This window comes from Thalassophryne amazonica, chromosome 11 (genome assembly GCF_902500255.1).
Source record: "Thalassophryne amazonica chromosome 11, fThaAma1.1, whole genome shotgun sequence".
NCBI classification, from domain to species: Eukaryota; Metazoa; Chordata; class Actinopteri; order Batrachoidiformes; family Batrachoididae; genus Thalassophryne; species Thalassophryne amazonica.
This window is the reverse complement of record NC_047113.1, coordinates 54,811,906-55,100,263: the sequence shown is the minus strand read 5'-3', so window position 1 is coordinate 55,100,263 and position 288,358 is coordinate 54,811,906. Positions and strand designations below refer to the sequence as shown.

At 39.8% G+C, this 288,358-nt stretch overlaps 13 protein-coding genes and 1 long non-coding RNA gene across 24 annotated transcripts in view; 8 read left to right on the top strand and 6 right to left on the bottom strand.

The window, feature by feature from the left end:
• The window catches only part of nkap (NFKB activating protein), a 5,059-nt gene extending 2,302 nt beyond the window's left edge, over positions 1-2,757 (bottom strand). Inside the window, exons 1-3 of the mRNA XM_034181775.1 lie at positions 2,232-2,757; positions 235-315; positions 32-93 (exon numbers count right to left, since the gene is read on the bottom strand). Of these exons, the coding sequence (XP_034037666.1) occupies positions 32-93; positions 235-315; positions 2,232-2,644 (556 nt within the window). The 5' untranslated portion in view covers positions 2,645-2,757. The remainder of the gene's footprint in view (positions 1-31; positions 94-234; positions 316-2,231) is intronic.
• Positions 2,758-3,706: 949 nt separating this feature from the next.
• LOC117520429 lies at positions 3,707-12,410 on the top strand. Its single transcript, XR_004563644.1, has 3 exons — positions 3,707-3,718; positions 9,006-9,010; positions 12,327-12,410. It is a non-coding gene; the product is annotated as an uncharacterized LOC117520429 (long non-coding RNA).
• Positions 5,747-11,005, top strand: zbtb33 (zinc finger and BTB domain containing 33). 2 transcript variants are annotated; one of them, XM_034181773.1, is made up of 2 exons: positions 5,747-5,881; positions 7,146-11,005. In XM_034181773.1, the coding sequence occupies exon 2, from the start codon at positions 7,148-7,150 to the stop codon at positions 8,936-8,938; it is 1,791 nt and encodes a 596-aa protein (XP_034037664.1). In that variant the 5' UTR covers positions 5,747-5,881; positions 7,146-7,147; the 3' UTR covers positions 8,939-11,005. The 2 variants fall into 2 exon arrangements, with proteins under 2 accessions (XP_034037664.1, XP_034037665.1); XM_034181774.1 differs by lacking the exon at positions 5,747-5,881 and adding an exon at positions 7,033-7,057.
• Positions 12,411-14,821: 2,411 nt separating the features above from the next.
• On the bottom strand, positions 14,822-40,633 carry tmem255a (transmembrane protein 255A). 2 transcript variants are annotated; one of them, XM_034181776.1, is made up of 11 exons: positions 40,362-40,631; positions 40,204-40,308; positions 30,019-30,161; positions 27,075-27,137; positions 23,471-23,560; positions 21,858-21,923; positions 21,594-21,682; positions 21,337-21,408; positions 20,825-20,987; positions 15,940-16,089; positions 14,822-15,067 (listed from the first exon to the last, which is right to left on the bottom strand). In XM_034181776.1, the coding sequence occupies exons 2-11, from the start codon at positions 40,277-40,279 to the stop codon at positions 14,930-14,932; spliced, it is 1,050 nt and encodes a 349-aa protein (XP_034037667.1). In that variant the 5' UTR covers positions 40,280-40,308; positions 40,362-40,631; the 3' UTR covers positions 14,822-14,929. The 2 variants fall into 2 exon arrangements, with proteins under 2 accessions (XP_034037667.1, XP_034037668.1); XM_034181777.1 differs by lacking the exon at positions 21,337-21,408 and having other exon boundaries at positions 40,362-40,633.
• A 10,156-nt stretch (positions 40,634-50,789) lies between these two features.
• Positions 50,790-62,448, top strand: atp1b4 (ATPase Na+/K+ transporting subunit beta 4). Its single transcript, XM_034181778.1, is given in 14 exon segments — positions 50,790-51,078; positions 51,278-51,346; positions 51,796-52,016; positions 58,872-58,933; positions 58,936-58,999; positions 59,134-59,192; positions 59,195-59,236; positions 59,629-59,762; positions 59,764-59,828; positions 60,160-60,217; positions 61,285-61,321; positions 61,324-61,376; positions 61,468-61,583; positions 61,585-62,448. Coding segments are annotated over 13 exon segments (1,020 nt in total). The 5' UTR covers positions 50,790-51,078; positions 51,278-51,280; the 3' UTR covers positions 61,628-62,448.
• Positions 62,449-70,288: 7,840 nt separating this feature from the next.
• On the bottom strand, positions 70,289-82,299 carry lamp2 (lysosomal-associated membrane protein 2). Of its 3 annotated transcripts, none has more exons than XM_034181770.1 (9): positions 82,110-82,299; positions 79,959-80,074; positions 75,893-76,103; positions 75,659-75,820; positions 74,540-74,787; positions 74,265-74,384; positions 73,960-74,014; positions 73,593-73,763; positions 70,289-70,534 (listed from the first exon to the last, which is right to left on the bottom strand). In XM_034181770.1, the coding sequence occupies exons 1-9, from the start codon at positions 82,153-82,155 to the stop codon at positions 70,392-70,394; spliced, it is 1,272 nt and encodes a 423-aa protein (XP_034037661.1). In that variant the 5' UTR covers positions 82,156-82,299; the 3' UTR covers positions 70,289-70,391. The 3 variants fall into 3 exon arrangements, with proteins under 3 accessions (XP_034037661.1, XP_034037662.1, XP_034037663.1); XM_034181771.1 differs by having other exon boundaries at positions 73,593-73,758; positions 73,958-74,014; positions 82,110-82,294; XM_034181772.1 differs by lacking the exon at positions 70,289-70,534 and adding an exon at positions 71,018-73,362 and having other exon boundaries at positions 82,110-82,295.
• Positions 82,300-83,539: 1,240 nt separating this feature from the next.
• On the bottom strand, positions 83,540-109,129 carry cul4b (cullin 4B). Its single transcript, XM_034181769.1, has 20 exons — positions 108,270-109,129; positions 103,818-103,933; positions 103,612-103,715; positions 96,108-96,177; positions 95,719-95,792; positions 95,476-95,638; positions 95,124-95,213; positions 94,272-94,354; positions 93,338-93,405; positions 93,087-93,205; positions 88,752-88,944; positions 88,528-88,632; positions 88,339-88,449; positions 88,133-88,218; positions 87,898-88,005; positions 87,679-87,792; positions 85,376-85,481; positions 85,080-85,252; positions 84,841-84,993; positions 83,540-83,924 (listed from the first exon to the last, which is right to left on the bottom strand). The coding sequence occupies exons 1-20, from the start codon at positions 108,721-108,723 to the stop codon at positions 83,829-83,831; spliced, it is 2,586 nt and encodes an 861-aa protein (XP_034037660.1). The 5' UTR covers positions 108,724-109,129; the 3' UTR covers positions 83,540-83,828.
• A 1,479-nt stretch (positions 109,130-110,608) lies between these two features.
• On the top strand, positions 110,609-115,111 carry mcts1 (MCTS1 re-initiation and release factor). Its single transcript, XM_034181965.1, has 6 exons — positions 110,609-110,782; positions 111,198-111,350; positions 111,452-111,549; positions 111,636-111,769; positions 114,689-114,756; positions 114,864-115,111. The coding sequence occupies exons 1-6, from the start codon at positions 110,772-110,774 to the stop codon at positions 114,943-114,945; spliced, it is 546 nt and encodes a 181-aa protein (XP_034037856.1). The 5' UTR covers positions 110,609-110,771; the 3' UTR covers positions 114,946-115,111.
• Positions 115,112-117,124: 2,013 nt separating this feature from the next.
• On the bottom strand, positions 117,125-123,208 carry c1galt1c1 (C1GALT1-specific chaperone 1). The gene is made up of 2 exons (XM_034181768.1): positions 123,080-123,208; positions 117,125-120,221 (listed from the first exon to the last, which is right to left on the bottom strand). Exon 2 carries the CDS (start codon positions 120,205-120,207, stop codon positions 119,251-119,253), a length of 957 nt encoding a protein of 318 aa, XP_034037659.1. The 5' UTR covers positions 120,208-120,221; positions 123,080-123,208; the 3' UTR covers positions 117,125-119,250.
• Positions 123,209-135,573: 12,365 nt separating this feature from the next.
• urp1 (urotensin-related peptide 1) lies at positions 135,574-141,491 on the top strand. The gene is made up of 5 exons (XM_034181764.1): positions 135,574-135,760; positions 135,873-135,998; positions 136,786-136,826; positions 136,905-137,010; positions 140,491-141,491. The coding sequence occupies exons 1-5, from the start codon at positions 135,658-135,660 to the stop codon at positions 140,520-140,522; spliced, it is 408 nt and encodes a 135-aa protein (XP_034037655.1). The 5' UTR covers positions 135,574-135,657; the 3' UTR covers positions 140,523-141,491.
• A 2,367-nt stretch (positions 141,492-143,858) lies between these two features.
• clic2 (chloride intracellular channel 2) lies at positions 143,859-152,070 on the bottom strand. 2 transcript variants are annotated; one of them, XM_034181763.1, is made up of 7 exons: positions 151,964-152,069; positions 151,791-151,845; positions 147,396-147,505; positions 146,779-146,904; positions 145,808-145,908; positions 145,379-145,560; positions 143,859-144,038 (listed from the first exon to the last, which is right to left on the bottom strand). In XM_034181763.1, the coding sequence occupies exons 2-7, from the start codon at positions 151,842-151,844 to the stop codon at positions 143,877-143,879; spliced, it is 735 nt and encodes a 244-aa protein (XP_034037654.1). In that variant the 5' UTR covers position 151,845; positions 151,964-152,069; the 3' UTR covers positions 143,859-143,876. The 2 variants fall into 2 exon arrangements, with proteins under 2 accessions (XP_034037654.1, XP_034037653.1); XM_034181762.1 differs by having other exon boundaries at positions 151,791-152,070.
• Positions 149,292-187,515, top strand: si:ch73-335m24.2 (protein eva-1 homolog C). 2 transcript variants are annotated; one of them, XM_034181759.1, is made up of 10 exons: positions 149,292-149,304; positions 166,626-166,774; positions 178,675-178,880; positions 178,987-179,110; positions 180,008-180,160; positions 182,254-182,397; positions 182,485-182,556; positions 183,504-183,584; positions 186,884-187,289; positions 187,383-187,515. In XM_034181759.1, the coding sequence occupies exons 2-9, from the start codon at positions 166,678-166,680 to the stop codon at positions 187,267-187,269; spliced, it is 1,263 nt and encodes a 420-aa protein (XP_034037650.1). In that variant the 5' UTR covers positions 149,292-149,304; positions 166,626-166,677; the 3' UTR covers positions 187,270-187,289; positions 187,383-187,515. The 2 variants fall into 2 exon arrangements, with proteins under 2 accessions (XP_034037650.1, XP_034037651.1); XM_034181760.1 differs by lacking the exon at positions 183,504-183,584.
• A 3,713-nt stretch (positions 187,516-191,228) lies between these two features.
• Positions 191,229-230,168, top strand: ocrl (OCRL inositol polyphosphate-5-phosphatase). 5 transcript variants are annotated; one of them, XM_034181755.1, is made up of 24 exons: positions 191,229-191,612; positions 195,194-195,273; positions 204,626-204,717; positions 205,108-205,146; positions 205,466-205,579; positions 209,042-209,221; positions 209,357-209,615; positions 210,879-211,049; positions 213,576-213,677; positions 213,802-213,916; positions 215,285-215,401; positions 215,556-215,737; positions 218,463-218,574; positions 219,428-219,537; positions 219,754-219,889; positions 220,033-220,143; positions 220,319-220,484; positions 222,260-222,495; positions 223,865-223,888; positions 225,981-226,100; positions 226,457-226,541; positions 226,824-226,951; positions 227,133-227,244; positions 228,400-230,168. In XM_034181755.1, exons 1-24 carry the CDS (start codon positions 191,571-191,573, stop codon positions 228,522-228,524), a joined length of 2,958 nt encoding a protein of 985 aa, XP_034037646.1. In that variant the 5' UTR covers positions 191,229-191,570; the 3' UTR covers positions 228,525-230,168. The 5 variants fall into 5 exon arrangements, with proteins under 5 accessions (XP_034037646.1, XP_034037645.1, XP_034037647.1 ...); XM_034181754.1 differs by having other exon boundaries at positions 210,876-211,049; XM_034181756.1 differs by lacking the exon at positions 223,865-223,888 and having other exon boundaries at positions 210,876-211,049.
• Positions 230,169-230,247: 79 nt separating this feature from the next.
• Positions 230,248-253,348, top strand: vimr2 (vimentin-related 2). Its single transcript, XM_034181761.1, has 10 exons — positions 230,248-230,548; positions 231,236-231,380; positions 232,894-233,052; positions 233,195-233,314; positions 240,199-240,294; positions 243,300-243,431; positions 244,474-244,605; positions 248,112-248,222; positions 248,330-248,454; positions 252,775-253,348. The coding sequence occupies exons 1-10, from the start codon at positions 230,442-230,444 to the stop codon at positions 252,815-252,817; spliced, it is 1,170 nt and encodes a 389-aa protein (XP_034037652.1). The 5' UTR covers positions 230,248-230,441; the 3' UTR covers positions 252,818-253,348.
• The last annotated feature ends 35,010 nt before the right edge of the window (positions 253,349-288,358 follow it).

Here is a 288,358-nt window from a genome sequence, read left to right as displayed (position 1 = left end):
ACGTCACATTTATGCATGTGTGTTGTTGTACCCTCTGAGCTGGACTCTGAACTGCTGTTCTTCTCATTTTCAACTGGTGTGAATTCATCAGAGCTGTAGTTCAGACACAACAATGAAAAATCACTTTAAAAAAAAGTCTGGTCTCTCTGTCTCTCTCCCTCTCTCTCTAAAAAAAAAAAAAAAAAAAATCATCTCACAATGACGATGTTGCTATAGTGCTGAGTCTTAACATACTCAGGTTCTTTCACTCTTGGTGAATATCCCCAAACTTCAGGACAACCCAAGTCCCCGATCCTCTCTCTCTCTTGCAGACGCCTGTAACATACAGACCAACCAGACAGCTGTTATTTATGATCTTAAAATACTGCAGTACAGATTTACAGGTCAGAGTTTATCATTTATGTAATGTTGGGGAAATCACAACAGCGGTGGTTCTCAAAAATGTATGTATGGTAACCCTTGACAAAAAGAAAGCTGTGTCCCTTTGTGACCCTTTAGGTTGCATGAACTGTGATTTATTCAATTAACAAGTAACCATGTACATCCACTGAGTGTCTGGTTTTGTGATCCAGATTAGGATGCAGGCCATCTATGACTTCCTGGATTTGACTATCTGTAGACTCGGTGACAGTAATGAACGTGATGAGAGGTTCACTTATCTCAGCACTGACAACCCCATCCCCAGGGTCCTCTGCTTTTTAGATCAGGAAATGCTCGGTAAGAGCTAACGGAGTCATGAGTGTGTAGCGTAGAGCCACCTAAGTGGCTTTTCTTTTCTTTTCTTTTTTTTTAGATACTTGGATGTGCCTTAGTATACACTAGAAGTGTTCCACCTTAGATTTGGAATGTATAATAGAAGATATACCTTACTGAATTTTCATGATGTCAGTGGACAAATTCTTGTTGACGCTGATACCTCTGCGGAAGAACGAAGGTCCAATTCTTTAATATCCCAGTGCTTAGGGTTGAGCCGGATACTCGTCTGAAACGAGTATCCGGTACAGATAAAACATTTTTGACGAGCACGATCCGAATAAAACTCATCAATATCTGCTCGTGCTGAAGGAAAATTCTCATTGCTAACTGACTGTCTTCACACTCTGTGATTGGCCAGTCACACACAGCGCCCGTCCCTCCCTACACAGACACGTCTCTGCAGCTTCTCTCACAAACAGACAGGATCTCTCTCTCTGTGCACACAGAAAAGCAAAAACAAATAAAAAAGATAAAACAAAAAAAACAAAACAAAAATAGAAACATTTAAAAATGGCTACAAAGCCATCTATATACACAAATTAATAAAATGCAAAATTATTATGACCTCTCTCTCTCTCTCTCTCACACACACACACACACACACACAACTGTTGCGGCCTATCATGACAATATGTACCAATGTTTACGGTACATATTGTCGCTGGTGCAGTGGACTGTATGTAGTAACACACCTGGCACATATTGTCCCTGACGACAGTATGTGCGGTAAAACCTGAACATATATTGTCACTGGCGACAATATGTGCCGCAATGTGGCCATGAACGTCAGCATATATCGTTTTGGCGACAATATATGCACTGCAACAATATGTGCTGTAACACGGCTCTGTGTCAAACAAACGGTTACTTTAGGAGACTCCGATGAGGCATACTTGTGTACATTGTGAGGGAACGCCAGCTTTGACATCTCTGGGCATGACACAGCACACAGGTACCTTAAGTAAAGCGGTGCCAAACTTCACCTGGTTGTGACAGGTACATGCTACTTTGGGTAGGTTCAGATGGACTGACTGTCTGGATGGTCATCATCTCGGCTCTAAGGTGGTTCTACATGTATGTTTCCTCTATGAAGCTGTTAACACATTTTCACTCTTACAATAATAAAAGGCAGTTTGCGCCACTAAAGTGCCAATGAGGTGTCACAGCCTGCCACCGCAGTGTCGCATGCCACCAGTGCCACAAGGATGATCCCAGCCTTACTGTCTGGATTTGCACGATGTCACCTCTGGAAGTGGATGCAAGTGGGTCAATTCCAATATTGTGTAGAACATGGGTCACGGATGCACTAAAAGCCAGGACCTTCTTCCTACGAAGCAGGTGTACTACCTTTTTCACCACCAACATAAATCTGCATTATCCACACAGCTACTTTACAGTTGCAGGTGTTTTTTTTTTTTTGTTTTTTTTTACTTTTTAATGATCAGGTGAGCCTCTGGTGATGTTTTTGTGCTTACCGAGCCATGAAGGCCTCTTGTCTCTGTCGCTGAGCATCGTACCGTTCCTGCTCGTAGTCGTAGTCGTATTCGTATTCGTCCCTGAAGCCGCCGTGTTTGCCGCCGGAGTCCCGCTGCTCGGACCAGTGGTTGTTGTGGCGTTCTCTGGATCGGGACCGACTGCGTCGGGGACTTCCGATCCGAATCCGTTTTAGGTTTCTGGCCTCTCGGAATCGACGCTCTCGTTCCTCTCGTTCCCTCTCCTTGTTGCGCGGCTTCGGGAGTTTGGGCCCAAAACTATCTGGGGACAGACTCCTCCTCCGGCCGCGGCTGTTGCTTCGGCTCCGGCTGCGGGAGCGAGTCCGCGGTCTCCTGGCCCGAGGAGTCCGGGCGCTGTCGACGCTGTCAGCGCTCGACCTATCCGACAGCGGCATTATAGCCTGTTCAAACCGCAAAACAAGAGATTAAGAAGAAATGTTCGCTGAGAATGACATAAAAAGAAGCTGTTTCTTCGTATCAGTGACGGACTCAAAACAACAACAGGAAGTGAAAAGTAATCGCAGACACAGTTCTTCTTCTCCTTATTTTGGGTGTGTTGAGAGGCCAAAAGGTACATGTCGCCCTGGTGGATAAAAGTGGTACAGCCTGTCGGTCGCACATCCAAAATTTCATTAACGCGATGTCTAAACTCTCTTTTACAGAAAATTACGACATTAATAAATTGAAATATTTTTGACATTTGTTTTATGCTATGAATGTATTTATTCTTTGACTTTACCAAGGATAAATACAATAAGCTTCGTCTTAGATTTTAGAATTACACGTAGACACTCGTAACAGTAACTGCATAAACTTGTAAAATTGCCTGCACATTCGAAGTAGAAAGCTGGGTCTCAGGGAGAGATTTTAATTAACCCAACCCAGGCAGATCCCCCAAAAAGCCCACACTTTTTTCTCATGGGATTTTGTGTGATTAGCCTGTTAGCAGCATCATTTCATGATCACGCAGATGTTTGACATAAAATGGCTCAATATATTTTATCGCATTTCATGGGATTTGGAGGGTTGTAACGTACTGTAGTTGATACAGTACATCTGGAAAGTATCCTCATCACTTCACTTTTTCCACATTTTGATGTTACAGCCTTATTCCAAAATAGATGAAATTCATTTTTTCCCCATCAAAATTCTACACACAATACCTCATAATGACAATGTAAAAAAAAAAAAAAAAAAAAATCAGAAATCACATGTACATAAGTATTCACAGTCTTTGCCATGAAGCTCAGAATTTAGCTCAGGTGCATTCTATTTCCAATTATCATTCTCTGAGATGTTTCTACAGCTTAATTGGAGTGCACCTGGGATAAATTCAGTTGATTGGACATGATTTGGAAAACACACACCTGTCTTCTTATAAGGTCCCACAGTTGTCAGTGCATGTCAGAGACTGATCAAGAAGTCAAAGGGATTGTCTGTAGACACCGGCACAGTGGCCTCCATCATTTGTAAATGGAAGAAGTTCGGATCCACCAGGACTCTTCCTAGAGCTGGGTGTCCGTCTAAATTGAGTAATTGGGGGAGAAGGGCCTTAGTCAGGGAGGTGACAAGAACTAGAGGTGGGCGATACCGGGAATTTTGGTATTGATCCGATACCAAGTAAATACAGGCCCAGTATCGCCGATATCAATACCGATACTTTTTCATATTTAAGCTTCATAGATCCAAAGGATCCAAAAGACCTAGGACAGAATTTCTCCAAACATTGTATGTGACAACAAAATACTTTATTATCACAATCAACATTTTTGTTTAAAAAAAAATATCACACAACACAACTTAAAACAAAATCTCCTGAGGTAGAGGGCTGACAAACCACAATACAAGGGTGCGCTGCTCCGTGTTGTATGACACAACACAGTGTTGCTTTTACAGACAGACAGTAGACTTTGATGAATCTGCGTGCGCAACAGTCAGTGCGTGCGGGAGAGAAAAAAAGCTTGAGTATCAATCTTTTTACACGAGGATTGTTCAATATCAATACCAGCGTTGGTATCGATATTAGGATCGATCCGCCCACCTCTAAAAAGAACCTGAAGGTCACTCTGTCAGAGCTCCAGCATTCCTCTGTGGAGAGAGGAGAACTTTCCAGAAGAACAACCATCTCTGTAGCAAACCAACAATCAGATCTATATGGTAGAGTGGCCAGACAATCAATCAATCAATCAATTTGTATTTATATAGCGCCAAATCACAACAAACAGTTGCCCCAAGGCGCTTTATATTGTAAGGCAGGGCCATACAATAATTACGTAAAAACCCCTTTTACTAAGGAGAAGCCACTCCTTAGTAAAAGGCACAAGGCAGCCCACCTGGAGTTTGCCAAAAGTCACCTGAAGGACTGTCAGACCATGAGAAACAAAGTTCTCTGGTCTGATGAGACAAAGAACTCTTTGGCGTGAATGTCAGGCACCATTTGGAGGAAACCAGGCACCATCCCTACAGTGAAGCATGGTGGTGGCAGCATCATGCTGTGGGGATGTTTTTCAGCTGTGGGAACTGGAAGGTTAGGCAGGATTGAGGGAAAGATGAGTGCAGCAATTACAGGGACATGCTGGATGAAAACCTGCTCCAGAGCTCTCTTGACTTCAGACTGCGGCAATGGTTCATCTTTCAGCAGGACAATGACCCTAAACACACAGCCAAAATATCAAAGGAGTCACTTCAGAACAACTCTGTGAATGTCCTTGAGTCGCCCAGCCAGAGTCCAGACCTGAATCTGATTGAACATCTCTGGGAGAGATCTGAAAACGACTGTGCACCGACACTTCCCATCCAACCTGATGGAGCTTGAGAGGTGCTGCAAAGAGGAATGGACAAAACTGCCCAAAGGTTTGTGTGCCAAGCTTGTGGCATCGTATTTAATAAGTCTTCTGTAATTGCTGCCAAAGGTGCATCAACAAAGTATTGAACAAAGGGTGTGAATACTTATGTACATGTGCATAAATTTCAAAAAGTTTTTTCATGTTGTCATTATGGGGTGTTGTGAGTAGAAATTTGAGGGGGAAAATGAATTTACTCCATTTTTGAATAAGGCCGCAACATAACAGAATGTTGGAAAAAGTGAAGCTCTGTGAATACTTTCCAGACGCTCTATCTATCTGTCTGTCTGTCTATCTGTGTGTGTATGCGATAAAATCCTTGGATTTTCCTGCCCCCAGACTACAGCAAACTACGTATATTTAGCACTTTCACCCCCCCCCGCGCGCGTGCGCGCGCGCGCGCGCGCACACACACACACACACACACACACACACACACACACACACACACACACACACACACACACACACGTATACCCAAGTTCATAATGTTTCCCTTTTTTTTGGAAATAAAAAAGAGCTTGTATCAACAAAGTCTGTTTCAGTTCCGTGTGTGTGTGCTAAAGAAATGTTTTTTGTCATCAAAATATACACATTTTCGTTAGGCTGTAATCTTGTGTGTCCTCTAGGGGGCAGCAACCTGTGACTGTGACACCGCCCCGTCCGGTGGACATCCGGGTTTACCCGCAGTTAGCCGCAGTCGCAGCTTGTGTCTTCGTTTTTGCCTCGTAAATTTCCGCAGACTGTGTTAGCAGCCCCCCATTGGCCAAGAAAGCGCACAGGTTGCAGGTAAATAAAGATAATTATATATGTAACTGTTTTACGTTTTCTGCTTTGTGAGTACAGTGTGACATTTCTTTTTTAAGGTAACATGCTAACGCTAACGAACAGGCCGCTCGCTGTGTGCCTTTCAAACACGGCTAACATCACCTTTGTTAAAAAGCTAACACCATAATAAAGGTACTGGTTTCAGTATGTCAGTAATACCAATGATTGACAAAGGGACAGTGACTGACCCTTAATGCTGCTTTTAGCGTTATGTACATGGACTTTTATTGCCAAAATAACATTAAATTCATCGTCATTTCTATTTAGCTAATCTGACTTTATGTTCACAAATGGCTCATAATATAACGCAGCAACACATAAGCCCCCCCCCCCCCCCCCCCCCCCACCCCACACACACACACACACACACACACACACACCCACCGATTTGGGTTATATCAGTCAGTCTTAAGATCGTGCTTTGAAATAATTGTGGTTTTAAGAATAATATATTTTAACACTCATTATGTTAACTAAAAGGAACCAACTCTGTAGCCATTTAACCATTATAATAATAATAATAATTGTATGTGTGTGTGTGTGTATATATATATATCAGTGAAAGCCACCTCTCAGATCTTGCAGGATTTGAAACCTGAATAGGGTGAATTGATTGCTGGCTATGGAGAGTGTTGCTTTCCGTAGCCGGAGTCTTGCCCGAAAAAAAGTCACTGATCCGAGCCGATTTCTCAAACTAACTGGTTGCTCTTGTATTTCCCTCACAGCAATAACAACTGTCAGCACACATTCATAAAAACATATTACTTGTGACTTTCAAGTCACATATAACATGTTGTTATGATTGTGTAGTGAGCACTAAAAATCCCAACAATAATAATAATAGGCCATGGATGTCATTACAGTAATGGTAACTGCTCAAAAATATACCAGAGGGAGTTTTCATTTCCAGTGTTGCCTACATGCTTGCTCAGATGGGTTTGTAAGTTTAGAACTTACCCTGATAAAGTGCCTTGAAGTAACAAATGTTATTTAACATATGTTAAATGTTGTGATTTGGCACTGTATAAATAAACTGAATTGAATGGAGCCCTGTGATACCTTTCATTCTGCTTTGACTTAGTTTAGCCCAGTAAAGTGCGGCTTATGGCCTCCTGGTGGATTGTGAAGGTCCTGCAGGTGGGCTGTGAGAAGTTATTAAAAATAAATTTGTGTGTGTTTCATCTGGCTTTTTTGATGAATACATTTTTTCTCTCTCTCTTTACAGGTATGCCGAATCTAAAGCTGATATCTGCGACCGACACACAGTATTCAGCAGCTGTGCTGAAGTCTATGAACGAGCAGCGAAATCATGGAGTGTTTTGTGACATCACCATAATTATTCAAGACAAGAAATTTAGAGCACACAAAACCGTCTTGTCTGCATCAAGTACATATTTTCATCAGCTCTTCACTGTCGCTGGTCAAGTCATCGAGTTAAACTTCATAAGAGCCGAAATCTTTGAGGAGGTTCTGAATTATATTTATAGTTCCAGGATTGTTCGTGTTCGGTCTGACATGCTTGAGGAGCTCATAAATGCTGGAGAGATACTCGGGGTGAAATTCATTGCTAATTTAGCATCACCATTGTCACAAGTTAAGGGCTTACCTGGTTTGTCTAAGGAGCCAGAAAGTAAAAGTGACATCACTGCAAAGACCATGCCAATCATCACAGAGACCTTCTCCATTTCTGCAGAGGAGTTCAACCAGACCAGCAATGCTACAGTTAATGATGAGGACTCAGACAATGACGTGCTGTTTGTCTCTCAAACAGATGCTCCAAGCAGAGCAGCCAGTCAGAAAGTCAGCCCTGATGAGGTAATTGATTTGGACGCTGGTGATTCAGAAATTACAATAGAAGACAAAGTAAAATCAACAGATGGTTCAAAAACTTCCAGCATCTGTGGTCCATGGCCGAGTTTATCAGAGACCAGCTTGAATAACTCTTCCTCTCCTGCCAGAGCGTTGCCGGGCAGCGTTCCCACAACACCTGCTGGGTCAACCAACTTAACCCCTGAACCCTTGAGTGCTACGCAGTCCTCTGAAAACGGTGAGATAATGGGAGTGCAGAAGAAGCAGGTGTCTGCTTCAGCACAGACTGGGGATTTTAAAATAAGGCTGATGGATGTATCTGGAGGTGAATCAATTGAAACAACTGCTCCTGGAACAACTATAGCAGCGAAAAAGACAGTAACACTCGATAAAGCCTCAGAAATCTATACGTTTTCTTCAGGCTGTAAAGTGTATGCCAATATAGGGGAAGATACTTATGACATTGTTCCATTAAAGGAGGATCCAGGAGAGGGAGGATCTAAAGCCAGTAAAGGGAAGAAATCCAAATTTGTTGATAGAATGTCTTTGTCACCAAACGATGCTGTAAAAAAGAAAAAAAACAAAGAACTGGAGGATCATTATGAGTTGGTTATGGACGGGAAGACGTTCTACGTGTGCACAGTTTGCAAGCGCCCCTACGTGTGTCTGACAAGCCTCCGCCGTCACTTCAATACCCACTCGTGGGAGAAGAAGTACCCCTGTCATTACTGTGACAAGGTCTTTGCCCTGGCAGAGTACAGAACTAAACACGAAATCTACCACACAGGAGAGAGGCGGTACCAGTGCCTGCTGTGCAACGAAATGTTCTTCAACTACCAGGTGCTGTCCACTCACTGCAAGCAAGTCCACAACCAGGATCCCAGTGGGAGGAAGGAGAAAGACGACACAGCGAACAACTTGTACCGCTTGCTTCCATGTAGAACTGTGCAGATGAAGCCCTACTCTTGGATTACAGATGGGACGGGTGTCCCCGTTATCTCCGAGGATGGCAGCGTGCAGCACTTAACCAGCGTAGGCGGCAATGTTCACGCTTCCACACAGAGCAGACTGTTGAATTGGAATGACATCTTCATTGAGCACGACGCCGCCATTCGGCCGCCAGCGACCCTCAACCAATCAGATATGAGCTTGAGCACTCCATCGCAGGATTCTATGGAGTTTGACTTTAGTACACCGGAAACTTACTGAGGAACGAGGCACCTCCTGCTCCTCTGCCGGTGCCTTTAGGACCCTGCTCTCTCTCTTCATCCTTAAGTTCATGTTAAATCTATTGTTCTGAAATGCTCAGTAGTGTCATAAATAGTCTTTGGCCTTTTCTGTGTTAGGAAAGTGGTCACAGAAAAACATTGCATTGTAATAATATATATTGAATTGTCAAATATAACTGAGAAACAACCCCAGAAAAATAAAAGAGGCACAAACAGACAAAAGTACTGTGGCAGAAGGTGACTTATATTCAGTGTTGTTGGTCTAAGCTCTTATGATTCACCTTCAGTTTTTGTCATTTCAGTTCTTTGACAGATGCTGAATGTTATAATTAGACATTAGACTGTTGTATCGAGCTTCAGTTGTAATATTTTTTTCCAGGTTATTTAGGCTGCAAACACTTAATGACTTAACACATGTCTGAATGAATATAGGACTGCTTTAAGACTGCAGTGTGATGGTTTTTCGTTTCTGTTGACAGAGAAACTAGTTTCTTTGTTCAGGCTACGTTAAAGCGTTTGTCGACTGGATGCACTATAGTAGCAGTGCCTCATATTGAAGTAAATCCAGGTTGCTGGTAATTGAACTCCAAAGTAAAAAACAAATGGCACATTTGTGTTTGCAAATATTATGAAAACTGCTGAGCAGGAACGCTGTGCTTCTGGATTGTGATCATTTGATTCCAGTTTTGAAATGGTTTCAAACCCAATTCCCTTCTTAGTGTGTATAAGAAAAAGTTGTGAGAAGTCTACTTTTTCATTCTTGTTACTTGTTAATTCTGATGATATTTCTGGGGAAAATATTAGTTATTTAATGTTGTGTGGTTGGAGAAAGTTGTTGCATATGTCTTTCAACCTGTTATTGATCTGTATTTGTATTTTTTTCCTCAAGCGCTTTCTTAAATGTATTTCCTGTGCCATCACCTGCCTGAAATATGCTTTAGTCTAGATATTTTGTTTTAAATGTGACTCATAGATGTGACTTGAACATACAGTAGCACTTAATGTTGGATTATACAGCATTATTATTAAATTTAAAGCTACAGTGTGCAGGATTTAGTGTCATCTAGTGATGAGGTTGAAAATTGCATTATGGTGTCACCTGTCAGTTTTGTTTCCCTTCACAATTTTGGTTCTTTGGTGAAAGGACTTCATGCTCCCTTCTCTTTTGATAAGCACTATGTACAATCCTCCACTTTGAAAAAAATGAGGGCTCTCAAACTTGTTAGCCTGCATAGCGACCAGTATAGGGGACCATCTGCTCATTCCTATTCTCTCTTCCCCCCTCCCCCCACTTCCAGTCTTCTGGCTGCACACAAATGGCTATGTGTGCTGTTTTCCATTTATGCTAAGCTTGTTTGCATAAATGTTTCACTTCGGGTCGCCATAGCAGATCCAAGGTGGATCTGCATGTTAATTTTGGCACAAGTTTTTCACCGGATGCCCTTCCTGACGCATCCTACATACTGTAACTTTAAAGTCATGTTTTTAGTGGTCAGTCTGTAATGGGTTCGTGCAAACAAGCCAGTCTGTTCTACTTTAGGAACAGGTTTTGTTTTTAATTAACAGTGGTTTGTGGGATGTGCAGGATATTTTTGATATACTTTTTTTGTGGGGGGGGGGTATCTCAGCCCATCCTGCTATGCCTGTCTTTAAAGTACTTGATTTCACTTTCCAGTCACATGGGATATTGCCTAATAAATTATTTTAACTAAATTGTCCAACAAGCACCATGTAAATGTGTATTATTTTATTCACTGTGTTTGTGTCCTGTCTTTTGGGAATCAAAACTAGATGAAATCATTTTGTCCCACAAAATGTACAGTGTACAACCTAATTTAAACAAAAAGTCTGTACAAGTGATGCTACATTCTGTTCATACAATTGCAAAAGTTGATGGAAATGTTAAAAATGATGGTGGAATTCATAAATGCAGTATTACGCACTAGGAGAAATTTTATACATGTGTATATACTGTATAATTCCTTTGAGATAATTTGTAACAGTTGAGGGAAAATCTGTGAAAAGAATAAACTGTTCTGCAGCATGTTTTGCTATATTACTTTATTGTGATCCAAAATAATTTAGACTTACACAGACTTACTTCCAGCAACACAGATACTGAGACAATCAGCCCCAGACAAAATGATGAAATGATTAAAAAAACAAAACCTAATTTGTTTCCTTGTTCCTGTCAGTGAAACCTGCACTGACTTTGCTTGTGACCTTTATTGATAACAAATGTGACACATTTCCTTTCATAGCTGTAATGTTATTAATAGTTTAACAGAGTATATTTGTTTACATCCTTCACAGCATTTACAGGGTTAAGTTCAGCTGTGACATCGATACCTTCACTACTAGCTGCAGTAACTTATTTCTTCATAAATGACTGCAGTTCACATTCTAGTTCTTGAACATGAATTTAGATGTTAAACATACAGTGAGCTACGTTCACACCAGAGAGCAACTGTATATCAACCTACACTCTATTATAAATAATTGCATTTGATAATGTACACAGCTGAAGAGCAACTTGCAGGTTTTTTCCCCCTGAAAATATGTGCCGTTTTACCCTCCACATTGTTTTCACAAGTAGTAATCAAGCCCGGTGTACTTCAAACAATCCCAAAAAGCTTCACTATCAGTTTAACCCAATCAACTCTTCAATCTGAACATTAGCACAAGTAATTTACCTAAATTAATCTGAGCATAAAACTACACTATTGGATCCTTGCTGGTTTTTAGTAGTACTGGGCTGATGCTTACTCTTTGACTTTAAACAATTATGCAATACATTCTTTCGAAATGGGTTTGACCACCTCAGGTCAAAGGTCATTTGACCAACAAAAGTGATGTGATTTCATATTGTGTTTAATAGTAACCCAGGAGTCTTCAGTAGCAGTCCTTCAAAATAGCTATTACAAATTAGTTTGACCCTTTGAGGTCACTTGCGGTCAAAAGCAATTTGACCAATAGAAAAGGTAGAATATGACTTCATATTCTTCATGTAACAGTAGCCAGGGGTGGATCTAACCAATTCCTCAGAATAGCCATTATAAATATCCTTTATATATACTCATAGGGGCAAAAAAAAAATCTGACCTTGGTCAGTGACGTATTTTTAACAGATTTCACTCAAAAACAACAACTTTGTGCCCCTGTGACCCTCAAACATTCTATCAAGTTTGGTCCAAATCAAAACCAAAAATATTGGAGTTATTAACAAATATCTTTTAGATGATCAAAGCAATCGGGTTCTAATTTCAGCAGTCAGGCTCAAGGACCAAAGACAGGACCTGCGATTGATCTGGGTCTACACAAAAAATGTTATGCCTTCTTTTCCCAAGGCCTACGCCCAACCATTTCAGTGACAACTGTTCTTGATTTTTAAGGTATCCTGCTTACAATAAAGCAACAACAAAATAACATTCTTAACAGAGGTGACATATAAAATACACATACACACACTTTTTAAACTTCCTGCGCTCATGAATGAAAATGCGAAACAAAAACATAAAAGCAAAGCTGAGAGCTGAAGACAAAATGGCCCATCACTGAGCAGTGTGCTGCAAAGTACAGTGCTTTATGATGTCACACAGGAGTGAGTGTGTTCTGTAGGAGGCCCTAGCGATCTTAGCTGTTTTTCTGTGTCTGCTCACACCTGTCTTTCGCTGTTGGACTCTGCAGCTGAAATGCTCAGACACTGAATGCAGCTTTGGGCTCACTATCAACCCCTGTTTTGCTTGTATAAGACATTTTAATTTCACACTTTCATGTCCCAAAAGCATGAATTCTAGAAAACATCACTTAAACCTGCAAGTTGCTTTTTAACGGTTTTACAAATGAGGCCATAGCCTGAAAACTTTACACGTCTGAGTTATCCAATGGTCTGTAAATCCAGCTTTCATCTAACTTGATCTTCGACAAAGGTCACGCAGTTCCAACAGAGACAGGAAGTGTTTCTGCACCGAATTGCAGTGAACATAAACCATAACCTGAATGACGATTGTTGCAGTTGTACGTTGGTGATGGCACGCTCACAATGTGCGACAAAAATGAAGTGATTGTTGTTTATTTGTAATGTACATGATTGCAGTGTCCTCTCAGGATTACAGCAGGTTGGGTATTTTTTGCACCAAGATTCTGCAGCAGCCTTTTGATTATCGCCCCAATAGTTTGCAATTTATCAACATTTTTCTCGAACATTTCAGAGCCTCGATTACTGCAAGTCTGTTGCAACTTCTTTGCAAATGTCCCGATTTCCTACAACAAGCAACATATGTGTAACATCGATCAGGGCGTGGGCATGATATTTATTTAGAGAGAATTTCCTGGCCATCAATGCAATTCATTGCCTGGAGGAAATCTATTGTTGACCTCAGTGACCTTGTCTTTTACTGTTGAACCCGTTAGGGGGACGTCTGAGGTCAACCTTCATCTGCGCAATAACAAATCAGCCAAAGGAGATGTGTGTGGGGGGGGGGGGCAGCAAACAGGCAGACATGACCTTAACCCCAGTGATTGAAGTTCAGCAAATTTGACCTTACTGTACATGTGCAGTTTTGGTGTAACAGTTTATCTTCACCCGCGGGGGTAAAGTAGTAGAATGATCCTGCTCCCGAGCCAGATGGCAAAATACACAGATTGTGATATTTTACAATTTCTGCTCTGATCTTGACAAAATACAGCGCAGATTCATCGTGACGATGTCACATGATTGATATGAAACTGAACTTTTTCTGAGGAATTTTCGCTACTTTAAATCACTTGTCTGTGATGACCTGCCCCATAAAAGTGTGAAAGATTGAAACAAATAAACCAAGAATAACAAGTGTTTATGACAGGAATCAGATGAATTTCATATCATCATGAGATACTGAATAGTTGGGCACCGTTTGTACAGCTGCTTGTGCCCTGCAATCACAGTGGGTTGGGCTGCTGTGTGTAATGAAGGTTTAGAAAAAGACAGCAGCAGTATATGATGGAGCAGTCTACAAAATGAAGATTGACAGTCGAGTTTTAGATTTAAGACTTCTCTGATCTCAAAAATCTGTGAAGGTTAATAAAAAAAATCATGATTTATCATAGTTTTAAATGTATTTTCTGTATTATTTTGAGTGTATTTTTTGCTTGGTACTTTACTGTGTTTATTATTATTAAAGTGGCATGAGGCCAGAGTAAAAACCAGTATTTTAAAGATGCCCCCCCCCCCAAAAAAAACATTTTCCTGTATATAAATAAGATTTAGATCTATACTTTGGTCCACCCATCAACCACAAAACGAACACTACATATATTTTTAATCTGAAAATAATAATGACAAAGTTCAAACTGTGATTCCAAAATGCCATTTGACATCTAGTATCAGGTATCCAGGAGAGAAGATAAACTCTTACACCTGAACCCAATCTAAATCAAATTTTGACCTTTGAACACAATGACCTTGACCTCAGTGATTGAACTCTGGTAAATGTGACCTCACCTGGGCAATTCAGCAGCCCACGTACATATGTGCACCAAGTTTGAGGGAAACTGGCATGAAAAATGTAACTGAACTTCACCAAGACTAATCCTTTAAGGGCACTTCCAGAGAGCTGGAGGAAAAGAAACAGTGTGACATGATGATTGACCCTAAATAACAGCAGGCTTTTTGTTGCACGATAGTGAGGCGACGGCACGCGGCAGCACCACCTGTCTGTCTTTATTAAGGTTGATCGTTATGTAAACAGTCGTGGCTTTGAAGGGTTCTGGATGTGTGCATATGCACGTGCACATACAGGCCAGAATGAGACTGGTGCCTGGAGACTGGAAAACTTCTCATTCGTTGTGAGCGTGCTCTTTGGTCTTCCCTCTGACCATCTTTTTCCCCCTTTCTGGACAACTGTGAGGAGAAGGTGCCTTTAAAACACACGTTTTGGCACCAAAAAATGCCCGATACCATTTCAGGCGTTGTGTTGAACGCATCGCCGCCTCAGGGGCTGTACGGCGGCGGCTTCTCATCAGGGTGGGTGTGAGGTGGTGAATAGCGTGGAGGGATCAGGGTGGGCCACAGGTGGCTCGCTCCAGACTGAGAGTCATCACCAGAGGAGTCAGGAAACATATAGGAGCACTTAAAAAAAAAAAAAAAAAAAAAAAATCACACTGGGTTATAGTTGTATTCATTGTAATTACACACATATATTACATGTGTGTGTATACATACACATATATTTATATATAAGACAACACAAGGTTGTCTTAGTGAGGGGGAACTGGCTGATATCTGAAGGATGAAGTCAGAATTAGATTTATTTGACATATTTTACATAAAGACAAAAGCTCACATGCTGAAAGAAAATAAAGATTTTCTGATATTCACAGCACAGTAAATACAACGCCGTGCCAAAATTCAAGTTTTATATTACACAACCATCATGATGATATAAGCATACTTATAAATTTGTTGTTATTTTTTTTTTTCATGTAACATTTTTTGGGTGAAATTTGTTCATTGTCGCAGGCGGATTTTTAGTCAGGATTTTGGTGTCAAATGATTCTCATCATACAAAATAATTTTTGCATTACATCACTATAAACTGAAAAACAGGTTTTTAACTATGATTTTTTTTAAAATATTATGTTAAATTGAGCTATTATACATGTAAAAATAAGTAGACAAAATTGCTGCCATGCTACTGAGATACGGCGATTAGTGATTTGCCCTGGGGCCATAGGTGAAAACACGGATTTCTGGTTATGTCGTGGGGTGGTGATGGTTGAGAGGTTAAAGTGGTGGGCTTGAGACCATAGGAGCCTATGTTCAAACCCCATTACTGTGTAAAATCACTAAGACTCCTTGAGCAAGGTACTTCATCTACAAGTGGCTCATGGTCTGCAGGTGGAAGCAGCCTGATGTTGGTGTGTGTGTGTGTAACCTTCTCTATAAATGCAGCCCATTTTCAGCAATAACATTTTTAATGGGATTAAATAGAATCTTTGTACCTGCAGGTCGTAGGCTGTGTAAGGTGGCAGACAGGGGGCGGTGTTGTAATACGAGTTGACGGACGTGGTGGGCAGAGGAGGCTCCGAGACCACTGGGGCCGTGCTGATCGGCTCAGGTTCAGAGGAACTCTCTGAGGCAGGAGAGGGAATCTAGAGAATGTGATAACAACACTGTTAGTGATGTTTGATATGTACAGTGAGGAAAATAAGTATTTGAACACCCTGCGATTTTGAAAGTTCTCCCACTTAGAAATCATGGAGGGGTCTGAAATTTTCATCTTAGGTGCATGTCCACTGTGAGAGACATCCATCCATCTTCTACCGCTTAGTCCAATTAAGGGTCACGGGGGGCTGGAGCCTATCCCAGCAGTCATAGAGCGCGAGGCGGGGTACACCCAGGACAGGACGCCAGTCTGTCGCAGGGCCACAAAATAGACAAACACAGACACACCCACACACACACCTACGGACAGTTTTAAAGATTCCAACCCACCTAACCCGCATGTCTTTGGATGTGGGAGGAAACCGGAGCACCCGGAGGAAACCCACACAAACACGGGGAGAACATGCAAACTCCACACAGAAAGGCCACGGGAATTGAACCCACAACCTTCTCGCTGTGAGGCAACAGTGCTAACCACTAAGCCACCGTGCTGCCTGTGAGAGACATAATCTAAAAAAAAAATAAAAATCCGGAAATCACAATGTATGATTTTTTTAATAATTTATTTGTATGTTACTGCTGCAAATACAGTAAGTATTTGAACACCTACCAACCAGCAAGAATTCTGGCTCACACAGACCTGTTAATTTTTCTTTAAGAAGCCCTCTTATTCTGCACTCTTTACCTGTATTAATTGCACCTGTTTGAACTTGTTACCTGTATAAAAGACACCTGTTCACACACTCAATCAATCACACTCCAACCTGTCCACCATAGCCAAGACCAAAGAGCTGTCTAAGGACACCAGGGACAAAACTGTAGACCTGCACAAGGCTGGGATGGACTACAGGACAACAGGTAAGCAGCTTGCTAGAAGACAACTGTTACTCAACAAAAATATAAACGCAACACTTTTGGTTTTGCTCCCATTTTGTATGAGATGAACTCAAAGATCTAAAACTTTTTCCACATACACAATATCACCATTTCCCTCAAATATTGTTCACAAACCAGTCTAAATCTGTGATAGTGAGCACTTCTCCTTTGCTGAGATAATCCATCCCACCTCGCAGGTGTGCCATACCAAGATGCTGATTAGACACCATGTTTAGTGCACAGGTGTGCCTTAGACTGTCCACAATAAAAGGCCACTCTGAAAGGTGCAGTTCTATCACACAGCACAATGCCACAGATGTCGCAAGATTTGAGGGAGCGTGCAATTGGCATGCTGACAGCAGGAATGTCAACCAGAGCTGTTGCTCGTGTATTGAATGTTAATTTCTCTACCATAAGCCGTCTCCAAAGGCGTTTCAGAGAATTTGGCAGTACATCCAACCAGCCTCACAACCGCAGACCACGTGTAACCACACCAGCCCAGGACCTCCACATCCAGCATGTTCACCTCCAAGGTCGTCTGAGACCAGCCACTCGGAGAGCTGCTGAAACAATCGGTTTGCATAACCAAAGAATTTCTGCACAAACTGTCAGAAACCGTCTCAGGGAAGCTCATCTGCATGCTCGTCATCCTCATCGGGGTCTCGACCTGACTCCAGTTCGTCGTCGTAACTGACTTGAGTGGGCAAATGCTCACATTCGCTGGCGTTTGGCACGTTGGAGAGGTGTTCTCTTCACAGATGATGCCAAGGAGATGTGTTGCACTGCATGAGGCAAATGGTGGTCACACCAGATACTGACTGGTATCGCCCCCCAATAAAACAAAACTGCACCTTTCAGAGTGGCCTTTTATTGTGGGCAGTCTAAGGCACACCTGTGCACTAATCATGGTGTCTAATCAGCATCTTGATATGGCACACCTGTGAGGTGGGATGAATTATCTCAGCAAAGGAGAAGTGCTCACTATCACAGATTTAGACTGGTTTGTGAACAATATTTGAGGGAAATGGTGATATTGTGTATGTGGAAAAAGTTTTAGATCTTTGAGTTCATCTCATACAAAATGGGAGCAAAACCAAAAGTGTTGCGTTTATATTTTTGTTGAGTGTAGAAAGTGGAAGAAACACAAGATGACTGTCAATCTCCCTCGGCCTGGGATTCCATGCAAGATCTCACTTTGTGGGGTAAGGATGATTCTGAGAAAGCTCAGAACTACACAGGAGGACCTGGTCAATGACCTGAAGAGAGCTAGGACCACAGTCACAAAGATTACATTAAGTAACACATGATGCTGTCATGGTTTAAAATCCTGCAGGGCAGCAAGGTCCCCCTGCTTCTGCAAAGGGGACAGGACAACTCCACCGTATTGAAGGGAGGATGGATGGGGTCATGTATTGCAAGATTTTGGCAAACAACCTCCTTCCCTCTTTAAGAGCATTGAAGATGGGTCATGGCTGGGTCTTTCAGCATGACAATGACCCCAAACACACAGCCAGGACAACTAAGGAGGAGCTCCGTAAGAAGCATTTCAAGGTCCTGGAGTGGCCTGGCCAGTCTCCACACCTGAACTCAATAGAAAATCTTTGGAGGGAGCTGAAACTCCAAACCTCAAAGATTTGGAGAAGATCTATATGGAGGAGTGGACTAAAATCCCTGCTACAGTGTGTGCAAACCTGGTGAAAAACTACAAGAAAGTTTGACCTCTGTAATTGCAAACAAAAGCTACTGTACCAAATATTAACAATGATTTTCACAGGTGTTCAAATACTTATTTGCAGAAGCATTGTGATTTCTGTTTTTTTTTTTGGATCATGTCTCTCACAGTGGACATGCATCTAAGATGAAAATTTCAGACCCCTCCATGATTTCTAAGTGGGAGAACTTGCAAAATCGCAGGGTGTTCAAATACTTATTTTCCTCACTGTATATATGATACGCATCAAACAAGGTATACACACAGGCTTTTCATCCTTGTTTCCACTAATAAGAACTAGACCCCAGAAGAGGAGAAGACCCGTCCGTGTCACCAGGGGTCACCTGCCCTGCACATGTACATGCAGCTCTGGCTGCAGCAGGTACATGTGGGCCATGTGCAGTAGGGCATCCTACACAACACACTCACTCTTGTGTGACATCATAAAGCACTGTAAAGTACTTTGCAGCACACTGCTCAGTGATGGGCCAGGTAGTCAGTTTCCTAGTTCTGGAATGGCTGAACATACCTGACCCATGTCTTCCCTTACCAAAAAGTAGTACATGCAAGTATGTTTCAAGTATACTTCCAGTTTACTTTTTATATACTTATCAGTACTATTTTTTGGTAAGGGTTATACTGCAGAGACGACAGTGTCTTGGATAACTGATGAGTAACCAAATGTTTTAGAACCACAGTGCTGAACAGCTTCCAGCATAGAAAGCCAGTCGACACTGTGTCCTGGCAGCTGTCCACATAGAGATAGTTTTGTTAGGCACATCGCAACCAATCTCTGCAGCAATATGCGTCTGTATCCCTGTGGAAAAATAAGACTGGAGAAAACTTAAAAATGGAAAAGGTAAATTCACAGTTTTTAGGGCCCTATTCATGTTAGAACATCATTCTAGTCAGTGCTCTACACTCTAAAACACTTCAAAAAGAAAAAATTTCTAGGGATCTTCTTAAGTAATATCAACTGAGTAAATGCCACAAGTCTTTTAGAGTAAATCTAACTAATTTTAGTAAACCATTAAGTTATGTACTTTAGTTGACTTGATTTTTTCCCCTCTAAGTTAATTAAGTTGAACCAGTTAAATTGACAGATTTTAGTGTTATTAAGTTTATTTTTAGTGTTATTTCCTTTCAGTTATTCTAACTTCTGTGTTGTTCTTCCATTCTACTCAGAAACATCTATGCAAATTTTTACCCTTTTTTTAAGGATTAGTAATTCAGCTCACTTACATCAGACTAAATTACAGGTTGCAATTCCAGTTTTATGATCAAACCATTTATTTTAAAATAACGTACACAACCTACATCCAACTGTTTTTTAAACCAAGTCCAATTATGTATCAATATCCTGTAATAACTTAACTCACTAAAATGTGTTTATGTAAAAATAATTAAATAAATTGATGCTAAAATGGCTCTTCAATTTAAGTTGGATTTCTTTCAAACAGCACAATCATCAAAGGTGAGTACACTAAATAAAAACTAAACAATAATAATAATAATAAAAATATCATTATTTAACTAATTAATTTATGCCCAGCGATGAACTGGCATCCTGTCTAGGGTGTACCCTCTCACCCTATGCTGGGATAGCCTCTAGAAAACCTTTAGATCAACTTTATTTGTTCATATTCATGTCATAAACATTGATCATGAACGTGATTCATTCATCAACTCACTACCAATAAGAAATGTGCATTTAACAAAGGTCAGTCCTAACTCTCTTTAATGCTTGCAGTCGCTGACCTGAACACTACCTCTTCCACCCCACTGCCACCAGTCAATCCCTGTGTGATGCCTGGAGGTAGGCTCCACCCCTGCCTTCTTCCAGCGGCAGGATCCGTATACCTACATACCCCTACACTGTCGTGATGGGGGCCTCCAACAAAGAATGTTCTAATATTCTGTACATTATCACCACAGATTAAAATCTTTCTTGTCTTCTGAGTCTTTATGGTAGAATAACATTGAGCAGAATGGAAATGAAGCCAGGAGATATGTCGTCCAAACTCAGAGTCAAGTGTGACTTGTTGGAAGTACTTTTTTGTGTTTATTTGAAGCCTTTGTAGGGATAAGTAGGACCCAGTTGTTTCTTTTCTTCATTTCTATGTTTCTTGACATACCATGTCTTTGAAACCTCCCAGCACTGCAGCAGTAATGATGCCCAGGAAGAGTGCCACGATATTGAGGATGGTCACGGACCATAACAGGTGGTAGAGGTGCACGACGTCCCGGCAGCTGCTCACATCTGTGTACTCGTGGTAGCCTCCGATCACGTCTACCCGGCTAGACCAGTGGGTGAGACAGAGGGGACACAGCCTACAGTCAAGTCAGAATAGTTGCCATCAAGCTGTCGGTTTTCAATGTTGAGGAATGTACAACAATGGCTCTGCGTGTTTGTGATGAGGACACAGTGATGGACACGGTGCATGAGGTTCAGCTGGTTTCAGCCCAAATCTGAGCAGAGAAACCTGCTGCCAGAGAGCAACACTGACAACGAGGGACATTTGGTGGGACACAAACAGCACATGCAGTGGAAGTGACACCCAACAACACATTTATATTTACATAATTACTTTTGAAACTATGAGTTGACCAATAATGGCCATTAAGGGGCGAGAAGAAAGGGACCTACTTCCAAATCATGGATGATTTCTTAAATTTTTTCAAAACATCTTTATTCTGAAGTCCCATAAGAGGATGCTGTCTGAAACATAGGTTAAAAAAGAGCGCATTCCAATACAATCAATATTCCCACAAAGAAGAAAAACAAAAGAAGAAAGTTGAACCACAATAATAGCACATCAGTACAGATCCAAATTCCAAACAATCAAAGCAACACAGCAAAGCACGTAGCCAGAGTCTGAGGTTTGAAAAGTGCCGCAGACTCACTTCCCACAGTTGTAGAGGTCGCAGCAGTAACATGTGTTGCTTTTCACACGCAGGTTACAGGACACACGTGATGATGTCTGACAGGGGACCTGAAGGTCAAAAAGTATTAGACATCATATTTGAATTTACCATGTACACACGTGACGTGTGCGTGATGAGGAGCCTCGGTAACAGAGCTCAGGTGTAAAACACGAAGCCAAGTGAGGAAGAATTAAAAATCACATCATATTTCTTTAAACAGACACAGAAGAATGTGTTACTTACGTCACGGTCAGATGCTGTGTCACTGGAGTGATACTGACAACGACCAGCGTATAAGGGCCCGAGGTTCTGTAATACAATACACAACAACAACAACACTAATAATAATAATATTCATTGTAGCCTACTTTTCAAGTATACATTGTAAAGTGTTTCACAGCAACATAACTACATAGCTTTAAAAAAGGTACAATTAAATCAACATATAAGAAATAAAGAGGATATAAAGGACCGATATACAGTAAGGAATAATTAAAATGACAAATAAATAAAGAGGATATAAAGGACCGATATACAGTAAGGAATAATTCAAATAACAAACAAATAAATAAAGAGGATATAAAGGACCGATATACAGTAAGGAATAATTCAAATAACAAACAAATAAAAAAGAGGATATAAAGGACCGATATACAGTAAGGAATAATTAAAATAACAAAAAATAAAAAAAGAGGCTATAAAGGACCGATAAAAGGAACAGTCAAAATAAACAAATAAAAATACTAGAAAAGATAGGTTAAAATAACACTACAAAACAACAAATAAAAACAACATAAAAAGAAATAAAGAGGATACAAAAATACTATAGTTCAGCTTATTCTTGTGAAAGTTGGTGGATTTGGTTTCTGTAAGAACTCTTGAACATTTAGAAACGTATAGCACCATGAGGTGACTTATGCTGTAGTTTGGCACTGGAATAAATCATTTAATGTAATAGTCACAAATTATGTTTTGATGCACACACCGTATCGTGAATAAAAATAAGAGGGAATGTGTGTTGCCATTGATTTGTGCATGCAGATTAGGAACCAGGGTTTTTATATTATATTATATATATATATATATTTCAAGTACATAACGTACTGAAACAAACAGCTGTCACTAATATCTAATTGGAGAGAATTTCTGATTTATTTATGATTCCACATACAATAATTTCTTACAGTTTGAGCAAGCAAGTAAATAAAATCAACATAATTAGCTACACTAAACTATGAAACAGCACGACACACTAATCAGCCTAAATAAATGGGAAAAAAACATCATGAAATAGAAGGCTGAAGAATGCAGTAGAAAAATTCTAAATGACAATATTGGTAAAAAAATAATAATGTATAATCCACCACCTGCTGATCCTCCTCTGTTCAACTGGTTATGGAATGATGTTGCTATTGCCTCCTGCTTTTTCATTAGAAAGCGAGGCTTTCGTAATGCATTAAAACACTGTTTAAAAGCAAATTTTCCATTGGTTGACACGGCCGGGCTAATGGTGCTGCTCTTCCTTTTCAACCAGTAATAGTTTAATTTAACATAATACTTTTAAGGGTGCATTAGTGGCTATTTATTGTTTAGGCACTTTACATTACTGAGAATTGTATCCCTCAAACACAAAACATATTTGCTCTGGCGGTTTGGGTGTGGCACCTTGCTGCAGCCCGCTGTATGTGAGTGATGCCCTGGCAGATAATCTGAACACTCTTTACCATGAAGCCTATGCACACATTATATATTAAGCTTTAATGCAATAGAGTTCATTGATACGGTTGTTATAAATCTGAGCGTATTCATATACATAATTGATCAGCTGAATAAGTAGATGCTTTAGTCATACTTACAATGTGCCTTGCTGCAAAAACACCGTCTACAATAGCACAGCAGAAAGCAGCCACCACTCCAAAACTGATGAAGACGATGGATGCTACTAACTGTAACACAAAACACGCACAGGGTTGCTTTCACCAGTGACTTATTGCAATGACATTAAATGAATCTGTAATGGGTTACTAATTTGCTTGGCTGAGTATGAGACTGTCTGACTGAAACAAATCAGCGACAGTGCCGCAGCTGTCGCCATGCAAATTTGTGTGTGTGTGTGTGTGTGTGTGGCACTCTGCCCAGCTTTTTAAAACCGATGCAACCCTTTCCCCTCGATGGCCCCACTCGCCTCTTCCTTTCACTCTTCAATGAAAGACGGTGTGTATTCAGTTACACGCGGCCCCGCCCTGTCTGCAGCCACCCTGGCTCACAGGAGGGAAGTGGTGCAACTGATGCAACAGATTTGATCACCAGAGGTAAGAAGACACCAGGTATTTGGTGGTCTGTGGCACAACCACTTTCTGCTTCCAGGTGGTAGCAATGCACCTGTACCACGCCTGATCATACCTTACTTTAATGTGCACAGATGAGTGCACATGATCCTGACAACCACCTCAGTGGGTAACTAACAATGACACTATGCACTGTGCACAACTTTGCACCAGGTGGAAGATCAAGCCCATAGTGGCAAATGTTTGGATGAACAGATGCATGGACGGCGCTCCCGACTGATCCCACTACTGATTCTGTGTGAGTAACAGACCTGCAGTGCATTATGGGATATATTTTAAAATAACACAAAACATCATCCTGTTTTCTTCTTTTAATGTTTTTGTACATGCAAACCGTCCACTGACTCCATGAAGTTTTCTCTGTTACAAGTTTGTCAAAATTAGATGTGCATATGTTAACTCATGTCATTGTATCATAATAACACAGGACAGATCAAGTCAGCTCTGTGAACGTGTGCTGGGGGAACATGTCGCCGGAGCAACCACATGACAATAACACACTTACCAGATCATCAAAATGAATTAAAAAGAGATTATCTCCCCCCCCCCCCGCCAGTTCATATAAAGACGGGGGAGAAAACAATTGGGGAAAAAAGTGTGCATCTGCTCGACCAGTGAATCAAAAATGTGGGTCATGACAGGTCATTAAAATAAATGAATAAATAAGTAAATTACTTCAAAGTTCAATCTAATTGATAAAGTCAAACATATGTGGGTTTGTTTGTGTCCACTTATGACTGACAAACAGCTGCAAATGATCATGCAATATTAATATGATCGTAAAACGCAATTACTCATACTTTATGTGCATTTTTCTTAATATAGTTTCTCAGGTCCTGCGACTTGTACTCTGGTGCGACTTATATACCAAAAATAAATAAATAAATAAATCACACATATAAATAGAACCCAATTTTCATATAGATTATCATTAAAGAATAAATCCATCACACATTTAATTTATTTATGATGTTTATCAAATTTTCACAGTTTTGAATGCTTTTATCATGTATTAATGTGTGTAAAACATTGCACAGTGCATCCGGAAACTATTCACAACGCTTCACTTTTTCCAAATATTATGTTACAGCCTTATTCCAAAATAGATGAAATTAATTAATCCCTTCAAAATTCTACTCACAACACCCCATAATGACAACATGAAAAAGTTTTTGAAATGTATGCACATTTATTAAAAATAACAAACTAAGAAATCACATGTACATAAGTATTCGCACCCTTTGCTCAGTACTTTGCTGATGCATCTTTGGCAGCAATTACAGTCTCAAGTCTTCTTGAAAATGATGCCACAAGCTGGGTGCACCTATCTTTGGGTAGTTTTGCCCATTCCTCTTTGCAGCACCTCTCAAGCGCCATCAGGTTGGATGGGGAGCGTCGGTGCACAGGCATTTTCAGATCTTTCCAGAGATGTTCAATCAGATTCATGTCTAGGCTCTGGCTGAGCTACTCAAGGACATTCACAGAGTTGTCCTGAAGCCAATCCTTTGATATCTTGGCTGTGTGATTAGGGTCATTGTCCTGCTGAATGATGAACCATCGCTCCAGTCTGAGGTCAAGAGCGCTCTTTCATCCAGGATGTCTCTGTACTTTGCTGCATTCATCTTTCCCTCAATCCTGACAAGTCTCCCAGTTTCTGCTGCTGAAAAACATCCCCAAAGCATGATGCTGCCACCACCATGCTTCACTGCAGGGATGGTGCCTGGTTTCCTCCAAACATGATGCCTGGCATTCACACCAAAGAGTTCAATCTTTGTCTCATCAGATCACAGAATTTGTTTCTCATGGTCTGAGAGTCCTTCAGGTGCCTTTTGGCAAACTCCAGGTGGGCTGCCATGTGCCTTTTACTAAGGAGTGCCTTCCATCTGGCCACTCTACCATACAGGCCTGATTGGTGGATTGCTGCAGAGATGGTTGTCCTTCTGGAAGGTTCTCCTCTCTACACAAAGGAATGCTGGAGCTCTGACAGAGTGACCATCAGTTTCTTGGTCACCTCCCTGACTAAGGCTCTTCTCCCCCAATCGCTGAGTTTAGACAGGCGGCCAGCTCTAGGAAGAGCCCTGGTGGATCCGAACTTAGAGGCCACTGTGCTCATTGAAACCTTCAAAGCAGCAGAAATGTTTGTGTACCCTTCCCCAGATTTGTGTCCCGAGACAATCCTGTCTCAGAGGTCTACAGACAATTTCTTTGACTTCATGCTTGGTTTGTGCTCTGACATACACTGTCAACTGTGGGACCTTATATGTAGACAGGTGTATACCTTTCGAACTCATGTTCAATCAACTGAATTTACCCCAGGTGGACTCCAATTAAATTGTAAAAATGTGTCAAGGATGATCAGTGGAAACAAGAGGCACCTGAGCTCATGGCAAAGGCTGTGAATGCTTATGTACATGTGATTTCTAACTTTTTAAATACATTTGCAAAAATCTAAAAAAAAAAGAAGTTTTTTTTCACACTGTCATTATGGGGTACTGTGTGCAGAATTTTGAGGAAAAAATGAATTTCATCCATTTTGGAATAAGGCTGTAACATAAAATGTGGAAAAAGTGAAGCGCTGTGAATACTTTCTGGACGCACCGTACATAGTTTATAGGCTGTATCAGTCTTGAGAAAGCCTGTGCCAGAATCCTTCTACTGTAACGATTAAGATTATTAATAGGAACACATTTTCTTGGTTAAAGATGCCACAGCTCAGACATGTGAAACACATGTTGAATCAGAATCCAGCATCCAAATATTGCTGGGTTGGAGGAAAACGTGCCACAGTGTACATTAAGTCTCCACTTCAGACTTGCTGCAGTTTCCCTTCTTACATTCTAGTACGGACATTTGCTGGCCTCCACTTACACTCTGCTATTTCTGGCTGCAAGCATCTTGAAGCCCAGCCTATGTGCTTCTACTGAGAGAAAATCTGAACCCCTACTGCAGTGAGAGTTTTGGACTTTTGCCCCCTTTTGAAGCAGTAAGCGGCTGTGAGGTGGCTGGTCCTGATGTGCAGCTTCATGTTGGTGTTTTGTGAGAATGTGAACTCAAAGAGACGCGAAGCTCTGTAAGTGATCTCAAAGCCCAAAGGTAATAGAAATCCTCTTACCATCTGCCTCTTGTTTTCTATCAGATGAGCGCCGATGATTCCCAGAAATGAGCCAAAGCCCAGCTGAAATAAGAGCAAACTGTCTTTAGGGTTTCTCATTCCAAGCAAAAGTCGTGATCAGACCATGGAGTTAATTGCAAGGCATTTCTAACGTTCTCCCGAGACAACATGCTCACCGCACTCTCCTCACACTAATAGCAAAAATGTACTGTGGATTCATTTACTGTAATTTCTGAGATAAATGCGTGTTCTCCAGCTCTTTGTCATTTTATAAGCCATATCCATCTTTTATATCACTCACCTCATCTTCAGCCGCTTACTACAATTAAGGGTTGAGGGGTGGTGGTGGGGGGTCACAGGACGGACAAACAAACACGGGTGAGAACATGCAAACTCCACACAGAAAGGCCACAGGTGGGAATCGATCGCACGACCTTCTTGCTGGCAACAGTGCTAACCAGTAAGCCACTGTACTACCCGTCCATCTGTTATGAATAAACCCAAAATTGTTTTTATATCGCGATGATTTCAAATCCAGCCTTGTGTCACCCACCAAATGTTACGTATTTTCGGCTCAACATCAAGCAGAAATGAAATAGAGTGTTTTTTGTCACATTCAGTACTTTCACTGGTTTTCAGGTCAGGACTATTTTGATTAGTTAATGGATCATTTGTTAAAGTTTGTATCTGGAAATAAAATACTCTTTAAACCCTGAAGTGATGCATCTCAATTCTCAACACAAATGTTTTTTGTTTTCTTTTTATTTTCTGGGCCTGCTGCTTTAAATGGAAAGATGCTGCTGCTTGCCACGCCGCCCCCCCCCCCCCCCCTCCAAAGAATGAGTGAGCACTATCAGCATCATGACTGGACACTTGGAAATCCTTTGATTCTCATTGCAGAAACAAAGCAATCAGCAAACAGGATCTAAGTTCATTAATCAGAGTGGATCCTGCCTTTGATCTTTTATCCAGATCACTCACCTTTGATCCTGAAGCTTGATTTTGATCACTCTTTATTCATCCTGATCACCAAACCTTTCTGATCCTGTTTTTTTTTTTATTCTTATTCCTTTAATTCTGAGTACTGTTGATCTTTGATCCTGATCACTCATATTTGATCCTGTAGTCAGACCTTGATCTCTCATTCTTGATTTTAATCACTGACCTTTGACCCAGTTCTGCCTTTTATCATTCATTCATATTTGGAACCCCTTTATTTTAGGTCAGGGTCACGGGTGGCCGTCTCCTATCCCGATGATCACTGAGCAAGACATGGGGTAAACCCTGGACAAACTGCCAGTCTGTCATAGGCTGATACACATTGATAAAAAACCCCTTAGTCACAATCTCACGAAGGTTAATTTAAAGTGTCCAATTCATCTAACCTGCTTGTCTTTGGAGGATGGAGGAAGCTGAAGTATTTGTCTTTTATCTTAGATTATAATTCTTTTAATTCTGATTACAGGATCAAAGTTATCAGCAACCAAGATGGATATTCAGCAGCTGGGGTGGGTCTTACCCTTGATCTTTGATTGGGATCACCCATCTTTGATCCAGAGGTTAAACACATACACATACACACACACACACAACACACACACACACACACACACACACACACACACACACACACCACACACACACACACACACACACACACACACACACACACACACACACACCAATGTGAGAGCGCTGCCATGCAAGGCACTCACTACATACTGGGAGCAACTCAGAGATGAAGGACCTTGCCCAAGGTCCCTTAGTGATTATCTGGTGTTGTTGGGGTTTGAACCAAGGTTTCAAGCCCACTGCTTAACCACTTGACTATCACCTCCCACTGTGTTCAGCAGTGGGAGGTTCTTCATGTTCTTCATGGATCCCACCTTTGACATTTGGTCCTGATTTCTTTTATCCTGATTGCTTATCTTTAATCCCAAAGTATTGATCTTCATCACTGAGGTTTGATCCTGATTCCCAACCTTTGATCTTGATCCTGTAGTTTATCTTTGATCATAATTCTTTTAATCCTTTACAGAATCAAAGCTATCAGCAATCAAGATCAAAATTCAACACTCGGGGTGGATCCTGACTTTCCTGATCGCCCCATCTTGAGCCTAAAGTTTGAGTCTTGGTTGTAATCACTGTGCTTTGATCCTGTTTGCTAGCCTTTAATCATTGATCACAATTAGTTTAAACCTGTTTGCAGGATCAAAACAATTAGTATCAGTGTTCATCAATCTGGGTGGATCCAGCCTTTGGCATTTGATCCTAATTTCTGTGGTAGTGATTACTCAGCTTTGATGCTAAAGTTTGAACCTTATCACTCAACTTTGATCCTGATTGCGGATCTTCAAGCCTGATCCTGTATTTGATCTTTGTTATAATTCCTATAATTGTGATTACATTATCAAACAGTTAGCAATCTGGATCTCATTTGAGTCTTTTAGTTCAAAGAATGCCAGAGAAGAGGTCAAAGGATTAACCCATTTACAATAAAACAAAGACATCAATAAATGTAAACAGAACAGTGCTGGACTTTGGCAGAGCTGTGGCCTCTGTGAGTGCCCTTCTAGTTTAAACATGATGCTGATTGATATGAATTCAGGTCAAATTCTCTTCTTCAGTAACTTTTGCAATTCTGTTTGACTTCTTAATGGTCACGGGAGACTTTACAGCAGATAATGTTGGGTTTATTTTTTCCTCCAGACACTAAAAGCTGAAAGCTGTGACAAATCCAGACAATTTACCTCATTCACCCTCTAATGACAGTGATGCTGAATAATGGATGTGGGAAGGACTTCTGTAATGTTTAGCAGAGCTCTGGGCTGCAGAACCTCTTATTATAGACTCTGACATTGAACACTGTTGCAGTGCACACTGCTGCCGTGCATGCTGCTGCTGTGCACGCTGCTGCCTTGCACAGGTATGAACAGATACTCACAATGACTCCTGGGTAGTAGCCACCCACGGTGATGTTCTGGGTCCTGGTCGTCGCAGCCAGGCCGAAGATGAGGATGAGCACGGACACGATGAGCAGCATCACAGTCACAATGATAGATTTCCTTTTTCTCCTCTTAAATGAACCTTGGAGACAACCCACAGAGAGGTAACATTAGGCTAATGCTCGAGCACCACCGAGGGTCCACTAGTCCTACCGATTTATATTATTTGATAGTGTATATTACAACCCCAATTTGATTTTAAAGTTCACAAATAAATACGAGGTCTGTGATGAAAAAAGCGGTCCTTTTTATTTTTTTCAAAATAAATGGATTTGATTCATATTCTGTATAGGCTCTCAGTTGTCCAGGTGGTTCCATAGTAGAGAAGCTGAATCTTCGACTGGACTGGGTTGCTTGACGTGAGGACGTTCGCTTCAAATCACAGAAGCTTCCTCAGCTAAAATTCTTGCTCTGGTAGTCTGACTTCTGTCTTGACTCTTGTAGAGAAGAATAAACCAGAAGCCACAAAAGCTGGAGTTTTTAACCTAACCAGACCCCTCCTACCGAGAGGCCGATTGCTATAGGCTAGTGACTAAACAATAGCTCTAATTAGCACCTATTGTGCACTCTCCTAATGATGGGATGGAACCTCCCCTGATGGCTCCCTTGACGACTCTCCTGATGACGTGAATGACTCATTACCATGAACAAAAGACTGAAACTGCTTAGACCTCAGTACCCCATGGGGGGCGGGTCTCAGACACGCTTTGTCCCCTGTTTACAATGGGGTACTGAGGTCTAAGCAGTTTCAGTCTTTTGTTCATGGTAATGAGTCATTCACGTCATCAGGAGAGTCGTCAAGGGAGCCATCAGGGGAGGCTTCCATCCCATCATTAGGAGAATGCACAATAGGTGCTAATTAGAGCTATTGTTTAGTCACTAGCCTATAGCAATCGGCCTCTCGGTAGGAGGGGTCTGGTTAGGTTAAAAACTCCAGCTTTTGTTGGCTTCTGGTTTATTCTTCTCTACAAGAGTCAAGACAGAAGTCAGACTACCAGAACAAGAATTTTAGCTGAGGAAGCTTCTGTGATTTGAAGCGAAACGTCCTCACGTCAAGCAACCCAGTCCAGTCGAAGATTCAAGCTTCTCTACTATGGAACCACCTGGACAACTGAGAGCCTACACAGAAACACTGTGACCACTGTGGGCATGATGCCCTGGCACTGGTACGTAAGCTGGAAAGGACTGCTAAAAAGACAGGTAACTTTAGAAACCACTTACGATTTAACCTAAGATGCAAACAAAAACAATGTTATTCCCAAATGCATGAAGCAAAAGGCACTAGAAGCAGGTCACACAGCAGAAAAGATCCAGCACAGTTACCTTAGGAGGATTTTTGGGTCTTAGAATTAGAAGGCTTCATTTAAAATATTAGACCTCCAAAATAATCTTGATAGTCTTTACAAAAGGTAGAAACCTTAGTGGTGGAAGAGGCCCATAATAAGATTACAAAGTTCATAGTTAAAATTCAAATGGCTGAGCATTTAAAAAGTAAGGAGCGGCAAATCAGGAAGTTTCACAACCTTTTAGTGCAGAAAAAGGGCGTACTTTCAGGGGGAGTAGTTTTAAAGATACACCCAGACAAATTAGTGACAACAGGGAAAATTGGGTAAAGAATCTGTCCGACAGGGTTCTTACACAGACAGAAAAGGATGTGCTCGCTAAAGGACTAAATTCTCAGTGACCCCTAAACATATACCGACAGTAGATTACATCACTGCAGTAGAGTCAGCCATTAAACATAACAGTTTGTCAGAGTCAGAAGCTGGGGACCCTCCGTCTAAGAGTCACAGCAGTGCTTAACAGTGCTAGCCTCCTCCGTCCAACATCACAGGAGAAGAACAGAAAGCTTTGGCAGCACTGCAGAAGGACCAAAGCATCCTTATCCTGCCAGCGGATAAAGGCAGATGCACAGTGGTCCTGAACACATCAGACTACGAGGCCAAGATCAACAACTTGCTCAGTGACTCCAGTACATACAAACGTCTGAAGAGAGACCCCACGAGTGGCTATAAGAAGAAAATCATTAGCTACTTCCAAAACCTGGAGAAAGAGGGACTCATCGACAGGCAGACATACTACAGACTGTACCCGGGGGACACCACCTCCATGCATCTATGGACTGCCCAAAATCCACAAACAGGACGTGCCACTCAGGTCTATTGTATGTAGCACAGATTCCATCACATACAATTGGCCAAGCACCTCAAGTGAATTTTGGCTCCTCTAGTGGGTAACTCAGACCACCATGTGGAGAACACACAAGATTTTGTGAACAAGATCAAGGACCTGCAGCTGGAGGCAGATGAAACTACTATGGTGTCATTGATGTGACTTCGTTGTTCACCTGCATCCCCACCGCTGAGGCCATCTCAGCTGTGAGGCAGAGACTGCTGGAGGATGTGTCTCTACCTGAAAGGACCAAATTCACACCAGACCACATCTGCCAACTCTTGGAGATCTGTATTACACCACGTATTTCCTGTTTAGGGGGAGTTACTACAGGCAGATCCATGGTTGTGTGATGGGGTCCCCGGTATCCCCCATTGTGGCCAATCTGTACATGGAGCGAGTGGAGAAGACAGCCTTGACGTTGTTCACGGGCATCTCTCCCAGTCACTGGTTTCAGATATGTCGATGACACTGGGTTAAAATCAAGTACAAGGAGATCGAGGACTTACAAGAACACATCAATTCGGTGGATTCCAATATCAAGTTCACACGTGAGGATGCCAGAAACAACCATTTAGCCTTCTTGGACTGTGATGTTACGACTGGAGAGAAAAGGCAGCTCCAGACAGAGGTTTACAGAAAACCCACTCACACTGACCAATATCTGCTCTTGGCTCAAACCACCCCCTTGACACAAGCTTGGGGTGATCAGGGACTCTTCAACACAGAGCCCTACAGGTGCCCACAACTGCAGAGGGAAGGGCAAAGAACAACAACTTGTACGGAAAGCCCTCACAGTATGTGGGTATCCACGATGGTCCTGGACAAAGTGCAGACGTCCCAGAAAACAAAGAGACCAGATAGACAGGAGACGGAGACAATAAGAAGAGGAGTGTCTCTCCCTTATTTAGCAGGAGTAGGGGAAAAACTACAGAGGATCTTCAGACAGCACAAAATCCCAGTTTACTTTAAACCGGTTAACACCTTGAGACAGAAATTAGTTCACCCTAAGGACAGGATCCTAGTTACAAACAGAGCAATGTAGTGTATTATATCAGATGTCAGGAAAACTGTAATGACACTACATAGGTGAGACTAAGCAACCTTTAAACAAGAGGCTATCCAGCACCGCAGAGAGGTCGCCAGTGGACCTCAGTCTGCAGTTCATCTCCACCTGAAAGACACTAACCACATGTTTGAGGACAAGGAAGTTAAATCTTAGCCAGAGAGAAGAAATGGTTTGAGAGAGGTGTCAAGGAAGCATTCTTTGTAAAACAGTTGAAACCCAGCCTTAACCGTGGGGCGGGTCTCAGACACGCTTTGTCCCCTGTTTACAATGGGGTACTCAGGTCTAAGCAGTTTCAGTCTTTTGTTCATGGTAATGAGTCATTCACGTCATCAGGAGAGTCGTCAAGGGAGCCATCAGGGGAGGCTTCCATCCCATCATTAGGAGAGTGCACAATAGGTGCTAATAAGAGCTATTGTTTAGTCACTAGCCTATAGCAATCGGCCTCTCGGTAGGAGGGGTCTGGTTAGGTTAAAAACTCCAGCTTTTGTTGGCTTCTGGTTTATTCTTCTCTACAAGAATCAAGACAGAAGTCAGACTACCAGAGCAAGAATTTTAGCTGAGGAAGCTTCTGTGATTTGAAGCGAAACGTCCTCACGTCAAGCAACCCAGTCCAGTCGAAGATTCAAGCTTCTCTACTATTTGATTCATATGTTTTTACATCAGACAAGCTTGAACCCTCGTGCGCATGCGTGAGTTTTTCACGCGTGTCGGTGACGTCATTCGCCTGTGGGCAGGGCCTTGAGTGAGGAGTGCTCCACCCGCCCGTCGGAATCTCTTTGTCTGAATAAACCGCTGCGGACGGCGCGCGTTGCTTTATCAACATTTTTCTGGACCTGTGAGGGATATCCGAGTGGACACTATTCGAGAAATTAAGCTGGTTTTCGGTGAAAGTTTAACGGCTGATGAGAGAATATGGGGTGTTTTCTGTCACTGTAAGGACTTCCCACGGAGCGGGACGTCGCGCAGCGCTTCCAGGCACCGTCGTCGGCCTGTTTCGACCTGAAAACATTCTAATTTAAGGCTTAATTCACCCAGGACGTCGTGAGAGAACAGAGAAGATTCAGAACAGGCCGGCATGAGGACTTTATGTGGACATTCCACTGTTTAAGGACATTTTGTAATGAAAGACGTGCGCGCAAATCTGTGTGCGCCGCGACAGAAAAACACCTCCGTGTTGAAAACCATTGTAAAATTCAGGCGGCTTTTGATGGCTTTCAACAAGTGGTAACTGAGAAATTGTTTAACAGCTTGGGCATGTTCCAACTTAAGGTTTCCAACGGAGGTGTTTTTCCTGTCGCGACCCCCCGCTGTCGGGTCCGGCCCGACATGCGACTCTTGCCCGCATGTTCTTTCATTACAAATGTCATTAACAATGGAATGTCCGAATAAACTCCTCATGCCGACTTCTTCTGAAAGTTCTCTGTTCTCTGATGACTTACTGGGTCAACAGAGCCTGAAATGTGGAAGTTTTCAACTTCAAACGGTGAGACGCTGCCGCCTCGAAGCGCAGATCGCCGTCAGGCGCCGTGGGCCGTCCTTAAAGCGACACTACTAGACCAAAATCTCTCATCAGCTGTTAAAATTTTTACAGAAAACCAGCTGAATTTATCAAATGGTGTCCACTCAGTTGTGCCTTACAGTTTTGAAAAATTTTATCAACAAAGCAGCAGTCTCTGAGCCATTCCTAAACAAGAAAAAACGACGAGAGGGTGGGTGACTCCTCACTCAAAGCCTGCCCACAGGCGAATGACGTAACCGACAGGCGTGAAAAAACTCTTGCATGCCCACGAGGGTTCAAGCATGTCTGATGTAATCACACGTGATTCAAATCCATATGGTTTTTGAAAAAAATAATAAGGTCTGTTACTTTTATCACAGACCTTGTATAATACTGTTAAACAGCTAACAAACCAGATCCAGTTTTGTTCAATTTACAAAAATAAAACAATATGATGCTGTTGTACTGTTGTCTATAAATCTGCTGAATGAAAATCACAAATAATGGTAATTCAACATCATTAAATGTTTTTTTAATTGTCAGACTTTTCTAACATTACTTAACCTACTTTAGTGCAACATAGCCTACCATAAATGTAAAAACAACTTCAGCATGCTCTCCTTAATACTAGGACCAGTGGGAAATTCCCCATGCGCCATACCGTGCAAGATCAGTTTTGAGCTTCTTGTTGAGTTCAGTATCGCTGGGATTCATGTTAATCATCCTAAAACACATTTTTCATGATTGTACAATTAACACTTCAGCTTTATTGTGTAATGTTAGTTAAACCTTGAATGAATAAATGGATGAATGAATGTTCTTCTGACCGACATAGGTCACATGTTCTACTCACAGGATACCAAATAGATCTGGGATTAATGCTCTGAGTACATGCCCACAATCCAAATACATACAAGTGAGTATTAAGAATAACATAACACTTTTTTAAAATAAATATTTCAATTGGTGTTGGTGATATTACGCTTCAGACTAATGTTTTAATGAACAGTCTGAACAGTCATGCATTTCCTGCCCGGGCTGTCTGAGTGTGGGGTGATCAGAATACCAGATCAAGGTGTGGTGTTTAAACTCACATTAACTTCTACCAATTTGGTTTACAAATAAACTGAAGCTCACCATGTGTTCGACACAATCAGAACCAGAAAACTGCATGAAAAGCACATTACCTACGTAATCACTTATACGCCACAAACTAGCTGCTATTCTGGTGGGCATGTCCACCTGGTCCACCCCTATTCCTACGCCTATGTTATCAGCATAACTTACCATTTAAGCTCAACACAGTGCAGAAACGGACACGTTTGTAGTATAAAACAATAAATGTTGTTGAATGTTTTGGTAAAATTGCAGAAAGGATTTCTACATGAAATAATAATGTTAAAAAATGACTGGAACGTTCCTTTATTAAACCAGAAAATGCAGCTGCAACTTGAATCAAACTCGTGCAGACAGTACAGCAGATTTTGTGTTGACTAGAGGCCGTCAGACGCTTTCCCATCGAGTGTGAGTATAGCGGCTGCACTTTGCGTTGTGTTGTTATGATTCCGCCTATTCGCTCCCCTCGGGACGCGAACTCACGAGCTCCGGCATGGGAGTCGGACTCTCTAACCAGAAGGCTAAAACCCAGGGCTCTGGCCTTGTGACCAGAGAATCCTTTTGAGCTGTTGGGAGTGAGGTTTACTAACTACATCTGCACAGCGACACCTGCTGGCCTCCGTTACATGACTACATGTGTGTCTACGAGCAAGGCATCAAATTCCACACCTCTTTGAAAGTGCTGCAAAGGTCAGAGCTGATTTGTAAATTCCAAAGGGCATGATATGTGTGGCCGATTTCACTTCTGTGAAAACATGAACACACATCACGTCATAAAGAGGCTCGACTTACGTCAAAAAAACCATTGAGGATAAATTATGGCAGATCTGCTGTCTGCTGTGGCCACCCTGAGTGAAAAACAAGGGACTTACTAACAATGGATCGATGTGCTTTCATGAGCTTACAATGAGCTCTTCATGTACAGATGAGTATGGATATCAGTTCAGGTTCAGGAGTGGAGTAACCATCAGCCACCTCCTGTACATGGATGACATCAAGCGGTATGTCAAGCGGTGAGTGAGACTCACTGATTCACCTCACCAGGATCTACAGCGAAGGTTGTCGTGATGTAATTCAGAGTGGATGAATGGTGACAAAGAAAGGGAAGGTGATCCAGACTGAGGGGGTGGAGTTGCCAGAAGACAGGACAGCGGACATACAGGACAGCTAGAAATACCTGGAAATCCCACAAGTCAATGGGAACCATGATGAAGATGCAAGATGGTCAGGCACAGCCAAATATCTCCAGAAGGTAAGACTGGTGCTGAGAAGCCAGCTCAATGTTAGGAATATGATCCGAGCCATCAATACATACGCCCTACCACTTCTCAGATACCCAGCTGAGATAGTAAGTTGACCACAGGAGGAGACTGATGCCACTGATGTCAAGACATGGAAACTCCTCACAATGCACTTAGATTTCCACCCAAAGTCCAATACCCTGAGGCTCTATGAGCAACAGAAGGGAGGGTGAGGATTAGTGAGTGTCAAAGCCACATCCATGATGAGACAAGAGCATTCATGAATACATCAGAAAGATGGGTCCTACAAGAATGACTCAAACAGCTGAAGACAGACAGTGATAAGGAACAGGAGGAGGAGATGTCATGGAAGACCAAGCACCTCCATGAGACGCAGCATCGACAGATAGAGGAAATGGCTGACATCAATTAGAGCTAACAGTGGCTAGAAAAGGCCGGCCTAAAGGATAGCACAGAGGCTCTGATGATGGGAGCATAAGAACAAGCCCTAAACACCAGATCCTTAGAGGCAGGTCTACCACAGCCTACTGGACCCAAGTTGCAGGCTGTGGAAATGTGCCTCAGACACAGTCAAGCACATAGTAGCAGGGTGTGACATGCAAGCTGGGACAGTGTACACTGAGAGGCACAAGTGTTGGGAATCATGTACAGGAACATCTGTGCTGCATACGGATTAGAAATCCCCAATTCCAGATGAACGACAGCGCAAAGGTCATGTGGGACTTCAAATTCCAGACAGACAAGCAGTTGCTGGCCAACCAATCAGACATAGTGATGGTTGACAAGAGAAAGAAAACTGCAGTTGTGATCAATGTGGCAATCCTAGTTGACAGCAACATCAGAAAGAAGGAGCACGAGAACACAGAGACTACCAAGGGCTGAAGGAGAAACAGGAGCAGATGTGGAAGGTAAAGTCCAAAGTGCACACCTGGCAATTTTAAAGATACACTGGAAAAAAAGAAGCATTGGATCAATTTAAAAAGAGCTTCAGTGGCAAACAATTAAATAAATAAGGTTGCTTCAAAGTAACTTAACTAATATTTAGGCCAACTTGTTACTGAAAGTTGGACAAACATAATTTGCGTGTTACAGACTGTAGTAATTTAATTACATTTTCTCTTCTTAAGTGTATACAAAACTTGGTTTGAGTTCATTTTGAGAGATCTGAGTCAAGCCCTCGCAGGCTTTATAATTTATTAGCAACATTTTAATATGACGAAGATCCTGTTGACATTTTCACGGGTTTGCATGCCAGAAGGTCACAGCCTATAACAGGGAAAAACCAAGGTGTGGAGACCATGGCAGCCCTTGAAGGTGATCTGTTGCTAGGTTTAAGGTGAGCTTGTACCGTGTGCAAAAAGAACTTGCAGCACACCCATATTACAGCTGCAGCACAATGTTGACACTTCCATAAACCCACCTAGTGATGTCACGGTCTGTGATATAGGCTCCACAGAAATACTAGGCAACACCAATGCTCTTGCAAATTTTTTGAACATGTTGAAAACTCAACCATGATGAAAACAAGACCACAGTGCAATAACAGAATATCCTGGTTCAACACAACACTGACTCTGACCCTCTAAGGTCTGATAGGATTCTGATAGGACATGCCCCTGGTCTCCCATACTATGACCTCAGATATACCCAATCAGGTCACAGCTCCCAACCCCCCCCCCCCCCCCCCCCAAACCACCACCACCATCACTTAAAGAAAGATCATCCCCTGCACAATTGAAAATGAGGCTTAAAGTTGCAAAAAAAAAAAAAAAGTTGTACACATGCAGCGATGGCCTTGGACAAACCTGAGACTCTGGAAGTGAAAGAAACTGACAAAGGTGAACCTCGCCTGCTCCTGAATTCCATCATGCATGTGATGATAAGATCATTTCCTGCAATTATCCCAAACATGGTATTCAGCAGGTGACAGACAGGTCTACACACACACACACACACACACACACACACACATCTTCAACCGCTTATCCAAGGTTGGGTTGCGGGGGGCTGGACCCTATCCCAGCAGTCATGGGACGCTAGCCAGGGTACACCCTGAACAGGACGCCAGTCCGTCAGAGGGCCACATATCAACAAACAAACAGTCGTACCTGTGTACACACCAATGGACAATTTAAGGTGAGCAGGAAGACAGCCACAAACCCAGGGACAACACACAAACTCCACACAGAAAGGCCACAGGTGGGAATCAATCCCATGACCTTCTCATTGTGAGGCAACAGTGCCAACCACTAAGCCATCGTACTGCCCCGCAGACATGTCTATCATATACAAAATCAAAGCAAAGTTGCTTTTTGGTGCATCGGATTTAACAAGTATTCTCATTGTGTGAGCGCTTTCAATTTGGTGAATTACAGGACGATGTCATTTATCGTTTTGAGTTATTGTGTTAGACTGGAGGGGATGGATTCATTCATTAACTCACTGCATTTTCAGCGTAGGGCACACGCCTCAGCTTTTCCAAAGACGAGTGAAAATGTGAACTAGCCCTTTAACTGTTAAAAGCTGCTGTCAGATTTTTAAAAGTGTAAAGTCGTGTAACTCCTAAACTGTATAACTGTTTTCAGTTGTGTTGAGTGATTTTTTTAAACAAAAATGTTGATTGTGATAATATTTTGTTGTCACGTACAATGGTGAAATTCTGTCCTAGGTCTTTTGGATCCTTTGGATCTATGAAGCTTAAATATGAAAACGTATCGGTATCAATATCGGGGATGCTGGACCTGTATTTACTTGGTATCGGATCACCCACCTCTAGTTTCTTCACCTGCAGTGACGCGCTGCAGTCTACGCCCCGCCCCCTCCTCCCCCCGCAAAAAAAAAAAAAAAAAAAAAAGAGCAGCGCTGCTGTTTTTAAATCACACCGAGTCTGTTAATAAAATAAAATAAAATGCGAAACGAGCCACGTGAAGGAGCTTTGCGTGTCGACACAAACCGCACCGGTGACCTTGCACACGCACACGCGCTCGCACACACGCGTACCACATACCTATGCTTGTTTCAGAGAGACTCAGCCCGCTGGATTGTAGGCTCTGAGGAGGAGGCGGAGGCATGATGATCCTCATTCAAACAGAAGACAAAAAAACAAAAAACAAAAACAAAAATCACGATTCCGATAAATATTTAAGAGTCGAGCGGCTGCAGCCGCGAGCTGACGCAGGTGGTGCGTTTGCGTGCTTGGACATTCTCTGACAGCAGAGCTCCGACCGCGCCGTGTCCCACAGCCTGTATGTTGTTTACATCCGCGCGGCTAATGATATCTTGGCTCGTCTGCGTCCTCACGGTGTGCTGATGTCGAAGATGGTTTATGTGCGCATGTCGTGTATTCGAAATAAATTAATAAATAAATGTACCTTCTGTGTCGTTATCAAGCTACGGTGCCGACCTGTCCGGTGGTACGTCAACGCCTCACCGCTAGCACGTCACTTTTTCGTTACAATAAAGATGTAAATTGCAGAGGTGTGTATTAAAAATGCCAGCCTTTAGTTGATAGCAAACGGAAACAGAAACTCGGACACAAAAAATATATTATAAAAACTCAACACATAAAATTTGCTAGAACGCAACGGACACAAGAAAGTTTGCTAATCTTACAATAATATCCAATATTACCACCGACAAGTATACGTTTAAAAAGGGCAAATTAAAACTTCACATTGCATGAATTCAAATAAATCCGTTTTTGTGTTGTTTTATGATTATTATTCTGAAAAGTCACTTGCCAGAGTAACGTCCTGTATGGGATTAGATTTGTGTCAAATCATTCTATTTGAAACTAGTTTTTACTTGCTCAGTCAGTCCACAAGAGGCATATCCTGAATAAATGAATGAATTTATTTGGCACACAAAGTCAACAATAACAAAAACGGATACACAAGACAATTCCAGTGACATGTGTGACCAAAAGGGGGTGAGCAGAAGCAAAGCTTATAAACGCCCACCCCTTACACATACACATACATACATACATACATACACATACATACTCATTATCACTTTACCGGGCGTTGCTGGGCCGGTATCGTAGATTTACGTCGACGTTACGCTGTTTACTACAGCTTTAAGGACGGCCCACAATGGCGCGCGGCTCGCCGCGCTCCGAGCCGCCATCGGGAGGCGCCATTGTGGGCCGTCCTTAAAGCTGTAGTAACACTCCTTATTCTCTGTGAAGCCCGTAAAATTTTCACCGAAAGCCAGATAAATTTTTCGAATGGTTTCCAGCTGCCTGTCTCTAACAGTTTCTGAAAAAATTCTGATGGAAAAAAAGCCCAAATCATTCCGCCATTTCCTCGCAATGAAACAATGACGAGAGGGGTGGACCAGTGCTCACTCAAAGCCTGCCCACAGGTGAATGACGCAACCGACAGGCGTGGAAAAACTCACGCATGCGCACGAAGGTTCAAGCTTGGCTGACGTAAAAACATATGAATCAAATCCATATATTTTTTGCATAAAATAAAAAGGTTGGATACTTTTCTCACAGACCTCGTACATATGCAATGCGTGTGATTTTATACTACATATTTACAAGATAGAAAAACAAAGTGCACACAACTAAACAATGATCAACAAACACCCTAACCCTCAATACCCTTCCTCCTCCTTAAAAAAAACATGTACCTATACCACTGCTTAAACTGGTTCATGCTTGGACATTGCTTGAGGTCCACCCTCAGTCTGTTCCACATTCTCACTCCACAAACAGAAATGCAAAAACCTTTTAATGTTGTACGTGCCCACTGATGTTTTAAGTTAAACTCCCCCCTCAGATTATAATCCCCTACTCTATTAAAGAACATGTTTTTAATATTTCCAGGAAGTAAATTGTTTATTGCTTTATACACGATTTGTACTGATTGAAAATGAACCAGATCAGTAAATTTTAAAATTTTTGATTTTAAGAATGGTGAATTTGTGTGGTTTCTATAACCAGTATTATGAATTATTCTTATAGCTCTTTTCTGCAGGATGAATAATGGTTGTGTTGTACATTTATAATTATTGCCCCAGACCTCTGCACAATAGTGTAAATATGATAAGATCAGTGAGCAATAGAGAATGCGGAGTGAGTTGTGGACAGGAATGTATTTAACTTTATTCAGAACTGAAATGCTTCTTGACAGTTTGCACTGTATATGTATAAAAATAAAGCAATCAATAAGTGTTTGTAAAACCATTTAGCAATTTAACCTGCAAAAAACCCTCACTAACTCTTGCACGCATCTTTTTATTGCACATTTTACTGCACTTGCACATTTTATTTGCACATTTTACTGTGAATTATTCCGTGTTTAGTGTATATTTATACATGCTCATTCAGAGAGTGCACCTCAAACCAACGTCAAATTGTGTTCTTGTGGATACTTGCTGAATTGTGATTCTGATTCTGATTCTTCCAGTGATGGTCTTTTTTATTTGGGCTTGAGACAGCCATTTAAGCAATGATTGAAAAGTATTTAAATATGTTTGCAAAGAAATAAGTGCATGCAACATAAATAAATAAATAAATAAATAAATAAAAATTTAAAAAATATTTAAACAATTTAATTTTTTGTCATTGTTAACAATATATATTCAGTGATTTCAGCATTTGGTTAATGCTGTAGCCACATGTCAATGTTAATTTTATTATGACCTTAATTGTCAGTCTAATTTGCATTTGAACTAGATACAAAGTTGGAGAAGGTCAACTCATCTGCATCCAAGCCAGCTGTTTAAAGTGAGCTAGATAGTTATAAAGGTGACAGTTGCTAATTCTACTTACTTTTGATTTATCCCAATTTTTTTGATGGAGAAAATGGGTTTAAAAATTAAAGCTGGAGACATATGGCCTTTCACTGAGTATGACGCCATGGTAACTATGATATGTTATTAGCTCTGCAAAACACCATGAGCTGCCAAGGTTGAACTGGGGATCTCCAACTTCTGAGTAATAATCAAAGGAAACATTAAGTTGTTGTTGTATGTAGCCATTGGGACTGGGGTTGTAAATTTTGTACCATAGCCACTGTTTTATCAAAAAGGGATCCAATTATACTTGTCTAGACATCACCCAGAGGAGGTGTGGGGGAAACCAGGGCATAGTGGATCAGAAATGTTGTTTTGTGGCAGCATAAACACATTATGCATAGGTTTAGGTCATTTTATTGTGGATTTAATACAGCAAGTTATTGTTTACAAGGCTATTACAACCCCAATTCCAATAAAATTGGGATGTTGTGTGAAATGTAAATAAAAACAGAATACAATGATTTGCAAATCCTCTTCAACCTATATTCAGTTGAATACACCACAAAGACAAGATATTTAATGTTCAAACTAATAAACTTTTTTGTTTTGTGCAAATATTTACTCATTTACTGGGAAAGTTGATGAATGCTCAAAGAACACCTGTTTGGAACATTCCACAGGTAAACAGGATAATTGGAAACAGGTGAGTGTCATTATTGGGTATAAAAGGAGCATCCCCAAAAGGCTCAGCCATTCACAAGCAAAGATGGGGCGAGGCTCACCAATTTGTGAACAACTGCGTAAAAAAAATAGTCCAACAGTTCAAGAACAATGTTTGTCAAGAATTCAATTGCAAGGAATTTAGTGATTCCATCATCTACAGTCCATAATATAATCAGAAGATTCAGAGAATCTGAAGAACTTTCTATGCGTAAGCGGCAAGGCCGAAAACCAACACTGAATGCCCGTGACCTTCGATCCCTTAGGCGGCACTGTGTTAAAAACTGACATCATTGTGTAAAGGATCTTACTGCGTGGGCTCAGGAACACTTCAGAAAACCATTGTCAGGTAACACAGTTTGTCGCTACATCTACAACCCCTGGCACAAATTATGGAATCACCGGCCTCAGAGGATGTTCATTCAGTTGTTTAATTTTGTAGAAAAAAAGCAGATCACAGACATGACACAAAACTAAAGTCATTTCAAATGGCAACTTTCTGGCTTTAAGAAACACTATAAGAAATCAAGAAAAAAAGATTGTGGCAGTCAGTAACGGTTACTTTTTTAGACCAAGCAGAGGAAAAAAATATGGAATCACTCAATTCTGAGGAAAAAATTATGGAATCACCCTGTACATTTTCATCCCCCAAATTAACACCTGCATCAAATCAGATCTGCTCATTGACATTGACCCTATGCCATGACATTGACCCTATGTGTCTTTTTGCAAGGAATGTTTTTGCAGTTTTTGATCTATGGCAAGATGCATTATCATCTTGAAAAATGATTTCATCATCCCCAAACATCCTTTCAATTGTCCAAAATATCAACATAAACTTGTGCATTTATTGATGATGTAATAACAGCCATCTCCCCAGTGCCTTTACCTGACATGTAGCCCCATATCATCAATGACTGTGGAAATTTACATGTTCTCTTCAGGCAGTCATCTTTATAAATCTCATTGGAAAGGCACCAAACAAATGTTCCAGCATCATCACCTTGCCCAATGCAGATTCGAGATTCATCACTGAATATGACTTTCATCCAGTCATCCACAGTCCACAATTGCTTTTCCTTAGCCCATTGTAACCTTGTTTTTTCTGTTTAGGTGTTAATGATGCCTTTCGTTTAGCTTTTCTGTATGTAAATCCCATTTCCTTTAGGCGGTTTCTTACAGTTCGGTCACAGACGTTGACTCCAGTTTCCTCCCATTCGTTCCTCATTTGTTTTGTTGTACATTTTTCGATTTTTGAGACATATTGCTTTAAGTTTTCTGTCTTGACGCTTTGATGTCTTCCTTGGTCTACCAGTATGTTTGCCTTTAACAACCTTCCCATGTTGTTTGTATTTGGTCCAGAGTTTAGACACAGCTGACTGTGAACAACCAACATCTTTTGCAACATTGCGTGATGATTTACTCTCTTTTAAGAGTTTGATAATCCTCTCCTTTGTTTCAATTGACATCTCTCGTGTTGGAGCCATGATTCATGTCAGTCCACTTGGTGCAACAGCTCTCCAAGGTATGATCACTCCTTTTTAGATGCAGACTAACGAGCAGATCTGATATGATGCAGGTGTTAGTTTTGGGGATGAAAATTTACAGGGTAAATTTTTCCTCTGCTTGGTCTAAGAGCAGCTGTAAAAGCATGTTTATGATAGATTTAACATCTCGTTATAATCGTTCAAATGAGCTGCGCTTGATGTGGTGCGCTGACGCAATCACTCGCAGTGTTTTTGAATTGTTTGCGTAATGTTCACGTGAAGTTCATGTAATTAATGTGTGATGGAGATTTTGAACATTTGAAAATTTTCTTTGCACACTTGCATGAAGCTGTGCAGTTTACAGTGGTTTACAACGAGTTTAAGATGAGTTTACTCTCGTGCACAGCAGAGTGCATGCAAGTGTGCTGATCAAAGTCGTGCAAGTGTCAGGGCACCTTAACAGTGGGGGGGTAATTAGTTTCAGCCTCTTTGGTGTTAATGAAAACAGTGAGATGACACCCAAAACAGGAGTGGATTTACAGGCAGAGGCCACTGACATGTTTTCCCTCCTCATCTTTTTCAACTGATTTTTTGCATTTGGCTAGGGTCAGTGTCACTACTGGTAGAATGGTGTGGTACCTGGTCCCTACAGAGGTTGGAATTATGGAATCACCCTGTAAATTTTCATCCCCAAATTAACACCTGCATCATATCAGATCTGCTCGTTAGTCTGCATCTAAAAAGGAGTGATCACACCTTGGAGAGCTGTTGCACCAAGTGGACTGACATGAATCATGGCTCCAACACGAGAAATGTCAATTGAAACAAAGGAGAGGATTATCAAACTCTTAAAAGAGAGTAAATCATCACGCAATGTTGCAAAAGATGTTGGTTGTTCACAGTCAGCTGTGTCTAAACTCTGGACCAAATACAAACAACATGGGAAGGTTGTTAAAGGCAAACATACTGGTAGACCAAGGAAGACATCAAAGCGTCAAGACAGAAAATTTAAAGCAATATGTCCCAAAAATCGAAAAATGTACAACAAAACAAATGAGGAACAAATGGGAGGAGACTGGAGTCAATGTCTGTGACCGAACTGTAAGAAACCGCCTAAAGGAAATGGGATTTACATACAGAAAAGCTAAACGAAAGGCTCATTAACACCTAAACAGAAAAAAACAAGGTTACAATGGGCTAAGGAAAAGCAATTGTGGACTGTGGATGACTGGATGAAAGTCATATTCAGTGATGAATCTCGAATCTGCATTGGGCAAGGTGATGATGCTGGAACTTTGTTTGGTGCCTTTCCAATGAGATTTATAAAGATGACTGCCTGAAGAGAACATGTAAATTTCCACAGTCATGATATGGGGCTGCATGTCAGGTAAAGGCACTGGGGAGATGGCTGTCATTACATCATCAATAAATGCACAAGTTTATGTTGATATTTTGGACAATTGAAAGGATGTTTGGGGATGAAATCATTTTTCAAGATGATAATGCATCTTGCCATAGAGCAAAAACTGCAAAAACATTCCTTGCAAAAACACACATAGGGTCAGTGTCAATGAGCAGATCTGATTTGATGCAGGTGTTAATTTGGGGGATGAAAATTTACAGGGTGATTCCATAATTTTTCCTCAGAATTGAGTGATTCCATATTTTTTTCCTCTGCTTGGTCTAAAAAAGTAACCGTTACCAAGGGCGTAGGTTTGGTCTCAGCTTTGGTAGGGACAATACCACCCCCACCCCCCCGGCCCCCCTGCCCACCACCACCCCCTAACCCACTCATACCATTAGACGCACAAGTACAGCATAATACATAACATATGACGACATAATGCTGAATAATTTAACACTTTATTTACAATATTAAGTGTGTAGGCAAACAAACAAATAGCTTAAATAACAAAATTGCACCCAAAATCACGAATCTATTCTATAGGCCTACACCTGAGAGAACAAGACAACAAAAAAAAATATACTTGTGGAGCTAAAAAAAAAAAAAAAAAAAAAAAAAAAGTTTTTGCAACCAAGATGTATAATCTATTCTCTTCATCAATAATGCAGTTGTAGGTATCTGGCAACCTAATTTGCCAAAAAAAAGGGATTTCCAATAAGATATATGGTGTGTTACGGTAAACGTAAGCCTGTGATGTCATAACGCAGAGGAAAAACACGGAAGTTTCACACTAGTGCGCCGCTGATTCTCATTACCGTAAATTCTCATGTAAGCCCTCACTCTGAAAATTTCAACACTGACAGCAAGCCAAGAACCCGTGCTTTCCAACAGTGTGCTATATGTTGCATATATTACGGTAAAGTGCGTTCGGTGACTTTTGAAACGAGGGAAAAGTATGAAAAAGAGCGCAAAAGTGACAGAAAAGTACATAGACAGACAGCAAACATAAATGTAGTATTTTTTGAGGAAAAGGCAGGGTGTTAGTGTCATTTGTGAAGATGTGTTTGTGTGGGTGTGCAGTTTATTTTAAGTGTGGCGCACAGCATTGTTCGCAAGCCCCGCCCTTCTTGTTTTTCTGCACCGGAGCAGTGTTGCCAGATATGAAATATGAAACTATCGTACCAAAACCTCAAAATTGTCGTGTTTTGGGAGAAATTATCGTACACAAACAAAACGCATACAACGTAGGTATTTTTGCGTTTTTTTTTTTTTTAATTTACAAAGAATTTTGTCACATTTTTAAACAGTGATTATAGTAATGGGGAAACTATGGCACAGAAAGAACACAAATGCACAAGCAAATGCACTACCAGACTAGAAAGATTTTTTTTTCTGTGAAGGGACACAAACGTGTTAATTACCAGACTAGAAAGAGTCGAATTCAACCTTGAGGTCGCTGTCGTCATCCGATGCCATGGCCACTTGTGCAGATTTTGTTGAACACAGAAAAAATGTTGACACCTCCATAAGGAACTTGAACCTTTTTTTTTTTTTTCTTGTATATCTCTTTGCTCTTGTGTTTTGTTCGTTTGTTATTGCATTTGTTGAAATAAAGCTTCGAAAAAGAAAAAGATGTTGGCTGGGGAATCTTCCTGTCACGGCACAGATTGGATGGGAACTCATTACTTTGTGTGGGGAGGGGGCGGGCTTTCAAATGACTGTCCCGGCAGCCCAAAGCCAGCAGCAGCCCTGTGTGTGGTGTGTCTTTGATGCCGCCTGAGTGCAACGCCTGCAAAATGATTCTTGGGTGTCAGAGAGAGATGCGTGTTTGGGCAACCAACTGAAATTATCGTACATATTGGATTTTTTCCCATTATTGATCGTACAGAGGGCAAAACTATCGTACAAATACGATAATTATCGTACATCTGGCAACACTGCACCGGAGCCACCCATCCTCTGCGCTCCGGGACCTCCCACTTTACAAATGAAGCACTGCCTGCCACGAGATGCGCTTTGTTTACGTCCATGTGAGAAGAACGTGAGCCAATGAAATTGCAACATGGGTAACCCTGTCATTCTGGCACGTCGAAAACACAAAACGTGACGACTAAAATTATAGTATCGAGTTCGCAAAAAAATAGTGAATGATTTTGATATATAAAAAAAATGCTAAATATTGGTAGGGACTATTTTGCCATCCCAAAATATTGGTTGTGACTTGTCCCTATGGTCCATATGCAAACCTACGCCCCTGACCGTTACTGACTGCCACAATCTTTTTTTCTTGATTTCTTATAGTGTTTCTTAAAGCCAGAAAGTTGCCATTTGAAATGACTTTAGTTTTGTGTCATGTCTGTGATCTGCTTTTTTTCTACAAAATTAAACAACTGAATGAACATCCTCTGAGGCCGGCGATTCCATAATTTTTGCCAGGGGTTGTACAAGTGCAAGTTAAAACTCTACCATGCAAAGCAAAAGCCATAAATCAACAACATCCAGAAACACCCCCGCCTTCTCTGGGCCCGAGAGCTCATTTGAAATGGACAGATGCAAAGTGGAAAAGTGTGCTGTGGTCTGATGAGTCTAAATTTCAAATTGTTTTTGGAAATCATGGACATCATGTCCTCAAGCAAGAATGGGAAAGATCAAAAGAAAGAAATAATTCCACCTCCTAAGCTACAACAATTAGTGTCTTCAGTTCCCAAATGCATATTGAGTGTTGTTAGAAGGAAAGGTGATGTAACACAGTGGTAAACATACCACTGTCACAACTTTTTTGAAATGTGTTGCAGGCATCCATTTCAAAAGAGCAAATATTTGCACAAAACAATAAAGTTGATCAATTTGAACATTAAATATCTTGTCTTTGTGGTGTATTCAATTGAATATAGCTTGAAGAGGATTTGCAAATCATTGCATTCTATTTACTTTTTGCACAACGTCCCAACTTCATTGGAATTGGGGTCGTATTTATGTCTCCCCAAGTGTAATTTACAGGTGTTTAAAATCAGTTTTTAAATTTTTGATTCACTGTGCCCCGGACACTGTTTCAAGGGGCACAGTGATTCAACTTAGAATATAATGAAAAAACACACGATTATAAAGATTTCTTCAAAATGATTATATGCTGATGCATATACAAACTATAATCCAGCAAACCAGCTTTGTAATGTGTGAGTGTCTTATAGTGATAAGTCCTTTAGACACTATTATAAATACAACTGTCATAATTTTTGTTCAAACGTGAAAACAGTTGTTTATATACACAAATTATAGAAATAATTCATGGAAAAATAAGTGTATAAGCTTCAACAAGTAATATTTGTCATCCACTTGATACTGGGGCTTAGTAAATCACTTTCTAGACTGATTCACTGTGCCCCGTGATTCACCCGGTTTCCCCCTTTAGAGTGGTCATCTAACCCCGTACAATTTGAAGAAGCTGACACAGATTAAGCTTGTTGGTTTCAGGATTGTGAGTGTAGAGCGCCCTCACCTGTCACAAAAATGAGCTCACAGGGAAAGTAAAACTTAAGTCATTATGTGGGGTCTTTTGCAAAATGAAATGACTTACTAATGTCGAATTAGAAGAATAATCTCAGTGCTTCTCTTCTGTGTGCGGGATAAACGGCAGCGCATTCTCAGCGCTCTTTGAGCAAGGCACTGCAACATCCTGCGGCCTATTAAATATATAACTTACATAAGACGAACTAATACATCTAAATAATAATAATATTTTTGTATAATTTCGACTCATTGCAATATGCATGTAAAAACTACGAAATATTTGTCATTATAGCAAGACGTGCATAAAAATGGCACACGTGCACTGTGTTTGAGCATGCATATGGCAAAGAAACTTTTTTTTTCCATGGCGCAGTTTGTCTTTCAAGTTACAAAAAAGCTTTACGTGACTGGGTTACAGACCGGTCTACTTCAGCTTGTGTCAGAACTTTCGGCTCGTGTGGCAGGCCCGCATGTGAATGCTACGCACGTGCACGCCACAAAGCTCTAATTATTAAATTTAAGATGTGTGTATTCAGTTTAGAAGAACCTTTTAAAAGGCATGTAATCCGACAAGAATTAAAGCAAAACAATGACTGCAGTTTGGTTTCTGTGCGTAATTACGCACAGCGCGCTTCGGCGGTGATGGACTGAATGTAAATATTATATTCGGACTTTGCTTCAGATTCAGTGTAGCTCAGCAGGCAATGGCTGATGGTGTGCGTGTGCAGAATACCGGATCGTGGTCCAAACCACTGCCAAAACTGTATCCCAGACTTAAAAAAGTGCTGTGTCCCCCCACCCCCACCCCACGTCAGCCATTCTGCACCCGGCGTTCATTTAATATGAAGCTTGTCTAACGGAAGGATGTTTCTCCACACCCGCTCCCCTCTGCGTGCATAAAACTTTCTAATGAAATCCCCACACGCTTTTTGACAAACATCTGATATTTTTTTTCCTCCTTAAGAAGGATTCTGCAATTTCACCTGCGTTTTTACTGAACAGAAAGCTTCAGGTATGTACTCTATTTTAACACGCAAAGTCTCACTTTTAATCTGACTTATTTCCTTTGTGTGGCGATGTATTGTAACAGGTGGTTGTAAAAGGTGTGCAAAGTGTTGCTGAACTTGTCTGCAGATGTAAATAAGTGTCGCTTGAATTCACAGCTTGTGGTTGATGTGATTGGTTTAACAAGTACCTTTTTTTCTGTGAAGAACATGGAGCCCACTTCCACAGAGGGAGGACCTGAAGAGACACCTCTAAAAACTCATCCTCCAAGTCCAGTGAGTGCTGAGATTAAATAGAATTGTAACCTTTTTAAACACTTTATGAAACACTTTAAAAGTAAATATCATTAAAAAGTGCTTTTAGTTACACATTTTTGACTATTACCGGTTCTCAAATTTTGAAATCATTGTAACATCTGGCTGCCAGAGTGACCCTTGGGCTCTGCTGTCTGCAGCTGCTGCTGCTCCAAGCAGGAGGGTCCGCACAGGGGAGGCCAGCTCTCCCAGTGAGCAGCAGAAAGGTCACCAGTGGGTTATAATTTGCCGAAACAGTCGAAAAGAACCAATAGAGTGAGAGTGACGTTCATTAACATGCACTGGCACACGCCGTCTGGTTAAATTAAATTCTGCACTTTTTAACTGCAGCAATTTGAAAAGAAATTTGGCTGAAGCTTTGTGGCTGAGAATACATGTGATGAATGCTTTCCTCGTCTTCTTTCCACCAGCCTCACAAAGTGATACTCAAACATGGCCAAGAGTTGGAAGAAGAACAGGAAGAGTTGGCGGAGCACCAGCCTTTGGAACAGGAAGACCTAAACTTTGAGAGATGGAAGCGCAGGCCGCTACCCAAGAGGACGCTCCACCAGAAAATCGACGACTTGAAGAAATACCTGTGGAATGCAGAGACCAACGAATTCATGGGTCGCTCTGGAAAGAGCTGGAGTGAGTTTGCACAGGTGGAAGTTGTGTGTTCTTGGGGTTCAGGAAGGGAGATTTGGATTGAGTTGGTTGACTGTTGAGTCATCTTTAATAGTAATCCAGGATTAAGATCTAACATATGCCTGAGCGGTTTGTGCTTTTAAAAGATGCACTTATGGGAATGTTTAAAAAGGGTAGAAATTACTTATCTGTCTACAGTGCGCTGGACTCTGAGTGTATGTGTGTGTCCTCATGCTCAGTGTTTACATAGGTGCTTGGACAATTCAGAGTGTCCCAACAAAAACAGACTGCCTGGGGACGTGTTCCCAGTGGGAGAGTGCTGCTCCGGGTCAGGAACTGGCCAGAAATCGCATTCCTCTGCATCTTACCATGCCCTATACAGGCTTTTTCCCAAAGCCTCGGTGACCTTATAGTCGAACATAGCATGCATTTGGCCCGCATTTGAAGTCAAATCTTCATGTTTTTTTCCCCTCCTCTCTACAATGTGCTGCAATATTAAGGTTTGAAGCAGATGGTCTTTTTTTGTGGCAGACATGTTGGCAGCATATCTCTGGGTTTGCGGCCTTTGGGTTTTGGAGAAGCATAGGAAGAGCTTGTGGAGTTATGAGGTTGCTGGACAGAGGTGTTTGGCGATGCTGTATCTTTGCAGGAGAACAAAAGTCCAAGTGTTTAAGTGTTTCCTGTCACATTGCATGGTTGTGAGAATTGGACACTAACCAGTGTCCTAAAGCGATGACTGGATGTCTTTAGTACCCAACCCAGTCTCACATCATGTCATGATTCAGCAGCACAAAATATACATTAATCTATTGGTTCGTCATATTGTCACAAAAAGTGCAAAATTTGGGAGCACAAATTTATTCTAACTCATTCCGTGTTGGGTGCACGTAATTGAAAGTACAGCTGGGGGGGGGGGCTGGGTATGGTTAAGGTTAGGGTTAGGGGTAGGAGTAGGGTTAATAATAGTGAGTTAAAAAAAAATCCTGTCACAAAAATTTGAATAATTTCGTGACGGGAGGACGAAAAATAAACCATGAGACTGGGCTGTTAGTACCAAATCTCTTTGGAGGATTGTTGGTTGATATTGCATTAACTCTGTGTCAAATGAATAGTCAATTAGCGAGATTCAAATGAGGAGAATCACTTACATTGTGAGGGAACATCAACTATGGTATTTTGTCCATGTGGCACATTTCTCTGTGTGTTATCCAGAACGTCGGTGCCTCTGTTGAGAACCCAGTGGTTTGAGAAGGCCTCACCTGGCTGCGCCAGATAGATGTTTGCTTCTAAGAGGTGAGGGTGGACCAGTTATCTGATTTGGTGGTTGGCATCCAAGACCCAAGGTGGTTCCATAGTGTGGTGGACCTGATCTGACCACTTTGTTCAGTCAGTAATAATGAAGCAGCCTGTTGGTATCACTGTATTTGAAGAGCCTAGCTCCTAAATGACAAACATCTATTTTCTTGGTTCTAAGAAAGATTACTTTTTTTCTGGTTTGGAATGGTGATAAGAGGAGTCCACTAGTTTTCTCCATGTGACCTTTAATTAAGGCATTTGAGAAACAACCAGCAGAAATTTAAAATACTACAAATTCAATTCAATTCAATTCAATTCAATTTTATTTATATAGCGCCAAATCACAACAAACAGTTGCCCCAAGGCACTTTAATTGTAAGGCAAGGCCATACAATAATTACGTAAAAACCCCAAAGGTCAAAACAACCCCCTGTGAGCAAGCACTTGGCGACAGTGGGAAGGAAAAACTCCCTTTTAACAGGAAGAAACCTCCAGCAGAACCAGGCTCAGGGAGGGGCAGTCTTCTGCTGGGACTGGTTGGGGCTGAGGGAGAGAACCGGAAAAAGACATGCTGTGGAGGGGAGCAGAGATCAATCACTAATGATTAAATGCAGAGTGGTGCATACAGAGCAAAAAGAGAAAGAAACACTCAGTGCATCATGGGAACCCCCAGCAGTCTAAGTCTATAGCAGCATAACTAAGGGATGGTTCAGGGTCACCTGATCCAGCCCTAACTATAAGCTTTAGCAAAAAGGAAAGTTTTAAGCTAATCTTAAAAGTAGAGAGGGTGTCTGTCTCCCTGATCTGAATTGGGAGCTGGTTCCACAGGAGAGGAGCCTGAAAGCTGAAGGCTCTGCCTCCCATTCTACTCTTAAAAAAAAAAAAAAAAAAAAAAAAAAAAAAAAAAAAAAAAAAAAAAAAAAACAAACCCTAGGAACTACAAGTAAGCCTGCAGTCTGAGAGCGAAGCGCTCTATTGGGGTGATATGGTACTATGAGGTCCCTAAGATAAGATGGGACCTGATTATTCAAAACCTTATAAGTAAGAAGAAGAATTTTAAATTCTATTCTAGAATTAACAGGAAGCCAATGAAGAGAGGCCAATATGGGTGAGATATGCTCTCTCCTTCTAGTCCCGTCAGTAGCTGCAGCATTTTGAATTAACTGAAGGCTTTTCAGGGAACTTTTAGGACAACCTGATAATAATGAATTACAATAGTCCAGCCTAGAGGAAATAAATGCATGAATTAGTTTTTCAGCATCACTCTGAGACAAGACCTTTCTAATTTTAGAGATATTGCGTAAATGCAAAAAAGCAGTCTACATATTTGTTTAATATGCGCTTTGAATGACATATCCTGATCAAAAATGACTCCAAGATTTCTCACAGTATTACTAGAGGTCAGGGTAATGCCATCCAGAGTAAGGATCTGGTTAGACACCATGTTTCTAAGATTTGTGGGCCAAGTACAATAACTTCAGTTTTATCTGAGTTTAAAAGCAGGAAATTAGAGGTCATCCATGTCATGTCTGTAAGACAATCCTGCAGTTTAGCTAATTGGTGTGTGTCCTCTGGCTTCATGGATAGATAAAGCTGGGTATCATCTGCGTAACAATGAAAATTTAAGCAATACCGTCTAATAATACTGCCTAAGGGAAGCATGTATAAAGTGAATAAAATTGGTCCTAGCACAGAACCTTGTGGAACTCCATAATTAACCTTAGTCTGTGAAGAAGATTCCCCATTTACATGAACAAATTGTAATCTATTAGATAAATATGATTCAAACCACCGCAGCGCAGTGCCTTTAATACCTATGGCATGCTCTAATCTCTGTAATAAAATTTACAGTCCACTGTCCGAGGCCATAAGAAGATCATTTGTAACCTTCACTAATGCTGTTTCTGTACTATGATGAATTCTAAAACCTGACTGAAACTCTTCAAATAGACCATTCCTCTGCAGATGATCAGTTAGCTGTTTTACAACTACCCTTTCAAGAATTTTGAGAGAAAGGAAGGTTGGAGATTGGCCTATAATTAGCTAAGATAGCTGGGTCAAGTGATGGCTTTTTAAGTAATGGTTTAATTACTGCCACCTTAAAAGCCTGTGGTACATAGCCAACTAATAAAGATAGATTGATCATATTTAAGATCGAAGCATTAAATAATGGTAGGGCTTCTTGAGCAGCCTGGTAGGAATGGGGTCCAATAACATCAATCCACACTGATGCTTTTTTCTCAGATGCTCCATAACCATTTTGTGTATAGAATAGGCTTATCTGTGTATAATTAATTATTCATGATAATAATGGCAGTAAAATGCTACTACTACAACTTCTACAATAAAAAATTCTAGCTGGAACAGCCAGATGTGAGGCAGGGTTCACCCTGGACGGGACGCCAGTCTATCGCTTAGCCACATATATACAGACAAACACATTCACATTTGCATGCACACATACAACCAATTTTTAAAGTTTTTAATCCACCTAATGTCTTTGGAAGTGGAGGAAGCCGGAGCACCTGGAGGGAACCCACGTAAACATGGGGAGCAGGGCTGGATCCAGAGTGAAAATCTGACATGCATTTTTGCCCAATGATAAAATAAAAGTCGGACGCATCTTGTTATTCAATAATCTTCATTCTTTTATCACAACTGTGATATGGGTACAATTGTGATGTATTTGTTTTAGTATATTTAGATTTTGTTGTGATTTGGCACTTTATAAGCCGATTAAATTGAATTGAATTGAATTGAACATTTTATTGAGTCTATAAGTAAATAAATATGAAATTGGTTACTGGATCCTTAACTTTGGACATAATAAACTACATGGTGGATCCGATCTTGACATAAATAGGAATAAACAAATCTGTAGTTTTTGTCAAAAGCATTTCCTTTCAGACATTGGCATAAATGTCTTTCCATATATCTGAGCTGAGCTCTTACAGCTGTTGTGCTGCACGTCAGGATGTAATTTATAAAGAAATACAGCACATTTCATTTTGGGAGGAAAAAAACGTTTTAGTCGATTGTAGTTTATTGTCTGTATTACGTTTGTAAGAGGTGTCATTAAAGTGGCGATTCGTTTTGAAGTTATTAATTCCAAGGGGACTCTGTCTCAGCAGAGAGCCGCGCAGCATTTGGAGCTGTGCCAACGGAACGGAGGACGATTCTCGTTTCTTGACTGCAACAAGAGTCCCAGTTAGACTTTAATCCACACAAAAGTGACTCACGGTATTTTAATGGCTTTGAGAGGGGTTAAGAAGCGGACTTGCCATTTCTGAAGAGCAGCGAATCAAAGAACCAATGAGCTAGTTGATCGAAGCATTGCTTCAGTGGTTCACGCTTCAAAGTGGAGTTGCGCTGCAGAAACGGTTGATTACAGACCCGCTCGCGACAAACCCTGAATAGCCGACTTTATTTGTATGTCCGTATGACTCTGAAACTCAGAAAAATCTGTATAATTACGGACTATAGGTTGACATGAAAACCACCGAAAATCACAGTGGGGACACATTCGGCACTATGCGGGATTATTCAAGATTTTTTTTACCGATGACGAACGATGCATAAAAAAATTTGAGCATCGGTCCAAACTGGTCTGGATCCGGGCCTGAGAACATGCAAAATCCACACAGAAAGGAACCCACGACCTTCTTGCTATGAGGAAACAGTGCTAACCACTAAGCCACTGTACTGCCCAATCAAGGATTGATGAGGACTCAGAATGTCAGATATGTGATTGACGTTGTGACCCGGACTTTACCTGGATCCAGATTCCACAACACAATGCAATAATTCCACACTGACCCAGAACGGTCCGACTGATCAAGATGTTGCAATCTGATATTTAATTCACAAACTGAAACAAAAAAGTGTCTTCCCGATCTTGGTTTTACATCATGATGTTGTATCTGTGAAGCAGTTTTGACGTTTAAAGTCTACAAAGTGAATCCTGATCCAGAATCCAGATCTGGATTCAGATCAATTCCAAAATTTAAGGCCGAACACCAATGTGTGGTGAAAATTTGGTGAAAATCCATTAAGTAGTTTGACAATAATCCTCACATTCTGACAAAGTGAAGCATACAATTGAAATAATGATCCAGAATCCAGCTCACCTCCAAAATCCAGTGGATTCTTCCATGACCTAATATGTATCTGTGGTGCAATTTGGTGAAAATCTGTGAACTAGTTTTGACGTAATCCTTCAAAGCCTATATAAAGAGAAATCTTGATCCAGAATCCGGATCCAGAGATTTAATGGAGTCTTCCAAGGCCTAATATCTGTCTATGGTGAAAATTCATCGAAATTGTGCAGTAGTTTGGACATAATCCTGATAACAGACAGACATACAAATAAATAAATGCTATTGAGTTTATGATGTCCTCGGCGGACATAATAATGATAATTACTTCTTCCTATTATTATTATTATTATTATTATTATTATTATTATTATTATTATTATTATTATTATTATTATAACTGACTGGAGAAAGAAGCACCGGTTCTTCTGTTCTGTTAAATTCATCCATTACTAAGCACTAATTCCACTCAGGAACATGGGAAGATTTGATGCGAATGCCTAAAATATGAAATGACACGGGCGCATCCTTGTTGGTTTACATCGCAGCAATGGCTGACTCTGATTGGTCAAAAGGATATGTTGCGGAATGAGCCTTGGCATTTATCACATTATGGAGTGAACGTATGGAATAACATGCGTAGATCTACAGTGGATATGGATTTGTTTCTGTAAGAAAAAAAATTGAGACTGTCTAATGCTAATGATGGTGCATTTTTTTAATTTTAGAATTTGATGTTTATCTCATTTAGAAACAAACTAAATGACGCTGTTGTGCCCCAACTCCTGGTCTGCTGTCATCAGTTCCAACCTGAGTGGAACACAGCAAAGTCTTGCTTAATGGCCTAAATGACATGCTGTGTCTTCAGGGTAACAGTTCAGATGCACTCGGTGTGTGCACACTTGTGTAAGACTGGGGCCCATGTGTCTGATACAGAGAGGCACTGAGTTGAAGGCTGAGTTGTGTGTCCTTGAGGAGGACACAATACCAGAGTGGGGTGATCAGAGCTCCCTTGAGCTGGCTGGGCCTCTATGGCTGCTAAAGACCTTCACTACGATGGCAACGGAGGTCACTGTGTTCCTGAGTGAAAGGACAGCTGGAGAATTCTCACTGCGCTTAAACAGAAGGCCTTTGTGGCTTCGGGGACACAAGCCTGGCTGCAGCTAGTCCCCTGTGAAATTGCTCGCACAGCAAAAGCCATTTAATTTTGGGCACGTTGGGCTTGATAAGTTACTAATGGTTTGTTAACTGAAAGTTGCAGAAACAGTGTTAGTTGTGAGGGTTTTGCTGGTGTGGTGTTCTTAACTCAGTACAATGATTTCCTGGGGTTGCTTTGCAAGAGCAGGCCAAAGAAGTGCACAGTTTTGCAGGAGTTACTTAATCATTGAGCGTCTGATCGATAGACTGTGCATCCACACAGACTACACGCAGTGAAAAAGTGCCAACTCTTTCTAATTTTCCTCCTTTCCTAGGCTCATCCTGCTGTTCTATGCTGCCCTTTACATCTTTCTGGCAGCCATGTTTGGCGGCTGCTTGTTTGCTCATTGTGGTCGATTAGTCCGTACCATCCAACGTTTAATGACAGAGTGATGCCACACAGGTAACTTTAACCCCAACCTCAAACACTCCACCTCAAACGTCTCCTACATCCTTGTTCCTCTCTCATGTCCTTCTGTCTGTTGGTTCTACTCAAGTGTCGGCACAGTTGACTGTCCTCTGCGTCTCCACTGGCAGGTATGACGTGGCCCCACACCTAGAAGGTCACGAGATTGCCTTCAACGCCTCGGACCGTAAATCTGGAAGAAGTATGCAAGGTCAATGGATGAACATCTAAGACGTGGAGTCAGAAGTTACTGTCACTGATGAATTTGCTGTGGTGAAGTGAAGCAGGCCTGCATTGAGTTAATCCACATCTTCAATAACCTTTGTGCATTTATTCCATTGGCTTCTCGCGGTGCATGCTGGGAAGGGAAGCCTCTTTGTGGGCAGAGTGCAGCTATTCAATGCCGCCTGTTTTTTTTTTTTTTTTTTTTTACACCTGCTTTTGTCAAGCCCTTCTTAATCACAGGCCTGAATCTGGCAGGGCATTGCCATTGCTGCTGTAAAGGTTTATTTATGCCTTCTTCCTCTCCACCCCCCCCCCCCCCCACCCCCACCCCCAACTCCCCTACCCCACCCACCTCCATCTGCCACACACACACACACACACACACTCATGTGAATTCTCAGCATATAACGATTATGCTCAGGGTAGGAAGAATATTCCCTGCTCGCAGGACAGGTACTTCATGCAGGAGGACTTGGAGGAGAACGCAGCGCGGAAGGCGTGGTCAGTTCAACAGTCTTGGTTGGGGGAGTGTTCTGGGGCTGCGGGACCCTCACTATGGCTACTCTAAGGGAATGCCATGTATCCTCCTTCGAATGAACCGGTAAGAAAACAGAGGTTTTTAAAATAGTGCACAATTACAGCTATGCACATTCCAAAATGCCCAACAGGTAAAGAGCTGTGTTTGACTTGGCCGTTGCCTGCAAGCATTTTTGTGAATTACTGACATTTGCAGCCACTTCAAGTAGAAGAGGAAGACAACTTAGAATGAGTTACTTTTTTAATAGGTGGTTTTAGGCTTATGTCTCTTGTTAAGTGGCTCGGATGTCAAATTTTAAATGTGATTTTGGATTATGCTACAGCTTGAATTGAGTTGAAAATGTGGACCAAAAAATATGGTGCAAAAACTAACATCAACCAGCTTTCTTTTTTTAGATTCTTGGCTACCTCCCTGGTCAAGGCAAACCAGTAAATGTGACTTGTGGAGTTAAGGTACAGTAAACGTTTCTTTTGTAAATGGGTAGTAAAGCAGGGTACAGATAGCCCTGCAGGTTATAGGGGGAGGGTTATGGGGTATAGTAGAAGGTTTGATGAGAAGAGAGGAAGGTAGAGGACAGGAGGCAGCAGAGGTACAGGTTAGCAGTGATGGATGTAGAGCAGAAGGGGAAGAAATAGCAGCTTTAGGCAGAGGTAAGGTGGAGGGTTTAAAGTTGGGTGAGATGACAGGAAGGTAGGACAGACGTTCGAGGGTAATGAGGGTATTGAAACGTTGACGAGGGTTCTGAATTAAATGTTTCAGCTATTATTTTTGGACGCAGTTGTTTTATTTACAACCCAGTCTCATGGCTGTTCATGGGATTGCGTTATAAAAAGTGCATTAATCTATGGGTTCATGACGGGGGTATGAAAATGGGGGTTTTTTTGGAATGGGGGTACGAATTCATTTCGTGATGGGGCACAAAATGTGTGGTGAAAGGGGTGGGGGTCTGAGGGTTTAGAGGAGAGTATAGACACAAACGCTATGGTTATGGTTATAGTTAGGAGAGGGGAAGATATAAATAGCAAAATGAAAAAAAATGTTTCACAAAAATCAGTTTCAATTCTATTTCAATTTATTTTCATTTATATAGTGCCAAATCACAACAGAATTGCCCTCAAGGCACTTCACACAAGTAAGGTCTAACCTTACTAACCTCCATAGCAGCAGTGGTAAGGAAAAACTCCCTCCGAGGAGAATCCTCAAGCAGACCAGATCAAAGGGGTGACCCTCTGCTTGGTCCATGCTACAGACATAAATTATAGAACAATTCACAAAATGAATATAAAAGAAATTTTCAAAAATCGGGTGCTTTTCGTGGCAATGGCATGAAAAAAAAATCAGTGAGGACTGGGCTGTTTATTTAGTTATTAGAGTTTTGAAATGGTGAAATATTTCTTAAACAATAGATTGATTTGGTTCAGAATCTTTCAAAGAGGTTTAACTTGAATCCACCATCTAACCTTCACTTTTGCTTCATGTTTATATTACCAGTGAGGTTTTACTTTTTCCCTTCTTTCAGAAAGGAACACCGGAAGCTTTAGGAGAAATCCAGTTTTTTCTAAAAGCTTTTTTGACCTGAAGTATTATCCATACTATGGGAAGCTTAGACATGTGAGTATGAGGCTCATCCTGTTAATAAATATCACTAGTCTCAACATAATGCACCAGGGCTTCATTTTTTTGTCTCGATCTTCTGTTGCAGGTAAATTATTCGTCGCCGGTGGTGGCCGTGCGCTTTGCAGGACTGCAGCGTGACACACACATTCAAATACAATGCAAACTCAACGGCAAGGGCATCATCAACGATCGCCCACTGACCGTACCTGGGCAGTGTGACCTTCTCCTTGGAGGTCGGAGCATAAGACGCTTCAATGAAAATGAAGCAGGAAAATATAAGAATAATATGTTGAAACCATTATGATACATTACATATGAAAGTTCACACTCCCAGTCTTTCATTTAAATATACGTTCGTACCCTTGCGAGCAAATCCTTAAGCGTGAAGTCAGTATTTCTCTGCAGTTCTTGCATTTCCTGCTGTGTTTATGCATAAGATACAGACAGTATTGAGCACAATTAGAATGGGTTACAGTTCCATCTCCAATATTGTGAATAGGAAATTAATCACATTAAATTATACACTGCCCAATAGTTTAACATTTTTTGACTATGCAAATTCATTGTGCCCTAAAACATTAATAGGCTTTAGAAATACAGTGGATAGAATGTTATTATTTGTGTGATACCAGTGTACTAATTTGTTTTGCAGATTTTTCATGCATGTACATTTCCAAATAGGTATCATGTGAAATGCAGAAGGACTTGTACTATAATTACACAGTAAAAAAGGAAGAAAAAAGATGAGTACGAAATACACTATTACTATATTTTGTTAAATAGAGCAATGTTCTAAATTTATGAGGAAAAAACCCATCACACACCACTTATTGTCTTTTTTGTAAAAACCTTTGCTTTTGCAAATGAAACTACATCAGACTGATCAATAAACAGACATGTTGTACTGAGAAATAGTTTGTGAAAAGGTCAAGATTGTTTTAAAAATTTATAACTAGTTTGTGATAACATTAATCCCGCCTGAACTGTGCTACTAAACTTTGTATTCATGTTGTATTTATTCCTATTATAGTTCTTATAATAAATACATGTTCTGATATGTACTTACTCTTTTGTCACTGTGGGATGTGCAGCTTATTGAGTCTTACACCCAAGAAATATATTTGATTGTAGAGCTCAAATTTTTACAAATAAGTACTCAATTTTCAATTAATTTCTTGGGTTACTGTGAAATAAATAGAAATGTGGACTTATTCCAGATATGTACAGTAATTTTGTAATGTTAAATCAACTTTTTTTTTTAAGCGGAACAACACACACTTCAACAGATTTGCGGCAACTAGTAGATGGAAGCAACTCATAGTTGTTATTTTGAATGACATCAAACACACTTGGACACAGAACCACATTTCAAAATATGGTGGTATAAAATTAACACATTGACCTCCCAAAAGGGGTTAAATATATATATTACTCACACACAGTGGGTAAAATAAGTATTGAACATATCACCATCTTCTCACAAAATTTATTTCTAAAGGTGCTACTGACATATTTTCACCAGATGCTGGTAACAATCCAAGTAATCCACATGTTTGTACATGTCTATAAATTATGTGCAGTAATGTGAAATGACACAGGGAAAAAGTAATGAACACCTGAACAAAGGGAGGTACAAAAAGACATGGAAAGCCAAGACATCAGCTGAAATATATCAGTAACTAGAAAGCAATCCTGCCCCTTGTCAGTGCAAATTAATATCAGGTAGTTCAGTCTCAAATGATGGCCTATAAAAATGTCTCAGTGCCAAGGTGTCGCACAAGAAATATCATAAAAGCAAAGGGCTCTCTCGAGATCTTCGCAACCTTATTGTTGTAAAACATACTGATGGCATTGGGTACAGAAGAATTTCTAAACTTCTCAATGTTGCAGTGACCACTGTGGGGCCATAATACAGAATTGGAAAGATGATCATTTCACCATAAACTGGCTACAACCAGGTGCTCCTCACAAGATTTCTGACAGAGAAGTGAAAATAATTATCAGAAGAGTTGTCTAAGAGCGAAAGACCACTTGTGGAGAGCTTCAGAAAGACCCGGAATGAGCAGGTACAATTGCTTCAAGTAAAACAATAAGTAATGCACTCAACCACCATGGCCTGCACGCTCACCACGCAAAACTCCATTGTTGATGAAAAAGCATGTTGAAGTTTGATGAAAGTTTGCTACACATTTAGACAAGCCTGTGAAATACTGGGAGATTATAGTCTGTTCAGATGAGACCAAAATGAACTCTTTAGATTCCATAATATGCACCATGTTTGGATGCCAAATGTCACTGCACATCAGCCCAAAGACACCATACAAACAGTGAAGTTTGGAGGTGAAACATCATGGTGTGGGGCTGTTTTTCAGCAGACAACACTGGCAAACTTCATATGATTGAAGGAAGGATGACATTCTTGATAAAAATCTGCTGCCATCTACCTGGATAATAAAGATGAAACAAGAGTGGACATTTCAAGAAGACAATGATTGCAAACACAGCCATGGAAACACTGAATTGGTTTCAGAGGGGGAAAATGCAGTGTGAAAATCAATGGAAAGAACTAAAGATCGGAGGTCCACAGAACTTTCAAGATTCACTTGGGTTGTTACCAACACGTGGTGAAAATTTCATTTCAATAACACCTTTAGAAATATATTTACTGAGACAAATGGTGACATGTTCAACACTTATTTTACCCACTTTATATATACTCAGTGCATCCAGAAAGTATTTACAGTCCTTCAATTTTTCCCATTGTTTAATGTTACAGCCTTATTCCAAAATGGATGAAATTCTTTTTTCCCCTCTCAAAATTTTATACACAATACCGCATAACGACAATGTGAAAAAAAGATTTTTTGAGATTTTTGCAAATTTATCAAAAATATAAATACTAAGAAATCATATGTACGTAAGTATTCACAGCCTTTGCCATGGAGCTCAAAATTGAGCTCAGGTGCCTCCTGTTTCCACTGACCATCCTTGAGATGATCTATAGCTTAATTGGAGTTCACCTGGAGTAAATTCAGTTGATGGGACATAATTTGGAAAGACACACACCTGTCTACATATAAGGTCCCACAGTTGACAGTGAATGTCAGAACACAAACCAAGCATGAAGTCAAAGGAATTGACTGTAGACCTCCGAGACAGGATTGTATCGATGACCAAATATGGGAAACATTTCTGATGCTTTGAAGGTCCCAATGAGCACAGTGGCCTCCACCATCCGTAAATAGAAGAAGGTCAGATCCACCAGGACTCTTCCTAGAGCTGACCGCCTGTCTAAACTGAACGATTGGGGGAGAAGGGCCTCAGTCAGGGAGTTAACCAAGAATTTGATGGTCACTCTGTGAGACCTCCAGCATTCCTCTGTGGAGAGGAGAACCTTCCAGAAGAACAACCATCTCTGTAGCAATCCACCAACATAGAGTGGTCAGATGGAAGCCAGTCCTTAGTAAAGGCACGTGGTAGCCCGCCTGGAGTTTGACAAAAAGGTACCAGAAAGACTCTCAGACCATGAGAAACAAAATTCTCTGCTCTGATGAGACAAAGATTGAACTCTGGCGCGAATGCCAGGCATTATGTTTGGAGGATGTACAGGGACATCCTGGATGAAAACCTGCTCCAGAATGCTCTTGACCTCAGATTGGGGTAATGGTTCATCTTTCAGCAGGACAATGACCCTAAGCACACAGCCAAGATATCAAAGGAGTGGCTTCAGAAAAACTCTGTGAATGCCCTTGAGTGACCCAGCCAGAGCCCAGACCTGAATCTGATTGAACATCAAAACAGCTGTGCACCGACGCTCCACATCCAACCTGATGGAGCTTGAGGGTTGCTGCAAAGAGGAATGCGCAAAAGTACCCAAAGACAGGTGCGTGAAACTTGTGGCATCATATTCAAGAAGACTTGAGGCTGTAATTCCTGCCAAAGGTGCATCAACAAAGTATTGAGCAAATGGGTGTGAATACTTATATGCACATAATTAAGTTTTTAATAAATTTGCAAAAAAAAACAAACAAAAAAACACCAAAACTTTCATGTCATTCGAGGGTGTTGTGAGCAGAATTTTGAGGGAAAAATGAATTTTACCCCATTTTAAAATAAGGCTGTAACATAAGATGTGTAAAAAGTGAAGCCACGTGAATATTTTCCAGATGCACTGTGTGTGTGTGTGTGTATACAGTAGTGTTAAGAATAATAGTAGTGCTATGTGACTAAAAAGATTAATCCAGGTTTTGAGTATATTATTGTTACATGGGAAACAAGGTACCAGTAGATTCAGTAGATTCTCACAAATCCAACAAGACCAAGCATTCATGATATGCACACTCTTAAGGCTATGAAATTGGGCTATTAGTAAAAAAAAAAGAAAGAAAAGGGGGTGTTCACAATAATAGTAGCATCTGCTGTTGACGCTACAAACTCAAAACTATTGTGTTCAAACTGCTTTTTTATCAATCCTGTGAATCACTAAACTAGTATTTAGTTGCATAACCACAGTTTTTCATGATTTCTTCACATCTGCGAGGCATTAATTTTGTTGGTTTGGAACCAAGATTTTGCTCGTTTACTAGTGTGCTTGGGGTCATTGTCTTGTTGAAACATCCATTTCAAGGGCATGTCCTCTTCAGCATAAGGCAACATGACCTCTTCAAGTATTTTGACATATCCAAACTGATCCATGATACCTGGTATGCGATATATAGGCCCAGCACCATAGTAGGAGAAACATGCCCATATCATGATGCTTGCACCACCATGCTTCACTGTTTTCACTGTGAACTGTGGCTTGAATTCAGAGTTTGGGGTCATCTCACAAACTGTCTGTGGCCCTTGGACCCAAAAAGAACAATTTTACTCTCATCAGTCCACAAAATATTCCTCCATTTCTCTTTAGGCCAGTTGATGTGTTCTTTGGCAAATTGTAACCTCTTCTGCACGTCTTTTATTTAACAGAGGGACTTTGCGGGGGATTCTTGCAAATAAATTAGCTTCACACGGCGTCTTCTGTCACAGCACTTACAGGTAACTCCAGACTGTCTTTGATCATCCTGGAGCTGATCAATGGGTGAGCCTTTGCCATTCTGGTTATTCTTCTATCCATTTTGATGGTTGTTTTTCGTTTTCTTCCACGCGTCTGGTTTTTTTGTCCGTTTTAAAGCATCATTGGAGATGAACAGCCTATAATTTTTTGCACCTGCGTATAAGTTTTTCCCTCTCCAATCAACTTTTTAATCAAACTACACTGTTCTTCTGAGCAATGTCTTGGAACGTCCCATTTTCCTCAGGCTTTTAAAGAGAAAAGCACATTCAACAGGTGCTGGCTTCATCCTTAAATAGGGGACACCTGATTCACACCTGTTTGTTCCACAAAATTGACAAACTCACTGACTGAATGCCACACTACTATTATTGTGAACACCCCCTTTTCTACTTTTTTTTTTTACTAATAGCCCAATTTCATAGCCTTAAGAGTGTGCATATCATGAATGCTTAGTCTTGTATTTGTGAGAATCTACTGGTACCTTGTTTCCCATGTAACAATGAGAAATATACTCAAAACCTGGATTAATCTTTTTAGTCACATAGCATTACTATTATTCTGAACACTACTGCATATATATATATATACACACACACACACACACCAACCCAGTCTCGCAGCATGTCATGATTCAGCAGCACGAAATATACATTAATCGATTGGTTTGTCATATTGTCACGAAAAGTGAAAAATTTCGTCATGGGTGCACAAATTGTAATTCATTCCGTGACGGTGCACGTTGTTATGGTTAAGGTTAGGGGGTAGGAGGAGGGTTAGAAATGGTGAGTTAATAAAACCCCCCACTACGAAAATTTGAATAATTTCATGACAGGACGACGAAAAACAAAAAAGACTGGGCTGTATATACAGACACGATCAGAATGTGTCCAAAGAACATAATTTTATCTTTTGACACATGAAAACGGTGTAATTTGACACATTTTGATTATGTGCTTTGTGATTCTTGCACGTTTTTAGTGTGGAGGCACTAATCAGTTCATGCTAACACTTTTCATGATTTCATGCCCATAGTTTGTTTACATGTCCCCTGCATGTTCTACACCAGTAACTATCACTATAATGTGACTGGGTAACAACCCCCTGGATCTTTAAACAGACATATTTTGATTTGTTGAGGTTGGAAGGCATGTGTCAGCTGCACATCCACATGTTCAGCACTGTGGTTTATTGAGTAGTTCTGCCTCCATCTTGCTACATCAAAGGTAACGTGCAGTTTTACACCAGTAAAACTGGACATTTGGTTGCAGTCATGTTATGGTTGATCAGGATATATATATATATATATATATATATATATATATATATATATATATATATATATATATACACACACACACACAAACACAAGTTTATCACAATGCTGGTCAAAGTCCAAATACCAGGAAAGCTCATTTTTACAATGGTTGACCTTTGAACTCTTTCTTGTCACAAGACAGAATATCACAAAAAAGTTGATATAAAGCAGAAAAAAAAAAACAAAAAAAAAAAAAACAGGACAATAGTACAAAACAAGAACAAAACTTTAATTTCTGTCCCAATTGTGTTAAACTCATCACATTTTTCCAGGCTTCAGTCAAGCAACTTAGAAGTGCAAAAACAGAAAAGCACAAAACTGCTGGAGGAACGATGACGTGGTCACACGTGCAGAACCAGAACACAAATGCATCACAGGATGCAATAAAATACTGCTGACTGACTTCAGTCAGCTACCTGTTTGTTACTGCACTAACACAGAGGCTGAGCTGGAAGGCATTCTTTTCATCCAATCAAGGCCAAGTTAATTTCTTTGACATACCTCACATTAAACTCATCCGGTGAAGGTATATTAGCTTTAAACCAGGTCTGATGAGCCAGTGGACAAAGCACACCTGATTAATTAGCATTATTCATTCAGGGGCTGTAGAAGATCAAATCCATGAGTGACTGACTTACAAAAATACGTTCACTTTTATTACCCCCTGCTTTAAAAATAAACCTGATCATATTAAAACATTGCTAGTAACAAATCCTCTGAGCTTTAGTCATATGTGACAATCGCTTCATGTTTCAGAAATACTTCTGTGAAAAATTATTTTAGGAAGGAATGACTAAAGACTGAACAGACCTATTTCAAAAACTAACATGTTTCCCCCATAACAGTCAGAAATAATTCAACCTACACCTCTGTGGAATTAAAGGTTGACACTTGTGTTTTTCACACAAGCATCAGTGTAGTGGAACCTCGGCTAAGAAAACATTTGCATGCAGCAATATGGTTTCACACTAAAAGGGGACCACAGCTGCAATGCTGAGTACTGATGGAGAAGTACAGAGAAGGCCAAAAGGACTTAAATGGTATTTGTGGGTTTAGAGGAAGTTTATGAGATCAGAGAAAAGTTGTGGTATTGTATGAGGAAGTCTGGAGTTGCAGAGAAGTATGTTAAAATAGCACAGGACATGTACAAGGATAGTGTGACAGCGATGAGATCTAGAGCAGGAATGACAGACATTTAAAGTCAAGGTGGGATTACATGAAGGATCAGCTGAGTCTTTTCCTGTTTGTGATGGTCTGCAGACTGTGGGACATTGTGGTCTGTAGTGTGTGGAGAGCAGGTCAAGACTACCTGGAGAAGTGGAGGTACACTCTGGAGAGACAGGGACTAAATAGGCGCGAGATGAACGTGTGTATGAGGCAGATGAAGGTGGAATAGTGCAACTGGTAATAGGTAGTTGAGATTAATTTTCCAAAATAACTGTCGTAGAGAATCGAAGTGATTGCAGGCAGGGTGGAGAAAGGTGGCAGGAGGGAGTTGTTATAGAAAGGTATCTCTGCAAGAGAAAAAAGGTAACGTTTACAAGACAATAGCAAGACCAGCTATGTGGTATGGCAAAGAGGCAGTGGTGCTAACAACACACACACAAAAAAGGCAGAGTGATAATAGTTAGGCCTAAGAACAAACATGTCGGAGAGATGGTGCAGGTAAGATGGTTTGAAAACATGGTCAGAGGAGAGACTGAGATCGACATGCACAGAGAAGGGTGCCAGGGTATACAAGGAAAAGGATGCTGAGGATAGCGCCACCAGGGAGAAGAACAGGGCGTTTATGGATGTGCTGGGGGATGATATGCAGGTGGTTGGCGTGACAGAGGTTGCAGAGGACAGGGTGAGATGAATTATCCTCTGTGGCGATCCCTAAATGGGAGCAGCCAAAAGGAGTACATTTCCAAGTAGAAGTGGTCTCCCTTGCTGCTAATCACACCTGCTCCTAATCCACCACCCATCAGTATCATTAAAATATAGAAAACTTTCTTTTCTGCACTTTGTGTCAAAATAGGGATATTTCACACAGGGAGCAAAGCACTCAGAGGCTTGATTGTAACGATGTTTTAATACAACCAAAAATAAGTTAACTTGTCTGTTAATTCTCAAACTCGCACATCTGTAAAAACTATTCCCAAAGGTGGTTTTTGCCCCCTCCGTCGAGCAACACTTAAGTCAGAAAATCTACAAGCCCATTCAATCATGTAGATGCTCATTCATGTGGCATTTAAAACCACATCATCTGGGAGACTGATGACAGCTGACTCATACATTCACGTCATAAAATAGTCATAATTTTGTACAAGTCATTTACACACAAGTATTATGCAGCAGAGAAAATATTAAAAAATAAAAAAGCCTCACTAAGCAGTGGGTGGCGACCCACAGCCAGAAAATTAATTTTCAAACATGCAATCTAAACTATCAATCATGTTTGATTCAGTCATTGGCATCAAAAACAAGAAGAAAGAAGAGATGATTGCTGGGATAAAGTTTTAAACTGTGCAATAAAGAAGCTAAGGTTATTTTGGGGGAAAATGCTGAAAATTTAGCAACGTTTTTGGTGCAGCGATGAGCGGGGGCGTTTTCTACGAGACGTGTTGAGGACTGAGGCAGAAGCAGCCGGATTGGATTATACCGACTGGTAGCCAGTGCGACTCTTCCTCCGGCCAATCAAGTAAGAGATAAGCACAAGGATGATTAGGAAGCTGAGTGCCACGCCCACCGCAATAGGCACCAAAAAGCTCAAATCTGAGTCCAGGAAGCATTCTTCAGCTGACAGAGACATAGAAAAGAAAAGACAGAGCAGGTTAGATTAGTTAATAAAATGTTCAACGGTGGATTAAGAATTTTGTTTGAAAAATACCCTCACAGGGTTTGACAGAGGAAAAGCAAGAAAAGAATCCAGTTTCAGTCAAAAATGTACAGCTTGCAAAGTGGGAAAGAAAGTTCATTAAATAGTTTGAAGGCAGGAGGAGGAAAAATGGAGCCAGAAGCACAGAATATTAATGGGAAAAATAACTGATGTAAACTGACAGTTTAACTAAACGATTCATAGCCGCTGGCCACGGCTCTCTTTCGTCCGATGAGATACGCCACCACAACGATAAGAATGAGAACAAGCAGGACAACGCCGACAATTATGGGAATGAGGAAGTTGTCGCAGATGAACTGGCAGTCCTCCGCTAGATGGGAGTGGAAAAGAGCAGATGTCAACATCTCAACAGTTTGTACGAAAGGAAAAAAAAAACAGTGTGCCAAGTTAAATTACTGACATTTAATGAAAGGCGACGTTTCACAAACTCATTTACTTAAGTATCCAGTAACAGCAGCACGCTTTTATTTAACAAAACACACACAAAAACAAAATCACTTAAAAATGATCTGTGCCTGTTTCACACACAATTTGCATTCTGATTTATATGAGCTGACATCTTCAGTGACAGAACATAAAACGCACGCTAGCTGAGCTTTAAAAAAGATGGACTTGCAGTACAAATTCCCTTTGTGAAACGTGCAATGTTCTCCGCTATTAAAAAACTCAAGGACCCAAAAAAGGGCCCTTTATCAAAAAGAGAGAACTAATATGAGTTGGGGTTTGTACTGTATCAAACTAAAAGAATGTACATAATTGCAATGATTTAAAGTCAGATCAGCAGACTAACATTATGTCTTTACACTGGTGCTGCAAATCCATCTTCATAATTTAAAGGCAACAGTTTGTGGACAGCAAAAATACAGAGATGGCCAAAAAAAAATAAAAATAAATCAAAGCTCTCATTGGAGGAGCTATTATTCAAACACAACTACACATGAAAACATTTTAAAGCAACTTAAAAAAAATTCTACTCATTCTCATATCTGATGTGCAGCACCGCCAGTGTCGCTGCAGAGGCGAATCAAAAGTGAAAATCCACAGTAGCATGAAGCAATAGACAGCAACAAGCATGCAGCACATTGACCTAAATCCTGCTGCCTCCATCCCTGCATTAGTGCAACCTGCACACGTTCACGACTGTAATATAACTGCAAAGAGCAGGCATTTACATACGTGAAATAATGAGACACTTTCAACATGTGAAATATGTAAAGATCACTGTAGTGCATTTACTCGCATATATATATATTCATTTGAAATTTGTGATGAAAATGAACAATGACAGCACAGCTATCCATTTGTAATCCAAATGCAACCTCGTTTCCAGCAATGACAGAAGGGGGGCACATCAAAACAAAAGCCAGCAAGATTTTCTGTGGTTTTAGCTTGTGTGCGGATGTTCAATGAACACACTGAGTGGAGACATATGATGGAGATATTTTTGTTACACAATTTCCTCTCCTGCTAATTAAATTGTTGAAAAATTAGGGGAACACAGGCTAGTTAACAACTTTTTAGGTAGGAGTGCAACAAGCTCATCAATGGGCAAATAAAGACGCCTGACCACCTTCCTTTGGGTTATGGAGGAAATGTTACAGATTGCGTTATAAAAAGTGAACAGGTGCATGATCCTGCTGTGACAACACAACAGCTTTAGAGCTGTTGGTAAGCAAATAATCATTCAAATGTACTTTACACAGATGGCCAGGGAGACTTGTTATCAAACAAAGCAATTATTGTGTGTAATATATTTCACTATCTGGATCGTCTTCTCATGATTTAGTTGTGAAAATTTATTATTTTCGTTTTTAAACAACCCTTTCGTCTATATGTACACAACACATTGCGCATGTTTTAGGCACACTGAAATCAAAGCCATTCTTTAATAAAAAAAAATGGCTGGAGGTCAAAAGTTTAAATATGTAACGGTATTTTATAAATATTAAACTGTGACATGTCATCTCAGTAATTTTTTTTTTTTTTTTTTTTGGAGGTGGGGTGTGTGTATTGACATTTGAAATTAAATTTTCTGTTGACGAAAAATAAAAGCTATATTTTTAAATCACAATTCTAGAGTTCCTAAATCTTTTGCACAATGTATTTTAAAAGCAATTTCCATTGATCTTGCACTTGGTCATATCAGGGGTGGGGGGTACAAAACAAAAGAATTAAAAGGAAAAGTAAAAAAAAACAGAAAATAAAACAAAGAAAACAAAAATAGGGTAGACAAGTTTGGTCCTTGAGAATAATACAAAACCTTACCAAATCTTCACAGATTTTACTTTTGCATTTGATTTAGTGGCAGCTCCAATTAAAAATGCTCTACATGCATTCTTTTCTCTTGTCCGAAGATAAAGTTCAATACAAAGAGTAAATAAAATCCATTTTTTTTCCAAACAAAAAAAATAATAAAAATAAACACACATCTCAGGTTTTCTCAAACGCCGGAGACTGTTTTTAAAAATCAGACTTGTGAAATGAAAAGCTATTTTCAAAATAATTAATTGCACATAAACCCCAAGGACCAGGCTTGGGAACCCCATGATATTTCATTATCAATGGAAAGATGGAAGTGCAAAATAGATTTAAAGGGTCTGATATCCAACATAGGTCTTTCTTCGACCAATCACATAAGCAATCACTACAATGACAATCAAGCCAGCCAGAACAGCGCCAACAATGATTGGAATTAAGATGCTGGTGTCATCCAGTGAACATTCTTGGGCTGCAGATGAAAAGAGAATCAGTTACCAAGTGGAAATTTCAATTATCACAGTCTGATAGAACACCGAAAAGACAAATTATTCCTTAACCGTATCAAACTAAGTTGAGGTGTCCAAAAGTGCCAATTCTGGCTTTAAACATTGCAGCTATAAATTATTATTATTTTTTAAATCTCTGAGCAACCTCAAGAAGTTGCAGATAAGTGAAGCATCTGTTTGAAAGAAAACTTACCTGTACTAAACTCTCCCATATTGACTTCAAAGGGCTGCACTTGTAGGTCAAAGGTGTAGAGGGTGAACTGGTCAGTGATGGTGTTGTTCAGCTCCTTTTTACACATGTAAGAGCTGCCCACAGATGCCTCCCACAGACTCAGGTTGCTGTTAACGTCATTGAACACCACACCTAGCAAACCACAAGACAGCGGTCAGTAGCGAAAGTGTTGGTGGTCAAGTCTGGTGACTGCCAACACCTGATTGGCTGAACACACCTGACTGAGCTAATTAGGTGAGAGCAGAGCAAGACTGAATGAAAATATGCAACTATAGTGTACTTTCTGCTGCAGTGGCTGGAGTAAATGGCAAGTTGAGAATTAAATTACCAGAGCTCATGTTTACAGTCACATTCAGAGCATGGAGGCGGAACTTCTTTGTGTCCTATTAAAAAAAACAACAAAAACAAACAAAAAACAAAAGAAATTCTGATTATTATCTAGTTTACTTCAGATCAGTCTCTTCAGATGTTGCCAGCAATGTAAACACCCTAATCACTTCCAAAAGAATAAAATTACAATATTGAAATGTAGTCTAATTTGCCAAATCAAACTGTATTCTCCAGCCTTTTAATGGTGAGACAAACTTATCCAAGAGTGTGTCAGAAATTCAGATAGTAACACCGAAAACTTACACTGTTGAAATCGAACATGATGGTGATTGCCTGGGACGTCAACACCAGCTGGCTGCTGTTGTCTCCGCATGATCCACTGGCTTTTGCCCCTTTGGGGTCAAAGTTCATTTCCTGATATTTCTAAAACAAAAAGGAGATGGTGGTGGTGGGGTGTCAGCAATAAGATGTGAACGATTACTCCTCTATTCTGTTAGCATCTTCATGTCATCTGCCTAAGGACACTGTGTCACCAACAGAGGTTATCAAAGTTATAGAATTACATAAAAAAAAAAAACCTCTGCTTGCTTGAAACCAATCCGCAGGCCAAACATCACCAACAGGCAGGCTGTACCATTCCCATGATGCTTGACGCTGTAATTCTCAGTGGTGGGTATAGGAAGGGGGGGTGCTGTAGGGGTTGGTGTAGTAGGCACAGAAGTAGCATGAGTAGAATTGGTTATAGGTGGTGCTGAGGTGGTTGCATTGGTGACATAAGTGGTGGGTGGAACTGTAGTTGAAGATAGATCGGCAGCGCACACAGTTACTGTAAATGAAGACAAAACAACAAAATCAGACATTAAATATAAACAAGAGCAAAAACTACACTGGGTGATAGGGCAGAAAAGAAAATATTTTGCTATATTCACTGATATTTCTTACAAAGAGCATCCTGATAAGTGAAAGGTGAAGAAAGTTAAAATGTATGTTATTTCAGAAATTGCTTTATAGACACAAGGTTGGTAAGTTTTACACAAATACATATTCGTATTATTATTGCTACTATCATTATTGTAGCAGCAGTATACGTCTAGGACTTTTATTGTGAAAGACTGGGAGGCTAAGTATGTCTTTCTCTTTGCATGTTGCTTGATAGTGACTTTCCAATCTGTTCACCCATCAGATCCTCCATGTCTATTTAATCATCTTGCTATAGGACAATCATACAATAACGGAATTACAGTGACAGGACAATCCGGCCATACCAGAGCTTACCATTAAAAATGTGCTCTGATTATAATTGCATTACCACATAATTACCTTATTAATAATCAACTAAGCTTTGGTTAGATAACATTTTTATAAGCGACAATTTCCTCATCTTTAGAAGTGCCTTTAGAAGGCACAAGAGTTCACTTTCACAGTGAACTTTTGTGCCTCTTGCCAGCTCCACATTTCCAGAGGTTTCTTCACTACCAGCATTGGTAGCAAAAACAACACAATGTGTGAGCTGAAAAGTGCAGAATTTCTGACATTTTTACTGTTTAACATGCTCTTGATCCGTCCATATTAAGCATAAATGTCCAAAGCTTATCATAACTATTGATGCAAATTTTATGTTATTGTGACAGTTTTATCACACAGCTCGACAAAAATATTTCAGTTAAAAAGTGATGCGACTACTGGTGTGCACTTACGGTTCTCGCTCTTACTGCCATTTGTGACAAAAGCCTGTATGAGGACATTCCACAGTGTTTGGTTGACCATTTCACTTTGAAATGTGTCTCTACTCTTACAGGCATAGCAGGTGTCCATGCTGACATCTGTAATATTAGCCGTCACATTTGCAAACACTGTTTCTAAGAAGAAGAAGAAAAAAGGTCAGAATGACTCCGATATATTTTATTCACAAAGTGAGGTTCAGTAGTTACCATTTGATATGGAACCATGGAATATGGTCATGTCACTGAGATTGTAGGTAAGCATGACTGAGTCAACCTGGTACATTTCTCCATCCTTAGAGAATGAAACACTCCAAGAGTGTCCCTCTCCAAACTGAAGCTTCAATGTTGAGGTTGTATTGCCGCATATACTTTCATTTGTTGCAACATCATTAGGAAGCTCAAACTGGGTCGTGTTACTCTAGGAAGAGGAAGGAACATAAACTTAAAACTAAACTTAAAAAATGTTTGACACATATGAAAGTCGCTCATGTTGTCCTGACAGGTTTAGTTTCAGGGGAAAACTAGGATGAGGAAACAAATATGATGTCATATCACAAAGAATACGCCATAAGACAACTAGTATCATAAAATCAATTAAAGTGGCGAAATGTAAAAATTCTCATACAAATTTCTGAGTGGTTTTGTGCTGCACAACAATCCCAAAATGAACAGACAGAACAACTGCAGGATGTGCAGAGGGACAAACCTGTAAAATGCTGAACAGCAAGAAACAACTTAGAGTATCTTTCCTCACTTCCCCTTCCTGGGATAGACTTTTCACTTACAGGAGCTGTAGCAGGCCTGACAATAACACCACTACAGTGGTGTAAAAGTGCAGATATTCTTTACTACAGCTGTAAATTAAACCTGCAAGGACACTCGATTGACTGCAGGCATTGACATTAAAGCTTGTCCAATTGTCCGGGACAAGTGTAAAATGTGATCGGACAAACAATAGCTCTAAATCGTTGTCCGACCAGACAAGTGGCATTTTTTTGGTTTAAACCGTTTAAATTCTTTTTCTTTTTTTCTCCATTGCTTGGAACCAAAATATCTGACCGCTGCCTTTTTGTTTCTTTATTTACATCACCTCTTGTCTCGTACCTCGCACGAAAGCGTCTTCGGTTTTTCCCGCCACACTCCACGCAGCGGACAATCAGAAAACATGATATCAATGTGTGCGTGAGACCGCTGTATGGAGTGTATGTTCGTAGTAGAGACTGACATTTTTTCGGGAATCCCACGGGATGGGAGTCAACTTTGCTATTTATCATGTGATTGGGACGGCACGGGATTAAAAATTCAAGGGAGCAAACGGGAGCGGGAACCAAGGTTTTAGACAGTGAGCCGTCCTGCTGTCATTTGAGCGGTCAATTTTCGGCCGTCTAAAATTAAGACTGGGTCCGATCGCTGCAGCTGTCTGTGTGTGTGTGTGTGTGTGTGCACGCGTGCGAGTCGGCTGGCTGCGAGGAGCGAGAGGAGGAGCGCATTGAGTGCAGAGTGAAACGCAACACACAAAACTGTGTCGTTGCCTTTATTTCTCTCTGGACTGTTCTGACGGTACGTCCTGTTCACACCGTGTTAGTGTGTCGGTAACAGTTATACTGAAATTATAAGATGAAATAAATGTCAAAATTCCTTAAAATGAGAATATATGAATGAACAGAGGAAAAAAAAAAAAAAAAAAAAAATCGCGTGTGTGTGGAGAAACTCTGCAGTGATGTTCAGAAGCAGAAATCACAAAGCAGCTGAGAACTCTGAACTTTAACAGGCTGTTATTTTTCACAGATATTTTAGATGACTTAATGTGGTTGTTTAATGTTCAAGCACAAAACGTGACTGAGGAGAAAAAAGAGGAAATTAACTCTATAGTCAGAAAAAAATACAAGCTGCTGATTTTTATTTTTCAAAATTATTAGGCTGCAGTTCTGTGTTTCATTTATTTCAAAGTAAGTTACTACTTATTATTTTCAAAAATCACGAGTCAAATCAGTCTGCATTGTTCAGTTTTTCCTGCACGTTTGTGCATTTTTTTCCCTTCTTTATGAGAGTTTGGTTTTTGTGTTTGTTCTATTAAAAAGTTTAAATAAAACAATAAAATGTTAACACTTTTCCTTATAGCAGTTCTTTAATTTCAGAAATGGAAGAGAAACAACCACAAATAAAAAAGTAGGGACTGTATGAAGCTAAAAATAAAAATGTTATATTCTCAGTTTCTCCACTCACACCCACAGAAGCCAAACATTCTTCCAAAGTTGTGTCTTGGTGGCTTCCCTCACTTGTCTTCTAACAGCATGGACATTTAGTTTTTGAGAACTGCCTACCTGACACAGATTTACCATAAAGTACCACACTGTTTGTATTTCTGAATGATTGATGTAAATAAAGTCTAAGAAATATTCAGTGAGTTGGAAATGTTCATGTATTCATCCTCTGACATTTCAAAAGAAGTATGACATGTTTTTATTAAGTGACAAGTCAGAGAAAAGTATATGTGATAAATATTTAATCACTTACGGGTTGTCCGGACAACCAGCTTTTCCTATAGGACGAGTAAACTGCCAGGGTTACTTGTCCTATAGACAAGTACACTAAAAAGCTTAATGACAATGCCTGGACTGACTCATCATAGATGTATATAACATGGCCGGTTATTACAGAATAGCTTGTGGTTAATGTCAACTAAAAAGATGCCACCATAACTGGAAGAGCACAATGTGCCCAATTTGTGGTATTCATTGCCAGAGGTTTTTTTTTATATCACTATCAAGCGTCTCAGTTTTCAGACAAAGCATAGCTTCTAAGCTGAAAGCAAGGCCTCAGAGGGACCACTTTGGTCCCTCCAATACAAGCTTTAAAGCAGATTTAGGATCAGTCTGTGGACAGGCTGAGTCCAGGGCAGTTTAAGATAGACATGCTGTTGAACTGCAGCTGCAATCCCAGTTGGCCCTGAGACCATCTGGGAATCACTTGACACACTCAATCTGAGTTAACCCTTACCATCTTTTCACTGTGGACAGACTTGCACATCAAAGACAAACAATAGTATGACAGTAATATTCCTTAGCCAATGAAAAAAGTGAGATAGTGACAACAGATGAAGGAAAAACACAATCATATTATAGTAGCGCCACCATTGCAAATATTAAAATATTCACCTCAACGTAATGCTGCAGCAAATACTCTTTTCCATTTATGTTAAATTTTGTATATCATTTACTCATTGCAAACACTCTGCACAAATAAATGGCAGTATTTTAATTAACTGAAAATAATACACACACACAAAAAACTGTTTAATTCAAAGAAAATATAGGTGCAGGCGCTTTTGATCTAATTGCCAAAATTTTGCGGGTGTTGATCTTTCTTCAGTGTGCAAGCAAACACACTGTAATCCTTACCATGTGTAAAATGGTGTCAAGAAGAGAATGCGCAGATGAATAGATTAATCAGAAAAGCATCTTTATTATCACAACTGTAGGAAATTACAGATGTCTATTCTCCATGCGTACTGTATTTTCAAGACTATTATAAATAAGACATGCTTTTTTTTTTATTACTTATTTGGCTGGTCCAGGGCTTTAGATTTTGAAGAGATTTATGTTAAATAATTGCATTATCAACTAAGACCAATTTTTAATAAAGAGAAGAATAACCTTCATACTATTCGGCACTGAACTTATTTGCACTTTGTGGGACAGCTGGAACCACAATGGAGGACAGCTAGGCTACATTAAGGCTAACAATAATGTTTTAAAAATGTTTAGCTCTGCTTTTACGCTTTCATCTGTTCAGTGCTGACAAGAAGCAATTTACTCTGGACACCTTTGTGCCTCATACAACAATATTAATTAGCTTGTTAGCTTATGATTACTAATCCTGCTACTGTTATATATAAATAATACACTCAAAATCATTTTGCTTTTTGTTGCATGAAGCAGTTTGGTTGGTTGTCCATTCGGCTGCTCCCGTTTTGTGTTCAGGGTCACCACAGCGGATACAACCAGATCCGCATTGATATCTGGCACAAGTTTTACATCACTTTACTTGTTTTTAAACTCTTCATGATGCATTTTTGGACAGATGCCAACTAATACTCTGGTGCGACATAACATGACATTATTTACAGCAGGTGTTTAATATAAGCAACTGGAACATTTGTGTGCATCACCTATTTAGTCTTGAACTGCACACTACTTTTTTTTTTTTAATATATGACTGTTCCAAAGTGTGGGTGTGTTTGGGAGGGGGTGCTCTTAAGACACATACTCACCTGGTTACCAGCAACTTCATATGTGACTGAAAAGGTTGCCATCAACTTGGCATAAAGGCATAATTTGCCATCTGTATCATTGATTGACACTTCTGTGCCACACGATAGGTGGAATTCTGGGGAAGGGAGGAAGAACAACAACAACAAAAAAAATCCATAAATTGGAAAAATGAAAGGGGAGGAAATAAAAAAAGTTACATGTGTCCACACAGCTAAAGTGTATTGATCCCAATAACTAATATGCGCAAACATTAAATCCGGACAGTATCCATCATCAGAAAGTAAGTTTCAATTTACTATTTTCAGTTTTCTAGACAAAACTCCACACAGCTAAAGCTGGAAGCATTTCAAAACTTCGCTCACACCAGTATTTTTATGAGCAATTTTTGACAGGCCACAAAAGAGATGCTTAAGGCATTTAAAGATGATATACTGAATAGTTTTAAAACCCAAGTTACAAATTTAGGTCCTCATAAAGCTGATGAGAGACCGATACACAAACTGGCAGAGATACATTGCATCGCTTTTACCAACAAAAGGCTCAAAGTCTATTCAGGTGACCTACATAGAGCAGTTTTGTTACTACCCATGATATAATTGGCCACAAAACACACACAATTTCTCTTATTGTGTATGTCAGCATTGCTGATGAAGTTATAAATTTTCCCCTACATTTCCTGAAACTCTAAGGTATTTTAAGCAAATGCTTCAAATTGACTGAAACACTAGCTTTAATCACTGTTCAGAAAGTACATCCGAATACGGTATCATGGAAATATCAATTTAATAATGCTGAAATTCTAAGTTTATTAAAGTAATTTATTGTATGAAAACACAATCCTTGCCTGGCTCTGGCTTTTTCAATGTGAAGAATTCCTAGTTTTTACATCACCGTAAATTGAACCGGCTATACTAAATGGAGACATAATTACAAACTGGGGAGAAAATGTAACGAAATGGAGCAAAATGGGGTGCAGCGACTTACTCAGACTGACTCCAAATATGAGTAAATTAAGTACTTTTATTTGCTTTTTTGGTGGTTTTTGGCATTTTGGAAACGTGCTCCTTACTCAAAACAGTACATGAGCTCGGGGCAGGTCTGCCAGCTAGTGTTCAAGAAATGAAACTTCAGCCACTGACCCAACAATGGACCCGTTTTTGCTCCATTTTGTTACCTTTTACCCCTTTTGTAATGATCAGTCCCCATTTCATATTTTAGTATGGCCACTGTGGATCGATTACTTTAATTACTGTATATTAGTTTTTATTACCTGCCTCCTTCACTAAAGGTAGAGCAGGTTTAAGAACTGATGGACTCCGTGTGCTCGCCTGTCCCAGGGCATTTGTCCATGTGGAATATCTTGACAAAGGTAAATTAAAATCCTTTGTTATACTTGACACACGAGGTATTTCAGCTTTTACAACTTTTAAGTCAACACTAGCTGTTAGCTCCCATGCTAACAATTTCACAAAATCAGTTTCAAGTAACTTTCATTGCCTCATCAAATCCGACAAAATATGTAATGACATTCCAAAATAAATCACCCTCCAACTGAGATGGCTCATCAATTGGCATCACCTTTAAACATCCACATTAAACTTTCGCTTCATTGCTAGTGCTAGCCAACCAGTAGGCTAAAGCTAGACTATCTTATGCTAGTTTGGCTTACTAGTTGCATAACGTCTATCGACCTGCACATGACAGCTTAAAACGACAATTATCTAGTCAGACTTTTACCAAGCCGCACGATTAACGGTCTGAATACAGCAGAAATGATGTTGTAAAATTAAAAGCCCACTTTTGGAGCTGGCGCACTCTGGCTGACAAGCGTTAGCAATGCTGGGCTGTTTGACGTAGACAACAATTAGCCAGCAAGCTAACGTCAGCACATCACGAGTGCAGGGATTATTACATAGCCCAGCTTCTGACCATTTGATTATAATTTTAAAAGCAATACGATGATTTAAATTCGAGAAGCCGTAATTATGCGTAAAAAACACTACGACAACAAAGCGACACGCACTACATATTCGGTTCCGTTTCAGCATTTAGACAGAGCCCAGAACTTTAAACGCGTCACTTCGTATCATCGTAAAAAAGCATTTTTTATCTTCACAAGTGGCTTAATAAACCAACCCAAGAGTACGTACCGATTCCAAGCACAAGGAATAAAACAAACGCAGCACGTCGGGACATGGTGACAGAGTAGTTTGGAGGGAACCAGCAGCCACCGGAGAGACGCAAGAAGCTGACGGGAAACCGAGCGCTGTTTGTGGGCTGAAGCTCGAAGTCATATGACAGGGAGCAAAGTGTCAAAGTAATCTTTCCTCCTCCCTTCCATTACTGCACCGTAAGCACTTTAAGAGGGGAGGAAAAAACCCAATAAACATCACAAATTACTAACTAACCATCACAAGCACCGGTAAGACCTGTTAGAAAAGAGTAACTAAATAAAAAATAAGCAGACTGAAACGTGTTTTAATTTCAATCGATAATCCTATACAAATAAGGGCATGCCTAGTTTATCATTTCCAATACTCAACTCCCACCAATCTTTTTTTTTTTTTTTTTACCTGCAAACTACATGGGGAGAAGTACAAAATAAAATCATAATTACAAAAGATGAATGGGCTCTGATGGATGTGCTTGCAATGGATATAATTAAGTGTTGTATTAAACAAAGAAAGCATAGATAATAATAATAATGATGATAAAAGCAGATGTTTCCTAGATGTTTTTAAGTCACTGTTGAGATGTACTATACAAAATAAGATGATACAAGGAAAGGACAAATGAGAAACCCGATGCAAATAATTGTATGAGTGAACCGTGTCAGCAGTTCACATACACCCTGTAACAAAACAAGTGCTCCTTTTTGGCACATAGGCGACTTTAAAAACTTTGCGGACAGACGTATGGCCGTGATCGTCGAAACTCTTCGCTGCAGAATCACACATTTGACAATGTTCTGGCAAATTAGCAATTTTCTACAATGTGTATTTTGTCTGACAGTCCCACATTTGACACTGACTGAAGAAATAAGCCTGTTTATTATGTTTTTTAAAGCTTCTTTTTCTTCAGTTGGTGGTACATTTAGCACATTAAGTGTGTCAGCATTTGCTTGGGAGACCGACAAAATCCAGAAAAAAATAAAATAAAATAAAAGTGTTGATAAGGTGTATATTGATTCAAACTATACATGAAGAGGAATCTAGGTTTGAAAATAAATATTTCCTCTCCATTAAAAAAAGAAGAAAAAAAGAGTGGCTATCTTTCCAGTGCGCAGGAACAATTATACTCTACATTTTTCTAGTGCTGGAAATATTGCCAGGTGGAAGGTGTGTTCACATGACTTTGGTTTGACTTCTTCTGGCAATGGCGCTAAAAAGAAAATAAAGAAAGAAAAAGAAAATTGCCGTTGGTGCCATTTTTCAGCCTTTTAGGTTATTTTTCTATCAGTGTGGTGTGAAAAACTAATTGATTACCTGATCACTGTAAACGTGATCACGTGACAGCAGCCAGAAAAATAAGGCAGCGATTATAGTTCCAACAGCTGGAAAGATAGCGACTGCCTTAAAAAAAAAAAAAAAAAAAATCCCGAATGTGTCTTCTTTGTCTGTCCAAGATGGCCCAGTTATCTCAGAGGCACTGAGAAATATGGACAATATTCTCTTTTCAATGGGCATGCAGTCCACAGGATCCAAAGACCCCATGACAAAAAAAAAAAAAAGCCCGTGGAATATTATCCATTCACTCGTCGGTCACTGGATTCAAGGTGACAATGTTAACATCCACTGGAGCAAAAGACTAGAGACCGACCACACAGGACAGCCTTCAGCGTCTACTGTTCTGTGTCACTTGTTCTTTGCCTATGCCACATAGTTGTACTGGTTGGAGTTCTCCTTGTCACGTTCCATATAGTCCCTGTCAATAAGAGACTCTATTCTCTTCTTTAAGTCAGCAGGCTGAAAAGAGAAAGCGGGCAGGTGTTACCAGTGGAGCAGACAAACACTGCTCATGGTTACTGTTTATAGTGATTTAAGAGATTTGCAGGAATCACAACGAAAAACTGTTAAAAAAAAAAAAAAAAAAAACACAAGCAAAAACCATAACAATAAAAACAAACAAAAAAAAAACCTAGAAGGCATTCAGAGTGCATACGTCCATCAAGCCCACAGATACCCCACCACCAAAATACCCACTTCCCCTTGAATTCAGCATCAAGCCTAGTTTCCTAAGAATTCATCCATATGTGTATAACTTTTAGAGTTCAGTGTTGCTGTATCTCCAATGCTCTTCTGGATCTCCGATGTAAAATATGTTCTTGATCAGCTCAAACTTATTTCCTAGGACACTATTCATCTGGTCACAAAATGTTATTGAAGTTCATTATTCAAATATAGATTTTTTTTTTTTTTTTATTAAATGTTTGCGAATGCTGAAAACCTCTTCATGTTGCAGCTCAAATTCAAAATAAAATTCCTCATCTTTGAGGATGTGGTCATTGTGCTCACTAAATTTCATAAACATCCTCTCATAATGTTCTGAGTTAAATGTTACTATGTGCCAAACATTCCTCTGGCTCTCTGTTCCAGCATACATTCCAAAATTGAATCACTTATTTCTCAGAACAGTATCTATCTCTTCACCAAATGTCACTAAAATCTGCTGATTGCTTTTTGTGTTATCCTGCTCACAGCCAAACAAACAAACAAATAATTACCAGTGAAAACATTATCACCTCACCTGGGCAGAACCCGCTCCCCGGAAAAATAAAAACTGGCATCAAGAGTGGTTGGCAAAAAGTCACTCCTACATAAATCAAAACCACATACTGTTTTAAAATAAAATAAAAAAACATTTCAAAGGGGGACTATTCACCTTGACAGGGAATTTGAGTTGGTTGTAGACCTCAGACATCAAGAGATTATGGCTCAGAGTCTTTCTCATCTTCATGATGCGCACAATAGCAGCATCGATCTGATACTGACGATCCTGAAACACTCTTTCTGTGGTGCTGGCTTGCTCTTCCACCTGGGTTGGGGGGGGGGGGGGACATATAATCAGCAAACACCTTTATGGACATAAAGCTAAGAAACTACTCATTAAACATCTTTTACCGTTTCCTTCATCTGGATCTGGTTTATTTTGATCCTGAAGAGTTTGTGTTTGAAGTCATCATTGCAAGAAAACTTGTCCCCGTCCTCCACGTCTTTACTCTTTGGGATTTTTGTCAGGACCCGCGCTTTTCCACATGCAAGTGACTGCAAAGTTCGGCGCAGTTCGCTATCCTCTGGAAGCCCAGACACACAAAGCGGTTTCGATCAGATGCCGCTGAACAAAGTTTTCTTGATAACAATTATCCCTTCAAGAAATATCAGCAATGCCAGCCAAATGTTAATGTAATGATACAAACCTATTCCTGTTGCCAGCTTGATCTCCTCCAGGGTGAATTCCTCTCCTTCATTAAACATCAGAAGCACAAGTGTTTGGAAAAGGGACACCTGCAGCTCCTTCTTTCCCTGTGGTTACAATAAATAAATGAAAAAGTAAATATTACCTTCATGACTGACCAAATTTTATTTTAATTCTTAAAATCTTGTAGGTGAACAAATCATCTTACTTTTTATTGTTTTCAAATCGCACATCAAATGAAATGTCATCCTGTATATTCATGACAGTACACAATCTTGTATAAAAGTAGTCAAAACAGAACAACAGACTAATCAGTGACTAAGAAGTCAATTTGAATAAAAGGTGACAAAGTTGAATTATAAATAAGAGATGGCCTCAAAAGGTGAAAAACAGAAGAATTTCACAATAGCAGAAATTGAACCAAGTGTGTCAGAGGTGGAAGCCAGAAATGGTGCACTTTTCTGGAGAGTGTCCCTGAGGTTCAGATGGTTTTGGCAGAAAAGTTGCTGACTAAAAATGCATCACAGACCGGAATAAAAAAAGGAATACAATCATCATTAAGTAGCATTTGTTTGATGAATGACACTGAAAGTGATGATCCACCAAGAACCGCCACCTAGAGGTAATTTATTTTTTAAGAAGGAACCTAATTTATTTTTTAAGAAGGAACCTACAATAACTGTTAAGATATTTACAAATTTTTGTGTGTTTTGTAATTGAGTGTAATTCAACAAAAACAAAATTTTATTTAAAAGAAATCAGCATTGCTGCTTTCAAAAGTAAATTAATTAGGCTTGCTTAGAGGTAAATCAGCCATTTATATATCCTGCATGGTCTTGAATATGCTACCAATTAATACATTAAAATCAACTACAGATGCACAATTTAATGGCAGTAGAAATTGTTGGAAGTGACCAACCAATTATAGGCCAATACACAATTTATCGAAAGTCAAAACTCTAAAGCCACCTTGACACTTGCATGAATTTTGTCTCTGCGCTGCCGCGCAATTCGTCATTCCAATGCATGTCATTACAGTGTATACTTGAAAAGACACCTTGACACTTGCAGAAATTTGATCCCCACATTGAGTAAACTCATCATAAACTGTGCAAGGCCCTGCGCACAATGACACGCAGCGTTCACGCAATGTTCATGGCTAGTTCACACAAGAGTCACGAAATAGATGCGTGCCAGAAATTTGGAACATTTCAAAATTTTCTTTGTGCACTGGCCTTTTACAGTTTACAAAAAGTTTACTCATTGGCACACATACGGGGTTCAAATTTGTGCAAGTGTCATGGTGGCTGAACATTGCAATTTGAACAATTGCACTCGATACAGTTAAAGATTTTAATAATGACAATAAATGAGGATAAAAAGGCCTCAAGTTCAAGACATTTAGTCAATGCATGAACAAATTCAATTACAGCCTTTAAGTATTAATAAAACCTTTAAAAAAAACAGTGTTAAGATAGTAAGCATACAATGGTGTTTTTTTATATATTTGTTAGGATAACCAGTGTCGCAGACCGAATGGTCCACCCCTAAAAATTGGTCTGCCCTGCCTCCACTACGCATGCCTCATTTGGGACCACAGCAGCTCGTCTGAGACAGAGTCCTTCACCCAAAGCGATCAAATGGATTAATGGGATTATTAACCATCAGATGACAGTTAAACCTCTTAAATCATTCTAAAGTCAGTTTTAAGCAGAAACGAGGCGATAATCTGTGACTCTTTGAAATGACGGACGTGCAATGAATGCAACGGCTAGCAGCCCGTGTAGCTGTGGTGCTCTGATCACTTCCTGTCTTTAATGATGAAATAATGTTGAATTTATGCGGAAAAAATGATTGTTGTACAAAAGCTTCAGATATCTGTCGCTGAGATAGATGATGACTGGTGTGCAGTTTGAAGCAGAAACGAGGTGATAATCCGTGAATCGCAGCTAATGATGCATGCGCAGTGAAGGCAGGGCGGACCAATTTTTTGGGGGGGGGTTCGGTCTCTGACACCGGGCCTTCATCATTTGTGTGTACGCATGGTCTGAGGAAGTTCTACGTTTGTTTGCAGACTACTAACAAATTTAGGTAGAAACATATTGATAAATCCCAGATGTATGCGTCAAACTCTTGTGCACATGGTTTAAGTCCAGATTTGAGCATATGCATTGATTGTGAATGAGGCCCAGTGTGAGTGTTGACACCCATTTGGTCAGGGTCCAGCGCTCTGGACTCCAATTCAGCAGATGTTGGAATCCTGGACCTGTTGTATGAAAGGATTATTAGAAATCAGGTGTTCACCTCTTTAAATTCAGCTTTTAAGACACAATGGCCTAGTGTTGATTGCCACTGCAGCTTCCTGCCACTGTGTTTGCCCAGGTAGAAGGTCTTGAAGATCTCTTGCAGTCGCACCATCTATAAACAGGAAGCAGCTGTTACAAGGGAACACGCAGTGCTTTTATGGCATGGCTATATAAAAACAGCATGTTGTGCGTGTCTCAATATTTGCTCAACATTTACCTCAGGGGGGAGGTGCACTTCCATGGGGATATAGGTTGGCCAGTATCCCATAGTGAGTATGTTCACTGTAAGTTCAATGTTGCCAGGAATGTTTTGGCACTGCATATGCTAAAAGACAGGAGGTGTATCCATAAATGCAAGACCTCAACACAGTCTTGCACAAATCTAGCCCCGCTCTAGAGCTGTTACAGGTTTGCACCACCACATGTCACAATAAAGTCCATACTGATCTTACCTGTTTGAACTGCACCATGATGTCTTTAGAAAGCTCCATGTCCTTGAACATTCCTTCCAACTTGCTGGTGAATGCTGCTCCACATTCTGAAGTCAAAAAGATCACAAACGTACTGTGAAATCAATGTCAAGATTCCTCTTCTGTTCAACTCCACCAGTTTGTTATAATGTGTAATAATACAGAACGACTGCACAGATAATACTGACCATGTTTTAGCTTTGACAACATTGATTTTTCAGCATCCACAGAAGCACTTTTTCCGACCAGTAACCTCTTGGCCAGATCCTTTTTGTAAAAGGCCTCAAAAACATCTTTGCCTGAGAAAAGACATAAATATTAAGTTGAACCTAAAGTAAAATGAACCTAAAGTAGCATAAATGTATATGACATATTACCATAGATAAATCTAAAGATAATCATTATCTTATCAAGCATCTTCTCCAGTTCCTCATCTGTTGCTTCTTTGTTTCCAGCCCTTAGCTTTGAATCCACATGTTTGGCTGTAAAAAGAAGTACATTCATGGAATTAACCCCCATTTAAGCATTTCAAGAATTGAGGAGTATGTACTTGCTGGTAAATGCAGGAATTCTGAACAGGAAAAACCTCCGAGTTACCAACCTATGAGCTCTGCAGGTTTATTTGGCCGCTTGTTGATGAATGTTTCAAAAGCCTCTTTCATGGCATTGACAAACTTCTCATTCTTGATGAAGCACACATCGATGATGTGATCCACCTTATCTTTGAAGTCCAGCAACTCTTGCACCATAGTTTTGTCTTTTTCAGGATTGATTACAATTGTGCTTCCAAACGCCTAGATTTCAGGTTTAAAGACATTGGAAAACAATGAGTCAATGCAAAGACAACATTGCATCTAGAATTACTTTGTGGAGAACAGATAAGAGTCAATCACCTTCATCAGTTAGTATCTTCAGATATTTGACCCTCGCTCCTCTGAGAAAACAGGGTAAACAATTGCACTGTTGTGTTTGTCTGATTATAGTACCATTGGGATTCTTATTAATTACTCCTTAATGCTGAGAAACAGTGCCATATTTAGTATATAGGCATTTTCCCCACTAAAATGTCTTCATTTGACTTTAAAAATTTAAATCACCTCAAGTATAGGTTTGCATAAATTTACCTGTGTACTGCCTATTTTCCTGGAAATACCTTTTTAACTAGCCTACATAAAGCGTGGCATATGGCCCCACTCATATGTTAAGTTGGTGTATAGTTTTATAGTAGAGGTGATCATGAAGTGTGGAAATAAATTCTATAGTGCAAGACTGGTTCATGCTTTAAAAATGGTATATGATGTATTTGTATCACGAAAGACTGTTGCTTTACAACTGTATGTGGTGTACTGACCCGCATTTTCAAAAGTCCCTTCAGCTGTTCCCTTGTTTTCACTTGGGGTCACCACAGCAGATCTCAGGTGGACCTGCATATTGATTTAGCACAGGTTTTACACCGAATGCCCTTCCTGACACAACTCCATATTACATAGAGAATGGGCAGGGGTGGGTTTGAACTGGGATCCTTCTGCACTGGAAACACGCACACTTAAATGCTTGTCCACCAAACCTGCTCTCTAGCCTCCCCCAACACACCACCAAGAAATGGTTTAAATCAGATGACGCATCGTTTAGTTATTACACAAATACAACAACAGCAATCAGAGATTTCTGGCGTCTGCGAATCTGGATCTGGATCATCTCCAAAATTCAGTGGAGTCTTCCATGACCTAACATCTATCTGTGGTGCAAATTTGATGAGAATCCATGAAGTAGTTTTGACATAATTCTTCAAAGCCTATATAAAGTGAAATCTTGAACCAGAATCTGGATACGGATCCATCACCTCCAAAATAGATATTGGTGTCTTTATATGCAACCACTTGTTCATTGTAGTTAATATTTCAGGACACACAGAGAACAAAATAATGAAAAGGAACAACTGACTGATTCAGGCTTTTGTCATACAAGATGACTTTGCAAACATCATTTGTAATGTATGATCAGCCTCAGCCAATGGAGTTGTTTTAGCTTTTAATTTCAGCTTTGTTGTTGCTACCCAGAGGCCTTTTGTCAACAACTTCACTTAAAAAAAAAAAATTTGTCGGTGCCATCTGTTACTTCATATGATTAGAATAATCAGTCTGTGCCATTCTGCACAGAACGCTGTCTTCCTCTGATTGGCGTGCATCTGTGTCAGTTTAAAATGTCACCTAACAAAGTGTAAATAGTATTCTGATTTTTATCCCCCCACTTAATTAAGTTGGGGTGGCAGCATTATTTTTTCAACTTATCTGAACGTTTGTCCATCAAGGTGTTCATTTGCTAAACTAAACTAAAGAACACCTCACTTGATTGAAAACATTTCTCTGTGGTGTGTTGGGGGAGGCTAGAGGAAGGTTCCTTTCGAAAACAGTTGTCATCCGTTATCCAATATGGTCACTATGAAGGCCATATTGATTTTTACATCCACCAAGGACATAATCAAATCTTCTGCATTTATTTGTTTATTTATTTGTCCTGTCTGTTAGCAGGATTATGTCAAAAGTTACTGCAAGGATTCTGACAAAACTTTCACCACAGATAGATATTAGGCCATGGAAGACTCTGTTAACCGGCCACTTTGATGGTAGTTGAGCGAGTTTCTGTGGATAGGTTCCCTTTTCAGGTTTTTGGTGAACCCCAAAACAGCCATGTTATGTAAAATGTAACTGTCTTCATCAATACTGCACACTTTGGTGTATTTCTTTTACTGGAGTCCTGGCGCTCACTCCGTGGACAAGTAATCTCTTTTCACAGACACATACCCTCATCCAAATCATTGAATACTGGCATGGTTCTCCTCATTTGCTACATTATTTCCCTCTCATACCAATAGTGTAATATGCCTCATACTCTCTCTTAAACCCAGCTCCCATTGCAGATTTATGGCCCAAATTTGCATCTCCATTCCAAAACGAGGAAATCTGGCTATTATTATTATTGGTTATTGGAAAGTATGGTTATTACCACACTTTCCCACAAAGCTCAAGTGTAACTGATAACATCTCAAACCTATCTTCTGTTGAAGAGCATGGCATCCTTGGGATTTATGCAATAGATTTACAGTTGTATGTAAAAGATTGGGCACCCCTGATGATTTCCCTTTATAAATCATTGGTTGTTTGGATCAGCAATTTCAGTTAAATATATCATATAGCAGACAAACACTAATATTTGAGAAGTGAAATGAAGTTTATAGGATTTACAGAAAGTGTGCAATAATTCTTTAAACAAAATTAGGCAGGTGCATAAATTTGGGCACCCCAACAGAAAAAAATAGATCAATATTTAGTAGATCCCCCTTTTGCAGAATTAATAGCCTCTAAATGCTTCCTATAGCTTCCAATGAGAATCTGGATTCTGGTTGAAGGTATTTTGGACCATTCTCCATTACAAAACATCTCCAGTTCAGTCAGGTTTGATGGTTTCCGAGCATGGACAGTCCGCTTAAAATCACACCACAGATTTTCAATAATATTCAGGTCTGGGGACTGAGATGGCCATTACAGAACATTGTACTTGTTCCTCTGCATGAATGCCTTAGTATATTTTGAGCAATGTTTAGGGTTGTCTTGTTGAAAGATCCAGCCCTGGTGCAACATCAACTTTGTCACTGATTCTTGAACATTGTTCTCAAGAATCTGCTGATATTGACTGGAATCCATGTGACCCTCAACTTTAACAAGATTCCCAGTACCTGCACTGGCCACACAGCCACACAGCATGATGGAACCACCTCCAAATTTTACTGTAGGTAGCAAGTGTTTTTCTTGGAATGCTGTGTTCCATTTCAGCCATGCGTACCGCCTCTCGTTATGTCCAAATAACTCAATTTTAGTTTCATCAGTCCACAACACCTTATTCCAAAATGAAGCTGGCTTGTCCAAATGTGCTTTAGCATAACTCAAGTGACTCTATTTGTGGAGTGTACGCAGAAAATGCTTCCTCTGCATTACAGCATTGCTGATCCAAACAACCAATGATTTATAAAGGAAAATCCTGGAAATCATCAGGGTTGCCCAAACTTTTGCATACAACTGAATTTGTAGTCACTGAAATGTTAACACTGTACAGATGTGACCGTTTAATTTTTGGCATTTTAGGGGAAGGCGAGCTTCCCTTGCAGTCTTCGAGAAATTCCCTCTAATGTATGATATCCTTGCTTTTCCCAGCACGAGTGGAGGTCATTGCTCATGGAGCTGGGCGCCTCTCCCCACACAGAGCAACAGCAGACTGCTGCACTTGTGATCGCTTCCACTCCAATGAAATCGCTCATCGCTTACTCCAAAACAGAAAACAATCTGAGTTGTATTTTAATTTTAGCTTAAACTGTAGCCTGGTATCAAAACAACTGAGCAGCCAAATTAATAATGTTCAAAAATATTGAAGTAGAAATGAATTATTTCAAGATGCACAAACATTTCTGCCAAATATTGCCCTGTCTGCATGTATATTACATCAGATTATTCAAGTTTTGTGGATCACACTGTGTCCCAAAGATTAGACTTTTTTAAATATTTTGAAACTTTCTTGACCACAATTTTCTCCAATGCTACTTTTACCATAGATTATACCAGTTTCAGGCCCTGATTAGGTATCCTTTTTTAAATGCCTAAAGCACACACAATTAGGTGTGAAATATCAGCAATGGGAGTCCTTTATTCTCCGTATTTTTCCTTTTTGTTTTTGCAAAGGAACACCCACCCACTAATATTTTCCGAAAGAGCACAATGTGATCTGTCCAGATTGTGCCACATATCAAAATCTTAAGGTAGAAATTCTTCTTTCCATTCTTGTCATATTAACTGAGCTATTGTTGATGTTTAGAGGTGTGTATGTTGTCAGAAAGGCACAAGGGTCTGAAATTAGTCACTGCTTTTGTTATCATGGTTAATACCTTTATGTACTCTATCCAGTGTTGCAAGAGGACCTGAATGCCACCGCGCACTCGACTAAACAGCTGATAGAGAAGAGACAGGTCTTGAATCCTGTTCTCATCCAGAAGGTGAGTCAGCCCTGAAACATTGCACAGGACATAAACACAGACAATAAATCAACATGATCAAACTGTCACTACACTTCAAAAACAAAAGGGCAGGACAGTGAACTGCTGAAAATATCTGCTTGATGCTGATTTATATATGATACCTTTTTGTAGAGTTGTTGTGAGATGTTCACCCAACAGCTGCTTTTCTACTGTGGCAATGAGTGGCTTTCTGAAAGAGACATAAATAATTCTGGTCACAAACGATTCATTTTTGTGCTGAAATTCAAAATATAGCCAGACTGATACAGGATTTTTCAGACCGATACCAATTTTGATATTTGATGATTTTAGAATGTGATATGCTGATTTAAGGACCGGCATCCCCCCCCCCCCAAGATTACATGACATAATGCATTTGGAAATTAAACTTGTTTTATTGCTATGAACAGAACAATATCTGAAAATATTACTTTTGATAAATGCCGTGTATAAAAAATGCAGCCAAAGGCCTGTGATGGAGCTGAGTGGAGAAGCTCCATGTGTTCTTGCAGTGATGACAAAGTCTGCTCTGAACAGCATATGTACCAGTGGACGTTAGTTTACTTTACATGTTGTTCATCCAGCACACCTTTAGTGAGCAGTATATTGCTGATAACCCACACATGCTGGCATTATCACTGCGTCCCTAGGGTGCTATGTGTATATAAAATCTGCATCCTCTTTATATTTGCTGCATTTTTTTCTATAGAGGGATGACGTTACATCAAAGCCTGTTGTGCATTTCACATGATGACCAGCAACATTTACCATGAACACAGATGCAGATGAATTCTATCTTCAACAGCTGATTGTTGTATTCCCCAAATTCCACAAAAGGGGAAATTCATAACGCCCTCTGGTGGACAAACTATACAATGATAACACTCATGCCATAGTTGATCTTCCATTTCCCACTTTATTTTTAGTTGTCATTTATCGCCATTATAAATGCTGCAAATTCATCTTCAAGTAGCTCATATTAGCTAATTATAGTGGCATGCCAATTTATTGGTCTGGCTCTATTTCAAAATGAATAATACAGTCCAAAATACTCACTGTGTGCTCTGGTCGAGATATGTGATCACCCTGTCAGCTTCCTCCTCCAAACGTTTGTTGACATGATGGAGGTATTCTGGAACCTATTGGAAAAAAAAGTCACTTTCCTTCATACTACCCTGTGCACAATCAATATTATGTTAAAAAAGAACAGGAAATATTTTAACTAATACATGTTTCATATGTGCTTTGAGCAAAGGGACTGCCTTTTTTTTTTTTACATAATTGGGGCTGCAACTAATGATATTCGCATTATCATTTAATCTATAGATTATTTTCTTGATCAATCAATTAGTTGTTTGGTCCATAAAACAGTGAAAAAAACGACACAATATCTTCAAATATATTGTTTTGGCCAAAACCCAAAGATATCTTTACGATTAATATGTATAAATTTGATTTTTATACGTGCAGTATAATCAGAAAGAATTTAATGTGTATATTTAAAAATTAATTTGGAAATCACAACTTTGTTTCAATGTGTACAAATACACAAGACAACAACCTCTTAAATATCTTATAAGTAATAAATAAGTTTTTTCATGTACGTATCGTATAACGTTTGCAGCAGCTCAACATTATTGAAATATAACAACTTTTGTCTTATATCTCGAGCTACTGAGTCATATACTGATGGATGTCCCTTTGTATTTTTCCACCACAAAATAAAGAATACTCATACATGTCCTTTCTCAGTAGGTATGACCAAAAGATGCCGTTACTATTCATGTTTTAGACAGCTTGTGAAATGAAGTAGCACCTTGCTGCCTGTACTACTTTAGCCTGTAATTACATAAAATAGAACAAATACACTCAAAGTTGAGACCAGGATATCAGTGTCACATAAATCACCTCTCTCTCCTGCATCAGCCTTTGTCCCTCTGTGGAGTACAGTCGATTAGTTTCCTCCAAAAAGCGTTGCTCAAAGGAGTCTTGATAAATCTGTCAGGGATGGTGAAATACTGGTTTCATTAAAACCATTTGTCAAAGTGACAGCAGCAGCTCATCTTCACATAAAACTACATCTGACAAACTCACGCCTCACTTGCTGTAGAGGACAAAGACGAAATACAGGTCATTTAGATCTGGCTTTGCTCAAAAATCTTCTCTTCCAAATACAGATTTACAAATACTGTCCATACCTGAGGACACTTATGCTTGGTCTGATCATAAAACCACAATGAAATGTTACACACTCGATTACCTGAAGATCAGAGAGCATGCTCAGCAGGCTCCTCAGCAGACTGCGGTCTATCGCCTCGCCGTTACGCTCCCTCTCAATGAGCAGCAGAATCCCATCGATAGTTTTACTCTGGACCTTCAGATCGCTGATGATGTAGAACCTAAACAGCTCCAGACCCATGTCCCTGCAAACCAGAGTGGCATGGTCACCTCTAATTTCTAAAGAAATAATCCATTATTGTGCACAACTAAAGTTATCACTCACCAGATTGATGGCAGCAGTGAATTTTGTAAAACGTAAGTGCGGTCCAAAAACAAAAATATACTCCTAATCATGATCTGTGAAAGGAAAATAATGCAAAAAACAAAAACAAAAAACAAAACATTCAATATCAGCAAAATACATATAGATTTTTGTGAACCTTGTCGCCTGATTCATATGAATCATCGATGTGAAATAGAAAATGTGCATGGAAAATTATGTAGTAAGTAAAATTTATATCGCAACTTTCACACAGTCACAATGTGCTTTACAATACAGTATGAAACCAATATACTTCATGCATGAAAATGCCACGACAAACAGTAAAATATGCATAAAAATCAAAAGATGTCATAAATTTAAGTATAAAAACTGAATAATGTGAATCATACCATTTGTCTGCAGTGATCCTGCCAACACTTATCTATTTTCTTCAGGAAAAGCACGCTGTCCAAGGAGTCCGTAAGAACAGTGTTAAGGCAAAGCCCTGAATGTTTAATAGTTACAGCAGTGTGTTGATGCATCGTACGCACTAAACTATAGACCCCATTAGCCCTACTGCAATATCCCATAATTCCTTGCGCTAAAGATAGGCACTGCAGTCAAAATAACATGGAGAAACCACATGAGGACAATTGCAAATGAACAGTACATGACCAAAATGTAAATCTTGCCTTTCATAACATTTTTAAGAGATTGCATACATGAGACCTTGGATTTGCTGTGGCGACCCCGAGTGCAAACAAGGGAGCAGCCGAAGGGACTTACTTACTATGCATGAGACCCTGAAAACTTGCTAAAACAAATATTCCATATGTGCTACCTTCAACCTGCATGGAACTTCATAAACACAAACCGAATTTCAGACATTTTATATAAACAACCCCAATTTCAAAGAAGTTGGGACGTTGTGTAAAACGTAAATTAAAAACAGAATGCTTTGCAAATCCTCTTCAACCTATATTCAGTTGAATACACCACAAAGACAAGATATTTAATGTTCAAACAGATAAACTTTATTGTTTTTGTGCAAATATTTGCTCATTTTGAAATGGATGCCTGAAACACGTTTCAAAAAAGCTGGGACAGTGGTATGTTTACCACTGTGTTACATCACCTTTCCTTCTAACAACACTCAATAAGTGTTTGGGAACTGAGGACACTAACTGTTGAAGCTTTGTAGGTGGAATTCTTACCCATTCTTGCTTGATGTACGACTTCAGTCCGGGGTCTCCGTTGTCGTATTTTGCGCTTCATAATGTGCCACACATTTTCAATGAGCGACAGGTCTGGACTGCAGGCAGGCCAGTCTAGTACCCGCACTCTTTTACTACAAAGCCACGCTGTTGTAACGTGTGCAGAATGTGGCTTGGCATTGTCTTGCTGAAATAAGCAGGGACATTCCTGAAAAAGACGTTGCTTGGATGGCAGCATGTGTTGCTCCAAAACCTGGATGTACCGTTCAACATTGATGGTGCCATCACAGATGTGTAAGTTTCCCATGCCATGGGCACTAACACACCTCCATACCATCACAGATGTTGGCTTTTGACAGATAACAATCTGGATGGTCTTTTTCCTCTTTTGTCTGGAGGACACGACATCCATGATTTCCAAAAACAATTTGAAATGTGGACCCATCAGACCACAGCACACTTTTCCACTTTGCATCTGTCCATTTCAAATGAGCTCGGGCCCAGAGAAGGTGGCAGCATTTCTGGATGTTGTTGATGTATGGCTTTCTCTTTGCATGGTAGAGTTTTAACTTGCACTTGTAGATGTAGTGACGAACTATGTTAAGTGACAATGGTTTTCTGAAGTGTTCCTGAGCCCATGTGGTAAGATCCTTGACACCATAATGGTGGTTTTTAATGCAGTGCTGCCTGAGGGATTGAAGGTCATGGGCATGTAAAACGTTGGCTTTCGGCCTTGTCACTTACGTGTTGAAAGTTCTCCAGATTCTCTGAATCTTCTGATTATATTATGGACTGTAGATGATGGAATCCCTAAATTCCTTCCAGTTGAATGTTGAGAAACACTGTTCTTAAACTGTTGGACTATTTTTTCACGCATTTGTTCACAAAGTGGTGATCCTAGCCCCATCTTTGCTTGTGAACTGCTGAGCCTTTTGGGGATGCTCCTTTTATACCCAATCATGACACTCACCTGTTTCCAATTAGGTGTTCTTTGAGCATTCATCAATGTCCCCAGTCTTTTGTTGCCCCGTCCCAACTTTTTTGAAACGTGTCACGGGCATTCAGTGTTGGTTTTCGGCCTTGCCGCTTACGTGTAGAAAGCTCTCCAGATTCTCTGAATCTTCTGATTATATTATGAAATGTAGATGATGGAATCCCTAAATTGCAACTGAATGTTGAGAAATGTTGTTCTTAAACTGTTGAACCGTTTCGGTACGGGACATTTGGTTCGGTACAGGGCTGTGCACGGTGAATTCGCGTTGTGCATTTACACTCAGTGTTGCCAACTTGGCAACTTTCTCGCTAAATCTGGCAACTTTCCAAACCCTCTTAACGACTTATTTTCTCAAAAGCGACTAGCGACAAATCTAGCTACTTTTCTTGGCGTTAGCGGAGACCTTTCTGATGTTTGGCAACTGAAAGTCTGTTGTCATCGAGCAGCAGCAGGTCTCCCCCTCCTCTGCTACAGCAGCCTGTCTGTAAAGCACTGAGCTGAGGGATATCTACAATCCTCCTCACTCAGACTTGCTCAGCCTATTGACCTCGTTTGCTGCGCTGTGATTAAATAGTCCCCAGACTTTGAGAAGCCCTAACCTTGAGAAATTATTTTATTTTAATAAGTGATGGCCAATTTCAATGGCAAAATAAATAAACAAACCAAGAATCAAGTTTATTTGTGGTTGTAAATATTTTTAAGGTGGTTTTACTCACTTTTTTGCCTCTCCCGCATTTTGTTTTCAAAAATGTATTTAAAAAGATATGAACAAACATTAAACAAACAGTTAATAGAAAGAGAAAAAATAAAATGTACAAAAGTAAAGGGATTCTTTAACATTAATTCTCTTAAAAAAATTCCTTATAGAGTTTTAGACAAGTTCATTTTTCTGGTAAAAATATGAAGGTCAAATAAAATTGAACAGGGCTTCATGCTGGAACTGTTGTGTTGTGCTTTACTTGTGGAAAGGTTTTGTTAAAAGCTGTTTACTAGGAATTAATTTTTTAAAATATTTCATACATTTGTTGTTTATTTGAGAACATTTTATTTAACTTATAATCAGGCAGCACTTTGCAATTATTGTATTTTCCTGTTTGTATAATGTTACAATAAATTGTTGGTTTAAACACCAAGCAAATTTAGGTTTTGCATTTTATTCCCATACTGTACCAAAAATGACTGTCAGCTCAGAACCGAGGTACGTACCGAACCGTGATTTTTGTGTATCGTTACACCCCTAGTGTCCTCAGTTCCCAAACGCTTATTGAGTGTTGTTAGAAGGAAAGGTGATATAACACAGTAGTAAACATACCACTGTCCCAGCTTTTTTGAAACGTGTTGCAGGCATCCATTTCAAAATGAGCAAATATTTGCACAAAAACAATAAAGTTTATCAGTTTGAACATTAAATATCTTGTCTTTGTGGTGTATTCAATTGAATATAGGTTGAAGAGGATTTGCAAATCATTGTATTGTTTTTATTTACATTTCACACAATGTCCCAACTTCACTGGAACTGGGGTTGTATTACTCTGGAACAAACAGCGCTAACAGTGTTGTAAAGGACAATAAGCAGGGCATTAAAGAGCAAACTTCACTTCTCCCCAGAACGACATATACAGGAAGCGATCGCGGATCACAGTAATTCCCATTGTAAATAACAGAGAAATACCTGAGATTCTCGCATGTTTACATAAAAACAAGCAATAATAACAACTAAATGCCCAGATAATATATTCATGAGTAGAGCTGAAACAACTAATCGAGTTAATCGATTAAAATCAAATATTAAAATAGTTGTCAACTAATTTAGTCATCAATTAGTTGCTAAATAACTTTGTTTTACCGCAAATGTTTTGTTTCTTCCATATAATCAACCAAGCTTTGCTTTGACTCTTGAACCAATGAAGGAGTGCTTCGAGCTGCTGCTTCGTTGGTTTCATTTGTTTTATTTTGCTTTATCTTAATTTTTCACCACTAAAACCCTAAAGAGCATATATCTGTGAGGAATATTTACCTTTTTATGTTAAACTGACCTGTTACGGTCTTCTGAAACACTTGATAGATGTATTTTATGCTAACGCTGATTCTAATGGGTTAGCATGTCTATGGCGTTTTCAATGTTAAAGTTAGCATTAAGATGCTGGCATTTCAGCATGTTTGTGTATTTGTTTTCTGTATAATAATTAATGGGTCAGCGTTTTGTTGTCGTAAAAAGAGTCAAATGTATTACAAATTATAATATTTTTTATTTATATATGAATAATAATAGCAACAATAATAATAACTAATAATGGTACAATACTATTTTAGAGAAAGAGACATGAGTCACGTGTCATTGTGAAATGACCACATAGTTTACACAGTTATACAGAGAATGCTGCACATATAATGAGTCAGGCTACAGTTTTTGATTTAGGTTTTATGGTTAACTGGTTATGCTAATTGCTCATTTGCAGCAACAAAAATACCTTTTTTTGTCACCATATATTTTATAACATTTATATGTTTCAATGTTGTTTTATGGCAACTCAGCACTTTGAGAAAGCAATGCCATTTGAAATAATTATTTTTGTTCTTTATTATAAACTGTTTTATTTCTTTATTATTTTATATTTCTACAGCCAAGGGACATTTGACGATTTGTTGATTTTCAAGTATTTTAAGTTTTCAAATAATGTTCTGTTGTTAAATAAAATTGTTTCCCTGGCACATTAAAAAAAAAATTCCCCGCTAATCCGATTAATCGTGTCGAAACCCCATCAGATTCATCGATGATCCAAATAATCGTTTGTTGCAGCCCTATTCATGAGAGTTTTAGGCACAATATACAGAGTGTTACCTTGCAATGTTAATGCTGTTGTCCGTGTGCAGCAGTTAAATTGCATTGTCATCTGACAGTCTCAATGCATTTCTCAATGTTATTGACATCTCGCAGAGTGGCGACCTCTGAGATTTTGCAAGATCTACGGGATTTGAAACCTCAATAGGGTGAAAGCAGTGGAAATCATTACATCACATAATTATTCTTTATCTGTACTTCTTTTTTTGCAAGAAGCGCTCGGTTGGTGCGTAAGCAATTCAGTAATCCCTTTTTGTTATTATTTTCTCATTTTGATCCTTCCTCCTTTTAGGGCAAACTGCTTTCTCATTCAGCATATGGCTGCACCAATCAGAATGGAGAAACTGAAGGGTATATTGTCTGTCAGACCAGGAGTAGCAAGCAAAAAGGATTAACAGTGATGAGAACAGGTAGCTTGACATGATAAATTTGCTTGAGCAGTGTCAGGTAATTTCAATAATGCTGAAAAGTGGGCATAGTTCTCACAAGGTTGGATAGGATTACTTTGAAATGTAATCCAAAAGTAATCATATTACAAGTAATCCAAATGTATGTACATACATACATGTAATCCACATGTATTCTTTCAAAGTAATCCTATCCAACCCCCCAGGTGATTCTGCAGATTCCATTCCTGTGGACACTTCTTCCTGTGGAGGGAGTGTGCGCTTTACACGGCACAGGTCCTTTGATAAAATAACATCTTCTTCCTCAATTGTTCTTGCTTCAAACTATTTGGTAAAGTTGATGAATTAATTAAGGGTTAAGCAATTCTCACTCCGCGCCAACTTTGGGTCCAGTTTGGTCTGAGCCTTGGCTGGTTTCGCCACACTGTGCACACACCTGGTTGTGTTTGTCGCCACATTTTCCCTGAGAAGTGCCTCCATACAACTCGCACATAACTTGGAGGAAACTCAGTCATATGTTGGTATGAGTCCAGAACAGTTGGTTAAACTCAAACTGATTTTAAAGTGTTCAAAATGTTTGGGAACGCAAGTCAAACTCCCAAGTAACAGCTTAACTGCAACTGAACTCAGGATAGCTTGGGGTAACTCAGCCTAACTTGGCATGCACTCCGGTGAACTCATGCTCAACTTGGGAAAGCACTGGGTAACCCTTTGCGTACTTGGTGTGATAATCGATGTCAAACCAGGCAAGTTAGTCAGGAGTTTCATGTTCAAAAACGGTACAAGTTTAACCTTTCATGAAGTGCTAAGCAGAATGACGAGCCCCCTCCAAGTTATATATCTGTTGTACCAAGTCACTATGCGAGAAAACTCCAGACTTGTCCAAGCATAAGAACGGCTTTAGAATTAATGTCAGACGTACTTTTTAATAAAGTTGACTGACATGTCTGCATCATGTTTTTATTAGCTCCTCCTATGTTTTCACCTGTCTGTTTGTTTGTGAACAGCCTGTAACCCACAATTTTTCAATATCGTTATGAAGTTAGTTAAACATCAAAGTTAGGAAAAATCTTGGAAAGTTGGAAAATCCCTATTGTTTAACATTGAATGAATTTTCAAAAATGTGTAACTCTGTCAAAAAAGATTGAATTTCTTTCATATTTGAGAGTGTTATGCAGAATGGTATCCTTTATCAACTAACAAAGTTTGATCCGGATCTGATTTGGATTACAGATTTTGTGGCCATTTAAATTTAACATTGAAAACCACATTTGATGTATATTTTACATTATATCTTCATCAAACATGCTCCAATCACTCTCACATTTGAAAGTGAGGTGCAGATTGGCACTCACTACCACCCGACAAAGTTTGATCCAGATCTGATGCGGATTGTGGATTTTGTAGACATCTGAATTTAATATTGAAAAGCCCATTTGGTGTACATTTTGCATTATATCTCAATCAAAAGTGCCTCATTCACTCTCATTTTTCTGTTATGGATTTACCTACACCACCAAAATGAGATGGGGGTTCTAATTTTATGTCTGTCTGTCTGTCTTCCAGTTATCAGTTGAAAACCAAGTGCCAAAAAGCAATGACAAATTGTGCTTAAAAAGGTAACCAATGTTCTGTGAAAATGATCTGAAAAATAATTCAGAAACTGAAAAAGTTGGACCCCCCCCCCCCCCCCCCCCAAAAAAAAAACGAGACACCACAAAAAACTTTTGATTCAAGTGCGTGAACTAAATACCTTGACCACATCTAATTTAGCTTATGAAAAGCCACTTCTAACAGGACTCTGACCTTGAAAATTTTTTCCAAGATAAAAATTTGTGTTATTGGAAACTAGTGTTGGTGGAAGTTGGCGCTCTACGAGCACGGTGCTCTAGTTGTTTTTCTTTCTGGTTCACTGCATTTATAACCGGGTGGATTTAGCTTTAGAGTATTTTAGATTGGATTTGATCAATACTTCTGGACTGAGTGCATATATGCACTTTCAGGTTACGATAGAATCTCTACCTGTCAATTTTGAATTGTTTCCAAACTATTATTTGTGTTGTTTTGGTTGTTGGTCATCATGACACAAGTTGTGACTAGTCAAACCAGTTCTGCTTGATAATTAGTGCAGTTTGTGAAAGAAAACAGTGTGCTGGATTATCCAAGCAGACTGCATGGATCCTGCACATTGACGAGAATATAATTTGCTACAAATTACTTCTTAGCTTCAACACCTTGATGTTCAGCATGTTTAGAGAGAGAGACAGATTTGTGATTGCATGCTACATTCAGACAGCAATATGCCTACTCTTGCAGTGAGCAACTAGACTTGGCGTTTGTTTTACCAACCAACATAGTGAAGCATTGATGGACACTGTGTGTGGTCTACAGAACATTAACGACTAGTAAAATCCAACGACCAAAACTGACTATAAACAATTTTTCAAAAAAGGATATTCTCTGAATTGATCAATTTGTGCCTTAATGTGGTCTTCACATACTGCCCTTAGCTGTTTGTACAACTTGGCAGATATCTTGTGGGAGCAGAGGTTCTCAACAGCCTGAAAAGGGGGAGGGAAGGGGAAGTGTATAATTTACTTCTGGTTTTAAAAACAGATGAACGTAATCAAAGATCAGGCAGACAAAGGAGCCGGTTGTGATACCTGGTAGAGCTCCTCTAGATTGTACTTGATTGAAGTGCTGTTCTGTATGGCCTCTACTGCCTCCTTCAGCTTCTGCCAGGTATCTTGTGTGTAGTTCTCTGGTAATTTTGGCTTTTCTGTGCACAAAGAAAAGAAAAGAAAAAAAAAAGAAAAAGTAAAACGGTGATGACAACATCATGCATGTACACCTCTCTGGACCGTCACTATTTTAAAACTTTGCTACGATTTTACATACTGTTAAAATCAAGTGTCTGATTATTATGTCATATTATTATAAATGAACAGGTGTTTGGGTGATTGCAATATTCTAATATTATATTAGTAGCACAGGATGATTTATGTGTCAAACTGTAATTAGGATCAGTTAAATACAGAGGACAAACTCAGTTGTATGTATGTATATGTACAATGACAATAAAGGCCATATTATTATTATTCTACTCAGATACCAATTTAAAAACTTTTTAAATAACTGACACATCTGAGAGACACAGGAATGCACTGATCAGTAGCTATATCAATACCACCTTTGTTAAGTAGACTGTTTTCTTTGGGATGGTCTCCTGCCTTCCTGGACCAGTGCAACTCATTCTTCAAACAATTTTTATCACTGTTTGATGTATTTCCATCACAGATTATAGGCAATAAGTTATAGTGAAAATATAATTTGTATTTTCATGTTGCCTTACAGAGGAAAGTCCAGCACACACACACCACCCACACACACACACACACACACACACACACACACACACACACACACACACACACACACACACACACACACACACACACACACACACACACACACACACACACACACACACACACACACCCAGAGTGACATGCAGAGATTAAAAATTAATAAAACTGATCTATCTTTGGTCTGAATCTCTCTCTCACATATATATATATACATATATATACATATACACACACACATACATATATATATATACACACACACACATACACACACACAAACACATATATATATATATACACACACACACACACACACATATATATATATACACACACACACACACACACACATATATATATACACCACACACACACACACACATATATATATACACACACACACACACACATATATATATACACACACACACACACACATATATACACACACACACACACACACATATATACACACACACACACACATATATACACACACACACACACACATATATATATACACACACACACACACATATATATATACACACACACACACACACACACACCACCATATATATATATATACCACCACACCACACCACACAACACCACACACACACATATATATATATATACACACACACACACACACACACATATAATATATATATACACACACACACACACACACACACACACACACACCTACACACACACACACACACATATACACACACACACACACACACACACACACACACACACACACACACACACACACACACACACACACCACATATATATACACAGAGAGAGAGAGAGAGAGAGAGAGAGAGAGAGAGAGAGAGAGTTAGTTTAGGAACTGATATCAGGGTAGAAAAACGTTAATTGGTGTAAAACAGGAATTGAAGTTGCATGCCGATGTGCCAAAAACACTTTCTATCAGTTTGTAGAGTTATAAAGTACATTTGACATTTTCATATCTAGTGTTCAGAATAGTAACAGTGCTATGTGACTAAAAAGATTAACCCAGGTTTTGAGTATATTTCTTCTTGTTACATGGGAAACAAGGTACCAGTAGATTCAGTAGATTCTCACAAATCCAACAAGACCAAGTATTCATGATATGCACACTCTTAAGACTATGAAATTGGGATATTAGTAAAAAAAAAAGTAGAAAGGGGGTGTTCACAATAATAGTAGTGTGACATTCAGTCAGTGAGTTCGTCAATTTTGTGGAACAAACAGGTATGAATCAGGTGTCCCCTATTTAAGGATGAAGCCAGCACCTGTTGAACATGCTTTTCTCTTTGAAAGCCTGAGAAAAATGGGACGTTCAAGACATTGTTCAGAAGAACAGCGTAGTTTGATTAAAAAGTTGATTGGAGAGAGGAAAACTTATACGCAGGTGCAAAAAATTATAGGCTGTTCATCTAAAATGATCTCCAATGCTTTAAAATGGACAAAAAACAGAGACACGTGGAAGAAAATGGAAAACAACCATCAAAATGGATAGAAGAATAAACAGAATGGCAAAGGCTCACCCATTGATCAGCTCCAGGATGATCAAAGACAGTCTGGAGTTACCTGTAAGTGCTGTGACAGTTAGAAGACGCCGTGTGAAGCTAATTTATTTGCAAGAATCCCCCGCAAAATCCCTCTGTTGAATAAAAGACGAGCAGAAGAGGTTACAATTTGCCAAAGTTTTACAATTTTTTACTAATGGCCCAATTTCATAGCCTTAAGAGTGTGCATATCATGAATGCTTGGTCTTGTTGGATTTGTGAGAATCTACTGGTACCTTGTTTCCCATGTAACAATAAGAAATATACTGAAAACCTGGATTAATCTTTTTAGTCACATAACACTATTATTCTGAACACTACTGTAGATAGTGGAAATTCATTTTTAGCAAACAGGAAAACTGCATTTTCAGAGGAATGATTACTTCATCCTTAAGTAAAATTAAGTTTTCTACAAAATTAGCGGACATGGAATTGATGTAAGGCGAAACAGGCCTGGAGTCTCCAGGTGTGAAGTGTAATCAATTTTAAGAAAGTAGACTAGTCCAAAGAGTAAATCACTTTCTCAAAGGGTTTCAACTCCTAAGTGACACAGAGCGTCTCTGCTGACGAAATAACGGCTAACCAACGATGTCAGCAATCATAATTCTGACCTTTACCTCCATCAGATGTTTTTGTGTGGTGGAGTGGTGGCCAAGTGGTTATTGCGCTTGGTTTCAGTGCAGAACGTTCCCGGTTCAAATCCCACCCCTGCCACATTTCTCCATGTAATATAGAGTTGCATCTGGCGTATAATACAATGTCAGTAATTACCTCCACCTCTGAGGTTTGTAGGAAGTCTGACAAGATTAATCAAAATCTTGATGTTGACCCAAAGATCAAGACCCAAACAACAGCCTGAAACACATGATCATCAGGTAAATAGGAAAGTTGATATATTAAAGGATGGGAGCAGATTATATATTGGAGTCTTCTTAAATATATGGGAATACAGTGCTGCCAAATATTTGTGTACTCTTGAACTTTTACAAATTAGATTTTTGTAATGCCATCAAATTAAATAATAATCATCACCCAGGCTTCATTTTTTTTTAGTTTTTAACCTTTAAACTCTTTGCTACATGACCTAAATGAAATAAAAAATAAAAGTAAGTACAACAACACAACCAAATCATCACTTTTATAGCCAGTTTTCTTTCAACAAGTCATGGGATGGATACGTGAACATCTCTAAAGCCCCTTTCACACCGAGCCTGTGTAGAGTTACATTGTGCTGCATATCAGGTACACTGGAATGGCTGTGTATCATGAAAACGATATTGCACGCAGGGGGAAGCTGTCTGACTTTTCTTCTTCTGTGGTTTTCAAGCTTTACTGCCAGCAAAGTTCAGTAGCAATAATGGACTCCAGCAGGATGAAGAAAATCTAGCAATGCAGGTAAGTACTGATAAAAAACAAAACAAAACAAAAAAAACAAAAAAGCGTAGGATTGTGTACAATTGCGTAGGCATGGTTGCGTAGGCAACGTTTAATTTTGTGTCCATTTCAGACCCCTTTGCGTCCCTCAGCGTATTGCCACATAGGGCTGCGTAAGCTCAGCATAGCTGGTGTGTCGCATTTGGTACTTTAACGTTTCCCCTAATCGCCCTCCACTTCCCAGAATGCACCGTGACACCAGCAGAGTTCAAGTGTTTCAAAGCCATGTAAACAATGAACTTCTGCCGTGCCCCGATGTCTTCTTGTTGTCCATACTTTACGAGGTGTGTTTACATTGTGCCCTAAACCGGAACGCTGCTGAAACTGACCTCTCGTGTGAGTTACGGACCACATAATGGCGCAAGATTTACAACTGCAAAACAGCGAATTACGCATTTCTATGTAGGCCCGGTGTGGAAGGGACTTAAGTCACTGACTGTATCTTGGACTTCATTTACATGGATCTTTCAAGAAATACAAACAGTATGGAACTGTGTGGCAAAACTATGTGGAGGAAGCAGTTCTCAAAAGCCATCAAGAAGAAGTAAATAAAGTTCAAGACATACTCAACAACTCGGAAATGTTCACGTATCCATCCCAACTTGTCCAAAGAAAAGTGATGAGTAGCAGGGAGAGATTGGGTACCAACTGGCACCAAAACAATCTGGCACCTGAAAAGGGCAAAAGACTGGTAGTACAGTTTAGAATTAGGCGGGATGTTGTGGATTACTTAGTCAGGTGCTACCTTTGAAGTTCTTGATGACTAGTTTCTTGGCAGCACCGGGTTTACTGTTGGAAAAGGTTCCGGATCCTGCGCTTTTCGTCAGTCCGTTTGCGTGGTGTCCCACGCCACCGGGCAGGAACACGGCTTTGCTTTTGTTATTGGAGCACGAAGCGACTTCCTCGGCCATTTTCACATCCAGTCCAAAGAAATCCACAGAATCCTCGAACCTCAACTTCTTCTGGAGGTGCAGCGGAGTGGGAGAGGAAGAGGTGGAGGAGGAGGAGGAAGAATGGAGGGTCTTGGGAGGTGAAGAGGAGATGGTGTCAGCGGTGTCTTCCCTCTCGGAGCCGTTTATTTTCCTCTTTTTCGGAGATGTGATGCTGCCGCTGTCGGTTTTGACATCAGTAGCCGCGGTTCTAGCCTCCTGGGTTGGCGGTGGTGGGGGGTTAGGGGAAGATAAACCTGTAGGAAACATGAAAAATCGGGAATTCTAATTCCTAACAACCAGTCTTCTGATCTCAAACTTCCAGTCTCGCCAGCGGAGGAGCTCAGTGTCCGACAGCTTTGTATCTGTCTTAATGCGGAGAGGTTTGAGTCGGAATAAAAGGGACAATAAATTCCAAACTCCAGTGTTGAGCCGAGCCTCGTCTCTTTCTTGTTATTGCTGGCAGAAGAAGAAAGATGGTCGGCTATTGCTTCCTCTTCTTCTTCTTCTTCTTTTTTTTTTTTTGGTCTCGTCTTGGAGTGTCGTTCAACGGAGCAACCGCGAAAGAAAATTATTTATAACCGGAAATAAAATCACAGCGAAATAAGGCTTAAAATATACACATACTCTTTGGTTGAACAGCGGGAGGGATTCAACGGGGGAAAAAAGCTACTTGGTGACCCCACCGGAAGTACTTTGTCCAAAAGTACTTTTTGCTCAAGCTTTTTTTTTTTTAACTAATTGCAGTAACGTATGTGACCACATGATGGCGACATATACCGCGGATAGTACCTAAAATTATTTTTACGTTTGATTGTGCCCGTTTTTAGCTTTATTAAATGGCAAAAATATATTTTTAAACATTTTATTTTAATCAAGTATAAACACAACGGTTACATAAATCATAAAAAATATTCAACATGTATTATATGAGATTACCCCCCCCCCCCCCCCAAAAAAACCGCAACAAAAACAACAATAAAACATGCATTCAGTGTTCAGGGGTTTTCGATTGGCAGATGCACAGAAACAGTTACCTGTTGAATATACATTTAAACACATAAAATCTTTTCAAGAATTAACAGATGTTTATTTAAAAAATGTTTCCTTTTCTGATTAAACCCACTTGACTCCAAGTAATACATTATTGTAAAATAACTGGAAATTTTTACATTTTGATTGTGACAAATGAAGTCACAGATATATGCCAGCGTTACAACCTAATAAAGTTTCAATATATCAGTGCAAAAACAAAGACAAGGAAAAAAATGGAGCCGAAAATGAATGAAACTACTGACAGCATTTCAAAATAAACTCTTAAAAAGTGTTAAACATTAAGACCAAACAAGATTGAGAGAGATATTAAAGTTGATAGAAAACCGTGCTGGAATTATTTGTATTGACACCATCCTGGAAAACTTAAAACAGAGTAGTAGAAATGAAATATTAATTTAAAAAATTATATAACTTTTATACATTTAAAAATATATAGATTTTTTTAAAAAGCATCCTTGTGGCCGTATATTGCAATAACTGTCGTAAAATGGCTCAGGCAAATGTTGCCAGATCTTGGAATACAGTTAGCAACGCTGTCAATGACAATCACAGTCTGTCTGCCTATCTATCTGATAGATACAAGCACAGAAGGATACAACAATACTACTCCTACTACTAATTAAACCTTGAACACTCACTGATCATAACATGTGATTTTATCATTGATTGCTGATCTTAGTTCTGATCACCAATCTTTGATCATGATTACATTGATTTGATCTTGATGTCCTAACATGGAATATTCTGAAGTTTTCCAGATTGATTCTGTGGGGCAACAACACACACCAGAAAGTGAACAATTGAACTGTCACAACTATGTCACATTTAATCAGGAAATGGAAATAAAAGTAATTCACAGCTTTATTTACGCATGCTTTAATTTTATTTTGAAATCCCCCTAAATTTGTAATAGCTGACAAATTGACTTTGCAAGTTGAAGTCGTAAATATAAAGCAGTGATACCGCCTCACTGTAAACTAAGTTTATTACAAAGAAAATCTGGGTGAGTGACTGACTGTACCAATACTCTGTAACAAAGATGGTGTTATGGCTTTAGGAAAAAGGAAGGTCCAAGGTGCTTTTAATGAACGCACCTGGCAACAATCGCTTCGGCCCTCTGCTAAGAAGCAAACGTCGGTAGCTGTAGCATTAGCTCATCGATGATTTATATATATATATATTTTTTAGATTTGTGCTTATATTAATTAACACCAACAAGGTGAGACACACCTGAGGGGATACGGTAACGGCGACCAACGAGAATGTTTAAAAAGTATGTTGTGGTAAATAATGTAGTTGTTGAGGTGCGTCTTTTAGCTCGTGTTGCTAACTGATTAGCCGATTTTGAGCCACATGAGCATATCGAGATGAGATGATTTGGGTTTGTTTTGCTAATTTCTCTGCTGTTATGTGGTATTAAGGTTAGTATAATTACATAAAATCTTAGTCCACGTGTTCAGAGGTCTTGGCTCATGAAAATAATTGGTTATTATTATGCGTTTACTATAACTAAATGACAGAATTCTGTCACGTGCTGCTGAGGAACATCTTTGTAGCACTAATGTTGAATGGGGCTTTACAAAAAGAAAGTGTAACTGTTGCTAAAGTAGTTGTACTTTATGTTTTAAAATACAGGGTTATAGTATGATCCTTAAAAACATATTTCATGACATTTTTTTTGGTTTCAGATTTGACGAGAAGGAGAATGTGTCAAACTGCATTCAGCTGAAAACATCAGTGATCAAAGGAATCAAAAATCAGCTGCTGGAACAGTTTCCTAACATTGATACATGGCTTAATAATATTATGCCCAAAAAGGACCCTGTTAAAATAGTGAGATGGTACAGTTTATTGTTTCATATTCTTTGTTGCTGCTTGTAAGATCTTTTTGTATGGTAATTTTTCCTCCATAGTTATTGCACTTTTTCAACTGTTTTTGCAGCCATGAGCATATTGAAATCTTGACAGTGAATGGAGAACTGCTCTTCTTCAGACAGAGAGAAGGACCATTTTATCCAACGCTCAGACTGTTGCATAAATGTAAGAGGCTACGAAATTCCTGGCTGGATTTGGAAACAAATTCAAAATTGTTTCCACACTTTTTTTTTTTACATTGTTTGTCACAGATCCCTTCATTCTTCCACATCAGCAAGTTGACAAAGGGGCCATTAAATTTGTCTTAAGTGGAGCAAACATCATGTGTCCTGGGCTGACATCACCAGGTGCTAAACTCTACCCAGCTGAAGCTGATAAAGTTGTCGTATCCTTTTTTCTGCATGACACCATATTGAAGTGTTTGTCATGTTTTGACTTTTTTTAACACGATTGATATTTGATATAGAGGTGGAATGCTACATTAGCTCTACATCACTTTTAAGAAACTAATGATTCTGAAGTGTGAATTATAATCCTTGACGTTATCCATTTCTGAATATTTTTAAATAAATAATTTATGATTTTTCTGCAAGAACTTATTTCTTCCATGGAGTAGATGACCTTTCATGGTGTTACGATACTCATTAAAAAATACAATTCGATACAGGCCCGAAAGTATGATTATCAAGATACACGGTGTATCGTTCCACTTCTACTATCGATCTATGCGCTGGAGGTGATGAATTTGCCAAACTGTCCGTCTGGTAGTTAGATTACTGCAAGTTCTTTAGAAAAGTTGGTGTATGGAACAGATGTCATTGAAGTTAATTTGATACACACATACATTCCCCATCTAAGGCTGATGCCTGTTTACCGCTGGGTGGACTGGCATGCCACCCATGGGGAGTGGTAGACTCTTATTGGACTTGATGCTGCAGTATACACACTGGTCCATTGGGCCTCGGGGCCTGTATAGGGCTACCCTGCACGCACACACTTAAACGAGTAAATGTTGCTGCATGTACACATGTAATGGAGTAAAGGTTGAAGTGGCTATTAGAGGACCTAGCTGAGACATGTATGCACATCATTTAGGAGGGGATAACTCAACTGTTTAGACTAATATGACCCCAAAGAACAACTTGGGATATGTGCCAAAATCTGTTATCAATGGAAAATCTGTTATCAATGTAATACTGATTTAAAGTGAAAAATACAAAACAAAACTTGTTTCTTTAGCAGACAGCAGTATCTAGAGATGTTAAATGTTTAAAAGATTATCAGAGAAATTTCCCAACAGCCCAGAAAGTTTACTAAATATGTGATGATTCCGGACTGTATGTAGGTCATTTGACCTAATTCTTTTTTTTTTCACTGGTTTTCTCTGAAAAAATGAAAACTAGGAATTTTGCACTCTTCTATGACCCTTCTAAACATGTATTGGTCATTCTGAATATTTTAAATACCTTGGAAAATATGCAGCTGCTGTAGTTTAGCAAATACCAGTTTAGCAAGTAACACTTGGGACAAGTAGGCGTGTGGTCATTTTTGGGTTGTTCATCCTGGATAGAGATTTTGGCACATATCCCAAGTTGTTCACTGAAGTCATATTAGTCTAGAACAGTTGAGTTATCCTCTCCTAAATGATGTGCATACATGTCTAAACTAGGTCCTAGATATATTGTTCTTTTCAGAGTTTGGTTACTTTTCCACCAAAGTTCCTGTGAGAGGAGGGCAGAGGGCTGCCTTGTGGTGGAAGTTGTCACATGATAGAATTTAGATGGTAAACCATGTATATCGTGTTGTGCCTACTTTTACAATAGTATTTGTTTTACTAACAAAGTATACATTCTTGGCTGCTGATCACGAATGTGATGATTCGGTGCAGAGGCGTCAGGTGCCCCCAGTAACTGTCGCAAACTGTTAGGACGCGTTAAGATTAATGGTATGTGTCGCTGACGAATTATTACGAGCCATTACGCCCGGTCAAGAATATTGTCCCGCACTGTTGGGCGCAACAGCAAATCGTTAGGTTCTGTCACAATGTGTCAGGAATGTTGTGAATTTGGCGAATTGTCTCCACACACCCCGCATATTCTTCCTACCACCAGCTGCTGAACAATTCAGATTGCTCCTCAAAATCCAGATTAATCCACAGGAGAAGAACTTTGTGATTGCAGGTTTAGTTGGACTCTGTGCCATGGAGTGACGGAGAAAGGAGGAGGAGGAGACAGAGCGAGCCAGATGTTCAGCTGCACACAACTCTCCTCTGGCTCAGACTCGTTCTCCCAAACACCAGGCACAACAGCAGGTGGAATACCTGCAGGATTAGAACGAGACTTTTACCCGACTTGGCGTCACTGTCCTTCGGCATATCGCAGTGATTCGTTGTGGCGCACAATGAAATGTGACGCCGCATTACGCTTCGTGTCAAAACTTGACAGTTTCCGTGTCAATTTGTAACAACACGTGACAGCATGGGCTCCAAGAACCATCACAGGAACCACTATGAACGCTGTCACGCTCTATTAATGATCCTCACTAATCAAGACGGCTCAACACGCTCAGTTGCAAGTTCCACGACATAAGGCGAAATGAGGGTGTTGTGTGACATTCGTGGAAGATTTTTTTTTTTGACAGCCACAAACATGCTCCACAAAAATCATGAATATCACACACCTACACACACTAAGGCTGTGTTCATTCATGTTAAGAATGTCAGGAATGTGCCAAGAATGACGCAAATATGACATTTGTAATGCCTCCCTCCTATGTGTAAATGCAGCATTATAAAAGTATAAAAACATAAATAAGTCAAACAGCACTCGTGTGAAACTCGCAAGATTTTCTGAAGAGCATGAGGATCTGATAATTCATCGATGCCTGGAAGCACTGAGTTTTCACAACAAAAAGGTTTTGACTGTGACTTACTTATATTATTAGGTAACAAGGTTCCCAGAGATCATAAGGCTAACACAGTGCTCACACACAAACCTGTCCAAGATTTGGGTCTAATGAGCATGTCTGATATGAAAGCACATCACGAACTGTGGAATTTTTCAGGGTATTTGTTTATTTACACATTCATGCCTTTGACATCTGAGACTTGCGTAATAGAAGTCTGTGCCACTTGAGCTGTTCTGTGCAACAGGTGCACTCGGAGAATGTGGGGAGCAGCAGCTTCTTTCCTTTTAAAGAGACAGCTGATGACTTTGCTTAGCTTTCTGCAAGTGTATCGTATGACACGTTTAAGCATGTGTAGCTCTGCGTCGTCACAGTCATCATCCTTAATAAATGGGTGCAGGCCATCATGGCAGAGGGCAAACAACATGCACTTTGTGTTGGCGTTATGAAGATGTCTGCTGACAGCATGTAAGATTTGCATTTCATGTTTTTTTATTATTTTTTTTATTCCCTGGAGCAGCAGAAATATCTTTGTTTCTATTCCGCTGTTTAAGCTGTGGCTTTGTGCTTTGCAGAGAGAAGGTCAACAAGGGAATTGGAATTGAAAACGTTCACTATCTTAATGATGGATTGTGGCACATGAAGACGTACAAATGATAACATCACCTGCCTTGTCCTCCTGGAAACGCATAGATCTCTTGACAGTGAGCCACAAGCAGCCAGTCATCTATTTACACCTGTGGACTTAGCTGTGCACCCTTCCTGGAGGCTTCCAGTCAGTCACCATGATGCACAAATAAGAGAGCTTTGTTTTAGTCTGTCAGCTTGTATACATGTAATTAAAAAAAACAAACGTTTGACATGGTTCCAGTGTGCCTGTAATTACCGTCAGCATGTTTAAATCTGTGTTCTTTTAGATGTCACGGTGACGCACAGAACAGGATGTAGGTCTGTTTACATACTGAGGGTGTGGCAGCATAATTTTTCAAGTGTTAATCCTTCATCACAATTGTATTTCACTGTTAACACCTGAATGGTGTTTGTCACAAGTTCATTTTGTCATTCATGTTATTGGGGGTTTAACAGTGGAATAATATGAATATAATGAAGTGGATCTGAAAGTCCTTTCTGGCAAGTGCTTTTATTCCCTAATTTAAGTGGGGTTTTTTTTAATCTTCCCAATGCTTGTCTCAAAGTAGGATTATTGTGCGAAGAGTTTAATATTTTGTCAGGTATTTAAAGAAATTAAAAAAGTTCTACACATTTAAGATTCATTACATAAAACTAAAATGATTTTTTTTTTTTGATAGTTATGGTAAAGTAGAAAATGCACAACTTCCTATGCAGTATAAATACCACAAATCTGTTTCAGTCCACATAAACACAATCACAGGGGTGACTGCTGACTTGTCAGTTCTCCAGAAACACTCATTGACACCCTCCACAAGGACGGTTAACCACAGGAGGTCATTGCTGAAAGGGCTGACTGTTCAGCGTGCTGCATCTGTGGAACGTTGACTGGAAAACAAATGTGTGGTAGGAAAAGGATGCACAAGCAACAGGGATGACTGCAGCTTTGAGAAAACTGCTGCCTGATTCAAGAACTTTGAAGAGCTTTACAAGGAGTCTGTGGTCAGTGCATCAAGAAGAGCCACCACACACAGACGTGTCCAGGGAATGGGTTAAGTGTCATGTCTCTCCTGAACCAGAGATGACATCAGGACTGTCTTACCTGGTGAAAGTAAATTTTGCATTTCATTTGGAAATCAAGGTCCCAGGCACAGAATCAAGTTTGCTTGAAGTCCAGTGTAAGGTTTCTACCATTGGTGACATTTTTCATGATATTCTAATCATGCCATGGGTTCCATATCATCCGCTGGTGTTGGTCCACTGTGTTTTATCCAAAGTCAATACAACTGTCTACTAGAAGATTTTAGAGTATTAAACTTTATGGATGTTGATTTCCTTTTACAGCAGGACTTGGCATGTGTTCACAGTACCAAAACTACTGCTTTGCTGGCCATTGTTTTACTGGAATTGACCAGCCCTAAAGACAGATAAGTCAACTATCAGAGCAGCCTGTGCTTCTATAACTTCAGCAGTGCCACAGGCTGTTTACCCGCATGCCACACAGCACTTCATCCAAAAGGAGCCACAACCACTACCAAGTGCATAAATTAACTTGCCTTTCAGAAGTTTGACATTTTTGTAACATAAATCGGTTTTTAAACTGCTCTATGAAATATATTGATATACATTTTATATATATATATAATTTTTATTTAAATTACACAGCACCAAATCACAAGGTCTAACCGTACCAACTTCTGATGATGCTGAGGAAGAAACTTAAAGCAGACCAGACTCGGGGGTGACCCACTGATTGGGCCATTCTACAGTTACAAGGTTTTTAGAAAGTTTTTTTTTTTAGCAAGGTGAAGAAACAGGAAAATCAGAATGGCATCAAAACAAAGTGCAGATGAGCACACAGTCATTGGCATGGGGTTGTCCAGCGCTCGCATGCAGGGCCAGTGTCCAATCACATCATATGCATGTATATAATTTTTTGCAGCAGGCTGTGATATATATATATATATATATATATATATATATATAAATAAAGTTTAAATGCAGTATGTCCCAAATATATGTTTTCACTCTGAAATCATTGCCACAAAATTGAAGTTTTTTTTTGTGATTAATATATATATATATATATATATATATATTAGATGCACCTGTACATATTGTCACACAGGATACAACCAGATTAATTATTAAGCACCTGTCCTTCACCCTTTGAAAACATCATTACATATCTGAAATGCACCTGAGCATCAATGAAGAAATACACATTTTATTCTGGTCTCTCCTGTTCACAGCGATACAATATTATATTCGCGTGGTAAAACACAGCAACATGGATCAGCAGTATAATCATTAATCAAGGCAAACAAGAAACAAGTCCAATAAAACACATTCAATGTGGGGGGGGGGGTTATAAGTACACTTGTAAACTGTATCCTCTCTGGCAGCAAAGTATCACACCATGGTTTTCAGTGATTACTGTTACGCTCTTTCCTGGTATTTTCAGATCTAGTGATAAAATTGTGAGAATCCGTACCATGAAACATTCCAGTCACACAGCATATGATAATTCAGTTCAATACTTTATACTGTAAAGCTACAGAAACTAGAGCATGAGTGGATTTTAGTGAGCTTTATTAAAAATGTAAGTTAAAGTCCTCAACCAGTTAACTCTCACCTGCATGCACTTACTGTATACAGTTAAGTTGTTGGACAGTTTTTTTTAAATTATGCGCCTACCTTGTTATAGTGGGTTCAAATCAAACAATCAAGATGTGCTTGTAGTATAGACTGTCAGCTTTAATTCAAAGGGTTTAACAAAAATACTGCATTAACCATTTAGGAACTGTAACCGTTTTGCTCATCTATTTTCAAAGGCTGCAAGTAATTGGACAAACTGAATACAAACTACCAGTCAAATGTTAGGACACTTTCCCATTCAAGTGAATAGAAAAGTGTGTCCAAATATTTGACTGGTACTACTAGAATTATTAATACAAATAGTAACTTTTACAGCCAGTTGTCTTTAGACAATTCAGAGAATGGATACATGAACATTTCCAAGTGACTGATATAACTTTATTTACATCATTTATTAAGAAATATGCTGAAATGTCTCTGGAGTATGTGGTTGTCAAAATAGAGACTGTACAAGAGGGAGACTAGTAACGAAAGCCACCAAGAAGGTGGCGCAACTCAGGGTTGCTGCAAGACCTTCACCCACTTGCCTCAATTCGGATAACGGACGTCTTCAAATTTAGTGCACATAAACAATGTCAAGTGTGTATGTGTTGTCTTTAATTCTGATGTGTGCCATTATTATGGTAAACAAGTAATAATTGTGGACTAATTGTTGTCTGAGGTAACTGGAGTGTAAACATAATTTCTCCACTGTGAGATCAATAAAGTATATCGCAACACAACTCTAGTTTTAGGCTTCTGCAGGTGTGATCGGGCAAACTGCATATTTAGGATTTTCATATAAATCCAAGACGTATTCAGTGACTTGAAACTGTTCATGTATCCACAACCGGAGTTGTATATAGAAAACTGGCTGCAAGATTGTCCAATTACTTATGGGCTCTGAAAACGGAAGGACTGTATATTTAAAAAAGGCAGCAATTCCTAAACGATCAAGTTTTAATTCAGTTAAACCCTCTGAATGCAAGTGAAAAGCCTACACTACACGTTTATCTTGTTTAACCCCAATGTGGTGATCTACAGTGGCAAATTACAAAACGTTACCTTCCAAATACCTGGACCTAATTGTATCTCTTAACTGATAATTCTTTTGGTGTACGATTGTAGCAATATACACGGAGGTGTATTTAATATGTAGATATCAAACAAAATAAAAAGTCTGCCAAAATTAGAAGCATCATACATAACTGGATCTGTTTTGATGTAATATTAAAACCTTTTTACAAGGGAAATGTAATTTATGATGTGGACATGATAGCCAGGCAGGCAAACAACTGTTGAGTTTTTCATGTTAAAAAGTTCCACACAACTTCATCACTTAAATGTGGCTTCAAGAAAGATAAAAAAAACAAAACCCAAAAATCCAGATGACATCTAGTTTATACCACAAAACAAACGCATCTCGCAGCTGTAATTTAATTTAAAGAATGGCACACCCATTGACTCTGTTGATCTCACCTACACCAGAAAGAAATTGGGTGCCGATTGTGCCAGGTGCAAAAGGTACAAAATACATTTAAAAAAAAAAAAAAAAAAAAAAAAAAAGTATAATTCCATCCAGCATCCAGTTTTATAAACAGCATAAAATCACCTCCCAAAAGTTAAGTTTGCCATCACAGAAGCAGAACATTTTTTTTTTAAAATAGTGCCTCGTCCAATTGCTGGACTGAGTATCTAGTCATTATCTGAACCTTCAGGAGGGTAAAATGTCAGTAAGTCTTGAAAATCATGTCCATAAGGTCGAAGTCTGTAAACTCCAAACATCATAACCTGCATCTGGTTTGGGGACATCCCACAGAACGTAACTGCCATATCAGAGCAGCATTTCTTCAGTACATCTGTGGGGTTTTCCTTCAGATGGTCAGATATAAGGGTCTCAACACTCTTAGTGTTGAAGAGACTCTTTCCTTCTGGATCCTCCCCGTTTTCTGCAAAAACACCCTTATACTTGAGGCATATAGCCAACTGCTTCTCTTCACTCAGTGTCCACAGGGCACGCCCATGTTGCGGACACTTGCTGTCATCCTGGAACACTTGCACCAGCCTTTTTAGCGCTTCGTAGCTTAGAACAATGCCACTCTCGTACTCCACATACTCCAGCTCTCCTGACTTTACAGAGTGGCCAATATAGAACGGTTCAGTGGGATCTTTTGCAACCAAAAGGTACTTGAGGTTCTCAATGATGGCGAATGTGCTGGGTTTTGCCAAAAAGAACCAACGCATGTCTCCCGCATTCTCAAATGCATGCTGCAGGGCTTTACGTAACCTTACCCAGTCATCTTTTTCATTCAAGTCTATGGCTTCAAGGGCCTTTGATGACTCAGAGGTGTAGAACACACGGTTGTCACAGTGTTTGCTCCAGGTGTTGAGCGCAGTGGCCCAGTGAAGCAGTAACTTAGGCTGGACCATAATGATACAGTACACCTGGACTTGTTTAGTCAACTCTTCCACTCCTTTCTCAGACAGCTGTTTGAGGTCGTCCTTGCTTGCAGCCTTGACATGATGATGATCGTGTCTGCTCCCTGATCTAGAATCCATTCCAAGGTTGAAATTACCCAGAAGTGACACCACCAAGCAGAAGACTCCTCCAATGGCCACCCCCTTCACGAAAGAACCTCCCTCAGATATCATCGTGGCAGCAGACACTAGACGATAAGACAAAACACAAATGTGCAGCCTCTGTTGAGAAGTGCTAGTCTGTTATCATTCTTGTCAAACAAAAACACAAAGGGAATGCAGCTCACTAATAAAGTCTAGCCTTGAGCAAATACACAAATGATTGCTTTTTAAACAGAGTGATTCCCTGCACTGAAAAACTGTGGAATCTGCTAAACCTTAGGTTTTTAATGGAACTAGTTATTGATAAATAAACTACCATCAGAGAGTCATCAGAAATAAGTTATTCATTTACTTGTAGAAAGAGTGTTCACTTTATTAAAGATATTTGTGAACATACGCTGTAAAATACGGCTAGGAGAATGGCTTAAGAATGATAAATACACAACATGCTCACTTTTTAGTTAGAAAATCTTTAATGCAAATTTCGGTCCAACTATTAAGTTTGGGCAAAAAGTATATATATTTTTTTTTGATTAAGCTGCATGCACATAGAATGTATAGGAGACCCAATTCATAGTCATAAAGCAAACAACAGATATGAGACAAATTGATAATAGAAAATAAAAAGTAAAGTACAAGTTAAAACCTATCAAATTACTAACCGAAAAAAAAAAAAAAGCATTTTGGAGAAAACCGTATAATATAACAATAGAATGTTATAAAAAGATTGCTATAATACCTGAAAATGTATTACAAACATTTTGGATATAAAGTGGCCACCTTTACTTAGTCGTAGATAGTACGCAATTCTATCTATAGGTGGCCGTATTGATTAGAAAAAAAATTCTAAACTGTGTAAATTATCCTGTAGCGTTAGCATTAATCCCATAGCCGTTCATACGTGGCATGAATAATTTCAAGCCATGACGCACTGCAGACTGCGAGATGTTGTAGTGTAAATGGTAGGGCATTGGATCTCGGTACCAAAGGCCCCAGGTTACAAGTATTTTGAAACCAGATAAACTGGTTAAAGTCATCACTTCAAAACACAATTTCAGTCCCAAGTACAGATAGAAAACAAAAGTAAATGTATGTAGCCTCATGATCACATGACCTAGATGGATGAATCAGAAGCACTACATACAAACAGAATAAGGCTGTAGTGTCTACACATGAATTTTGGTAGTTCCCACTTCGGTTGCCAGGGGGAAATACAGTCATTATGAAGTACCAAAAACAGGTGAGCAACCACCGAACTATACTGGCGTAACAGGATTATGATGACCTCTCATTGCAATCCAGGGCCAGATATGACCAGAAACTCAATATCTGTAATCTAGACAAATGAATGTATCAGCCATCAACCTGCTCCACCATCATGACATTATTCCTTTTTTATAGCATGTTTATTTCGCAACCTCTGATGCTCTGTGCAGCATTATTTACATACCCTGAAATACCAAAACTTTGTTTTAATGCTAAAGATTACTGTGCAGGACTCGGGGATTACTCGTATTAATAGACCTAGTGGAGGTATGTCACTTTTTTCCTTTTTTTTTAACACCGGGTTGTATGTTGGAACTGGACGGGCAGCCTCTTCCATTTTTGGTGGTGACGCTGTTCTGCTGCTATAGTGATCTGCATTCAGATTACAGTAATTTAGGGACACACACACAGACAACGCAATTTTCTTCAGAATCAGAATTTCTTAAATTATGTTCCTAATAACGGAGCAAGACTCAGCCTTATCATATCTAAATTTTTTGTTATTGAAGCAAAGGGCTTCAATAACAGTCCTTCTCTGTTATTTTGCTGTTAAGATTGACCATTTTGTGAGTACGTAGTTCTGGTTTATTGATTCTGCACTCTCTCTCTCTCTCTTTGTTTGAGGTGCTGTGCAGTCCATGAAGTCTTAACTGATGGCTATAATGGAAAAGAGCATCCATCTAACAACCCTCTGAGCACGTGGTTTTGGACCAAACATGCGGCTGGGTGATCTCCGCCACTTGTGATGAAATAAGGATCACTATGTCTGATGGACCCTTTATTATACAGCTTTTTTCTGTTTTTGTTTTGGATGCTTGACAATTTGTTGTTGTATTTTGCTGAATTTATCTTTGTCCTTGTTAGTATGGCCTAAGCAGTTGATCACCCCCCGAGTCTGGTCTTCTTAAGGTTTCTTCCTCAATAAAGCCCAGAGGGAGTTTTTCTTGCCCATGTGGTTACTCATGGGGTTGATAAGGTGAAACCTTACCCTTGGGGTGACTTATTTTGTGATTTGGCACTATATACATAAAGTGAAATTAATTGAAATGTGGATGACCACAGCTCTCTCTCTCTCTTTCTCTCACTCACTCTACACTAGAAATAGATAAGACACACCACACACACACAAATAAGATGTTTTGGCTGTGAGGAACTGAAATGTCTATTATATTTTTTTTCCATTTTAAATTATTCATCATAAAACAATATTTACCAGCAATAAAAAAATTAAATAAATCAGGAGCAGGCAGCCTGTCTTCAAAGTAACTTCAGATTTGGTGCCAAATTGCCAAAAATCTGTTTACACGAAAGAACCACAAAGCCCATTTTCAAGCAATGAATATAAAAATGAAATAAATAAAATAACAATAAAAAAAAGATCTTAATGTGAACGCAATTAAAAAAAAAAATTGACAAATTAACTCACTTTTGTCTAAACATTTCGACTTTTTCTCGGAAAATCGGTTACTTTTTAGCACAGTCATCATACCTCTTCGTAACATTTCTAGTCTTCCCAGTAAAAACTCCACGTAATTAAAAAAACAAGTGAAAGCACGAATTATTTATTTTACAGTTAGCTCAGTTAGCTTGTCATAATGATTATACAATACAGGGAAGACTAACTCGAAGTATTAGCAACAATATGCCTTTTTTTTTAAAGAGTATTTCTTTGCTGTACCTAAGTTTGTCAGAGCTGCTTTTCCCGGATGGTGCTCCTGCTGTCACCTGCTGTTTTTCAGGTCCGACTAGCTGTTAGCTCATCGCGTTAGCTCCACACATGACGACACTCACTTCCTTTCTGAAAGGGAGTTGCCAGATCTTCTTAGAGAAGTAAGCAATCTCACACACTGAACAAAAATATGCACGCAACACTTTTGTTTTTGCTCCCATTTTTCATGAGCTGAACTCAAAGATCTAAAACATTTTTTATATACGCAAAAGACCTATTTCTCTCGAATATTGTTTAAAAATCTGTCTAAATCTGTGTTAGTGAGCACTACTCCTTTGCTGAGATAATCCATATCCCATCTCACAGGTGTGACATATCAAGATGCTGATTAGACAGAATGATTATTGCACAAGTGTGCCTTAGGCTGGCCACAATAAAAGGCCACTCTGAAATGTACAGTTTTATCACACAGCACAATGCCACAGAAGTCGCAAGTTTTGAGGGAGCGTGCAATTGGCATGCTGACTGCAGGAATGTCAACCAGAGTTGGTGCCTGTGAACTAAATGCTCATTTCTCTACCATAAGCTGTCTCCAAAGGCGTTTCAGAGAATTTGGCAGGACATCCAACCGGACTCACAACCGCAGACCATGTGTTGGTCCTGGGACGTCCACATCCAGCATCACCTCCAAGATCGTCTGAGACCAGACACCTGGACAGCTGCTGCAACAATCAGTTTGCAGAACCAAAAAATTTCTGCACAAACTGTCAGAAACTGTCTCAGGGAAGCTCATCTGCATGCTTGTCGTCCTCATCTGGGTCTCTTCCTGACTGTGGTTTGTCGTTTTACCCGACTTGAGTGGGAAAATGCTCACATTCGATGGTGTCTGGCTGCTGATCAACTCTATGTGAAGGAGATGTGTTGCACTGTGTGAGGCAAATGGTGATCGCTGACTGCACTTCCAACTTCAATAAGGTTGCAGAATTTTGCACCACCCTCCCACACAGGCACTCTGTCTTGCTTCTCCTATAACTTTCATTCCTCTTCTCTCCAGAGCATATCTTCTTCTCTTCAAGCCCACTTGATCCTGCTGCCAACTCTCGCTACAGATCACAACGTCATCTGAAAATATTAGTTCCCGTGAAAATTCCTGTCTGAGCTTGTCTGTGAATTATTATTATTATTATTATTACATAATTTAGAACCAAGATAATTTTTTGGAGGAACAAATACATTTTTGACAGTAACTGCATTTAAAATTATGCTGCTTAAAACAAGAGTCTGTTTGAAAACAAGAAGATATGTGTACGTGTTCATCTATATTTTCCATTTGACTCAATAAATTTGTGATAACATCTGAAGCTACATTTTAAATTCATGCATCCTGTTTAAAATTTAAAATCTCAATGTAATTTTCTGTCATGGATTTAATAATTACTTCAGTAAATAGCCAAAATTAACATGCCATGTATTACACGACAGATTAACAGAGGAATAATTATATTACTTATTCAATTAAGGCATTAATAATTCATTTATTTGGCTATGATGCTATAAAACAGTTTGATAGTTGAAAACTAGTGTGTTTTCATTGCTCTCACTGATGTGTCAGATGTATCAAATGTTGTTTACAATTTTCGAAACACTATAAATCACCTGAGACAATGTGTACTTGTCTGAGGAGCATTAGTGGCCTTTCAGTTTGATAAAATGTCCTCTCCAACAAGGAAGCAGACAAAAACTCTCGTTTTGATATTCTGGATTTCAGAAATCATTTGTTTTTCAGATTGTCTATAGATTTCAAGCTTTTAAGATATTAAAGAAACAGTGGACAAACTGTCTGACTGATGGGCCACTTTGTGACATCAGAATTATTACCACAAAAATATATAAAAGAATAAAGAATATTAAACAAATTATTCTAATGTCAAATATTATGTGGTTGCGGTGGTGGGAATTTTGAACCTTATTTAACTGCCACCTCTGTGTCTGTCTGTGGACATTAAGTCAAAATATGATGGAAGGATTATTATGAAATTTTGTGATCTTTTATCATTCTAATAATTTTCTGTAACATTGTGTGATAGCTTTCCCTTTGATTCTCTTTCTTTAACATTTTCACACTATGATGTCATAAAGATCGGCTGGGGATAATTATGACTGTCCCTCTCTGACGGTTAGTGGAGGCAATAAAGATTACTGTTTCTCCAGCTCGGCTGGCAGCTGTCTGTCTGTTTGTTTGTCCATGAAATGACCAAACACATTATCCATCGAATGAACAAAGCAATAGTAATCATATTGATGTCAGTTATGCAGACCAGAGTTCTATTGAAGACTGGTCACACTAAGTTACTGTTTCTGGGGAAAAAAGTTCAACTTGGCAAGCAACAAAGTATAAATTGAACAACCCCAGAGATGTTTATGAAGTGATGTATCTTGGGACAAAAAGCCTATTAGAATTTCATGACCTTTACCCATTCTTTTAAGGAAATAGGACAAATTGGTCAATATTACATAAATACAATACCACCTGAAGAAGCTATGGGGTGTTTATTATGGTAAGAGACACATTGACCTACTTTATCAGGTTAAATAGGTCACTTCGTTCACGAATCATGTGGTGCCTCCTATCAGTCGAGGGGTTGTAAGTTATCAGCGACATAAGTCCTTGATGACACATCTTTTCCGCGTTTGAAATCCAGTTGGTGATTTACATTGTCGCCTCATAGTCTGATGACTCCTGATCTGTTCATGTGGTTTGCTTGGTAACAGCACACTGACCCTCTGCCTGTCTCTCTAGATTATTTTCTTGCTGCTGCCATCATGGACATTCTTGCTAGTCGAACTCCCTTTCCATACACAGACCTCTGCCTATGCCATCTTCCATCCTCTCAGCATGTTTCCACACATAGTAGCTCCAAACTCTGGTCCTCAAGGACACGCTACCTGCACATTTTCCATCTTTCCCTGTTCTGCTCAAAGCTAATGAGCTGATTCAGGTGTGCTGAGACAATCAACAGCTAACAGACACCTGACTATGCTCACAATCTTTTGGCAAAGCAAGGAGAGATGGAAAATGTGCAGGAGCAGGGTTGTTAAACCCACAGATTCTATATTATCTGTTGCTAGAGCATCTTTTGGCCTTGGTTAGTGACGTTTACTAACTTCTTTTACACAGCGCCTCCTGCTGGCCCCCATTACACAGGGTCCTCAGTTTATCCAGCTCCATTATACAAAGTTAGTCTATGTTACTGAGGGCATCCATATTGTTTACTGAGTTGATCAAGTGAATGCACTCTTTTTGGAATTCGGAAGCTCTCAGCCTGGGTTTTCCAAGATTACATCTTGAATGCTGCATTGTCCATAGTAGTAGTCAAGGGGCAGCCAATCAGCATCCTCAACCTCCAGTCTGGTTAAAAGGCGCAAAGGCGGTGTCATTGCCAGATCTGTACCTATTACTAGTTTACATCCGCTATTATTAGCACTGATTTGTCTTACTTAATATTTCTTAACAAAACAGAGTATTTCTATAAACTATGTAAACATAAAACACTCGGTTGTTCTGGTTGGCTGTCGAATGTTTCACGCAAGTAATTGTACGTGTGCACATAATAGATCTAGCAGACGGTGCGGATCTAGAGTGGCTTTCCGTAGACCCTCATGTTAGAATGACCAACTTTTGAAGAGTAAACATGTTTACACCCTGGTGCAAAAAATGATGTGGGTCTCTGTAGCTCATTTTTCCCTTTATTCCAACTGTGTAACTCATCAGTTTAAGACATTTTAAGCCATAAAGTTAGGAAGAATTTGGGCATAGTCACTTTCTGCACTTTCTACATAGTCACTTTCTACAGGTTCTGCACAGCTCAGTGCAGAACCCTGCAAGCAGAAACCGCTAACAGTGGTAAATAGAACCAAAATGCATAGTTCATGATGTCAGTCGTACAGTGGATTATTTCTTTATACAATGGGATAAATAATGAACACCACATGATATACATTCCACCAATAAAACGACAAGGATCTATTTAGGTTTCATATAAATGCTGTTATTAGTGATTCCAACTAGAGCACTTGCTACTACAACCCTTGGAAAAAATGATTGAATCACCGGCCTCGGAGGATGTTCATTCAGTTGTTTAATTTTGTAGAAAAAAAGGAGAACACAGACATGACACAAAACTAAAGTCATTTCAAATGGCAACTTTCTGGCTTTAAGAAACACTATAAGAAATCAGGAAAAAAAATTATGACAGTCAGTAACAGTTACTTTTTTAGACCAAGCAGAAGGAAAAAAATATGGAATCACTCAATTCTGAAGAAAAAATTATGGAATCATGAAAAACAAAAGAACGCTCCAACACATCACTAGTATTTTGTTGCACCACCTCTGACTTTTATAACAGCTTGCAGTCTCTGAGGCATGGACTTAATGAGTGACAAACAGTACTCTTCATCAATCTGGCTCCAAAATATCAACGTAAACTTGTGCATTTATTGATGATGTAATGACAGCCATCTCCCCAGTACCTTTACCTGACATGCAGCCCCATATCATCAATGACTGTGGAAATTTACATGTTCTCTTCAGGCAGTCATCTTTATAAATCTCATTGGAACGGCACCAAACAAAAGTTCCAGCATCATCACCTTGCCCAATGCAGATTCGAGATTCATCACTGAATATGACTTTCATCCAGTCATTCACAGTCCACGATTGCTTTTCCTTAGCCCATTGTAACCTTGTTTTTTCTGTTTAGGTGTTAATGATGGCTTTCGTTTAGCTTTTCTGTATGTAAATCCCATTTCCTTTAGGCTGTTTCTTACAGTTCAGTCACAGACGTTGACTCCAGTTTCCTCCCATTCGTTCCTCATTTGTTTTGTTGTGCATTTTCGATTTTTGAGACATATTGCTTTAAGTTTTCTGTCTTGACGCTTGCCATAGGTATTAAAGGCACTGCGCTGCGGTGGTTTGAATCATATTTATCTAATAGATTACAATTTGTTCATGTAAATGGGGAATCTTCCTCACAGACTAAGGTTAATTATGGAGTTCCACAAGGTTCTGTGCTAGGACCAATTTTATTCACTTTATACATGCTTCCCTTAGGCAGTATTATTAGATGGCATTGCTTAAATTTTCGTTGTTACGCAGATGATACCCAGCTTTATCTATCCATGAAGCCAGAGGACACACACCAATTAGCTAAACTGCAGGATTGTCTTACAGACATAAAGACATGGATGACCTCTAATTTCCTGCTTTTAAACTCAGATAAAACTGAAGTTATTGTACTTGGCCCCACAAATCTTAGAAACATGGTGTCTAACCAGATCCTTACTCTGGATGGCATTACCCTGACCTCTAGTAATACTGTGAGAAATCTTGGAGTCATTTTTGATCAGAATATGTCATTCAATGCGCATATTAAACAAATATGTAGGACTGCTTTTTTGCATTTACGCAATATCTCTAAAATTAGAAAGGTCTTGTCTCAGAGTGATGCTGAACAACTAATTCATGCATTTATTTCCTCTAGGCTGGACTATTGTAATTCATTATTATCAGGTTGTCCTAAAAGTTCCCTGAAAAGCCTTCAGTTAATTCAAAATGTTGCAGCTAGAGTACTAACGGGGACTAGAAGGAGAGAGCATATCTCACCCATATTGGCCTCTCTTCATTGGCTTCCTGTTAATTCTAGAATAGAATTTAAAATTCTTCTTCTTACTTATAAGGTTTTGAATAATCAGGTCCCATCTTATCTTAGGGACCTCATAGTACCATATCACCCCAATAGAGCGCTTCGCTCTCAGACTGCAGGCTTACTTGTAGTTCCTAGGGTTTGTAAGAGTAGAATGGGAGGCAGAGCCTTCAGCTTTCAGGCTCCTCTCCTGTGGAACCAGCTCCCAATTCAGATCAGGGAGTCAGACACCCTCTCTACTTTTAAGATTAGGCTTAAAACTTTCCTTTTTGCTAAAGCTTATAGTTAGGGCTGGATCAGGTGACCCTGAACCATCCCTTAGTTATGCTGCTATAGACTTAGACTGCTGGGGGGTTCTTATGATGCACTGAGTGTTTCTTTCTCTTTTTGCTCTGTATGCACCATCCATCATTAGTGATTGATCTCTGCTCCCCTCCACAGCATGTCTTTTTCCTGGTTCTCTCCCTCAGCCCCAGCCAGTCCCACCAGAAGACTGCCCCTCCCTGAGCCTGGTTCTGCTGGAGGTTTCTTCCTGTTAAAAGGGAGTTTTTCCTTCCCGCTGTCGCCAAGTGCTTGCTCACAGGGGGTCGTTTTGAACGTTGGGGTTTTTACGTAATTATTGTATGGCTTTGCCTTACAATATAAAGCGCCTTGGGGCAACTGTTTGTTGTGATTTGGCGCTATATAAATAAAATTGATTGATTGATTGATTGATTTAACAACCTTCCCATGTTGTTTGTATTTGGTCCAGAGTTTAGACACAGCTGACTGTGAACAACCAACATCTTTTGCAACATTGCGTGATGATTTACCCTCTTTTAAGAGTTTGATAATCCTCTCCTTTGTTTCAATTGACATCTCTCGTGTTGGAGCCATGATTCATGTCAGTCCACTTGGTGCAACAGCTCTCCAAGGTGTGTTCACTCCTTTTTAGATGCAGACTAACGAGCAGATCTGATTTGATGCAGGTGTTAGTTTTGGGGATGAGAATTTACAGGGTGATTCCATAAATTTATTCCTCAGAATTGAGTGAGTCCATATTTTTTCCCCTCTGCTTGCTTTAAAAAAGTAACTGTTACTGACTGCCACAAATTTTTTTTCCTGATTTCTTATAGTGTTTCTTAAAGCCAGAAAGTTGCCATTTGAAATGACTTTAGTTTTGTGTCATGTCTGTGATCTGCTTTTTTTCTACAAAATTAAACAACTGAATGAACATCCTCCGAGGCTGGTGATTCCATAATTATTGCCAGGGGTTGTAATGTTTAGTGGTAGGGCTGACATGCTTGTGTGTTAATGTTTATTTCTCTTTTTTATTGTTGGAGATTCACACACTTGCTCTTCTAATTACCTGCTGCTAATAATAATCCTCAGTAAAGATTTTATTTCTGCATTCTCACCAAAGCCTCTCAGTGACCATATAACATATAGGGGAAACTGGGGCACGGTGAATCAGTAGCTATATCTGCAAAACTACATATACGTATATTTGCAGCAGTTATGCCATATTTTTGTTCATAAAGACATCCCCCTTATAAATTAGTGTTTTGTTTTTGGATACATTAAGGGTAAAACTAAGTGGCAAGTGATGTCAGTTTTTTCCTATCAAAAGTAAATTTTGTGGATGTCAGTGTCTTTGTATTTATTTCTCACAACAGAGGAAAGGTGTCCCAAAAAAAGTGCTATTAGTTAGAAGACTACCCCGTCCAACTGATGAGCATGTGTTATGTCTTCTCTAGACTATCAGCTATTTGATAACATGACTCATGTGTGTCACATGCACCCGGGGCACAGTGAATCAGTCTAGGAAGTGATTTACTAAGGCCCAGTATCAAGTGGATGACAAATATTACTTGTTGAAGCTTATACATTTATTATTCCATGAATTATTTCTATAATTTGTCTATATAAACAACTGTTTTCACGTTTGAACAGAAATTATGGCAGCTGTATTTATAATAGTTTCTAAAGGACTTATATCACTATAGTATAAGACACTCACACATTACAAAGCTGGTTTGCCTGATTATATTTTGTATATGTATAATTTTGAAGAAATCTTTATAATCATGTGTTTTTTCATTCTATTCATAGTTGATTCACTGTGGCCCTTGAATTAGTGTCCGGGGCACAGGGAATCAAAGATTTTAAAATCAATTTTAAACACCTGTAAATTACACTTGGGGAGACATAAATAACACAGCCTTATAAACAATAACTTCCTGTATTAAATGTTATGTGTCGAAGCGGGTTGAGGAGCGGACCTGCGTCTGACTGAACCCAGCGCTAAAATAACCAGAAAGCGGTTCCAATAACAAAACAATTTATTTTCCCCCTTTTGTGCAATACTCGGTGTACAAACATAAAGCGCGTCTGTCTGGCGGAGTGAAGGACGGCGTGCTCTCCAGCGCCCAAAGGGATCAAAGCCCGGCGCTTCTGGACTCACGTTCACCGCCAAACACCCCCAGGTGGACACGACAAACCGACTCTGTGAAGGATAGAAAAGGTGAGGTAAGTCAGCAGCTACAACTCATATCCTTCAAAGGCACACACTATCAGCAACACATTCAGGTCTGAATTTAAGCTTTATGTAAATGAGCAGCTTCTCACAAGCTGCACAACTCTCATCAATATTCACATATACTGCGTAACAAAATACCAAATTACTGTTAACAATTATTCAGACAATCAAATCACCTCTGATGTGTGCTGACAGCATGTGTCCCTCACCCGTCCTCCTTCACAGGCACGATGTGTCAAACCCAGGCGCGGTCCTCAGCGTCTCACAAACGAACATCACAAGGTCGAGTTCCCGGCAATTCTGCTTGAATCACACATGGCTTAAATGCAGAACGCCATCTAATTATCTGCTTCAGCTGAAAGTCTTTAAGGTTGCACGTGAGCATCATCCACAGGTGCTGCATATCACGTTGATGAGGGTGAAGGACTCTTCTGCCAGCACCTTCTCCACAGACAATAAATCAGTTTGCATACCACCTGGAGAGCAAATAAAAGAAAAGAACACCAAAATGTCCAGCCAAACCCCCCCAACACACAACATTAAATCCACAATAGAATGACCTAAACCTATGCATAATGTGTTTATGCTGCCACAAAACAACATTTTTGATCCACTGTGCCCTGGCTTCCCATGCCATAACCAGATGGAATGATATAAGTAAAAATTACCAAAGCCTTATTACAAGTTGCATAATAAAAGTAAAATAAAACTGGCACAAGTTGACATAATTGTGCAGAAAGGATTTTGTAAGAATTTATTGGAAACAGGCACTTTTTTCTCTGTGTCTCTTTCAAGACATATGTGGGTGCAATTATATGTAATTTGAAATGAGGTTATTTTTCCAGTTTCTTCCTTTTGGTCTGGTGGAAACCATGCCTGCTCCTGCTTGACCAACATTATGTGGTGAATTTAATATGCTTTCACTGCAAACACCAAAGAGTGGAGATCTTGTGACACCTTATTGGACACTTCAGTGACCAACCAAGTAGCATTTGCAGTGACTTTAGCAACATGGTCTCACGGCAAGTCATGATTCAGCAGCATGAAATATACATTAATTTATTCGTTTGCGACATTGTGATGAAAAGTACCTCATTTTTGTCACGGCAGCACGAATTCATTCTAATTCATTCCGTGATGGCTGCATGAAATTAAAAGTGAAGGGGGGGGGGGGGTCGAGCAGAGAGGGAGTGAACAGACGCAGTTTAAATAAGGAAGATGGTGACAGTAAAACAAGGTGCACATGAGGACGAAGGATCTGGAAAGGGGGCGTGGCTGACAGATGAGGAACAGGTGCAAGAGAGTGAGGGAGGAAAAGGCAACGCAGATGAATCAAAAGAACTAAGTGACTGGAAAATTAACGGAGGAAAATGAGACGTGCTTAAGGCAGACAATAATAAAAGTGAGCAAAACAAAAGGGGAAAAAAAACAGGAGATAATGTGACTAATCAAAGTGGAAAAACCAGGAGATCAATAATAATAAACAAAACTGGAACAGAACTGACACTGAATACAGTATAGAAATAAATACAATGACAATACAAAATACACTCAACAAAAATATAAATGCAACACTTTTGGTTTTGCTCCCATTTTGTATGAGATGAACTCAAAGATCTAAAACTTTTTCCACATACACAATATCACCATTTCCCTCAAATATTGTTCACAAACCAGTCTAAACCTGTGATAGTGAGCACTTCTCCTTTGCTGAGACAATCCATCCCACCTCACAGGTGTGCCATATCAAGATGCTGATTAGACACCATGATTAGTGCACAGGTGTGCCTTAGACTGCCCACAATAAAAGGCCACTCTGAAAGGTGCAGTTTTATCACACAGCACAATGCCACAGAAGTCGCAATATTTGAGGGAGCGTGCAATTGGCATGCTGACAGCAGGAATGTCAACCAGAGCTGTTGCTCGTGTATTGAATGTTCATTTCTCTACCATAAGCCATCTCCAAAGGTGTTTCAGAGAATTTGGCAGTACATCCAACCAGCCTCACAACCGCAGACCACGTGTAACCACACCAGCCCAGGACCTCCACATCCAGCATGTTCACCTCCAAGATCGTCTGAGACCAGCCACTCGGACAGCTGCTGAAACAATCGGTTTGCATAACCAAAGAATTTCTGCACAAACTGTCAGAAACCATCTCAGGGAAGCTCATCTGCATGCTCGTCGTCCTCATCGGGGTCTCGACCTGACTCCAGTTCGTCGTCGTAACCGACTTGAGTGGGCAAATGCTCACATTCGCTGGTGTTTGGCACGTTGGAGAGGTGTTCTCTTCACGGATGAATTCCGGTTCACACTGTTCAGGGCAGATGGCAGACAGCGTGTGTGGCGTTGTGTGGGTGAGCGGTTTTCTGATGTCAATGTTGTGGATCGAGTGGCCCATGGTGGCGGTGGGGTTATGGTATGGGCAGGCGTCTGTTATGGACGAAGAACACAGGTGCATTTTATTGATGGCATTTTGAATGCACAGAGATACCGTGACGAGATCCTGAGGCCCATTGTTGTGCCATACATCCAAGAACATCACCTCATGTTGCAGCAGGATAATGCACGGCCCCATGTTGCAAGGATCTGTACACAATTCTTGGAAGCTGAAAATGTCCCAGTTCTTGCATGGCCGGCATACTCACCGGACATGTCACCCATTGAGCATGTTTGGGATGCTCTGGACCGGCGTATACGACAGCGTGTACCAGTTCCTGCCAATATCCAGCAACTTCGCACAGCCATTGAAGAGGAGTGGACCAACATTCCACAGGCCACAATTGACAACCTGATCACCTCTATGTGAAGGGGATGTGTTGCACTGCATTAGGCAAATGGTGGTCACACCAGATACTGACTGGTATCCCCCCCAATAAAACAAAACTGCACCTTTCAGAGTGGCCTTTTATTGTGGACAGTCTAAGGCACACCTGTGCACTAATCATGGTGTCTAATCAGCATCTTGGTATGGCACACCTGTGAGGTGGGATGGATTATCTCAGCAAAGGAGAAGTGCTCACTATCACAGATTTAGACTGGTTTGTGAACAATATTTGAGGGAAATGGTGATATTGTGTATGTGGAAAAAGTTTTAGATCTTTGAGTTCATCTCATACAAAATGGGAGCAAAACCAAAAGTGTTGCGTTTATATTTTTGTTGAGTGTAACTAAAACAGAGAATACACGTACAATAAATCAGATATGAAATACTGAAGATAAACAATAAGCAAAACCTGTGACTAAAGCATAATGTAAAGAATGTGAAAAGCTAAACCAATACATACATGACTAATAAAATAAAAGATAACCAAGAATGAAACTAGTGACAGAAAGAAAAGTAATAAATGACTAAACCGGAAATGCAATACATGAAAGAACCAAGAAAACAATAAAGAACCAAGACCAGGAACCCAGAATAATACATATACATGAATAATCAGAAACAGACAAGAATGAAAATAATCAAGCAGCAAAAAAAATGAAAACAATAAAGTCAAGAACAGGCTAAACTGAAGGAACAGAAAAGGGGACGAATAAGACAGGAACCCAAACAGAACAAAAACGTGACAGAAACATGATCCAGAATCCAGATCCGGATCTGGATCACCTCCAAAATTTAATGGATTCTTCCTTGGCCTAATATCTATCTGTGGTGAAACTTTTGTCAAAATCTGTGCAGCAGTTTTGATGTAATCCTGCTTACAGACAGACAAATAAATAAACAGCGATTATTTTATTATGTCTTTTGGGACCTCAAAGCAAAATACTGTAAAACACCAACATTCTTTTATGAGTTATCTGAAAAACACAAACCAGAGATGATCACATCATGACTAAGCCAGTGTACCGCCCACATAAGTTTATTATTAGGAACATTGTAAAGGAAATAAGTATTTGCACAGTAACGTCACTTATTCTAATGTTGACATTCACGCCAAAGTAGAATCACCCCAGCAAATGTGCGTTACGCACTATTTAATAATGTAGAAATTAGCAGCAACATATTTCCACAAAGACATGAGCAATGACGTGTTTTTGTGTTGTGTGGACAAGCGGCTGTATCACGCACAGACTGGTGTCAGACATGAGGTATTACTGGACAGCAACCGATTACTGCTGGAGAGCAAACATTTGTTAGAGCTCTCTGTGCAAGCACAGATAGGCTCAGCTTGAATTGACAGGATCCCCTAAATTGTGTTTTTGACACCTGGTCCATGGCATCCAAACCATTAAGACAGACACTGGCTGTGATGATAATGTATTGATCAGATGGTGATGGATGGTCACTGAATATATATATATATCTATAAGTGAAGGTCTGAGCCAAGTTCAGGTCTTAGTTCCCATTTGAAGGCAGAAGCACCATGCTGTCTGTTGCACTGATTTACCTCATAGCTGTGATTTGCTCTGCAGCACGGACGTGTGCTTTACCATTATACTCAGAGCCCAACTTAGAACCGCAGGCAGGTAAGAGGAAAATATTTTCTTTTTTGCTTGGTTTTGTCCAGTTACTTGAAATGAAATAACAGTTAATTTTATACCAATTTCTCCAGAGCTAAACCTTGTTTTTCCCCAACAGATTTCATAAAGAACCTTGTATCCGAAGTAGAGAATGGAGGGAATGATTCTGATGGTGAGCAGAGAGAGGTCAATCTTTATCCCCTAATGATGCAGCATAGTGGAGGAAGAGATTACATAAATAAAGGTAACATTTCTGACCTATAAACTTTCAGGGCCCTATCTTGACAAACTGTAGCATCTGCATCCATCTTATTTTTGCTCCTTTTAAAAAGGATTGTAATGTAAGTGCAAAAGAGGGTGCAGGGCACAATGGGGTTGTTTTTATTCTCTTATTGAGTCATGGGCGCGGTTTGGGTACAACATGAAATAATTCATTCACAGCGTCAACTGTCATCCTCTTTAAAAACTAGAGTGCATCAAGAACCTGGCCCACTGTTATTGCTAAACAGATTGAGAGGTTTTCTCATGAGTTGACAGATCTGCACCAACACTTCAGAGTACACCAGCAGAGAGCAGCCACCAGAGCTCCCTGAGGTGAAGCAGTCAGGTGGCATTTCATATTTTTCTATTACTTTCATTGCATTTCATGGTTGTTTTCAATTTATAAGATCCATCTGAGCATTGCACTTAAATGCCATTACAACTGCTCTGGATTTTAGATGTGGTTTTTTGTTATCTATAGCACAGTATCTTATTAACAATACCGCCTCATGATAAAGCACACCTGCATATTGCCTTACTACACCTTATTTTCAGCCAAACATGCCCATGGGTGCATAACTGAGTACAATTCTACTTATTATTTATGTGACGTGGGCACTGAAAATGATAGCTGTGTCGGTTGTATACGAATGTCGCTTGTGTTATGCAGTGCACCGCTTTCAGCTATGTGGAAGATAGGGCCGATAGAGTCAACCCACTGGGTTAAATGTGTTGCTCATTTTAACTGGGTTTCCACTTTTTTTCTGAAGGGGCTAAAGATCCATCAAAAGAAGATAAGTTTGCCAACATGGTAAGGCTGGTGACAGTAATGTTCTCTCAAAAACTGCCCTGTGAATGAGTGCCATGTTGTATGTGTTTGTATAAATAGGTCGAGGACTTCAGAGAAATGGTTTTGAAGCTGGCAGCGGCTGACAGGCTTCGTTCTCAAGGATTCATCAGATCAGAGCAAAACTTGCCAAAGACAAATAAAAGAGGTGAGCAACGGCCGTATGCCACACTTTTGTCTTTAAACTCATTTATGACCCCATTTGGTCATTTAAATGACTTTATTTGCGTTATCATATCTGTACATTTCATTTATCTGTGACAGATATTCTCAAATATTATAATTTATAATGTAATTAATTATTGGTTTTCAATCTTTTTATGCAATAAGGAGTTACAAAAACACATTTTTTATGAACAATATTACATTTATTTTGTCATTCTGTGTGTTTTACTTACAATTTTTTTGTTTCAGTACAGTGGAAAAAAATTACATTTTTAAAAAACTGCATTATTTTTGAGTGAATTATGTATTACAGTATTCTAATATAATTGTAACACCACAACATAGATAAACTGGTGACTCCATAATACTGATCAACAGCAAATTGCAGTGCAGATATTATAGTCAGGGTCTTACTGTCCAGCTGTTGTTACTTCCATGTTTGTGTTTGTTACAAAATTTAAGCAAATGTCTTGTGGCCTATGCTAACGAAGTTGGGCGGAGGTTATGTTTTCATCCCTGTCTGTTTGTGAACAGCCTGTAACCCACAATTTTTCATGCATCGTTATGAAATGTTTTCTGAAGAGTCATATCCTGATAGGCAAGAACTAATTCAATTTTTAAGATCACAGGTTAAAGGTCAAGTCAGGAAAAATCTTGGGAAAATGGAAAAAATCCCTATCCTTTAACATTGAATGAATTTTCAAAAATTCATAACTCTTAAAAAAGACTGAGTTTCTTTCATATTTCAGAGCATTATATAGGATGGTATCCTTACCGAATGACAAAGTTAGATCCAGATCTGATCCAGCGATCAGAGACAGACGTACAGTCATGAAGTGACATGAATGAGAAGCAGTTCGCTCATCTCATTATGTCCACATTTGCTGGCACGTGCTCAGCTGGCCCGCACTCGTGTCCTGCCTGACACGCTTGTCTTGTGGATGGCGCGCAGCAGGACTGACACTGCGCCATGTAAAACAGAGCTCACGTGACTGACGTGACAGTGAGATCACCAGCTGCGTGCACGGGCGCAATTTGGTGGGGGATATGGGGGACATGTCCCCCCCACCTTTTCAACCGGGGGGACAGAATATGGTATGTCCCCCCCACCTTCTGACATATATGTGTGTACTTGAAACATGCTATGCCAGTCTTATGTGCAAACCATGTCAGTCTTATGTGCAAAACCATGCCAGAATAGTATCTTTGTTTCTGCAAGTTTGTATTTTTAGCAGCATTGACTTGTTTACAACACCTGTTTCTTGTTTGTCACATTCGGAATTTTCTAGGACTGCATTTGCCCAGATTTGAAACCAAAAATAGTTGCCTCTAGGGACTAGTGTCTACACATAAGTATCAATGGACCATATGCTAATTTACTAAATTCTGAACGTTAGAAAAGGAAATCAGAAAAGCTATCTGGGACCTCAGAAAGCCCATCTGCAATTATTGCTTGATCTCCAAAATCAGTCTATGCAAGCGAAATCATGTTCAGTATGAGTGTTGTCATTAGTGCCACTTCGAAAATTAAATTCATGATAAGTAATTTATCCTAAACTTATGATCTGTTGTTTTTTCAAACTTATGCAAAAACAAATCTTGAGAAAAAAAAATACAGTATGCAATAGTTAATAATTATTAAGAGCCTGTTCTTTCATATTTATGAATACATTTTACCACATTGCAGTTGTTTTTTTTTAATGAAAACTCAACCTATCATTCTTTTTGAGTTCTACACATGTGGTGATACCTTATTTACACCAGGATGTTAATAAAATCAATGGTGGCTATTCTCAGAATAAAGTACTTATATCCACAGTTTCAAATTGCATAAGTCAAATGGTGTCCACTTTATGGTCTTCTCAAAACATTAAAATTACTGTTCTGGATGCTCAGAATGCATCTGAGCTTATCTAGAAACCGTTGGCTTCTGGGGGCCTAAAGCGGCCCCCAGACCCACGGCCTATGGGCTTCGGCCCTGCGGGCCTCGCACTTTGTCCCCCCCAACTTCTAGTTCTAAATTGCGCCCTTGGCTGCATGTTATGATCTGATGGTCCATTTCAACCAGGGGCAGCTTGTCATCACAATGATATATGTTTTTATTTATGTCCACGTGATGACAAACAGACACATGCGTCACAGTGGGCAGTTGTTAGTCCATATCCGTCCAAACACAGTATGTGTTGTCCAGCTGGGATGTCCAGAACGACAGATCTCCACAGCTGCTTCTGTCGGCGGACACACCTCCTGTCAGTTCAGTGCACACACCAAAGCCACACTCGTGGGGCACTTAGACAAATTTCACTGCCAGCACGACAGTGATTGTCTGCTGACTGTTGTCGTGTTAATAGCATGAATGGCCACACATTTTCTAAGTGCCAAACAAGCGGTGTTAGATGTTTGTGCGTGTCACCTGGAATTTGGCTGACACTTGCCACGAGAGGCTTCGATGTGCTCGTGCAGCACACACTCTGTCTTTCAGCCACTGGTGTGTGCAAATAGTTGTAGCAACAGGTGTATGAGGCAGCTGTGATTTTACACGTTTTGCACAAGATTCCTGCTTCATGTGCACTTTATGCGCAAATCGACCAAATTCGCACTATGTGTGAAGAGGCCCTTAATTTTGTAAGTTAGTTAGTTAGTTTGTAAGTTAACTTAAGTTCAAACAACTTAATTAATTTAGATGCTACCAATTGAACCAACTTTTTAAGTTGGTTCTTTTTTCAGTGAAGTCATTTGTAGACATGGGCCTTCTATTTTCAGAGCCCATAAGTGATGCAAGGACACACCTGGTATCAAACTCTAGTCTATATGAACCCAACTGCCACCTGACATTAGAAATGGCTCAAAACACACATTTTTACTCTGGCTTTCCTCGCATTATAATTGTCTTATCTTGTTATATCTATAATTTAATTGTTGTTTCTTGATGTCAGTTGAGTTTAAATTGTTGATTTGTAAGTGTACTTTTTGTTATTATTTTCTTATGGACTATGTACATCACTTTGGTCAGTGTGAACTCAGCTGTGTTTAAATGTGCTATACGAATAAATATGACTTACTTACTTACTGGGAGTCCAACTCCTAACCCACAGATCCACCTGCTCTGCAAGGTTAGTAATGGCCAAAAATTATTACCTCTACCATCTGACAAAGGAATGGTTTTACACATGGGTCTCTACAATAGTGAACAGCATATGTGGAGATATTTGTGATGAGGACAGCTTTTGCGTTAAGGGAAGGGGAATTACATCCAGATCTTCCTCAAAATTCAACAGCTACCATCTCTGCATAAAATTTTGTCAAAATCTGCCCTCTATTTTTTGAGTTATCATTTACACAAGCAGACCGATAGGGGGAGAAACATAACCTCCACCCCTCCTTCAGAGCTCATCAAGAAATAATTTTAATTGATGTTTTGTCCAGTGTTGCTTTTAATTTGTTCTTTTTGTTTCCCTGACAGCGTGTTTTTGGAAATACTGTGTGACCAAATAGAGTGCAGGAGCAGAAGCACGGGCATGAACTGGACGTGGCTTTTTTGGGGGAAATGCCTTCACTCACAGCTGCCACCTTTGTTTCCCCAAACACTAAATTAAAGAACTATGACAGAAAATATATTTTTAAAGTTGTAAAATTTTCTCTCTTTTTTTTTTGGTTGCCGTTGTAAATAAACATGAATAACAGAAGTGGTGATTTCTTTGATATAACTTGATGTTCACACAAACGTCTGCATGTTGATTTGGCACAAGTTTTATGCTGGATACCCTTCCTGACACAACTCCACGTTACATGGAGAAATGTGGCAGGGGCGGGGTTTGAACCAGGAACCTTCACATAGACAACATAATACATTTCATATTTGCACAAAAAAGATACAGGTGTGACATCCTTAGCATTAAAAATATATTGAAAGTAGCAGCTAACACCAACATAATGATTTTGTTTTGTGTTGTACACAGTGAAAGATTGTAAAATATTTACACTATAAATATAAAAATCTTAATAATTTCAACTGTAATTGCACATTAGGCCTTAAGGTGGCATAAAAGCATCCTTGTCTTTATCTGACTATGGAGCAGATAGCCAGTAAAACATATTATTATGTTTTGGGGATTTTAAAGTAGCTGTCAATTTGTTCTTATAGGATTTGGCATCCCCTGATCCCCTAGATAAAAGTTATTCATCAAACATCTTAACTCTAAGAAGAGCTCCAAATGTGAAAAACTGTTAGGAGTCGTGAGGAGGACTTTTAAAAGCTCTAGGAGTTTTTTCAGCAGAGGAGAAAGTGCAATAAACAACGGATAACAGTCAGTTAATGAAGCTCTGCAAGTTACATCATGCAGGGATCATGTTTGTGTCCAATCTCATTAAAGATGCACTTACATCTCTAAGACAGTGCAAAAATGCCATGACGCCAGACATGAAAGTAATCACTACATTAAGATTAACATTTTGCCAACTGGACAAAATGCAGCTATGCAGTTGTGATGATTGGGGTCTGTCACAAACTGCTATAAGCAGAGGGATCACACAAACAAAAGGCATCCGGGGGCTGATGGACAGCCTGCGTTCTCTACCACAATATAAATGTACAATAAATATACATATGCCTGTAATGATGTTTTTGACTATGTTTGCCCTTTTCATATGACTGCTCATTACGCATTAGATCATCAATATCAACATGTTTTCCATGACCTTGACTTTGACCTTTGTAAATTTACCCATATTGTAGTAATAGAGGATTATTTTTTACTTATCTTGATCAAACTACTCCAAAATCCAATCACCTCAAGGTATCTATCTGAGCAATATTCCCACCAAGTCTGAAGGAAATCCTTCCAGCCATTTTTTGTTTATCTTGCCTACAGACACACTGATATACACAGACACCCCAATGAAAACAATACGCTGCTTGCAGTTCTAGGGTAATTTCAACACTTTAAGAACCTCATACTGTGTCGCAGTTCATTTCCTTTTCAATGGACTGTCACACCTTGCAGACTCATAAAACAGTATTTTTGAATATGACAAGCTTGTCAGAGTATTTGATGGAACACACGTCCAAATTATTGCTCCATAAGTAGATAAAGACATTTATGTAAATAGAAAGCGGTACCACAACATAAATGTTTTTCTCGTTAGTCGCAAATACATTAAGTACAAAATTAACAGCAAGGTAAATCAAACGTAAATAAAATATAGCTATATATATATATATATATATATATATATATATATATATATATATATATATATATATATATATATATATATATACGAGGTCTATTAGAAAAGTATCCGACCTTATTATTTTTTTCAAAAACCATATGGATTTGAATCACGTGTGATTACATCAGACATGCTTGAACCCTCGTGGGCATGCGAGAGTTTTTTCACGCCTGTCGGTTACGTCATTCGCCTGTGGGCAGTCTTTGAGTGAGGAGTCGTACACCCGCTCGTCGATTTTTTTCATTGTTTAGGAATGGCTCAGAGACTGTTGCTTTGACACCATTCAATAAATTCAGCTGGTTTTCGGTAAAAATTTTAACTTTTGATGAGAGATTTTGGTCTGGTAGTGTCGCTTTAAGGACGGTCCACGGCGCCTGACGGCGATCTGCGCTTCGAGGCGGCAGCGTCTCGCCATTTCAAGTTGAAAACTTCCACATTTCAGGCTCTGTTGACGCAGTAAGTCGTCAGAGAACAGAGAACTTTCAGAAGAAGTCGGCATGAGGAGTTTATTCGGACATTCCATTGTTAACGGTCATTTTGTAATGAAAGAACGTGCGGGCAGAGTCGCATGTCGGGCTGGACCCGACCGCGGGGGGTCGCGGCAGGAAAAACACCTCCGTTGGAAATCTTAACGGGCAAGTTGGAACATGCCCAAGCTGTTAAACAATTTCTCAGTTACTCACTTGTTGAAAGCCATTAAAAGCCGCCTGAATTCTACAAATGGTTTTCAACACGGAGGTGTTTTTCCTGTCGCGGCGCACACAGATTTGCCGAGTCGTCACGGAAAGGACTCGGCGAATTTGCGCGTACGTCTTTCATTAAAAAATGTCCTTAAACAGTGGAATGTCTGCATAAATTCCTCATGCCGGCCTCTTCTGAATCTTCTCTGTTCTCTCACAATGTCCTGGGTGAATTAAGCCTTAAATTAGGATGTTTTCAGCTCAAAACAGGCCGATGACAGCGCCTGGAAGTGCTGCAGGACGTCCCGCTCCGTGGGAAGTCCTTACACCGACAGAAACACCCCATAATCTCTCATCAGCCGTTAAACTTTTCACAACAAACCAGCTTAATTTCTCGAATAGTGTCCACTCGGATATTCCTCACAGGTCCAGAAAAAGTTTTGATAAAGCAACGCGCGCCGTCTCGAGCAGCGTGTGAAACAAAGGAATTCAGCTGAGAGGGCGGGACCACATCTCACTCAAGGCCTGCCCACAGGGAAATGACGTCACCGACACGCGTGAAAAAACTCACGCATGCGCACGAGGGTTCAAGCATGATTGGTGTAATCGCATGTCATTCAAATCCATATAGTTAAAAAAAAAAATAAAAGGGTCGGTTTATTATCTAAGAGACCTCGTATATATATATATAAATGTGTGTGTCTCTGTGATTATCCATGTGATTATCGTAAAAAAGATGCAGAAATAAATCTGTTATTTCAAAATAAAGGCTTATAATATATGTTGTGTGTATGTGTGTGTTTTTTCTTGAACAACCAGTCACAGTCTTTAAAAGAATGCGTCACACGTATTAACATGGTCACCCTCAGTCTTTATGAATACAGGCCCAGTTCTTTATATACGTAAAAGGGGACCTGAATTCCACAGAATGAAAGGTTTATTTCCTCTTGTTGACCACACTAAAATAAGCCTTCTCAATTTCAATGTCAGCTGGACACGTCTGCTTAAACTCCTCTCTGGCGTAGGCATTTTTTAGATAACGCCACACGCCCGTGAAGTGGGCTGGAATGTCAAAGTCACAGTGCTTCTTGGCAGCAACCTACAATGAGAGGGAGAGAGTGTCAAAGTTTAATTTATTGGTGGATTTAATCAAACATCAAATATCTCTTGAAATTGTGAAACGTCCAGTCAAAATCATTGTGGTGTTCTGTTTGATGTGTTATGAGTGGGTGGTTGCTTTGATTTTCCGGTCTATGGCGCATAGGAAGTCCTTCAAAAACGCCCTTATAAACTACCATTTTTTTGTGAACTGGAAGATCAGACATGTTACTGATCACAAGAGGCGGCCAGAGATCATGATTGTCAAAGAGCTGAAAATGTGAAGGTAAACAAAATTATTACTGGCAACTCACCACTAAATGGCACTAAATCCTACACACTGTAGCTTGTCTCAGTTACTGCATATTGTATCCAGTTGTACACTTTCACCAACTTTTACACGATATAACTCCCAGTCTGCACCAATTAAATCCGATTACTCACATTTTGTGGGTCCCGATGTATCCCAACATTATGAATTTAAGAAGAAGAAGAAGGACCTTTATTGTCATTGTACATACATACAACAAACCTTTCCTCTGCATTTAACCATCCTAATTACAGTTAGACACAATCCAACCACTAGGAGCAGTGGGCAGCCACAGTCCGGCGCCTGGGGACCAACTCAAGATGTAGAGACGCTGCCTTGGTCAGGGGTAGAGAAAGGAGCAGACCTTAAATAAGCATGTTTATGAGTTTGCTCACAAAGTTCTATCACTCTACTTTTAACAGACTGTACCTGTTTTCAGACTCCATTTGGGTATTTGATTTTTTTCCACCAAAAACGTAGACTATCAGGTCTAAAAAATCAGCAGTGTGATATCACCTTCAGACCAGGTGGTTGTTGATCTGTGGCACAATGACTTTCTCCTGCCTCGTGGTAGCATTGCACCTGACTACATCTCACTTCAAGACCAACATGCCCAGGTGGGCGCGAGCATGAAAATGAGGACTGTATTGGTTGGAAACGAGGAGTGATGCTTTCCCTGCTTTCCACTGGGTATAAGATAGAATGTTACAATAACACTGAGAGTGAAAATCAACTGAGAGATTTTAGCACTCTTGGTTTTGCTGTGCAGTAACCAGATGTTGCAGGTGTCATTTGCTTCAGTATGATCTATTTCAGGCATGGGCAGCAGTATGCCATATAATGGTCTAATAATGCATATTTCCTCACAAATGCAACAACAGCAACAACTGCTAAGGTGATTGGCTCCATCAAACATGTGCAGACTATTGTCCATCCCTGGTCTTGGGACTGGTTCTTGTTTCTTGTGTACTGGAGACTTATGTTATAGCAGAGGCTACACGACAATGACAAGAACAGATACATGGTCTCACCCTAATAACGTGCAGTTTGGGTAGTAAGTTGCAGTCAGCCAGTGTGAGCCGATTGCCATCCAGATACATCCTGTTGGAGGTGATGATGTTTTCCCTTGAGTTGTGGTCTATCTCTTCAGGGAGGGGGGTGTTCAGGTAGTCATCCAGGCGCTTGAACTCCCGCAGCAGGTTTTTCTCTTGCACTAAAACAGAAACATGCAATTTACCATCTGCAACATTCCCAGAACCATTCAATTCCCAAACCAAATAAACTGTCTTACATGTCTTTCTCCCTATAGCTCCCAAATAACTGCCCTGTGTTAAAGTGTGATCTAATAAAGGCACAAAATGCCTTTAAAACACTGGCAGATTTGCATTAAATGCTCATTTGACCTTAATCTTGCAAATTTCTAATATTATGTTTGATACATTGCAAGAAAACCAGCTTACAGGCATTGTTTGGGCTGTTTTTGATAAAAGCAGAGAACTTTGCAAAAATGTCAGCGCCAACATTGAAGGACTCTTTGTTCAGTGGGCTGAGATGAGGGTACCTGCAGAGGAGAAAGGAGAAGCTTGAAGGTTTAATCTGAATAAAGTTTAAAACAGTTGCAGTTCATAGAATTTTGTGCATTTCACCCCTGTGTCTTTAGATGGTATAAAAACTAGATCAGAAATCCCTGGGTGTACCCTGCAGTAATTCTTACATTTATTTTGACTTCTTTTTCACTATAGACAGTATGAACCCAAGATATTTCATGTTGCCAAACCCCTGTACAAATGGAAAAATATATAACTTCAGCTTCCTGCTTCACCTCAGGGAGCTTTGGTGGCTACCAGACAGTTATGGGCTGCGTTTTTATACGTTTCACACAGACCCGTTAACTCATCAAAAAACCTCTCACTTGAGTCTGTCATCTAAATAACAATGCATCATCTTACAGCATGCACCGGCTATTAAAGGAAATTAGATATATTAATCTCATTGGTTTATGTACAGAACACACCCATGATAAACGATGTGACTACATAGAACCGCTTCACGCACACCAGTTTATTCACCCTGTAAACAGCAAAGTGGAGTTGTACATTACCGAAATAGATGCACTAATTGCTGACCTTTCACCATAGCTAATCAAGATAGGGCCCCTGGTGATCTATATTAACATGAAAAAAGTGGGTATGGCCCCTTTAAAAGAACCAACAACAAAACTCTCCTGCTATAAAAGTAGTAGAAGCCTTCTAAAAAATTGATATACAGATTTCAGTTTATGTCATGACAGTTTTATTCTTATTTATTCACTGGTAGCTTATGTATTATATGACATCCCGCAGTATATTTTATTGTAATTTTTTGGCAGAACCTTTGCCCTCTTTCATATTCCATCAATTTGCATTTATGGTAGTTACTAAGCATGCAATACCTGGGAGGGGCCAATGTTTGTTCAAGAAACTCCTCAATCTTAATGAAGTCTGTTTTGAGGGTGCCGTTGTAGAGGAGGAAGGGAGGGTTTGTTCCAGGAGCCAGGTCTTTGAGCTCTGCTGGTTTCCTTCAGAGAAAAGACAGAGAGGAACGGTGTCAGGAAAGGATATCTGGTTTGGACATATTCAGTTCCACAATCACACAGAATATGTTATCATGCATGTCCAGACAGCATTGTGATTATCGATATTGAGGCTGTTTAAATCTAACATGTCATTCTGGATTAATGGTTACCCCCCCGCTCTGTGTGTGTGTGTGTTCTGAATCATTCAATTCTCAGCATCCTTTCAAAGGTTCCTGATCTTATTTACTCAGCGGTAATGACCCTGAGAAATCTGCACAATAAAAGCTCAATAATAGATGTGTTTGAAAGCAACACAGAGCTCTTTGTACACTTTGGAGTCATGGGCTCCTCCTGCTACCTGTGCAAAACAGACTCAGCAAAATCAGAAATGCTTTCTGTGACATGATCTCAGTCAATTTGTAACAGAAGCCTGTGCGAAAGCCCTTTTCGACCAGATGCTCAGGAAGTGTTTTTGCCTGAGAAGGAGCGCTTACTTCCTCATATCAACAGTCGTCACTGTGAACTTGACTCCTTTCAGCCACAGCACCATGAAGAGCCGCTGGCAGAAGGGGCAGTTCCCCACGTTCTCCCCGTCATGTCCAGCCTGAAAAACAAAAAGACAAAAAACGTAAACTGATTTCCTTTATGATGCAGAGTTCATGGAGCAGTCACAGTCGCTCTCATCATGCAGTGGCTTTGGAAATGAAAAGCATTGCTTGGATAATTACAGGTCGTGACCTGCACGGAGGGGAAAACCCAGGCATTGTGTTTTAGCAATGAAGATAACCGACACTCTCCCATTATGTGCACCATCTGTGCACTCTCACACATTACATCACTGTCGTCTGAATGTCTCAGCTTTAGTAGTGTGTGACTCGCCGACTATTTCATTGACAACTGATGTACCAAAACAAACAAACAAAATCTTATTTCTAGTGTGCCATCTTCTATCTGTCTATGCTTCTGCTAACATTATGCCATATTATCTCAGAAAGCGTAGGTCCTGACGTACAATGACAGTTGCTATCATACGGAGCCCTGTTAGGATTAGGTGTGGAAAAAATAAAACTGTGGCTTCAGATTTCTAATTTGTGGGTACAGTTTTTTATTTTTCCACACCTGACTCTTCCAGGGCTCTGTACTGTCAAAATCTTAGTTAGGTGTAAGCTGTGTTTGTTAGTCGAAGGTCCAAGCAGGTTTTTCAGTACCAATTAAGGTGATGAAACAACACTTACAATTCAGCCTCAGTGTACCATGGTCTACACAAGAATGTATGATAACCATCTCAGGATGGTAGTTATAGCCAAGTAGGGGTCAATGAAGAATTACACAGAGGTCAAAATGTAAAAATGCTCCAATCATGTTAAAAAACTACACCACATTATTTGTCTGAACATAACTATTCCAAAAAGGTATAGTTTGGACTATCTATGAATGAATGTTCTGGAGTTATGGGGTAAAAACAGCAAAAATGGTGACAAAGGTCAGTTTCAGTTTGTACAGGGGTCAAAAGTTAAAGTTGCTTCAATTTCAGTAAAAAATGATGCAGATTATTTGTTGGGTTAATGGGGTTCTAAAAAGGAATAGTTTAGACCATCTGTCATGCTTAGTTATCATGTTACACAGTAACATATGTCACATGTCATAGAATCGACTTTGTTTGACCTTGACTTTGGAGACCAAATATCCAACACTGTCAAAACTATTCCATTTATTAATCCTTTTACTGCAACCAATAATTTGCATCATTTGCATAATTTGCAACAGCGCCAAATTTTCATACTAATTAGCTTGTTAGCATCAGTGGTTACTAAAATGAGCTAAATGTTAGCATGTGAGCATGCCATGGTTAACATTTATTTTGTAATTTTGATTTTAAATCCATTAATGTCATTAGAATTTAAAGGTGTTTGTTTCCGAAGCAAGGTTTCCGGTTCAAGACCACCTGTGCTCATTCTCCATGTAATTGAGTTGCAACAGGAAACACATCTGGCGTAAAACTTGTGCCAAGTCAACATACACATCTGCTATGTTGACCACGACCACAAATGGCAAAGCAGAAAGAACTTATTAGTTAGGTAATGTCGGGTAAGGCAAATGTTAATGTACGCTAGCTAATGTTATTTAATTAAACTTTAAATTATGGCAAAAATTACAAGCTAGCTAACTTTAGCATTCATTTGTAAACACGTCACACCGTTGAATTCTGAATACCTCTGCAGGCAAGAAATTAAAGTAAATTAAATTAAAGAAGATTCTTACATCAACCTATGACAGTGTGCTTTCATTTGTACCACATACAGGATCATTCTGTCTTTTGTGAGTACACATAACGTGACATATCTCTGCAGTGGTGTGTGCACACAAAATCATTGGAAGATGATGTTGTGCTTTTTACTCCAAGTTATGTTATTTCCTTGAATAGTCAAGCAAAAATATGCTGAACAAAAGTTAATGATAGCTGCAATTTTTCTTGTTGACAGTCCCCTAAGCTTGGCCTGTTTTAGGACAGCCATATTCCCCCAAGATCTGAATCATTAACATTAACAAAATGTGAATAGAATACATGTAGAGGAAAACACAAACCAGAACTCTTCCAACTATTTCATGTGTCATGCTCCAGCCCATGATGGGCTCCTGTCTTTAGTTGTGGGTTCTCTTTATCCTCCAGGTTCTGAATCTTCAGTGGTTTTATTCATGTCTTGTTATGGCCATGCTTATGGTTCTTATCTATCTTATCTATATCTTTGGTTTTGTTTCTATTTCATCCTCCTTGTATTTGTTCACACTTAGTCACTTTAGTCTTAGTTTATTCTGCTTATCACATCTGCTTATCACCGGATGTGTTTATTCTCTGTTCTGTCTTGCTTTGTCACTTTATTTCCTTGTTACTTTTCATCCTTTAGCCAATGTTCAGTTCTGTTCTAGTTTTGTTCAGTCAGTTTGTGTTTTTGACCTTTAGTTTATCACTTGTTTATTTTGCTCATCTCACTTGTGATTTCAGTTATGCTATAATGTCGGATTTTGTTTTCAGTTCTCATGTAGTCTTTCGTTTATACTTATTATATTTTGGCCCACTTTTAGTTCTCATGTTCATGCTCGGTCCTGGTCCAGTTCATAGGCTTTGTCTCTCTCTTGGTTTCTGTCTGCTCTGTGTCTTCATCCACTTCCGCTCTTGCACCTGCTCACGTGTCTTTGTCTCTTTCATCACTCTACTCTGTTTTCCTGCCTTCACTATCTTGCACCTTCCATAATCTTTGTTCACTAGTCACGCCCCCTTCCAGAACTTTCACTGACACCTGTGTCTTCTTCCACTAATTACACCACTAGTTATTTAAGCCCTCATAGTCTCACAGCTCACTGCCAGATTGTTGAATGTATTTCTCTTTCCAGTCCTCATGTCCTGTCTTGTTTTGCTTTCTGATCAGCCTGCCGGTATTTGACCTTGTTTTGTCTTCGACCACGTTTTTTTGTCTCTGCCTCTGATTGCCACCACGCCATGTATTTTGTCCTCAGCCTATTTGTTCGACCAAGCCTCAGCCTTACGCCTGTCTGTGCCTTTGCTTCGCTGCTGGACTGCCTGTGTATTGAATCCCTGCTTGTTTCTTCCATTAAACCCTATTCTAACTGCCTTCGCTGTGAGAGTTTGCATTTGTGTCCACCCGATTTGTGCCACGCCCTGATATCATGTGCATTCACCGTTGCATAGCTTTAGAATTAAAATGAGCCAGAGTGAGGCAGGCAGAGGAGACCTTCACCAAACTTGAAGAATTAATATGGTCCACTTTAGGGACGTCAGAAATTGTATAAGATTCTTCCAGCAAGTAAAACATACATATTTCAACAACTGATGACAGTTTGATAACCATTTTTCTCCCTATATTGGAATGTCCAGGTCTTAATTGGGGGGGGGGGGGTCAGATCCTCCTAGTACCCCCATTATTCTAACCACATTGCAGTTTTAACCTTGATGTCAAATTATTTATGATACAGCTTTCTTTCAGCTCTAATGGAGCATTTTGTCAAAAACGTTTTTGTGTTACATGGCAGCAATCTAAAAAAAAAAAAAAAAATCACCAATTGCATCAGTAACCACTGTGGCTATAGCCTCAAACACCTCAAGCGTCTATTTACTCCACTGAAATGGTTTCCTCAAAATCATCAAAGTTGACTGAAATGACCCCTTGTTGAATTTCACCAATACAGAAGGAAATTGGTTTTGTCTGTTGAACATTTTGACACCAAAATCAACAGTTTGGGCAGCAGTGTACAGTTTAGTGGGTGGTGCAATGGAGCAAACAGCTATCTGGTTGACCTAATATCATGTGTTGAATGATCTAATCCTGAGTGTTACTTTGTTAAAGTATCAATACTGTTATATCTTGTTGTCGAGGGACTTTCACATTTCAGAACAGCATTAAGAGTATCATTGAAAAGGCTTTTTGCACATGTATGGTGAACAAAGGCATTGTGACGATTGTTGAAGTTTGTTTTTGTTTTTGTTATCTATTTGATTATGAAGCAGGAGATAGCTGACTATTTATTTCTTGATAGGAGTGATGTTTATGAGTATAAGTGGGTGTGTCTGATTCAAGCTCGGGGCCATGTCGCCCTGCGGGCTCTGAGCTCGTTCTGGATGTGTGTTGATAAGGTCGACTCCATAAGAGTTTACTGATAAATAAAAAAAGTGCCCTGACTCTCATCAAGTTAAAAACACTTTGACATCTACAGCACATGCTGTTGTAGAAGGTGCACCTGATTGATGTATGCAGTGACTATTTTTTTTGCAAACTTGCATTCTACATATTTTTGACAGCTCATTTTGGTGTAGTTGAATTTATTCTGACTGAAGCGGAGTCTCAAAAGAGAAAATACAAAAAAGGACAAACCTTTATAAACAACTCGATGTTCGGCTCCATATCAGGGTTCTGTCGCAGTGCCATCCTGTCCAAAAAAAAAATATATAAAAAAAACCTAAAAACAAAGTTCCAGCTCTGGATTTCTCCAAAACCTTTTACTCAGAAGTTGAAATAAATAAATAAATAAATAAAAAGACAAACACAGAGCTGGGTGGAAAGTCTCAACGGTGTCCTTGTAGAAAATCTGCTGTGGTTTGAAGTGTCTTTGTGGTTGTGGATGTTACGAGGAGGTTCTGAATGTACTTTACAAATTTGGTGCAGAAGGAGGAACCAGAGAATGGGCGGGGAGCACCCTCTTATATAGCCAATGACAAAATCTATGAGCTTAAAATAGATCTGTGTGTATAGTGCAAGAGGCACGGAAAAGGAACGACGTGACTCAAGACGCATACATTCAGACAAATTTATGTGAAACATTCACAATTCAGAAAAACAGGCAGTTAAATAAGGATGACATCACAGATTAGGAGGATGTTTCACCAGAAGTCTTTTAAAAGAAACCCACACTGTTTAGTGACAAAGAGCAAGAGTAAACATGTATGATGTAATTATGACACAGAAGGAAGCCTTCATTATTATAATGTACTGTTTCTTTGCTTTGGTCACTGGAATGAAGTGACTGAAGGTGCAGCACGCTGATCAGTGTGTTTGTGCAGCTGCATTTAAAAGTCTGGAAAGCATCAGGCTTTTATAATGACATTTTTATTTTATGATATCACAATTTACTTTTAAATCACTTTTAAACTTTTAAATCACAGTGAAAGCAAATCACGCCATGAGTTAAATAAACCATATGAGTGATTTATTTAAAAATGAAGGCCTTATTTCATGTCAAATTAATAAAAGTGCCAAAAAAAACAAAACAAAACAAAACAAAAAAAAAAACAAACAAAACAACAACAACAAAAAACAACAAATGTTGGTTTTTACACATGTAGCACTGTGCAAGGACAAATTTCCTCTCAGGGACAATAAAGTTTTTTCTATTCTATTCTATTCTATTCTATTCTATTCTATTCTATTCTATTCTATTCTATTCTAAATCCAAACAAACAAACAAACAAACAAAAAGTATATTTTTTGCAATGTTGACAAAAGTGGAAGAACGCTCCACAATCTGTCCCTAGATGTAGATCTGAATCAACATGTAATCTTTATGTTTATATTATTCTTTCAGAGAATCTTCAGAAAAAATAACATAAACCAGAGATTGCTTGTGTCTTTTTACTGCTCTACCATGGAGAGCATCATCACGTACTGCCTCTGTATGTGGTTTACCAGCTGCACGGGGGCAAACAGGAAAGAGCTCCAGAGCGTTACCAAAATGACAGAGAAGATCACTGGGTGCCCTCAACCCACAGTGGGGGACCTTCATGGCTCTTACTGTCTCAGGAGAGCCAACACCATCCTAAAGGACTCATCCCACCCTGGCCACTCCCTGTTTGAGCTGCTGCCATCAGGCAGACGGTACAGGACCATTAAAACAAGTACAAACAGACTGAAAAACAGTTTCTACCCAACTGCTGTTAGAGCTTTGAATGTCACTGGAACCACATAGCCAAGTCACATACCACACTTGAAATGAGTACAATATTTCTTTATGTGCAATATCCACTACCACTGAAATATCCACAGTTTTGTACAGACTTTTCCCTTTCATATATACAAGTATGTAATCTCTTTTTTGCTACTACGTTCTTATAATTTTTTTTTTTTTTTTTTAATTTGTGCTCTGGACATACCTTTGTCATTCTGTTAAATTTTATTTCTCTTTTTCTTATCTTCTCCAGACGTTTCAAGTCTGCAAATGGTTTACTCTGGTTTATATTTGCACTGAAAGGCTTGTGCCTTACCTTTCTTTGTACTGGTTACAGTGACAATAGATTATCTGTACCTGTATCTGTAATGGGAGGGTCTTTATTCCATGTCATTATTTCATTACTGTGTTCATTATTCAGTAAATGGGCCATGCAGTTTTGAGTATTTGTGATGACAAAGGCTAGTATCTCACTGACGCATGACTGGTGGAGAGGAGGAGGAGACACACACTTGCCCGAAAACCAGTGAAAAGGCGATAACTTTCTCATGTGGAATCTCACTGAACTGGTCCTCACATGCGCACATGGTGGGCAACTATCCACTGAATGCTGGTTGGCATGGTGGTGAAAATACGGCCACAAATCTCGAGCAGTTTGTACATATACCATGCAAGAGCCACTGACATGCTGCGCAGCACACAGGCGAAAGTTGAGTTGCACTGGTGTGGTTTTTGCAGACGCATGGATGTGTGAATACGACTGTCATGGATATTCACTGCCTCTGCCGCAGCTGAAATGGCCACACGTTTGTGCACAAAATGCTCAGGATGGCTGTGAACTGTTACATTGTTATTATGTGAAAGAGGCTGTGAAAACTCCCCCGAATTAGGCAGAAAAAGCACTGAAATAAATAAGAAAATGAAGAAAAAAGAAAAGCATGAACACCTACTCACAGACTGACAGAATGATGTCCACTGAGCTGCATCTCTCAAGTTCCACTGACATCCTCAGAGACACCCCCCCCCCCCCCCCCCCCCCCCACACACACACACACACACACAGCTGAAGTCTGCTGTCCCTGCCGGTAGCATTAGACTGCGGTCCTCAGAAAATTAATTAAATAAATAAATAAATAAAAAGAGAAAATCTGGTTTATGCACCGGGCACGATGCATGCAGCACTTGATGTACAGCTGGCCCATGCATAAAACTGAATTTCATTAGATGGCATGGTAAAAATGCAATAAAAGAATGAAACCAGTGTGCTGCCATCATCCATCCAGCACAATGTGCACACAGACACAGCAGGTGTGCACTGACCAGGAGCATGAAACTTAAATCCACTACTGTCCTCAGAATAATAAATAATTAAATAAATAAACAATAAATGCAGTTTGTGCAGGTCCATGGCCAGTGTCCAGCCAGTGTCAATGGCTGGATAGGATGTGTCCAGCATGTGCATGCATGTGGGGTGTGCGCTGAGCAGGAGCATTAAACTTAAACCCACTTCTGTCTTCAGAAAAATAAATAAATAGAAGTAATCACAATGAATCCGGCCCGTGCAGTTCATCTGTGGCTCAACAGGATGTGTCCAGCCAGCTCCCACATGTGCATGGGGTGTGTGTGCCAAAAATAAATATATAAATAAATAAACACAATGAACCCGGTCCATGCAGCTTGTGCATCCAATCCAGTGTACATGCATGGCAGGTGCGTGCCAGCCAGGAACATTAAACTTATTTTATACTTCTTTCCTCAGAAAAATAAATATAAAAATAAACAAACACAATAAGTCTGGTCTGTGCAGCACGTCCGTGGTTGGACAGGATGCATCTAGCTCGCTCAGCCTCTAGCAGGGTGGCTGGAGGCTCCTGGAGTGTTCAGTCACTCCCAGAAGCGCTGTTCCTCTCCGATCATATCAAAGGGAAAGTGTGTGCCAACCCCTAACAAGTTGTCTCACAAGTTGTCTCCCATGTTGCACGCCACACGTTCTAAGTCACAGAGATGGCATGATGAGGGGTACGAGGCACCCGCCTGCCAATTTGGCAAGGAAATTCATTACGACATTTCTTTTGTTTGTTTGATCAAAAATCAAGTGCTGCATGAGCGACTCCCTGCGACTGAGCCAAAGAGATGGTGAATGGCTATGAATTTCATGCCGAACTGTGCTAATTTCCTCGCGGATACCATTTGCAGGCTGTCGGAGTCCAGTGAGATGCTAGCCAAACTAATCAATGAACAAACACAGGTTGCCTGAGGTACCTGGCAGGTACATGCCCCCATCTAAAGGGCAACACTTAGCCAGAACTGTGTCAATGAGCTCAACCTTAAATGTGCAAGGTCTTGCACATTTAAGGTCTAGCATGGTATATAACAGTAATACGTTTGATTGCGACCTAAGATTTTGTGGATGTCCTTGCATACACTAGGTTTCAGAGATTCACCTACTGGTGGTCACCAGACACAGTGTAGAATAACAGGTGTTACTGATGTAGAAGGGTTGAGGCGCAACTCTGAAATGCTGCCAGATGTACACACACAGGCAAGTGCTGCATGTGACGAACATGTCCGACCAGTGCACAAGTGCAGTCCACATCATTTGTCTTTGATATGACTTTTATTCCATGCTCTGTCTTCTTTAACCTTTTTCTAAAACTTTTTTGCGATGTGATGTTACAACTTACAACTTTGGGCTTTTGTGTGTGTATAAGTTTAGTTTTAATTGTTTATTTATTTTTGCTGTCACCACAGCTCTCACCATGTAAAGCTCACAGCGGTGAGCTTAACTGGCATGGAAAGCCACAGACATAAGACAGCACACTCGGAATCCGATATGAGCATTCAGACCAAAATAGCAAGTCCCTTTGGCTGCTCCCTTGTTTTTCACTTTAGGTCACCACAGCAAAGCCAAGGTGGGTCTGGATGTTGAACTGGCACAAGTTTTACACTGGATGCCCTTCCTGACACAACTCCATTACAAAAATGCAATCTGAATTGTATTTCAAACCACATACAAATGAGCATTGAATTAGATTTGGAAAAAACAGCCATTGCAACTTTTTACTGTTCAGACTTGCAACATGGAATGAGATTCATATGCACATGAATGCGATTTTTACTGTCAGTCTGAGTGTGGAAACCTTGTGTACCAAGTATGTCAAGCTATCACACATGCCGCAATGAGAACCAAAACATGCTCATTTGTCCGAGATCTTTGGGATGTGACCTTGTGTATCATATTTTCACCTTAATACACATCCTTTTCAAGACACCACATACACAAATTGTCAAAGTTTTCAGAGACTGGACCTCTTAGTGGCCACAGTGAGAATTGAAACACACCCAACATAGAACCTGTCTGAGGTCTTAGTGAGGTAGGTTTGTGTACCAAGTTTAACCTTGACACATGATGTATTTGTGAAAACAATGCGCACATATCGACTGCACAGACACACAGTCCAATATTCACAGGAAGGGAGCACTTTGGTCATACTGCAGGTAATAAAAATAAAATCCCTCAAAATCCAGTTAAGAGCAATGATCATTCACCACAAATATGCAAAGATTTAAAGTTTGAGTGGTGCTGCAGAGAGGAATGGGCAAACTGCTCAAAGATAAGTGCGCCAAGCTTGTGGCATCATACTCAAGAAGATTTGAGGCTGTAATTGCTGCCAAAGGTGCATCAACAAAGTGTTGAGCAAATGTGAATGTTTACAACACAGTAAACTTTCCAACACATTCTGGTTTTTCAATGATTAACACACAATCAGATGAAACATAACACACTGGAAAAAAGAGAATGTTTGAACCAACTTAAAAAAGTGTTACAATTTGTAAAAACCTGAATGAATTAAGTTGTTTGAACTTACGTTTGAAAGTTAATTCAACTCTAACTTACAAACTTAAGTTCAAACAACTTAATTCATTTACATTTTTTACAAATTGTAACACTTTTTAAGGTTGGTTCAAACATTTGCTTTTTTCAGTGCAGAAGCAGAACAAGCTGTAAAAAAATAAAATAAAAAGCAACTTCTTCCTCTCCCACTTTAAGTGAGGATGGGAGGTTACGGGCTGATCCAAACAGAGAGTACCAAGAATTATTAGTCACTTTATTGACTCTTCCTATTGGAGGACAATGGAATTGTGCTGGATTAAGAGATGGGATCATCACGCTTCTTATGCACAAGATTAAAATGTCACATTCTTGTTTTATTAACCAGCCTCCTTTTTAAAGTCTTCTCCACTGCTATCAAAGGAATGTTGACTAGAAACCTGAGTGTGCTGATAAAGTTTGGTCTGCTGCTCAAAAATGTATCACAAGTAAGTGTTACACAATCATCACCGCCAAAGGCCTGAGGTCAGCACCTCGTGAATTATGATGTGTTAGAGTTTGGTTCATATGACAACAGCGGTTGTGCAGCGTTGGCAAAAACAGGATGTGTTAAAGAGAAATTTAGAGTAAAACATGGGATTTATAGTAAACTGAAAGTAACTGATTCAGCTAAGAGGATGACTGATTTGGAAGCAGCTTGCCAAAAACCTTTCACCTCTTCTTCCAGAGAAGATAGGAAAAGTCACGGAGACGGATACGCATATCACCACTGGCCACACAACAACGGGAAATGACCTCTTGGAAAAAAGAGCCTTATCTTCACAAACAGGACTTTCACTGGCTCAGACTGAGTCTTGATTTTGTCACTATGTGTAAATACAACCCTGGCAATAATTATGGAATCACCGGCCTCGGAGGATGTTCATTCAGTTGTTTTTGTAGAAAATTAAGATCACAGACATGACACAAAACTAAAGTCATTTCAAATGGCAACTTTCTGGCTTTAAGAAACACTATAAGAAATCAGGAAAAATAATTCTGGCAGTCAGTAACGGTTACTTTTTTAGACCAAGCAGAGGGAAAAAAATATGGACTCACTCAATTCTGAGGAATAAATTATGGAATCACCCTGTAAATTTTCATCCCCAAAACTAACACCTGCATCAAATCAGATCTGCTCATTAGTCTGCATCTAAAAAGGAGTGATCACACCTTGGAGAGCTGTTGCACCAAGTGGATTGACATGAATCATGGCTCCAACACGAGAGATGTCAATTGAAACAAAGGAGAGGATTATCAAACTCTTAAAAGAGGGTAAATCATCACGCAATGTTGCAAAAGATGTTGGTTGTTCACAGTCAGCTGTGTCTAAACTCTGGACCAAATACAAACAACATGGGAAGGTTGTTAAAGGCAAACATACTGGTAGACCAAGGAAGACATCAAAGCATCAAGACAGAAAACTTAAAGCAATATGTCTCAAAAATTGAAAATGCACAACAAAACAAATGAGGAATGAATGGGAGGAAACTGGAGTCAACGTCTGTGACTGAACTGTAAGAAACCGCCTAAAGGAAATGGGATTTACATACAGAAAAGCTAAACGAAAGCCATCATTAACACCTAAACAGAAAAAAACAAGGTTACAATGGGCTAAGGAAAAGCAATCGTGGACTGTGGATGACTGGATGAAAGTCATATTCAGCGATGAATCTCAAATCTGCATTGGGCAAGGTGATGATGCTGGAACTTTTATTTGGTGCCGTTCCAATGAGATTTATAAAGATGACTGCCTGAAGAGAACATGTAAATTTCCACAGTCATTGATGATATGGGGCTGCATGTCAGGTAAAGGCACTGGGGAGATGGCTGTCATTACATAATCAATAAATGCACAAGTTTACGTTGATATTTTGGACACTTTTCTTATCCCATCAATTGAAAGGATGTTTGGTGATGATGAAATCATTTTTCAAGATGATAATGCATCTTGCCATAGAGCAAAAACTGTGAAAACATTCCTTGCAAAAAGACACATAGGGTCAATGTCATGGCCTGCAAATAGTCCGGATCTTAATCCAATTGAAAATCTTTGGTGGAAGTTGAAGAAAATGGTCCATGACAAGGCTCCAACCTGCAAAGCTGATCTGGCAACAGCAATCAGAGAACGTTGGAGCCAGATTGATGAAGAGTACTGTTTGTCACTCATTAAGTCCATGCCTCAGAGACTGCAAGCTGTTATAAAAGCCAGGGGTGGTGCAACAAAATAATAGTGATGTGTTGGAGCGTTCTTTTGTTTTTCATGAGTCCATAATTTATTCCTCAGAATTGAGTGACTCCATATTTTTTCCCTCTGCTTGGTCTAAAAAAGTAACCGTTACTGACTGCCACAATTTTTTTTTCCTGATTTCTTATAGCGTTTCTTAAAGCCAGAAAGTTGCCATTTGAAATGACTTTAGTTTTGTGTCATGTCTGTGATCTGCTTTTTTTCTACAAAATTAAACAACTGAATGAACATCCTCCGAGGCTGTTGATTCCATAATTTTTGCCAGGGGTTGTAACTCAACAAAAATATAAACGCAACACTTTTGGTTTTGCTCCCATTTTGTATGAGATGAACTCAAAGATCTAAAACTTTTTCCACATACACAATATCACCATTTCCCTCAAATATTGTTCACAAACCAGTCTAAATCTGTGATAGTGAGCACTTCTCCTTTGCTGAGATAATCCATCCCACCTCACAGGTGTGCCATACCAAGATGCTGATTAGACACCATAATTAGTGCACAGGTGTGCCTTAGACTGCCCACAATAAAAGGCCACTCTGAAAGGTGCAGTTTTGTTTTATTGGGGGGGGGGGGATACCAGTCAGAATCTGGTGTGACCACCATTTGCCTCATGCAGTGCAACACATCTCCTTCGCATAGAGTTGATCAGGTTGTCAGTTGTGGCCTGTGGAATGTTGGTCCACTCCTCTTCAATGGCTGTGCGAAGTTGCTGGATATTGGCAGGAACTGGTACACGCTGTCGTATACGCCGGTCCAGAGCATCCCGAACATGCTCAATGGGTGACATGTCCGGTGAGTATGCCGGCCATGCAAGAACTGGGACATTTTCAGCTTCCAAGAATTGTGTACAGATCCTTGCAACATGGGGCCGTGCATTATCCTGCTGCAACATGAGGTGATGTTCTTGGATGTATGTCACAACAATGGGCCTCAGGATCTTGTCACGGTATCTCTGTGCATTCAAAATGCCATCAATAAAATGCACCTGTGTTCTTCGTCCATAACAGATGCCTGCCCATACCATAACCCCACCGCCACCATGGGCCACTCGATCCACAACATTGACATCAGAAAACCGCTCACCCACACAACGCCACACACGCTGTCTGCCATCTGCCCTGGACAGTGTGAACCGGGATTCATCCGTGAAAAGAACACCTCTCCAATGTGCCAAACGCCAGCGAATGTGAGCATTTGCCCACTCAAGTTGGTTATGACGACGAACTGGAGTCAGGTCGAGACCCCGATGAGGACGACGAGCATGCAGATGAGCTTCCCTGAGACGGTTTCTGACAGTTTGTGCAGAAATTCTTTGGTTATGCAAACTGATTGTTTCAGCAGCTGTCCGAGTGGCTGGTCTCAGACGATCTTGGAGGTGAACATGCTGGTTGTGGAGGTCCTGGGCTGGGGTGGTTACACGTGGTCTGCGGTTGTGAGGCTGGTTGGATGTACTGCCAAATTCTCTGAAACACCTTTGGAGACGGCTTATGGTAGAGAAATGAACGTTCAACACACGAGCAACAGCTCTGGTTGACATTCCTGCTGTCAGCATGCCAATTGCACGCTCCCTCAAATCTTGCGACTTCTGTGGCATTGTGCTGTGTGATAAAACTGCACCTTTCAGAGTGGCCTTTTATTGTGGCCAGTCTAAGGCACACCTGTGCACTAATCATGGTGTCTAATCAGCATCTTGATATGGCACACCTGTGAGGTGGGATGGATTATCTCAGCAAAGGAGAAGTGCTCACTATCACAGATTTAGACTGGTTTGTGAACAATATTTGAGGGAAATGGTGATATTGTGTATGTGGAAAAAGTTTTAGATCTTTGAGTTCATCTCATACAAAATGGGAGCAAAACCAAAAGTGTTGCGTTTATAGTATGTAGAGATGTGATCATCAGTGGCGGCTCCAGAGATTACTTATTGGTGGGGCAAGAGAATTTGCAATAAAATTCAAGTAGATTTTACGCACTTCATACATAAAGATATTAAAGTGTGGTGTAAAATCCATTAAACTAACAATGGCAAATATTTGTTTAACCCATCAAAGACAGAGCATCTTGGAGGCGAGGTGGGTGGGGGTGTCCACACTGTGAAGATAGCATTTGTCATGTTTTGTAATCAGCATTTGTCAGTATGAACAGCCTCCAGGCTAAAGCATAGCTTCCTGAGAACAAAAGAGTTTTTTTTCCAGTGTGTGGAAAAAACAAAAACAAGCATCATGTCTATTTTGTGCCAGAACAGGGTCAACATTAGTGACAAATGGCACCACTTTTATTTTCAGTTTTCTCGCAACTTAAAGCTGTACGGCCTTTCAAATTTCACAAAACTGACAAAACTTAGTTTCCACAAAAATCCAAGCATTATAATGTAGGTTTATTTTGGTAACATGTTGCAAAATTACAACTCATTTTAAGAGAACATACCAGGTGGGAATTTCATTGTGAATGTTGTTTTTTCCTTCTAATTATTATTATTATTATTTTTTAATTTAACTATTATTTATACAGGTAGTCTCATTTAGACACAAAGTCACGTTCTCAAGAGAGACCTGTTTCAGTTAGACATACGAGGTCTGTGAGAAAAGTATCGGACCTTTTTATTTTTTTCAAAAACTATATGGATTTGAATCACGTGTGATTACATCAGACAAGCTTGAACCCTCGTGGGCATGCGAGAGTTTTTTCACACCTGTCGGTTATGTCATTCGCCTGTGGGCAGGCTTTGAGTGAGGAGTGGTCCAGCCCTCTCGTCGGAATTCCTTTGTCTAACAACTTGCTGAGAGACTGGCGCTTTGCTTTATCAAAATTTTTTCAGAACCTGTGAGGCAGATCAAAGTGGACACCATTCGAGAAATTCAGCTGGTTTTCAGTGAAAATTTTAACGGCTGATGAGAGATTATGGGGTGTTACTGTCGCTTTAAGGACTTCCCATGGAGCGGGACGTCGCGCAGAGCTCCGAGGCACCGTTGTCAGCCTGTTTCGAGCTGAAAACCTCCAAATTTAAGCCTCTGTTGACCCAGGACGTCGTGAGAGAACAGAGAACTTTCAGAAGAGCTCGGGATCAGCAGTTTATCCGGACATTCCACTGTTTAAAGGAGATTTTGTAATGAAAGACGTGCGGACGGATTGGCGTGTCGGTAGGCAGCCGGCGCAGCGCGCCACCACAGGAAAAACACCTCCGTTGGAAGCCTTAAGGACAAGTTGGAACATGTCCAGCTGTAAACAATTTCTCAGATACTCACTCTACTGAAAGCCATCAAAAGCTGCCTGGTTTTTACAAATGGTTATCAACATGGAGAAAAAATAAAAAGGTACGTTATTTTTCTCGCAGACCTCGTATAATATAACAAACAACAACTAGTTACAGACTAGATATTATAGAGATACTATAATATACCGGATCAGTATAAAACAGCAAAAAACCATCATGCCCGAGGAGGAAGCATGTGTGCACATGCGTGAGGTTTGGATGTTTGCTTGATGCACATTCTTAGTGCCTGCACGTTACCATCTGTAAGATGTCTCCTCGTTAATCACTTCAGATGTGTTTTCTGGTTTCAGAAACAGCATTTTTAGATTTAGAAATTTGGACGTGTTTACAGTATTTCTCGCTAACTTCTACAAAAGATATTAGAAACATATTACAGTAATACAGAAATAAGCTGTTTCAGATCGTTTTCCAGCACCTTGGTTTATTTTGCCTGACGTAAGGAGCCAGCTGATATCACGCTGCCTTTCTTTAATTCAATTGGCCGTTGCCACGTCCTTCTCTGCATGCTCGCGGCGTTCACTGGAAGCCTCCACATGATCTGTGACATCACTACCAAATGTAAATGTAACTGATCACTTGAATTTCTTCCCATCAGGGATTGAAACACTAAACTGTTTCCAGAGAGTGCGAATTCTGATCATATTGGCAATATCATATTATCAATCCCTTATTTAAATGATAAGAAATAAAATCATAGTGGTGCCAAAGAAAATTCTTTTTATGACTTAAATCTTTTTTAAAAAAAACCCAAAGGCTGTAAATCTTTAATGCAAGCACCTATAATGTTGTTTTGCCAAAATAACCAGTTTGAAAAATGTTTAACTTGATGTAAAATTATATGTTGAAATAAACATTTTTAGTGTTTTTAATATTATTGCTGAATCCAAGAATGTCCCAACTTTGTACAAATTTTATTCCTTGGCATTTCAAAAGAATTTGTGTCGTTGGTCCAAAGTAAATGATTTTTTTTTTGGTCATATAGTCAAGAGTTATCTGTTATTTTGTGTGTATCACTGTGTCAGAAATTGCTCCAAAACAGGTTTTTACTTATGCTCCAGCCTGCTCTGTTCATACACGTACTGAAATCCACATGCTATGGTTGACCAGGCCTTCATCCCCGTTCTCTTGTACAGTATTGCTTTTTGATTTATGGAACATCGTCCATGTCAAACACACAATTTCATAGCTTGAAATGTACGTGATCATACATGCATTTGTTTTGCTGTGTCTAGGTTATTACAATTTGTTGTTTTTCTGCCTCAGGAAGACATCTTTGGATCATTTGCAAACTGTGTAAAATACTGCTGCAAGACTTATTACAACATCCTCCAAGAGGTCCCATGTGACATAATTTGTTTCTTCCCTAAACGGACTCCCTGTATTGTTTAGTGTTCAATTTAAGATTCCCGTGATCACCTTCAGAGCTGCGTATAATCAGACAGACACTTCCCCACATGAGTGAAATTTCATTTCCATATGACTTGACTGGATCTATGGAGGTCTTCTGACCACAGTGTGCTGGTGGGTCTTCCTTCCAGTGTGTACACTAAAGCAGACTGTGACTTCATTGATGTGGCCATCAAATTGGGAAATATTCTTTCACTGGACTAATGCCATCCTGCAACCAAATTTTTGGCTGTGGTTTGTTTTTAGGGGAGTTGCCAGTGTATCTACGAGTATCAGCACATGCTGCACTCATACAGATAGTGTACCAACATTTGTCAGCTACCGTGCATCTAGAAAGCATTCACAGTGCTTCACCTTTTCCACATTTTGTTAAGATACAGCCAAAATGGATGAAATTTATTTTTTCCTCAAAATTCTATACACAATACCCCATAATGATAATGTGAAAAAAATTTGAGATTTTTTGCAAATTTCTAAAAAGTGAAAAAAAAAAAAAACCCTAAGAAATCACGTGTACATAAGTATTCACAGCATTGGTCCAGTGAAAGAATATTTCCCAATTTGATGGCCACATCATTGAAATCACAGTCTGCTTTAGTGTACACACTGGAAGGAAGACCCACCGGCACATTGTGGTCAGAAGACATCCATAGATGAAGCTCAAAACTGAGCTCAGGTGCATCCAGTTTCCACTGATCATTCTTGAGATGTTTCTACAGCTTAGCTGGAGTCCACCTGGGGTAAATTCCATTGATTGGACATGATTTGGAAAGGCACACACCTGTCTACTTATAAGGTCCCACAGCTGACAGTGAATGTCAGAGTGGAAACCAAGCATGAAGTCAAAGGAATTGTCCATAGACCAAGACTGTCTTGAGGCACAAATCTGGGGAAGGGTTTAGGAACATTTCTGCTGTTTTGAAGGTCCCAATGAGCACAGTGGCCTCCATCATCCATAAATGGAAGATGTTCAGATCCACCAGGTCTCTTCCTAGAGCTGGCTGCCCATCTCAACTGAGTGACTGGGGGAGAAGGGCCTTAGTCAGGGAGGTGACAAAGAACCCGATGGTCACTCTGACAAAGCTTCAGCATCCCACTGTGGAGAGAGGAGAACCTTCCAGAAGGACTGCAGCAATCCACCAATCAGGCATGTATGGTAGAGTGGCCAGACGGAAGCCACTCCTTCGTAAAAGGCACATGACAGCCCACCTGGAGTTTGCCTCCTGATGGAATCTCAGACCATGAGAAACAAAATTCTCTGATCTGATGAGACAAAGATTGAACTCTTTGGCGTGAATGCCAGGCATCATGTTTTTAGGAAACCAGTTTTCAGCAGCAGGAACTGGGAGACGAGTCAGGATTGAGGGAAAGATGGATGCAGCAATGTACAGAGACATCCTGGATGAAAACCTGCTCCAGAGCACTCTTGACCTCAGACTGGGGCCACGGTTCATCTTTCAGCAGGAAAATGAAAATGACCTTACAGCCAAGATATCAAAGGAGTGGCTTCAGGCAACTCTGTGAATGTCCTTGAGGGGCCAAGCCAGAGCCCAGACCTAAATCTGATTGAAGTTCTCTGGAGAGATTTGAAAATGGCTGTGCACCAACACTCCCCATCTAACCTGATGTAGCTAGAGAGGTGCTGCAAAGAGGAATTAGCAAAACTGCCCAAAGGTAGGTGCACCAAGCTTGTGGCATTATATTCAAGAAGACTTGAGGCTGTAATTGGGCACTGTAGTCTCGTTTGAGGGCGGGCGCTAAAGGAGTAAAATATGACACATATGACATAATTTCTCTACTTCCGGGGGGGAAAAAAACACAGCATTTTCAAAGGGCCTTTGGGTAAATTACACGCAAAGTGAAAATGCAAAGAAAAAGTAACGATACAGTGGGAAAGTGGACATGTGTTACGGTTTGTTTATGACCCGAAGCACAAACGTGTCGAGGCGGTTTTGCAGGCGAGAGAACGGAGCTACTCTGGTTTGCTGTGTAGGGTAACACTTACCGACATGACGTCTCCCATCTGCCTCGTCCTCTCTTCTCCACTGGGAACCATTTTTCAAATCCTGCGATATCACGCAGGGTTTAAATGAGACTGCAGTGCCGTTTTACTGCCATCAACAATGTTGAGCAAAAGGTGGGAATACTTATGTACATATGATTTCATAGTTTTTTATTTTTAATAAATTTGCAAAAATTTCAAAAAATGTTTTTATGTTGTTATTATGAGGTGTTGTGGGCAGAATTTTGACGGGGAAAATTAATTTAATCCATTTTGAATAAGGCTCTAAACATAAAATATGGAAGAAGTGAAGCTCTGTGAATACTTTCCAGATGCACTGTATATCTTGTCTGTGTTGTTCATTGCTAAAGGGGTTTGGCTGTTTCATGACAGGCACAATGGCATCATTGACCCACTGACACCCCCAAGCTCTCTCTGTTTCGGTCTCACATCAACTAACAGCAAACAAGCGTTTACAACAAAAACCTGAGGTTTGTTTTGTAGAATATACACAATGTTGTTGTCTTGGACATTCTGTCCGCCTCTTTGTCTTCTGTTTGTCCTTCTGGCTTTGAAGTTACATACTACACATTCTGCTCCAGATTTCTCTGGTAGGTGCATTTTTTTGTGTGGAAAAAATGAATTAATTTATTTTTTAAGAATATTTGACCTTTAACTTTTTGGCTGTACATGCTTAGTAGTGGAAACAGCATTAACAGAATAATCCATGTTCCAGTTCTGTACACAGGTGTGCACAGATTGCAACTCCCCACCCAAAGTGATGTTTAAACTGGCAAGAGAGAAAACCTTTCTTCGATAACTGTTTCCTGTAATATTTTCACAGTTCTAAGTTGCTGCCACAATATACTCCAGTACATGATTTGTATAGAACAAAGAATAATTTGCTTATTTTATACTGTATAATTTATGAGGAAAGTACTTGTTATTTTTTTTTATTTTTTTTTTGCCAGTTGGTCTAATGCCTCGTCCCCTTTAACATTGAGTATTGTCAATACAGATAGTTTTAAAACAATTTTTAAAATATGAAAATTCTAAATATTTTGTTTTTCCTTTGTTTCACAAGATCCATTAAAATCAGTGATATAAATACATTGGACAGCTGAATGTTTTCATATCACCTGCAAACTTCACTGATTTCTGAACCTCAAGTGACAAACGGAGTTAAATTATCTCCACTGAAATTATCAAGCTGTTCTGCGTTCAGCAGCATCTTCTTCAAAGACAAAGTCAAACAAGCAAATTTAGAAACCCTCTTTAAAATTACATGTGTTCTTCAACAACAGCTACTCCTGACGTAGTGAAATAAAGCTGAAAAAGGTAGTTAAAAGTGGCACTGCTGGCACTTTGTAGTAAACATTTTATTAGTGCTGCATTTTGGAACTACAGCAGCCACTGTGATAACTCAGCCACGTGGGGTGTGCAGCCAGTACATTCTGAGTGCCGGTCCCAAGCCCGGATAAATGAGGAGGGTTGTGTCAGGAAGGGCATCCGTTGTAAAACAAGTCAACCCAACTATGCAGACTAAGAATCGAATTTCCATACTGGATTAGTCGTGGCCTGGGTTAACAACGTCCGCCACCCGTGCTGTTGCCCAACAGGGTGCCAGTGGAAATTGGGCTACTGCTGGGTGAAGACGACGAAGAAGAGAATGAGAACGTTTCCACAAACAGTGGGAGAAGAAGAAAACTAGAAGGGTGGAAATGAGAGTGGGGACTTTGAATGTTGGTAGTATGACTGGTAAAGGGAGAGAGCTGGCTGATATGGTGGAGAGGAGAAAGGTAGACATATTGTGTGTGCAAGAGACCAAGTGGAACGGAAGTAAGAGCAGGAACATCGGCGGTGGGTACAAGTTGTTGTACCATGGTGAGGACAGGAAGAGAAATGGTGTTGGGGTCATTTTAAAGGAAGAGTATGTTAAAAGTGTGTTGGAGGTTAAGCAAGTGTCTGACAGGGTGATGAGTGTGAAGTTAGAAATTGAAGGGGTGATGATGAATATCATCAGTGCATATGCCCCAGGAGAAAGAAGATTTCTGGAGTGTGTTAGATGAGGTGGTGGAGAGTGTGCCCAAGCATGAAAGAGTGGTGATAGGAGCGGACTTCAATGGGCATGTTGGTGAAGGGAACAGAGGTGATGAGGAAGTAATGGGTAGATATGGTATCAAGGACAAGAATGGGGAAGGACAGATGGTAGTTGATTTTGCAAAAAGGATGGAAATGGCTGTGGTGAATACATACTTTAAGAAAAGGGAGGAGCACAAGGTGCACACAGGTGGACTACATTCTTTATAGGAGATGCAAGCTAAAAGAAATCAGAGACTGTAAGGTAGTGGCAGGAGAGAGTGTCGTTAGACAGCATAGGATGGTTGTTTGTAGGATGACTTTAGAGGTAAAGAAGAAGAAGAGAGTGAGAGCTCAAGAAAGGATCAGATGGTAGAAGCTGAAGGAGGAAGACTGTTGTGTGAAATTTAGTGAGCAGGTGAGAGAAGCACTGGTTGGAGGGGAAGCAATTTTGGACAACTGGAAAAGTACTGCAGATGTGGTGAGGGACACAGTTACAGTGTACTGGGTGTGACATCTGGACAGTGGAAGGAAGACAAGGAGACTTGGAGGTGGAATGAAGAGGTCCAGGAAAGCATAAGGAGAAAGAGGTTGGTGAAAAAGTTTTGGGATAGTCGGAGAGATGAAGAAAGTAGACAGGAGTACAAAGAGGTGCGGTGTAAGGCGAAAAGAGAAGTGGCAAAAGTGAAGGAAAAGGCATATTGCGAGCTGTACAAGAAGTTGAATAGTAAGGAAGGAGAAAAGGACTTGTACAGATTGGCCAGACAATGGGACAGAGCTGGAAAGGATGTGCAGCAGGTTAGGGTGGTAAAAGATGCACATGGTAATGTGCTGATAAGTGAGGAGTGTGTGCTGAGAAGGTGGAGGGAATATTTTGAAGAGCTGATGAATAAAGAAAATGAGCGAGAGAAAAGGCTGGATGATGTGGTGAGAGTAAATCAGGAAGTACAAGAGATTAGTAAGGAAGAAGTGAGGGCTGCTATGAAGAGGATGAAGAGTGGAAAGGCAGTTGGTCCAGATGACATTCCAGTGGAAGCATGGAAATGTCTAAGAGAGATGGCAGTAGAGTTTCTAACCAGATTGTTTAATAAAGTCTTGGAAAGTGAGAGAATGCCTGAGGAGTGGAGACGAAGTATGCTGGTTCCTATTTTCAAGAACAAGGGTGATGTGCAGAGCTGCAGCAACTACAGAGGTATAAAGTTGATCAGCCACAGCATGAAGTTATGGGAAAGAGTAGTAGAAGCTAGGCTTAGAAAACAGGTGACGATCTGTGAGCAGCAATATGGTTTCATGCTGAGAAAGAGCACTACAGATGTAATGTTTGCTCTGAGAATACTGTTGGAGAAGTACAGAGAAGGCCAGAAAGAGTTACATTGTGTGTTTGTGGACTTAGAAAAAGCTTATGACAGGGTGCCAAGAGAAGAGCTGTGGTATTGTATGAGGAAGTCTGGAGTGGCAGAGAAGTATGTTAGGGTAGTGCAGGACATATACAAGAATAGTGTGACAGCGGTGAGATGCGCAGTCGGAATGACAGACCCATTCAAGGTGGAGGTGGGATTACACCAAGGATCAGCTCTGAGTCCTTTCTTGTTTGCAGTGGTGAGGGACATGTTGATGGATGGGATCAGACAGGAGTCCCCATGGACTATGATGTTTGCAGATGACATGGTGATCTGTAGTGAGAGTAGAGAGCAAGTTGAGTCTAGTCTGGAGAGGTGGAGATATGCTTTGGAGAGAAGGGAAATCAAAGTCAGTAGAAGCAAGACTAAGTACATGTGTGTGAATGGGAGGGAGCCCAGTGGAATAGTGTAGTTACAAGGAGTAGAAGTGGTGAAAGTAGATGAGTTTAAATATTTGGGGTCATCTGTTCAAGGTAATGGAGAGTGTGGTAAAGAGGTGAAGAAGAGAGTGCAGGCAGGGTGGAGTGGGTGGAGAAAGGTGGCAGGAGTGATTTGTGACCGAAGAATATCAGCAAGAGTGAAGTGGAAAGTTTACAAGACAGTAGTGAGACCAGCTATGTTGTACGGCTTAGAGACAGTGGCACTAACAAAAAGACAGGAGGCAGAGCTGGAGGTGGCAGAGCTGAAGATATTGAGATTCTCTTTGGGAGTGACAAGAATGGACAAGATTAGGAATGAACATATCAGAGGGACAGCTCAAGTGGGCCGGTTTGGAGACAAAGTCAGAGAGGCGAGATTGAGATGGTTTGGACATGTGCAGAGGAGGGAACCAGGGTATATAGGGAGAAGGATGCTGAGGATGGAGCCACCAGGCAGGAGGAGAAGAGGGAGGCCAAAGAGTTGGATGTGCTGAGGGAGGACATGCAGGTGGTTGGTGTGACAGAGGAAGATACAGAGGACAGGGTGAGATGGAAATGATTGATCTGCTGTGGCGACCCCTAACGGGAACAGCTGAAAGACAAAGAAGAAGAAGAAGCAGCCACTGTGATGAACTCACAGAACTTTGTGGGAGGAAGGTGAGGGGAAACAAGCAGTTCATGACTACTGGATTAAACAAAAAGTCTTGGCTATTGATTGGGGTATATTAAGCATCAATAAAGTTTTCATATAATATCCCTCTTAAGTCCCTTCAGCTGCTCCGCTGTTCTCACTTGGGGTCACCACAGCAGAGCTGCATGTTGATTTGGCACAAGTTTTATGCTGGATGCCCTTCCTTACGCAACGTGGAGAAACGTGGCAGTGGTGGGGCTTGAACGAGGAACCTTCCGCACCGAAACCAAGTGCACCCACCACCTGCCTTGTATGTGACACCTGTATTCACGAGCATACAGAGCATACAGAGCATTCAAGAGCATTTTAAATGAATAACTACAGGTACACATACATTAAACAGGACATCAGGATGCATGTGCAATCTGAAAATGTGCATGTTAGCTGAATGTTTAACGGGCCTGTAGGAGATAAATTTGTAACTGTTAGAGTTTCATTACTGTACTTGAGGTACTTTACCATCAAATTTAAAAATCAAATTTCATTCTCATCAACCACTTCAGGAATTTCCTTCAGTATGTCAACATCAAATCCTGCTTTGTCATGAAAATCTGGATAGTGTCACTGTGCCACTTTTGACATACGAGGTCTCTTAGATAATAAACCGACCCTTTTATTTTTTTTTTTAACTATATGGATTTGAATGACATGCGATTACACCAGTCATGCTTGAACCCTCGTGCGCATGCGTGAGTTTTTTCACGCGTGTCGGTGACGTCATTTCCCTGTGGGCAGGCCTTGAGTGAGATGTGGTCCCGCCCTCTCGGCTGAATTCCTTTGTTTCACACGCTGCTCGAGACGGCGCGCGTTGCTTTATCAAAATTTTTCTGGACCTGTGAGGAATATCCGAGTGGACACTATTCGAGAAATTAAGCTGGTTTGTTGTGAAAAGTTTAACGGCTGATGAGAGATTATGGGGTGTTTCTGTCGGTGTAAGGACTTCCCATGGAGCGGGACGTCCTGCAGCGCTTCCAGGCGCTGTCGTCGGCCTGTTTCGAGCTGAAAACATCCTAATTTAAGGCTTAATTCACCCAGGACATCGTGAGAGAACAGAGAAGATTCAGAAGAGGCCGGCATGAGGAATTTATGCGGACATTCCACTGTTTAAGGACATTTTTTTAATGAAAGACGTACGCGCAAATTCGCCGAGTCGTTTCCGTGACGACTCGGCAAATCTGTGTGCGCCGCGACAGGAAAAACACCTCCGTGTTGAAAACCATTTGTAGAATTCAGGCGGCTTTTAATGGCTTTCAACAAGTGAGTAACTGAGAAATTGTTTAACAGCTTGGGCATGTTCCAACTTGCCCGTTAAGATTTCCAACGGAGGTGTTTTTCCTGCCGCGACCCCCCGCGGTCGGGTCCAGCCCGACATGCGACTCTGCCCACACGTTCTTTCATTACAAAATGACCGTTAACAATGGAATGTCCGAATAAACTCCTCATGCCGACTTCTTCTGAAAGTTCTCTGTTCTCTGACGACTTACTGCGTCAACAGAGCCTGAAATGTGGAAGTTTTCAACTTGAAACGGCGAGACGCTGCCGCCTCGAAGCGCAGATCGCCGTCAGGCGCCGTGGACCGTCCTTAAAGCGACACTACCAGACCAAAATCTCTCATCAGCCGTTAAAATTTTTACCGAAAACCAGCTGAATTTATTGAATGGTGTCCACTCAGTTGTGCCTTACAGTTTTGAAAATTTTTTTATCAAACAAAGCAACAGTCTCTGAGCCATTCCTAAACAATGAAAAAAATCGACGAGCGGGTGGACGACTCCTCACTCAAAGACTGCCCACAGGCGAATGACGTAACCGACAGGCGTGAAAAAACTCTCGCATGCCCACGAGGGTTCAAGCTTGTCTGATGTAATCACACGTGATTCAAATCCATATGGTTTTTGAAAAAAATAATAAGGTCGGATACTTTTCTAATAGACCTCGTATATCTCCAATGTTTTTCAGCTTTCTTGGCAGTAATCGAGCAAATATTTGATAGTGTTTTCATCACAGTTTTGACGTGTACATCATAATCTATATAGCCATATGGAAAATGGCAGGTTGCCAATTTACAGCTGTGTGCAGCCATTCTGCTTTGTGCACACCTGATTCGGTCTTAGAAGGGCAGAGGAGTAGTAGGTCCTGATTAGTACGTGGCTGGGAGACAACTTGGAAACAGCAGGAGCTATGTGTGTTTCTCTATGTAGGAATGGAGTAAGGGCTTATAGCCCTCATGAAATGGAACATGAACCAAATCCCAATGTGGATCTGTACTGTATCAGCGGTGGCAACCATAAACAACCGCAGGTAACCAAAAGACAAACAACCACAACAATGGTCAATTAAAGGCTAGAAAATAAATACCAGTGGCCATCATGGCCAACTGAATGGGGATTTTGAAATGGTTTTACCAATTACATTGCTTACACTCACAATCAAGCCTCAGCTGGCTGACTGTAGTCTACCCCTCAGACGGTTGCAGCTGCACCCCTGTCCAGCATTCTTATGAACTAAAAACACACTAACAATCTTAAAGCAGCTTCCACTTTTAACAGTGGCTATTTTTCTAGACCAGAAAAACACAATAATCATACGGTAACAGTTATATATTCAGGCAAAGGCAGCTATACGCATGCTATCTCTTGGTCTAATCTTGGTGAGGATTTGTGGTGGTTGATGCCTAATAATAGTTCATTGTGAGCAGGCGCCTGGTACTGCTTCTCATTGCTCCATGAAGACAACACACACACACACACACACACACACACACACACACACACACACACACACACACACACACACACACACACACACACACACACACACACACACACACACACACACACACACACACACACACACACACACACACAGAGTAGAAAATGGGGGTCAGTAGGAAGTACACATATACACACATCTAGTCTAGTGCACATGTCTTGTGTGTTTGCACGTGTAGTCATAGTCCAAATATTGTCTTGGAAAGCTACACCCAGAGACTGAGGCACCACCCAGTTGACAACCAGAGCAAGAATTACCATGCAATAAGTCAAACTATTGACTTAACAGTTGTGCACAATATGTACTTTTACATTGTGTGTTCTTCAGAAGTATTGACTTTGACTGACTCAACGTTAGTTCTTACTGTTTTACAACTACTGAAAGGGTAGTTGTAAAACAGCTAACTGATCATCTGCAGAGGAATGGTCTATTTGAAGAGTTTCAGTCAGGTTTTAGAATTCATCATAGTACAGAAACAGCATTAGTGAAGGTTACAAATGATCTTCTTATGGCCTCAGACAGTGGACTCATCTCTGTGCTTGTTCTGTTAGACCTCAGTGCTGCTTTTGATACTGTTGACCATAACATTTTATTACAGAGATTAGAGCATGCCATAGGTATTAAAGGCACTGCGCTGCGGTGGTTTGAATCATATTTATCTAATAGATTACAATTTGTTCATGTAAATGGGGAATCTTCTTCACAGACTAAGGTTAATTATGGAGTTAGGGCTGGATCAGGTGACCCTGAACCATCCCTTAGTTATGCTGCTATAGACTTAGACTGCTGGGGGGTTCCCATAATGCACTGAGTGTTTCTTTCTCTTTTTGCTCTGTATGCACCACTCTGCATTTAATCATTAGTGATTGATCTCTGCTCCCTTCCACAGCATGTCTTTTTCCTGGTTCTCTCCCTCAGCCCCAACCAGTCCCAGCGGGGGACTGCCCCTCCCTGGGCCTGGTTCTGCTGGAGGTTTCTTCCTGTTAAGAGGGGGTTTTTCCTTCCCACTGTCGCCGGGTGCTTGCTCACGGGGGGTCGTTTTGACCATTGGGGTTTTTACGTAATTATTGTATGGCCTTGCCTTGCAATATGAAGCGCCTTGGGGCAGCTGTTTGTTGTGGTTTGGCGCTATATAAATAAAATTGATTGATTGATTGATTGATTGACTTTAATGCAGAAAGGCATTTTTGTCATCTGAAACCCATACTCTATTTCTTATATAAACATGAAAATACCAGTGTTAATTTCACACTGAAAAGAGAGGACAGATATAGACACTTTTCTATTGTTAACTTTAACATGGTCAGTGTTCATTTAACACTGAAAGGAATGATGCATATAGACACTTTTCTCGTGTTAATTTAACACTGAATAGAGAGGACAAATATAGGCACTTTTCTATTGTTAACTTTAACATGGTCAGTGTTAATTTAACACTGAAAAGAGAGGACAAATATAGGCACTTTTCTATTGTTACCTTTAACATGGTTAGTGTTAATTTAACACTGAAAAGAGAGGACAAATATAGGCACTTTTCTATTGTTAACTTTAACATGGTCATTGTTCATTTAACACTGAAAGGAATGATGCATATAGACACGTTTCTCGTGTTAATTTAACACTGAATAGAGAGGACAAATATAGGCACTTTTCTATTGTTAACTTTAACATGGTCAGTGTTAATTTAACACTGAAAAGAGAGGACAAATATAGGCACTTTTTTATTGTTACCTTTAACATGGTTAGTGTTAATTTAACACTGAAAAGAGAGGACAAATATAGGCACTTTTCTATTGTTAACTTTAACATGGTCAGTGTTAATTTAACACTGAAAAGAAAGGACAAATATAGGCACTTTTCTATTGTTACCTTTAACATGGTTAGTGTTAATTTAACACTGAATAGAGAGGACAAATATAGGCACTTTTCTATTGTTAACTTTAACATGGTCAGTGTTAATTTAACACTGAAAAGAAAGGACAAATATAGGCACTTTTCTCACTTTTCTATTGTTACCTTTAACATGGTTAGTGTTAATTTAACACTGAAAAGAGAGGACAGATATAGGCACTTTTCTATTGTTACCTTTACATGGTTAGTGTTAATTTAACACTGAAAGGAATGATGCATATAGACACTTTTCTTGTGTTAGTTTAACACTGAAAAGAGAGGACAAATATAGGCACTTTTCTATTGTTAACTTTAACATGGTCAGTGTTAATTTAACACTGAAAAGAAAGGACAAATATAGGCACTTTTCTATTGTTACCTTTAACATGGTTAGTGTTAATTTAACACTGAAAGGAGAGGACAAATATAGGCACTTTTCTATTGTTAACTTTAACATGGTCAGTGTTAATTTAACACTGAAAAGAAAGGACAAATATAGGCACTTTTCTCACTTTTCTATTGTTACCTTTAACATGGTTAGTGTTAATTTAACACTGAAAAGAGAGGACAAATATAGACACTTTTCTATTGTTAACTTTAACATGGTCAGTGTTAAATTAACACTGAAAAGAGAGGACAAATATAGGCACTTTTCTATTGTTACCTTTAACATGGTTAGTGTTAATTTAACACTGAAAGGAATGATGCATATAGACACTTTTCTTGTGTTAATTTAACACTGAAAAGAGAGGACAGATATAGGCACTTTTCTATTGTTAACTTTAACATGGTCAGTGTTAATTTAACACTGAAAGGAAGGGCGCATATAGACACTTTTCTTGTGTTAATTTAACACTGGCGATTTTTCTGTGTAGCTTAAGCAGGATTTATTTATTTATTTTTTAATACTCGAACCACAGCACTCAGCCCCTGTGTTGGACATTATGCACTCAACAGCCACTTGTACACATCAATAAAACCAGGTTGGACCCCTGTTTTGTCTTCAGTATTTCCTAAACTGTCTTAATTCTTTATATTGATGAAGATGCTGGAAACATTCCTCAGATATTTAACTGATGGCAGCTGATAACTGATAGTAACAGTGTTCACAAACACATTTTAAGTTCTTATCCAAATTTAGGCAATGCCGGATCATTTTTATAGATTCTTTATAAGAGATTACCGAGTTTTTGGTTCTCTTGCACATTTTTTAATCACACATACCACAGAGGGTGAAACACATGAAGTACCACTTATGTTACTTAAGTATCGAAACACCCAGGCAATATTTTATGTGTTGGTAAAACAGCAAGACAAGTCAAAATCAATAAGGAGAACCAACTCTAAACCCCTGGCAATAATTATGGAATCACCGGTCTCGGAGGATGTTCATTCAGTTGTTTAATTTTGTAGGAAAAAAAGCAGATCACAGACATGACACAAAACTAAAGTCATTTCAAATGGCAACTTTCTGGCTTTAAGAAACACTATAAGAAATCAGGAAAAATAATTGTGGCAGTCAGTAACGGCTACTTTTTTAGACCAAGCAGAGGGAAAAAAATATGGACTCAAAGGAGTAAAAAGGAGTGATCACACCTTGGAGAGCTGTTGCACCAAGTGGACTGACATGAATCATGGCTCCAACACAAGAGATGTCAATTGAAACAAAGGACAGGATTATCAAACTCTTAAAAGAGGGTAAATCATCACGCAATGTTGCAAAAGATGTTGGTTGTTCAGAGTCAGCTGTGTCTCAACTCTGGACCAAATACAAACAACATGAGAAGGTTGTTAAAGGTAAACATACTGGTAGACCAAGGAAGACATCAAAGCGTCAAGACAGAAAACTTAAAGCAATATGTCTCAAAAATCGAAAATGCACAACAAAACAAATGAGGAATGAATGGGAGGAAACTAGAATCAAAGTCTGTGACCGAACTGTAAGAAACCGCCTAAAGGAAATGAGATTTACATACAGAAAAGCTAAACGAAAGCCATCATTAACACCTAAACAGAAAAAAACAAGGTTACAATGGGCTAAGGAAAAGCAATCGTGGACTGTGGATGACTGGATGAAAGTCATATTCAGTGATGAATCTCAAATCTGCATTGGGCAAGGTGATGATGCTGGAACTTTTGTTTGGTGCCGTTCCAATGAGATTTATAAAGATGACTGCCTGAAGAGAACATGTAAATTTCCACAGTTATTGGTGATATGGGGATGCATGTCAGGTAAAGGCACTGGGGAGATGGCTGTCATTACATCATCAATAAATGCACAAGTTTACATTGATATTTTGGACACTTTTCTTATCCCATCAATTGAAAGGATGTTTGGTGATGATTAAATCATTTTTCAAGATGATAATGCATCTTGCCATAGAGCAAAAACTGTGAAAACATTCCTTGCAAAAAGACACATAGGGTCAATGTCATGGCCTGCAAATAGTCCGGATCTTAATCCAATTGAAAATCTTTGGTGGAAGTTGAAGAAAATGGTCCATGACAAGGCTCCAACCTGCAAAGCTGATCTGGCAACAGCAATCAGAGAAAGTTGGAGCCAGATTGATGAAGAGTACTGTTTGTCACTCATTAAGTCCATGCCTCAGAGACTGCAAGCTGTTATAAAAGCCAGAGGTGGTGCAACAAAATACTAGTGATGTGTTGGAGCGTTCTTTTGTTTTTCATGATTCCATAATTTTTTCCTCAGAATTGAGTGATTCCATATTTTTTTCCCTCTGCTTGGTCTAAAAAAGTAACTGTTACTGACTGCCACAATTATTTTTCCTGATTTCTTATAGTGTTTCTTAAAGCCAGAAAGTTGCCATTTGAAATGACTTTAGTTTTGTGTCATGTCTGTGATCTGCTTTTTTCCTACAAAATTAAACAACTGAATGAACATCCTCAGAGGCCGGTGATTCCATAATTTTTGCCAGGGGTTGTAAGTGGATGTATTTTTCTTTTTTCAATACTTCTCTGTACATCCTGGAGATTTTGATGCTTGATTTGAATTTCAGCAGATCCTCTTCATCATACCTACTTGCCTGCACACATTCATTTCTGCCACCAAATCATCCAAATCCGTGTTTTCTTTAATGAGCAGTTGAAGAGGTTCCTAATGAAGTGGCCAGTCAGTGAATATCAGATGCTGTAATGATTTTGCTCAGCACACTCTTGAGTTTTGTCCTCCCAGTTGTCTTGAATAAGTTGAGGCTGCATATAGCAAATGTGATTTCAGTACTATTGTGTACTCTCTCCTTCAGTATATCTTTACAACATTCTGAGGAACCACACTGCCCACGCTTGTGAAGGGGACACACTCACTATAGCGTGTCCTTCCAGGACGTCTGTGGCCATCCTATCAGCGTTCTATGGGCGACGGGTACCTAATCAGCATTTGTGCCCTTCTACGAACACAAACAAAATGCTGGATGAGGACACAGAGTGCACTTCACATGTTGTTACTGAGGTATTTTACATCATAGTCTGTGTTTTACAAAAGTACTCGACCTTCATTAAGTGCTTTCAAAGGGGACTAGTGCAGCAGATGACACATGCATGTCGTTTTATTGCAGAAAGTGCTGTCAGAATGTCAGGACCGGCACTCGTGTCACATCCCAGTCCTCGGCCCAGTGTTTGGGAAGGACCCCTGCCCGCTCACCCGCAAATACCTTGTAGTCTCATACAAGTGCCAACCAGGTAACTTCACATTTATCACTGAACAATCAGATATGGGATAATTACAGCACCACGATAAGGAATAAGTAAAAATAAATGTGTAACTGAGTTAATACAAGGAACTGGAAATATGTTTAAAAATGAATGAAACAGCATATAATTATGGGTGTGTAGCTAAAAGGAATGAAAAAAACATAAAAGAATGAATATAGTCATTATTAATTTGCATCACATATGTGGAATCATTAATAGAAAGCAAAAGCTGAGATATCAATTCAAAATTTTGTCTTTCTTAGTGATAATTATAAAACACAAGTTGGAAATGTTACATTAAGTTGTAACAAAGATATACTAAATTAAAATTTTGACATGTAAGTGATGTCAAAGTGATCATTTCAAGCCTTTATCTCAACATTTTACTTAGAAAGCTGAAACTTCCATTGTGACTTACAAACTTCAAATACAAAGTTTTTATCTCCCATCTTTGATTTGCAAAGTCAAAATCCAAACTTTATCATCTCATAATTCTGATTGACAAAGTTGAGAATTTGACTAACTCATAAAAAAGAACGTTTGACCATTTCATCTCATAATGTTGACTGAAAAACACCAAAACTGAAGTTTTTGTTTCATTCTATGAAGCTGAAATTTTGACTGTCTCATAATTTTTATTTGTGTTGGTTTTATTTTACATGAGCTCATAATTGTTTTCCTTCATGTTTTCCTTCTTTTGGTGGAACTGAGTCTCTCTCATGACATGAGCTTTTTCTTTTTTCTTTTAGGCTTTAACTTGAGTTTCTTTCTGCCACCCATTTAACCCTTTTGGTCTCAAACACCATGACCATGCTTTAAAACCACATTTTCACACACACATATATCAAAGTTCTGTTTTGGTTCCTTATGTCATCTGTTTTTCAGAGCACCACCGTACCAGGCTGGTGTGTGAAAATGAGCGTCTGAGGTTGATGTGTAACAATGACACTGTCCTTGCCATCTACTCTGCCACTTTTGGACACCTGCTTCACGGCAGCCCCTACTGTCCTCAGGAATCTGGGCCAAAGACTGACATGGGTCTGAAACAGTGACACCAAGAGGAAAATAGTGGGAAAAGCATAGATTATGTTACATTTTTATCTCTGCCAGTGAAGTTGGAGGAGGTTATGCTTTTGCCCCTGTTTGTTTATTTGTTTGTATATATATATATATATATATATATACGCAATATCTCTAAAATTAGAAAGGTCTTGTCTCAGAGTGATGCTGAAAAACTAATTCATGCATTTATTTCCTCTAGGCTGGACTATTGTAATTCATTATTATCAGGTTGTCCTAAAAGTTCCCTAAAAAGCCTTCAGTTAATTCAAAATGCTGCAGCTAGAGTACTAACGGGGACTAGAAGGAGAGAGCATATCTCACCCATATTGGCCTCTCTTCATTGGCTTCCTGTTAATTCTAGAATAGAATTTAAAATTCTTCTTCTTACTTATAAGGTTTTGAATAATCAGGTCCCATCTTATCTTAGGGACCTCGTAGTACCATATCACCCCAATAGAGCGCTTCGCTCTCAGACTGCAGGCTTACTTGTAGTTCCTAGGGTTTGTAAGAGTAGAATGGGAGGCAGAGCCTTCAGCTTTCAGGCTCCTCTCCTGTGGAACCAGCTCCCAATTCAGATCAGGGAGACAGACACCCTCTCTACTTTTAAGATTAGGCTTAAAACTTTCCTTTTTGCTAAAGCTTATAGTTAGGGCTGGATCAGGTGACCCTGAACCATCCCTTAGTTATGCTGCTATAGACGTAGACTGCTGGGGGGTTCCCATGATGCACTGTTTCTTTCTCTTTTTGCTCTGTATGCACCACTCTGCATTTAATCACTAGTGATCGATCTCTGCTCCCCTCCACAGCATGTCTTTTTCCTGGTTCTCTCCCTCAGCCCCAACCAGTCCCAGCAGAAGACTGCCCCTCCCTGAGCCTGGTTCTGCTGGAGGTTTCTTCCTGTTAAAATGGAGTTTTTCCTTCCCACTGTAGCCAAGTGCTTGCTCACAGGGGGTCGTTTTGACCGTTGGGGTTTTACATAATTATTGTATGGCCTTGCCTTACAATATAAAGCGCCTTGGGGCAACTGTTTGTTGTGATTTGGCGCTATATAAAAAAAAATTGATTGATTGATTTATATATATATATATATATATATATATATATATATATATATATATATATATATATATATATATATGCCTGTTTATTCGTATGTCTGTTTGTTTGTTTTTTGTCTGTTTATGAACAGCCTGGAGCCCACAGCTTTTCATGTATTATTATTATTATTATTATTATGAAATTTCTACTCAAGACTCATATCCTGATAGGCAACAAGTGATACAATTTTCAAGGTCAAGGTCAAAGTCACGAAAAATCTTGGAAAATTGGAAAAATCCCTGAATTTTAACAATGAATGAATATTAAAAAAAAAAAAATCATAACTCTGCCTAAAAAGATTCAGTTTCTTGTGGGATGGTATCCTTTATCAACTGACAAAGTTTGATCCAGATCTGATCCAGATTACAGATTTTGTGGCCATTTAAATTTAACATTGACTCACTATTGCGTGACAAAGTTTGATCTGAATCTGATCCGGATTGTGGATTTTATGGACATTTGAATTTAATATTTAAAAGTCCATTTGGTGTACATTTTGCATTATATCTCAGTCAAAAGTGCCCCAATCACTCTCATTTGTGACACTGAGGTGCAAACTGGCACTCTCAATAAACAGACTAAGTTTGATCTGCATCTGGTCTGTATGCGGATTTAGTGGATATTTGATTTTAACATTGAAAAGCACTTTTGATCTATATTTTGCAAAGTCACTGTCAAGTCATTCTCAAGTCATCAATCTGCAAGTCCCAAGTCAAGTCTCAAGTCAGACTTGGGACTTGCTGATTCATGACTTGAGAGTGACTTGATGGTGACTTCGTCCCACCTCTGATAGTTTGTATTATGTTTTAGCTTATAAAAAGCCACTTGTAACATGACTTTGACCCTGAAATTTTTTTCCAAGATAAAAATTGGTGAAATTGGAAACTAGCGTTGGTGGAGGTTTGCGCTCTATGAGTACAGTGCTCTAGTATTAAATTGTATGTTTGTTTGTTTGTTATTTCAAATTCCAGAATGTCTGTCGCCTTCGGCTTTGAGAAAGGTATCACGTAGGTGTCACGGCAGGCCACACTGCTCACTACTAGCTGACACTGTAACCTTTGGGGACCCCTGCTTCCCTGGTACAAGGAAACACCTTCGAGTGTCCTTCACTTGCGGTGAGTGACAGTGCAAATCACGTGGAACTGAAATGATTTGGTTTGTTGCATCAGTTCTGACATAAAATTGTTGCATTTCATCTTTAGTTCCTCGATATCTTCTGGAAGATATGGGCCGAGGGACAACAGATCCTTTCATGATCTCAGACTACACACATGGTGAGAGTGTCTACAGAATGTTCACAGGCACATGCAGCTCTAGGGTGGGTTTGATGAGGCTGTAGCCCCCCCCCCCTTCAGGAATGGATGATTTTCAAGTTGCGGTAGAGCAACGTCTACGTGCATGCGTGGCGACATCACAACTCTCTCCAGTTCGGGAGACGCGGTTTCGTTCAACTACAAGAACTGTCAAGAAACTTTCTCGTGTGTGGTTGGAGTTGTGTGGAAGTACGAACAGCCCTTTGAGTGCTTGAATAATGAGGTCAGTCTCACAAAGAAATCAAACAATGGTGAAAACATGTTTGTTGCGCCCAGAAAATTGGTATTTTGGTTGTTGAACTTTCCTAACAACGAATTTAAAGCCCCAGTCACACCACACTAACAAGAAATCTGGACTTACGTTGACTTTCAGAGACATCGTTTAACCAGTGTCCAGCTTTGATCGGTTAGCCGCTCCGTGAGGCGTCATAACAAGCTGTTGTTTCTAATGACGTCAAACACATGAGTGTCAGGCTCCCTAACCGGACGTTTCGGTTTCAAGACGGCGGCGCAACTTGAAAATTGTCCATTGCAGTAGGCCCACCTTAACCCCACCACAAAACTGACATTTGCCATTCAAATTCCTCATCCTTGGTTTCTCACAGTCTCTGACTTACATGACAGACCCATAGTGCTCCCAGCCTCCATATCACCTATGAGACATTTTTGATGCACTGGAATTAGATCAGTTGAGGCTGTGAAAACACTGACTGCTGTGACTGTTAAACGTGAGTTGCCATCGTTAGTTCAGTATATACAGGCACTTGACACTCTATTTAAAATGCATATTTGCACATTTACTACAAATTGTGTTGGCCCACCTCTGAATAATGATGCCCCTATTTAGCAAACCTCTGGAGCTGCCACTGTTGGTCCTTGCAGATTTTCACTGGCCTTCTCACCTGCAGGTGGATGGTACACCGGCCCCACCTACAGGCCTCAAAACACGTTCTTAACCAACTCTCTGGAGATCATTGACAAAATACTGGGTATGTGCACTGCTGGTGCCTGTAGGCTAGCGCTAAGTGTACACTACTTATTCTAGTCCTCTTGTAATGCTTCACTGGGTCATAGAGTAGTTTTTGTGTATTTAACTGGCACCGCTCTTGACCATTTCTACAGCATTTGTTTTGTTAATAAGGCGGAGCAGATGGTCTTCAAAACGGAATTCCATCTGGTCTTGTGCAGTTTTCTTGGCTTCATTCCATGGCACCCAGATTGACCTCAACTCTGCATTGTGCATTCTTCTTGGTTGTTGGTTATCTCCATTTGCATGAATTTTTAGACAAAGTGTTGAACTTCTATAGACTATGAAGTATTTGGGCAGTGACACACTTTTACCTCTGCACACAACTACAATGGAGTTACAATGACAAAGCCAAGATGTGATTTAAGTGTACATTTCCAGGTTTACAGTGAACAATGCAACAAAAATATTACATTAACTATTTTGGAATTACCGTTATTTTATGAACAGTCTCTCCACTGTCAGAGGCCATATGTAACTGGACAAACTAACATAATTAGGAATATAAAGTTTTTCATTGATTTAAATCTGTCACAAGTCTGCAATTTTCAAAAACTGAGTGCAAGAAGGAGACTAATGAAGGAGGCCACCAAGGCACCCATGACAACTCGGAAGGAGTTATAGGCTTCAAAAAGAAGAGGTGAAATTTCACCTAAGGTTGTCAGAAGGCACATCAAAGAGTTGAGCCTAGATTGGATCTGTTTTCTTGAATGTTTAAACATGCATTCATTTATTTTCAGCCGCCCACACTTCCCTATTCTCGGCCAAGTCCTGTAACGCTTCCTGTGGGATCCCAAGGGTTTCCCAAGCGAGCTAGGAAATATAATCTCTCTAGCATGTCCTAGGTCTTCCATGGGGCCTCCTCCCAGTTGGACATGCCTGGAAGACCTCCTTAGGGAGACAACCAGGGAGCATCCTCACCAGATGCCTGAAACACCCATGGCTCCTTTCAATGTGAAGAAGTAGCGGCGCTACTCCCTCCTGGTTAGTTGATCTTCTCACCCTGCCAAGGAGTGTAAGCTCAAATACCTGATGGAGGAATCTCATTTCTGCTGTTTGTATCCACGATTTTATTCTTTCAGTCATTACACACAGCTCATGACCATAGGTGAGGATAGGAGCATAAATGTTAAATTCAGAGCCTCACATTCTGGCTCAGCTTCTTCTGTACCATGATGGACCAGCACAACGTCCGTAAAATTTCAGATGCTGCCCCGATCCGTCTATCGATCTCCTGCTCCAATTTACCCCTACTCATGAACAAGACCCAGAAATACTTAAACTCCTCCACTTGGGGCAATAACTCTTCCTTGAACCAGAGGGGAAAATCCACTGTTTTCCGACAGGGGACCATGGTCTCAGATTTGGAGGTGCTGATTCTCATCCCAGTCACTTCACACTCGGCCTCAAACCTGCTCAGTGCACATCAGAGGTTAGTGTCTGATAAAGCCAACAGACTCTCATCATCTGCAAAAGTAGAGATGCAGCTCTGAGGTCGCCAAACGGAACACCCTCCAGTCCCTAACTGCGCCTTCAAATCACATCCATGAACATCACAAACAGGATTAGTGACAAGGGGCAGCCCTGAGTCCAAATTCCACAGGAAACAGGTTTTATGTAATGCAGAAAATGCGGATACAGCTCCTACTTTGGGCATATAAATCGCACGTTGCTACCTCATACCTCCACAGCACACTGCACAGGATACCACATGGAACTCGTTCATATGCCTTTTCCAGGTCCACTAAACACATGTAAACTGGTTGGCCATACTTCCAAGACCCCTCCAGTATCCTTGCGATAGAACTGGTCCACCGTTCCATGATCAGGACGGAACCTGCATTGCTATTCCTGAATCTGTGGTTCGACAAATGATCTAACGATCTCTGAAAAAAGTGGTGTGGCTGTTTCAAGATGCACAATAAGGAGGCACTTGAAAAAAAAAAAATGAACTGCATGGTCCAGTCGCCGAAAGAAAGCCATTACTACACAAATTCCACAAAGTATCCTGCTTACGATACACCAAACAGCACAGAGAACAGTCATTTGGAGTGATGAGACCAAAATTTTACTTTCTGGCCACAACCATAAATGTTACATTTAGAGGGGAGTCAACATGAGTCTATGATGAAAGGTACACCCTTCCTACTGTGAAGCACAGAGGTGGATTGCTCATGTTTTGGGATGTGTGAGCTACAAAGGTACAGGAAACTTAGTCAAAATTGATGGCAGGATGAATGCAGCATGTTATCAGAAAATACTGGAGGAAAATTTGCACTCATCAGCCTGGAAACTGCGCATGGGACATACTTGGACGTTCCAACATAACAACAATCCAAAACACAAGGCCAAGTCAACCTTTCACTGGCTACAGCAGAATAAAATGAAGGTTCTGGAGTGGCCATCTCAGTTTCCTGACCTCAATATCATTGAGTCACTCTGGGGAGATTGCAAACATGTAGTTCATACAAGACAACCCAGGAATTTACAGGAACTAAGTTCTTTTTGCCAAGAAGAATAGACAGCTTTACCATCAGAGAAAATTAAGAGCCTCGTCCACAACTACCACAAAAGTCTCCAAGCTGTCACTGATGTTAAAGGGGCAATACACAGTGTTATGAATGGGGGTATGTAAACTTTTGATCAGGGTCATTTGGGTAGTTTTTGTTGTCATTATGATTTAAAAAGAGTAAACAGTTGTTTTACAATAAATGGCTTCACAGAACCACTAACCATGAGTGATTTTTTTTGTGTTATCATTCATATTCTCTGACAAAAATGCCCCCCCCCCCCCCCCCAAAAAAAGAAAAATCTGCCAGGGTATGTAGACATTTTAGCACAACTGTAAATGCAGAAAAAACATTTACAGCATAAAAAAAAAATATTTTAAAAAGCTTGTTTCTGCTGTAAAATATCAAACTGATTATCATTATTAATCTGTAGTATGTTGTTCCACTGGATCTCAACTTTTGTCCAGATCCCCATTAAATCCTACAAGTTGAGAGAGATATTATCACAAGAAAGTAATAAAGATGTGAACAAGAAATACATAATTTTTTCAGAATAATCATCCTTTTAGTTTTTGTCTAATCCTGCTTTGTAAAATGGTCAAACATACAAACAGAATAGATTATTGTATTTGGATTATACTTTTGTGTAAAAGTTCAAGACAGTTAGAATGCTTTGATGTATAAATGTAAACTGGCTATGGCACATTTTAAAGTGTGTTTCATCCCTGATCCCCACATGTTTGTCTTCCAGGTCTCCCAGAGAGAGTGGCTCTGTACTTTGTCTCTGGTATCTGTGCTGGTCTGGTTTTCCTGCTCTGTGTGTTTGGTGTTCGCTCCACACTGCTGAGGGATGCAAAGGATCTGGTTTCTGACATAGGTGATGAACTGAAAGCGTCTCGCAGGCGACACAAGGAGCTGATGGAAGATCTCTATGAGGATGACGTCTCAGACACAGAATCCCTTCGTCACCTTACACACCCTTGCCGTATGACAGATAACTTTCGTCCCGCTGTTATCGCAGTAGAGTTGACTGATCGAGAGATGGACCCAGTGAGGGATCTATCTAACGGAGACATTTGGCCACCTCAAGACTCCAACCCTTACAGTATTCACAAGATTAAGGCCTACAACATTTAGAGGGGTTAGATTATGCATATCAACTCATTACCATATGGTTGGGGATAGCAATGTGCATTACTACAAGATCTGGTATTGATCCAATACAAGTAAATGCAGGGCCAGTATTGCCAATACCGATATTGATACTTTTTTAAAATTAAGGTGAAAGCATCATGAAATTGCTAAATCTGAATGAATTTTCATGACCGTTAAGTGTTGTTGTGATTTTTTTCCTTTGGATTATTAATGAGTTAGAACCCAGGTCAGAATTTAGGCAAAATTTCTAGGTAAATAGAAAATACTTTATTACCATAAAACAAGTTTTTGTTCAGAAACAATAGAACAGTAACAAAACAATTTTACCCATATATTGTCATGTCTGGATTTTTTTAAATTAAATAAAGAAAGTACACAAAATTATCACTTGAGAGCAAAGTAAAACAAATTATTTTTCAGGTAGTCTTCAGCTACTACAATACAATAATAATAATAATAATAATAATAATAATAATAATAATAATAATAATAATAAATCTCCCTTCATTGCACTTCTTTTCTGGATGTTTTTCTTAAATTAAGAAAGTGTACAAAATTATCACTCCGAAACAAATTTTATAAAACACGTAGAATTTCAAGTAGAATGTGTGTTCAGGAAATACAATACAAAATTAAATCAAAGTTTCTCCCCTTCAGTGCTCTTCTTCTGAATGCAGCAGTGCAGACAGGAGAGAAACTGAAACTAAAGTATCAATGTTGGTATCGATCAATATCAGTGCTGGTATCGATATTTGGATCAATCTGCCCACCACTATTTAGGGTTTAATATAAGAAAGTCACAATATTATTTGACTCTGCATGCAAAAATTCTCTTAATATACAGTGTATCCAGAAAGTATTCACAGAGCTTCACTTTTTTCCACATTTTGTTATGTTACAGCCTTGTTCCAAAATAGAGTAAATTGAATTTTCCCCTCAAAATTCTGCTCACAACACCCCATAATGATAACATGGAAAAAGTTATTTGAAATTTTTGTGAATTTATTAATAATAATAAAAAAGAAATTACACGTACATAAGTATTCACACCATTTGCTAAATACTTTGTTAATGCACCTTTGGCAACAAATTGCAGTTTCAGTTCTTCTTGAATATGATGTCACAAGCTTGGTGCACCACAGTCGGATTCAGGTCTGGGCTCTGGTCCATTCAAGGACATTCACAGAGTTGTCCTGAAGCCACTCCTTTGTTATCTTGGCTGTGTACTTAGGGTCACTGTCCTGCTGAAAGATGAACTGTCTCCCCGGTTTTCATCCAGGATGTCTCTGTACATTGCTGCATTCATCTTTCCCTCAATCCTGACTAGTCTCCCAGTTCCTGCTGCTGAAAAACATCCCCACAGCGTGATGCTGCCACCACCATGCTTCACTGTAGGGAAGGTGCCTGGTTTTCTCCAAACATGACACCTGGCATTCACACCAAAGAGTTCAGTCTTTGTCTCATCAGACCAGAGAACGTAGTTTCTCGTGGTCTGAGAGTCCTTCAGGTGCCTTTTTGGCAAACTTCAGGTGGGCCATGTGTCTTTTACTAAGGAGTAGTTTACGTCTGGCCACTCTACCATGGTAGAGTGGCCTGTACTGGCCCGTATTACACATGCCTGTGTAATACGGACATGTGTAATTTGGATATGTGTATTAGGGATGTGCAATATGTATGATTGATGTGTGTATTAAGTTATGTAAATTGTATGAGTTATGTAATTATGTCATGGCAGTTTGACTTTTTACTTGTGCAGCTCTTGGAGTCTAAGACAAATTTCCCGGAAGGGACAATAAAGTGTATTGTATCGTATCGTATCGTATCGTATCGTACCATACAGGACTGATTGGTGGATTGCTACAGAGATGGTTGTCCTTTTGGAAGGTTCTCTCTCCAGAGAGGAATGCTGGAGCTCTGACAGAGTGACCATCGGGTTCTTTGTCACCTCCCTGACTAAGGCCCTTCTCCCCTGATCACTCAGTTTAGACGTGCGGCCAGGTCAAGGAAGAGTCCTGGTGGATCCGAACATCCTCCGTTTACAGATGATGGAGGCCACTGTGCTCACTGGGACCTTCAAAGTAGTAGAAATGTTTCTGTACCCTTCCCCAGATTTGTGTCTCGAGACAATTCTGTCTCAGAGGTCTAGAGACAATTCTTTTGACTTCACGCTTGGTTTGTACTCTGACATGCACTGTCAACTGTGGGACCTTATATGTAGACAGGTGTGTGTCTTTCCAAATCATGTCCAATCAACTGAATTTACTCCATGTGGACTCCAATTAAGCTGTAGAAACATCTCGAAGATGATCAGTAGAAACGGGATGCACTTGAGCTCAGTTTTGAGTTTTATGGCAAAGGCTGTGAATACTTTTGTACATGTGATTTCTTAGTTTTTTATTTATAATAAATTTGCAATAATAATAAAAAAAACTTTTAACCCCAAAATTCAACCCCAAACTGAATGTATATGCAGACATTTATGTACTGTGTTTTTCTGTGTCTGAATCAGTAGTGCATTAACTTTGTTTGAGTGTTTGTCATCATTAATTCACATTAGTTTATTTAAATTCCAGTTATTTTTTCCCACAAATGTTTGATTGTAAGATTTGATGGTTTTTTTATGTTTGCCATTTGTCAATTTCTTTTTTTTAAGACAGGCTCTGCTAGTTAACCTGGAACAGTAAAGTTGTATCATTGACAGTATAACATTGTATTATTATGTTATGAAGGATGGTTGAGCAGGATGTGCACATTAGACAGATCTGCTGATGGAAGGTTGATGGTAAATGTGAAAGCTGAATACGATTCACACCAACTGAAAAGTCAGGCTTTGGTGGAAAAATGTGCATAGATTAATATGAGAAAGAAATCAAAATAACTATTTCTGTTGAGTCTTAAGAATGTTGGAGCTATTGCAAACAAATTGCAAAGAAACATGGACTTTTTGAGCAATTTCAGATTGAAAATCATCTCAAACATAAAAATACACATAATCAAGTCTTAATAAATATTTACAGATCACACTCTCTCACACCTGCTGGTACCCTCTATTTATCTACAGAAAGTTTGTATATTGAATTCTGTACATCATAACAGCTCAGTTAGAATGACACCTGTGGAAAAACAGTTGATCCAGACAAACTGTCCTGTGGATCATTTTCTGCAGACTGGTTGACACTAGTGAGACAGTGTTACCCAGTTCTTTCGTGCAGACACTGACACAATTTTATTTTATTTTATTTTTACTGTATTAGAAAACATATATCTAGTTAACACACTTGTTTTGGTGGATAGGGCTGTAAATCATCATGAGTTTCATTATCAATTATTTTAGCTATAATATTTTTATAAATACTTTATAGATTCATTGTTTCTTAAATTGTCAGAAATTAGTTTTAAAACATGCTCATCTGATTTAGAACACCAGAAAGACGTATTAGTTCTTTTTATGATAGTATTGGATATTTAGTTAGTTTAGTTAGTCAGTTAGTTTCAAACAATCATTTACAACCAATTATCTCAAATTTGAAGTTCAAAAACTTTTGAAATCTGTTTAGAACAAGCAGCAGTGGTCTTAGTGTCCATCAGGACCCTGCGATTAGCAACAACTCTTTATGAATCCCATGCAAACAAAAGTCCTGGTTTAATATATAAAAGAATAACTGCAACATAAATAGGGGGTTCACTGGTCCTCATCTGTCACAATCACACCCCAAAATTTCAAAGCTGAATATGCAGTAGTTTACAAAAATATTTACATAAACTTTGTGTAAGCAATTTTGTGTAATCTGTTTTAAATTTTGAGTTGAACAACAGCATCTTTCAAGTACTTTTAGTTTGGGAGAGCAGACGCTTCATTTAATTCTCTTGCCCCTCCAAAACAGAAGGTGGCGCTATGCGATGTAAATGTTGCCTCGCCACATCAAAATAAGAGGACGATGGCTGCCGTTGCTGGATTCTCCTCACAGATGGGGAATCGTCGACCTGGTTAAAGTCTGTGTCATTGAAAGTGTTACAGATTTTCTGCTATGTAGTCTGACGACTTTACTTGGGATGGTTTCCCGTACTTGGAGCGGCAGAGAAGGTAAACGGGAAAATTTTAGGTTTCCTGAGAGCGGGAGACAGACTTCCCGGCGACCACAACAGCTGGCTAACAGGCTAACAGCTGTCACCCCGGAAGGCCGCCGGGTGGCGATTTAACTTTGTGCGTGACGCCTGGAACGAACCATCACAACGAAGTCCCTAGCAAATGATAAACTGCTCTATCTATTATATCGGTAAGAATGGATTCCTCTCTGAGTATAAGCAACGACAAGTGCTTGGCAATATCCTTTTTCTGTTACCGCAACTTTTTGTGTGTTTTTAGCTTGTTGGCTAACGTTAAGTAGCTTTGGTTGACTCCAGTAACGTTAGTATTTATGCTCACCAGTGTTTAGTTGTGAATGAAATTGTTGGCATTTGGTAGCTAATCAAATCTTCGGGTGAGTTTTTATTAATCTGGTTCTTGGCTATACTAGTGGCAAACAAGTCTGGTGTGACCTGATTTGGTATGTTAGATATTTCAGCTGTACATCTTTATATATATATATATATATATATGTGTGTGTGTGTGTGTGTGTGTTATAAACAAACGATGTCAAATTATTAAACAGCCAGTTTTTTGGGATCTATATCACTCCAAATTAAATTCTTCTAGTTTTGTACTGTTGGGAAGACAAAACAAAGATTGCACTGGGCTCGGTGAAACTATTTTTTTTCCTGTGATTTATTTAAAAAAATGATTGTTTAAAAAAATTCCAGATAATAATTAATATACAAAGTGGTTATAAGTATGTACCATATTTATTTAGGATGATGCTGTTTTCACGGTGCCCTCACAGGTACTACTACTACTACTACTACTACTACTTTAATGTAGTCTTGCTTTCTATTTTCACAGTAGATCATTTTAGCAGACATCATAAGCTTAAAGGACATGCTGCACCGAAATCATAACAATTTAGATTTAGGCTGTTAGTGACCACCTGATGACCCACCGCGATTACCTTGTGCACTTCCATGACCGGTTTCAAAGTATATGGCATTCGCAGCAAACAGCTATGGAGACGTCCGAAAACAAAGTACTCATATGTTTCCGACAAGTGACGTAGCCACTAGAAGCGTCCCAGCATGTGCTTCATTGGAATGTGGGTCATTCCATGTCAATTCAACGAGGACCTAACGCACTTTGTCTCAGATTTTCTTCAAATTTGAATCAAATATTCCCAGACTATTCAGAACAGCAAATCTGAAGTTTGAGGCCTGTAGGCCAATTAGTTTCTGAGATATGGCCAATTTAGTGTGCATGGGGTCTGCTGTTTTTTCGGCAAAAATTATGGCCATCATTTCTGGAGCCATGTTCAAGGTAGAATATCTCAGCAAATAATGGACTTTGAGGCCCGAAATTTTCTGTGGCAGTTGTCATGGACACCCAGACTTGGACTATAGTCAAATAACAGACATTGACACTAAACTGTGAAGTTTATGTATGCTCAAACTATGGAAAATATTACACTAACTATTGCGAGCATCCATGTTTGAGACACTGAAGACTTTCCATTTCTTGGCTCCTTAATGCCAGCTGTACTGGCTATGGAATATGTAAATTTGGCATATCTATGGTAAACAGTTATTGTGGGAGAAACCTCTGAAATCTGAAAAAAGCATTTTGTGGTCGAATTTTATTAGAAGAAAAGCTCATGTGGGCAGTAAATAAAACTCTTCAAACTGATTCCATTTTGAAGGTATTGATATCTACTTTATGTGTTATGAAACTCCTTCCTGGTTAATTTAAGCTAGAGCCCGACCGATATATTGGCCGGCCGATATTATCGGCCAATATAAGTCCTTTTCAAAGTACTCACTATCGGCCGAAATTTTGCCGATAGAACACCGATAATTTCTCATAAACAGAACAGTTTAATATAATAAATATAATAAAAAAAATGAAATAATGTTTGTGTCGGCAATGTAAAATGTCCTTGCACCGTTTGTCCAGTAGATGGAGCTGTGACTCCGTTCAACTAAGAGCTGCTTACACCCCTGCTTAAATGGGTTCATCACCGCCCCTGTAGTTCGCTGTCACACTGCACTGATCGGCTGACAAAAGCATACAAGTAAGTTTATAAGGATGGTGTTTGTAATAACTTTGCGATTACATTCACCCCACATTTCTCCCGTTTCAGTTCAACTCAGTTTGATTAACTCAGTTTATGTAGTAATGTGTCAAATGTGCTTCATTGTGTCGGTCACGCTTTTTATTAAGCCCACGTTGTGTAGACCTTATTTCTAGCATGAAAAACTTTTGTTTACTGCTAAGAGGTTGAAACATTCAGATTCACTGGATGTCCGGAAGGGTTCTGGGAATTACTGCCGTTCGCCATTAACCCTCTGGGGCAGACGCCGTCGTATACAGTGGCTGGGACCAAGCTTTACTAAATTGTAAATAACCTTTTAATGACATGAGATAGAAACTTACTTTTTTTTTTGCGCTGAAAAGTTAACTCCGCGGACTATCGAGCCACCATTGCCCATCTTGGTACTCCTCATAGAAGATGTGTGATGACGTGCGCAGTGTGAGTGTCCAATCGGAATTGGGTCTCCGTCACATGGTTTTACAAAATCCAATCGTATGGCAGATTTACCTCACGTGATATGGCAAAGATCATTTTCAGGAGTGATATCTTACTAGTTGGCCCGTTTGAATAGCCCCCTAACTGCTCCAATTGCATTTTTGCATTTTTTGAACTTGAAAATTCTTCTGTGTTATAAAGTTAATCAATATGAGGACAAAGCGTCAGCTTTTAGCTCATACCTTTTTTGTTAAGGATCCAAAAAAGAGCATTTTATTCATAAAAAAAAAAACAAAAATATTGGCTGATTTATCGGCTATCGGCAAATCAGCCGATTTATCGATTATCGGCATTTTTTTCATCCAAATATCGTTATCGGCATCGGCCTCAAAAATCCATATCTGTCGGGCTCTAATTTAAGCATTCAATTATGGCTAATTTGTGCACTCGCGAATGTATTTCTAGTGCTGAAATGGCAATTTAATTTTAATTGTGTGCACACACTGCATTCATATGATTCATGGCAGCTGGGCTGCTTGGATCTGATTGGCTGAACCCACTGTGACAATAGAATTCTTTACTTCCTGTTTACATCTCACCATGAAAATAGTCATTCTGATCTGTTTTTCACAAGGCTTTTTGTACGGTGTTCAGTAAACAACTGCTGTGATTATTGTGAGTTCTTGGAAAAGTTGTTTTATTTCACCTCCTTTGTGGTGTACAGCAACAAAAGTGTCACTGTCCGAGTACTTGTAGACCTGACCCTAATTAAAAATCACTTCTTCAGATAGCTCTTTAGCAAAACATTTGTCTGTATTTTATGGAACATTAGTTAACAGAAAAATTTTGATCAATATTTTGATTATCAGGTTTAGTCACTCATCAAAGGAAAAAGCCCAAACCTTGGGTAAAGTTATTGTGACCATCTGTTTGCAGTCAGCTGAAGTGGCTAATATTCCTTTTCAGGTCACAAATTTGCTGGGTCACAGATTTTGTTGGAACACCTGGGTTCATGTATCAAAGGGATTTGTTTTAATATAATAGATGACTGTTAAGTAGAAATTACACTGGCTGCTCTAATGAACTTGGTCACTGCTTGTAGATCTGCTTCCTTCTTTGATTTATTACACTAATTTGCCTCCTGCTTTTCACTTAGCATGGCTTCTACCAGAGACACCTGCTTATGAGTGCGCTTGCTTAATCTCACTAAACAGGCTTGAATGCGGCATTTCATTTGCTACATTAAAAAACATTTTCATCCTCGGCCACAATAATTCCTTGATTGTGCTGTTCACACCGTAAGAGGTCAGGAGCTGAGGTCTGGTCAGAAGGAGCCAAGACTACTGTCACTAATTGAGTGCAATGGAGAGTTTATGTAAGTATCAAATGACCTGCTGACTGAAAAAAAATTACCTTTTGGATGGATATATATATATATATATATATATATATATATATATAGTGTATGTATAAAGGTGTTACACATATTGTGTGCTCCAGGCTATCCTTCTGTAGTATTGTATATTATGAGCTTTTCTTCAATGAAAGGATCCTACTTCTGTAACCTAGTATTAGGTTGTGCTATAGGATACATGGTAATGCACAGTGTTAACTGTCACCTGGAGTGAGCATTATAAAAGTCATAGAAATGGACAGGTTGTGTCATGCAGCCCAACTGAAATCCATCTTTTGGCTGAGATACTGCTTACTCTGAATTGCCCTCACATCAGAGATTAGAAGGTCCAGCTACAGAACTGTTTCTGGAGGCACTAGTGTCCTAATGTTTGCCAACATAGAAAATTTAATCTTCATCTCAGACTTCCTAATATCGTCATGCTGCTCAGTCAGAGCTGTTGTCAGACAGGTTTCTGGACCAAATCTGAAGCATGCGACCATGGCAGCTGCGGTATTTGTTTTTACAAAAGCGGATGTTGTATATTTGGAGAAAGTTGTGGCACACAGTGCGAGGGAGCGAGAGCAATTAGTCCCACCGTCTGCCGGCTCACATGAGTGCCTAAGCTTCATGCTCAGCTAACTGTGTTAAAAACATACACACACACACACACTAAACTCTGCTCATGAAGGCGGCAGTAGTGAAACTGTCATGGGAGCGAAGTGCTGTCAGAGTTTTAGCTGTTGCTGTGTAATTACTGTTGCATAAATGTTCAGTTTACGGCTGAAGTTTTTACTTACCATTTCTGGTGAAATTCTGTCACACAACATTGCTGTAACAGAGTAAATGAACAGCATATTAAAACACTAATCCTGTAGGAAATATCAGTTTGAAGATGGTAGTTTAACAGTTTGCTGAAGTGTTGACGTAACGGAGTGCTTGTCTCGAGTAGGCATGGGCCGGTATGAGATTTGGACGGTATGATAACCGTGGACAAAAATACCACGGTTTCACGGTATTATGTAGAGCTTTAAAATGTGCTTTAACAACATTATGGCTATTTGCACATGAAGCGCGCTTGATTCAGGTGCACTAATTGACGTGATGTCTATTGCTACGAGCCCTATACCACTGATGACTTTAGAGAAAATACCAAAATAATAGTCACTCTTTTAGACATGTAGCATCTGCCCTGTGGGAAACATGACTTACTTGCTTAGGGAAAACGTGGCTGGAATAAGGTCCGGAACTCCGGATGCTCAATACTTGGCCCGGCTTCACCAACAAAGTGCTTGGAATAGATATATTTGTCCTTCTTGACATGTTTGTGGGAGAAATGTGGTCGACCACAAGCACGAGCCCACCGCTTGTACTTCTCAGTGGTTTCAAAGATGGGATAAAGTTTACTCCTTCCGTGTAATCCTTTGCAGGTATCTTGAATTGCTCCGCGTCCGACACAGGCCATAGCTACGGTGCTTTGTTGCCACCGTTTTTGGCTTGAAGGGCTATTCCGCATAAAATAAAATGAAAAAGCCGACTTGGTCCTTTCAGACGGAGGGAAAAGTTCAATGCAGGCTTCGCCTCCTTCAGCCATGATGCAGAGCTAGCTAACGTTTGCTGCCTGTTTGTAAACAGACAGAGGTGTGTACCAGGAGGAAGGATGGCATCGGCTGCCTCTGCTCTGCCTTTCAAGAATTCTAATAACCCGCTCATACTGTAGGGACGGTATAATGGAAAATTTTAGTGGTTTTGATACTGTGGCTTTTTCATACCGTGAAACCGGTTATCGGCCCATGTCTAGTCTCGAGGCTAGCCTTTTCATCGGCAGCAGTGATGATGTACTTGGCCTAAATGAAATCTTGTTTGCCTCTGTGGTTTTTCAAGGCTGTGACTTGATTTTTTTTTTTTTTCTGTTTGTCCACGTTTACATACTTCTGCAGAATTTGGCATTGATGGATCAGCTTCTTAGCAATTCCTGAATTAGTTTTAATATAATTATGAATGTAAATATGAACCACCAGGGAATGTTAACAGTTCCATTGTTGGATAGCTTGTTACCTTCGCCAATGGAGTTTGAGGTTATGGTTTTCACCCCTGTTTGTTTGTCTGTTTGTGAACAGCCTGAAGCCTACAATTTTTCATATATTTTATATCCTGATAGACAGCAAGTGATTCAATTTTCAAGGTCAAAGTCAGGAAAAATCTTGGAAAATTGGAAAAATCCCTATATTTAACATTGAATGAATTTTCAAAAATTCATAGCTTTGTTCAAAAAGATCAAGTTCATATTTGACAGTGTTATGTAGGATGGTATCCTTTATCAACTGACAAAGTTTGATCTGGATCCGATCCAGATTACAGATTTGGTGCCCATTTAAATTTAACATTGAAAACCCCATTTAATGTATATTTTACATTATATCTTAATCAAACATGCCCCAATCACTCTCATATTTGAAAGTGAGGTGCAGACTGACACTCACTGTCGCCTGACAAAGTTTGATCTGGATCTGATCTGATCCTTTTGGTGTACATTTTGCATTATATCTCAATCAAAAATGCCTCAATCACTCTCACATGTGACAGTGAGGTGCAAACTGGCACTCTTAATAAATAGACTAAGTTTGATCCCCATCTAGCCTATGAAAAGACTAGACTAAGTTTGATCCCTATTTTAGCCTATGAAAAGCCACTTCTAACAACAATTTGACCTTGAAATTTTTTTCCAAGGTAAAAATTTGTGGAATTGGAAACTAGTGTTGGTGGAGGATTGCACTCTACGAGTGCAGTGCTCTAGTTCTAAATGTATTTAAATGCAACACCAGAAGGGTATTTATTGTGCAAGAGAAAAACCATTGCTTCAAAAATAAACATAGGGTTCAGTTAACACCTGGCTTTCAATTAATCCTTAGATTCACTATATGTGGACTAATTATACGACATTGTGATTCTGTGCTTTTTAGGGCTGTGTATCGATTCAAAATTTTCGATACCGGTACCAATACTGATACCTTCACTTCGATACTGGTCAATAACAATACTTTTTTCGATACTGGTTTTATAAGATCAATTCTAACAAAAAGAAAATTACATTACACATAGTACAAATCTTTTTTATTTTTCAGCTTTGGTAATTTTGCACTCCAAGCAGTTTTCTTACAGAAAAAATAAACAACAAATAATTTCCAGTGCAAAAGAACACTTGAAAACACTGTAGTTTTTGTCAAAACCATTTCCTTTCAGACATTTTGGTATGAATGTCACTCCATACCTTTGAGCTCAGCCAGCTGCTGCATGTCAGCGCAAGACATCTCATTTTGGGTTGAAAAAGATGTTTTGATTAATTGCAGTTTATTGTTTGTATTACAGCGTTTGGAAAGAGATGTCATTTGATTTAAACAGCGATTCGCTTTGAAGTTATTAATTCCGACTGGACTCTATCTTTCTAACTTGACTCAGGAGAGAGCCGCACAGCATTTAGAGCTGTGAGAATGGAACCGAGGATGGTTCTTCTTTTTCTCGCAACAAGACAGGAGTCCGTTAGTCACTTTAATCTACACAAAAGTGACTCACGATTGTCATATATTTTTTTTGTTTAAATATTTTTAATTTTCATTAGTTTTCACAAAACGGTACCAAAACAGAGAAGTGAATAATTATACAAGGAATGATTACAAAATAAAACAACAATAACACCCCAAAACCCACCCTCCCCAGCTGTCACCACAAAAACATATAGAGGTATTGCACTGATAGGTCAAATCACATACAACAGTGATAAGTGTTCCAAAAACAGATTGTACGTTGAAAAGTAAATTAACATACAAAAAAGAAAAAAAAAAAAAAAACAGCCATTAAGGACTATACCAATGTTGTTGGCTTATCAAAGAAGATAAAAAAGGATTTCCATACCTTTAAAAAATTTTTGCTCCGACCCACGTAATACATATCTAATCTTCTCGAGACAAAGATTTACTAGGACTTCTCTTATCCAGTGTGTCAATGAAGGTGGCGCGGGGTCTTTCCACTTTAAAAGAATGAGGCGACGTGCCACCAAAGTGGTAAAAGCTATTACCTTATGACCACCTGCTGGGAGCCGTACTTCGCCAGGCAGTACCCCACCCGAAGTGACCCCAAATAGTGCAATTAGAGGATTAAGTGGTATCCTGACTCCCAGTACCATGGACAATGCTTCACATATGTCCCTCCAGAATCTTTCAAGAAAGGAGCAGACCCAAAACGTGTGGAGGAGGGTAGCCTTACTAACTTTGCACCTATCACATGTAGCGTCCGTTTGCAGAAACATTTTTTTGCTAATTTAGATTTGGATATGTGAACTCGATGTACAACCTTAAACTGGATCAATGAATGGCGTGCACACATGGATGAAGAATTGACCTGTTTTAATATGTCAGCCCACAAATTCTCATCAATTGGTATCTGAAGGTCTCTGCCCCAAGAATGTTGAATTTTAGAGTCACTAGAGGACACAGAGTCCAGTTGCTTAATGATAAAAGAAATTGCCCCTTTCTTTTCCACACCAAAATTGAAAATATGATCCAAAATACCTTTAATTGGTCTGTGTGGAAACTCTGATACCGTCTCCTTCACATAGTGTCTAGCCTGTCAGTATCTAAAAAAGTTAGATGCAGGTAAAGTAAATTTCTGGGATAGTTGTTCGAAAGATGCAAACTTCCCTTCTATATAAAAATCAGCTAGAGTTTTAATGCCCTTTTTGTGCCAGATTGCAAAGTATTGTCAAGCAGTGAGGACTGGAAAAGATGATTTTGTGCTATTGGACCAAACAGTCCACTTTGCTGTAATTTGTAATGCTTTCTGAATTGTATGTAGATTTTGCATGACTGCATACCTGTGGATTTTACGTCTGGAATGCTAGGCAAATTTACTGGCATGGGTGAAGCTAAAAAGGCAGATAAATTTACCGGAATACATGAATGCTTTTCCATGGATACCCACAAGGGGCAATTCTCATCTGATTTACAGTGCACCCAAAACATCATAGAATGCAAATTTGCAGCCCAATAGTATTGTCTAAAATTTGCAAGAGCTAGACCTCCATTTTGTTTTGTTTTTTTGCAAAAAAGACAAAAAAACCCCCCCCAAAAAACCAAAACTTACGTAGACGAGGATTCTTGCCATTCCAAATAAACCATGATAAACCTGAATCCAGTTTTTTAAAGTAACTCCCAGGAATAAATAAGGGCAAACACTGAAACAAGTATAGGTATTTTGGAAGTATAGTCATGTTAATTGAATTAATCCTACCTATAAGTGAAATAGGAAGGGCAGACCAGGTTAAAAGGTCCCGTTTAGTTTCGTCTAAAAGCTTCCTAAAGTTTTTTTTCAAATAGGTCAGAAAAAGTCTTTGTCATTACAATACCAAGGTAAGTGAAGTATTCTCGGGTAACTTTAAATGGGACTTGAATCCGCTCCAACGCCGAGTCCGATAAATTTAGAGGCATTAACTCGCTCCCTTCAATAGCCGTCATTGGTACTCTCAGATGAAGTGGACTCCGGTGGTGGAGATTTTGAATCAGGCTGCTTGTGCTCTGTAATGTCCACAGGTGGACTTGAATGCTGAGAGGAGGATGGCTTGGACCGCTCTTCTTGCACGTGATCATACTCTCTTAAGCGCCACTAGCTTAGCTTATGGCAAGCTAAAAGTGGATGCTCTTGTTTTGGCCGAGCAACTAACCAGTTTCTGGGTGTTCTGTGTTAGTCTGTGCCCGCGGACGACGTGCTTGATAAATTCCTGCGCAAATAGTAGTTCTCAGACCTGTGGTGACAGTGCGTTTGCATGGGTAACAAAAACATCAGGAGTATATTTGGCACAAGAACTTGTGTGTCTCGTGTTTTTACACCTAAATGATCGTTAATGCTCACACTTATCCAGCAGCATCTTCTCATGTCGCCAAATTCAGCGCTGGGTCAGGCGAAAGTAGTCCGGTGAGCTATCCCGCAATCCCAAAATAGCAGAGATGTCGCCTCAATGAGGGCGGCACACTGAGCAGGGTGGCACGTGATTAACCTCTGGGTACCGAAACTTGGCACCAAAAGACGAGGCATGTTTTTATACTCTGTACTACCGCACCATTTCAGTCGGTGCCACAAAAGAACCGAAGTTCGGTACCCAGCCTTAGTGCATTTACCCCCTCCCAAGGTTGGAGATGTTCTCTGTCATAAGTTGTCATGTCACTTACAACAAAAGAGCGACCCTTGCCAATTCTGTGAAACCACAAATGTTCTTGCCACAGTTAATGAAACAGGGCTGGATAATTTTGCACTTGTCAACAATAAACAGACTGACTGTGAAGTGGGAAGGAAGTGTGGCCAGTGCCCAGTCTCTACTCTCACCCTGGCAAATATTCAGCCATTGTTAGAGAGTGAAATATGACAAGGCAAGCATTAGCTTGTAGCAAAGATTTTGAGTTGCTTTTATCATCAGTCTATTGATTATTGATTTATTTTAAATAAAGTAATAAATGTTTTGCCTCAGATTATATCGACTGCTTATACATTAAACAAAATCTAATACAAGATTTAACAGTGCATCTGAAATTTGAAGTTGCGAGGGGTGATTCAGAAATTGAGCCTGGCCCAGAAAAAGTGTGGCGTGGTTCTCCATCTATTGCATTCTGAGAAACCAATATTTCTTGAGAAGTTTTGGCTCACTGGGTGTAAAACCCCAGTCACACGACACTAACAAAGGACACCGAAGCCAAAACAAAACAAGAAATCTGGATTTACGTTGACTTTTGGAGACATCGTTTAACCATCATCCAGCTTTGTTTCTGTAGCTGGCGCTTAAACCAGAATTTTCAAACTGTTGAAAAATGTGAAGGAATCCTGACGACCACCTCAATTCGTCCGTATTCCGTTTTGCCTTCTGTTTTGACTGTTTGTTCCTCAATCTTTGCGTAGTTCCTGTACCATCAGCGTTCCATTTTCCGTGGTGTCCTCAAACTTTGTCCAACCTCCAGCCTCTCTCTCTCTCTCTCTCTCTCTCTCTCTCAATGTCTGTGTGTGTGCGCGCACATGTTGTCAAGACAACGCTGCTGCAGGTGGCTGTGGGCAGCACAGACTCGCTGCAGAAATGATCACACGCTGGCGCTTCATTTTGATTTTGTTTATAAGCGTCAAGATCGCCGTTTGCTTCATTTTTCTATTGTTTGTTTCAGCCTTTTATGCGCTCTGCGCCCGCAGGCTTTTCGATGATGAGAGAAGTCCAGGTTCATTCATCCACTTTTTCTTGATGATTTGTGACTTTGGGACTTTTTTCCGTTGTTCAGCTAATGTCATGTGACCAGGCCATAATGTTGAGAAATGTTGGTTTCTCCGAAAGCAAAAGATGGAGAACCACGCCCTACTTTTTCTGCATCAGGCTCAAAACTTCTCAATCTCCCCTTGTATATCTCTATACTAAATGCTCTGCATGGACTGCTTGCTTTTAATTCTAAGTGAATGGCTGCTATGAGAAAATAATGGCTTCAGCTGCCATGAATATTAGGGATGTGAATTGTACAACTCACGATTCAATTCCATTCCAATTCATGGGGTGACGATTCGATTCAGAATTGATTTTCGATTGAAAGAGCTCTGAGAAATAGTTACATAAAAAATGTTTATGTTTAAGAAAATACAGCTTTACAAGGTTAATCAAGTGATTCTAAAGATGTAAATTTACTTATCTGCTTTGCTCGTTCAGAGTTGGCTGGCAGTTTAGCGAAGCGCTGGTAAGTAGTCGGCAGAGACCGCTGCTCCACTTCTTTTAGCTCCGGGTGATGGCGTAGCATGTGGGCTTGCAGATTTGAAGTGTTTGCGAAGTACTTGACTTTCATTTTGCAGATTTCGCACACTGCATAAGTCATGTCAAGCTCCTTCTTACACAGCAAATAATAAAATCCAAAATGCGCCCAAACATTTGCCTTCAGCAAAGACTGTGCTGGCTGAATTAGCTCCGCCATGCTAAGCTGCAGCCACTGAACTATGCAGCTCACGAGTGTTTGAAAAAAACAGAGATGCATGTAAGAAAATGGAAAACAACCATCAAAATGAATAGAAGAATAGCCAGAATGGCAAAGGTTCACTCATTGATCAGCTCCATGATGATCAAAGACAGTCTGGAGTTATCTGCAAGTGCTGTGACAGTTAGAAGGTGCTTGTGTGAAGCTAATTTATTTACAAGAATCCCCCACAAAGTCCCTCTGTTAAATAAAAGACGTGCAGAAGAGGTTACAATTTGCCAAAGAACACATCAACTGGCCTAAAGAGAAATGGAGGAATATTTTGTGGACTGATGAGAGTAAAATTGTTCTTTTTGGGTCCAAGGGCCGCAGACAGTTTGTGAGATGACCCCCGAACTCTGAATTCAAGCCACAGTTCACAGTGACGACAGTGAGCATGGTGGTGCAAGCATCATGATATGGGCATGTTTCTCCTACTATGGTGTTGGGCCTATATATCGCATACCAGGTATCATGGATCAGTTTGGATATGTCAAAATACTTGAAGAGGTCATGTTGCCTTATGCTGAAGAGGACATGCCCTTGAAATGGGTGTTTCAACAAGACAGTGACCCCAAGCACACTAGTAAACAAGCAAAATTGTGGTTCCAAACCAACAAAATTAATGCCTCACAGATGTGAAGAAATCATGAAAAACTGGTTATACAACTAAATACTAGTTTAGTGATTCACAGGATTGCTAAAAAAGCAGTTTGAAAATAAAAAAATAATAAAATAAATAAATAATTTTGAGTTTGTAGCATCAACAGCAGATGCTACTATTATTGTGAACACCCCCTTTTCTACTTTTTTTTTACTAATAGCCCAATTTTATAGCCTTAAGAGTGTGCATATCATGAATGCTTGGTCTTGTTGGATTTGTGAGAATCTACTGAATCTACTGGTACCTTGTTCCCCATGTAACAATAAGAAATATACTCAAAACCTGGATTAATCTTTTTAGTCACATAGCACTACTATTATTCTGAACACTACTGTAAATAAGAATCGCAGTTCGGACGTGAATCGATTTTTTTTTTTTTTTCCCGACACCCCTAATGAATATGATTTTTTAATTTTATTAATCATCCTTTTATAGGCAGAGTGTAGCTCATTGGTTGGAGTGAATGTTCCTCCAACCAAAAGATCAGGCGATCGATTCTCAGTTATGCCTGTCTGTATGTTGACGTGTCCTTGAAGAACCCACTGAAATCCAAAATGTTTTATCCTGCTCAAAGCTTCATGAGGGTAAAGAGTGGTAATGGTGGCTCACCACGTGTTAAGTGTGACTCTGTGCTGTCTTCATTCAGACTGGGTGTTTTGGCAACTCCTGATGCCATTGTGTCTTGTCCAGTGCCTCAGCTGTCGATACCCATCAATGGTAACTTTGAATTTGTACGAGGTATGCCCCTTTTTTATTTTTATACTCTTGGTCAAAATCTAAGCATACAGTATATGTTACCAACTGCTATAAACTACTCCTTGTTTCTGTGTATTTTTTGTCATATTACTGTGATTACAGTGTACTTACCTATCACTTCACCATAATGGGCCACACGTTCTTCTAACCTTTAGGGACAGCAGTGTTTCTGCTTACTCAATGTTACAGCACAGTTATGTAAAAGTGATGTCTGGGGAGCATTTCCTTTGTGCATGGGAAATAAAAAAAAAGTTCAAAAATCAATGGCTGTTGCCCTGTTGGAACGGTTTATAGCACCACTGGTTAATCCCACAGTAGACCTTTTGAACTGTACAGGCACCACTGAAAGATCCCTTTCTTCTTTAATTTCAGAAGCTGAAGAAGCTCTTCTTATAGACTTCTCAGCAGATTGTAAGTACTTTTGTTTCATTTTTTATTACAGAATTAATTAACATAGTTTGCATCAGTGCTGAGAAGATATTTTGGTCTTGCAATCAAGCCTAACAATTGTAGCCTGTAATGTGGCAAAAGAAACTATAGCTTACATTTTCACAGCATGCCTGTTTGAATATCCATTGTAGCTGCTAGTCATGAGTTGCCAGGGCTTGCTTAAAGCATGTTGTTAGTGAGCTGTTCAATCACTTTTCATTGTATTATAGACACAGTCTACAATTATGTGTTTGCAAAGTCTGAAGATAATGTGGATTTCTGCCCGCCCGGTCTTCTGCAGCTTGTGTTAGAATAAGAATCAAAGGAGAAAAAGCCCCAGAGTTGCTGTTAGAATTTCAAGATGATAGTTGGACACACACCTTCTTTACCCAGTTGAAGAGTGCACAAGAACACGGTAAGACTCCACTGCCTGTCAAGGTTATAAAATATTTAATCAATCATCTAACATTTATTTGCCAAGGGTGGATTACACTGCCCGCTGGTTCCCTGTTTGCTCTTTGCACCCACTGACTGAAAGACTTCAGTCCTTGAATGTCACCATGCTTTGACTTATGTGTTCCTATCTTAGCATTTATCTTATCATTTTCTCAAAATTCTCTTACCTTCTTGAGTATGATCAGTTTGTATGAGCGACCCACACCAGATTCAGGAAATTCAGGAAAATTGTACAGGTGACTTGTATAAACATGTTGAATACCACTTGTGTGTGAACTCGTAGTGTATTCATAAGGATAGTGAATTGGAATAAATAACTACCTGGAGTTACATACACGCACATATATTAGCATGTTGACTGGGGGGATCAACAGGCTCTAGATTGGGTAGTGTTTACAAAATCCGTAGCTGGCATTTTTTCAAGGGTGGTAATAAATTGAGCAATGAGTCAGTCAGTCCAGAATGTTTTAAGAACCTTATACCTCAACAATTTTTAGAAGAGGATCTCAACCCTTTTATTTCCTGTTAATTATGTCATTTTTAATGTTACTTTACTGTCTTCATGTATTTATAGATTGTTTAGGTTGTTATCATATACATGCTATTATTATTTTTATTTTATTATTATTTGTATTTTGTCATTTGATTTTTAAATGGACCACAATGGAAATAAATGTTTTCACTTTATTGTGTCATCCATGTATCTTTAACATATTTACAATTGTATGCAGATGATTTACTGCTCCCTGCTGGAAAGGCATGTGAGTCCAAAATGTAATTAGCAACGTTAGTTAATATTTTTAGCTTCTCCAAAACTATTAGTCCTATCAGCATTCCGTTTGGGCGGCGTTCATCCTTGACCCAAAATACATAAACACACCAAACAGCAAATGTCAGCTGTGCTTTTGGCCCCTGATCAAAGTTGCATGTACGCACAGCTGTTTGTCTTTACCGCATGCAGGTGCTTCTAATTTGAGACACAAACAGGGTGGAGATACAGTACATGTTTCACTCATGGTGTCAGCAACGTGAGACTGAACTCACTCATGGTAATGGCAACATAAGTCAACTAAACTGACTAAACCTACAAACTACAAAATCACAATAAATCAGTAATGGGTCAGTCACAATCAAGGTGTCTTAAGGTGTGTCACCTTAAGACAAAAATCAATGTAAGTATTTTTCTTTGAATTGAGACCAATTATGAAGACCAATGTCTAGTGCAGTATAATCCAAAATTTTATTCATGTATCTCTAGCCAATTTCTTTTGGTGACAATATTAAGACGAAGAGGCAAAGTCACCTTTTGACCATCACGGACTCTACAATAGAAAGGATATCCTTAATACAAGAGTCATTTATTTTACTATTTACTTAAAAAAAATTGGTATATGTTTTAGTTCTAAGACTTAACAAACTGTATTCTTCAATATAGATAGAGCACTTCATCATGGATACTCATAGAATCATCCATGTACTATTTTAAAACTATATGTCACAGACTCTACACACGTAGAGTCTGTGACACAGTGCTACCTATAGCCTTCATCATAACAGGTATAGGACCTAATTATTTATTCCATTCAACTTATATCCTCTAATTATCCTAACATAGGACAATAAAACTAAGTTACATTCACCATGCTATTATTTTTTAAATATAGGTATGTCACGGACTCTACAGGATTTTCTGTACATCTGAGACCATGCAGTGTGATCATCGCCAAAAACAAAATATTGCTCTGGCCACATTAAATCTTTTTTATTTTTTTAGACACCCTTGTGACTTCAAATAACATTATTTAAAGACCAAAGGATGACTTTTTATTGTTTTCATTCAGCATTTCCATTCAATATTGTGTTGAAAATTAAATTTTACAACGGTGCAACTCATTTCTGTGAAACTATGTAGCTGTCTCTGGGATCACCCGAAATTGATGAAATTTTCTGAAAATAGAAAACTGATATTTGTTTATATCATAGAAAAACATTTACATTAAAGACTACCGCACCTTTATTGTTATACAATAAAACATGCTGCATCAATTTTAAAGTGACACAGAATAACGCCTAATTTCATTTAAAAATGCACCACGTTTCTGGTCATAACTTGTTAAATATTAGGATTATTCAAACCATTTTTTCGGCAACATGAAGTTTTTTTTTTTTTCATATGCAGATGCTAAAAGCAAAAGTACATCTTCATGACATATGATTTAGTGTTTCTGATATGATAACATCTATATTTTGTATCTATAGCCTTGATTGTGACCGACCTGTCACACTAACAACACTGTTAAACTAACATGAACCACAATAACAACATTTAAAACCCCAAACTTCCATAGTGCATTGCAGCACAACATCCATTGTTTATTTGTTAGCTAAATTGCTGATTTCTCCAAAAATATTTCTCCTATCCTCTTTCTGCTTTCGCAGCATTCATCCTTGACCCAAAATACATAAGCATACCAAAAGCAAATGTCAGCTCTCCTCGGTTTTTGCATGATCAGGTTCAGGTGACTTTATTTGCACCCACTGGTAGATTTGACTTGCAGCAAACAGCAAAGGACCTCCATGTTAGTCAGGCACAACAATAACAATGAAGACACTAACGAAGAACGTATGCAAAACAAAAGTATAACACAGACACAACCGGGCACTCACAAGCTTACTAAACCACTAAAAACAAGCATTAGGAGAAATGACTAAAAGATGGTCAGCATAAAAATTAATGTGCAAAAGGCAAATAAATAAATTAATAAATAGATAAATATATAAGTATGTGCAAACCCTGCTAAGATTTGTTCAAATGCACAATTACCGCTGGAACAAAACTACTAGATTAGATAATTTCTTGTTCAACATACGAAACCTTGAACATTTATTTTTAGACAAAATAACATGGAAATTTGTACCATTTTTAAGTCTGGTAGATTATTACGTGATTGTTCAAGCTACCTCAAGGAGAAGTGCACTGTTTAAGTGATAAATAACAAAATAAGGTGATTAAGATGAAATTATTATATATTTAGCATTTGTTCATTCAGTTTTTTTAAAGTATCGGATCGGGACTCGGTATCGGCAGATACTCAAAATCAGATGACTCGGAATCGGATCGGGGCCAAAAAAACCCTGATCTGGACATCCCTAGTGGAAACGCAGACAGACACACAGAGCTACTAAAAACATTTCTTCACTGAAGTAATAAGTAGGTACACTATAGTGTCTTCAGTGTTGATATCAGTAAGGTACCTTTTTGGTGTTCATTGGTCCTGACATAACGGAAGTGTTTTTCTGGATATAAGTCTGATTTTTTTTTTTTTATATCCTTTGAATTAGTGTTTAATTAACGAGCAGTCAGCAGTGGTTAATTTGTGTCAGTGTGTGTTGTATTCTAACACTGGTGTCTATTTTTTAGTTTTGTCTAAAGTTACAACACCAAAAGCGATGGAGCCTGTTGCGGCCCCAAGACGTCCAGCCCCAGTTCCATTCCAAAGAGGAAAAAAGCCGACTACTTCTACGGGCATTGGAGACAAACCAACAAATACACAAAATTCCAACCTTGATAGCAGCACTCCAGCTAATCAAACTGGCACAGGTAATGTAGGGGTAAACTGTTTACTTTTTAGAAAACTGTTAACTTATGAATATTTATTTCACTTAAATTGTTATTATTGTATTCTTTCTGTTTGTGTGAAATTTCAGTCTGTGTTTTCATTACTTTGATTTGAAGATGGAGAAAATCCAGCTCAATTGCTTGCATCAGACTTTGGCTTTGAGGAAACCTTCAACCCCTCTTTTAAAGTGGAGGAAAAGAAGAACCACCAGAACCGCATTGTTGCCTCTCGAGAACCTCCTCCTGTGCCCCCCCTACCTCCACGCAGAGGCTCTTATGTTCCCTCTGCTCCTCTGCCTCCAGTACCCCCAATTCCCAAAGGCAGAGACTTGTCATCACAGGCCAAAGACAACTTAATGACTTCCAACAAACCAGAGTAAGTTAATTCTTCATGGTTGTATCATTTTTACCAGAATTGTTTTCTAAAAAGTTGACCTGAAAATGATTACATGATGCACCAGACGCTATTCAGAATGCAATGAAATGGAACATAAATAACATATCACTAATTAAAGGAGAAGTTCAACATTTTTCCAACATAGGCTCTGTTTATAGATGTTTTGGGGGGTATCATCATCACTCGTGCTAAAAATTAATTTAATTTAATTGGCGCATTAATTTATTTAATTTGGCGCATGAATAAACTGTTTCTTATCACCACTAAACAGGCGAACACATTATTAGAAGTGTCCTGTTGCATGTTTACATCACTACATATCAATAAACTTCTTAGGATGACTGATTTTACCGTTTAACACTTACCTTAGTGTCTTAACCATTATTTGACACTACTGTCCACTGAGTCCCTACATGTTGACACTGAGGGGGGCTCCTGTAAGACCCAGTACCTCATCTGCAATCAACTTGTAATACCTACATTTCCTAGTTCTCTCATTTCTGTAGCTCATAAAAAGCATGTCTTATTGGGTTTTATGTGTTACTTAGAGACTTTCAAACATTCTCTGTTCCATCAGGTACTTTGCACGTTTTAATAAATGTATGTAACATTTTACACTCTGTGGAACATTGCAATAAAAGAGATCTTTGCGTTGACAAGATTTTTGTTTGGTTTTCCTGAAATAGTAGAGAAGCTTGAATCTTCGACTGGTCTGGGTTGCTTGATGCGAGGACTTTTTGCTTCAAATCGCAGAAGCTTCTTCAGCTAAAATTCTTGCTCTGGTAGTCTGACTTCTGTCTTGACTCTTGTAGAGAAGAACAAACAGAAGCCACAAAAGCTGGAGTTTTAAACCTAACCTTTGTGGCTTCTGTTTATTCTTCTCTACAAGAGTCAAGACAGAAGTCAGACTACTAGAGTAAGAATTTTAGCTGAGGAAGCTTCTGCGATTTGAAGCAAAACGTCCTTGCGTCAAGCTACCCAGTCCAGTCGAAGATTCAAGTTTCTCTACTATGGAAACCACCTGGACAACTGAGAGCCTTCACAGAAACTTTTCCTGAAATAACCAGCAGATAAGATGTGCATATTTATAAATGTTTACTCTTATGTAGTGTGTGTGTGTGTGTGGGACACGTCCAACTTATTTTTTTTTTGTCTCTAGTTTTTCTGTGATTTGAAGATGTTTTACCTGGAAACTGAACATAGTTTATATGGAATAACACTTATTATTATGTATCCCAGTAGTTTTAGGTTAGAGTTTGACCGTATGGACAGGCCACCCTCTTGGTGTGAAAGTCCAACCACAAACACCATGAGACAGGGCATGTTCTCCACTCAGGCAGGACAGCGGGAATACCTCATTAAACACCGCCTGGCTAAGAAGGAGAGGGAGTACGTGGATATCAAGACCTTCAGGTAGGAGAATCCCGTTTATGACACGTGTGTTCACATATATATATATATATATATATATATATATATATATATATATATATATACACACACACACACACACACAGTGAGGAAAATAAGTATTTGAACACCCTATGGTTTTGCAAGTTTTCCCACTTAGAAATTATGGAGGGGTCTGAAATTTTCATCTTAGGTGCATGTCCACTGTGAGAGACATAATCTAGTTAAAAAAAAAAAAATCTGGAAATTACAATGTATGATTTTTTTTTATTTTTTTTTTTTAATAATTTATTTGTATGTTACTGCTGCAAATAAGTATTTGAACACCTACCAACCAGCAAGAATTCTGGCTCACACAGACCTGTTAATTTTTCTTTAAGAAGCCCTCTTATTCTGCACTCTTTACCTGTATTAATTGCACCTGTTTGAACTTGTTACCTGTATAAAAGGCACCTGTTCACACACAATCAATCACACTCCAACTTGTCCACCATAGCCAAGACCAAAGAGCTGTCTAAGGACACCAGGGACAAAACTCTAGACCTGCACAAGGCTGGGATGGACTACAGGACAACAGGCAAGCAGCTTGGTAGAAGACAACAACTGTTAAGATTATTTATTAGAAAGTGGAAGAAACACAAGAAAACTGTCAATCTCCCTCGGTCTGGGATTCCATGCAAGATCTCACTTTGTGGGGTAAGGATGATTCTGACAAAGCTCAGAACTACACAGGAGGACCTGATCAATGACCTGAAGAGAGCTGGGACCACAGTCACAAAGATTACATTAGTAACACATGATGCAGTCATGGTTTAAAATCCTGCAGGGCAGCAAGGTCCCCCTGATCAAGCCAGCACATGTCCAGGCCGTTTGAAGTTCACCAGTGACCATCTGGATGAAACAACCTCCTTCCCTCAGTAAGAGCATTGAAGATGGGTCATGGCTAGGTCTTCCAGCATGACAATGACCTCAAACACACAGCCAGTGCAACTAAGGAGGGGCTCCGTAAGAAGCATTTCAAGGTCCTGGAGTGGCCTGGCCAGTCTCCAGACCTGAACTCAATAGAAAATCTTTGGAGGGAGCTGAAACTCCAAACCTGAAAGATTTGGAGAAGATCTGTGTGGAGGAGTGGACCAAAATCCCTGCTGCACTGTGTGAAAACTTGGTCAAGAACTACAGGAAACGTTTGACCTCTGTAATTGCAAACAAAGGCTACTGTACCAAATATTAACACTGATTTTCACAGGTGTTGAAATACTTATTTGCAGCAGTAACATACAAATAAATTATTATAAAATCATACATTGTGATTTCTGGAATTTTTTTTTTGATTGTCTCTCACAGTGAACATGCACCTAAGATGAAAATTTCAGACCCCTCCATGATTTCTAAGTGGGAGAACTTGCAAAATTGCAGGGTGTTCAAATACTTATTTTCCTCACTGGTCCACCCCTCTCGTTGTTTTTTTTATTACGAATAAATGTCTGAACGATTTGGAGCTTTGCTGCATCAATTTTTTTCCAGAAACTGTGAGAGACCTCCAGGTGGACACCGTTTGAAAAATTAATATGGCTTTCAGGGACGATTTTATGGGGATTAAACAGATTACGGAGTGTTACTGCTGCTTTAAGGATGGCCCACAACTGCTGAGAGCGCGATCGACATGCTCAGACCCCGCTGAAACAACCAGATCATTTCCAACGTGAAGGCTTTGTTGATCCGGGAGGTCGTCTGACTTTCACAAAAAGGCAGGAGACATGGACATCAGCACCTTTTCGGCACATTCCACTGTTACAGGAGTTTTTTTCATGGAAAAAAGCGGATGAATGCGCCACCATGCCGCTCATGGCGCGGGACAAAACCACCTCGGTGTTGGTCTCACAGGACGGCTTTGAGATGGCTTTCAGACGGATTCCGGTTGCTTTCCAGTTGTATGATTATCCGATTGTGATTGTGCATGAGCTGGACATGCCCCAACATGTCCTGTGAGGCTTCATCACGGCATTGCTTTGCGCCATGTGGCTCCACCGTGACGCGGTGGAGCCGCTCCTCTTTCCATGACAGAAACCCCTGTAACAGTGGAATGTGCCGTTCATTTCTAAACTGGACGCTGTCTTGATGCGGTATGTCATCTTACTAACACAGGAATTGTGAAAAGACGTGGACATCAGCACTTTTTCGGCACATTAAGACAGACGTGCGGAGGTTCAAGCTTGGCTGATGCAATCACACGTGATTCAAATCCATATGGTTTTTGAAAAAAATAATAAGGTCGGATACTTTTCTCACAGACCTCGTGTGAATATATATATATATATATATATATATATCACATAAATGCAGACTTTTGTTTAATACTATGTAGTATCCAGTTGTTGCCCTTTGATTTTAAACTGCTGAGGTTGATTTTAGTTATGTTAGATGATAGTCTTATGTAGAAAGCGGTTTCAGATAACCTTCAGCTAAACAAATATCTGAGATGATGCTTATTTGTTCACTGTGCATTAATACTTCTTATCATTACTTTAGGGTTTTCACAGGTACATGGAATGTGAATGGCCAGTCTCCAGACTGCAGCCTTGAGCCGTGGCTTTGCTGTGATGCAGAACCTCCTGATATTTATGCACTGGGGTTAGTGTGAACTTGAATTGGTTTTCCTGGCTATATCCTTGGACTAATGTAACAACATGAAGTCACATAAGCTGTCTTATGCTGGATCATTGATATCAATCAATATGGTTGTCTTTGACTCTAGGTTTCAGGAGTTGGACCTGAGCACAGAGGCTTTCTTTTACATGGACTCTTCTAAGGAGCAGCTGTGGGTGGAAGCTGTAGAGAAGAGTTTGCACCCAGAAGCCAAGTACAAGAAAGTGGGTTGGGAGAGAATACCTCTTAAAGGAGACCTGCATTGGAAAAAAATGCAGTCAGATTTTTTGAACAAAAAATGACTTACATTTACACATGAGATCCTTCTGAATGTAGTAAGGTAAATCTGCAAGCCCAGATCTGTCATTCAACAGAGAAATCTTCATTTGAAAATGACAAATTTACAGCTAACATTTAGCCCTCCGCAAATTGTCCCTCTCATCATGGACGCTGCCGAGACGTCACGGACAAGACCCTCTCTCCCAGCATGCATTGCGCCAATTGTAATTTGTGGATTTACGTCAGTTTGCATCTGCACCTTTTTCTTGTCTTATACGGAAGGATCTACGTTTTTAAAACTTCATATTGTCTTGCGGCACGTTTGGTAAGTACACATTTCTTTTATTTGTGCTTGAAAATTATTTTGGGGGACTTTTTTCATACGCCCGTTTGATTGAGTGGTGTCGCAATGAAAATCTGTCTTTCGCCTCCGGTACCATCGCGGGATATGGAGGCGAGACCCGCAAAGAATCCCAGTCATTAAAAATATATAAACCTCTCTCAGCGTCCATGGAGCTCTGGGGCTCCGATTGCCGAGACATGCGGTGCTGTGGATTTTGCCACAAGAAGTCTGTCCTTGCAGCAACAGGTGTACCGGCCGCTTCGCATTAAAACAGCGAGCGTAATCTCAGGACTTGTGCCAAATGTGCTGCAGCTCCATTCAGTAGACAGAGAGGTGATGCCGGTGTTGTGCGCTGAATGTAGCACAACACCAGCTGCAAAGCAGACACAGGCAGTGTGAGTGGCCCGCGTCGGTGGTTAACGAGCTCGTTAACGAGCCCGCAGACTTAATAAGCGCAGCTGAGGCAGAGAGCGGGAGAGGAAGAACGGCGCCCACTGTCGATGTCATTGCTGATCTGAGCACACAGATCTGTATCTCACATTCATTGCAGCTTACTTTTGGATGTTGAAACCAGGACGTGTATAAGTAACATTACTTAACAGATAAAATCAATTTCAATGCGGGATCGGACTGAAGGCGGGAGCGCGTCGTCTTGTCCCTGACGTCATGGAAATGATACGGCTGTACAAACTGTTTTCACAGAGGGCTAAATTTTAGCTGCAAATTTGTCATTTTTAAACGAAGATTTCTCCGCTGAATTACAAATTTGGGCTTACAGATTTACTTTACTGCATTCACAAGGGTCTTACAAATACATATCAGCTATTTCTTTCTGAAATCTGACCACATTTATTTCAATGCAGGTCTACTTTAAACATGACTCAACCAACTATTGAACAGTTTGTCTTGTATGTAATGTAACGTACATCATCTACTGCTTAGATTATGTGGCTATTCTTAATGTCCACAGGTCCAAACTATACGACTGGTTGGTATGATGCTGGTAGTCTTTGTCAAAAAGACACTCAAGAATCACATAAAAGAAGTGGCTGCAGAGCATGTGGGCACAGGAATCATGGGAAAAATGGTTTGTTGACAAACTCTGACAGTCGGCCTCAAAATGTATGTAATTGGAAGAGCATGCTCCAATACTTCCAAATTCAACAGGTTTTAGTATCTCACTGTTTTGCCTATGTGGAAATTGGGGGCTTTTTTAAATGCTAAAGTGTACATTTTTGCAGGGAAATAAAGGAGGTGTTGCAGTGAGGTTTCTTTTCCACAACACTACCATCTGCATAGTAAATTCACATCTAGCAGCGCACGTGGAGGACTTTGAGCGCCGCAACCAGGATTACAAAGACATATGTGCCCGCATGACCTTCCACTTACTGGATCACCCACCTCTCAGTGTTGTCAAACACGAGTGAGTCTTTATATCCGGACCGAGAACATTTCTGATGCATTCATTCTGATTTTGAATACTTTGTTACCTGAATTGGTTTCTAAATTTTGTTCATCACATATAAATCAGTGAACAAACTTAACATTATTCTAAACACAAATTACATCACTTTTACAGTTGGTTTTCTTCAAAAAAGTCAGGGGATGTATGGATATATGAGCATTTTCAAGTTGGTGAATGTCTTGGACTTAATTTACATCAATCTTGAAGAAATACAAACTCATACTGTGTGGTAAATTTGGAATGGGCAGTTGTCAAAAGCTGTGACTCTGCAAAAAGGTTAGCCACAAGACAGCTCTGTTGGGGTTATGGACTTCTGTGGCTGGAGAAACTGTGTGTGTTGTGCAATGTTTGTCTGTTGCATCACTAGTTCTGCAGTTTCCTGGTGTAGTGGCAGAGAGAATCTTTTTCTTGTGTGAAATTGAAATTTCAGCTACAAGTTGGCAGAAGACACATAGGAGACACAAGCTTTTTGTATGTTTCATCTTTTTTCTTGCATCCTTCTTTGTTCCACTCCACCATGAAGCTAAAGTTATTAAACTCTTCAATGTGTGTTTTTGTCAGTTTCGTTTCAGTAATCCGATAGTTTCCTTTGTATGCTTTACTTTCATGATTAAAGCTGCTTTTCTTTAGTCATTTCTGTGTCCCTACACAAACCTGAGAATATTGAGCATTTTGAAGTGCAGTCACGTGTTGTGAAAAAGGTGTTGGTAACTTCTATTTATGCAACATTTTTAGCTACGCTACTGGAGGTGTGCAGTGTTTTATTCGCCTTGTGCTCTGTGTTGCTGTTTGTATGTTAATAGCACATCTTAAGGACACCTAATATGAGTTTGATCAAACATGGCAGGTACATTAGATCTATGGATGGGAAGAAATTATTTGATTTTGGTAAGGGCCCCTTCATACATACTGTGACTACATACAACTCCAGGGCGACTCACGGTGAAACAGCTCGTATGATCGAACCACGAAACATCGCGCCAACGGGCAGGCATGCATGATACCGGTGCGATGGTTCGTGCACTTGGGAACACACTGCCAGCAGCTGCACAATGTGGTGCAGCTGCTGTGAAGAGAAAATAAATAATAAATAAAAAAAAATACATGCTGCGATGTTTTTGTGCATGCGGGAACACAGCAGCTTTTCACAGCAGCTGCTGAAAATAAAAAATAAAAATTACATGCCAGCCACGGGACTCGAACCCATGCCTTCCAAAAGCTCTGATTGCCAGTCAGAAACTTTACCATTGAGCTGCGATGGCAGTCCTGTGAAAGTTGTGGGAACCTGCCTGATAGGAGGAAGGAGATGGACGTGCGTGTCCTGTGGGACGTAACATTCAGATCGCCTGCTGCGTGTCCAAACAGACTGATGGCCTGTTTCTTCCCATCGCAAAAGCAATATGTGTTTTTATGCATTTCTACACAAGCAGCACACACACGCGCATGTCCGTCAAAACTCAGGACGTGTGCTGCAGCTGTGATGTCCAGAACCTGAGATGTCCCAAAAGCTGTGGGCAGCCAGCCACGCCTCCGGTCTTGTCAGCGCACAGACCGAGATGTCACTCTGTGATCAGATGAGAGATACCTCGCCAGCAGGGGGGCAAACCACACACACAGATGTGTTGGCGGGGGGGGGGGGGGGGTACTTTGGCACGCCACGTGCATTCGCAATTTCACAGTCGTGAGACACTTAGACAAATTTCACATCCATCCCGACAGTGATCGTCTGCTGACTGTTTTCATGATGGTAATACGAATGGCCACACATTTTCTAGTGCCAGGAGAGTGGTGTCAGATGTTCGTGTGTGTCAGCTGGAATTTGGCCGACACTTGCTGCGAGAGGGCTCAATGGGCTTGCACAGTGCACACTCCATCTTTCAGCCGCAGGTGTGCGCAAATAGTTGTAGCAACAGGTGTATGAGGCGTCGGAGGCAGCTGTAAAATTGCATGTTTTGCACACGATTCCTGGGTCATGCGCAGTTTCTGCGCAAATCGACCAAATTTGCATTATGTGTGAAGGGGTCTTTAGGATTGGTTCAAAGACAATATATATATATATATATATATATATATATATATATATATATATATATATATAAAATGAGGGTAGGCTGAAAAGCTCTAAGGCTCACTATGAAGGAGTAATGCATTAACTGCATCATGGTGAGCCTTAGAACTTTTCAGCCTACCCTCATATATATATATATATATATATATATATAAAATGAAAATGTCTAATTTAATGGAAATGAGTTCAGACATTTTATTCTGAGTGAAGACCATTTAAAAGCCCATGTCACTTTTTTTTTTCTGCATGCCTTATTCTTGGAAATATGGGTGTGGCTTCACTGTGCTTTCTGAACACTTGATTTTATTAGCTATTTTTTCAGTAGCAAAATAGGAATATACACTTACAATTTCACTGAGGAACGTACGTAATGCCATCAACCGTCCCCAGGTAGTGACTCTGTGTTGTTCCTTTTGCCTATGAAACAGGAATGCTACTTGGGTCTGATGAATACAGCAGCAGATTCCATTTTTATGTGTTCACGCATACCATTGCTGCATAAATGTGCAGGAACATTGAGTACATGTGTTGAAGGGGGCGCTGACATTATTTTAGTGAGGAACAATGATACTTTTATTTATTAACTGGTGCACTGCTGTCTCTGTGTGTTTTCAGTGTCGTAATCTGGCTGGGAGATTTAAACTATCGTTTGTTTTTGTATGATGCTACAGAGGTCAAACAGCTCATACAGCAGAATGAGCTCAAAAAGCTTCAGGAGGTTGATCAGGTGAGTGACCGGTAACGATCTTAGGCTTAGTTCTTACACTGCTGTCACTCAGGGTGTACGAGAGATGGGGAAGCGACTTAATTTTTTTCTACAACGGCAGTGTGCATGTTTAGAATGAACAAATAAGACCTCTTTTTTTTGTGAATTGGACAGAAATGAGACTTTTAAAAATAGTCCCATTACTGCTTTTGTAATTTAGTATCACCTCTGCAACAATTGTAATAGTGCTGAGGATATTTACCTCCGCAAACGATTTTCAAAAATTCCTAGCTGTCAAAAAAGATCTCATTTCTTTCATATTTCTTTCATTTGTGACAGTGAGGTGCAAACTGACACTCTCAGTGAATAGACTAACTTTGAACTGCATCTGATCTGTATTGCAGATTTAACGAATATTTGATATTAGCATTGAAAAGCCCTTTTGATCTATATTTTATATTATATTTTTGCTTATGTAAAGTTACCTCTGACAAGATTTTGACCTTGATAATTTTTTACAAAGTAAATATTTGTGGAATTGGAAACTAGTGTTGGTGGAGGTCTACAAGTATGATATTCTCTCTCTCTCTTGTAACTTTTCATTTTTACTTGTTTATTAGGCTAATAAAATGTTTATGTATTTGGCTGCTGCTTTTTGCAGTTCTTGCATGTGGATTTGAATAAATGTATGTAAAGCAGTGTGACTTAATGTTGTGTAAATATGGAAAGGGAGATGGCTCACTTAATGTTTAGGATTGCTCTGCTAAACATAGTGTTTGTATTTGAGTTTTTTTTTATCCATTTGTTGGCATAATACTTATGGATTACAAGATTCAAACCAAATCCTTTGTAAATATTGGTATTTTCTGTGCAGCTGAACATTCAGAGGCAGACTAAGAGAGTGTTCACAGACTTTATGGAGGGGGAAATTAACTTCATTCCCACATACAAGTATGATCCCAAAACCGATCGGTGGGACTCGAGGTAAAAGCACAAACCTTCGCTAACACATACGTAAATGCACTATAGCATTATTTAATCATAACATTTTTTTCCATGTGGTTTTCTTATTGATTGCTTCTTGTGAGGAAATGGCTTCTGGTTTTATCGTTGCACAAATACAGAGTCAGCAGTATGTGTGCGTTTGTGTAATTTAGGGTCTGTGAACTTACTTCTTACTTATGAAACTGTTTCCTGCAGCGGGAAGTGCCGTGTCCCAGCTTGGTGTGACAGAATCCTGTGGAGGGGCAGTAATATCAAGCAGCTCAGATATTGCAGTCACATGGAGCTGCAAACTAGTGATCACAAGCCTGTCAGCTCCCTCTTCAGTATCGGGGTAAGACAAGTGTGCACAAATAAGCTATAAACTCACTGATATGTTAGAAACATGTGCAGTTCTTAAACATTTTACAGTAAAATACATTTGAGCTGACCTGGATAAATATAAATATTATGTCTGAAGGTGTTTTTGTTAAACAGGTTAAAGTCATAAATGAGCCGCGCCACAAAAAAGTGTTTGAGGAGATTGTTCGTGCAATGGACAGAATGGAAAATGATTTCCTTCCTTCTGTAACTCTGAGTAGGAGAGAGGTAAGAATAAAGTATTCTTATGCGCATTTGTGCCAAATTTAGTCCTTGGTGGTATCAGATAAAAGTCTCTGAAGTCTTTATGAAGAAATACCTTGACCTGTTTGTTTGTATAATTTTGTGATAATCTTACTATGAATCTATTATAAATCCTGTCTTATTGTTCTGTGCTCTGCAGTTTACATTTGAGAATGTGAAATTCCGACAGCTTCAGAAGGAGCGCTTTTTAATAAAAAATGATGGGCAGGTCCCCTGTCACTTTGTCTTCATTCCCAAACTTAATGACACACAGTATTGCAAACCTTGGCTCCGTGCCGAGCCAAGTGATGGATTCCTAGAGCCTAGTAAGTTCTTTTATCTTTATAATTCTTTAAAAACTCTTATGTTTAGTCTATGTAATGTTTCTTCTGCAATTATTTTTTTGTCATCATCAATGACAAAATGCAGAGACTTGGCCCATTCAGTTTTTAAAAGGATACAGGAGAAGGAAAGAAAGTGAGGAGCTGAAGAAATAAACAAAGCTTAAACACTTTCAGAATGTGCCAAAGATTTTTATTTATTTGAGTTTTATTTATTTTTCCCCACATTCAGTCCTGAGACTTTTTTAATATTACCTAGTGACCAATACACCAGTCTGATAGCAATGCATTTAAAAAATATTTACATTTGTGTTTCTGCTGTTGTAAAATAGTTGATTGCAGAACAATTAGTATCAGCTTCATTGCTCGTGGTTTCTTAGAGCGGTGGCAGGGTTAACATGGTCATTCTCTGTTCTTACAGAAAACCCAGGCATGGTGCTGTTTCTTCAATAGCTATTGCTTTTTAGTTGATTATAAACTGAACCTCATCTAGAACGGTCACTATGCCTAGTATTGTTACGTTGAAACAAATCAGATTCTGTTTTGAGCGACGTGATACTGTCATAATGCTCACAATGCTGTTTATTGCTCTGATCTAAACCTCTTACACTGAACAATACCCCGACTTTAAAATAGAGATGCTTTTTTTCATAAATTAAGCTGAAACAAGCTGTAAATATCATCACTGCTGTTCAGCTGTGACTTTGCTCACTCACTGTCTCTACTGCACTGCAGTGGCAGTGCACAAATGAGATGTGTAGAGCGGCAAGAATGTGCCTAATAGGTTCATGGCTACAAACCCAGTGCCATTATTGGCCCTGATACTGATACCTAGATTGGTATTTGAACATCCTTAACTACGTACAGTAATTGCATTAATAAAACTGTGGAGAAAGATCAGCTTGTTTAAAAAATTGGTAATTGTGTTTGCACCGAAACTTAAAGTAAACCACTAACAAATTAAAAAACATGACTCCAAAATTATAATTCATTTTATGCATGAATCAGAATAAGAATATTTTTTAATTCAAACCTGATAAAGTAAATATGAGTAAGTCCTTTATCTTGCATTGAACAGAACTTTGAGCAGACTAAATCGTTAGTTTTTATGCCCCTGTTCAGTTAATTTTGGAGGCAATATATTTTCACCTCATCTATCTGACCATCCATCTGTAAAGGTATTGTTTCTCAACAATAACTACAGAATGCCTTGTCTGCTTGAAGCCATTTCTTGGTGGTGTATTGGGAGAGGCTAAAGGAAGTTGCCATTTTAAAAAAATGGCAGTAATCTGTTATCCCATGGGGGCCATCTGATTTGATCTGATTTGATTTTTGTTTCCCTGCAATAAGTAAAGAACACCTTGTCTGATTGAAACCATTTCTTAGTGGTGTGTTGGGAGATGCTGGAAGAAGTATCCTTTTGAAAATGGGGATCAGTACACTATATACCAGCTGTAAAGTGGCAGTCTTTTGTTGTACAAATGGATCATATGCCATCTTTAAAGCACTAATCTTTCACTACAGAAATAATTTCCATTATCACCTTTTCTGTGAAACCATACACCAACTTGACGTACAAGAGGCGACATATCACACGCTTTCTGTTGCAGTTTTTTTTTTTTTTTACTGTTAATTATTTAATGTGCTGTGCTTTTTTAAATTTTACACGTAGAGAAGACAGCTTCTTTATACTGCTCATTTGATAATGTTCTCATCAGAGGTTTTCAAAGTTTTTATATAATTTGCATCTTCTTGAATAGATGAGACCTTGGAAATTTATCTGGAGGTATATGTCAGTAAGGATTCTGTCACACTGCTGAACTCTGGAGAAGATGCCTTGGAGGACATTTTGGTGCTCCATCTAGACCGTGGAAAGGACTACTTCCTGACTATCTCTGGTAACTACTTGCCCAGCTGCTTTGGCACATCGCTGGAAACTTTGTGCCGCATGAAGAAGCCTATCAGAGAGATCCCCATCACTAAACTCATTGACCTGGTAAGAGAAAGCTAATCAAGTCACTATGCAGCCAAGTTTACCATGATGTGATTAATGAACAAAATGCTCTATTCCACTGAAATAAAAGCCATGCATTCTCCTAGAATATTCTGTTTTGTTTATGGGAGAATGAAATTGATGTTATTAATTATGAATATTTTGCTCTTCCCAACTCTCCATCTAACATCAAATATTCTTATGAATTGGAGGAAAAATGACATTTCCATAGCATTTGACATAATAGCGGACTGTAGTACAGTCATGAGTATAAATTACTTCTTCAAAATGTACATCTTTGAAAAAATATTTGAGGAAAAGTTGATAGATTTTCAAATGCTCAAATTGCCTTCTGTATGATTTGCCCCCCCCCCCCCGTCCTTTCTACAACCTGAATGTATAAAGTTAGTATTGGTGTCACAAGAGTCTTGTGTCACAGTTTTGACCTGTAACAAAGGAATTTTTTGACACAAACAAGAGATGACTTTGTCTATGCAGACACAACATGTACATGATGAGACAGCAGGACAGTGCTGCACATTTTAGATAGGATTTGATTATCATTTGTTTTCTATTTGCTTAAACCAAGCTCTGCTTGGGTTTCTGCCGGTGCAGCAGGTCTCTCATTGCTTCATGCCTCTTACTCACAGTGTCTCAGACTGGGTCTGAAAAGTGAACAGACTAAAACTAAAAACTGCGACAAACTCTGACAAATGTCAAAATTCTACTGTTGATGTGTTGAATCTTTTCTGCAAATGTGACCACTTGCATTTACCGGGAGTACCGGTAAATGCATTTTCCTAATATTATTTGCAGCCCACACTCTCTGTAATTTGATGTCTCCGTTAACTATGTAAAAAGGAATCTGGGTGCAGCCATGTGATGGCTTGTTCATGCTGGCAGGCTAAACTGAGTCATAATAAGAGCCTATATTTGGAAAGCATAAAATATCTCAGAACCTATATATGTCTGGACAAGAGGGACCATGGAAACAAGGAACTATAAGAACAGAGTTCCTAAAGAACAAGGAGAACTGATTTAGTTTAGGTAAAGTCCTCTCAAAATTGCTTCATATTGACACGCACACACACCAGTTTCTGTTTTCAAATGTGTTTTTGATTTGTGCTTTGTGTCTTTCAAATAGTGTTGACATGATTGTCCCTTTATTTCTCCTGAATCTATTCTTTCTGTAAGATGGAGTTAATTGGATGAAATAGTTTATGCTACATACAGTCCATCTCTGCTTTTCTGATTCTGTTTTTATACGCTGCATCTTTTTGCCCTTCCTTTTTCCTTCCTTTTTTCTCTTTTCATTGCCTTGATCGTTCCTTTCCAACTCTTCACTGTGGTTGTCGGCTGACATCTTGCTCAGGGAGAGGACAACTACATGGACAAGGTAAAATACTAAGACTGATCATGATCACATCAGCCAAAGTGGCATCGTCATGTCTGGCCTGTTCCAAAGTCTGCCCCCCCAAATGTCAACAAACCAACCTTGATGTAATCTGCATCATCCTTGTGTAACTAAAAACTTAAAGATGAAACATTTTTGTAATATACTTTCCTTTAACTTTACATTTTATAGTTTCATCAGGTGTAAAACCTGTGCCAAATCTCTGTGGATCCATACTGGATCCTCAGCAACAGCCCACAGCAAGGTGGGGTTGGTGGAGAAAGCCCATAGTTTACACTGTAAATGACCATAAACTCTTCTGTTGTATCATGTCAATGCTGCTTTTTTTTTTTAAACAAAAATTATAACTAATCTGAAAACATTAGAAATCTGTAATTGTTGGATTTACATATAGTCATATGTCACTTGATGTGTTATTGGATGTTTCCTGAGACTCTGCACCATTTGGGTTTTTTTTTTTTTTTTTTTTTTTTTGAGCCATTGGTTGCTGTGACCACGTTTGTGTCTTTGCATCTCTGTCATTTCTGTTTTGTGCTTTGCTTTATTTGTTGTTTGTTATTGGTGGTATGACCAAAGCAAATGGTCAAAACACAAAGTCTGGTCTGCTTGAATTCTTCATGTAATCAAACACCTGAGGGACTTTTTCACTTCACTTCTGCTGTTGCCATTGTGCTTGCTCAGGGGGCTGGGTAATGGCCTAGTCACATGGCATACAACTATTCATGATACAACAAATTAAATATTTGCTCCATTAAAAGAATGTAAAAACATTCATTATTTGTTTTGTATAATGGCTAAAATAGATCCTTGTCATTTGATATTTGATTAATTTATAAACAACAGAAAAGGGACTTGCATTTTGGTGTTCCACTGCTGCTAAAGTCCAAATCGTGACGTGTAGTCCAGTGATGCTGTGCACTGACTTCGGACTTCGATTAAAAAAAAAAAAAGACTTCGTGTGTAGTTCCTCCTTCCAGCCAAAAATCACGTCAGTTTTTCATCTAAACAGCTCTTCATGCATCCAGATGGCTTACAGCAGAGTGGATTATGTGTGTTTGTTACAAGAATTAGCGCCGTAAGTTAGCTCAATCAAATTGTCATCTCACTTGTGTCGTCGCGCGTATGCACTCACACAACCGGGCCGGCGTGTGTGTACTACAAAAAAAAAAGACTGCATACATCCTCAGTGCAGTTAAAAAAAAAAAAAAAAAATCATGCCAGAGTCCAGTTTTTCAAGCCAACTTCCTTTTAACAGCCTCCAGACAGCGCTGTGTGTGTGTGTAATGCAATGATACCGAATGTATGAAACCAAATTTGTACTCTAAATGGAACCAAATTGCACTCTAAATGCAATGCAACACAAATGGGACGAATAATCCATGTCATGTGACATACAAAGCACCAATCAAATGACAAGAATCCATTCAGCTGTTAAATAATAGTGTTTAAATAAATTGAATTAAAATTATTCTATGGTTCACAGTAGAAGCTTAGGTTCCAAATCTAAATCTTTTACAAATCGCCATTGAAGGTCAAGTCTAGTTTGCAGTCCTTGGTTCTAGAATATCCGATAGTGTTTGTTAATTTTAGACATATGTACAGAATCTATTTGCAGATCTGGGAACATGATTTTCAGGTTCATAACAAGAGATTTTTAATCCCATGAGCAGTCACTCTGCAGGTCTCAGCGGCACTTCAGCCAAATAACAATATGCTATGCATAAAACAATGAGAATGTTATTGAAGGCACTATATGATTGTTTTTGAAGTAGTGGCATAAGATAACAAAAGCATCTGTCTGACGAGATGGATCTGTGTTGTGAAGCTGAAGCGGGGGGGGTGGGGAGGCGGACAGCGCTTGGCTTCCTTGTTACCACCATGATAGTGCCCTTGAGCAAAGCACTTATTTGTCAGGTTGATGCTGGTACTCTGAGTGCCTTGCGTCACAACTCGTAACATCAGTACCTGAGTTTGAGGCTTTTTGAGCATCTCTTCTCAAATGGAAAACTGCTATTGAAATGTACAACTTTTACCATTAAATCTGTGCAAATTTAGTGACTGTATCTTTAATTAGGAGAAGTCCAAGATGAGCTTCCTGATGGTTGATGGTGCAAGCACTGAGGACAGGCCTCTGAAAATCCCCAAGGAGGTCTGGATTCTGGTCAACCACCTCTTCACGAGGGCCTGTAAACAGGTGAGAAGGCTGGATGATAAATGCTTTAATTGTAAGAACACTGATCATTGACTCGACTGCGTTTCTGAAGAAGGAAGTCAGTGATGTGTTTTAATTGCTTTATTGTATTTGACTAATGTGGATCTTTTAAGTTAAAATACTTGTTTGCTGTGACATGTTCTCTCCAAAGTAATAATGTTTGCAGAGGTAGTTTATACAACTGTTTTAAGTATAAAATATACATTGATGATGAAATCTGTGTCTTATAAAGGCTGTATATTTGTAGTTTTGCCAAGTGTTTAACGTCACTGAACACACTGGAACTGATTGATGCTGTTTCTGGTGGTGTATATTTGACTGTACTGTGTGCATCTCAGGAGGATCTGTTTCAGACACCGGGCCTACAAGAGGAGCTGCAAGGTATCATCGACTGTCTGGACACCAGCATTCCAGACTCCATCCGTATCCTGATTCTAACCATTCTCACAGTAAACCGGTTGTACCGTGAGACGAGTGGATGACGTGCCAACATCAAGAAGAAATGGCAAACTGTGGCTCAATTAAAAGCCATGCATACAAAAAAAAAGTTGTATTGAGTGTAAAAGTGAAGTGAGGTTGGTTACTGAAAGATGGATGGAAAGAAGCAGAGATAACATGCGTATATGACTGCAAATGGGAACGATCTAAATGATTGGCTGCTTTAGACCCAATAGTTTGTTGTTCGTCCCTTGACTGTGTGAGCAGCTGGTTGTAACCATTCTGTAGCTGAAGCACTGCTGATCTTCTTGGAGGCCTTGCCGGAGCCAGTGGTGTGTTATGAACTCTATCAGCGGTGTCTGGATTGTTCTCATGACAGCAGACTTTGCAAAAAGGTGATGTACCTGTGTGATGTATCAGAAATATTGCACTGGGTTTCTAAATTGTCTTTTCAAGTACTCGATCATCATAAATGGATGAGCAGCTAAATGTGGTTCATGCTGTAGGTCACAATGTCATAAGGTTTTTCTGTTGTCTTGGTTGCAGCTAAATGTGTGATGTTTGTGTCTTTGACAGTTGGTGACCCAGTTACCCCGGGCTCACCGCAATGTGTTCCGATACTTAATGGCTTTTCTGAAGGAGCTGCTCAAGCACTCGCAAGACAACAGCCTAACAGCCAACCTCATAGGTGTGACACAGATGAGTCCAGTCTTACTTTCACCGCACCTCTTTTCTGGTCAGGACTAGTTTAGAAGCATGCACTGCTGCTGTGCATCACCACATGAGCTACCTCACAGAACTGACTGGTTTATCTAATTTTCAAAGCCATTGTGTGTCATATATCAGTCTGAAAAAATGGTAACAAAACAAAAGATAAAAATGAACCATTGGGTAGTTAGTGGTTTGTTGTTCGTGCTTTTTGTGTGTTGGGTGACTTTCAGCTTCATTTTAAGGCGTGTAACAAAAACATCACATTTAGTCATTTAGCCATTTAAATACACAGTCCCTTCATCTTCAAGGGACATAAATAATTGGACAAAATAAATGTAAGAATCATTAGAATAGAACAGAATATCAGTTATTTTCACTGCAGATAATGAAATTTAAAGTGCATGACCTTATTTAGTACATTAAAAGTGACATACAAATCTATTTGTTCAAAAAATTATTGATCGAAATCATCACTTTTACAGCCAGTTTTTTTTTTTTTTGTTTAGACAATACAGGGGATTGATGCATGAATGTTTCCAAGGTACATAATATATCTCATATTTCATTTATATCAATCACAAAGAAATACAAATACAGTAGTACGGTGCTGCAAGGTCATATTAATCTTACAGTACTATACTGATTGTATGGAGCAGGCAGTTCTCAACAATGGGGTGAGTATGCAAGAAATAGGTGAGTGAATCGGTCAGAGAGGGCATGTCTGTTGCAATGGCAGATCAGTCATAATGACAGGAAAGTTCCCAGAGTCCACTAGGAAATAGCAGGACCCCAACATATCCAGACGGTGCCTCTCACGCAGCAAGTGAGTATTTCAGGCCAAATATTCCTCTATACACTATGCACCTGTTGATGTCCTAATCTGGATATTTGATTTGTCCAGTTACTTGAGGCCTGTAATTCTTACATGGTTAATGTCCTATTTTTATTAAACATCTTAAAGCTGAAAGTCTGCAGTGTGCAGTGTAATCACTGCATAGTTTCACTGAATCAGTTTTTTGATTATGCAGTGCAGTTTTGACAGAGAGTTGATGGAGTGATTGTTTAACATTACTTCTAGTCTGTACTTCCTCAGGTTTTCTTTAAAACTCTTTGCCTTGCTGTTGTCTTTCAGCCACCCTCTTTGCCAGCCTCCTTATCCGACCGCCTCCCAACTTGTTGGTCAGGCAGACATCACAGGACCGACAGAGAGCCACTGACTTCATTCTGGGATTCCTCATGGCAGGAGATGAGGAGTAACTACAGTCACTACTCCCTTTCATCACTGGAACAGTTTTGAGTTGATTCTCAACTCATCCTGCGAGTTAGGAGAGGAACTGGACCCGTGTGACTCCATTCACTTATCATTTTGCCTACTTTTGGAGAGCATTGTTTTTTTTACCCCACCCTCCGTACCTTTACAGACTTATGTTAAAAGTGTCCAAGAACCAGTTTGTACTTTCTCCAAGTGTGATTTTACCAACTGTTACACTTAAAGTTTTGTTCAGCCTGGCTGCTGGAATTGGAACGGATGCCTCTGCACATCTCTGTGACGTAAGGACGAGTACCTCCATACGAAAGAGCTTTCTTACTGCAGGTGTTCAAGCCAAAAAGAGTGGCGGATTAATGGCTTGTATGAATGTAAAAACACTATGTATAAATGCTACACAAATGATGCAGTTACACTAAAGTTAAAGTAGTTCCCTTACGTTTTAAGAATCAGTGAAAAGGAGCAGACTGTTTTCCGCATGAAAATGGAATGATTGTGGACGTCTTGTCTCTAAGAATGGTTAACACAAATCATGACAATCATTCACTGTGGAGCAGCTGAGGGGCACTTTAAGAAATCTACAAGAAATATTTGCTGTCATATCTGTTGTATTTTAACTGTTATTTATATGCCTTCCTTAAACAATCTGGACACCAGGTAATCCATGATTTATTTTCAGCTCCATGTTAGTTTTAAAAGTGTAGGAGCGTATTACTTTTTTTTTTTTTTTTTTAAAGGATGTATTGTTTAGTGCATTTGTTGTTAATGTTTGTGTTGGCTTTGTGTAAATTTAACGAGCCTTACATTGTGACTTGCTTGTTTCTCCGTGCTGAGTTACTCAAGTGAACGCGCACACTACTAAGTTCCTGGTCAACTGCAGTGAAGATGAGTTGCCTACTGTGGTTCTTAATTCTCTTTAAATGGTGTGGATATAGTGATTGTTCCCCTGTTGACCTATGTGGATGTTTGAGTCTTATGATGGTGCAAGTCTGTGCTGTCTGCAGTATGTTTGTCCTGAAGGTCCATGTTCATGTCTATACTTTGTTTCTAATCACTGTTCTTTTAATGTAGTTGCTGTTCTGGAACATGCTGTTATGGTCAATTATGGGATTTCTTCCCCATATACAATGAATGGTTTAAAAGTATTCACTACAGTTACGATACCAAGTTCAGCATTTCCAAGTAAAAGCTGAAGTTTCCCTGTCATGCTCTAGAATGTGATGTGATGTGCTGTAGTCATGTGTTGCATTATTTATCCCATTCATTAACATCTGCAGATGCATCAGACACAACTGCACTTTCCTTTTCTTTTATTGAAGCAGAGCTATGCCAAAAATACAGATGTAAGAAATTGTTTGTGGCCGTGCTAGATTTTTAAGTTGAATCTGGCACAGCAATCCATCATTGCAATTTATTTATTTTACTTCATCCTAAGAAAAACTGCCCTCATCACACAAAATCTGTTGGGATAAACTGTCCTTTTAAGTCTCATGCCTCTGTATCGGTTTATGTTGTTGTGTGGAATTGCTTTTTCTGTCAGTTCATACAGTAAAGGTACACAAGGTGGAACATGCACTTGTTTAACTTTAAGGTACTTTTAACAGAAATAAAACTGTAATTCTGTTGTCTTGCAACCTTTTCAGTAGCTGCTATTAAATCATTTGTTATGGGAATACTGCTGACAGCATTGTAAGCAGTTGTTCAATGTTTTGATTTGGTGGGATGCACTTTTCGTATATCTGCCAATATCTTACTGACGTTCATGCTATAGTTAGTCTAGTTCATGGCCCGTGAGAAATGTTTCATCCAACTGTGAAATTCTTGTAGAGTGAGTATAAAATTTCCTCTACAGACCATTTGCGTTCATTTGTCTGGTGATCTGTCTCAGTTTGAACCCATCCAAAGCCATGGCCATGCTCAGAGTGTCTTCATACCGCAGGCAGTTTGAGGATAACTGGAACCGAAGCAGATGGTCCAGTGTACCGTGTGCAGTGCAGTATCGTGGTTCTGCCAGGTTAGTTGGTGACTGAGATTGCTAGTATTACATTATTTTTTACGATTCTCAACACATTTACAGGAACTGTAATTCTTTGCCTGCAAGACATTTCACAAGTCAAACTGAAAACGTGATTTGGACAAGTGGCAAAGTGCCTTGGTAGACCAACAAGACGTCTAGTTGTTGTCAAGGAAAAGTCCAAAAGGTTTTATGTATCTCTGACCTGAATGCACAAGAACCTCCAACAGGTTTTATTACCATTTCTGAGTTTTTGTTTTACCTAATTTTGTGGGATTGATTGATATACAATGTTGATTTACAATGATGTGAGGGCAAACGTATGAGGGCAGTTGAGAAACTTTGAACCTGACCCAGAGAAAGTAGGACATGGTTCTCCATGCATTCTGACAAACCAGTATTTCTCAAGACTGTGTGAAGGTTTGACTTACTGGGTACAATGTTGAGAGAAATGTTGGCTTCTCAGAATGCAGAAGATTAAGAACTTCTCAGTTGCCCCTTGTGCACCAAGTAAGCTCCCATAATGTAGTTACAACTGAATGTGGCATCTTTTGAGTGCTGTTTTCATATATGATGTAAATTTATGTCTCAAATACCACACGGGATGAAAATTTCTCAAAGTATTGTGAGTTCGGACCAGTTTTTACCCCCCCCCCCCCTTTTTTTTTTTTTTTTTTTTTTTTTTAGGGGTGCATCAATCAATCGGTGTGATTGCAACATTTTAGATTTTGCAGCTGCCAAGGCACTCAACAAGGAGGGTCTGAACCAGTTTGTCCAAGATCGGAAAATCATCGCTGGCCTCAATGACCGTCTGGTTAGGCTTATTGAGCTGGTAAGAACAGACTAATGCCACTTCTGATGACATTAATGCACTTTGTTTTACTTCTATGTCATGTGTTTTTTGTTTAAAAATAGTGTAGTGGATATATTATCTATGACTGCTAGGATAGGCTCTGGCCCCCCTGTGACCCTTACATGGACTAAGCGGGTATAGAAAATGGATGGATGGATATATTGTCTATAGATGGGTATATTGATTGATAGTTGTAGCAGGGATGGTGGCCAAGTGGTTGCGCTTGGCCTCAGTGCAGAGGGTTCCTGGTTCAAACCCCTGCCACAGTTCTCCATGGAATATGGAGTTGCATGTGGAGGGGTGTTTCAAAAATGCTGTTTAAAAAAAAAAAAAAATCACTGGTGACCCTGAGTGAAATCAAGGGAGCAGCTAAAGGGACTTACTACTGATTGATTTTCCTGTTCAACTGTAAATGATCTAATCTACCAATCACATGGCAGAAACCCAGTGCATTCAGGCATGTGGGGGATCAAGAGGGTAGAAGTTCAACCAATTCAAACATCAGAATGTGGAATAATTGATTTAAAACTGTAGTGGTTCAGAAACTGCTGATCTACTGAGATTATCGCAACCAACCAACTTGAGGTTAACAGAGAATCCCCCCCCCCCCACTCCAAAAAACAAACAAACAAACTGAACGACTGTTTTCTGTGTGAAAAGGTGTTGGCAGACTGAATGGCCAGACTGGTTTTACCTGACAGAGTAGTGCCAAGTAATTCAAATAACCACTCATTGCAACCATTGTATGGAGAAGATCATCTCTGGATGCACAACACATCATACGGGCGCCAGTAGGGGTCACCAAATCTGCATGTTTTCCATATGCACCTGTTGACTAATGGGTGCCACTCCTATCAGTGAAGAACAGAAAACAGGCTACAACGGGCAATCGATTGTTTGCTCACCAAAAATTGAGCAATGGTAGATGGAAAAACATTGCCTGGTCTGACGAGTTGCTACGTATGCTGTAACATCGAGATGGCATGGGCAGAATGTGAAGTTGACAATTTGTCAAATTGTTGGGACCCATTTTTTCAATTCAATTTCAATTTATTTTCGTTTATATAGCGCCAAATCACAACAGAGTTGCCTCAAGGCGCTTCACACAGGTAAGGTCTAACCTTACCAACCCCCAGAGCAACAGTGGTAAGGAAAAACTCCCACTGAGGAAGAAACCTCAAGCAGACCAGACTCAAAGCTCTGTGACCCGCAGACTTATTCACCCGAGGGTGAATAAGAAGTCCCATCCCAACCCATCCTGTCTGGTATCAATAACTCAGGCTCTTGGTGCTGGTTGGGGTAATGGTGTGACACCAATCTGAACCAAAATATGTAAGGATTCTTTCTCGCACCTTGTTGAATCTATGCCCTAAATAATTAAGGCAGTTCTGAATGCACCAGTGGGTCAAACCCAGTACTGGTGGCTCTAATAAAGTGGCTGATGAGTGCGCCTCAGTTCTGACTTGATTTAACGTATCCATGTGGCCCTTAGGCACGTTGTTTTGAGCAGGAGAACGAGTCTCTAGAACGTCAGATTGTGACGCTAGAAGAGAAGCTGGAGCAACAACAAGCGACATCCACAGTTGTCGCTGCGGTCGCTGTGCCTGCCTGCAGTCTGGATGCGGCAGTGAACAGGCTGTACGTGGAGAGGGTGGGTACAACTGGGTGTGCCTTCTCACCTATTTGTGGGACTTGAGTACTTCAAGTTTCATCTAACACAGTTCCACTGAACTCATATGTCCAAGCTATTTAGAGATTACACATCCCTGATGACTAATCTTACTACACTGTAGGATGAGATTCTACATGACACAGAGAAACTGCAGAAAGAGCTGGAAGGTCTGAAGCACAAGTATGAGGTGGCTGTGCAGCACAGGATCCTATTCCAGCAGGAAAGAGAGGAAGTTGCTGAGGTACGAGCACCTTTTCACACCTGTTCTGAGGAAACAAAGTACCTAATAATGCATTATTAAGAGACTTTTAATATCCAATATTAAGTCTTGCCTGTTTCTGACATAATCAGATGGATTAAAATGGACAAAAACCTGTTTACAACATTGGCCTAATGCACAACACATCTTAAATCAACTTCTATTTGATCCTTATCTTCACTGGGGTCTTGAATAAACTTTGGCCCTTCCTGGAAAGAATCTATATTAAAAACATTCTTTAAGAAAAAAAAAACACATAACCAATACACATGCTAATGGTAATTAAAACACAAGCATTTTATTGTAGCCAGTATATTGTGAATTTCTCCTCTGTGAGATCAGTAAAGTTTATCTATCTATATATCTCTCTGAAGTTTTATTTATTTATTTTTTTTTGGGGGGGGGGGGGGGGCTGTTTGTTTTGCTTTATTCTTATGTTTAATTTATTCATTTATTTATCCAGAAGCATGCCTTATCTTTTTTTTTTTTAAAAAAGGAATATTTATGTGAACACTCAGTGAACAATGCTACCAATTTTAAAATGTAAATTGTCTTCAGTGCATACGTTCACACAAGCCAGCCTAGGCTGAAAATAAAGACCAAAATGTAACGTACAGTTTTAAGAACTAATAGGGCACCCAGGGAGACCATGTGCTTAATTTAATACAGTCCCCCTTTCATGTAAAATAAGCCTGGAGCACACTATCATTGACATTTGTTCTCTGATCTTGATATAACAATGTGGAATACGTGAATGTTGAGACAAAAAGAACAAGGTGTCCTTTACAATGTCCTTAAATGAGAATATTAGGTTTTCTTTTCTGATGTCATGTGGTAAGAACTGATGTTATAAGGCAAACGGCTTTATAGGGTAAGATCCTGTGGAAGTTCTGATACCACCATTGTAGAATTTGTGTTGGATGAAGGAAACACAATTTCCTCGTTTTGGCAGTGCAAGTCGTTTATTTCAATCATTAATTCTACATGTTCCTCATTCAATATCGTCGTAGAAGCCTTTATTCACAGAAGTCACACATCAGTATGCAAGACAGCATGTCATATGCATAGAGTGCACATTTGCAACTTTAGGAAACAGCTTTATGTGCACAGAACAGAAAATAGAAGATTGTTCTGCCCCTCGCAGCGGTCCTGCAGGGTCACTGACGGGAAGTCCTTAATGTACGTGTCTAGGCTTGTTAGCACATATATGTAAGAGAGCCAAGACAGGAGGCTTTATTTGTATACCTGGGAACAAAGATCTTTGTCTGCATAGAATACACATTGTGCGCCTCGTCATGCTAGCACATGCGGGACATGGGACACTGTCTGCAGCTCTGCACATCTGGGCATGTTAACAGATCAGAGAGCAGACCGAGGAGCCCTTGATTATGGTGAATTATGTCAAAAGTTGAATGAACACACTCCTTACATTTAATCATTTACTGTTACTCTAGTCCCTTAGCTGCTATGAGACACTCATTAAAAATTCCTGCATTACCTTTGCTCAATTACTTGGTAAAGTTAGTTACTACCTGCTACCTTGTCTTTGGTCTTTTAGATTCTACTATTTTTTTTTTTTAGTAACTTGCCTTTGATCATTGATAGGAGGCCTTGATCTTAATCCACATCAAAATAGAATCAGCTCTGCCCTGGTCCAGTGTCTACCTCTCAACCACATTTTCACTGAAACTGATTCATGTCTTTTTGAGATGTTTTACTGATGAACAAACAAATTATAGTGAAAACATAGGCTTTCCTGTGAAGGTAGTAATAAAATAATGATGCATATGATTTGCTTTTACTTTGTGGTGCACTTTTCACGCAACACTACAAATGACTGAATTGTAATAATGATTGATTTTTGCGATTCTACAACTTACTTACCAATCTGTTACGATGACAACAGTGCTATTTCATAACAGCTTTTTAATAATTCAAGCCACTCATTGTGCTGACACAAATTCAGCACTAGATGGCGGTGTTGTCAAACACCTCCCTGCCACCTTTCCCATCATCCTCCTGGTTAAAGAAGTGAAACTCCTCACAGCTGCTGGTGTTAATCACCAGCAGTCATGCAGTCTGGGTGATTGTCCCACTGAAACCTGAAACACTAAGTTTTCCGTACCCACCCCGAACACATGCCACATCCCATCTCATCCCGGTCAAGCCAGATATCAGGGGGACTTTAATTTCAGCCTTATAGATGTCACATTAGATGTAATGTTGAAATGGTCTCGCAGGCTGTTTTGTAGGGTTGAATTGGAAGCAGCTGCAGACCGAAAAGGATTTGTGGGAAATGGGTAAAGCGGGAATGCAAGAACCAGGAAGTGTAGTGCTTGTATTGCACAGCTCAACCCACAAACCTATAGTTCTCTCCACATACGTAATGGCAGAGAGGGATTGATGAAACTGGCATGAAGCATAATTCAAATTACAATAATGGGGAGTCTGATCCCCCATTCACCCAAAGTGATCAAAGGGATTAATGGGATTATTAACCGTGAGATGACAAGGTAAAACCTTGTCATTCTAAAGTCAGTTTTAAGCAGAAACGAGGTGCTATTCCGTGACGCTTTGAAATGACAGACGCCCAGTGAACACAACAGCTAGCAGCTTATGTAGCTGTGGCGTTCTGATCACTTCCTCTGTCTTTTATGATGAAATAATGCTGAATTTATGTGGAAATGATTGTTGTATAAAAGCTTCAGATGTCTGTCGCTGAGATAGATGATGACTGGATTGCAGTTTGAAGCAGAAACGAGGTGATAATCCGTGAACCGCGGCTGATGACGCATGGGCAGTGAAGGCAGGGCGGACCGATTTTTAGGGGGGACCGTTCGGTCTGCGCCAACGGATCAGATCCAGATCAAACTTTGTCAGGCAACAGTGAGTGCTAGTCTGCGCCTCACTTTTGACCATTTTCCAAGATTTTTCTTGACTTTGACTTTGACCTATGACCTTAAAAACTGAATCTGTTCTTGGCTATCAGGATATGAATCCTCTGTAAAAATGCCATAATGATATATGAAAAATTGTAGTGAGTAGTGAACAGCTTCAGTCTGGCAGCCGGGGACCAACTCCTGATGTTGAGACACATCTTTAGTCAAGGGCACAGAAAGGAGCACAGCTCTATGTCCAGTTACAGATACTATGTACAGTAGTGTTCAGAATAATAGTAGTGCTATATGACTAAAAAGATTAATCCAGGTTTTGAGTATATTTCTTATTGTTACATGGGAAACAAGGTACCAGTAGATTCAGTAGAATCTCACAAATCCAACAAGACCAAGCATTCATGATATGCACACTCTTAAGGCTATGAAATTGGGCTATTAGTAAAAAAAAGTAGAAAAGGGGTAGTCCGTGGGCTAGGGTGGGTTACCGTGCACCCCCCCAGGACTCATCGCCATTGGTGTTTTTTGATGCTCTAGGGTATATAAAAGAAGACTAAAGACGTTAACAGTGAAAATTTTGGGATGCAACCACCCTTCTGATAGAAATTCTAGAGTAACCCTCAAGAGATTACCCAAAAATGCAAAAAAGTGTGTGTTTTTTAAACCTAACATTGTAGCTTCCTCATACCTTTATTGTTAACAGCAGGAAAAAAAATGTTGATTTGCCTCTATGTGGACACCTTTTGGATGTACAAAACAACAAACTAAATTTAAATCTCATCTACTCGATGAAAGATGGGCATTTGAAGCCTCTGTGGACTGATAGAGGCTCCAACTGCCCATCTTTCATCTCTCAGCCGTTTGCTTCAGAAGGGGTTTGTAATTCAGGCAATGAAATGTATGACTTTTTCCAAATGCCATCTTGGTAGTTTACCCTCTTTACATGCTGCCACAGGCTACTTTGGCAGGGAGGAAGTGAGCCTCTGTGGACTGATGAGGAAATACTGCTAAAAAGTCTTGTTGACATTTATATTGATGACAACACTAGTGACTCTGTTGAAGATATTGACCAGGCACAAGAAGAGGCATATGATGACTTTGAAGATCTTTATGATTAATGTAGTTTTGCCCAAGTCATGCTTTTATTCATATGTGTAACTACTGTATAATAATTATGTTCTATTTTTTATAGTTACCATAGCATTTTGTTCAGTAACCTTTTATGCAGCTGTATTCACTTTAATTGTGGGCAGCATAGTGTTTAGAGTAAGAGATGCAAACACAATGCTCTATTGTCAGGATGTAAAACATCTGATATTGCATACACAGAACCACTGTCTATTAAAAGCTATTGTCAATATAATAAATAATCTGTATTTACATGGCAGCCATATTTAATTTGTTGATAAATGCTTTTCATTTGAATGGTTTTGTCATTTATAAAGTGATCAGAACAGCAGTAATAAAAGGTTTATACCAGAATTCACCTAAATAGGCTTATTTGTGATATGATAATAGTTTACTGTAAAAACCAGAATGGGGGTGTGGTCTGCATATTGGCTGTAAATGTGTCAAAATACATCACAGGAAAGTCATTGATGGCTTAAATTGTTCCCAAGACACTGTACTCAAGAGCTAAAGTCAATAAAATCCCAAATTGTAGGTACAAGTAGCTGCCAAAAAACCTTTGGGTTATATTTTTGTCAAAACTGCAACTATAAGTTAATGAATAGACAGTATTTTGTAAAACAGCTACTGTGTCTTAAGTAGATGAGATTTTTAAATTTAGTTTGTTGTTTGGTACATCCAAAAGGTGTCCACATAGAGGCAAATCAACATTTTTTTCCTGCTGTTAACAATAAAGGTATGAGGAAGCTACAATGTTAGGTTTAAAAAAAACACACATTTTTGCATTTTTGGGTAATCTCTTGAGGGTTACTCTAGAATTTCTATCAGAAGGGTGGTTGCATCCCAAAAGTTTCACTGTTAACGCATTTAGTCTTCTTTTATATACCCTAGAGCATCAAAAAACACCAATGGCGATGAGTCCTGGGGGGGGAGTAACCCACCCTAGCCCACGGACTAGGGGTGTTCACAATAATAGTAGCATCCGCTGTTGACGTTACAAACTCAAAACTATTATTTTCAAACTGCTTTTTTAGCAATCCTGTGAATCACTAAACTAGTATTTAGTTGTATAACCACAGTTTTTCATGATTTCTTCACATCTGCGAGGCATTAATTTTGTTGGTTTGGAACCAAGATTTTGCTCATTTACTAGTGTGCTTGGGGTCATTGTCTTGTTGAAACACCCATTTCAAGGGCATGTCCTCTTCAGCATAAGGCAACATGACCTCTTCAAGTATTTTGACATATCCAAACTGATCCATGATACCTGGTATGCGATATATAGGCCCAACACCATAGTAGGAGAAACATGCCCATATCATGATGCTTGCACCACCATGCTTCACTGTCTTCACTGTGAACTGTGGCTTGAATTCAGAGTTTGGGGGTTGTCTCACAAACTGTCTGCAGCCCTTGGACCCAAAAAGTACAATTTTATTCTCATCAGTCCACAAAATATTCCTCCATTTCTCTTTAGGCCAGTTGATGTGTTCTTTGGCAAATTGTAACCTCTTCTGCACATGTCTTTTATTTTACAGAGGGACTTTGCGGGGGATTCTTGCAAATAAATTAGCTTCACACAGGCGTCTTCTAACTGTCACAGCACTTACAGGTAACTCCAGACTGTCTTTGTTCATCCTGGAGCTGATCAGTGGTGAGCCTTTGCCATTCTGGTTATTCTTCTATCCATTTTGATGGTTGTTTTCCATTTTCTTCCATGCGTCTGTTTTTTTTTTTTTTTTGTCCATTTTAATGCATTGGAGATCATTGTAGGTGAACAGCCTATAATTTTTTGCATCTGTGTATATGTTTTCCCCTCTCCAATCCACTTTTTAATCAAACTACGCTGTTCTTCTGAACAATGTCTTGAACGTCCCATTTTCCTCAGGCTTTCAGAGAGAAAAGCCTGTTCAACAGGTGCTGGCTTCATCCTTAAATAGGGGACACCTGATTCACTCCTGTTTGTTCCACAAAATTGACAAACTCACTGACTGAATGCCACACTACTGTTATTGTGAACACCCCCTTTTCTACTTTTTTTTTTACTAATAGCCCAATTTCATAGCCTTAACAGTGTGCATATCATGAATGCTTGGTCTTGTTGGATTTGTGAGAATCTACTGAATCTACTGGTACCTTGTTTCCCATGTAACAATAAGAAATATACTCAAAACCTGGATTAATCTTTTTAGTCACATAGCACTACTATTATTCTGAACACTACTATATCTGTAATTGGACTGTATTTATTGGCTCAAACATCAGACTGGTCAGTGTGGTTCTTTCAAGGTACAGAGAACAAAAGTTGTACCATATTTCTAGCTGCTAGTTGGCATTCTCAAAGGCAGCAGGAGGACTAGATGGACTTTTCTACTACCGTCCATCAAGTCTCTGTCACCCTCCCAGCAAGCCTCCACAGCTTTGCCACCAAACCCCCTCTGTGTGTGTTCAAATATAAAGGCTACATTCACAAAGTTTGCATTCAACTCCCATTAATCTGGTTCTTCAAAAAGAGAAGGAAGCACTAAGAACTCCTGCTGGCGGATGGATCATTGGACAAGTTTTTACTGTATGTTATAGCTAATCTGCTTCTCCTTGGATCTACCTCTGCATTGCGGTATGTACTTGCTGTTAATGAAACCAGGAGGATGGGCCTTGTAAGGGGTGTTTTAGGTAGCAGTTACTTTTCCATTTTTTTCAAACATGCGTGGTGTGTTTAAATTTCTAAGCTGCACCTCATCCGCTAGTTCAGCACTCCTCTCAGACACCTCCACAAATTAAGTTGAACCTATTTTTACCTTGAGCGTGGACTCTGTTAACTTCATTTTCTCCTTCACTGTGCAGGAAGTGGATGCTGTGACAGCAGAGTGTTTGGCGCTCAGGGAGCAAGTGGCTATCTACGAGGAGCAGCTGGCTGGCATGGAGGCCCGGCACAGGACGGTGAGAGTGCATGGGGGAGATGCAACAAAATGCAAAGAATTTATAGTTTCTAAAATGTTGCTTCTAAAATGTTGCACTTAGTCCACACAGGGGTGTTTGAGAAATGCCCATAACTGTGGTGACAAACACAGCTGTGACAACCTCGGGCACCTTGCTGAGAAGGTGCAGCCAAAAACAGCCTTGTAGTGATAGAGGCTGCACAAAAGTGCATTTCCTGGCGAGTTCCACATGAAATGTAGTCCAGTAAGAAAGCTGCATGTATGGTCATGTTCACTGGTATATCTAACAAGCGTGACTGAGTATATTGCTTGTGTGCACACATCCTGTTCTCCACCTCATCAGGAGATGACAGACACGCCTCAGTATCCGATCAAGAGGCCGCCAAAGCGGTGACAACTCTATCACACTGCGTTTTTCTTTCTTTTTTGGGGGGGGGATATGCTCAATAATGTGCAGTCCACAAAATGCGTCTGAATTGCAAATGAAAACAGACATTCCCTTTGTTTTAGTAACTGTTGCCACTATCAACATTTACAGGTAACTCGTATTTCCCTGCTAAGTCAGTGGCTATGCCATTATTTAGGTGGTGGAAAAATGAAAAGACTGCAGCTCTGTAACAGTTACATTTTTTTTGTAATGGGTATTTTCTTTTTACACTCGTGTGGTAGCGCTTGTAGGGGTATTATGTTTGGTTTTATGGACTTGTCTGTCAAGTCTGGGGACTGCCCACTGCCTCCCCCTAACAAACCACTGTCTTGGGTCATGGATGGCAACCACCCAGGCAGAAATCCAGTCAATTTTACCTCTTGAGGGTAACCATCTACATGTGCCACAGCCTGGTGAAATGTGGGCATCCCCCTGTTATTTTCCAGTTACTGTGGTCCTCAACACTAAGGCACCTACATGCTGTATCACATCCATAGAAATACACCACTTTGCCAAAATATTGTAGAGGACACTCCCTGACAGGTGATACTCATCTTAGCTTGTCCATGTTTGAGGGTGATTCTTAGACTACGGGCACTTATTATGTCCTTTGATCATATTGTATGAAAAACAGAAAAAAGGGGAAATTTCACACTTTTATAGTTATCTTTACAATGAAAGTGTGTTAAGAAATTTGTTCTAGTAGTCTATGATGACTTTTTCACCTTTTTTCAGCATCATTATATGCAAATATTGCCATTTTGTGCTTGTCCCACACCCAGACTTTTGATCTTCAATGATAAAAATGAATGGTAAAGAAACGTTTTTTTCTAATGTTTTAAAATATCTCTGAATAAAATATCAGTAAAATAATCAAAACATAATTGGGGTATTCAATGTCATACAACTGTTGTGATTTTTTTAAACAAAATGTAGTTGTCCCACACTATTGCCGTAATTTCCACCACAACACTGTAATGTCCCTTTAAACAGTTTGTATGAAAGATTGTTTGGGTAGTTTCTATGGAGATAAACAGTGACATCAGAGCACATGTATATAGCGCCAAATCACAACAAACAGTTGCCCCAAGGTGCTTTATATTGTAAGGCAATGGTGTGGTGGAAATTACATTTACAAGGTCAGTAGTGCCCGTAGTTAAAGAATCACCCTTGAACAAAATTCTTGGATTTGATCCAATTTGGATCAAACTTGGTGGAATGCTTGAGGGTCAGCCAACGTCAAAAGGATTTGAATTTGGGATGCACATTTGAATGCACATTACTGGTACTCATGGTGCTTGGGCATGCTAATACTAAATTATGCGCAGCAGAAAACACAAGAGGAAAGCAATGACAGATTGTACGTAAAGTGTTTCCCTCTGCTGTGCATCAATGATTTTTTTGTGCACATACAAGCACGGTGAGTACCAGTTATGTGCACCCCTGATTATACACTAATATGATGTCATCATATATTATGTTTCTATTCGGTGTTTCGCAGTTGTAAAATCTCATGCCGTCTGGCGGTCCGTGACTCACGCGAGAGATTGTTTCCACAGAGTTCCGGTTTAGGGCACAATGGAAACACACCTCATGAGCATGGACAACAAGACAACATGAAGTTTATCACAGGTGCTATACCTCCTCTAGATAACCCTCTCAATTTGAGAGAACGTGTCATCATCATAATCGCTCATGAACTTGCTGAATCAGATTCTCGCTTTGCCATTGTTTACATGTGCTGTGAGACAACAGAACTCTGCTGGCACCACGGTGCATTTTGGGAAGTGTAGGCGGCCGCTGGAGGCAGTATGGGAAACGACGAAACACCAAATTGGTCACATGACCTTTGACAATGGGTGATAATGGAAACCTTTTACTCCTTGGTTCATTCAAAGAGAAAATTATCTTTTTTGATTTGTTTTCCTTGTCCATTAAGCATGTTATTGTAACTTCATGGAACGTGCACTAATTTCAACGACCTCTGAGAACCACATATTACAGTATCAAAAGCTACGTTTACATATATGGTAATATCCTGATCTTAATCTGATTACAACCATATACTGAACAAGACGCAGCCGTGCAAACAGCATTTTCTGCTTATCTTAACCCAACCAAGGTCATAATCAGAGTGGCAATAATCTAATTAAGAGATGATTATTTGGGTGCATTGTAGATGTAAACAGCTTAATCAGACTACGGCCTTGTGTTGGAGTTTTACTAACATTTTGCAACACATGGGACACTTGGGATGTATTGTGTCTGAGTCAGTCAGACTGTGCACTGTAACATGTAAACAACTCAGTCATTTCAACAACTCGTGTGAACACCATAATCTAAATATGGTCTTATTTTTTTTATTTATTTTTTTTAGAATAAGGTCAATATTTGCATTATTGCTGTCCATCTAAAGGTAGTCACTGAATCACAATTAATTTGCATGGCTTTGTGTCAAACCTGAAAGGCACATTTTTCACTCTGAGTGTCCCTTCTTTTATTTCTTACTTAAGGGTCACAGAGTTGGAAGTTGAAAGCCCTCATGTTAAGAGATGTTTGTACTGTGTGTTGGTGAGCAGGCAGTCGAAACTCTGCTGGAGCCAGCTAAAGGAGTGACAGGAGCGGCGGCAGTGATTAAATTAGGCAGCCCTGCCATCACGCGAGCATTGGATATAAAGGAGTACTACCACCAGCTGGCCCAGCGCCTCCAGGTACAATAATGTTACATCCGAAAACATAAAAATGTCATTAGTAGAAGTCTTTTTTTTTTTTTTTTTTGGTGCCAAATTCTCGACAGCATATTGTGCATCTTTTTTCTATTTTGTGTTATTTGAGAGTTGCAGCACTAATGCCCACTTGAGATATGCGTGCGCGTCTGTGTGTGCGAGCACATGGTCCAGAAAGCAGCTCCCATCCTCGTCCTCTTACTGAGCAGTTGGCCCGTCCTATTTTCACCACCTTCATTCCCTCTGAAGCGGCCGGGTCAAGTCCAGATGTAAATCTCCACTTTCACAAATCATGCAGTGATACTCCGGGTGTGTTTTCTTTTCCTCCTTCACACACACCACCAGGGGAGAAACTGAGAATCATAGGTGCTGTTAGGGATCAGAACAGAGCGCCTTTGTCTACCTGTGTGTGCGTGTGCATGCACTGCAAGTGCAGAAGTGCTGCTGTGGGGTCAGACTGAAGCTCCTGTGGGTCTGACCCTCCTGTGGGGCGAGGATGTGTGTCCAGTTCAGAGGTCAGGGATGCAATCAGACTGCTGGCCGCCTTCCCAGGCTCCTCTGAAATGCTTCTGTGGAGAGCGTTCATGTGCCTCCATTGCTCCATTTTGCGTGTATTATTTATTATTATTTTCATTTGTGCGTCTGTATAAACGCACAGGTGTGTTTCTCTGAGCCTCATGTTACTCGATCCTAAACGATTCTATCTTTCCGTATCACCACCCGGTGTGTTCCTTTGCCAGCTGGACGCCGTCCTCTCGGTGCCTGGCCTCCATTATGAGCTGCAATTGTGTCGACGTTGAAAAGATTGCTATTGGGATTGAACCGTAATGGTGATTACTCGCTGGCTGACTTCCACACACCTGTGCATCCTCATATTGCGCATTTCTGCTCCGCCTGGTTCTGTTTAACCCAGAGTTCAGGAAACAAAATGTCACCGTGCATGATGGCTGAGCTGCATATTGCAAATTCTGATCGTATTTTTTAAAACTACATACTTAGACAAATACTTTATCTTTCTTCTTTGCAGAACGAGTGTGGTGCATCCTCAACTCCTATTGTTCGCAGTGCAGATGGAAAACGAGTGGAAGTGGGCGGATCTGTAGGGCCAGCGTACAAAGAATTGTCAGAAGTGAAGGACATCGATGAAATGAAGCTGCTGGTGAGTGAGTGAGTGAGTGAATGAGTGAGTGGCATAGGTGTCAGCCTGACTCCAGAAAGGGCAAAGAGGGTGCAGGTTTCTTTGTAACCACCAACTTCACCAGGTGATTTCTCTGATTAACAGCAGACAGGACGAGTTCATCGATTAAATCACCTACAGTGTAAAAAGTTTGACAAATGGTTACTTAAAAAAACTGTGGTAACAAAGTGACACGTAATATAATTGAATAGATTTTACGTTCTACAATTTTGAATACATTAACTAAACTTAAACAAAAAAATTAAGTACATGTTAATAAAAGCAGCAGTTGAAATGTTTTGGATTTAGTAACAGCACACCAAATGATGAGTTATATTGGCAAAAAATATTTAGTAAATCCTAGTCAATTTCACAAGGAAAGCATTTACACTGTTGTTCTTATTTATCTCTGCCTAACATATTTCTTTAAGTTTTAATTTGTATCACAGGACTTTAAATCTATTCAATAATATTTAATGTCAGTTTGTTGACATACCCAATATCCTGACCGAACTTAAATAAACTGCAGTTTACTTAAGTTAAACGTATTTAATTAAGCAACAATGTGCTAGAATATGAGTCAGGCGGGGGTGGTGGACAAGTGGTTAGTGAGCTTGGTTTCAGTGCAGAAAGTTCCTAGTTCAAGCCCCGCCCCCGCCACATTTCTCCATGTAATGTTGAGTTGTGTCAGAAAGGGCATCTGTTGTAAATCCTATGCCCAATCAATTCCTTGTGAAATTGACTAGGATTTACTAAATATTTTTTGGGGCGAACTAACTCATCATTTGGTGTGCTGTTACTAAATCCAACACATTTCAACTGTTGCTTTTATTGACATGTACTTAATTTTTTTTTTTTGTTTTGTTTAAGTTTGAGTAATGTATTCAATACTTTTTAATCAAAATTGTAGAACTTAAAATCTATTAAATTATATTATGTGTCACTTTGTTACCACAATTTGTTTTTAAGTAACCATTGGTAAAAAAAAAATTACAGTGTGGTGGAGTTTGTGGTTACAAAGAAACCTGCACCCCCTTTTCCCTTTCTGGAGTCGGGGTGACGCCTATGGAGTGGCCTTTCTGGTAGACATTGTTATTCCTACCACTGATCCAGATCTTCCAGCTCTACAATTCCCTACAACAAAAGAGAAAAGTCCTACATCCCACAACTGGCTCAGAGTCAGTTACGATCTATTAAATCAGAGGTAATACTGAAAATGGATGGTTTCCTACAGCAGTGGGAGGGAGCGGAGAAGCAGCTGAGTGACAGTGGAGCAACAGTGTGGTAGATCCTGCTGACCGGAGTGTTTACTCTGCGGACACATTTGGCAGGAGATGTGAAAAGACCAGCTTCAGCTCAGACAGGATTTATTAGCCCGGGTTATTAAGTACCGTCTTTCACAGTGCCTTCAGTGTCATAAAGGTCGTAAAACTTCACCCACTGTCTGGAAGCTTCCGCTCCAAGTGGAAGAAAGCAAATAAAACTACATCAGATCTCTCTCATCCATCCAACAAACATAATGGAAAAGCGCCAATGGAACAGGTTAATGAAACGGAAGGAGCACGGAGAAAGTGGTAGAACAGAAAACTATGATTTTGGTGAAATCACCTGCTGACTCCTGGTAACTGTTAAAACTCCTCACAATTCTCTTCCCGATCCATCAGCAGCCAGACCGCAGCTGACGTCTAGCCACATCTGTAGCGGCCGTGGCAGTTTGGTTCTCATTACTGCAGCTGTACGGCCAGCTCTTTAAATAAACAGCGCCCTCTGTGACTGCAGGAAATACGCTCACAGCATCTATTTTTTTCTATTATATGCAGCACACAAGCCCCAGTTTTGCACAGTTCGGCCTGACGGACGGACAGCATGGCCTGATCTGCTCTGTTTCCTCTCTCTCATGGTCGCTTGCTCTCTCCCTCTTCTTCATTGGCCGTGATGGATGCCTCAGGTCTGGTTTCTCACTGAGCCACAACATGGTCAAACAAACAGATTGCAGTGAAATCAACCCTGACGCAGAAATGTATATAATAGAATCGCCACTAATGGGTCTGTGCGCGCTCACACAGCCAGCAAGACCTCACTTATAACACGGGGCTGATTTGGAGAGCCTGTGAGTCTCCCATCAGGTCGAGAAGTCATCATCAGCACGCCTGAGTAGTAAGTGGGTCTTCCTCTGCTCTCGTAATCTTGCTGAAAGATGAGCACGACTGCCCGGATCTCCATCTGGCTGTGACAGCTGATTGTTGAACTTGTGTGATTGGTGTAATTACTCACGGCAGCGTGGCGTAACGCAGACACAAGGAATATGATGCTCGTGTTGCCGTGTGTGGTGAAAGCCTGGTTTGTCTGTGTCGGTCAGGACCTGCTCAGGTGATGAGAAGAGCATTCAGACACCTGAGACAGAACAGCCTTAACAACATTGTGTTTTAATTTATATCACCATTCCTCAGATGTATCTTTAACTTGAATATCTGTATAAATTTTCAGTTGTTGGCTGTCATGCGACATAGAAGTATCAGTATCAGTGTAGCCTGCAAGGGCCCTATTTTGACAACAGGCACATAAATGAGCGTTATAGAGGGCGCAGATTTATCACTCAGGAAGAGCATCTGATGTAAAACTTGAACCAAGTCAGAATGCAGATACGTCCTTAAGCTGTGCTCACATTAGCTACAAGTGCCAGCGACACGCAGTTGGTTTTGTCGCTTGATGGGTATTCAAAGGAGTGTGCACGCTTTCTTCTCTGTAAGATGTCTGGTTAATCACTTCAGAGGTGTTATCTGGTTACAAAAACAACGTTTTTAGATTTAGAAGTGTTCATTTCTGGCCAAATGTTACAAAATATATGAGAAATGTATTTGATTTATATGGAAACAGCTATTTTGGGTCATATTCCACAATCTTGGATTATTTTGTTTGAGCAAACAACCAGCTGATGTTACACTAACTGTTCACTCAGTTTGGCAGTCATCGTGTCTTTTGCTCAGTATTTGCATAAAATAGACTGTCACCGTAGCTTCACAGTGGATCTCTGATCTTCTCTGGCGAATTAAGCAAGAAGAAATTACATATATTATTTATAAAGTGATGGAAAAGGTCACTTGTCAGTAATGCCAACAATGGTTGAAAGCGATGTTTGGTTTAAATGTTTTGCTGTTTTTTTTTTTTGAGTGCCCCTGATTGCTGAGGTTCCCCACAGCGGATACGGTACACATCTGCATTGGGACTGGGCACAAGTTTTATGTTGGATGCCCTTCTCCTGACACACCTCCAGTTCCCCTCGAGGAACAATGTTCACAGCTTCTTCTCTTCCCAAGTAGTCTCCCTCTTCAGCACTAATCAAGACCCAGTCTGCTTCACTTCAGAGATCTGAGAGGATCAGCTGTGCTCACAGTGGCAGCGGGAGTGATCTTGTGTTAAAAAAATTGGTAGTTGCTCAGTTTAAAATTTTGTACCCATAAAGAATGAATTTAAATGTGTTTCTGCAGATTTCAGAGCTCCATAAAGAGCTTGCCAGCCTTGAAAAATGTGATGTAGAGTTGGAGGACGAAATGGCAATGAAGGAAAGCATATACTCAGAAGAGGTTTCAGACTTGGAGGTATGTGGACTGATAATTACCGTATAATGTTAATATCCAGTGGTACTGAGCAGAGTTTTTGTCCTGTTCCACTTTTATATGTGCCTTTATGTCGATGTGTTACTCAGTGTACAGTAGGTGAAATGAAGCAGCAGCAAGTTGATCTCCAGCTGCAGATGAAGGAGCAGTGTGAAGACTACAAGGAACTTCTCAGGGAGAAGATGGCCCGAGACATAGAAATTGCTGCCTATAGGTAAGACAATCTGCTTAAAATTTGATAAGCAATTACATATGTTCCATGTTGTCAGTCTGTTCATTAATGTAGCTCATTTTGGTTCTTGGAACTGGAAGAATGGCTCCAGCAGATTCCAGGAATATCATTTGAGGTCTCTGTGTAGTCCTAGCAACAGCGAAGATGTTACAGAGGACCTGCAAACTCCCAGGCCTCTGGTAGAGATTATTATATAATCAAGCTATTGTCTTGGTTTAGTTTTGCAGTGTCTTCTTGGACTCGGCCATCAGGGTCCAATCTGTATGTGGTGAAAGTGTCAAACTTGTAGAAACTTACAGTATCGCAGCAGTGATGGTCATGTTTCTGTGTCTTCAGCCTTTGAGACTGGGAGATGCCTGGGAAGAATTTATGGAGTCTGGAGGCCACTGGACAGAGGTGTCTGATGATGTCAATATCTTTGCAGGAGAAGGAATTTCCATGTCTTTAGTGTCGTGGTGCTTTTAGTCTTACTGTGTGATTGAGAGACTTGAATGCTAACCAGTGACCTGAGGTGGAGACTGGATGTCTTTGGTCCTAGGTCTTTTTGGAGGATCATTGGGTACTGATGGAAAGACTTTGTGTCAAAAGAGCAGTTACTCACTTACATGATTTTTTTTGGCCATATGGTGCATTTCTCTGGTGTTCTAGCACACAGGTGCCTCAGTACTGAGGACCCCAGTGGTTGGAAAAGACTCGGCAGACATCCACATTTCACCTAGCTGTGGCAGATAAATGGTTTCTTTTGAGAAGTCGGCCTGGACCAATTATCTGTCTGGGTTATTGCCATCCACAACCCAGATGTTTTTGTTTTTTTTTGCACTACCAGGGTGTGTTCCCAAACCTGTGCTGACCTGAGGGGTAGTGATGGGCACACTTGAGCGTATGAGACATTTGCTTCCAACAAAAACACTGTACATAGTGATTTCAATGATTAGATTCTTGTCTCTGATTAGCAGTGTTTAGATCATGAAGTCACCTACTGTGGGCTCTGATTGAAAGTAGAACCTCCAGGCTCCCAGTCTCACCTAATATATTTTATAGATTTTCATCTTTACTCTTGACGGTCAAATGAAAATGGTCTTTTTCCGCGGCACTGAAGTGTCACATTATTTTTAACTGCCAAAGAAAATTAACCGTAAAGTAAAAGAATGTAGTTTATAATCAATCACTGCTTTCATTAGATCTGAATGAACTTGATGTTCTATTTGGACATTGGTTATATAAGACACATGGTCACAGGCGAGAGTGCGGCGCCCGTCGCCTTCATACGTCACCGTTTTGAGTGACAGTTCTCCCAAAACATGCTTAAAAGCACAGTGAATAATTCCATAAGGTCCTGTGTGTCAGAAAATATTTTCCTTTGTTGTCCGCCTTCGTGATGTCACTTTGACATCCGCTGCTTTCGTAATGAGATATTTGTGCAAACAAAGGGCTGACTTTAGAGTCCATTTGGGGTCAGAGGAAACTGCTTCTGAATACGAAGCAGCTTTTCCTGTATGTGACCTTGAAGATGTTTTATGTTACTCCCTCCTTCCACTGCTCAACTATCTGCCATTGTGGGATGGAGAGTGACGCACGTCAGCTATCTCAGCCCTCCCTGACACGGACTTCCTCCTGCGACTCTTGCGGCCCTTCCACCTTCTGCCCTCCCCAGGAGGCCATGCTGCAGGCCTCAGAAAGAGGCAGGAACACACAATATCTCATTAGAATGGGTAAAGAGGGCTTCAGTCTGTCAGAACAGCGCCCTGGGTCGCCGCCAGCTCTTTTCCACGGCGGCCTGTTAATGTCAGCTCACATCTCCACACACATTTTCTAATTTGCCACACTTTTAATACCTTCCTGTTACCCAACCGACTGTCCCAAAGACATTTAAAGCAAGGCACACAGTCGTCGCCAACATGTTTTCTTTCCCACTCGTTGCTGGCTGGATGTTTCGTCGTCCGTGATTAAAAGCATGAATAAGAGATGAAAACGGTTCTTGTTTACTCATTCTGCGCCACGGCCGCCTGTCTGCAGAAGAGACCTTAATGACCCCAAGCAGCCATTACCGGGCGGCTTATCGCCTGTGAAAGCATCTCAGTGCTGTTGTTCAATGCTAATGTCAACCATATTGCGCTGTAATTCTTTCTGCACTTCACTGCCATCTGTTCATGCTGCTACATGACACAGCAACAAGTTCCTCACTGGATATAAGATCTTGCTTCGCTGTGTGAACACCTAGCAGAATTTTCGGCTTGATCAATTAGGGTGCTGATTTTTGCTTCTGGACTGCATTTGGACTGTATTTATATAGCTCTTTTCCATCTGCATCACAAGCTGAAAGCGCTTTACAATTATGCCTCACGTTCACACAGACTTACTCGCACACCGATGTCAGGGTGCTGTCTCCACAATGAGGACACAGCTGCAAATTTCACATGCTCAAGTAATTTGCACTAATATTTCACTTTCAATTTGACTTTGACCTGAAAAGTCAGCATCCAATCACAAGCGTGTAGGAAATGGAAACACCTCTTAAGCCTATTAAACGTGTTAGTTTCCTTTTTCTACACAAACCACCGTGGCCTTGATGGCCACAAGATCTGTATTATAGTAATGACATGAACTGACAAATGTGCTGATTTCAAATTTCCACATGTTGAGAGAGATGGCTAGAAAAAAAGAAGTGTCTGATTTGGCTACATTCATACAAAACTCTACCTGCATCCCAATGTATATTTGAATTTTAGAACGTAAATACTGTTAAACAATCAGAATATAATTGTTTATTTCACTGAGTTTTTAAATTTCTGTGGAGAACACACACTCTCTCTCTCTCTCACTGATCCCATTCACTGTGTACTCAGCTGGGCTAGGCCACACTGTCTTTATTATTCACAACTAAATTCCATCATAACACTTTCTCCTGGTTTGTATGGGTTTGGACAGCTGTGAAGCAATACAAAGGTAATGATTTACTTCTCCAATTTAGTATATTTCTGTGTAGAAACACTGAGTCTCTCAATGACAACCCCACCTGCCCCTAATTCATCATCAATCCAGTGTCCACTAAGCATTCAGCAGGTGATGGACATGTCTAAAACATATAAAGTTACATTTTTAATTGAGCTGGTGCCTTAAAGTGAACATGACTTGAATGTGGTTGTCCTCTTCATATGCCATATTAATTTGGTGTTACTTGATTGTATTTATTGGTTTTGAGTTATTGTGTTACCTACCTATCAACTAACCAGCCCTCCCACCTACCTACCCACTCTTACACCCAAGTACCCACTCAGTCACTGCATTTTACAGGGTACATGCCACCTCGTAATTGTACAATATGCCATAAACAGCAGTTTGTTGTATGAAAAGAATAGAAGTAAGTTCTGTACAGGCTTTGAGGGGCAGTGCTTATCTGCAGATATATGAAGCAGATGAGTCTTCGATCCTTGCAGGATGGGACACCAGCCCATTACAGATGACATCCCCAGCTGATACTCATTCACAGCTGGGTGAACTGGGGGGTCAAGAGTGTCCAGTACAAATATATTTCCTTCAAGTAACTGTGAACTCATTATCCAAGTAGTGACAGAGCTGGTGGATGAAGGCCAGTCATTAAAAAGGCACACAGGATCAGAACTGTACCAACATGTGTTGATACAGCCTGGCACAGTCCAGTGTGGTACACATTGAGCAGCTCAGCATGGGCATTGCTCATGTTGCTGTCATGCTCTCCCACATTTTAAAACAATCACGTAACTTTACTTTAACGACAAAATAACTTTCAGTTTTAATCACATTTTATTACCCTGCATGTCAGAGCTAATGATTTACAACACTGTTGTGGCTGACTTGATTTCACCCCACATCTTGTTACCATCTGTAGTCTGAGCACTGTGACCATGACATCATTCCAGCACAAAAGTTTTTCTTCTTATTCATTACTTCCCATGTATAGATTATTGACACTTCTGGTCAGGTTGGTTCTCAGCTCAAATACTAAGATGTTTGCGCTTAATTAAAAAAAAAAAAAATAATCAAAACTTAATTGTATGAAGAAAACAAATGTGGTTGTTTGATTTTAATTGCACATTCTGAGCTCTTCACTCAAGTTTCTACCAATCAGATGTCAGCAAGTGCATGTACAAGCTCTGCACTGACTTTAGTGTTTATATAAGCACATGCTGATATTTTTGAAATGGTCTACCTAGCTGAGGGAGTAAAATATCCACATTAAATGATTGATCTTAATCTGGTTCACACAAATGTGCCTGGTCTGCAATCTCTGAGGTTGCTTTTTTCTGTTTCTGTACAATTCAGGGGTCTGGTGCAGGAAGAGGAGGAGAGGCTGTGCCACCTGTGACTTGAAGCTGGGGACTGCAGCTAAGTGCTCCCTCACACACGGATTACAAATGGAAAATCAAAACGCAAAAAGCAGACGCAAATCAGCTCTAGCAGGAAGCTTAAAGTACCACGCAGCAATTTAAGCAAATGTAAACTCGTGAAAGATTAATTCCATCTGGAAGCCTAAGCTGGGCCATTGATAACAGGTCGCTGGAAGATGACCCCGACACTACAAGAAGGATGGACCTGTCTGAAAGTGGTAGGAGTGTTGGGGTTGGGCTGTGAAACCATGAAATGTCTGGCAGGGGTACTTTCTTAAGTGCATTCAGTCTATACAAGCTTGCTGATATGATTCATAAACATTTTGTCCTCTCTGCTGGACAAGTCACACACAGGCATGTGTGCATGCTAAACTGTGCATTCCCTTCTTGATACCACCTCATCCTTCACTCAGCCACAGTCTGATAACAAAGCTCTTAACCTTTGCCCTCTCCACTGTTAAATGTATGGACAGCTGTCACTCTCCAGAAACACTGGGGGGGGGCGGGGGGGGGGGCAAAGCTGTTTCAGCTTCCTGTCATGTTCACAGTATTTTTTCTGCTGTTTTTATGTGTAACCAAAAGTGGAACAGGTCAGCTGTGCAGCGCCTGTGTTCACTGTTTGGTTTGTAAATGGCTCATGAATTAGGTTTTTACAGCTCTTACTGAATGTGCACCTGGATCTTTCCAGATGAAAAGCATATGTGATTCATTGTTTCTTTGAAAAGCAATGCTGAAAATGTGCTGAAATTTAGCAGTAACACATTGGTTTTATACAATTCCCAAGTCATCTTTGCATAAAATGACATGCCTTAAGCAGATCTCCCATTGCCAATTTCTGGCAGATGATTGTTCTCTTCTGTGGCTCAAAAAACAATTGGATACCCAAATGGGGCACACTATAATGTGCAATCTGTGGTAATGGTGGCATTGCAGAATATATTATCCATTCAGGAAAATTTTGATCATGTTCATAAAAAAAAAAAATCACAATGATGTCACACATTGTGATCCACAGAATGAATAATCGGATGCACTCTGTGCAGATAGGGTGTGGTATACAGTATTTTTATTTTAATTTTACAGACAGCTTTGGTTTTTATTTCATTACTACATCTTGAAATAAATCATTTCTGCTTGAATGTGAGTTTGGCTGTGCAGTCACTTTGATGCCAGGTGACAAAAGCTAAAATTAAAACATAATGCAGATTTTCTGTTTTGGAGCGGAGCGATTTCATTGACCGGTGTGGGCAGCAAAGAGCACCCCAGTGGTCAGTTTGTGTGTGGGATGGTGTGTTCATGGACTCACTGTTACCTGATCTCTCTCTGTATGTGTGTGTGTGTGTGTGTGTGTGTGTGTGTGTATATATATATATATATATATATATACTCAACAAAAATATAAACGCAACACTTTTGGTTTTGCTCCCATTTTGTATGAGATGAACTCAAAGATCTAAAACTTTTTCCACATACACAATATCACCATTTCCCTCAAATATTGTTCACAAACCAGTCGAAATCTGTGATAGTGAGCACTTCTCCTTTGCTGAGATAATCTATCCCACCTCACAGGTGTGCCATACCAAGATGCTGATTAGACACCATGATTAGTGCACAGGTGTGCCTTAGACTGCCCACAATAAAAGGCCACTCTGAAAGGTGCAGCTTTGTTTTATTGGGGGGGATACCAGTCAGTATCTGGTGTGACCACCATTTGCCTCATGCAGTGCAACACATCTCCTTCGCATCATCCGTGAAGAGAACACCTCTCCAACGTGCCAAACTCCAGCGAATGTTAGCATTTGCCCACTCAAGTCGGTTACGACGACGAACTGGAGTCAGGTCGAGACCCCGATGAGGACGACGAGCATGCAGATGAGCTTCCTTGAGACGGTTTCTGACAGTTTGTGCAGAATTTCTTTGGTTATGCAAACCGATTGTTTCAGCAGCTGTCTGAGTGGCTGGTCTCAGACGATCTTGGAGGTGAACATGCTGGATGTGGAGGTCCTGGGCTGGTGTGGTTACACGTGGTCTGCGGTTGTGAGGCTGGTTGGATGTACTGCCAAATTCTCTGAAACGCCTTTGGAGACGGCTTATGGTAGAGAAATGAACATTCAATACACGAGCAACAGCTCTGGTTGACATTCCTGCTGTCAGCATGCCAATTGCACGCTCCCTCAAATCTTGCGACATCTGTGGCATTGTGCTGTGTGATAAAACTGCACCTTTCAGAGTGGCCTTTTATTGTGGGCAGTCTAAGGCACACCTGTGCACTAATCATGGTGTCTAATCAGCATCTTGATATGGCACACCTGTGAGGTGGGATGGATTAACTCAGCAAAGGAGAAGTGCTCACTATCACAGATTTAGACTGGTTTGTGAACAATATTTGAGGGAAATGGTGATATTGTGTATGTGGAAAAAGTTTTAGATCTTTGAGTTCATCTCATACAAAATGGGAGCAAAACCAAAAGTGTTGCGTTTATATTTTTGTTGAGTATATTTAATATTCAGTTTAACTGAACATACAGTTGAATTTAAAGTTCATTAAGGGGGGCAGGTGGAGAATCCAAATTCATAGTACCATTGTGAGCATGCCCAGTGGCTCCTCCTGTGTCATAGAGCTGTGTTCTGATCACACAGCAGCCATGTAATGTGAAAAACACAGACCTAGCGCAGAGCTGTGATCAAACAGGGAAGAGGCGTAGCAACCCGCCACAGTCAGATTATTATAAGATGCCCCAAGTTCCCTGAAAAATATTTGGCTCAGTGGAAGGGCATCTTGCAAGCCTTGCTCTGGGTAAAATCCTCTCTAACATCCCCAGTGTCCAACTCCCTGGTTCTTGAGTTTTCCGTGGAGAAAACAGCTACGTCATTCAGCCTCTCCTGCCCTGTGGAACTCCTCAGGTATGTCTTCATCATTTTTAGCTTGGAAAATGATCTGTCAGCTGACGCCACTGTCACATGCAATCTCAGAAACAAGAGGAGTGGCCCGGGCCCAGAGTCGCCGGGCTGGCACTGGCTACTGGTCATGCTGGAAAATCCAAAGCTCTCTAATTTAGTCAGCTTTGCTCTCTTCTTTTTCTTTTCTGTCCTTTCTTTTATTACTGCTGGATTTATGTTTGTACGAAGACATTTTCTGCAAGGTCTTTGGTATCACTAGTTGCCATAAATCTAGCTATGTTATTGGTTGACATGGAGACAGCAGATATTTTACCCAGCATTCATCACTGCCTAGCATCTTATGAAATACCACAACAGCAACAGACATTACAATATTCTTTTAACGGAGTATTCTTTACTGTAAATTTAGCCTATTATTCATTAAAAAACACACCATTTTGGAATATATTGCACTTAACTATATTTCACCAATTGAGAAACCATGACAAAGAGAGGTTCGATTCAAGGCTGTAAGCTAATGAATCAGCTATGTCGTGGGCAGTGCGCACAGTGTGTGAAAAAGTGCGTTTCACAGTGATAATGTAAGCTAAGGCACCATGACACTTGCACAAATTTAATCCCTGCACTGCTGTGCAAATTGTTGTGCCAATGCAATCTGCTTTGTCCTGCTGGACACTGAGTTATATAAAATAAAGGTTTTGTAGTGGATGACGCATTTGCTCTCAGAAATTGGCTGATGAAGGCATCTCTCATCACTCCCAGAATCACAGAGAAATTATCTGCAGCTGCAGCTTCTCTTGTGAGTCAGTTGACTCGCAGTGACACAGTGTTTTAGAATAGATTGGGTAATGTTCACGTTTAGTTTACAAAATGAATGCATGCCAGAGATTTTGAACATTTCTAAATTTTCTTTGTGCACTAGCTGTGCACAGGTCACACACAGTTTACAACAGTTTACAATGAGTTTACTCTCTGGAACGCCAGATTGCGTGCCAGTGCAGTGATCAAACTTGTCTAAGTGTCAAGGTGGCTTTAGTCCCCCCGTCACCCTGCATTTCATGCCCCCGTCATGAAATGAATTCATGCCTCCATCAGGAAAACCCTCATAGATTAATGTACTTTCTGTAATGCCATCACAAACCGGCGTGAGACTGGGTTAGCTATTCCAGACACATTCACGAGCCCCTGTATGTCCCATGTCCCAGTGCGATGGCACGTGCTGCACTGTCTATCCCTACCCCATTGGTCCCAGCGTGTTTAATTCAACTTGTTCTTCTGTACAACAATCGGAACACATTTTCCATTGACATATAAACTAAGCAGTTTCTCGACATACAGTATGATTTGTTTTTCAGGTTTTCATGTGCACAGCTTCCGGGCTTGTGATATTCTTGGCACTGTAAAGCTGTGGACTACAGAGTGATTTATTTTCAGTGATCCTACTTCCATTCATCTCTGTGCTTAAGATTTGGACATTCCCAGCTATTAACAATTTCAAAGCCTTGTTAGCTCTGCCATGAAGATGAAAAATGCTGCTAATAATGGATCAGATGAGATTAGGCACAGTCAGTGAGTTTGCACTGATGAGAAGTTAGCCTCTGTAATAACTGCAGTGTCTGGAGAGGGGAGCGGGGCTGTGCAGCTGCTCTGACTTCTTTAATTGTCCCGACATAAAACATGGTCGAACCGGGAGGAAGCTGCTGCGTCTGTTTTCTCAGGGTCGCACTCGTCAATCAAACCTTCAATACACATTTTCTCCTAGTGCTCCGGTTTATGTTTCTCATGTAAAAGTCCAAGAAAATATCCCATTTTTGTGATCCAGAGACACTATCCTCACCTTGGAGTTGATAAAATGTAGAGAATTGTTTTCCGCATTTCCTTACCTGCTGTAGTTCTTCATGGAGGTGATTGAAAGCAATCAAATTCAGTAAACATATGAAACAGACTGAATGCCAGCAGCAATATCTTAAAATTCATCTTTACTTTAGCTTACTTCTGAGAATTTCCATAATAACTATGAATGTCTGCTCTTCTCACTACTTTGTAAACATGTTTTTGTGTACTTGGAGTGCATAATATTCAAGATGTTCAAGATGCTCGGGGGGGGGGGGGGGGGGGGGTGTGTCTGGAATGCATGATCTATAACACTGGTTAAAAAAAATTCTTGCATGGTCTTTGAGAACTGATTTAGGGTAATTTTGGGGTGCTGAATGTGAATCTGAGCTCAGATTTCCTCTATCACAACATGTTTGTTTATTTATTTATTTATTTTTTTGCAGTGCATGTTCCTTATTGACGGATTACACAAAAGTTGCTCATTCACTCACAAGTTTGACGCCACTAATCATGCACAAAAGCAGCTTCAAAAGCATAGTTTTTAAACCAGTTTTGCGAAATGTGAACAAGAGCCATAATATCGTTTATGGTGCCAAGGAGGTGTGCGAGACTGCTGCTTTTGCTTCAATCCTTGACACGAGAAGTATGTTTTCATATCTCAAAAATGCGATGTGATTGGCAAAAACTAACACCAGATTCAGATTCAGTGCCCCCAAATTATCCAATTTTTTTTGAAAAACTCCAAGAAAAATTGTGTTGACCAGTGTAATATGTGATGTAAAGGCGTTGGGGATGGGCGGGCGGGGTCCATCTTAGTACAAACCAGGTTGCTGGGTGAAAAAGGGCTTGATTAAGTCACAACATAGGCATGTTGTGACAAAAAAATCAAACAATGGCTTGTAAAATGTGAGTTCAGTATAGCCATTGAAAATGCACCCTCAGAAGTAAGAGGGTTTCTGCCCAGTAGGAGGAATATGTACCAATATGTAGGCTCTGGTTTGATTCATGCTCATGCTACCCATCTGTGTCTGAAGACAAGAGACTTCATTGTTGCAGTCCATGCAGCTGTAAATGGTATACCAACCTTGGCTGGAGACGTAACCTGAGTTGGACTGGTGTCCTGTCCACGAGGAGTTGAAGACTCATTTGCTTCACGCTAAGGAATCCAGAGATATGCATTGGCATCAGCGGGCCTCAGGGCCTTTTTAGGAATGGAAAAAAATATCCAGTCCTCATGTGGACTGGGTAATGTGTTAGGAGCAAAAGAATGCCCCATGATTTGATGAAAATGAAAAATTTCACCCTACAGCTTGCCTGAAAATTAAAGTGAAAGAATGATGGGGCAGGCTCATCCATTTTACCACAATTTAATTGCAGCAGCTCAAAATGGTACTCAGTAGTTTGCATGACCCCCATGTGTTTGTATGCATGCCTGACAATGTCTGGGCATCCCGCTAATGAAACGATGGATGGTGTCCTGGGGGATCTTCCAGTTCTGGACCACGGCATCACTTCACTCCTGGATAGTCTGAAGTGCAACCTGACAGTGTCGGTTGGACTGCACCAAGAGAAACCCAGGACCCAATGCACCAGCGTAGGGCCTGACAATGGGTCCAAAGATTTAATCTTAATACCTAATAGTCAGGGTGCCTGGAGGAGTTGGACTAACTGTGCAGGGGATCATAGCCAAATGTATAACTAGTGAAAAATCAGTCAGAAATGATGAGGAGTGGATAAAATGTCAGTGGCTTCCACCCGTAAAACCATTCCTCTTTTGAGTGTTGTCTGATTGTAGTGCACCTGTTGTTAATTTCATTAACATCAAAGCAGCTGAAACTGATTCACACCGCCCTGTGCTACTTAACTGACAAAATCAACATCCCAGAAGTTGAACTGGCTTGATGCTACACTCTGATTAAAGGGTGATTCTTTAACTATGGGCACTATTGGCCTTGTAAATGTAATTTCCACCACACCATTGCCTTACAATATACAGCGCCTTGGGGCAACTGTTTGTTGTGATTTGGCGATATATACATGTGCTCTGATGTCACTGTTTATCTCCATAAAAACTACCCAAACAATCTTTCATACAAACTGTTTAAAGGGACATTAGTGTTGTAGTGGAAATTATGGCAGTAGTGTGGGACAACAACATTTTGTTTTAAAAAATCACAACATTTGTATGACATTGAATACCCCAATTATGTTTTGATTATTTTACTGATATTTTATTCAGAGATATTTTAAAACATTAGAAAAAACGTTTCTTTACCATTCATTTTTATCATTGAAGATCAAAAGTCTGGGTGTGGGACAAGCACAAAACGGCAATATTTGCATATAATGATGCTGAAAAAAGGTGAAAAAGTCATCATAGACTACTAGAACAAATTTCTTAACATACTTTCATTGTAAAGATAACTATAAAAGTGTGAAATTTCCCCTTTTTTTCTGTTTTCATACAATATGATCAAAGGACATAAGTGCCCATAGTCTAAGAATCACCCTAAAGTGTTCCTTTAATTTTTTTGAGCAGTATATTTTAGATCCCATTTCTACACTGCACAAAGGTTGTGCACGCAGTTAGTGCGCTTGCTTCCAAAACAGAAGGTTCCATGTACATCAGGAAGAGCATCTGCACTATAATCTGACAAATCAGCATACGCACCCATATCAGATCTGCTGTCACGATCCTGTGCAGAAAGAGAGAAGCCAAAAGAATTGGTTGAGCAATACTCAGCAGAATAAAGGGGATCACTTTGGCTTTGTTCTCTTCAAACATCGGGTTGATCCAGTATCTAGAAGATGCAAGAAGACTGTTTATCATTCAGTAAAAGAGGTGGTTTAGATGTGATATGTCTAATCTTAAATGAATGTCTCACTGATTCTTACCAGTCTATATTAGTGGTCCAACTTGAATGTTTTGTTAAAACCTACCTGGCAGAAACGCAGCATACCGTAGCTGTTGTACTGTAGATGCTACCATGAAAGCAGTTCTCTGAACACAGGTTTGAATCTGATTGATCTATGAGTTCTGTGACCTCTATTCGTCTGTATTCTTTCGCCTTAATCACAAGTCCTTCAGCACTGAGAAAAATGGGTGTTAACCCCTCAAAATCCATTTGTGACATTGTGCAGCCAGGGGCAACATGCTGACACCTCCCTGAAAGCAGACAATTTCATCTGTACACTTTCAGAGCAGAGCCACGGATCAGTGCTTCGTGAGTGGCTTGGCCTTTTCATCCCTTTTGCCTTGATGGGTTCTGTGGAAGGAGGTCAAGAAAGCTGCAAAATCTGAGCAACACCAACAAACAAAGAGGTCACTAGTGGGAATGAATGAGTTTGTGTTCAAGGTTTCAACATGATTCCGTCCACAGTTTACTCGTGCTGAAAGAAATCATTTTACACAACATATACTGTGGTCATAACATCTGTTAACTTCACGCGGTGAAGAAATGTCTTTACATTAAGAGTGGCAGGACCCACTCATAAATGATGACATCTGAGCGTATTATATCCATCCACATATCTTCAAACTGCAGCAGAATTTAATTAAGGCCTGAGGTAACGGTAACCAAGCTCAGCCGGCACCTATACGCTCTGTAGGTTTCCCCACAACACTATTATCCCTTCTAGTTCACCCGTTCAAATAAACACTGTCGTCAAGGAGGACAAATGTAATTTTTTAAAGTTTCTTCATGTCAGTTTGAAAGCAATGAACCATACCAGTGTTTAGAAAGCAAATAAATAGGGGGAATCAAGGAAGAAAATAAGAACTGTAAAAATATACAAAGGAGAAAAGAGCTATTGAGAAAGTATTTGCTTAACAAGAGGGGAACAAATAATAAATTATGGGCCCCCCGCTCCCTTGAGATGGTCCTGGCATGCCTGAGGGCATCAGGAAGTGGGCATCCTTGTCTTTTTCTAGAGGTCATGAGTGGCCTTCTGCTGTGGGAGAAGCTGGATCATTGCAGGCCACCGGTGGTAGCAGTAATTCGGCCAATCCAACAACCGCTAATTAGTGAAGGTGACGTTTTTGCAGGATGACTTCAGCTAACTTTGAAAGCTATTAGGGAGTTTTTCCCTTACCACTGCTGCTCTGGGGGTTAGTAAGGTTAGACCCTACTTGTGTGAAGCGCCTTGAGGCAATTCTGTTCTGATTTGGTGCTATATAAATGAAAATATATTGAAATTATTAGAACAATTAAGCTTACCCCAAGTAGCTTTTACGGCTGTGAACATTTTTTTAAATAAAGTTTAGTAGTAAAAAATGTTTGTAAACCCTGAAACTATACATATTTGTTTTTGCTGAATTTTATAGATCATTTGCACTTATGTTTATTGATAAGATAACAGCCTCGATCAACATCTATCACTAACATTTAACCTTTGAGCACCAGTTACTGTAGTCGTCCTCTTACCAGAGTTCTTTCCTGCTGCAGTAGTTAGTTTACGCGTCCTGCAGCGCCAGTCTGTTAGCCTCTATCAGCATCCTCAGGTTGAGCCACATTTGATAATCATAACGCAGCAATCTACATTTTTTCTGAAAAGAACTGAAAAGTTTCAGCTCTTTCATTCTGTTGGCTAATTTACCATTAGCTAGCATTAGCATTAGCAAGCCCCATTTTGCTTCCATTTTCCGCGCTGTGGTCCAACTGCTTCTGTTGTAGCCAAATTTGTCATTAGTAAAGACAATTTTAACTTAAACTGATTTTTAATGGTGAATGTTGGCTGTATAATTTGCTAACTACTCGTATACAGGCGGCTACTCACATCTTCCTCATATCGGAAATTCAAAATTCAAATTTATTAATTTATATAGCGCCAATTCATGATGAAATCGTCTCAAGGCACTTCACACAACATAAAAAAATTGAATTAAAAATTTAAAACACAATAAAAAGACAACCATAAAAGAATACATGAATAAAAACATATAACACTAATGATAAAACAGGGAAAACAAATGAGTCTTTAAACGTGACATAAAAGTCTCCACAGTATCCGACTGCTGAATGTGTATCGGGAGATCGTTCCACAGAGCTGGGGCAAGGTAGGCGAAAGCTCTGTGACCGGCAGACTTTTTATTCACCCTGGGAACTTAGGGCCTTACCAGGTCAGCCAGATAGGGAGGTGCAAGTCCATGAACAATTTTATAAACTAATAACAGTACTTTAAAATCCGATCTTGCAGCGATGGAAGCCAGTGCAGGGACGCCAAAATGGGCGTAATGTGGTCAAACTTTCTGCTTTGTGTCAAAAGTCTGGCAGCAGCATTTTGAACCAGTTGAAGACCCTTAATCCTGGACTGCGGTAAACCAGAAAATAGAGCATTACAATAGTCCAATCTAGAAGAGACAAATGCATGAATCAAAGTGTCAGCATCAGCCATAGACAGGATGGAACGTGTTTAATTACGGGTCTACTCCTCCATAAATCAATATCATAAGAGTTAACAATTGAATGCTGTTAGAAACCAGTTTGCTGTAGTTTGACTTTTTAAATTTATTTTTATTTTTAGGTTTATCAGTTTAGCGTTATCACAGGAAACCTTTAATTTAGCTGTGCTCACCAGTACACAGTGCCGAACGTGCAGTCCTGAGAGAACACCAAGTCCAGATTGATCTCCTTAAAGGAATGTTAAGCACACACTGATTACACAGAGAGGATGCTGGTAGTGTGAGTGAAGAACCCGCCATTGTGTCATCGGATGTCATTCTTGCCCTCCTTTGTATCTGCATTCCCGGTTGGCACGTATAAGCGGGGCTGCTGACAGCCATGACTCCCCAGTGACCCCACACGTCTGTCCTAAAGCAGGTGGCGAACTCCAGCAACACCAAACTCTGCACATCTTTGATCTGCACCCCCTTTGGTAATATTTTAATACCTTTTATTTCTTGGCAAGTGTCGAGTCGTCTTGTGATCAGAAGATAAATCAGCTTTCTCTCCACCTTCCTCACCAAACTGTTGATTTCCTCAAACACAGTCGGATCATCACAGCCAAAGTTGATAAAAGTTTCTCTCTTCTCCCCCCAGCATTCAATTAATCAACTTCATAGGTTGTAATGGATGGAAGCGGATAAAAGTCTAGGCTTCTGGGAACACAAACAGACAGCCTAGATTTGTATTCCACTGCACTGCCTTTCACAGCCATTAAAGGATGTTCGCATCTTTGTAAGCATGGTGACTTTATTGTCAGCCTGAGGCTTACACGGATCCATCCACTCACGCTATTGGGTTGTTGGCAGATGTCCTGCATGGATCTTGGCCCGGTCTTGGACACCCTTGAATTAATTTCTCACGTTAAGCCCCACCTTGTCAAATGAGCCTGTTCCCTGCACTTAGAGAGGAGTAGTAATGGTTTCTTATCAGTTAAAACATGACTGTGACATGGTTGGTGCATGAACTTCTCAAACTGAGCACTTAAAATGATAGTTTTCTAGAATTCCTCTGTTGATAGATGGCATATGTCACACAGCAGAAAGTCTGCATACCCTAGGGGCTTTAATTTCTTTATACAAAAAAAAAAAACAAAAGAAAATGATTTACCATGCAGTAAAACTGTGTTTGTATTTCTTAATGATTGATGTAAATAAAGTCCAAGACACATTTAGTAACTTGGAAATGTTCATCTCCTGAATGTCTAAAGAAAACTGGCTGTAAAACAGATGATTTAGTTAACATTATACCAAGAAGTGTACCCATATGTAAGCAACCCATTATAATCATGTTGTCAAAACATATTTTTGGCTTGAGTTTAAAGGGGACAATTTAAGAAAGTTTGAATATTTTGAATGCCACAAAGAAATTAAAATGTGTAAAATCCCAAGGGTATGTAGACATTCTACTATCATTGTTTGGGAAATATTTGATTCATTTATGTTGGAAACAGTGATCTTGTAAGTTGGAAGGGAGAAGGTCAAACCAGCATTATACTCTTTTGGACATAGTACACGTTAAACGAGAGCATTAAGTTTAACATATGGTGCTATAATAAATTTAAATACCTCACACAACAGCAACTTGCTTATGATTTGCTTAACAATAAGGTCATATATTGGGTTTGCAAATGATCTGTTTTGCTTGTGAATTTCCCAAATTACATGCAGCAATTTAAGCATATATTTTGGCTACCCAGAACTGATTTCTCTTCCTGCTGCCTCTGAGGACTTGGAACCAGAGCACCAGTAGTCCAAACTATCATAATTTGGACTGGGAGTAAGAAATCACATGTGTCACAGTTTATGTAGGCAGCCGTAGCCCGCAGCTACAGCTGGCTCAGAATTTAGAACAAACTACAAAATAATTTTCTTTGTGCATGAGTCATTCATCTTATCCCGGACACCCAGACATCCAGGTCTGCTTCCTCTCAAGTGGACACAAGCAGTGGATTGGCAATAGTTTCCATTTAGGAGACGTATTATATTTTCGCATTCATTAAAATGTAATCTGCTTAGAAATTACATGATTTGTACACTTTATAATCTACCCTATGTGTTTAAAGTGTTTCCTTATGTAGTACAAGCCTGTGACATACTGAGCAGTTACTAGTAGTGGACACAGTTCTGCTAATCTGCTAATTTGCAAAGCTAACTTTTTTTATTGGTGAATTACCTTTTTAGCTAACTCTGGAAACCATAAGTGGACGCAGCAATCAAAAATGCTTGAATTCATGCAAGTTTCTTGTTAAACGTTATAGATCATTTGCACTCATGTTACAGGGGACATTTTATTGTATTTTAGAGAACAGTAATTGTCACAAACATTTTCATTTGCACAACAGTTATTTTTTTGTATGTACAGTGGTCCCTCGTTTATCACTGGAGTTACATTCTAAAAATAGCCCGCGATAGGTGAATTCCGCGAAGTAGTCAGCATTATTTTTTTTTACAATTATTATAGATGTTTTAAGGCTGTAAAACCCCTCACTACACACATTTTCTCACTTTTCTCTCCTGTGTAAACACTCTCAAAGTTCAAACCTTAGTAGAAAAATAAGTCCAGTATTGTAGAATGAAACCAAAGATCAAAACCTGTTTTCAGGCCCAAACATTTGTTTGAGAAATAAAAATAGAACGTTTTCCTATAAATAATTATGATGGCTTTTAGAACTGACAAATTTAATTTTAACGATCAACCTACGAGGTTGGACACATAAGAAATTATTAATAGTAACTGACCTTTATTTCACAGTTCCTCTGATCGCGCCTCTTCGTCGTGGCGCCGCTCCGCAGCGTCTTTTTCCACCTCGGTGCAGGTGTCTTTTTCCGAGTGATATGGGTAGTTGTTGGTGCTCTTTTTTCCTTCTGAGCGAGAAGATTCTTATAAACAGACACACGCAGAACACAATGTGCGTGCTTTTTCTTCGCTGCTGGAGTGCTCTGCATCAAAACAGAGTGTAGTCTCTGGACCTGTTGCCAGATTTTGGCTGCAACTAAGCACAGCAGACAGTTAAAAAAAAAGAAGCATGCAAAATTGCACTAAAAAAATCCGCGAAACAGCGAGACCGCGAAAGGTGAACCGCGATATAGCGAGGGACCACTGTATATAAAGTCGCTGCCTGCTCTTAGTGGGATCGTTTCCTGCCGTAGGGGTTAGCTGCATGTTCTACATCGCTAGCCTGTTAGCCTCTCATCATTGGGTTCAGCCATGTTTAATCGTAATAATAATACAGTAATACTGTACGTTTTTCTGTGTAGTTATTCTGAGTTCTAGCTTTCCCTTTTTTTGACCAGTGATCTTGCACTTGTGATAAAGACATTTGCAGCGAAGTTTTTTCTGTTGAATTAGCAACACCGTCCACCGTCGTCACCCAACTGTCGACACTTCACGAAAACTGGATAAACTTGTGCAGCTTTCTCTGCAAGACTTCAGCTCCCAGTGTAGGGAACACCCTTTACAGAAAGAAACTTTTTTTTTCAGTCGTGGGACTGTCATATTTCTGAAAATATTGCACTCCTCCATGACAGCAGATGTGGAGATAACGCATGTGAAAGTAACAGTAAACAAACACTAAAATTATTACAAAATCAAGCCCATTAGCCAGGTGCTACTAAGCGAAAATCGTCACTGCTATTCACTGTTTCGCAGTTGTGAATCTCGCGGTCTGTGACTCACGCGAGAGGTCGGTTTCAGCAGAGTTCCAGATCAGGGAACAATGTAAACACACCTCATGAATTATAGACAACAAGACAACATAAGGCATGGCAGAAGTCCATCACAGGTGCTGCACCTCCTCTAGCTAACCCTCTCAACTTGGGAGAACGTGTCATCATCATAATCACTCATAAATTCGCTGAATCGGCGCCATCCACATCCTTGCTAGCCAATGTTTACATGGTTTTGAAACACCGGAACTCTGCTGGTGCCGCGGTGCATTCTGGGAAGCGCAGGGGGATTACAGGATGTGTTAAAGCACCAAGTTGGAAGCACGTTGCTCAGCTAAAAAACACACAAAAATGGATGTCCCAATGCATTCTGGGTTGCATTTCCTATATGTGGTAGGGGGAATTGTGGCTCAGTCTTCGCTGTATTCCAACTTGAAATGGACTCCTGCCTGAGCTTGTCTCCGTGAATGATCAAATGTCTTAGGTTTTAGACATCAGTGAGCCTGAGTAGAGTTTCTACAGGGCTACATTACCCTCATGCCATTTCACCTTTAAGGCTCACTAAACGACTTGTCAGAGCTGCAATCTTTTACAGCTCAGCTTGCAGACAAAACACTTCTCAAACAAATCCCCTCAACGACATCTGCTGTCAATTTAGCCGAGGCATTCCTGCAGGCTGTGTTGTTTAATATTCACGGGGGTTACGGTCTACCGGGACAAGGGTGGCTGGGGAAGGGTCCAACATCTCCATGATGCCTTGGTCCATGGTCCAGACACAGTGAAAAATGAGGGGTTAACAGAGAGTGAGCTGGTGCAGGGGCGGGTTAAATGGGCTAATTTGCAGGGATAATAATGGCGTTCACGCAAAGTCTTTGGGGAGCGATGGCGTGGAGCACGGTGCAACCACACAGGAAGTTTACAACATGGCTGGGCAAATCAAAATGCATTTAATCATCAAGCATGCAGTGAGAAACATGCGGCAAGGCCAGAGCCAGCAGCCATCCCGAAGATGAAGACAAATGTTGGGAGAAATGGCCAGACCGTGCAAGGCATTTGTGCCTCAAAGACTTCAGAGCGCTGAAGCTCAAGATTTTATTGACTTGCAAGTCAAAGGTACATATTTGCTTACACTCTTGCCAACTGCCTTCAGCATAATAACATTATAAAGTACATTATACATGCTTTTAATTGTTCCCGTATGGCTCCTTTATGTTGTTCCATAAAATGGACAATAAAGCTGGATGCTTTGCAACTTTTACAAGAAAGTACTTGCCAATGGTACAACTAACATAGGCCTTTTATTGAGAGCAATCAAAGTATCATGCATGCATAACTGCACATATACGTGTATGTTCCTGAATTCGTAGAATAACATCCTTTAATTTATATTTATACCCAGACCTCCCTTCCTTGTGAATTTTAAAGTTAGATCCCAGGCACTCCTGATTTTTAAATGGAAACCAAGATATTTATTTCCTCATAGTTTGCTTATGCTTATTGTTAAGGCAAACATTAGGTTTTAATGAGATACAATTCCTTGTCAAGGCAGAAGCAATAATACACAGGACCTAGAATACTCACCCTGTCCTTTGTGGGAATGTTTAACTTTCAGTGAGAATGGAAGCTATCAATAAATTCTTACTTGTTTGGTTTGCATTGTGTGTCTCCATTCTCAAATAGGGTGGCCACTTTCATGACCTCCAAATGGCGCGACAGAGGCACAAAAACAGGGACAAAAGAGGATTGAGGTGTGGATGCAATGGGGTGATACACACAGGATTTGTATTGGAGCCGATATGACATTGTTAAGCAGATTATGTATCAGCCAGGTATGACCAATCCACATTTCATATCACATATCTTTAGAAACTACTTTCCTACTGCCAACATAATTTTCAACACTGTGTCAATCTCCACTGCTGAAGGTTTATTACAGTAGGTAGAAATGGGGACAAGACCACTTCTATTAAGTCTAAGTCAAGATCAATTCCTTCAGACCAACTCAAGATCAATTCCTTCAGACCAAGTCAAGATTAATACCTTAACACCAAGTCAAGATTAATAGCTTAAAGGGTTGAGTGTGAGTCAAGACCAAGACTTTGGGATTTTGGAGTGGTCAAGACTGAGTCTTTGGAGGAGGCGAGACTGAATTGAAAGCAAATACAAAAATACAAGTTGGTTTTCAAGATCATGAATTTAATTAGAGTTAACGTCACCCTCATCGCCTCAGCTGGGGTCAAACTGAAAATTGCATAACATCAAAACACCATGTTGTAAGTCTATGAAATAGATACTGAGCTACTTGAGGGCTCACATTAAAGTATGTTATGAACTGCAATGTAAAAAGATTTAATATTCACAAAGTGCAAAATATTTAATGGCATAACAAAGCTCTCAGCAAAACCAGTCTTGTGTATTACAACACTATCACTAGACATCAGTAGCTGTGAGCATGAAAACTCTCAGGGTTATGGCAAATACAAGGTGACATCCCCCACCAAACAACAACATCAACAAACCCAGAACCCATAAAAATTGTAATAAATCCCACAAAACTTCAGTCTGTATGATCACTCCCCAAAGTTTCAGTTATCTTGGTCGCTTTGCATAAAAGTCATGTTCTTTCAAAATTATACTCCAAATGGTATGATTTGTTGGCGAAATAGGCCTCCAGGTTTTCCTTGGTTGCCCAAGACATGTTGGGGAAGACAATTGGAACGATAGTCTTCCCTAACATGTCTTGAAATTTGCTGGAAATTTGTAGAATTTATTTAAATTTTTATGGGTTCTGTTTTTTTTGTTTTGTTTGGGGGGGGAGGTCACCCTGTATGGACATTTTGTTTCGGATTGATTTTCCTAGTAAATAATTTGTTGACCAGTGGAAATGTGACCTTTGTTCTCAATGATTCTGACCTTTACCGGAATGATTGCCCTTTGAGTAAAGTTGCTGCAACAATTCTGGAATCCACCTACATATGTGTATCATGTTTTATCCAAATCAGGCACTAAATCAAATTCCTTGTCCTTGACCTTTGCCAAAATGAACCCTTTAAGGGCACTTTTGAGGTTGACTTTCACTGACATAAGTTCAGTAGACATGGTCTGAAAAACCTGGGTGGAGTAGGGCAACAAACCAAAAAACATGTTGACCTTGAGTGATTGACCTTGCTTGTAAAATCCAGTAACTCGCTTATACAATGTATATGTGTGCCATGCTTGGCGGCAGTTAGACTGAAAGTGAAAATTTTGGAATTTGACTTCAGTTATACCTTGAACTTTGCCAAAATGATCCCTTTAGAGGCAATTTCGGGCTCAACCATCATCCACATATTCAGTTTGATGGAAATCTGCCAAAGGACCTGGGAGGAGAAGGGGAGCAATCAGGCAAACGTTCAAATTATAGTACGATGATATCACTATTTTCTTGGTAACACTCTGAAAGGTTCGTGCACACTTGGAGTTCCTCCTCGCGTCTACCTACACAATGTTTTTTGCTCATCTTAAGGCCATCCTTTACATCACAACTGATGCATGTTGATGTCTCGCTAGCAGATGACTCACCAGTGGGGGTAATATTGCACACAATAACAGAAAACATAGTATAGAGAAGAAGCCCAAAGGAAGAAGTCTGTCATTTTTAGTTTGCTATTGTCTTGTTACCTGAGTTTTGTATTTGCTAAATGTATCTGTCCTTCTTAATGTTTGGTGTAAACACTGAACTCAATTTATTTTGTGATTTTCCTCTTATGTTGCCACAATTCAAACCCGTTGTGCAGCAGAGAAGACAAATGATTAAGAGCTGGTGAGGGCTTGCATCAGTGTTTCAAATACCCTCAGTGACATTGATTACCCATAATCCTCTTCTTTGTTTCCACCAGTCCAGAAGCGACATGGACTGGCAACAGTGCAAGACAGAAATGTGGTCTTTGCACATCAGTAGCAGTTCTGTTTGTCAGCACATTCAATTGCTGCTAATGTCAGTATCTGTTTGGCAAAACCTGCAAAATACATGAACTTTATCCTTCCTGATATATACAGTTAATGCATGTTGATTTTAGCATTTTTATGTATATATTTGTTGGCAATGCTATTTGCTGTGTATGTTGACTGGAAGGGATGGGTCCTGAGTCTTCATCTCATTCATTGTTAAGCTGTATTATAACCTCCGCCAAGGAGGTTATGTTTTCGGTCGCGTCCGTTTGTTGGTTGGTTGGTTGGCTTGTTGGCAGGATTACTCAAAAAGTCCTCAACAGATTTAAATTAAATTTTTACCAAGGGTGTATCTTGGCCTAACTTAGAAGTCATTAAATTTTGGTAATGATCCGTAACACGATCCAGATCCCGTAATTTTTTTTAAGGATTCTTTATCATTGCAGGATAGGGCCAATTTCAACATTTTTGCATCTAACTTCATGAAGAATCACAAAGGCTGAACAAAAATTAAATTACGACACAACAACAATTCAGCATTTGTTTCTCCTCATTGAATAAACGTCTTAGAAAATAAAAAAAACTTGTGTAGTTCATGCAGTTTCTCTTTATAAATACATTTGCTGAAGATCTAAGGGTTTAACCCTCTGGGGCAGACGCCGTCGTATATGACGGCTGAGACCAAGCTTTACTAAATTATAAATAACTTTTTAATGATATGAGATAGAAACTTACTTTTTTTTGGCTGAAAAGTGAACTCGGTGGACTTTTGAGCCACCGTCCACCATCTTTGTACTCCTCATAGAAGCTGTGTGATGACGTGAGCAATGTGAGTGTCCAATCGGAATTAGTTCACCATCACATGGTTTTCCAAAATCCAATCGTAGGGCAGATTCACCTCACGTAACACACCAAAGATATTTTTTAGGAGTGATGTGTTACTAGTTTATTATAGTTTGCTGTGTGTTTTGAATAAATGTGTCTGGAAAATTATTTTCTGCTTTACTTTTTCCTTCTCATTTCTGATTGTAAACCTTTATTACACTTATAAAACACAACTATAGCATATATATTTTGAAAGTACAGGTTGTCCTGAAAAAAAAGAGGCATAAAACTTGATTGTGGGATGCAGGGAGAGCTGTTAACAGCAATAATAAAACATTTATGCCAGGCGAGTGAACTGTCCAAAAAATGCGTGCAAAAGATGCGTGAAACGATGTGGAATTTTTTTTTAAACAAACTTTATTGAAATTTACAAGACAAGTGAGGGAAAACAACAGCCACACCGAAAACAAAGACCACAATGGCATAATGAAACAAGCATACAAAATTATAAAAAAAAGAAAAGTATTCAAAACCTTAGGTAAGTGCACACTCAAGCCAATGCAAGATACGTTAGAACAGCAATAATGTTGATACAGAGTTATACATATTTTTAGCCTTTTGATTCAATTTATTTACACATTTCAAAGATTTAAAGTAGTGGGTAAAATCACAGATGAAGGCAGAGAAAGAAGGTCTGCAGCTCTTCCATTTACAAGTATGGATATGATATTTAACCAGAATAACAACAAGGTTGACCAAGTCTGGAATATCAGTGTTTAAATTATTCATAAAATAAATTATGTTGTTACAGGTGAACGAGGGAATGCAGTTAATTTTCAAAGACAGCCAACTGTGGACATCAGACCAGAACAATTTAGTTTGAGGACAGTGAAAGCATAAATGATCAATAGTTTCTATCGCTAAAGAACAGAATGAACAGAGTTCCACCTCAAAGTTAAATCTCTGATGAAAAAAATGATTAACAGGGTAAACTGCAGAGGCAATCTTAAAGTGAGTTTCTTTTACTTTTGGGGCTATAAGGCAGGAAAGGTAAAAAGAAAAAGACTGTTTCAACAAGGTTGCCTCTATTATTTTTTGACAAAGCAAGAGTTAAACCCACCTATGTGCTTCTGCTTAAAAAACAAACTGATATTTATGTTGTTGCTTCTTCTGTCTAATAAACTGAAATCACCATCCCTTAAGTATGGCAAGGAAGGTGAACACACAGAGAAAAGCAGAGTATTCTGAATCATACCAAGTAGAGAAACTGGGATTGCTTTAGCTAATTTTTCATATTCTGTTTTTGTGATAGTTAAATCAAATTGTATGGTCACTGTTCAGTTCATCAAAATACAATAAATTGCCCTCAGTATTCAGTAAGCCCAGTACAAAAATTATACCTTTTCATACCACTTGGCTTTGAAGATTGATTTTCTGTTTGTGGTGATAAATCTGTTGTTCCATAATATAGTATTGTGAGGGGAGAAGTTATGGGTAAACATCATCTTTCCATTTTGCAGAGCTTGTTTATGGAAGTCAGACATTTTTATGGAAATTTTTGGGACTTCAAAATCACACTTAAGCATGAACTCAGTATACCCCCAACTTTGTTAAAACGTTTATTGGGGATATGGTACCATATAGAATGAGGATGGGTGATACAGTCTTTTAGCCATTTCAGTCTAAATGCTGCTATAATTGATTCAAATTCTAATGCTTTTAACCCCCCCATTTTCATAATGCTTAACTAGCTGAGACTTTCGAATAAAGTGTTTTTTATTCTTCCAGATAAACTTAAACGAGTTAAAGAACCTTATCATTTTAGAGGAGGTGTACAGAGAATGACATGGATAAATAAGCCTTGATAAGCCTTCTGTTTTAGTTAAGAGAATATGGCCAAATAGTGATAAATCTCTTGTTAACCAGTGATTAAGTAATTTCTCTACGTCTTTCATTCTGGGAGTAATATTTAACTCAGTTCTTCTATGCATGTCTCTTGTTATTACAAGCCCAAGATATTTTATTTCATCTATAACAGGGATATTAGCTATCACATTTACATTATTATTATGAAGAGCAAGAAGTTCACATTTTTTGAGGTTCAATGTTAGGTCAGAAGCTTTTGAAAAAAGACTGATTTTGTCAATATCTTTTGGAATCATGTCTTGACTCTTTAATAATATATGCTGTATCATCCGCAAATTGACTTATTATGAATTTCTTTTCCAGAATTTTGATGCTTTGGATGTCTAGGTTATTTTTCACATATATTGCCAATAACTCTACCGCTAAAGTAAATAACAAAGGACTAATTGGACATCCTTGACAAATACCTCGGTTAATTGGGAACCATCCTGAAGAGCCAGTACTAATAGATACACTACTGCATATGTTTTTGTAAAGCATTTGTATGATATTACAGAATTTTGGTCCAAACCCAAACTTTTCCAAAGTTTTAAACATAAAAGGATGTTCTAGGGCAGGGGTGGCCAAGTTCGGTCCTCGAGAGCCACCTTCCTGACACTCTTAGTTGTCTCCCTACTCCAACACACCTGAATCCAATGAAAGACTCGTTAGCAGACTTTTAATGAGCCTTTCATTGGATTCAGGTGTGTTGGAGCAGGGAGACAACTAAGAGTGTCAGGAAGGTGGCTCTCGAGGACCGAACTTGGCCACCCCTGTTCTAGGGTGTCAAAAGCTTTAAAGAAATCTAAAAATAAAATAAAGCTATCCTGGGAAATCAAGTAATCATAGTCAAGCATATCTAAGATCAAGCGTGTATGGTTGTGGATATGTCTGCTTTTGATAAATGCTGATTGAGTCTCGCCAATTATTTTACCTTGACCTGTTTTCAGCCTATTGGCAGAAACATGGGCTAAAAGTTTATAATCAACACACAAAAGGGTGATAGGCCTCCAATTATCTGTAAATAATCTATCTTTGTTTGGTTTTGGTAAGAGTGTGATTATACATTGTTCCATAGTTACTGATAGGCTTTTTGTGTCTATGCATGAAACGACGTGGAATATGTCTCTCTGCCAAAGGGTGTTCCATGTGACGTCAGTGACCCTATGGCCTTGGCGGAGGTTTGCGCTCTCCGAGTGCTTCTAGTTGATGAATGTATCACTTGCGTGGTGGGACATTATATTCACCAACAGCAGTGTGCTGCAGAAATGTTCTGTTACTTATTAGCCAGAACTGTCATGTTACTGACGGATCTGTACCACTATTGCCAGAACACACTGACTTCTAATGCAACCTCCCTATGACCTCTTTGATACGCTTGAACCTGCCAGGAATCTGAATTGTGGTCAGCACAGGTCCAGGGACTGTTGATGACTCAGTATGAGTTATGTGGTGAGCTAAACTACAAACCCTGGCAAAAATTATGGAATCACCGGCCTCGGAGGATGTTCATTCAGTTGTTTAATTTTGTAGAAAAAAAGCAGATCACAGACATGACACAAAACTAAAGTCATTTCAAATGGCAACTTTCTGGCTTTAAGAAACACTATAAGAAATCAAGAAAAAAAAATTGTGGCAGTCAGTAACGGTTACTTTTTTTAGACCAAGCAGAGGGAAAAAAATATGGACTCACTCAATTCTGAGGAATAAATTATGGAATCACCCTGTAAATTTTCATCCCCAAAACTAACACCTGCATCAAATCAAATCTGCTCATTAGTCTGCATCTAAAAAGGAGTGATCACACCTTGGAGAGCTGTTGCACCAAGTGGACTGACATGAATCATGGCTCCAACACGAGAGATGTCCATTGAAACAAAGGAGAGGATTATCAAACTCTTAAAAGAGGGTAAATCATCATGCAATGTTGCAAAAGATGTTGGTTGTTCACAGTCAGCTGTGTCTAAACTCTGGACCAAATACAAACAACATGGGAAGGTTGTTAAAGGCAAACATACTGGTAGACCAAGGAAGACATCAAAGTGTCAAGACAGAAAACTTAAAGCAATACTCGTATGTCTCAAAAATCGAAAAACAAAACAAAACAAATGAGGAACGAATGGGAGGAAACTGGAGTCAACGTCTGTGACCGAACTGTAAGAAACCGCCTAAAGGAAATGGGATTTACATACAGAAAAGCTAAACGAAAGCCATCATTAACAACTAATCAGAAAAAAACAAGGTTACAATGGGCTAAGGAAAAGCAATCGTGGACTGTGGATGACTGGATAAAAGTCATATTCAGTGATGAATCTCGAATCTGCATTGGGCAAGGTGATGATGCTGGAACTTTTGTTTGGTGCCGTTTCAATGAGATTTATAAAGATGACTGTCTGAAGAGAACATGTAAATTTCCACAGTTATTGGTGATATGGGGCTGCATGTCGGGTAAAGGCACTGGGGAGATGGCTGTCATTACATCATCAATAAATGCACAAGTTTGCATTGATATTTTGGACACTTTTCTTATCCCATCAATTGAAAGGATGTTTGGGGATGATGAAATAATTTTTCAAGATGATAATGCATCTTGCCATAGAGCAAAAACTGTGAAAACATTCCTTGCAAAAAGACACATAGGGTCAATGTCATGGCCTGCAAATAGTCCAGATCTTAATCCAATTGCAAATCTTTGGTGGAAGTTGAAGAAAATGGTCCATGACAAGGCTCCAACCTGCAAAGCTGATCTGGCAACAGCAATCAGAGAAAGTTGGAGCCAGATTGATGAAGAGTACTGTTTGTCACTCATTAAGTCCATGCCTCAGAGACTGCAAGCTGTTATAAAAGCCAGAGGTGGTGCAACAAAATACTAGTGATGTGTTGGAGAGTTCTTTTGTTTTTCATGATTCCATAATTTTTTCCTCAGAATTGAGTGATTCCATATTTTTTTCCCTCTACTTGGTCTAAAAAAGTAACTGTTACTGACTGCCACAATTTTTTTTTTCCTGATTTCTTATAGTGTTTCTTAAAGCCAGAAAGTTGCCATTTGAAATGACTTTAGTTTTGTGTCATGTCTGTGATCTGCTTTTTTTTCTACAAAATTAAACAACTGAATGAACATCCTCCGAGGCCGGTGATTCCATAATTTTTTGCCAGGGGTTGTATACCTGCATAACAGGTACAAGAGAGCGTGAAGGGAGTGGACGCCAGCAGGCATCTGACAGCTAGTGGAAATGAAATTAGTATTGGCGTTAAAGCAGTGAAGTCTGAGATGTTAACATTTACCTTTCCTGAAGGTAAATGATAAAATGTTATGTTGTTGCCATTTTTACGTCCATTTGTTTTCAGGTGGTGATCGCAAAAGGAGATGAACCGATTTTAGCTGAATTTTGTAGAGTTGCAGCCCTTGGATCAAGGAAGAGCTCATTGGATTTTAGTGCTGATCTGGATCAAGGAATAGATCCTGATTCTTTTAACCCTGATTCTCCCTGTGATCTCTGATCCCGATTATCTCGATCCTGGACTTGGAATTACAGATCAGTCCAGAAATCAGGATCAATGAGCAGGATCTGCCCCTTGATCATGAGTCTTATGATCTCAATTAAACTCCCAAAGCAAGACAGACAAACAGCAATAAAAACATAACCTCCTTGGTGAGGTTCAAAGATTAAGATCAAAGATAAGAACCAAAGATCACAATCAAATATTCAGCAGTCAGAGATGACAGATTTTGGTGGTGATAAAAGGATGGATCTTTCCTTTGATCTTTCATCCTGATGACTTTGATGCTGTCTTTGAGCTCTGATCCTGTAATAACAAATAATTCAACAATGAATCTCAGTTATCGGGATCTGCTCTTTGATCCTGATTCATTTGGTTCACATTACACAGACAAAGCAAGACAAACTGTGAGAAAAATATTACCTCCATGCTGATATTCAAAGAAAGAAAGAATCAAAGGCAACAGTGAAAGAGCACTAAAGAATAACAACCAAAGATAACTCATTAGCAAAAAACATAAGGCTCATAAGCCATCGATTAGAAATAATGGTCAGCAATCAGGATCAAAGGTCAATAATCAGGATCTGAGAATACTGTATTAAGTAAAAGATCAAAGGAATAAGTGTTGCACAATGAAAAAGAGTTAAAGGCAAAATATCAGATGTAGAGGACCTGGGTGGAGGTATGCATTCTCTGACTAACCGTCTTGTTGACTGTGTTAGTGAGTAACGTGCTTCATAAAATATTTGACATGGAAATCCTTAAACCTGGACTAATGAACCGGACATCTCAGTCTTGTTGAGAGTTGCAGTGTTATTCTGGCGGTTGTTGATGTTGATCATACAGCACGAACGACAGATGTGCTGTCTAAAAGGGGTTTCATGGCAACCACATAAACATCTGTCTCCATATTAAAGAGGTCAGCAGGAGATATACGAGGCTACACTTTATCCTGCACACATGAAGAGATGCAGATAATCCTCAGGTTCATCATTGGATGCATATAGTTATGTGGAACTGATGTTCTCTGCAGTGTCCAAAAGAAATCTGATGGTCCTCATGTGTCAGGAGGAGCATATTGTACCTACTCTACTGTATGCTGTCATGTTTTCATTCATGGAAATGGAATTTCGACAGCCTGGATATTTTTCCTTGTCAACATTATGTGACACGCACGACTGCGTCGGCTCTGTGTTTTTTCACTTGTCTTCCGGCGTTATGTCAAAACACGTCCACAGCCACGATCAACACTATTTAACACGTTTCACATTCTCATCTCGGGCCTTCATTCACTCGGAAGAGTGATCAGTTTGATGTTGACAGACTCCTTAAACAAACGTTTTATCAGGAACACTTGTAAAACCAAAAGGAACTCAGCACACAAAAGCCTCTTTTTTCGAAACAGTCTTTTAAAATGATTTATCACAATGGGATTTATGGCCAAACAATATTATTTAATTGCAGATGAGGCATGCATCATCTTAATAGCATTCAGCCCTTTTATGACCTCATAATACAAAGCATAATGTACTTGTGATCCCTCTTCACATGTTGTGCACTATGATTTTACCTCCACAGATATTTTTTTGTTTTCATTTGAATATGTTTCAGAGGCCTCAAGAGATAAAAATTATACAGTAGTCTGCACGAAAAATGAAACCTTGAATGGACCTAATTATCCTCTGTTTTGTTTTTCCCACACTAGCCTTTTAGATTATCCTCTGCTCCTCATGGTGGTCCTGGTTAAGAGTGTTAATCATCGACCACCATTTAATCCACTAGATGGTGGATGCAGCCCCTGAGCTGTTAGCAGGCAGCCGCCATCTCGCTTAGCGTTATTACGCGTCTTCAGGCATTAGATTAAGTAGAAATTGATGATGCGCTGACATAAACTTGGGTTAAAGTGTGGCGTGGCTGTTTAATTTTATTTATTTCATTTGAAATTTTCACAGAGAAACTCTTCGTAAAAGCGGTGCCGCAGGTGGGTTAAGATGTGTGGGTTAAGTTAATATGATGCGAGGTAATGGACCACAATGGAAATAAGTGTTTTCGCTTACTTGTGTCATTCACAAGTAAGGCTTTCACAGTGGCGTATTCATAGAGCTGCTCATTACAGCGTATCATCTACGCTGTAATGAGCAGCTCTCCGCCCACTTCACGAGGAGTTTTTTCTCAATACGTAGCAGTATGTTGAGGGCTACGCGCGTAGGACAGAAGAAATTAAACCTGTTTAATTTTCTTCGGTGTACAGCACAGCATGGAGCCTTCATGCGAGTACACGCAGCGCCGTGCTACTGTCCGCTATTGTGAGCCCGCCCATGCTTCAACACGGTACTGTGCGCCACTTCACATCTCCCTGTTGTTCTTCTGGAGCTAAAACGTAAAACCGCTCTCTCCAGACTCCTTATAATAAAATAAAATAAAACTGCTCTCTCGTGCGCGCACGCTCTCCCTCCCTCACTCTCTCTCTCTCTCTCTCTCTGTGTGTGTGTCTAATCAGAGCTGTGACTCTTTAAAATAAATGCGCACTCGCTGCATGTTGGTGCGCTCATGAAACGCCCTGATCGATCAGTCTGATCAAAGCTGAAAAGAGCTGTGACTCTAAAATAAACTCGCACTCGCTGCATAAAAAAAAAAAAAATAAAAAAATAATAATAATAATGTTAAATGACTGTTTTTGAGCTGCACCACACCATGCAGTAGAGAACAGAGCGCACTTCCACAGAGGCAGAAAATAGCACTGAAACTGGTGCGGCATGGCACACGCGACTGTGTGCACATATTAAAACGCGAACACACGCAGCTGCAAGTATGAATGAACACTGTTAAAGGCTGAGTACGCACGTATTTTGGGCATATTTAAATGAAACACAACGCTGCAATGAGCAGCTCTACAAATATGCCACTGTGAAAGCCCTAAAGGGCCTTTATACAGTTATATTATGTACTTACTTTGAACTTACTAAATAGAATCTTGCGCGCACACACACACACACGCTTTTAATATAAAGATGATTTACCACCCCGTGCTGGAATGGCGTTTTAGTCCAGAATGTAATTAGCAATGTTAGCTAATATTTCTCCAAAAATATTAGTTCAATCAATCAATCAACATTTATTTATAAAGCGCTTTACAGCACTGACTGGTGTCCAAAGTGCTTAACATTAAAAACACAAATTTACAAAAATAAAACACATATAAAATAAAATTTAAAACAACACATAAAAAAAAAACATAAAAATAACAGAACATGTCACCTCCCCACTAAGTTTTAAAAGCCAGTTTAAATAAATCAGTCTTTAACTTAGATTTAAAAAGTGCTAGGTCAGGAATAGTACGTAACTCAAGAGGTAGCTCATTCCACAGTCTGGGGCCAGCTACCGCGAAAGCATGATCACCCCAGGGAGGTGCAAGGCCATAAATAGCTTTAAAAACAAACATTAAAATTTTAAAATCAATTCTAAAATGAACTGGAAGCCAGTGGAGTGAGTATAGGATGGGCGTAATATGCTCACGTCTAAAAGTGTTTGTCAAAAGACGAGCAGCAGCATTCTGCACCAACTGGAGACGTGCAAGAGACGACTGATTAATGCCCAAATAAAGTGCATTACAATAATCAAGTCTGGAGCTGATGAAAGCATGAATGGCCGTCTCAAGATAGAACCAACGTTCTATTTTTGCACCATTCATCCTTGACATAAGCACACCAAACAGCAAATGTCAGCTCTCCACAGTTTGTCCGTGATCAAAGTTATACACACATGCACGCACACAGAGCTTTTTGTCTTTTCTGCATTCTGCCACAAGCAGGTGCTTCTATTTATAGACATGCACAAGGAGAGATGATGTCGGAAGACATCAAACGTAATACACTGTTCCCTCATGGTACCGGCAACATGACACTTAACTACACTGACTAAACCAATTGAACTACAAAAAACGCAATAAATCAACACTGTTAAACTAACAGGAACCACAATAACAACATTTAAAACCCCAAAAACCTGAACTCCCCTGGTACATTGCAGCACAATGTCCATTGTTTACTGGTTAACTGAAATTGCTATTTCCTCCAAAAATATTTGTCATATCAACTTTCCATTTTCTCAGAGTTCATCTTTGACCCAAAATACATACCAAATGCCAAATGTCAGCTCTCCCCGGTTTCTCCATATTCAAAGCCATAAAACATGCATGCACACAGAGGCCACTTGGCTATTATCTTATTTTTATTGATATAATTTCAATGACTTTGCATGGCACACCTGTAGTACCATCATGGCTGACCAGAGTTGTAGCATTTCTGAGTTGATGCTGACTGTGTTTTTGTTTTCTTTAGGTTTATGTTGTTGGGGTATGCTGAAAGGTCTGTGGAGAGCTGCCAGTGGCCAGGGACGCTGCAGTTTTTTTTTTTTTTCCTGACCACTGAGCTTCTCTCACTAAGTGAAATACAGAAAACAAGGCCAATAATCATGTGCTTGGGACTTTGGTCGATACTGCAGTCTGTCTAAATATTCTATGGATTTACACGGTGCTATGAGTTGCTGTTAAAGCAACAAATGGCATTTTTTTAATCTTAAAATAATGGCCTCAATATCGTTTTGATGGTACACAAACTTATAACTGTAAGAGTGGTATTCTGTGGTTTATTCTGTTTTTATCTATTTGTGCAGTGCATTGATATTTCATTCTGTGCAGCCGATCTGCTCTGTGTCAGCCTGATCCCATCAGATCTCAGATGCTAAGCAGAGCAGGATCTGGTTAGTACTTGGATGGGAGACGTCTTTTTTGTGTTTCTCCGGGTAGAACTGGAATTGCGTCAGGAAGGGCATCCGGTGTAAAACTTGTGCCAATTACTGGTGCGGATCTGGCTGTATCCGCTGTGGCAACCCCGAACGAAACCGGGAGCAGCTGAATGAGCAACAACATTGATATTTCATTCTGTGATATCATCTGTGATGTTTTTTACTGAATGACAATAAAAATGAGTCTAAATCTAAGAATTGCGTCTCTGTTATTGCTTCGGCGCCCCTCAAACGGTTTGATAGGGCATTATGTGACCGGGTGGCCATTATGGGACATCTCACAAGAACTGCAAATTTTATGAAATGCTTTATGATATAAGTCACATACCAGACCAAAGATTTGACATAGGCGGAGTTTGGTGAGCAGCTAACAATTAGTCTGTTTTTTGTACTAGGCTAAAAATATGTTTATTTCTGCACTGAAGTTGGACATTTTAACATGGGGGTCTACAGGGAGCGACTCTCTTTTGGAGCCAGCCTCAAGCGGCCATTGAAGCAACTGCAAGAGTTTTCACTTCTACCTTTGCTTCTTTTAACCAGACTGGACATTGGGGCATTGCTCAAACTGACATTGTGGGTTCAAATCCCAGTATTATAGGATGACAAATGAATTCTGTCCAGCTGCAGGCTTATTGTTCAGGAGCAGTATTGTCATTTTATAATATGTGCTGTGCAAAATTACTTCCCAAAATTATGCACAAAATGATTTCTTTCTTGTAGTTATTTCTAAAATTTACAATTGTAATTTTGCTTGAAATGAACTGTTCTGCCCCAGAACAAGGATTCACTGAATAATAAGACATTTAATTGATAGTAAAGTGTGTACTTTAGCATGTTTTTGGAGGGATTATTTCCTAGAAGAGTCGTGAGTTTTATTCCGTGTTTGTCAGTGACAGTAAGCGGAGTGTAGCGCAAGATGATAAGAAAAACAGTCTTTGTTTCCTCATTCACAACGGAAAACAAATTATACAGAGGCTTTGACACATGTAAAATGAACGCTTTTCTCTGAAGGATTACTCTGCTTCATGTTTTTTTTTTTAAACCTGTACAAAAATGAATGATGACACAAAAGCTTTTTAATGTGCGCCAGCACAAGCATGAATACAGGAAAACCTAAACATCAGTACAATGCATTCAGGGAACCTCTGCTTCACCAGATAGCACATGGTGGTGCGTGACAGGAAATACAGAAAGGAAACAGATGACGTCTGGCAAAGGTCGTGAGCTGGATTTGAACCTGTGATGACATGAACACATGGCATTCACCTCCAGGCCGCCGATCCACACAGACATGATTTATCTTCAAATTGAACTTCAGAATCTGCCACTGTGTCTCTCGCTGTCTTTGCTAAGCTGCATGTTTGGCACACACATACTCAGGGATTGGTTTTTATAGCTTGTCTAACCAGAATGAGATTAAGTTTGGAATTATTCAAGTTGATGTTAGTCTAACCGAGGTCATGTTTATGTGAGCAGAGTAGCTGTTGAAGAAGTGGTCCTGCGTGGCCCAGCTTTACTGAAGGGCATCTGAAATGGTCAAAATGATGTCTGTTTTTTAATTGCAGACCCTGAAATGACTGATTATGACTCATTTGTGGTTAAATTTCTGCAATATTGAAGAATTGCTTTGTGAAATGACCTCACCTTGATATATCCTACCATACGAGGGCGTGTTGTTTGCTTTAGTGTCTGTGAATTTTGCTGTCTTTTAACACTCACACGTTTGACCTTTTCAGAGCAAATTCATGTCACATTAGTCCAGCGTAGGGCTGCAAGGAACACTTATTTTTGTAACTGCTTAATCCATCAAATTATTTGTCTGACTGTTAGCAGGATTACGTCAAAACTACTTAATGGATTTTCACCAAATTTTCACCACACATTGGTGTTAAGCCAGGGAAGATGCCATTAAATTTTGGAGGTGATCTGGATCTGGATCTGGATTCTGGATGAGGATTTCACTTTATATAGGCTTCGAAGGATTACATCAAAACTACTTCACAAATTTGCAACACAGATACATATTAGAGCATGGAAGATCCAGATCAGAATCAGAATCGCCTTTGTCATTGTAATTTGCATTACAACAAGATTTGAGATCCAGATCTGGATTCTGGTTCAAGATTTGTTGGGAGTGATCCAGATCAATATGCAGGTTCTGCAGCAGAAAGCTACAACATCACAATGTAAAACCTAACTCAGGAAGACACTATGTTGTTTCAACTTGTGAATTAAATATCAGATTGCAACATCTTGATCAGTAGGACCATTCTGGATCAGTATGCAGTTATTGCATTGTGTTGTGGAATCTGGATCCAGGTAAAGTCTGAGTCACGATGTGAATCACATATCTTTTATTTTGCGTCCTCATCAACCCTTGGCAGACATCACAAATCTCAGATTGCTCTTATTATTATTGGGTGTGGAAAAAAAGGGTGTGTTGTGGTTCCTACACTGATCAGTACTTGCATGGACTCGGTGTTGTGTAGGGTTGTGGAAACCAGCGACTTTGGTGCTTTTGTTGGTGAAGTTGATTGACCTGGACTTCTATGATATTTGTGTGGACTCAATTGGTGCCTTGATTGCAGCATGTGAGAACCTGAGTGAGGAACTGGAGTGTCTGGGTTTGTGATTGTCCTAGACCTAGATTAAGACTAAGATCCAGGTTGTCAATGAATTCCTGGGCTCAGCCATCAGACGTGTATCTCTATATGGTTGACATGACCTTGCAGAGACATTCACTTATCTCAGCAATGGCATACATCTCTCTGGGTCCTGACTTTTGAGATGGAGAGAGATGCCTGGGTAGAGTTTATGAGGTCACGAGGTCACTGGACAGAGGTGTTTGGCGATGGTGCTGTCTTTAAAAGGAGTATAAAGGTCCAGGTCTTTAAGATTCTGGTGCTTCCTGCCTTGCTGTGTGGTTGTGAGACTTGGACAGTACCCTAAGGTGACAGCTGGATGTTTTTGGTGCCAGGTTGCTTCAGAGGATCCTTGGATACCAGTGTAATGCGTTTGTGTCAAATGAACAGTTACTTAAAGGGACTAAGATGAGGAGAATTGTTTGCATTTTGAGGGAATGTCAACTTTGACATTTTGGTGTATTTCTCTGTGTATGATCCAGTCCATAGGTCCCTGAGTGTTGATGATCCCAGTGGCTGGTGAAGGCCACGGGGACACCAGGTTTTCACCTGGTTGTGGCAGATAGATGGTTTAAAAACTGGGGATGGACGGGTTGTCTGCCTGGGTGGTTGCCATCCAGGACCATTTGGTTAATGTACCAGTATAACATAGCCATAAATTCTACCAAGAACTTTCAACCTTGAATCTGAATTTTTTTTTTCAATTAAAAAAACAAAACAAAGCATATAAAGCATATAGCATATAAAGTGTCAAAAATGAAAAAGGCAGTCACAGAAAAATATGGAAGAAAACTCTCTCAGAGCTTTTCCTCTTCTTGAGACACAGAAAGACAGAAAATAAAATCCTTGCATATTTCAGGTGGCTGCAACTAACAATTCTTTACATTATCAATCTGGTGATTGATAATGTAAAATGTCATAAAATGCTGAAAAATATCAATGAGTGTTTCAAGATGACCTCAAATGTTTTATTTCACCCATGACAAACAACAAAATTCAAATCTCTAGATTTCTTGAAATAATGTAATGAAATTAGCTGAGAAATCTCATTTTGAGCTTTATATTACTCCTGTTAGGAAGGAATACATGTGTAAGTATCACAAAATCTAAAAAAAAAAAACAATCTGATGGGGAGTCAAATCAGCTTGTTTTGTCTGAGATACTGTATGATTCAAAACAGGATCCTTTAACTTAAGATTTTTTGATGTAAATATGGTTGCGATATTTTGACTGTAATTTAGACTATTATACTTGGTAAACGTTTGCATTTTTTGCAGTGTAGTTTTAGCAGATTGTGATTGGTTGGCTTTGGCCTGACAGAGTGTATCGGGGTTTACTGCTCCTGTTTTCGTGTTGCTGCAGGGCTTTATCTGGAAAAGCTGGAAAACATTCTGGCTGTACGTCAGTGCTCCGTGCACTCAACACCCACACTCACTCTGGGTTTTGGAAGCGTAAACATATTAGACGCGTGAACTGTAACCGACCAGCAGCAAGTCTTATGTGTTGTATCTGGATAAATATTAACATGTCTGAGTGGACTGAACACATGTTCAACTCCTGTTTGTGTTTATTATCGCTGATGTTGTGGTTGATAGTTGGTTTTCAGGAAAAAGTAAAAGCTGTTTTCATAACTGATTTGATAATTGAACATATCTAATATTTTCTGATTTCTATAGTATGGCTGCAGATTTGACTTTTGTTTGCTTTTTGTAACATACATTAGACTAAGGGAATACGATATGTCATATATTTACAAAAACAATGTAACATCATGACATTCATTTTTTTTCAGGAACATTGTACTGCATAATTGGTAAATAAATAAATAAAACTTATTTTTGAAGTGCCATGGTGCATCAAGGCAGCTGAACTCTTCTTGATATCTTGGATGAACTTTTTCTGTGTAAAGGCATGAAAACTGGATGCTGAGTTGACTGCTGCTGCCAAGTCCTGAGCCAACCATCATGGTAAATTCCAAACCTGCCTTTGGCTCGTGAACGTCCGACACGGCCATTTCACACACAGATAAAGACTCCTTAAAGTCAAAAGTCATCTGTGCTCAAATTGATTTTTGGGGGAAATCCCCAGCTCAATCCACCATTATTTTTTTTTTCTTGTCTACTTGAAATGCAGATGACATCATGTAATACTCAGATTACATCTTCAACAAATACATTGCGCCCTCTGCTGAATAAAAACAGTACTACATTCTTTCCACCTCTTAAATAAAGCTTGATTTATGCTTTTCCATCCCACTGCGCTGCATACTCTCTCCAAGCCCCTCTCTGTAGCCTGATGTGCACCTCCCAAAAATTGAAACTACACGTTCAAATGACAGAGACCATCAGGGCTGTGATTGGTCACTTTGGCAGTGGCAGCACGGTGGTTTAGTTTTTAGCACTGTTGCTTCAGCGCAAGAAGGTCATGGGATCGATTACCACCTGTAGCCTTTCTGTGTGGAGTTTGCATGTTCTGTGTTTGTGTGGATTTCCTCTGGGTGCTCTGGTTTCTTCCCACATTTAAAGACATGCAGGTTATGTGAATTGGAAACTTTATAACTGTCCAGGTCTTCCTTGCAAAAGAGATCTCCATCTCAATGGGACTAACCTGGTTAAATTAAATTAAACATTTCTAATTTCACGCTTTCCTCTCCCATCATATTTCAAAGTTTTTGCAGTGCACATGCTGATTACATTTCGATCTTGGCTCAAATAGAGGAACATTTGGCAGAAAAGTCCAGGAACGGTGGCAGTGCAGGTGGAAAGAAAGTCCTCGTTCTCCATGTCGTGCCCCCTACTATTCCGGCAGTAAATTGCATTAAGACACACATCAGCGCGATGGAGAGCTACAGAAGGGTCACACCCACGTAGACATCATTGCGTGGCCACAGAGTTACAGAATTGGTTTGTCATATTGTCACAAAAAGTGCAAAATTTTCGTCATGGTAGCATGAATTCATTCTAATTCGTTATGGTTAGGGTTAGAGGAAGGAGTAGAGTTAGGTTATGGTTAAGGTTAGGGTTTGGGGGTAGGAGTAGGGTTCGTAATAGTGAATAAAAAAAAAAGTCACAAATAAAGTGGACTGTATATACTCCGAGTACGACGCTACATAAAAAGGTGACCAGCCATGGCATGGGGATAGTAGTCTTTCAAGAAGCTTCTGTTTGTGTGTGATTGTGCCTCAGCTTCTTGGTCAACGTTCAGGTGATTATCTAGAGATATGTATAAAGTAATAAAAGCACCAGAAGACCTATGGGGGACTACTGTAAATTCTATGCAACATAACTGTAGTTACACATTACATTCATCAACTATGTATTCAAGTGTTCTTGGCCAACAAATGTGGCAGTTGGCACAATTAAAACCTTGTGCCTGTTCACCGCAGACCGTAACCCTCCAGCAAAACAGGTGGCGCTGTGACATCATGTAAGCAACACGTTTTCCTCTCATTGGCTATCATCTTCATATCCCACCGGTTGCATATCAAAAGTGTAATTGGGCGTTTCTTCAAAGGGCAGTTACTCTATGTAATGACATGCGTTTATCTTTTTTGTCCCTTTTAATTGTTTATGGTTGTTATTTCCTACTTTGTGGCGATGTAGCCAACAATGAAGTCCAGACTTGAATGACAAGGACACGCTGGAGGCTGTGTTTCAGTTGTTAAAAATGCATTCATCCTCATTATTTTGTATACAGTGCCTATAAGAAGGACAAAACACTCACATTTCTCCTCCTCCTAGCTACAAAGAATCAGTACCTGATTGGCCCCTCAGACCTGTACCAGAGGTGGTACAGGTCTGAGGGGCTCTACTGAGCCGAGTAGTCCTTTAACTTTAACTAGTAATGACTTCATGACTTTTTTTGCTAATAAAATTTTAACTATTAGAGAAAAAATTACTCATAACCATCCCAAAGACGTATCATTATCTTTGGCTGCTTTCAGTGATGCCGGTATTTGGTTAGACTCTTTCTCTCAGATTGTTCTGTCTGAGTTATTTTCATTAGTTACTTCATCCAAACCATCAACATGTCTATTAGACCCCATTCCTACCAGGCTGCTC

Excerpts from the sequence above, each read along its gene's own strand:
- lamp2 (XM_034181770.1), bottom strand. The coding sequence starts at position 82,155 with ATGTCCCGACGTGCTGCGTTTGTTTTATTCCTTGTGCTTGGAATCG. Across the intron at positions 76,104-79,958 it reads ATGAAGTTGCTGGTAACCAG|AGTAACACGACCCAGTTTGA; the intron begins GTGAGTATGTGT and ends TCCTCTTCCTAG. Across the intron at positions 70,535-73,592 it reads TATGGGAGAGTTTAGTACAG|CTGAAGAATGCTTCCTGGAC; the intron begins GTAAGTTTTCTT and ends TGTCTCTGTCAG.
- tmem255a (XM_034181776.1), bottom strand. The coding sequence starts at position 40,279 with ATGAGGATCATCATGCCTCCGCCTCCTCCTCAGAGCCTACAATCCAGC. Across the intron at positions 27,138-30,018 it reads GCTACTACCCAGGAGTCATT|CTGGGCTTTGGCTCATTTCT; the intron begins GTGAGTATCTGT and ends CTCTTATTTCAG. Across the intron at positions 21,409-21,593 it reads GACCTCTACAACTGTGGGAA|ACAGCATCCTCTTATGGGAC; the intron begins GTGAGTCTGCGG and ends CCTATGTTTCAG.
- c1galt1c1 (XM_034181768.1), bottom strand. The coding sequence starts at position 120,207 with ATGATATCTGAGGGAGGTTCTTTCGTGAAGGGGGTGGCCATTGGAGGA.
- cul4b (XM_034181769.1), bottom strand. The coding sequence starts at position 108,723 with ATGTTTCCTACAGGTTTATCTTCCCCTAACCCCCCACCACCGCCAACC. Across the intron at positions 93,406-94,271 it reads TATCTCGACCAGAGCACACA|AAAGCCACTCATTGCCACAG; the intron begins GTGAGTATTTTG and ends TGTCTCTTTCAG. Across the intron at positions 85,253-85,375 it reads CAAGCTGGCAACAGGAATAG|AGGATAGCGAACTGCGCCGA; the intron begins GTTTGTATCATT and ends CTGGGCTTCCAG.
- zbtb33 (XM_034181773.1), top strand. The coding sequence starts at position 7,148 with ATGCCGAATCTAAAGCTGATATCTGCGACCGACACACAGTATTCAGCA.
- urp1 (XM_034181764.1), top strand. The coding sequence starts at position 135,658 with ATGCTGTCTGTTGCACTGATTTACCTCATAGCTGTGATTTGCTCTGCA. Across the intron at positions 135,999-136,785 it reads AAGAGATTACATAAATAAAG|GGGCTAAAGATCCATCAAAA; the intron begins GTAACATTTCTG and ends TTTTTTCTGAAG. Across the intron at positions 137,011-140,490 it reads GCCAAAGACAAATAAAAGAG|CGTGTTTTTGGAAATACTGT; the intron begins GTGAGCAACGGC and ends TTTCCCTGACAG.
- mcts1 (XM_034181965.1), top strand. Across the intron at positions 111,351-111,451 it reads CCTGTTAAAATAGTGAGATG|CCATGAGCATATTGAAATCT; the intron begins GTACAGTTTATT and ends CTGTTTTTGCAG. Across the intron at positions 111,550-111,635 it reads GCTCAGACTGTTGCATAAAT|ATCCCTTCATTCTTCCACAT; the intron begins GTAAGAGGCTAC and ends TGTTTGTCACAG.
- vimr2 (XM_034181761.1), top strand. The coding sequence starts at position 230,442 with ATGGCCATGCTCAGAGTGTCTTCATACCGCAGGCAGTTTGAGGATAAC. Across the intron at positions 233,315-240,198 it reads AAAGAGAGGAAGTTGCTGAG|GAAGTGGATGCTGTGACAGC; the intron begins GTACGAGCACCT and ends TTCACTGTGCAG. Across the intron at positions 243,432-244,473 it reads AGCTGGCCCAGCGCCTCCAG|AACGAGTGTGGTGCATCCTC; the intron begins GTACAATAATGT and ends TCTTCTTTGCAG.
- si:ch73-335m24.2 (XM_034181759.1), top strand. The coding sequence starts at position 166,678 with ATGTTGTTGTCTTGGACATTCTGTCCGCCTCTTTGTCTTCTGTTTGTC. Across the intron at positions 178,881-178,986 it reads CTTCACATGTTGTTACTGAG|AAAGTGCTGTCAGAATGTCA; the intron begins GTATTTTACATC and ends GTTTTATTGCAG. Across the intron at positions 182,557-183,503 it reads GATCTCAGACTACACACATG|GTGGATGGTACACCGGCCCC; the intron begins GTGAGAGTGTCT and ends TCTCACCTGCAG.
- clic2 (XM_034181762.1), bottom strand. The coding sequence starts at position 151,844 with ATGGCACTGCGACAGAACCCTGATATGGAGCCGAACATCGAGTTGTTT. Across the intron at positions 147,506-151,790 it reads ACATCGAGTTGTTTATAAAG|GCTGGACATGACGGGGAGAA; the intron begins GTTTGTCCTTTT and ends TTTGTTTTTCAG. Across the intron at positions 145,561-145,807 it reads AAACAGCCCAAACAATGCCT|TGCAAGAGAAAAACCTGCTG; the intron begins GTAAGCTGGTTT and ends TTTCTGTTTTAG.
- ocrl (XM_034181754.1), top strand. The coding sequence starts at position 191,571 with ATGGATTCCTCTCTGAGTATAAGCAACGACAAGTGCTTGGCA. Across the intron at positions 222,496-223,864 it reads TCACTAAACTCATTGACCTG|GGAGAGGACAACTACATGGA; the intron begins GTAAGAGAAAGC and ends CATCTTGCTCAG. Across the intron at positions 226,542-226,823 it reads CAGCATTCCAGACTCCATCC|CTGGTTGTAACCATTCTGTA; the intron begins GTATCCTGATTC and ends CTGTGTGAGCAG.